At 32.0% G+C, this 288,358-nt stretch overlaps 5 protein-coding genes across 5 annotated transcripts; 4 read left to right on the top strand and 1 right to left on the bottom strand.

Moving 5' to 3' along the window:
• The first annotated feature begins 100,271 nt into the window (after nucleotides 1–100,271).
• LOC137920494 (atrial natriuretic peptide receptor 1-like) lies at nucleotides 100,272–212,743 on the top strand. Its single transcript, XM_068763863.1, has 20 exons — nucleotides 100,272–100,470; nucleotides 173,232–174,216; nucleotides 174,299–174,492; nucleotides 175,719–175,935; nucleotides 178,954–179,068; nucleotides 179,479–179,626; nucleotides 183,487–183,685; nucleotides 187,037–187,128; nucleotides 197,883–198,021; nucleotides 200,439–200,520; nucleotides 201,053–201,176; nucleotides 204,709–205,035; nucleotides 205,651–205,810; nucleotides 206,383–206,541; nucleotides 207,469–207,634; nucleotides 207,844–207,993; nucleotides 208,786–208,978; nucleotides 209,453–209,627; nucleotides 211,129–211,319; nucleotides 211,403–212,743. Exons 2-20 carry the CDS (start codon nucleotides 173,304–173,306, stop codon nucleotides 212,006–212,008), a joined length of 4,350 nt encoding a protein of 1,449 aa, XP_068619964.1. The 5' UTR covers nucleotides 100,272–100,470; nucleotides 173,232–173,303; the 3' UTR covers nucleotides 212,009–212,743.
• A 6,256-nt stretch (nucleotides 212,744–218,999) lies between these two features.
• On the top strand, nucleotides 219,000–224,966 carry LOC137920357 (mite allergen Der f 3-like). The gene is made up of 9 exons (XM_068763663.1): nucleotides 219,000–219,089; nucleotides 219,702–219,784; nucleotides 219,857–220,007; nucleotides 221,123–221,185; nucleotides 221,279–221,355; nucleotides 222,168–222,350; nucleotides 222,431–222,644; nucleotides 223,791–223,957; nucleotides 224,666–224,966. Exons 1-9 carry the CDS (start codon nucleotides 219,035–219,037, stop codon nucleotides 224,873–224,875), a joined length of 1,203 nt encoding a protein of 400 aa, XP_068619764.1. The 5' UTR covers nucleotides 219,000–219,034; the 3' UTR covers nucleotides 224,876–224,966.
• A 31,030-nt stretch (nucleotides 224,967–255,996) lies between these two features.
• On the top strand, nucleotides 255,997–262,417 carry LOC137920373 (odorant receptor Or2-like). The gene is made up of 5 exons (XM_068763681.1): nucleotides 255,997–256,802; nucleotides 257,696–257,795; nucleotides 259,561–259,665; nucleotides 260,598–260,753; nucleotides 262,358–262,417. Exons 1-5 carry the CDS (start codon nucleotides 255,997–255,999, stop codon nucleotides 262,415–262,417), a joined length of 1,227 nt encoding a protein of 408 aa, XP_068619782.1.
• A 7,440-nt stretch (nucleotides 262,418–269,857) lies between these two features.
• On the top strand, nucleotides 269,858–274,927 carry LOC137920456 (odorant receptor Or2-like). The gene is made up of 6 exons (XM_068763823.1): nucleotides 269,858–270,080; nucleotides 270,210–270,534; nucleotides 271,428–271,527; nucleotides 273,138–273,230; nucleotides 274,121–274,276; nucleotides 274,919–274,927. The coding sequence occupies exons 1-6, from the start codon at nucleotides 269,858–269,860 to the stop codon at nucleotides 274,925–274,927; spliced, it is 906 nt and encodes a 301-aa protein (XP_068619924.1).
• A 7,975-nt stretch (nucleotides 274,928–282,902) lies between these two features.
• LOC137920225 (odorant receptor 4-like) lies at nucleotides 282,903–285,681 on the bottom strand. The gene is made up of 5 exons (XM_068763498.1): nucleotides 284,888–285,681; nucleotides 284,716–284,815; nucleotides 284,526–284,630; nucleotides 283,060–283,215; nucleotides 282,903–282,956 (listed from the first exon to the last, which is right to left on the bottom strand). Exons 1-5 carry the CDS (start codon nucleotides 285,679–285,681, stop codon nucleotides 282,903–282,905), a joined length of 1,209 nt encoding a protein of 402 aa, XP_068619599.1.
• Between the last annotated feature and the right edge of the window lie 2,677 nt (nucleotides 285,682–288,358).

The raw sequence follows: 288,358 nt of genomic DNA, 5'->3' as shown, positions 1-288,358 counted from the left end.
TAGCAGCGGAAATTAAAATTAACAGTTTACTTTGTTCATAAAATATGTTATTCGTTTCTAGATAATTGTGTACGCTATTACAATTCACTCCAATGTAATGTATCGTAATTATCATATATTACATTTAAGAAGTTTATTAAGCGGAAACCCATAAAAAGCCCTAATATAGTGTGAAGAATATTTAATTGATATAAAGCAGAATGAGTCACTCTGTTCTGGTGTTAATGATATTGTGAAACACACAAAAAAAACGGCAAAGCTCGTAGTGCGTTATTCTCAGATAAAGGCGCGTTTTTGCAAATATATAAATTTTTTTATTATATGAAATGTTTAATCCTAGATTTACCTTCAAATAGCTTTTGCTTTTTACTACTATAAACCTATCATTATTATTACTCTAAAATGAGGTTTTGATAGTAAATAAAAATGATCTAGGAATAGTTTATACCAGGGATGGCCAAGCGCCATGATAATATGACCCAATTTTAGAAATTTAAAATTTTTCGCAAGCCGCAAATATAACGTTTTTAAAAGGTATAAGTTTTTTTTACAAAGGTATGGAATATGTGTATTTAAATTAAATATTATAGTAATTTAATTTAAAATATTAAAACTTATGAAACGATGTCAATTATATCATATACAATTACAAAAAAGTAAAGAGTGAATTCGTTTACATTTATCGCGAGCTACAAATAATCCTTCAAAGAGCCGCATGTGGCCCGCGAGCCGCAGGTTGGTCACCCCTGGTTTATGCAATATTTTTCCTGTAAACTTGACCGCGTTTTGATTTTCTCTAATAATCTCACTCGTTGTCATTGTACCTTCCTACCACGGAGCCTGTAATTGCTAATTGATAAACAGCGTTAAATGGTTAAAATAGTTATCCACGTCATATTTAGAAATTCACACATTGCACATTAGAAACGACGACAAATAGTTTCTATGCGGGAATTCCCCGACAAAAGGATAGAATTCCTGACCTGCGTCTCGTCGACAACATAAAGGTAACTAAGGAATTAAATCGTAAAACTCTCATGTAACAAACGACAATGTGTAGCATTGTGTAATTTTACATGAGCCTAGGTGTTCATCTAATAGGAAATTACGTTCCACAATAATACTAATCCCCAAAGGCCTTGAATTTAAAAATATTACGTACCACCATTTGCTGGCCGAAATTCAACGAATATAAAATAGTATCAGTTCAACAGTTTGAGCCCAAAATCTCTAGGAAGCCCTCAAGTTTAGTAACTAACACGAGATTTACCTCGTTTTCAATCAGCAGAGTTTGTAAGTGCCAGTGAATCAAACAGATCTATAGTGAAAAAAATATTCTACAGTGACTCCACTATAAACTCTGTACTTAAAATATGAACTCAGCTTCATACGAGTTACTATCGACCAGGATCGTTGATTGTAATGAAAATTAAACGACAATATTTTACATATTTAATTATAAACTGTCTAAGGTAGTCATTTTTACTTGTTTTTAATTCCAATTATGGTCTATTATAGATAATAACATAAGTAATTGTATAATATATAAAAAATATAAATCATGAGTGTTTATTATTTAAATGTTTCAAAATACAATTATTTTCATCAATATACGTATATACTAAGTTGCAGTCTACCCAAAGTTAAATTGATTACTAATAAAATTTTAGGATTATTTACACATATATAAAGCTTTTTTTTTTACATAAAATAGATATAAATCTCATTATAGAAACAGCTTCGTTTTAGGAAACATAATGCTTTAATTTGCATATGTAAAATTCTTTACCAAAATTTACTTATTATAAGTATTTGAGTTTCCTATGAAGAGAATGGAAACCTTTCCCTAAGGCAACAGATAATCGTGTTTACTGAGAATTCGCATTTGCTCATAAGGTACTTGTTTGTAAATCTAATCAAGTTCTTATCTTTAAGATATTACAACTTGTACGCATTTTAACCATAAATACATTTTTTATCGTGTTTTATTTATTTGTTGTACACTAAAAAATAGGCGTAAAACCTTTGAAGGGTGAAAGTAGAGCTCATCTTCTGTTAATTACTGCTTGATATACCCTAACCAAAATATATGATTTCTGAAATTATAAATAACACTATAAATATGGTAAGAAGAGAGCACTTTATTGCACGACTACTGCTGCATAGCGGAAGTCGCTATATATTAGTCTATTTCTTACCTATAGATATAAAATTTTAGAGTGGTGTATTGCTCATTTCCTGTCAAATAATGTGTCGTACACTCTATCGAAAAATCAATGGTTCGAGAAAAAATAAATAAAATGTTGATAATATAGTAAGAAGGAAGAGGTGTTCAATATAAGCACATATTTTCAAACTATATATTCATAAAAGTAAAAAAAAATGTAGCCGAATATACATTGGCAAGTGCATTTTTCTCTAGAGATTACGCTATGACAAAAAGGCAGGGGACAGTTATAACACACTAAAACGCGTCGATCAACCAAAAAAATCATTTTAGAAATATTAAATATTCTTTCATATATTGATAATCGTCAATAAATAGACTATTTTCGGCGGCGTACGTGACTAAAATTGAAAAATATTTCTTAATATTCTCGCCACTTATTCAGCAAGTTTCACTAACGATGTCGGCGCGTCTGAGCACATCAATTTCTCAACGCTTATTTAGGAATCAAATGGAAATCCATTTATTTTGTAATGGAACATTGCGGTGATGTTCTATATAATATTAAATATTTTTTTATTGGTGGCGAACTCTACTATTTTATTAAGCCAGTAATATTACAATATTTTTTTAATTTCAGTAAAATAAATACACTCGTGATTTACCTTTTTAATAATTTTATTTACAATATTTAATAATACTTGGGTACTATCTAAATGTTGTCTTTCATATATTAGACTCACTTCTGTCGAGAAGGCTTTCGTTTAATGGTAAATGCTAAAATGTGCCATTAAGTACAATATTAAACCTGTGTTCACTTAAGACGTTGCTAACTGTTACACTGCTTTTTAAGACGAACATATAGTTAAATGGACTGTGTAAAAGATGATTGTAGTTGGCGTCAATAATTGTCAAAGTATCTAAAGGTGATCAAGGCAATCTTTTAAAAAGTGTTCAATTAACTTATTCTTTAATAACATAATACAAAATTTTCTTTCCTGATTCACTTTCAGTTTTAAAGTTCAGGTTGACACAAAACTTAAATAAGAAGTTTAGTTAATGTTTATTATCTCGACAGACGTTAGCCAATATTTCAATTTGATTCAAGTTGTGCATTTAATGGAAATAACTTTATACATCAAATACGTTACCGTGACTAAGTATATCTGCAAAGAGGTAGCAATGCATAGAAAACTTAATGTAAACTTTATCTTTAGTTTCTAGTCTCGAAGACTCCACCAGGAGTCAGCTCAGCCTGTTATTTTTTTTTCACTGTAATATCAAGCTGTCGAGTTCTTCGGTCGCTTGGGCGAATGTTATAGAGCATACTATAGAGAATGTCTAAGCGCATGAACCTTTGAAAAGGACCCCGGCTTTTTGGTGTCAGAAGATTACTGTTGCTTTACTGGTATTTATAGGTTTTATAGGCATGTGGCGACAGAGTAGTCGCCGCTTAGCCTAGATCTCTTTTTAGATTTAAGCTTGAAGGCTAGTTGAGATCTTCAGCACGGCCTAAATATTATTTCCACTACCGGATTGAACGGATTTTAGCTTGGACTGTCTCTCAATGCGTATTTAATAAAAATAAAATAATTAAATAAAACAATATTATTACTTACTTCAATTACTAAATTTATGACAAAGCATGTTAATGTCTATCACTAATATGTACTATATGTAAACCTACTCGAATCAATATAATGATTTATACATGCAGCAAGATATATATTTTATATTACGTACATTATACAACATAAAGGACCATGTTCGATTTTTACTAGTTTAATTAAATACCCTGTTATATGTACGAGTAGCTACCATTATTATAAGACTCATAACTATTGTATTCATTAAATGAATGTGTTTTATTATTATTCTTTAGTATTCTGATTCAAGAGTGTAAAAGAATTGATCGGTTGATCAGACTATGATTTTTTTATGGTTCTGCTATTGACGCCTCTCGTTCAAACTCTAAAAGCATGGTCATAGACATTATTATTCACAGGGTAAACAATTTTTTTTCAGTTTAATTTCGCCGTCAAACTCCTTTGTTTGTATCTTATGATTTTTATCTCTTAATTTTATACATATCTTTTACTATAGTTGTGATTTCTATTAAATTTGTTTCTTATTTGGTTTCTATACAATCTTGATCTTACCTGACATTTTTAACTTTTATTTATATTTATTTTCTTTGCATTATTACTCTGCAGTACTTGAGAAAAGTTGGACGACGGTCCTCGTGGCCCATTAGCGATGCGATGCTCCACTCTTCTACTCTGATTTTAGCTTCTACCCCAAAACCATTCAGAGTCGTTAAAATACGGGACAGTTTGTCCCCAGGTGATGGGGCTATGATTGAAGATTCATGTAAATTTTTGTTCACAGCTTCCGTCGCTCGGATTACGAAATTCCTCGGCAACACCGGCATCCCATTGGTCACGACTGGCGGCCTAACCTTCGACTTCGTTCAACCAAAGCAAACCTGCAAGCACGAATACTACATGATGGTGCGCGCTGGACCACTCGGGTTTAAAGACATGGCTTACTTCATCATCGATATCATGAGACAGTAAGTGTTCATTGTTTCACTATATAAATTATAGAATAATAATATTAAGGTTGCTGAAATAGGGGCAAAACAGCTTTGAAAGTAAGTAGTTGTTTTTATTTTATCTCAAAAAGATTAGTGAAGCGGGACCAATAAGATCTTCAACGATAAAGGTGAGTTCAAATGATTTGCGTGTGTTACTATCTATTTTAAACACTGAAAATAATATTTATGATGGTATTATTAATATGGTAATTATTAATATGTAATTATATTCATTCAAACGTAAATGATATATATTATATAATGAAAGTATTTTGAATGTATTGTGTACATTTATATATAAATATTGATTTTTTTTCCATATAATATTATTATCTTTATAGGTTTAAATTTCACTAAATAAAAAATTAGAATGACAATGTAAGAGAACATATATATTGGACACATGATTTCAGAAATAACTCGAAATTTTCTGTGATGCGCGGCAGTTAAAATTAAGTAACGTTTGGCAATCAAGCAAACACAGAAACAGGGCTGCCTTTCTTAATGACCTTTAACAATAGCATCCCTAAATATCCACTTATGGATATATATAGCATGCCATATTATTTATTTAGGTGTGCATGGTTTAGTTTAGTCAGCAAGGATAATGGATGGATGGCCATATGTCACATAATGTGTCAATTGTATGTTATAAAAAATTTTACCTTAGTACGAATAGATACTTTATGAGGGAAATGACCTGCAGACATAAAGAAGAGGTGTGAGATGGGTTTCCGCGTATGCACGCTCGACTCCCGCAAAGTGCGAAGATCGGATGGCCACCGGGGCCTCAAAGTTTTAGAGTTGACAGCACGGACAAGCAAGCGCAATGTAGGATGTCCACGAAAAATGTGGACAGATCCTGTTAATTTTGTTGAAAGACGCTGGATGTAACCCGCTTACAATCGTTCCTTTCTGATATCTATGAGGGTGGCCTATATCTAGCAGTGGAATAGCTCAAATGTAATATCGATACTAAATTAAAAAAAAACAATTAAATGCGCTTGTTGTCTTCAATCTGATATACATATTTTGATAAGATTCATTACGTCTATAAAAGCAGGTTAATGAGTAATTATACGAAAATGATTTGTACAAAGTTCAATATACAGGGTTATTGACTGATAGCTATTGTATATTAAAAATATGATAAAGCGTATGTTATTCAAGTAATTCCCAATCCGACACGTTAAATGTAAATATGTGAATAATAAAGGAAAAATTTTTAACAAACATCATCAAACAATAGGTGGCCAGTGTATTGGTATTCTGAACTTTAATTTAAAGGCTGCAGTAGTTTTGATGACCGCAGTTTTTTTTTAATTTTCATGGAATCAAATGAAGTTTTGGTGTTAATGACACACTGTTTTAATGAGATGCTCTAGCGGCCAAACAGGGGCTTTATAAACATTATGGAAATCCTGTGTCGCGGAATTCATCAATTATTGATGCTGAATTTATCGATACGATCGTGCAAGCTACGATGAAGTTGAACGCTCTGGTCGTTCAAAAACCTGCTGCTTATCCGTAAAACGATAAATGTCTATAGAACTTTTGAAAGAGATCAACTGCCATGTAAGTCGTCAAGAGTTGGTTAGCGAAATGTGGCATCTGTATTAGGGGCGCGGATTGGCTATGTAAATATCTCCGGTGCTCCTCTAAACAGAAGGTTTTTACCATTAATATATATAATATTTTTATTTTATTTTTTACTATATATAATATATAGAATTCAAACAAATTGTTAAATTCAGAATATTGTAACAAACCATGTACAAACTCATTCAAAACAAATCATTTAATGTTTGTACTTTTCTATTAAAATCAGACCATAGTTGCAGATTACAATAAATAATCAATACAATATTTGCTAATATTCTTGTTAGTTAAAACTGTGTTGTAGATATTAACGTTTACTTCCATAAATTAAAAGCGATAGTTTTGATTCCGTGATTATAAACATTCCATCATCATTATCATCACCGTATCAGCCGATAGACTCCCATTGCAAAGCAAAGGCCTAACCAGAAGGTTGTCACGATTATCAGTTATGCGTTGTTCGAATGTAGAAACTTAAAAACTTTTAACAAAAATAAAAATATAAGATTACTCAATAAAAAATAAAAATATTCTATCGCTTGATACCATAGTTCTTTGAACCGATAGATACATTATAGTTACACCAACACATGACCGTCTGGAAAAATTAACCGCAGTGTTATATACCACTACGTAGCCTTTATAAAACACCGCTCGTGATGAAGTACTCCCTTTACATACTACTTTGTTAGCAAAAATAAGAAACAAAATGTTGGAAATAATAAACGAGCGCTATGCTCTAGACTTGACGTCAGAAAACTATGGATGAGTGAACTTGGATAATTGCTTCGTAACTGCAAATGATGATGGGTAAGTGACTTTGCACAAGCATTGATACTCGTAACTGCAGTTTAAAGACATATATAAGTAGAAGAAAAGCTATCGAAATAATTTAATAGTTGGAGGATTCCTTTCAGTAACCCGGGGATAATAATTTTAACTAAAAATTGTTTCTTTCTTTACTAAACATTAAAGAAAAAAAAAATTGGTTGCGTGGAAAGCGGAAAAGCTCTATTGTTGAAGATCGTAGTTTTATTGTAGTCCTATCTTAGCGTGTACGAATATCTTTAATTACCTTCTGTTGTTTGGAATTTATCCCTTAATGTTTAAGGATTTTAATTTGAAGAGATTGTCTGTTTCATAAACTGTTACTGGATGTCTTTTCTTCTGTATTTTTTTTCGTGACCAATGTTTCGTTAGTATTGCAATGCGTCAATCATTCTAGGCAGGGACGCCTCTAGCTCGTGTAACGCCCGTGTACAATGAAACCTTGGCGCCCCCTAGGCCTGATCCCCCCCGCCCCGGCTATAACTATTAACTGCCGTCGCAACAAAAAAGTTTTTTCATATTCCAACAAGCTATTTTATAAGTAGGTATAGCTTACAGTATGGTAGTTACGGCCATTTTTCTAATGACGGCAGAAATACACTCATTGTTTTTATGCCTGTAGCACATATCTGTTGCAAAACTAAGCGGCGAACCGCGATAGATTTTAAGACGATGATCTTAGCTGCCTGAGACAGCGGCGCCCTTGTGCATTGCACACCCTGCACTATAGGTTAAGCCGCCCCTAATTGTAGGTTAATGTTACTGTATTATTATAGTCCTAAATGCCGCAAGACTAGGGTATTTGCATAGATAATCATACATATCGCTCTTTCTATTTCTTTTGTGTGATGCAAGAGTATGGGTGAAGACTGCAATGTAAAATGACAGATCGCGAGTTTTTTTCACAAGAAATAAATTTTCATTATTTGTATGATATTGCCAAAACGGTAAAGAGAAACATCAAGAGGAAACTAGTGTGTTTTAGGAGCAATAGAAATGAAAACCGCCCACATTGGTAATTACAGCTAGATTGTTGCCTCCTTTATCTTTGGGAATAAATAAGTCGTTGTATAAGGAATCTTACAGAGCTAACAGTTTTACATATTAAGATATCACACAAATGATACTGCGACATATTTTATTCGATGTAGTTTTCGTGAATTTAAAATTGAATGGAAATTTGTGAAAGTTTTCTAATTTGAGCTCTATGAATATCAAAATAAACGGAATATTAAAACACGTATATTGAACGCAACAAGTTGAAAAACGTTGGTCTGAATCCAACGTAGTGAAAACGTTATAAAAGTTTTTTTTTTTCAATGATGTTCATATGAAAACTCCAACTAATATCATTCCTTTGATTCAGTAAACGCATTATATTTAACACCCCTTGTATTATTTTAAGAAGGGATAATATCATTAAAACTTGAAGCCTTTATCTCACTAGCTACATTGTTTGATTTCTCAGATATGAAGGCTAAAACATTTTGATGAACTTTACTGCTACATTGTACTTTTATTTATATCACACGTAATTAGATCTTTACTTTATCTTTGTTCAGGATTATCCAATATTGCACACAAATCCAAAATGTTATTTCATATATAGTGTTTTATTAAGCAGTAAGTTCTATTGTAATTCTGATGAACTGTGATGAATGAATTCTGACGAAATAAAAATAATTAATGCATTATTATTATATAGTAAAGTATTATTTGGATGAAAAATTATTCTTGTTACATCGGCGGAGTATCAAAAAATGTTTATTGGGGAATTATGGAATACTAGCGGATGATTATTCATTTATATAGAACTTTAACCTGTCGCATTCTTATAGAAAACATTAATTACTGTAACATATTTCTTAAAAGCTTTAAAGCTTTTAGCCACTTCCGCATATGCGGTGGTAGTTGTGCGACAAAGTGCACCACCCGCCAGCCTGCTGATAAATGCGTATGCGGCTAACAATATGAATTAAACAACTGCCACCGTCAAATCACTCAACACGTGTTTCACCCCTCCACGGGGCAACTTCAGGAGTTATGTTACACCGATTAGTGCCAAACACAGAGTGATTTATATTTATTTGCGATTTCACATAACAGACGAGTACCCCGACCGAGTCCTCCGGCAAACTTGTAATAATGGAGAGGAGAAAACATTAAGATGCTCGTTAAATATAGTTCTTTTTATTTCTGACCGTTCCAACACGTACATCCGCAATCCTTTGCTACAGGTATGCAGCACGTCATAGGAATGACTTTAAAGCGTTTTGCTGACAAATAAGCGATACCTTCACCCCTCTTAAAATTTTACACCAATTTACCTTTATATATATAAAAGATTTGATAAATTAAAATTGTAGTCAAGGTTATGAATTTTGGTTTTCTTTTGAAATGGGTATATCTAGGATAAAATTTAAGTTATGTTCAACTTTGTTTATAACAATACCGTTCATTGTGTTTGTTTCGCTATAAAAAGTTAACTGTTCCAGTTAAGGAATGTGGGTCACTTGAAACTGCAAAGGGTTAGGTTAAACGTTAGGTCAGAGGTTATATGTGTTTCACTATAGAACTGTGTTTACATCGAGACAACAGTGAATGACAAAGTCTGAGCTGTATAGCGATTTTTAAACAAAAGCTTTCTTTTTAATTTCAAGTAAAACAAAGGATTTGTTTTAAAGAATTCTTGTCTTTAAGAAAAAGTAAGTTTAGGAAATGTAAAAAAATGACAATGGATGGATACCTGTCACCGCTACACAAACAGAGATCAATTCTTTTTACTTTATCATTGATCACATAATTTTAAGTCTTCATACGATTTAATTAGTTTTATATAAGCTACATCTTTACCACTCTTGCTTTACAAAACAATAATCCAGAATTTTAGATGAACTGTTGTATTTAGTTAAAATTTGTTTGCAATAAATTCATTCTTTCAGTGGCTATTACTTTTCCATGTAATATGACTACCAGTATATTTTACAATTATTAATACAAGACGCGTCATTAGTATGCCTCAGCTTTTGATGCAGTTTCATGACCGTGACATTAGCTACTGGTTATAGACCAACTTGCTAGGTCTCTAGTAGGCTTCTAGGGCCTTAAAGAGGCCTTTTGGAGTTGAGAACAAGAGCAGCGTAGGAGGCCTATCCATAAGGTTGACAAACGATCTTGTTTAAGTCGTTGCATGACGCAGGACGAGGCACGCTTCGAATCGTTCTATTTACAAATCTACGAGAGTGTACTTTAGCAGTGCCGTCCAATGTTTGAAATTATGATCAAGATGGTGAATGCAATTTAAAAAAATATATTTTTCTGTAGACACGTAATTTCATAGCATTCCATGGATTCACCGAGTAAGTGCCGGGTCTATTGAGTCCTTGATAGAGATGCCGGGTACGGTATTCGGGGCTGACGTCTCGTGTAGGCAAGGAGACATAAACCCTAAGTAGGTCGCAAAAGTTTCATCCATCAATGTTGATTTATCAGTCAGTTCTAGAATATACCATTATTACAATATTAATCGGGTTACTAAAAACCTTTATTACCATTTCTTTTAAACGAAACAATAAAGCTTTACAGCGATATCAAGCAATGATATATTTACAATACTTTATAGTCTCTAGTCGTAAACAATAATTCAAGCTCATATATGGTAAACGTTCATTACCGATTGAATCTTATTTTTGTCTAATTTCGTAATATCTATTAAGTGATATATATATTGTTATAATATCACTTAATTTTTAAGAAGAGGATTTTAGAGAATATTATCCAAATAATATAAATAAACATAATACATTTTATTTTCCATACAAAAATTTTAAGTTTTATTTGTAAAAAAAAATTTATTCTTCAAAGATTTAATTTTTAGGTTACCGGATTTTAGATGATGTCGGTATTAAAGTGTATATCACATTTCCTATATAATTAACAAAAAGATTCCATTACGTTTTACCGGAAAATTTAAAGCAGGAAATAAAAGCTCTTTTTTAATTAATCCGGAGATCAAAGGGCCGTTGGTATTAAACAAATAAAGCTGGCACTGTACAGCCTTTATGACGGTATCCGTAGAAAAAGTTCAAAAACTTTGAGTACTCTTAATGGTAATTATCAGCTCATCAAAATGGAAGTGAATCTCAATTTACTTGTTTCATTTAATGTTTTATTTCCCTTTTTCGTTTTAATTATTTTTTGACGATTATTTTGGTGCATAATAAATTATAATCCAAAAATTATTTATGCAACATACGACAGATTAGATCTCTTATTGACGTCAAGTAGAGTATACCATACCATTCGTTTAGGTGAAAGAGAGCCATCGCGTAGCGTTTGAGATAAAAAACATCCTTATTGTTTATATAAAAAAATTACCTACTTCCGTAAAGTCCGGGAGTTTTAAATGCAAATTTCATTTTTAGACTAGCTGATGGTCTTCTGTTTACCTCGTGGGCGGCTGTCTCATGGTAAGGGTGGTTTAAATAAATTATATTTATAGCCTGGAAGCGAACATATCATTCCCAAAGTGTACGACATCAGTGTAAGACGTATGAAAGAAATTATGAAGATAATGATTTTATCATTTAACACACAAATATTCTTTCACATTTTTTTAAAATTCAGGAACAAAAGATTTCTCAACATCTATGATACTGTTGTAAAATCGCATACATTACAAATTAAAATATTTTCCTACTCAATGAAGTCGAGTCTTGTGTTTGCTTTATAGATCTAAGAATAAAGTGAGTTTGAGAATAATTGTTGAGTACATCAATATCAAAACTTTCTGTAACTTAGAATGTCGTGGGAGAGGGGTTTTTATTTTAAGCTGACTTTCCTGACAAATTTCGTACTAACAAAAATTTTAGATATTACGTAAAACATGTAATCCTTTTTTTATAATGGCCACTTCGTTTATTTAATGTGCTATTAATAAACCACGATTCGACATCATCACCATCATTCTTGTCGCAGGATATCAACTGTTCAACATAGACCTCCCTCATTGATTCATAGTATCGGTTGGAAGCAAATAGTATCCAACGTGTTCTGACGACGTTCACAAAGTGGTCTGTCCACTCTGTGGGCGGACGTAATACGATGCATTTGCTAATCCGTTATCTCCACCCCAGAACAGCCCCAGCGGCCATCTGTTCTGCAAACTATGTCGCCTGCACACAGACACGTCAAATAGCCAATATGCTGGGCTTTGTTCGTTACTTTCGTTTGTTTACGAATCTCCTCATTTTGAAGTCAATTTCATTAGTAAATCCCGAGCTAACATTTTAATAACAATGTGCTGTATTTTTTTTGTAATGTTTAATAAATAAGAGAGAAAGAGAGAGAGAGATGTTTAAAGGTTTTTAAGGTGAAAATAATAGATTTTGATAGCATATCTAGATTTAAAAAAAAAAATTAAGGTACGAAAAAATTGAAAATGTCGATTATATATTAAAGACTTACTAATCTATTCATGTGTAATATAATATATAGCCGTTTAGTGTTATTATTTATTCATTTTCTTTTTCGTATATGCGTTCTCTTTTTCACAAAATATTAGATAAAATTTATAAAAACTTTATGTTGATAACAAATATTGAAACAAATAAATAAATTGAAGTATCTATCTATCTAGATTGTTTCGCGTTAATTTTAATTTATATGAACAAATAACGAAGGAAGTTTTTTTCAATAAATAGTTTAAGTATTCTATAAATAATTCATATAAAGCCTCTTTATCTTCATTAATAAAGCTTAACACGTCAATATTGAATTTAATCAACTGGATTTCGTATGAAATGTATCGAAAATTTCGCCCCGACCTGTCAAGAGCTTGTTGACGCTATCGTATTTGTTCAGGAGAGTACTATTGATAGGAGATAGTGCATTGGGAATGCGCAAATAGATGGTGAAATTAAATTGTTGGCATTGCTCCTTTAGGCCCTTTTCGACGTTTAAGTGCTTTCAGACACTTTTCGACACAATTTGCACTTAACAACAAATGTTTAAGAAGAATGTGGGCCATGTTTACAGAGCTGAGCCTCAAAGTATTAGTTGATGTGTATTATTCTGTTAAACTGTCCTTTGTGAAGAAATATCAATGTTTCATAAATTTATAAGCCGTAAGTCCACGCGTCGATTCTGATATTTATAGAACAAATTTTTTAATGTATATCATAAAATCTTCGAAAGAAAAGTTAAAGTGCCTGTCAAATAGCATATATGTTGTTAAGAGCTAATTTATTAACAATATATAAAAATAATAACGGTATTGTCTTTATTTGGTGCTCTGGTACATCAAGCCCGCGGAATCAATAAATGCTTCTAATACTAAGATTAATACCAAAAAAAAACTTTTAAATGTTTGTAAAAAAATTGTTTCGAAAATATATTACATGTATTGATTATAATTTTTATTATTAATATATATTAAATGAGTTTATCTTATTTAAGTAATAATTACTTTGCACTGGTTTCGCACCGAGTGAGTTTTGCTCTAACACGCTTTTTACTTTTACGCCATCTAGTTACGACTGGAGGCAACTGCTGCTCATCAATGAACCCGAAGCCCAAGTTCACGTTGCTGGCAAGTCTACCTGTCTGCTCATGATGAAAACCTTTGCTAATTATTTGAAGAAAGAAGATATTATCTACACGCCGTGGGACACTACTTCAGATGGCGGTCTTAACTATACAGAAAATCTGAAGTTTTACCTCGGATACAAATATACAAGTAAGTTCATTTAATTTTTATTTTATTTGGACTCTAAACGAACTAAATAAGGTAAGTTTTACGAACTTTAATGTATTTTATAAAATTTCACAATAACCTAAGAGTGGAATCGGTTTACTTAGTTTTAAAAACAGTCGATAGATGGCGCTTTTACTAATAACTCAAGACAAGGCTGTGATTTCAGCCTCTTTTGATAGATGTCATACTGAACTTACTGAAACTTATAAAATAATCTAAACACTTCTCAGATTTGGCTGGGGTCGAGCAGTAATCCTTTACGAAACACCCGGGTACAAATCGTTTGTAGGTGCCAATGGTGGTTTCTTAATGGCCAGTACTATTCATGAGTACATGCTGTTTGAAGGAATGGCTGTATTTGGGAGAGAAATGCAACCACAGCAATCTTACGAAGACATGTTACTCCAATATGTTGGCAACGATTATGCCAGTGAGTTTAGTTTTCGGGTTTTTCTTTTGCACTTATTCCGCTTATCTGGAAATTTGGTATCGTCTGTGCAGATGACGCGTATCAAAATCTACTTAATGCTAGGGTTGCTGATAAAGTCAACACAATTATTAATTATTTTACAATTTTTATTCTAATACAGAGTTAATTTCTTCTATGAGTCGATAAGTTTTAAAGGGTTGAATGTATAGCTTATCTGCTGTCAAATAATGAACGGTACACCCTATCCAAAAATCAATGCTTTAAGAAATAATAAATAATGTGATGCGTGAAAAGCCTTTTCACACTTGCAGCCATTACATATTTAAATAATTATTATTTATTATATGTCGCTGTAGACATTGTACTATCAGAAGTTATTGGCTTGTCGCATTACTTTGGAAAAATGATATTATTTAGAGTGGTCATATTATACATGACGAATGATTATAACTGTAAAAGGTTTTATTTTATAAAAAAGCTATACATTAAATTTTTTAACTATATTAGATATTTAACAAATTACTCTTTATAACCCTTAATTTATAGTTTTTAAACTCATTCATAAATTAAAAATTAATCGACTGATTAATATGTTTTAATTAAATGTAGATACAAGTAAAATGTTTTTACAGTATCGTTTATCGTAAGTTTGGCGAAACAAATTTAAAACCAAACCAAAAAAAAAATTAGCACACTGGCAACCCTAACAATTTCACTTAACTTTTATGAAGTTTTTATAGCCTGTGTGTGCCTTTATCACGAAATTTTTGCACGTTTGGAGTTTGAATAGCACTGACACGGCTTGTGGGTAATTTTAAGATAGTGCGGTCTAGGGGTCGTCGAACTTGTCATCCAATGGAGACAAATTTAATAAACAAAAACTTTAAATTAACACGAAATATTTTTTTAAAACCGTAAATAATAATGAATGTCTAGCATAGCCCTCTTTACGGTTCGATTAGTAATAACATAAATTCTTTAAAGATTTGATTTTCCACAATCTATATATAATCTATACAATTAGTGTACTATTATAAAAGTCTATAGATTTCTTAAAATGTATTAATTACCGAAGCAGTGTCGAAGTGAGTGTTCGGAATAATTATTTTAATATAATTACTTTCAATGCCCCTGCCCCTTCCGGTCGACCTATGAAGCGAGCGGTAATTGGAAGTAAATGAAATTTCGTTCCAGGTTTAGAGCTACGAATAACTAAATTAATTACGAAGTTTACTTAAAAGCACTTTTGTTTCGAGCAAAAAAAAAAACGTAATAATCTTTGAATGAATCTAGCGTAACACACGTATTTAGAAACAGAAAGTTTTAAGAAAAAAAAATTAGGATCAGAATGTCGTATTTAAGAATCTATTAAATCTTTTCATATAACTCTACACCATCGTATCGTATCTATACAAAGATTACGTCAGATCAGAACAAATTTTCAAAGAATATTTTTCATTTTTCAATACGTAATGTACACGTACTATATTATGCAGTAGTGATTTATTTCTGTGGTCGTGTGGATAAAATTGCCCGTAGCAATAGTTAAGGCATTTATTTATATTATAGTTATAAGCATTTTAATTTAGTCTAGAATTATATTGTATTAAATGTAAGATCATTAAATCCTATTACTGTATGAACGATATCTTCAATAATAATGAAGCTTGGGAATGAATTGCTCTACCACTGTGTTAAGAATATTGCAAAAGTGACAATAAAAAACATGTATGATTTTTTTGGAGTTTTTCGGATCAGGGCGCGTGAACTTCTTGTAGTTTTAAATTAAAGGATCCCTTGTAGGAGAGATCAGAATAGCCAACAGACATGGCGTGGGGGAAGTCCCGCTAGGTCGATTAACGACATGCTTAAGGTTGCGGGGATGTGGGAAGCGAAAGACCAGTTACCGTGGCGATCTTTAAGGAAGGAATATGCCTATATGCCGATATGAAAACCATGAGGATGAAACTGTATATATTTTCTAACAAATTGGCTTACGCTATTAGTTATTGTGAATGACTTGGGATCATTTGTAGAGAATAATATTATAAATGAATATTTATATGAGTGACGTAAATATAAAGTGTTCTATGATCTTCTAACTTCTCGAAAACAATACTAATCATCTGATCAGCTGATTATCAATTTTAGGAAGGTTTATACCTTGCAGTAGGCGTCAAAGGGTTGAAACGACGACAATGATTCTTATTATATTATTATACCACTTTAATATTATTTGCCGGTGTTATTCATTTATTAACGTTTAGACATGAGTAAGCCTGATTGTGGCCAGGGCTTAGTATGCTTGCAATAAGGAGACATATTTAAATTAGTATAATGTTCTATTAAAGTATTATAAGCGTGTATTATGTTTTGTGGTCGTCGTGGATATTTAAAATAAATAAATAAAGGGATTTGCCTTGTCTTGATCGTGTCTAGGTTTTAAGTTACCGTGGGTAAAGTAATTCTCATTACTCAAAGAGAAGATATGCCTTGGCTAGAAAATATGCGTTGAATCTATTTAATTATTTCTGTTGCCGGGCCTATTTTTCATTGAATAGTGTTTTTTTTATAATGCTCGTAAAAAGTGATGACGGAAATCAGAAATTTAACTGTCTATAGTGGTAAAGTGTACCACAATGCTACAATGCGATCGCCAATCCGCCTACTAAGCGTGGCGAATATGGTATGTCGGCCCCATATCTTTGGGCAAAGCCTGTCTTGCAGTGGTCGCCTATGAGCTGATACGACAAATAGGCGTATCTTGGTAGGTTCTTCCCAATAAATTCAACTATTTGAACCTGTCAGTAATATGGGTAAAACTGAAACCAATTATAAAATGTATAAATATATTTTTAAACTTACATTATATTTACTTTTCACAGGTGCTTTGCCAAGATAATAAATATTCACACGCACGAATTTCAATTCTACCCAAATTCCGATTTGAATTCGGATGCCCAGCGGTAACCAATGTCACAACAAAAATAATGAATAATTCGGAATAGTTCCGTACATAATTATTTTCTAAAACTATAATTGATCAAACATCTTTAAAATGTTTACACTTACTTATATCTACATAATAAATTATGATACACGAAATCAAATTGAAATTGAGCAGTGGATTTAAAAAAGGTTATTGCACCAGACAAGTACGGTGTAATCCAGTTTGTAAACAGAGAAATTACTTTGTTAGAAACTTTCGTTCGTAGAATAACTGATTTATAAGTTGGAAAATATTTACCTAAGAAAACATTGCACATTTTACTGACTATATTTCGTATTACGATTTATTTAAACGGACACAAATTATTAAAATATTAATAAATAAAGTTTCTCTGCAATTAATAAGTCATGAAATCGATAGCTCTTGGGGTTGAAAGTTTCTGTTTCAAGTGGCGACCACGAACCGGCAGATGAGGCGTGGGTAAGCTCTCCACTAAGTGGACCGACTACTTAGTTATGGTCGTCTGATGTCTGAGTGCGGACAGTGTAAGACCAGTCATCGTGTCGATTTTCGGGCTGGGCAAACATTTGCAGACATGTCAAAAATCATTACAATAAACTCTACGTTTATTAGACAAGGCAAAATCCGTTGGATTAGCTAGCCCATTATAAGGTCCCGAAAAAACTAAAAATCATTGTTACTTGTGACCAAAAAGCTCTGATTACGATTCTTTATTTAAGAATATTACTACATATTTCCGCCTCAATTTCTAAGTAGTTAAAAAAAGAACCTAAAAAGATTTTTAATATCGCCTTAGCTTAAAATTAATAAGCCAAGATATTATAGGAATACCAACAATGGAAATCCTTATTCAGCTAAGTTGATAAACGAAAACTTCGAATTAATTTTTCCCCATGAAGATACATATCATATTTTTAAGTCTATATTCAACAGACATTAGCGTCTATGGCTTCGTTTGTTACAATTACATTTATTATTTCTCTTTTTTTCCAATTGTTCTGCAGTGTCACAATGTCTAAGTTTACTTCTTAGTACTAAATTACTCAAGTCTCCTGCTGAACTAATTAAAAGCTTAAATCTTAAACTATTTTTAAAATAAGCTAAACGAACACTTATTGTTTTTTGCTTTTATATTTCACAGTGGTCTTCAATTTTTTTTCGGGGTTATTGTAAGATTTTTATTTCATGTTATATATAAACTAAATCTTTCTCGCAGACAAACGATACCACTACTTTGTTGGTTGCTCGTTGGTATTCATAACGAAATATTTGGATCGAATTGGAGTAATAAACTTAACAAAGGAATGAATGCCTGCTAAAAAAATTCAACGTAGATTGATAGCTTCAGTGGATTTTAATTGTGAAATTTCGTTATTCACTTCCGAAAGTGCCTTGCATATAACTTCGTGAAACTAACTACCATATCTTTATTGTCATCTTCATCGTTTCAAACGTAAAAGGACCAGCGCTTAAGCTTCTTCCATAGGTTCGGAAAAGTATCGTTTAGAAACGACCCGAATCTAACGTCCTCCAATAAGGTCGCCTATCCAACTTGTGGATGGCCGTTCTATGCTGCGTTCGCTGGTCTGTGGTCTCCACCCCAGAACCTCAAAGCCCCAATGAAACCAGTTGGAATTTATGGGAGAGGCCTCTACATAGATTTCTAAAAGGCCCGATTGGAAACGGCATGTATTAAATGCCTATATTCATTATTATATAAAAAGAAGTTATAAAGCAGAGTTTCTCATTTAAGAGACGGCTTTTAGCAAGCTATACTGTTTGTTAGAATTAGCACAAAATATATTTTGTATTAATTTATTTTGGCTATGAAATTATAGAGATAGTTTCAGTGAGTTAAAATGAATAAATTGAATAAAAGACATAATTTCGTTTTATTAAGTTTAGTTTGTGATCTTACTCATTTACCGTAGAATTATTTTGATACTATAACGCCTTTTGTATTAAGTGACCATTTAACTAAAGGTAAGTATCAAAAAGTCTAATTTCTAATCATAATTTAAAAATCAAATTTAAAAGTAAAAAATGTCCTTTCGTTCAAGACAAAAGCACTTTTGAAGTAATGATCCCAATTAAAGAAATACGTGATAATCAGTCCAACGTTGATTTAAATGACAGCTCAGTCTATGTGGGCGTTTGTTTCGATAAACGAATACAAAATACAATCGAATATAAACAAAATGAAGTTCTTTTAATTGAAACTATACACACGAATGCACAAAATACACACGTGTATACATACACGCATGGAAAAAGTTCCGTTCGGAACTACTAGGTAATAATGGTTACTGATCCCAATCTTTCTTTTTTTCTTTGTTTTACTTTAATAAGTTTAATAATTATAATTGCACACATTAAGTTTAACTCGGGTGTTTAATTAATACTTTGTGTTATGTTTTAATTTTGTGTATTTTACGAGTATTGTGTGAAATAAATATATATTTATGATTATATGACGGTGTTCTCTATTATTACAAAATTATACCGACAGCGTAAGAGACATATACAGAATATTGCGACAAGAATGCGGTGTCAAATAAACGAAGACGCCGAACATTCTCAGACAACTTTATGTTATGCAAATTTTGTAAAATCGATACTTGGTGATGTGAAATATACTTCCATTATCCTCCTCCTAGAATCGTTGTTTTCATTGCTGACGGTCGTGGTTCTCTAGAAACAGAATTTACTTTGAGTCCATTCGTGCAAACTGATTCTATGTTTGGCATCATAGAGAGAAGCATAAATTTTGATCAAATGTCTAGTGGATTGAATCCGACCAACTCAGATGAGGGATAGGCCTTGTTTAGATCGTAAGAAGTACATGTATCCTGGCCGCTTCCAACCCGGTCCTATTTTAAATCTATGGGGGAGGCCCATATCCAATGGTCAACATCTTATAGTTGAAACAATGTTGATGATGAATTGATAGGGTTACGATCTCTCGGCCTTTGACGTTTCCAGTCTAATTTAATTTTTAGGTTATATCAGTTTTTCCCAGATGATCGAAAAACTTCAAAATTCGGCATAACGGTATAAAGATATCTTTGGATTAAAATATATATTCCCTCCCGTTTCCTGATTACTCGATACCTGCAACGAATACGAAAATAGAAAACAGAATTTACTATTTCCGAACGTACATGCATGTGTGATTTTGCTTTGGATGCTCTCCATTGTTGCATATTTCTATACATGTGATATCGTGCGACAAATTTCATCTCGATTGCTTGCAATTTGAAACTTTTGAATTTTGCAGTGCAGGTCACATTTTAAATTGTAATACAGAAGTTAAAAATAATTTTAAAAATGTCTTATGCAAATAATGTTACAAACATCAATGAAACAAATTAAAACATCGAATATATTAAATCCTCAAAGAAATATTAAAAAGTATAAGTAATATAAAAATAAAAAAATAGAAGTAATTTGTCACGGTACATGTAATGCCACTATAATTTTAAGTAATAAATTAAAAAGGCAAAGCAAAACTTGTTAGAAATCTAATATATTTTGAACGGGTTAATCTTTGACAAAGGTATATTTGACCTGGTGAAAATCTCGTCTGAGTATACTTGGCTTTTCATAGATCAAGATGCTTTTGACATACTCGTAGCTTTAAGTTAAAGATTGCTAGGGAGGATTATACTGGAGTTCAATCTTATAGTTTTTATCAAATTGGATTCATCTGCTTTACTTACCGTATATACATACATAAGATGCCAATGATGCCATTTTTTATAGAAAATATTTACACCCAAAATCCTACAGGACTCCACTCAAAAAAATATACCTCCATTATTATATATAAACTAGCTGATCCCGCAAAAGTTGTTTTGCAAAAAAAATTAAAGTTTTTAATTAACAAATGTAAGATAAGGGTTGATCGTAGAGGGGTGAAAATTTAAGTTTGTATGTATTTTTGTATGCTGTATCATAATAAAATAAAAACCAAAAAAATTGTCTAAAAAATTAAAAATAAAATTTAGGGGTGGACCACCCTTATCACTTAGGGGTATGGAAAATAGATAGTAGCCGATTCTCAGACATACTGAATACACATGTAAAATTTGGTAAAAATCGGTCAAGCCGTTTCGGAGGAGTTCAAGTTCGAACACCGTGACACGAGAATTTTATTATATATAAATGAAGATTAAAAATATATGTAAGCTTCTAAATATATATTAACATAATCTTTAATGCTGTAGACATCACGATTTGACTTTTTATTTTTTAGGTAATGGAATTTGACGCGACTCAAGAACTTTCACATCAAGCGTGACAGACGTTTTTTATACAATTTTATATAATTCAGGCAATGTCAATCCCCGTCGGTAATCCCAGAGGATTTTTTAGGATAACTTTCGTTACGCTAATGGATCGGCTAAATGACGGGTGGTGTCGGCAGGATTGACAGAAATCTTTACGCGATATAAATATTGTTTTTTATTTTTTAAATAAAACAAAGTCTGCACAAATTATGTATCCTTGTTGATATTTACAGCTCATGTCTAAGAGGTCATAATTAAATGTACGTCTTTAGTACTTTATCATATAAGCCATCAGCTTAACAGATTAAATATTTTACTAGCTGTCCGCTTCGAGTGGTCCGCACAGCTTTGTGGACGTGATTTCATAAAATCCATAGTTAGCAAAATTCAACATGCCAACAAAATATATTCAGGTCAAGTTTTATATCTTAAAGAGTCATGAGAGATGAGAGAGATGAGAGCTTACAAATACAGTACCCGGCGATAAATATTGCACTATTAATCTCTGTTCACGAAATACAACGACTGACAAAATTTCATAGGCAGCGTGGGACAGAGATAGTGCGAAGCCGAAATTAGCCGATTGTCTCTTTCCAAAGGTCGATGTGTAATATTTTTATTGTAAATTACGTCAACCACGCTTTTAGGCGGAATTTTTGTAAACTCTAGTGTCTCTTCTTGATGAAAAAATATTCCTACCAAATTAAAAGTCTCTACGCCTTATAGTTTGGGTCGTATACCACAAATATAAATAAAAAAAATATTTATTCTTAAAAAAGTTTACTTCTTTAACTTCAAGTTCTCTTATGGATTAGATTTCATATATCTGCTCTAGTTGTAAGGTAATGAAATTGTAAAAAAGTATAGCATATAAAATAAATTAGATTATTATTCAATTAGTCAAAATGGAAATTTGATTAATTTCTTTTTCACTCATCTCTAGAAGTGTATCTACATCTATCTTTTATATTTATATCCAAAGGTTATTACCGTTAGTTCAATTAACTAAAGAAGAAAGTGTCGCGAGTGAATAGTATTAAACCTCTTGGAACAAAATTCAGTTAAGCCCGACTAGACGTTTCAGTGGTAACGAACTAGACGATCGGTCTTAGTTCTTTTTGAATTCGGAACAAAAGGAATTGCTTGCAGATGGCTGACAAGAATTAAGTTTAAACTAATTAAAAAGTTCGTTAATTAATTTTGTTTTCAATTAAACGTAAATAACCTTTTAAATTAAAACATCTTATTTCAGTATGTCTTATATATTTATTTTTAATAAATAAATATAAAAATATATACATCCAAATTGGCGGAACTGATAAATTAAATTAAAAAAATCTTTTTCAACTGTTTTTAAAGTAATAAAATATATATGTACATATAAATCAAAGCAAGTAACCTCTTTGCCTATTTCTTCTTTCGCGGTGTTACTTATAAAGATAATTGTAAATTCTAAAGTGTAAATTGTTCATTCATTAACGAACGATGTTATTTGACAATTTTGTTTAAACATTTGCAACAGGAGCATAAATAACATTGATATTTTTACATGTATCTGTTGATTTGATATAGAATTTATTAACTAATTTAAAACGTTACAAGAGTCATTACTAATACTTTTTTATATAAAACGATATGTGATTAAAAAAAAAAAAACATTTTTTGACAAATCTCCATAGTATCGTTCATTCTTTTTCTATTGAATATTCGCTAAAAATATAATTAGCGATTGTTCTATTGATTTTGGAGAGTGTTTCTGAGTTACAATGATTAATTACACCCTCTACCTTCTTCCGTCGGATATCAGTAATCCCTTCAACCCATACTAAGCATTTTGCAAATACCTTTATAGTGCGAAAAGCCAGGGAATGGAACAACCTATCCGCGTTGTTATTTCTAGATGCTTGGATGTCTTCAAATCAAGAGTAAATATGTATCTTCTATGCAAGCATGAACCACTGTATATCTCGTTATCGCTTAACATCAGACGAGACAAAGATTTGCTTTGCCTATAAACAATGAAAAAGGTAACATCTAATCATTTAAGTACATTATTTTCATATATACCATTTATTTATTTACTACTATTAAGTTTGATCATGAACACATTAATTTCAGCCGTAGGACATCCACTGTTAAACATAGGCTTTCATCATAGATTTACATTAGCAGTTGGAAACAAGCAGTATCCAGCGTCTTCTGATGATCTTCACCAAGTGGTCTGTCTACCGTGTGGGCAGACGTCATACAATGTACTTGTCCACTGGGCATGAGCCTCTCGCGTCTATCGATGAGCTTAATAATTTCCGTTGTTCATTTTGTATGTGGATATTCTTTGATGCGTGTGCCGGATCGTGGTATCCAGTCCAAAACCTTAAAGATAGAAGAGACAATCTGTTCTGTGAACTATAAGGCCACAGCTACCACTTGCCAATTCGCTGGACTATATCTCTTAAATTAATGTTATATTTACCATCTTGTTATGCAAATGTGTGTTCATCCCTACATAATCTTTACTAAGAAAAGCCTTATCGTCTTTAAGTAGGCGCAGTTAGGTAAGGAAATTACAATAAAAGTTAAGCTGTAAGAGACGATGAGATCTCGCATCCAGAATAATTTGAAATGGAGCGAATCAAATTTTGAAATAATGACGATAACTTTTCTTTCGTTTAATGGATAGTTAACAAGTGTTGTTACATTGTTTTAACCGGTTTTTACCCAAACCGGCCATTAGTCGAAGTTTGTAAAGTTTTCAAGGCCCTAATGGTTTGTAACATCTGTTTAAAATATATTTTCTCATTTTCATTTCTTATCTTTCTATTTGACAATCATACTTTAATATATTATTTTTATATACATATATGTACACTTACATGTATATATGCAAACGTATTTGTGTACATATATGTATATTAATATATATACATATATAAATATGCATATATATAAAAGGTAGTGCAATAGTAAAGTCTAAAATATCGTGAACGTGCCTTAATTTTTTACAAATGGCGTCAAATTTTACTACTATACACATATACTATATCGCTTATTTTTAATTAATTTTCTATATATCTTTATTATATCTGTCAAAGCACAGTAACATTTGGCACTATTTGTAAGTTAAGATACGTTCACATTATGACATTAATTATGCACCACATTATGTAAGTGACGTGTTAAAAATATATAATTCTGTGAATCTACAGGTTTATTAACAAAGAAAGCTTTAACAAACAGAATGCAAAAGTAGTTATTAATTTTAAAAGTATAGATATCGGTATTTTTTTAAACCCTTTCTTTAATAATTTATCATTACGTCATTTATTATTTCAAAATTCATTTATTTTTTACATTTCACATATATTAATTGATAGGGAGTGAGCTACACATTTACCCCTTTTAAAGCTTTTAAGCCTCAACAAATCATCCTGTATATTTTAATTTAACAGAATGATGTGATTGGTACTTACTATATATCTATTATATTTGATCTGTGGTAATGATAGAAATGATCAAGAGCAATTTAAAGTTCCCAAGGGGGTAAATTATCACAGGATTATTCAGTTCCAATTTCGAATAAATGAAAATTATGTTACGTAAAATAGAAAGCTCTTTTTAATGAGTTTTTCGGGTATTACTGAGTAACCAATTTGTAAAATATTTTGGGAGACGGTTATTAAAGCAGCTTAGCTTAATAAAAATGTGATCATTTAGTTCAAAGTTAAACTATACTATACCTAAAATGTGTACAAAGCGGTTTTTTGATTTTTGATCCCTCGTTTATATCCATTTATATTATCCATTTCCTTATTCTGAATAATTGACCATATTGTTAGCCGTGCATTCCGGAGCCTCCTAGCCGTTGTTGGGAGTCAGATATTTTTAAAAAACTTATAAATTATTTATAAATTAAAAAATATCTGTAATCTATTCGAACCTAATGTAGATTGGAACATGTCACATTTTTTCCTAGTTTTTGGATCTAATAAATCCTTTTTACTTTATTCACATTCTTATGTATTTTTCTGGTATAATTTTTTCGATATCGACTAGACTAAGAGGAAATATTGATTCAAATTTCTAATAAAGTTACGGTTCGGTTTTGGTATTTGAAATTGGAACTAAAATCGGAAACTCGCCTATTTTCTATCTAGGAATGCAAAGGTATTAAACCATCAGAGTTTCGTCTTTTTTATTTATATATGTTATTTAAGCTATCTGTAATCTTGTAATGTTAAAAAAATTATAACTGAATATATACCATGTGAACCTAGTCAATTTTAATAATTTGGAGACTTCTTTTCTTAAAACTATATTAAACTCAATGTGTTGGTTGAAGTGATTAAGAATCTATTTCGGGACTCAAAGCTCTCAAGAACTCGGGTAAGCAGAGATTCCCTCGAAACCTAAGTTAGACGTGACTCTATCATCGTAGGATGTCCTTCGCGTTGTTCAGTTGTTTTTCTCGGACAAGACATCGGATGTTTACACCATCTTCTAGCCAGCTTACTCACCGAACAGAAGTTTAAAAAATACTTTTCATCTCTTACTTAGGTTGCAATAAGCTGTACTCTGTGTTTATAACTATATTATAAATATTGCAATGGTATTCTGTTATTAAAAAACGTATTTGAGTCCTTCTTCGTTTGAACTATTACAACCAACCCATGAATCCTTTCCAGCACATTCATTGTTTCTACACCTCTTTACTCAGCATTTTTCTGAGCCTCATTGCAATCACTATTTCCAGTCAATGTTCTTCCGTCATCTGCACCAAACGGTTGCCTTTTCTATGTTCGTTCGAATTCTTTCTCATTTAAAAGCCTTTTCCTGAGACTCGTGACAATGTTTTTGTTGTTTAATTAAAATTTATTCTTAAAGTTTTTTTTTTATCGGTAACTAACAACCACGCTGTAGAGATGAGAGCTTGTAATGAAGGATGTACTGGTCAGGAAAGAGGTTTCCTAGCGGAAGTGAGGCGCCGCTGCCTGGCATAAGGCGCCGCTGTTTAAGTAAATTTAATTAAGATAAGTAGATAAAAAGTAAGTAGATAAGACACAGAGCTAAGTTAATTTTACAGAAAACAGGGCTTGAATCAATTATAAGAAAATCAATTAGATATAGATAAGTGAAACAATGAGCAATATCATCATGCTAAATGCCATGTATTAGACTTATATATGGAACGCATGGATAAATATGACATTAAAATTAAGATTTACGTAAAACAATAGTAAGAGACTAATGTAATTTGCTATAGTGAGTAGGAAATCAAGAAATAAATAAAGTATTAATAACGTAGTATAAGGTTTTTTACTTTTTATGGTAGAAGTTTATGGCGACCTCTGTTCTACCACTGTTCACATACAGTGAAGAAAAACACTTTGAATGTACCAGTACATTCTAAAACTTTAAAGCTGAATAATATGACATTCAGCACTCCGATTAGCAGATCTGTATTCTCTCTCTCTCTCTCTCTCTATATATATATTTATATATATGTACATATATATATATATCAGAAGAGTATAGACTATATATCTTATTATCTTATAGATTTGATTTTTAGGTTGAAAACAGCGGAACACTAAGTTGATGGTCATTGTAATCATTATTTGATGCATCTCTATAATGATTATTTTTAAATTTACTTATTATTGGCACCTATGTCTTTTGGTAAATAAATTCAGTTACCAAAATTCAGCATTTTATTGAAGTCAGTTTCGAAATATAGGGACAGTAAATAAAATTGTTAAAATTTATAGAATCGCACGCAATACTTTGTACAAATATATTGTGCCTTCGCCCAAATCATGTTCCCGCAAAGTATTCCTCACCGAATTTCCTCCGCTAATGCAAATGGCAAACTCTTTACGAACTCCGACGTGATTTGTCGAAGTTACAGGCGTCGATAATAAATCGGTTCGGTGGCGAATTTCCGATCATTGGACCTCCCTTGACTTCGCGAGCAATTGCCAAGTTAAATGGCGTACAAAACTTTCACGGTCGTATCTGATGAGATTTCAAACTACCATATGATTAACATCTTATGTACCTATATATAAATTTCTTGCTGAATAAAATTTTAACTTTCTTATATTCCTATTTATTTATTCTTTCTTTTGTGTGTTCTCTTGTAATTTCTTTTTCATTTCATCGTCATCATTATATCAGTTGTAGGACCTTCATTAATTAATATTTGCCACGAATATTACATTTAGAGGTAGCTAGCATCCAGTGTCTTCAGACGATTTTGACAAGGCCATCTATCTATATTGGAATGGACTCCAATCAAGAAGCAAGGCAAGTAGCCTATTGCTACTTCAAATTTCCAATCCTTGCCCACGTCGTCTTTCGTTTGTCTATGGATCTCATTCCTGATTCGATCTCGTAAAGTAAGTCAAGAGCATAGCCCTCCTAATTGTTCGTTCTTCATGGGAATATATTCATGTTGCAGTATCTGAATAAATGGTTGTTATAATGCTTGTAAATATTCGAGAACATATTTATTTAATATTCAATTTGTCCATTTTCTCACAGTATTAACAGCTTTCTTATGACGTGAAGTTACTTTTGAAATTAATTAACTTTATAAGTAAGACCCTAAGAATTTACGACCTGTCTTTGAATTTATAATTTGAGATAATGTACTTGTTGTTTTATTATCTCCTTTCTCTATTTAATATAATCTAATTAAATTAATTTTTCAAACACTTGTTAAAATTTATATATTTAACACTTTTTTCTTTTGTCATTTTTATGTTCTTTATAAAAGGACCCTTTTGAACATGTGCATGTTATTATCGCATTAAATAAAATCGGCGCCAAAAGTTAAAAAAATATGCACTATTTTAGAAAAAATTACTGTTTATCAATAATGATGGTTCCAACAAAATAAATCGAATCTAATTACTTCGTTTTAATTTAGTTACGTTTTAAACGAACGTGTTCCTCTTCGGTTTTTCTTCAAAGACATCTTCAATTCTTTACCTTCGTGGCCAATTATCTTCATTGCTGAAGATCGCGCCCTTCCTGAAAAGCCTTGACCTTGCACCCGCAAAGAGTCTGTTCATGGGTTCGCCCTGTTGGTCTCTTTTTCTCTAATTTTCAACCAGTTCAGCCAACCAGCTTATTCAGATTCTCTGGTTGCCTCAGAGCTGGCCGAAGTAGCTCAAAATCTGCTATTATTATCAGATGGTGGAAGGCCTGGTCTTTGTCTTCAACACTCCTGGTCGCCCCCACCCTGATCGCTGATCATTGACCCCAGATATACGATCTCCTTTCTTCAGTTTATTCGCGACTAGATAATTTTTCTTTTAATAATACACTTTTCGTAAGCGTTTCAAAATTGTACTGCTAAAGAAAATCCTTTTGCTAATACAAATGTATAACAGTTACGTGGAGAAAAAATTTTGCAATTTTATATCTCGGCGAGGCCTCATTGTAATTGTTAAAAATTGTTTATTGGATGTGTAAGATTGACATTCGGCAGACACAGGGTGATTGCTCATTTAGCAGCTTAAGCCTTAAACCTTTTACATCTATTTCCTATCCCTGTACGAAGTGATCATTCTGAATAATGAAATATTTCTATTTTAATGCGTAAGGCGAATAATTTCTGGCAACTTTTTAACAACAAACGAGCAAATATATTCACTCCTCTATAGCCTTTGCACGTATAAACAAATATACTGTAAATATTTTATTTATATCAAAAATAATATTCAATATATTTTGATACAAATGTAATGACAGTAATTTTACTTTCCCATCATGGTTTACACTTGGAGTTATTATTCTAACAGGGCAGGCTGTTTATTCATAATGAGGAAGTATCTCATTTACATCCGACCACACTTAATGTTCCCAACTGGAGAGAAAACTTTGCCACGGGATCATTAATGAACGCTATTATGTGAGTGCTTCAAGATAAATTTTAATTAAGCGAAGCGCATTGTTATTGGCGCATTCGGTAATGAATTATGATGAATTTTACTACTAAATATTACATCTTTAAATATATAAAATCGGAGTGTCTATTTGTAATATTAAAATAAACGCTTTTTATTACCAGAATTTGGATATATTTATGGTAAATATACCAAAATGACAGTTTTAAAGTTTTAGTATGTTTGCCTGTTTGTTCCGGCTAATATCTGAAATGGTTGAACCGATTTTGACGGGTCTTATACTGCCAGAAAGCTTAAGTACTAAGGATTAACTTAGGTTACTTATGTATCAGAATTTTTTTTAAGTGAAACTAAAATAAATTTTTTTTTTTGTTAAATTTCACTCGGACGAAGTCGCGGGCACATCTAGTATAGCTGTCCCGACAGTATTTTAAAGCCAGAAGTAATTGGCCTGTCATATTCCAATACAAAAAAGCTACTCAATAACATATTACATAGTGATAGGTTAATTTATAGATTAGATTTGAAATAAATAAATAAATTTTGCAATCGAAAACACTAAGCGATGCAGCTTATAAACGAATATTAATTTGCAGCATGCAAAGTTGAAAGCGAACCGTGGAAGGCAAAAGTGATTATATTTTATGATTTCTTCAAGTTTTAGAACAAATTAAAAATTTTTATTTGATAAGTACTATGTATCAAGATACTTATAAAAGAATATGAAATCTGTAACAGTAATAGTAAAAAAGTAAAATGTTCGCTATATAGACCACTGCAACTACAGGCTATTTTACAAACGGAGTTGTTCATTCCATTATAGATAATCTTTTTTAACAATTCCTTTTGTTAAATACAGAAAAGTTACTTTTTACCACCAGAGCACTTTTTTCTGCTTAAAGTCGTGGTAGCAATATATGCGTTTAAGGATTTAAGGGTGATCGAAGTGTTCTATTTAGAAGTAAACAAAAAGTATTTAAAAATTCGATACGAACGCAATTTCAACCGCTAAATCACTGATAGCTTCCAAATTCATCTTCATCTGAATTCGAATTCGCATAATTGATTTAACACATAAGTATTGTTGTCGTAGTGGCCAGCAATACGTGAATGAATAATGTTTATATGTATTTTACTTCTGTTTTAGCGAGACTAACATATTTTCTTGTGGATATATAATATTATTTATTCAAGAAACGTATCACTCTGTCCTTTATGATCCATAAAGTAGAAGTTTGAAACAGTTTGGCGTCGTCAACGCTTCTATTCTCTACAATATGCGTTTTAATGTTGGCATCTTTAAGAAAGGTGAATTACTCCCGTTTATAACAAAAGACTATTAATATTTTACATCAAGCTGTGTTGCAGTGAAGTAATAAAGTTGTTGGATTGTTTGACCTGAAAGAGTTATAAAGTACAAAGTGAAAGGCTACGAATAAATAAAAAATTGACGTCGAAGACTGTTTCATTTTACGTTTCGTAACTACTAGTCTAATAAGAAGTTGAAAATCTAATATTATTAGTGACGTCTTCATCTACTAATACAGTGCCTTCCAGTTTTTTTATATTATTGATATATAAATTACATGTTATAATTAGTTATAAAAGTAGGCTTTAAAGAAGTGAATCTATAGCTCATTTATTTAAAAAAAGAATTACAACGTTTTCGACTATTTACAATCAATTTAAAAAAAGTTAATTTCTGTAATAAAGAAATAAATCATTCTGAAAAATTAACATGAATTTATTTTTTTATAGCAATGCGAATGATCTATAATTTCTGGCAGTACATAGACTGCGAGAACAGATAATAAACTTATTTTTTAAATTTGATAACGCTTTTTCTTGCTATGTTATCATTATATTGTTTATTATTTGTAAAAAAATTGATTTTTAGATAGGATGTAACACATTAATAGACAGCAAGTTATTATAAATTTACCTCTTTTAAGTTTTTACAACTTAAACCAATCTGCGTGTATAATATACAAAATCTCCCACGACTTACATTTTTAAATTTTTAATCCGACTCACGTTCGCATATCCCCGTGACGCCTGTATAATTACATAGGTTTATTATTATCACGCCATTCACACATTTCTATGGCCGCACGAGTATGTTTCGTCTTTTGAAAATTTCTTCCAAATGAAGGTATTTCAAAAGGTGTCATTGAAACTATGTGTCGAGTTCTTTTTGAACTTATTTATAGGTTGGTTCTTGTGTTCATTAACTTTTGTGTTATACTTTGTTCAAATAGAACATATTTGTGAAATTATCTGTGATGATATATGTATGTTTGTATATATGTACGTGTGTTTAGTAACGTACGTATGTGTATGCATATAACTGCTTTTTTATTCATGTCTCTCATCTCCATTCGAAGGTTATATGGATGAGATCGCCACGAGTGATTAGACTGCCTCTTGTACTTGTATATAAATTGTTTCTTTTTTTAAGTTATTATCTATGGTGTACAAAAAAGTTTAAAAATAGACATAGCTGGTATTAGTTAATTTATATTGTAGAATGCGTGGTATTCTTGTGGCTACCAGATGTGTGCTGTATAGGGACCCTATAGTTTGAAGGTCAGATGTCTTGAGGCGTTAAGAAGGTCAGCTACGTACCTGGCTGCATCTGTTTTGCTATTCCACACAGATAACATTATTTTAACGGCCTAACATAACAGCAGCGTTTGCGTTTTTTGTAAAACATTTCTATCAATACATACATACACACATTTTCGTCTTGGTTGTATATTTACTTAAATTCAACCGTGAGAAGACTACAACTGGCGCCCAACATGGGACTCTCCTTACGCTTGAATTTTGTGAATTAATATTTCACAAACGATGTTCGCGGAAGTGCGAGTATATTGCGACACAGTACGCCTTGGCCTTTAAACTTTACCGCTGAAGCACATTTAATAACATCATAGATTTAGGTGTATTTTAATATTAATTCGTTAAATTCAAACGGTATTTATGCATTTTAAAAATTATCACTTTATTTATAACGTTAATATTATATTAGTTTGCAATAGTCTTTAGTATATTTTCTTTTTTATTATATTTCCTTATTTCAACAACCATTATTAATATCTATTGGACCCTAATGTTTAATTCATAAATAATGCCTTCGACAATAAAATCGCCATTGTCATTTGTGCAAGAAATATTTATATAAATAAGTACATAAAAATATACTATATGTGACATTTTTTAAAAGTAGTGACAAAACTACCGCGCCGGTTTTTTGTTAAATTATCTAGGAAATATATACGGATGTTTTACCTTTTGATGTTTTGGCCGTTTGGTGTTGACTTTCATTAATATTTTTTAATGTCTTTAATATTGGGCTAAAGACATCAAAGGTTACAAGTCCTAGGGATTCCTCTTTGTTGTACATAATACCTTGTAGCGAATTATTATTTCTTATATACAAAATCGTAACAAATCGACGTAGTTTATTTTCGACGCTTTTTGCGATATTTGGGTAGAATGAGATAAAAAGAAACCACGTACTACATGTACTACTACACATACATAAGGTGAGTAGTAAATGAGCTATTACAAGGCCTAAACGAAATATTTAAGAACAGATAAATCTCAAGATACGTGTTACAAACTGTCGTTAAAGAATGTAATGAGAGAATCATATTATTACATTTTTTTATTTACGGGATAGACATTTAAAATACACCTTAAAGATTTTCAATTAACCTTTATTACAATATTACACGATCTTATTTACGATGTGAGTTTTATAAATTAATTATACACGGTATAAAATAAATAAATATCTTCTTCTTCATAACGTGTCTACAATTTTTTCATACGCCTCAGAATCAGACTTGTTTACCAAGTTTATAAGAAATTATTCTTTCACGTCTTTAACCTGATGCTGTGAACCTTATATTAGTTCTCAATGTTTCGTGGTAGTCTTGGAGTGAATTCAGAAAACCATCTGTTAACAAATTATCATTACGATGATTAAAATTTTGTTCAATGAAGAATTTGATGATACATTCTTCCCCATACAAGCTCAATGAGGTTAAGATCAGGATAGTAAAGTCAAGGAAGAACAATATGACCTGCAGCCTCTGACAATTTAGTTTAAATTTAATCAGAGTGGGTGTCTGTTCATGAGACGAAAGAGTTCAGATTTAGTATTATCTACTGTAAATAAAATAATTCCTGTAGTTTTACTTAATATTTTATTAATGTTCATGTCATTTTGGTTTTATTACATTGTCATTGTATTTATATACATTGTCATAGAAAAGAAACTAGCGTATTGGTGGACCTGAATGAATACATATAGGATTTGACGTTTGTCGACATCCCCTGTTCTATGGCAGGCGACCAGCATATAGGCAACCTTTATAGTCCTAGATTTATTTTACTATTAGAGGGACCGGGGCGAGTCCAAGGGATTTAGAGATTATTGTATCATATTAGCTTCTAAATGATTTAATATTACACTTTTTTGCAATTTGGGTTGAAATGGCCAGCCAAATAACAAAAGACCATATTCGGCATTGTATGATTTTCGACTTTCGCAAGGGTAATACCGCAACTACTGCGACTAAAAACATTTGCGATGTGTATCCAAGCGCATTGGACGGTAGAAAATGCCTAAGATGTTTCACAAAATTAGCGTACCAAACATCTTTGATATACTTGTTCCTATTTGGTTAAACTTTCTTTAACTATCAGGCGTTTACAATATATGTGTCTTTCTTGCAATAAACAAAATTTCTACTATGGTCATGCTGACAATTATAAGTAATAGTTCACCATCAAAAAAATTAGACATTGCGTGTACATCTTCTTCTTCCTTGATAGCATGCTGGTATAACTCATCAATTTTATTATTACAGCATAATTATTAGTTATCCTTACAAAGTAGATTTAAATCGTCATAGGAATTCCTATGTAATACTGCAGTAGTGTCACAAGAATTTTCTATTAAAATTTCACTAACTATAACGCAGGTTAAACGATATAATAAATTTACGAATTTTAATACTTTAATTTAAAATAAAGTTCACTGCGGCAAAATTACTTCACGTAATAAAATTATATTTGACTAGGGCTTTATGCTACATTTAATGTTAACTAATTTAATACAGTTACCGCCTTTTATTTTGGGTAAGCTTTTTACGAGTATAGTTGTTAACTAACATATATACTCCTTTTAGTCAGTTCCGCATTGTTGGCCGAGGCATGTAGAAACCTCTTTGTACGTAATAACAAAAAATATCCGTTATTAACCCTAAATTATCATGGAAAAAATGTAAAGATTTAAAATTTTTTTAAAACGATATTTAATTTATTAATAGCTTCGTAATTAATTGTTTTTATTACTAGATAAAGAATATTATAAAAGTGATCACTTCTCAGATCAGAACATGCCTCAGATATACTAGAACTAAGTTTGATATCTATCAGTGTAAGTTCTGATAATCTTCTCCAAACTTACAAAAGCGATCAATCGCTATAGATGTTCCAAAGTGAATTAAAAAGAAAAATATAATTTGTATACAGTCTGTCTTTGTGCGATGCTGCTGATATATATACAGATTAATTATAAGTTTATACCTATAATATTTTTTAATGAGTAATATGATATACAAGCTTAACAAAAGCTTGTATAATTTATTACTCATCGATAAGCTTTACAGTGATCACTCCAGAACAGTTTTTTTTTCTATTTGAATATGAAAAACCAATAACTTTTGGAAGCACAGGTTCTATAGAGACAGATACTAAATAATAACTAGTTTTATTTTATAGCTATCGGAAGTTAAAAATTCTTTTTGTGACAATATCAGCATCATGTTATTTTTTATTTACAATTATTATTGTATAGGGTGTACCATTCGTTTGCAAAACAAATGAGCTATACATTACTAATAACCCTATATAAGTAATCAAATCAATAAAATAATGTAGAAATATATGACACGTGTAATGTAATTACGTACAGAAAATGTGTTTAGCCCAAAGTAACCGCCACGAACAAGAAGGGAACGGTTTTATACTAACTGAATTAAGCCAGTAATGTTGTTACTTACTTTAACAAAGTACGGGCTACCAGTAAAATAACGATCGGGAGAGCTTTTATCTAACGAGACACAAAATAACGGCTAACAGCATAATAAATAACGACACGTTATCGTATAAAGTACGCTATAAACGAAAATGGGGAACTCATAACTTTAACCTGGCTGAATGCTATTTACCTTTGTCCTGTTACGATAATTGTGTCCGTATGGCCGGATGTAAAAACATAATTGTTTTCTTTTTTAAATAATATTGTCGACTTGTATTCTGAATTTAATAATTTTAAACGATGTTATTACAGCATAAAATAGCCCACAACTATTTTTGTTTGATCTCTATTGCAAAACTAAATTCTAAATTATAATATTTAAAAAAAAATAAGGGAAAAAATTACGATAAAGTTAATGACAATAATGTAATTGAATGAGATGAGATAAGGCTCAAACAGTTTAGTCTACACTTGTTTTAATAATACTCCTTGCTTACAAACTTTTAACGGTAGATATAATAAATAAACATTTTGAAGTTTATATTTCTTAGTATATATTTTTGTTGGTACATGGTTATATAGATGATATGACGAAGTTTGTTGTCAGCAAATTTACAACAACTCGTTGAGCTTATTGAAAATTGTATTCACTAAAGAAGTTCTTTAGATAATATTAATGATGAAGTTTTACTGTATTAAAATACAGAAAAACTTCTATTTGCAATATTATTTCATTGACCTATATGTAGACTATTCTAGCCTGACATAACCCTTGTAGCGAAATCAATAGAGTAATTATAGATATTAATTAATCGACGTTGATTAATCCTGTAACCGATGGTCGAATGGTCGAAAGGTTCTCGAGCGGCGACCACGTGTCGGTTGACGCGGCGTGGGCAGTTTGCCCACTAGTTGGACCGACGATACAGTCAAAGTCACGGGAAAATGTTGGATGACGGTACCGCAAGATCGGTGATCTTGGCGATTTTTGGGGAATGCCTTGGCCTTTCAGTAAGCGTCAATCTTCTAAAAAGAAGGAGAATAATCTACATATAACGATTGTATCTAATAAAGGTACTTATAATGGAGAATACCCTTACATTTTACTAACGGACATTCGCCCGACAGACAATAGACCGAAGTGACAATTTGACGACTTTGTATGATTATAAATTCCACGTTTATATCAGCTATTTACGGTTAAAAATTAATGTTATTTATTCATTTGATATTATCAAAACCATCTTGGTTTTGTAACTATTGTAGCTAAAATACATATGAACTGTATAAATATTGACGGTATTCGAGCAATTCGAATTTTTGTTTTAAATTTTGTTATGGCTATATTTGAATATTGCTGCACGCTGTTAGCCGTTTTGGCTTTTACAGCTTCATCGGACTAAAGGCTCGCGGATCCGAAAACCGCTAGCTATTAAACTAAAAAAAATGTTATCATGTTGCCGTTATTTCAATAGGTCGATATCACACGAGCTTGCACACACATAAACACATTCTCCGCACATATGTACACCAATACACTCCATTACGAATTAGTCAATTAATGTATTGTAAACCCTATACATAAATCAATGGTTTCAGAAATAATAAATAACGTAATGTTTATATAATAGGAAAAATCGTTATCAAAGTTCAGATTTCTGTGTATTAAAATTAACTAATGTTGCTATCTATGCCCCTATGTATTGCCGGATGTTACTGGCCTGTCACATGCCAAAATACACAAAAAAAGATGATGGAATATATTTCGGAGTGATCACTTTATATAAGGTAATTTCAAATAGGTGTAAAAGCTACAAAGTTATCATTTGAAATATACATTTACGCCTTTAAAGCATTTGTACCAATCAATACATTTAACCCTTTAAAGTTTTTATACCAATCAATAAACTAACCGTCCACTGTATTTTTTGTATATCTAATACGTATCATAATATTTACTGGTTTTTAAACACAGTTTGTTTTAAATCAACATTATAGGCTCATAAATCATTTTAGGCTGTTGACTGCTGGACGTAGCCTCACCCATATCTTTCAAACAGGGCTGGACGCATTCAGCGATATTCGTTAATTTTATTAATAGTATTTAGTCCTAAGTGTGGTTCCAGTTGCCATCTGGTTTGTCAACTGCAACTTTATCTTGCTAATCCGTAGGGCCATGTCGGTGGCCAAAATTTAAGTGAGTCAGAATAGTTGTTACGATTAAATCGTAAAAAGACTGCTATTTGTACTTCTCTTCTGTTTCCTGGTGTACAATAAAGAGTAAAATACATAAATAAAAAACTATGAGCGAGAGAGACACAGAAAGTAACAGAGAGAGAAAAACTGAGAATTTACGCAAATTGAACTTTTAAAATTCGTACAAATATCTTCTGTTATCATAAACGTGCGTGTACAATTTTCGATAAAAAATTTCTCGAATCATATATTTAGTTGATATCGCTTTAGACCGTTTCATTCATTATCATTATCAAAGGACAGCGATTCATTTTGATATCACAATACGCGTATTTTATTCGCACCTTTTCAACATTGATATACTGCCTTAAATAATTTTATTGAATCGATGTCTTCCAACTTTTAATAGGTTTAATATCTGGATGTTAAATGAAAACAGTAGTGCCAACACAAATTGCTCCAATTTCAATTCTGTTATAGCTGAAAATAAAAGTATAGTTTATATTAAGTAATGATGAAAATTACAATGACGCTTAAGATTTACACCCATGTAAAAGAGATTGAAGAGACTATGAACGGTACGGGCTTGAATACCGGAATACACTTTGTGCATTAATTACATAGGATTGCCACTGCTCATAAACAAGTTTCCAGAGGATGGACAGCAGCGTCGTCTGCATACCTTATTACTACACCGCCTCTGCCAAACCGTCTACCACGCATTGCGATTATGGTATATTCCTCCATAGATATCTTTAAGGGTGACCTGAGCCTTGCGGTTGGTTGTTAGAACGATATATAGTTAGTTAGTTACGATGGCAAGGATCATTCCACCACCGTTGGGCTATCACTGCTCATTGTAAAATATGAGTGTATGTTATCTATATCTTCCACACGTGCCCCGGAGCTAAAGTTGTCTAATTACACTTTACTTAATTGACTCATAAACCACGGCTACAAAGTTCCACATTAATTAAGGTTTATCTTTAAATTCGGAAAGTCACGCGTGATCTTATAAAACTGAAAACAATTAAGATTATTTTACTCGTGATATTTTTACATTTAGATAATTCGGTACGAATATTTAAATTGGCTGAGGCAGCGCAAAATGTGTAGTGGTTTAAGTGATTTTCAAATGAGTGCAATAATTAACTTTAAGTTTAAATTTTTGTTATCTTAAGTCGATCGATAAGGGCCAATGTATAGGGATAAGATATAATTTTTTTGCAATGTATCTAATACAGGGTATGTATCCCATTATTGTTTCCAGAGTTATATTTTCATATTTCCTTATGACTGATTAATACAGATCAAGTGCATATAAATTATTTTTGGAATATACCTACATGAAATTCGGAACGAGGTACAAAAACATTCTTTTAAAAACATATAAATTATTTTTGGAATATACCTACATGAAATTCGGAACGAGGTACAAAAACATTCTTTTAAAAATTTATGTTATTTTTTAAGTTATGAAATAAGGGATTTTGTAATTAACAGGATATTTGAATATTATTTACCTGAAAATGATTTTTAAAGTACGAAGATAATATTTGCGTATGTAAAGAAAAACATTTAACGTTTCTCTATAGCCGAAGCATTTTTTGTTGTTTTATTTATTCTTCTTTTTCTTATCCGAAAGACGCCCATTGTTAGGCATTGTGTTGCCGGTCTTGTGTTACCTGCATCCGGCGACTTCCCACGACTATGTCGTTGGTCAAACCAGCATTAAATAATTATAATTTGGAGGGGGAAAGATCGAGTTTCCTCCTTGGTTCCACGTGTGGTCCGCTCTGCCGTCATATGCCGTAAAAACATCAAACACACCCCACACCTCTACTCGGGTAGAGCTGTCTATTACGTGCGAAAGTCATCGTTATTAATTCAGATGAAGCTGTAAAAGCCCCTGGACTAATAGTATCAATAGAAACCAAGCAGTATAATTAGAAGATAATGTGTATAAGTATTTATAATGTACAGCGTGATTGGTTACAGATGTAAAATTATGTTAAAGATGTAAGTGTAACGTCGAAGTTCATTATTAATTTTGTCAAGATATATCATTTAATCACTTTAGTTTTATAATACTAAACAATATTAGAAATATCATTATATTTGTTCAATTTAAAAAGTTCTAAACGTCTGAAACTTTTTGTTTAGCATTTGATATGGTACGATCGATTTCAATAACGCGCTTCCATGAGCAATGTCCGTATCGATTCTTATTTTACATTCGTCTTACCTCGCAAATATTAGATTCGAGAATAGTTTTACCTTTTGTTAGTTCAAAGTAAATAGTTCCATTGTTGTTAGGTTTGAAGAAGTTTCCAATCTTATAACGTAAGTAGAAAGATTTAATATTTTAACCATAAGTTTATCGTCTATCGTTTAAAATTTGTTATGAGTAAGTGTATGCAAAGGAGAATAATTTCATGATATTTAATTTAAGATATGTAGTTTAAAGTTAGTGTATTTTGTCTTTCTTATTTGCGGGTCAATTTACTATGCACTGGTTTTGCAAGAAGGCATAAAACTCAAATGGTATGACCAAGATGAAGATGCTTGAAAACTAATTATTATAATAAAAAAAAGTCAATTCTATCATCAAAAAAAATTTCAAACCACACTGAGTTTCTTGTTAGCTATTTTCGATAGGGCGCGAGAAGAACTAATGTAAACTTGATTTCAAAATGACGATTAAAAATGATTGTAATGATCTTATGTAATAAAGTCGTCTTTACTTTGACTACAAGATCAAAGTAGTTCTTAAAATGGGTGCATTTACAATGTCATTTAGTTTATGTTTATGAGCAATGGTAGCGTAGCAGTACGGGACTAAGACTTGCGATCGTAGATCGCGGGTTCAATTTCTTGAACACAATTTTATATAATTCATGTTTTGTGCATTAATTATAAAGGATTGCCGATGCTCACAAATAAGTTTACAGCGGATGAGCTGCAGCATTTTTGCGTGACATAATATTGGACTGCGATATCGGTAATTGCGTGCACGACTGTCTGGTCCACGGCTGGGTCACAGGTACATAAGGGACTCTCTTTGTATTTTAAACTTATGTATGTATTAAACGAATCTACTGTGCACCGTGAACATTTTGGACAGAATCGTGTCCAGCTCCACTGTACATTGTACACTTTACGTTTACGTTATTATTCGTAGTACGTTGTCTGTCAGCAAGAGGATTATTCTCTCTTGGTTTAAAGTGAGTCGCGGATTAACATTTGGGTGATTGTATTATATTTGTGATTATGTATATAGATTCAAGTGTGGCCACAACTAGTAGAATGCGTTTTTTACCGTCTCAACTGGTAACAAGACTGTTTAAGCTAAGATAAAACGTCAACTCAGTTTATACAAGATTAACACAAAATAAAGTGCAAAGCGATGTAAACTGGGAAATATGAAAGCTAATAACCTAATAAATACGTAAATCTGTGCGCGAAATATCGGAATATTACGCTTCGATATCAAACGGGTCCCCGATCGAACTCGTGCGTTTATAATTTTAACATAATTGCAACCAATTAGAGATTATTTTTAAACAGATAGATAACCTTTGGGATAAATTGAGATACTGAGTCAGTGTAGCCGATAAGCGTTATGCGATGATTTGCGTGCGGATAACGGAATAAATTTAATTGTCTTTTATGGTAATAAATGCAAGCACGATTAGATTAAAAAGTTGAACGGCATAGTATCTAGCACATATTAATAAACAAATGTCGTGGGTTTTTACTAACAAAACCCTGTGTAATACCTTATGACGCATATCTATAAAATAGTAATAATAAGAACTCTACCTTACCCTATTACTTAGCCGGCCTATGGCGGCCCCTTTGCTCCTTACAAAAAAATAAGTGAAAATTAAATATTTGTGTCTGTATATACTCTTATTACTGACAAGATGATTAGCTGACATTATTTGGTTGTAAAAATATTTTCCGATATTAAACTGGCTATAATGGTGAATGTGTTTTATTTACCACAAGAAGATAACTCATTTTGTCAGAGTGTTTGTGTAAAAGCTTTGAAAAGGTGGATACATAACTGATTTACTCTTAGTGTGTGGTATACACTATGCGAAAATGAATGTTTTCAAAAATTGTAAAAATCGTAATGAAGTAATATTAAGAAAAGTGTTTTCAAACTGGAATAACTAAATATTAAATAATTGTTTACTATCTAATAACATGTATTTTTGGAAGTAGAATACCAAGAAAAATAATTTTTATATTTTTTTCTCAATTTTTATGTAAACATAATTGCAGAGTAAATTACTCTACGGTCTCGCGAAGTAATTGCTCCACTGACATTAAGAAATAACGGACAGGCATCGCAAAATGATATAGACATATGATGAATTTACGATGAGGAATACGAAAAAATTCACTTCTTTAATTTTGAACTGTAGAAACTGTATTGATTATTATAACTGGAATATTCTTAAAAAATTCTTAAAAATCGAAAAATAATTATAGTGGCCAGTCTGCAATACCGTTTTGCCGCTTCTGACTTAGGCTCCGACAAAATAGATTTCGTGGTGCCAATATCGTACGGACTACATTTTAGTTGCTTCGATTGTAATTCTCTCTCACTTCGATTCTTGGCACATTTCATCAACACATGATGAATATTATTATTACTATCAGGAAAACTCCAATAGTAAATAATTTTATTTCACTTTTTATTTTATAGGTCCACTAGCATAGTTTTCACTAGACAGCTTATCACTTCGATGGGTATCGAACGAATGACCGAGCTCCCGACTTAAATAACGAAACGCTGTTTCAACCCCACCACTTTCAATCCTTTTACCGGAAGTTGTAACAAAAGAGTGACGGGATCGAGTAGTATTGCCATTTAAGAATAATAAAACTACCTTTTATCAAATTATTACAGTACATATATACGTGTTCAACATAAGTGTCGAATTAGGGGCAGCTTCTACTTTTTTATTTTCGAGCCTTTTTTGGTGTAGTTGTTTTTTTTGCCGTGACTTCTGCTACTTATGAATTATATTTATATGTATTACGTATAAAGTCCAACAATCGATTGTGGCAAAATGAGTAGCAACCTCTTTGCAAGAGTGCACTTTTAAGAGGCAACCTTACTGTCAAGTGTTTATAAATCTATAAATTAAATACGTTTTATCGTAAAAATTCAAAATAAACTTCGAAAATGGGCAATAAAAAGGGTAACGCGTTCAGTAATTTTCAATTTACAGCAGTTCCCATCTTCGCAAGAAGCGTAAAGACGGTTAGGCAAATGGCCTTTATGGAATGAATTCGTTACTTACCCAATTTTATTTGTAAAATTGCCGACCAACTGAGAACTCCAATAACACCGTGTGGGTGCGAATAATCAATCTATCCTACCGTAAAATTTTCTTGTGAGATATTTGTATGAAAATTTCACTTACATTTCATTTTTACGTTGCTTTTTTATCCAAGTCTAGGGGTATAGAAAATACATATTTTTTTAATTAACACACTTTTTCATTATCTATCTGTTAACCATGAAATAGTTTAGATATTAAAGACATACGTTCACTTATTTAAAGTTATTACGTCTGTTTTTTACTTTACATAATCATCCGGTAGTTTTTAAATGTGAATTTCATTTATACCAAACGCTAAATGTATTTTTGAATTCTTGAAAACAATATTACGCATATTATCGCTATATACTCATATTCATAAGCTATGGACGCCTAGTTTTAGTTTTCAAAAAAATAAATTAATTATTTAGGGCACAAGGTATACGTATGTGCGATAAAATTCTTCAATCAATTTCAGATCTACCACTGCAAAAATTTAAAACAAATATTTTAAAAATAATATTATTCTATCGAAGAATACTATGCATCATTTATTAAAGGAGGAACCTTCTATTGTAATAGTGAATAGGGTTTTTTCAGGTTTTACCAATGAAACTAAGCGTCCTCCGGCTAAACCAGTCTAAAATGTACGGAAGTATGGAATGGAATACTTGCTAAAATATCTGCCACGGTAAACGTAAATTATACCTTTTACTTTAGTTGTAATTTTATTAAAAAGTACTATTATTGGCTTCTATTTTCAAATCACCGTTAAGACCTTTTAAAGAATAAAAATCAAATGAATTTAATAATAATAATATGTGACTTTTTCATATCACTTTTACAAAGTGAAGTGAGAAATTTTCAATTTATTTTGTGAGAAATATTGATATCAATCCTTTGAACAGCTTGCGATATTTTATTTCAACGCCCGTTCATAAGTGACTGTGTCTGAATATCGAAGAGTTCTTTTGCTGGAATTTGCTACGCTGTTAATATGAAGGTGTGAACATTTGCGTGAGTGGTTCTATGTGTCTTATATCAGGATTTACGCTTGGCGCGCCGAGGCAGAAATATATGATTTATATAAACATCTCGGTTGATTCTTTGATCTTCTCTTTGACCTGGAAACAAAATGAGTATCTCGCTCTCTGTGTTTGTATTAATGCAACTTTTTTATTATTAATTACTGTAATTGTCGTATTGTCGAAGATCTATGAAGAATATTATTTAATAAATAAGACTTACAATCGAAGGTTGCATTTTTGACGTTAACAATGCCTATAATTTCTGTGAACATTACAACATTAGCTGTCCTGACTTCATTAGAAGTTTTGGCCTTGTCCTATCATTTTATTGATTAAATATGAAATAAATAAATTAATATTGTGTTTGTTTATATTGTTTAAGAGACAATAAAAACACAGCTTCAATATTACTCAAGAATCCAAGACGAATAATCTTTTTTATTCAACGCGTTTTCACTGCTTCCGTAAATGATTTTAATTTAAAGCAAATACCTTACAAATAGTCAAAACGATAATTCACAGATTGGAATTGTATATATACGTATGTATATATATGTGCATCTGTTCGTTAGGAACAGCGAAGTGTCTAATTAGCGGTACCGCGGTTCCTACATCTTATATCTTACATTTGTTAATATAATTAAATACATTAAAAAAATAATGTTATAAAGTAAGTTTCATTTACTGCTGAATTCCTTAGACTTTTGGATATCGATATTAGATTATTTATATCAGCTATGAAAAGCATGGTAAAAGGCCTTTCGAGTTGATATAGATACTTAAGACATATTCTGTTATAGAAAAATTCTCTAGATTCTGTAAACTGTATTCCGCACCAACGTATTCATTTTACGAAATCATTAAATTAATTTTAGGCTTTCTACCATCTGCCTGCGTTATTGGAATTTTTAGGTCACATAGCCAGAAAGGATGGTCATAAAAAGTCGTGAGCAAACGTCTATGAGGTCATAGTCCCATAAGTTTGCACCTGAATCTAAAACTAGGAACATGTCCCAAATCACGTTGAAGACGAAGATATGAAGACTCAACAATGTAGATAGAGATGCAAGAAGGATTTTAATTGAATTAAAAATTAAACCAAATAAGAATTAAATCATGAATAAATTTCAATTTGGCTGTTTATAAGAGTTAATATTAAATTATCTTAATTATCGTTATTAAATATCTATAAGATAATGTAATGGACTCATATATTCTTTTCCACAATTTACATTGAAAGCAAAGGGAGATACGTTATCTTGCGTTCATAAAATTATAAATATATATTTCCATAGAGAAATAAGGTCTTATAAAATTATCAACCGTTTATCTCTGATATCGTATTCGTAATCTCGGCATATTTTTAATCATACCCTTTCTGCGCTATAGCACTTTTTAACTCGTTACTCGTAATGTGTACATATACGTGACATGGATTGCACTGTTCACTTGGGGATAATCGCCAAATACACTCTGGCAGATAAGAAAAAAAATAAAAATAGGATTTTTTTTCTCCCTCCGTCACGTGCGAACTTTTATTAAGTTTTTTTTTATAGATATGTGTTTTAATTTGTAAAGTAGAAAAATAGAAGACAAGTGCCCGAGAGGGCGATCATAAGCCTGATGGGCGGATTCTGTGTGACGAGCCTCACAGTGATGGAAGCGCTCAGAAAGGCAGATGATCTATGGATGCTTTCCGAGAAGGGCGCGAACTTTAGCAATAATGATAAATGACTAAGTGTTTCAAATAATTGATAATATATTGATTGACGTAGGCACTTACATGCGCTTGAATCGTCGATTATTATAATGTATATTTATTATTATTAGTAGTAAGAAAAGGACCAATATGTGTGTGGCTAACTTCCGCACATGCAGTGGTAGTCGTGCAATGAAATTTGAAAAAAAAAAATGAAAAGATTGCACGACTACCACTGCATGTGCGGAAGTGGCTAAATATTGGCCCTTTTCTTACTTAGGATGGACTTTCGCAAAGTAACGCCTGATTGCATTAAATATTATTAGTAGTAAGCTACCACCGGCTCGGTACGCTAATATTTTGAGAAGAGGCGAACAGAAACCAAAAACTTTACAGTTGTTTTTTTAATTAAATTCTATTTTTTTTTATTTGTTCATTATAATCATCGTTTATGTAAATTAGTCAACAAATCGAGTCCTACGCATTTCGATCAGCTAGTATACTTTTAATTTTAGATTTAAAAGTAAAAAACGGAATGCCTAAGAGATTTCGTAGAATTTTATAGTATTAGCGTATACCCATATCATGTAGGATTTTTTAACTTTTTGTAGACGAAATATAGGCGCTACAAGTTTAATTTTATTTTTGGTATTTATACTGTATCTCTCACTTTTTTTATATAACATTTTAAATTGTGTCGCATAAATAATATGCAATTGATAATGTAATGCGAAGCAACCGCTAGAATACCGATTTCTTAAAAAATATCTCTCCGGCAATCTCTAGCTGATAAGTTATAAATAGCTCAATCAGCCTTTTTTTGTAACGAAGATTTTAATTTATTAATATTAGTACATGTAAGTAAATGTATGTACATTTGTGTATATTAGTAAATGTATTATAGTATGTATTTGTATTTTTACACTAGATATTGTACAAAATAAAACAAATATAACCACACATTATACACAGTTAAAAATATTTTACGTAAGCAGAATACCAATATTTCAGTATTTAATAATTTACGATGGTTCCCATCTTAAAGAGCAAAATATGACAACGAAAATTAATGTCCCGGGAAATTTATTATTTTACCTACTCATATTTCTGAACAACAGAGAAGAGACAATATGTTACGGTCACAACTTAATTAATGTTGTGCTCAATTATGTCGAATATGTCGAATATTATCCAAAATTTGTTAATATGTGGATAAAAATATATGCATTTATAGCAACGTACATAAATATTATGTGTAATTACTTTTATCGTGTATATTTTGAAGATGTTGTTCTGCCTTACACCTTACCCTTGGTCTCTCACGAAAATTTCTAAGATTCTATGGTTGGAAGCGGCTGACATACAGCCTCTTCCAAGACCTTGCGTCTCAGTGGTCTGTGGTCTCCATCCTGGAAATTTAAGACCCCAAAGGCCATCTGTTCTACGCGCTATGTAAGTTACAAAACTAATTCCTGATAAGATCTCGCATATTGCTATTAGATAAAAAAATAAGCAATATTAAAGTGACAATCCTATTTTTATAAGTAATTTAAAATAGTGTTAATAAATATATAACATATTTATATGCGAACATATAAACACGAGATATCCGTATTTGTCAGCATTGTGTCTAAATCATTAAAGTTCTATATTTAATTTTTAAAACATGACATTAAAACTTAGGGTTAACATTCAATTACGTAAAAAGGTTATATTGCTTGACATCGTAAAGATTATCTAATCTTACTATATAAAGGTTTATTATAATAATTAATTTCATAAATTAATGCATCACTTTTTTTATTTACGTAACAAAGTTTAACGCGTTTAAAATTATCGTAAAATTAAAAGTATATATTCGCGATTCAATAACTTTTATAACTTATAAACTTTTCTTTGAGAAGTCCGTATATACTTGTAATGTGTTATCTGTTCGCTGTTAGTACCAACGCATCAATAAAACGACCGAAATCTCTTCCCATCTTGTAACGTGAGTAAAATTTTGGCGGATTTGAATTTCTGTTATCTTTCGTATAAATATACGCATGCATGCTTATACCAGAATACCGTCCATCTATATATAGCCGAGGATTAATACAAAAAGCTTTCCTTTTGGGAAAAGAAATTTAGTTCATTAGTGTCCATTTGAACGTATTCTCGCTTCGTAGGCTGGACTGCCTTGAGGCGTCGAGTTGGCGGATTATTATGTAGGTAAGAACTCTTTTATATGAACATATATAAATTTTCTCTTTATAAAAATATTACGAAATATACTATGAACCTAGAAACTGTATTAATTAAAATAAATATTTTATTATCATTTAATAATTTATGACAGTTCTCGCCTTTGCGAATACATGCCAAACAAAGTAAATGTTTCTTAGAAATTTACTAATTAATTGAACTATATTTTTAAATTGGATAGAAGACAATATGTTGCGGTCGAAGGCTAATTATTTTGACATTTAATTTGTTGTCGAATACATATTTAATATTGGTTAATTTATGAATTACATTGAAAGAAAATGTACATGAAAATATTACGCGAATTTATTATAGGTTATTAGTCCTTTCTGGAATATACAGGATGATTTTAAGTTTATTTATCACCAAATTTTAAACCTTTTATAAGTATTTTAAATCATCTTATATAAAGTGATCACTTTTTAAGTATGTTACAGTAGTAATATTTTTATTGCAATGCTAAATGCCAACAATTTCTAGCAGATCGAAGTCTACATACATAAGTCAGATAGTAAATAATAATTAATTTTATTATGTAGCAATCCAATCACTTGACTTGTTACTTCTAAATTAGTGATTCTTAGACAGGACGTATCATACATTGGTTCACAGCAAATGAGCTTTATATTCACCCCTTTAAAGTTTTACGCTGACCAGGCGACTTATTAATACGATACGTTCTCCTTAATACATAATTTATTTTTAAACGCTTTTATGTCTTTTAAATTCTGGACAGAGTTGACTGCGCATATATTTTATTTTACTCAATAAATTATTGCGGAATAGGCCTAACAATACATTTGATTAGTAATGAAAAACTCATAATCGTTACGTGATTTTGAATTAAAGTATTTATTACGAATACTAGATAAAATTACCTTTGTACAGCTAAGAGACGAATTCAAGATTAATTATAGAAATCTATCTTCGATCTCTATACAGTGTTCAGTGTCCAAGTCTTAATTAAATAAACTCAATATTGCATTTCATTTCGAAGAAAATTGCTATATTGGTTGGTAAAACGTTTAAATATTTATGTAAATCTTGATTAAAAACAGATAAGATTTTAAAATAAACCACCTAATTATATTAAAAATTTTTTTTATTCAAATCAAAGTAATTGATTTTAATTATATCAAAGCAGTAATGAACAGTAAAATAATTTATTTATTTATAATAACTCATTAAAATTTTTGCACAACAAAATCTTAGAAAAAAGTCTTTGATTCATTTTAAGATTTATAGTGAACGAAAATGTATTCCCCCAAATATATTTATGGGGATTATACTATAATCGCCACGCTTGGCAGGCGGGTTGGCGATCGCAGTGTGGTGTTGTGGTAAGCAGAGGACGATGCTACCTTTCGTCTGGAAATTTATTTGTGAGCATTAACAATCTTTTATAATATATGTTCAAATGAATGTATGAATTGTATAAGACTGTATTACAGGAATAAAACTTATGACCTATGATCGCAAGTCACAGTTCTCTGCCATTGGGCTACAACTGCTTAATAAACGAATAATTTAAAAATATTTTCCGCTAGATCGATTTCTAAACTTGAATATGTTTATTTTTTTAAAGATGATATTCCTTTCTGTGCGTTTTGACTATTTAAATAACAACGTAAAAACATTTTCTTTTCCTGTATATGACATGAATCCCCATTTATTTAAAGATCACTTTCAATCGAATAAATTGGCCGTAAATTTAGTTCTTTATGTGTTTATCTACTGCCATCTCACGGAACTAGTTTTTAATAATACATTTATTGCATAAATATTACTAAAATAAAATTAAAAAAAACTAAACGAAGTAAAGTGAAAACATAAAAAAATTTAAATTGGAAAAAATTAAGTAATCAAAGTGAAACTTGTTTATCGATTCATTAAAGACATTTGTTTCAAAAGCAAGCGAACCTATTATTTTTTATTATAAAACAAAAAAAAGGAGCAGTCATTTCCTTGTTGTTATATCAACTGTAGGACCAAAAATACAAGTTCGCTACAAAATACTTAATTATTTACTTATACACATATTAGGATATACATTAGGTATATATGAGATTGTCTCGTTGTGATGAATTAGCTTTCAAAGGCAGGAGTTCCTTTATTGAGTTCTATTTTTATTAAAAAAAAATATTAATGTATTTAAATTATTATCCACATGATATTAAGTGTGCCAGAAGTGACTAAATTGATAAAATAAAGATTGAACTCACCTATAATAGTATCCATGTTCAAGTTACAAGCGTTCCGATCGCGTCCTGAACTGAGAAGGAACCACAAAAACACTGACGGTTTTTTTTTTCTGATCACTCTTAAATATCCCTAATATAGTAGTAGAGCAATTCCTAAGCGCTTTATTATGTCTTAAAAATCTTCATATAAGAGTATTTTTTTATCTATGTGCGACGAACTTCTTGAACTGATTACAAGATAATTTAGAAACATAACATGAAAATGTATTGTTATATACGTACATAATTGCCGACTGTATTTTTTTTAATATAATTAAAAAAGAGATTGTTCGTCATTAATTTTATTTTTAATCGTAACACTTGTTTTTATGTGTGTATCTGATAACTGTCTCGTTGGAAACGTGATATTTTTAACGTAACAAGGTAAAATAAGGTGTTAATTGATATTAACGTACGACTGCGTTAAAGGTCATGTTATCGATATCCTAATCGCACTGCAGGATTGTAAACATTTTGGTATATTATTGTCAAAAGCCACCCGAATTTCGTAAAATCCTTCTATTAAATGTTAATGTTTACATGTTCAATTTAAAATGAAAAATATGTATCATTGTTTATTTGTTCATTTATTATTAGAATCATTCATATTGATCACTAGATTATTGATAATTGAACAGTAAGAGAAGAACCTTTCATCATATTCACATTTTTAACTTGAAATAAAGATATGGCCCTGTCTTAAAGGAAGAAAACAATCCTGGTATTTTAAGTTAAGGCATTTTGAAGTGATATTAATGTTAGCTAGACAGTAGAAACCGACCAAGTTACGGTTCGATTCTTCCAGGCTTGAGTCAGAATACTAATGGCGTATCTAATGACAGCTCAAGCCAAGGTCCCCTCTCGGAAGTCATTGCACCTAGTCACTCCATAGAACGCCCGCATTACCGCTCTAAGAGCTCGGCGTCCTAGCAATCCAAAATTGCATACCATTAACGGCCTGAATAGAGGTTCTCGAAGGAGTCCTAAAGCTACGTAAGAGATTAAGGATAAGCGCCTTCCATGCGTTGTTCTCTCAAACTCATTGTATCTATAATGCTAATAAAAATATAATAAATTGAAAAGTATTACCTACAAAAAAGTATAGAATTCGAAACAGCTTATTAAAATATCGAAGGATATGTGACATTCATCAATTTTCACTTAAGTTCCTCTGGTTGATTTCGTTCCGTGATGATGATATGACATATGATGATGTTATGATGATATGACAAAGCAAATAAATAATTCGTAAAAAATACGACAGTAAATACGTCTTCCGGCATTCAGAGTCAATTCCAAGCGGTCTAATTGAAAGTCTTGTAACTAAAATGAAGACGATGACGAGTGATTTATTTTTATATACATGTACGGATTAATTCTATACGGTCCTACCATCAGTATCAAACTTAATAAGAAAAGGTCATTTTAGCACATAAAGTTCGTATTGGCCATCTCTGTAGGAAAATTTATTTCTATGATATCCATCTCAAGTAAAAAATATATTTATATTCAATAATAACGTAGTTAATAAAATGTATAACGAAACGATTCTATCATAATGAAGTGGGTAATTTTAGACGCCTTTTAATGACACGTAAAATTTCAAGAGGGGATCGTTGAAGAAACGACATCTCAGTAGAAGACGTTTCCTTATTAGAATTTTATTAAACGCTTAAATGTGAAATCTTTTAAGTGCTCTCTCCCGGAGACTCGTCCTCTTAAAACAAAAGAATATTTGTAAGTTATCGTTGCGTCGTCGGGAGAAGGAAATTAAAAAATAACTAAACTTTTTTTTTATTTATCGTCTAAGTAAATGTGAGATTTTTTAATTGTATTTGACGATAGTATATGTCGTTAAATATACTACTTCCAGCGATATACAGTGGTAGCCCTGCGGTAGAGGAATGAGACTTGCGATCATACGTCGTGAGTTAGTTTCCCGGGATACAATCTTATATAATTTACACTTTGTACATTAACGTTATTGGATTGCCACTGCTCACAAACAATTTTCCAGGGGATGGGCAACGTCCTCTGCTATAGCGATTGGAAAACTTAACAAACTATGAAATTGCCTATTCATTATTCTCTTTAAGATAAACGCGAGGTATATAAACGCAAACATTGAAACAGGCACTAACTAAAACTCCTTCACTTACTACATTTACTGAAAATGTTAATCTAAATTTAATTACAATTAAACAATTTTAACTATTACATATCAAGATTTAAAATATATCGTGATTTTTTTGTAAATTAAGACTACTTTCGCGTTGTTATACTAATAGAAATAGTAAAAGATTTTTTTTTTTAAATTTGTTTTGCACAAGTTACTTAAGTACTTTTTATAGTTAAATGTTTTTTAAAATTTCTAAAGCAACCTCTACACCGAGCAGTAAAGAGAAAATAGCAAAGAAGCAAGAAAATTATATCGGTCTTGTTGGACACTCGAGAATAAGCATTACGTGACTAGTAAATCAAAAAAAAGTAAGAAGATTAATCATCAATTAAGAATTTTTTTTAGTAATTTTGATGCTTATTGAAACATTTCGCGTTTATCAGTTTGTTTATCATTTAACAGTTGCATCAGCCCGTATTATATATGATATAAACCACAAAACTAATTTATTATTTTCTCTCCGTTTCGTCGTTCTTACAGCCTACAGAGGCGTGTGACTCAATGACAAAGTATAGGTCTCCTCAAAAGATATCAATGGGAGGATATACCATGCCATGCGCAGGTATGTTTGAGATTGCAATGTGGTGTAACGGTATGCAGGGGACGCTGCTGCCAACCCTCTGGAAAAAGTGGCAATTCTATGAAATTAATTCACGGTGTGAATTATATAGGACTATTTCCCGGAAATCGAATCCGAAACCTGCATTTGCAGTTCTCAGTCCTCTACCGCTGGACTACCACTGCTCTATTTCTCATTTGACCAATAAATAAAATCATCACTATAAATTAAGTAGCGTTAATTTGATGTTTTTAAAAGGATGCAACAGAATAAAAACTTCTTTTTGTTTGACATGTTATTCAATATCTGTTAACTTCCACGATATTTCGTAAGCCACAAGCATGTATTTTCGCTTGTATAAATTTATATGTGAGATAACATTAACGTGAATTTGTTATCGATTAAGATTATTCAAAATTAAAGATCGAAATTATACCCTTCCATGGCTACCGGATGTAAAATAAACAGAGTAATATATGAAAATTAGGAAAGAAATACGATAAAAGTGGCAGACAATTTAAATAAAGATAATTGGGATATGTAAATAAATATATACCTTCAAATTTATGACAATATGTGTTAATTTTTTTATCAAAAGATCTTAAAACGAATGAATATTAAATATAAAAATTATGGTTGTGTTATATTTATCTTTAACATAATTTCTATCTTGGATTATTTTATATAAAACACTTTAAATTATTATTTCGTATAATTTAATTAACTTTCATAATTATAGTTTTAATTATAATAAACGTTTTACCACACGCGTGGTTTGTTAGCTAATAAATAATAGCGTGTTAGCTAATAAAATAAAAAAGAACATCATTGTTAAAATAAATTCCACTTACAGAATTTTTGGGGTTGAATTTTAGATTCTTATGGGATTTTCGATATTAGCTCAATAACTGCCTAACTAGGAAATTATAACAATCATACGTATTTCATCGAAGCATTTCTATCTACAGGATGATTTTTTATAGATGTAAAAGTATTAAAAGGGAGAATAAGTAGCTAGTTAATGTCAGTCAGTTATTGTATATATTCAAAATCAATGCTTTTAGAGACAATAAATAACTTAATGGTAATATAATAAGAAAAAGTTTTTTCAAATTTTTTATTACTATGTATTGTAATAAATTATTGTAATTATCTGTCTCTGCATAGCTTATTCTGCCATAAGTTATTGTTCTGTCATATTCAAATACAAAAAAATAAATTAATGTAACATATTTCAGAGTAACGAGTGTATGAACTAAATACCAAATTCGAGAACGTCGCCAAAAAAGACTTTTAAGGTAAAATAAAACAGAATACAACACTCAACTTTCAAAAAAAAAAAACTCAAACAAATTAAAACTTTTGTGCTTAACTGTCAAACATTTGGCGTTGATCAAAGCTAAGAATAGGCATATTTGAATTAGGAGTTAGAGAACAGCTAATCAACTTAAGTTTCATTATATTTTTATTCACATTTTGTAAGAACACGAAAAAGGTTCTTATGGATAGAAATAAATAAAAAAATAAAATTTATAGAGAGTTATTTGAAAAGGTGTAAAAGATTTACAACTTTTTCCTGGCAAATGAGATGTACATTCATTACTTAAAAGTTTGTACACCTATAACCAGTCATCTTATCTGTTATGTGTAGTTGAAATTTCTGGATATCTGTTTAGGAGACAGGTTCTCTGCCCTTTTAGTGCTGTATCACCAACACTTCAACAAACATGTTACTATATGTATTCGTTAATATAATTCACTAATTCCACTTGTGTAGTAATAATAATCCAAAATGTATGGGTGTTCGTATGTGTTTATCCTGTACGTAATTAGTTGAAATTATGTCGGATCCAAAAACGGTAACGCACACATCTGTTACCATTAAGCAGCGTTTGCTCATTTAGCCCAACTCAAAAAGAATTCGTGTCAAAGTTTAAATTATCACGTATCACATGTTTAGCTTACAACGTTTTGCACTTTATTTTTCTGCTAAAAACTCTCAAACAATTTAAGCTAATTGACGAAATAATGTTTATTTAGATGTACTTAACGAGTATTCAAATTTAGAATCTCGAGTTTAACGAAGAAAAATGTATCAAGAGATATTTAATTTAAAAAAAAATAACAAGAGATCTTTGTTTAGAATTGAGTTTTTTTGTTGATATTATTTTACATTTTTGCCCGGCCTAGACCGAATATATGTCTAAGAGCATCACCATCATGATTTTTATCATATCAACCAATGTATGCCGTCTGTAAGGCGTTCGTTCCTCCTTTAAAGTTCGCTGACCAATGACCGGTCTGGCGCTGCGCCCATCAAGAACCTTTTAGTCCCAACGGACAACGGTTACACGAGCCATATGCCACTCTAGACTATTAGCACTTCAGAAGAGAATTTCTTCGAGTTATGTCGCTGACCTTGATTTTTCTGTGGTCCTTTATTCGATTACGCTTTCTAAAATGTAAGTGATCAAAATAGATTTATTATTTCAGAGTCAAAGACTCTGTGTTTCCCACTAATCGGTGTAACATAATTTCTGAAGATGCCTCGTGGAGGGGTGAAACACGTGTTGAGTGATTTAGCGGTAGTAGTTGTATAATTCGCATTGTTTGCCGCATGCGCATTTATCAGGCGGTGCACTTTGTTGCACGACTACGACTGCATGTGCGGAAGTGGCTAAATATTGGTCCTTTTCTTACTTATTATTTCAGACCTAGACATAGTCTTCCCCAAAAGTTCGCTATGATTACTGGTCTTCCGCTTCCCCTGATCTTAACTCGGTCCACATAGTGGGAGACCTACCCCGTCGCGTCTTTATGCACTAAGAGATTTACACACTACTTCCACTACTGGACATTAGTTCCCCAATAGATTTACACTTAGTTCGGTTGAACCGAGTCATGTATGTAAAAATAATTCAATAGGAATTTTATTGTCTAAATAAAATACATAAATAAAGTCAAATGTTTAGATTAAATATTAGGAAATAAATTATTGACGTGTGTGAAATGCCTTTCCAGATTTATATCTAACATCCTTTACAAATTCTTTAAATAACGCTAAACCCAATTGGTTAGAAACATTTCCTTCAAGTAGGTACAAAACATTTGATAAGACAGAGCAGCTGTTAATGTGTCTCTTTTGTATGCCAGAGCTAGTAAAATAACTGAGCTTATTGCATCTCCTATCTCATATGTCAGTGTGAATAATTCTACAAGAAGATGTCCAAGTTAAGCATATTAGACTTCTTATTACGGTAAAGGCAGACCTGCGCAGTTTTTGTAGTATATACTGATCAACACATGAGCAACCATCTTGTTATTTAATAGAAAATATAACGACGTTATTTACGACAACAGTATCTGTTTTAGAAATTTAAAATTATAATTTTGAATTTTAAATAAAACAATACTTTTAATAAATATCAATTTCAATAAAATTGAAAAGATGAATTGAATGATTATGCAGAATTAAATTTTTAAAAACTATATCTATTGCCTCTTTTGAATCTGTCCTAGATATGTCGTGCCACTTTTGCAGAAGTAATCGTGGGATAGCACTGACTTTTTGAAAAAATTGGTAGGTTGGTTCCGTAGACTTTACCTTTCTGATTCCCTACAAAAAAAGTTCCTCGGGGTTAGAATCTTAGTGGCTAGGAGATGTCAACGACTGCCACCGAACGACTCATAAAAACAGACTATTTATAATCCCTTTTATTCTTGCTATAACTTGAGAACGACTTAAAAGAATTCATCCGTCCTCTGTATTACTATCATAATACTATATAATACGTTGTTGTAGAAAAAAAATAAGTAATTGGGCTGAGCATTGATAATTTTAAAAAATAATGACTTTCAAAACTTTGCACATTAGACAGTGCCCTTTGAACTTAGAGCGTTGACAGTATACGATATATTATACTATCTCAGTGGCAAGATTTAATTTACTTGTAGGATTTTAAAAAAATTACTTTGTATTTTCTCAAACTTCTTATAGCGTGTTATAACGCGGTTTAATACCACGCTACATTGTTTGAATTTGACATTATATTAATATATCGTTATCCACATATCAATTTAAGTGACCAATTATGTATGTCATTAGAAAAATTACATAAGAGTTCATTTTGTAAGAAACCGTTTGAACTACCCTTGAAAGATGCCATTCAACTTAATACTACGATGATCCCATACGTGCTCTGATATTTTGTGGTTACTTTTACAATATTATTAACTCCGATTAGAATAAAACATTGCTAAGCTTTCCTCTTTTTCTTTTTAACTGATTGACGCCCACTGCAAGGTATAAGGTAGGTAGGTAAGGTACTTCCCCCAATGATCGGTATGATGCCCTACCCGCTGATGCGCTGCTTGCAACCAGCAACTACCTACGCCGCCTTATTGTCACTTAAAAAATCCTACACACTAAAAAAATTTTTACAAGTTTTTTTTAAATATGAACATCACAAATTTACTATGTAAAAATTTAGGCATATTACATGGAAGTGTTTTGCAATTCCGTACACAGTTGTCAGCACAGGATCTCATTCCTTGAGAAAGGTTCAGTATATATTATAGTAATGTTATTCATAAAATTTAGTACGTAATACAATATAATAATACACCAATACAAAATGATTCGGTGTACTTTTTTGACGGTAAAAATAACGCGTGAATTTGTCAAATGTTTTATTCTGGAAAATAAGTATCTCTACATGTTCTCCCTATCTTGAAATTTAATAATTTATATTAATATTAAATGTTACTGCCCATGAACGATATGCCATAAACCACTAAAGGGCTTGTGAACGTTCTTAATGAATTCTTACAATGCCGCAATTTATTTAAATGAGTCAGAGTAAAATAAAAATATTTTAATTGGATAAATATCTTTTCGATAGGTAACGATATTTATTAACCACACTGGCTGAATCGAACATAAATCCGGTGAACGGATATAGGTTTTTAAACATTTGATATTTTTCTTCTTTGTTAAATTTCTGCGTCCATCTTTCCTTTGGATGGAGATGAGAGACTTATTACATAAGTCATATTTAATAAGTTATTAAACAAGACTCGTAAAAAATTACTCTTATTACATGAAAGTATTTTAAGTGGTAATAAAGCTTAGGCATGAATTGCTTTAACAAGTTACCAAAAACTCGTCCGAGTTTACTAAAGGCTTTTTTTAGATCGGAGCGGATTTGAAACCTTCGTAGCTTTAAAATGAAGTATTCCATTTTAGAGCCCAATTTGATTTTAGTTTATGAAGTTTTACTTATCTAACAATCTTCTTAAAACATACACAAGTGACAGCTATTACTGAACCCGAATCGGTAATTAACAAGCACCAAACAAATGGATAGACGAAGTCGCTAAGTAAGAAGTATAAATAAGTAATAATAAGTAAGAATAAATGCGTATGCGGCAAACAATGCGAATCAGACAACCGCCACCGCCAAATTACTCAACACGTGTTTCACCCCTCCACGGGGTATCTTCAGGAGTTATGTTGCACCGATTAGTGCCAAACAAAGAGTTTATCAGCGGGCTGGCGGGCGGTGCATTTTATTGCACGACTACCATTACATGTGCGGAAGTGGCTAAATATTGGTCCTTTTCTTACTTAGGTTGGACTTCCGCGAGGTAACGCCTGATTCCATTAAATATAGAAGTCGCTAAGGTCATAAGAGGTGGCTGGATGCCGGCCGGTTACAACCAGACTAATTCGTAATCTATGTAGGAGTCTCCATCCAGTATTGGCTGAAGCCAGTCTGACTGAAATGATAATTCTAACGATAATGTTGATAATAATATGAATAATAATGAATGTGCCAACTTTGACAGTATAAATATAAACGTAAGTGGTTTGCTCGATAAACCAAGACGTACAATTAACTTTTGTAACTTTTCTACGAATGATCAATAAAGTGAAAAAATCTGTTATGAATTAGATATCTTTTGTGTAACCTTTTTTGTATACTTTATTAAAGAAAAATGATCGTGTGACGTTTTACCGTTAATAATATATCGTATCTCGTATATCTCTACAGTAAACAAGGTTGAAATTGATAGTCTGCACATAAATGGCGAGAAGAAAATATCACAGACAACAGAAACGTCACGGAGCAAACGACCGTAACAAACAATAAACAGCAAACAATTGATAAATAAAGCCCGTCGCGGGAAGCAGTCCGCACAAAGAGTAACTTGGTGCTGGAAAAATGCCAGATGGGATAACATTTCCGCGCGGTACGCGTGTAAATTACGTTATTAATATCTCATTGTAAATAGTCATCGACGGTATATATGCAAAATTACAATACGCAGACATATGAAGATATTTTTTAATTAATCGTATCTCGTAATATTTAAATATTTTTAACATAACATCTGTTTTAACAATATCATCTGATAATATATATATACCTGAGAATAATCTTCATCATCCTTAAGCCTAGTTCCAACCTGTTTCCATCTTTAGCATCGTCGAGCATAGCATCAAAATTGATGTCCAGAGTCTAGAGGATCTAGTCTGACTTTCTAATCAGATTAAGATCTCTTGGACAATTATCATCGTCCACTCCAGTAACTATTAGTTGTTCGGGGTTTTGACTATTCTTTTTAATTCTATGGCCGAAAAACCCAAGTATTCAATGCAGGCAAATGGTAAAATACCTAGTAATGATATTGACATAATGTACTTCTTTGTGCGAGATACAGTTTACGGAATTTATAGCAATTTACCCCCAAGAAAATATCTTGAAAGCATCTATACGGTCTAACACGACCTTCTTCAAATAAAAAATTGTATTATTAATATTCTGATATGTATGTTTCTTATCACTCCGTCAAAATATATATATTGATAATACAAATCACAGAAATCAATTTCTCACTGTTTGAATTTAAGTTTGACCAATAAAATTCTATTTGAGTCGGCAGATATTGCAAATAAATTGATTCTGTTACGATGGCTTACGTCAAAAGCTCTGAAATATTAAGAGTATCACGATATTCTTTTCTGTAAATGTACTCGAAAGGGGATGGGTCGCGATCGGTTGTTGATTTGATGACTTGATCGATTTTCGAGAAGTCAATGTGATACAAAACTTTAGTCATTTGAATTTGAAATTCACATTTGCCAAGGCTTCATGGATATAAAATTTTAGTGATATTTTTAATAGAGTACATTAAATAAATTTACCGGGATCCTATTATTTAGTTTGTAAGAATATAACCACTCTTTGCTAAGAATTTTTTAATATCATGCATTCGTTTCAGCTATTGTGATAAATATATCATCGTATCAGGGTGTACAATTTTTCGTACAGGTACTGCTTCTTTAGAGTATCAATGTGTTATTTTTTCTAGTCAAAACTTTCTGACTTCACGATTCTTTCTAAAATGACGAAATTCTATAAATTTTAAAATCTTTTTCTTAAATAGAATCCGGTTCTAATTTTCGAACTTCATGACCATTCCGGCAAATGTACCCGTTCTTATTTTCAGACTTCACGATTTTTACTAAAACGAATTGGATTTTTTAACTCTTTGATCAATTAAATTTTTTTACAGCAAATAACTATCAACAATGACTTTCAATTTCACCATTTATTTATAGTCTCCTCGGCCGTCTAATTTATATTCAAGCCCTACAAGCCAATCGATACATAAATAAAAATAGTTACCATTACAATTTCAGCTTTCCAGAAATGGTAAATGTTAATCACTGCAACTATTTCATCCGCTGATTATATTCCATTTTAGATTATGAGTATTAGTATTAGTTTAAGAAAAAAATATGTTTTGAGTATATTGCCATATTGTCTAATTAGCATAGAAAGTACATTTTTTCTGCTTTTAGTTCATTTGTAAGATAATGAACAATGTCTGCACCGGATAACATTAAATTTACATGTAGATTTTATGTTACCATCGAGCGCTTTAGTATCAAAAATGTAAATGTAATATCAAATATTAAATCATTGTTTCCAATAGAACAGTGTAGTGTAGTTTTCTAACTATGCTCATGGTCAAAGTGAACATAAACATTGACACAGATTCTGCAACTTTAATTGTCTTTAAAGACATAACATTGCAGCATTACATGCCTATTTCTCACGGGTGCCGCGTCAAGTATGCAAGCATAGCTTTGCAAAGAGAGGCGCCAGTGCGTTGCTCGGTTCTGAAGAACCGTAGAGATGATTTATGGATGCCTCCTCAAAATGCATTGGTGTAAACCTTTGCCGTCCAGAGTTTTCTCTACCGAACCAAATCTTAAATAATACTGTCAATGCTGATTTTTAAGCCGATTTTAGAAATGATTAAGCGTTCGCTTTTGGATGTCCTATACGAGTATCCTTTAGTAAGGTAAAGAAAGATTTTGTTAACATACCTCTCCCCACTCCCTTCTCCACCACTTACAAATTCACTATGAATATAATCTTAGTCATTTTGCTATGAGTTTTATGTTTTTGAAAATAACACTTAATTATCCCGTTAAAATGCATAAAGTTCGCAATTGTAAAAAATTTATTTTGGTACAGAATCATAACAATATGAAACCAAAATTACAATATGAAATATCATTTGAAGTAACAATTAATTCTGCATTCCGAATTTCCAATAATGTAACGAACTTATAACGAAAATCAGAATCAACAATGACAATCCAATTAAATTTGACTTCGCTAACAAGATCCATACAATTGTGTATTAATAAATTAAATTCATATGAATAAAGCGAAAATTTTCTATTACAGAGTAAATTCGATCATATGTCATACATTTTAAAGTTCGAATTGGATACAGTGTTTTTGTTGTGTTTTTTTAATACCCTCAATGTCGTCGGCTGCTCTTCTATTTCAATAATCGGATTAAGAGAGAAATAGCTAGCGTTCATCTTAACTCCATTAGCGGCTTTCAAATAATAATTGCGCTTTGCAATTTATTATTCGTATTAGAAAACAACTGTAGCTTACCCTTATTATAAAAATATGTAACATAGATCACTTTTAATTAATAAAATTATTTAAATAATTATCACATCTTACGAAACTCAATTAAACTTTTAATCATACATAAAAACTGCAAGCGATATAAATATTCATGTGACAAGCTTGCCAATTCTATGAACAAAAATTTCTGTTGTATAATAAGTAGTTTCTTAATTTCCAAAAACTACAATTAATATTTGGTAATAGATATTTCATCATCATCATCATATCATCCAGATATAGATTCGCACGGTAAGGCATTGGTCGCTCCCAAAGATCGCCTAGATGCTTGGTGTTGCACTTCCCGCATCCACTGACTTTCCTTGACCTTAACTGTGTAGGCAATTCACCTTGTGTGAGGCTTCGAGTTTACCGGCTTGTGGTCGCCACTCGAGAACCTTTCGATCCCAACGACCACTGGTTACGTTTACGATTGTCAACTTCAGACTAAGTAAGAAAAGGACCAATATTTAGCCACTTAAATGCGTATGCGGCAAACAATGCGAATTACACAACTACCACCGTCAAACCACTCAACATGTGTTTCACACCTCTACGGGGCATCTTATGGAGTTATGTTACACCGATTAATGCCAAGCATAGAGTCTAGTGGCATTTATCAGCGGGCTGGCGGGCGGTACACTTTGTTGCACGACTACCGCTGCATGTGCGGAAGTGGCTAAATATTGGTCCTTTTCTTACTTAGGATGGACTTCCGCAAGGTAACGCCTGATTCCATTAAAAACTTCAGACTAGAAATTCTTTGAAAGTTGTTAATCTTAGTTCTTCTGCAGATCTGTTCATTTCTGATCGATCTCGCAACGGCTCCGGATACAACTCTCTCCGTTACTCTTTGGGTGGTCTTGAGCTTCCTTATAAGGCCTACCGTAAGGAACTACGTCTCGGATTCGTATGACTAAGTAACTAAGTGAGTAGGCAAGCTTAATCCCATAGGCATTCTATACCAATAAATCTTTTAGGGTGGTGATAAGTTAAAGAAATTATGTGAAATAAATAACAGTTAGTTATATGATTAAGAAAAAAAAAGTAAAACCGGCAACATACGCTTGTCAAAGACTCCATCTTCAGGCATAACGGTATTTTGGACGAAAAGGTATTTCCGAACATCCCAAAGGCTAGCTAGCCGAGTTGAATTTGGTGAGTGATCTCTTTACATAAGTTAGACGTACCAATATGGAATGTTTGTTCCAGGTATATATAATCGTCTACAACTTCAATCGTTGCACCTTTGACAAATATTTGCTATTTACCGAAAAGTTATTTAACATTGATAGTCGGGTTTTTGATTATATTTCTTAGTATAAAAATTTTTCGCAGGAGACAAAAAAGTTAATCGCTTATGTCCACGTTCAAAAGCAACTTTTAGAAATCGTTTTCCTTGTTTTATTTGAATATCTTATCTATATTATACTTTTTCTCTACAATTATGTATATGTACTGACCAGACAAAGCAGTGTTGATATATATAACAAAGAATTTTTTGTCTTCGAAAGACGCGTAACTGGAGGTCGACGACAGCCTCTGGCATTTTGAAATGTTCTTAATTAGCCTTGTCAGAGCCAAAGAAGATAAAGTTTTAGTCCCTGTCTTCTACACAGAATACCCTCGCGATTAAATGTGGATCAGCACAAAATGGGACATTTAATAATTAATTTTAAATCATTAAATTTGTTATAAACAAATAATTACTTTACATATTCTTATACATTTAAAGAATGGGTGAATTTAAAAAAAAAGGAAAAGTGTACATAATTTTTAAATACATTTTAAAACAACTCAAAATGTTATACGGTTATGTTCAAATTGCCAGACATTACAGATATATTTTTATTAGGTTCACAAATTGAAATCAAACAGCGACAAACGATAGCGCAAGGCAAAAGACTAGTAGCGACATCTGTCGATGCCGTTCAAAAACAGCGTTCCTTCACCTATCTCTAACTCTTTAAGTCAATTTAATTGCTATTATGAAAATGGAACATGTAAGATTACATGTGTCGAACGCAATTTACATTTTATTGTATGTCATGTTTAACATAATTTAATATTTGATTCGTTAAATTAAAAAAAATATCTATATTGCAAATGCTATTGAAGAATATATAAAGTTGATACTGTTTTGTTATCGTAATCCATCTTTAGAGTGAAAAATGTATAATGCTTTTAAAATCTATGATATTTTTAAAGCATATTGATTACGTCGATGTTCATACTGGTGAAGTTGTGACCATAAATGCAATTACTTTATTTTGTACTTATAATGATTTCATTATAAAAAAACGCAGTGACTGTTAGTTCTTTTTCTGTTTTGTGTTCTACATTTAAAATGAATTCTGAGACAGATTTAAGATTTAATTATGCCAGCCAGATCGTTTATATTTTGAACAAAAACTTATCTCATAACAAAATCATGCCGTGTTTAAATTTTTCATTAAAAAGATGGCGTTCAATATTTATTTCGTGCTTATCTGGAGATAGACGAAATATTCAATCAACTTTATTGTGATTTAGTTTAGACGGATGCCGCGCTGATGACGGATAGTATTTTTTAAATGAAAATGAACAAATATTATCAGTAATTTATTTACAATGTAATAAACGCTGTTGATTTTACAATTAGCCTCCTTCTTCCTTTGAGCCGATAGACCGTACAAGTCGTAGACCTGCCCCAAAGATACGGCCGCTACTAAAACCTTTATTTATTTAATAAATCTTCAAATCTTCCTTAAAATAAATATATAAACGCAAAGTGCCTGTTATGGTTAAAACAAAGATTTAAACGATTACAATTATTATAATAATATTGATATTAATATTTACTCCCATAAAATCAGAAATACAGTACAACTTAACAATATGAAACATTCTACACTAGGCAAAGCCTGTCACGTACAGTTAATTCGGTTGAAATAACATTTTGGACAGGCGTGCGATGCTAAAAAAATGCGAATCAAAATACAATGTGATGTAGATAATTTAAAAAAATAGTATTAATATTAAATTAAAGAAAATAAATGCAAACAAAAGCAAAACTAAACAAAAAAAAAAAGAAAGAATATATCCTGCGGAGAAAGCGATTGAAGTGAGGCGATGTATGAAAGGAAAGGAACGCAAGACATTAAGAAAGAAGAGATAGGGTTATTTATTGTTTAAATAGTGTCTGCATGGTAGAAGAGAACGAGAGGTCTCCAAAGTGGGTGCCAACTAAAAAAATGTTAAAAGGTACTGGAAGAAGATTAGATAGAGATTTATGTACCCATAATTGAAGACAATGTAGGCAATAGTAAAGTACAAAAAAAATTGAAAAATCCTTCAAATAAAAAATATTATTAATCATGATTAATTTATCAGTTCTTTTGTGGTGGTATTTTATTATTCTACAATAAGAAGATAATAAAATTACATAATAAATTCAGTAACAGGTTACATGTGTGGTAATGTACTGTGCTAATTGCAGGTTGCTAAAGCTATTTCTCCTGTAAAGCCTCTCTAAATCATACGATAGCTTCACAGTTATAAAGCATACGGATGTACAAAGCTACGGGAAAGTGACTATATTAGATGTTTGTGTTTAAGTTAAGTAGCAATCTCTCTGTTGCGGTTAGTTTTGTGTCTGTCAAACAGATATTTTGTGTTTGAGTTTCAGTAGATTCAATGAGACATTGGTTATCCTTTGTTTGTGTCACAATTCAACCCGCATATATAGTTAGTGTAGGTATCCTAATAGAACTATGTTGCTGTTTAAATGCGTAAATATTTACTTTATAGTAAATTACTTGGATGTATTCCGAATGAGTCAAGTACTGCTAACTTTTACCTCTTTAAGTAAATTAAATATGACAAAAACAATTAGGTACATCATATAACGATAAATATTGTCGCCTGTTGTGGATAAGGTGAAACGAAACAATTATTAACAAAAAATACGTAACAAAGTCACGGTTGTTAAAACAAAGAGCTCTTTGGTTGTCAATAGTTTAGATTCAAAATAGAGGATATCAGTAGTCTGTCAAAATGTTTTTTTTGACCTAATATTTAGAATTCGATTTTTGGGATTTTCTAATTACATCGAGGTTGATTTCGGAAGACCATAGATCAGGAAAGAAACGCAATACGATAGTATTTTATACACAATTATTTATTTGTAAATCCGAAAAATTATTCCTGAACTTCTACACATGTAACGTACTGTAAATATGTATTTCAAGGCTTCATTACGTATCGTTTCAATACGGATTGCAAGCCGAACAAGCTTTCATTTGAAATGTACCGTAGCCTCGGGTGCAATGATTAAAAATCATATGAGAAGCTCTATCTCACCCGTTGTTGTATTTTATGATTATTTAGGTCACTGATTTTAAATCCATTATCTTTTCACATGATTCAAAGAGCATAAGAGTGGAAGCTGATGGGTGTCTCTCTAAGGAACTGAAATGCAAACAAGCGGTTTAGAAATCAGAGTCAAAGTCTTAATTATCGGCCTTAGAGTACCAAGACTCAGACCGAGACTAGAAAATCAATAAAAGACCGCAGAGAAGGCTAAAAAGAGATGATATTATGAAGTCATTGTTCAAAAGAGGAGAAACGTGGATATAAATAAGAGATCAGAACTGAAAAAAAGGAGAAAAAAAATGTTTTATAATTTTATTTATTTCATTTCTTCTTAGTCGTGTTACGCATATAAAAGCCATTCACGTCCTTACGTATATCTTACAGGTATGCAATAATGACCCTCTTTTAGAATATGACTCTTGCTATACGTCTTTACGGACAAGATGTATAATTTTTTTAAAAGATGACTAACAATAACCACTAATGATGAACTCGAATATTCTCTCGACTCCTGGTGCCACTCAAAACAGATGTTTACCTTTTTTACTTATTCTCACTATTACTATCGTTCTTTACAGTCTACTGTCTTACTTCAGCGAGCTGGTTTCCACAACCAAGCGGCATTGCGCTTATTTTGTGTCAGGCCAACCCAGCGATCTCCAGCACCTCGGTGATTCGAGATGGGTAGCCCTGAAGGATGCTAAACCTGCACACCTAAGTAATAAGTGAGCAGCAGTCTTGTCCTCTTCCAGGCACTCTGCACAAAGAACTGTCCGTAATGCCTAATATAAATAGATGTTTTTTAAAAAGATCATGACTGATTGAGGTCTCTGCCACCAAGCGAGGTTGGGATCGCAAGAGTGGGAGCAAGGCGTTAAGGAGCCGGCAGCTTCTGGTAGTTACATACTCTTTTGCATGTCGGCACTCCTCATAGCTGGTCCATTGTTTACTGTATTTACTCCTAGTATGTTCTGCTACTAGAGATCTGGCCTTACCCATTGGTAGTGGAATAAAGGGCCCCGGGCCGTAAACGACAACGTTGGAGCCTCTCCGGAGGCTTGTCTGCAACATCGTTGCCTCTGGAGCCGCTATAACGTTTTATCCCCTGTAACTTTACAAAGTTCTTACGACTGCCTACTGTTTAACTGTATTGTATGTAAGAATAAAATAATACAAAATATATTTCTTCCATTTACGTGTATAATTTTCGCAGACTATAAGTTAAAAGTTCAAGGACAAAAGAACATTAAAGTCTTGTATAAAGTCATTTACCCCGTCGCGAGTATAACACGAAATTTTAATATTAATCATTGTATACGACAGACGGCGTTAATAAAGGGAAAAGAGCGTATCTTGAGTCTTGTATCATAAGGTACGATAGCTACTGTGTCCTCGTCTAGTTTCCTTGCAAATGAGCCGTCTTTGTCGCGCATGTATACATATATTAGCATATGAAATAAGAGTAATTTAATTTCTTTATTCTTACTAAGGCAATATATTTTTAAATAGTATTACATATAAAAACTTTGTACAACGTATTTTAAACTCTACGATACATGTGTGATTTAGCGATAACTTGAGACAACAAGAAAATTTATTTGACGTTATAGGAATTACGATAAAATTACTAGAAGTACCTCTTTGTTCACCAAACAGATGATGAAGAGAAAATAGTATTAACTGTTCGCTAAATGTTTATTTTAAACGCTTTCCATATCGGTTGTGTTAGACAGGTGATAACAACCGATCATGTCTAGGTCGGTCCGTGGTCGTGCAGAGATCTACAAGCTGCTAAAGTTTAATGGAAAAAACATGACTCTAAATCTCTAATTATAAACGGATATCGCTGTACTGATTTTCAACAGTATCTTTGATTTTAATTAATTTAATAAAGTTAGTTTATTTGTATCTTACCTAATCTTAAACCGCAACACGACACAACTTTGAAGTGAAAACGTGTCATCGTCACGCGTGGTACGTTAATTTCCTCCCTGGGCTACTTGCGTATAATTAACTAAATGTTTGAAACTCGTTGCCATCTGGTCTAATTGTTATTTGGTACAGTCGTGTAGGTATGATTTGTTGGACTGCAAACGTATATATAGGTTATAATTGTTTAGAAATCTTATCACTATAAATAATTGTATTCGTAATTTTGTTGTCGATTTAGTAGTTATTTTGTTTGGTGTTAGCCACGAAATTTTTAGTAGAAATATATTTTTTTAAATGGAAGCCGAGCACATTTTACAATATGTTCGAGAAATGCAGCTGTCCATAGCCCGTGAATATTTTTTTCCATGGCGCGTTGAGGGAATGTAAGATGACCAATGAGGCTCGAATTAAGAGATTAAGTGTTACCGTAAGCTATTACTGGTAACAGACAGTGGTCGTCAACTATCGTCTAAAACAGTGCTCCGCAACCTTTTCTCATCTACGGCACACTAAAATCTTTCCTAGAATTTCGTGTGATTCCGAATGCTAAATTCGAGAGACGAGTGAACGTGACGTATCACTGTATCACAAATACAATAAAATGTATAATTAAAAATTGTAAAATTTCAGTTTATTAATTTTTACCGCGGCACACTTGTATCCGACCTTCGGCACACCGGTTGCGGAGCACTCGTCTGAAGGCACTGAGGGATATAGGAACCTTACAAGGGCCACTTCATCGAACCCGCTGTTTATACGAATGCCACATGGGTGTGATTGAAATTCTGGTTAAATAATACTCGGTGAAGGGTTATAGGTATAAAAGCGGTGAACATACAGCTAGCTCATTTTCCGTCACAGCCTATCAAAAAATTAATAATTTCAGAAATAACAAATAGCGTAATTTCAATATAGTAAGAAATAGTCATTTAAAAATTTCGATTACTACATATCAAAAATAAATTATTGTTTATTATCTGTCCCTGCAGACTTCGTACTGCCAGAAGTTAATGACCAGTCGCATTTCAATAATAAAAAAAAATAATTGACATATTTCATAGCAATTATTTTCTGCAGTGATTGGAATTTGGTGAAAAGGCTTTTAAACTTTTTGTCGGCAAATTAGCTTTACATGTGCTCATTTTAAAGCTTTTACATTATATTCAATCACTCTGTTTACAATTTATACGGAAAGCATACATATGTCACTAATTTTAATAGATATTGAAAGAGTGTTATTCACTATTTTTTTACATAAATCGAATATGTGAACGAAAATATTGAAACTGGCAAGTTCTAGTTCTATTCGTATCTATTCGTTTGGCACACATTACGTAACCCACCGGAACAATCAGAAGAGTATTTACAAAAGAATGGAAATTGGTAAACCCAGACTTCCGACCTTCGAATACTCGAATAGCAACAGTTTCCAACACGACCTATGATTAGTTTCAGCGAAACTCAATCAACAAACATTAGAAGTGGGGAAATTTCAGACACATGTTACTTTGATCCTTTTAGTAATAGTTCACTGGATTTATTTTCGGCACTGTTGTGTAATGTTTGTCGGTAAATTTTCTTTTTTTCGCAATAGCAAGTATTGTCTATTGTGAATCTTAAGAAGACTATAAAATAACTTTGTCTATCACCTTTGGAAAAGATTACCTAACGTGTAAAAATAGGTGTTTGCCTATTGAATGTTATCTTTATTTTAGTTATTGTATGATGAAAATAATGGTAACAATATGATATACAAAAGTTAATTCTTGAAATATAATAAACATATTGAGGAAATTTATATATTTTATAGATTATATTACAATTTTGATAATATAAATGTAATAAAATTGTAAAAATCTCCACGTACAATGTTTAAATACGTTATAGAACTACGCAATTATCAATCTCAAAATATTTAATAGAATTTAAAATAAAATTCTATATTCAAATTTCGAATTGAATAGATAAAAATTAAGTTTTCTATTGTCATATATTTTACAATAAAAATTATAGGTTATATGTTTTAATTATAATTATCTGTCAAAATATCTTTGTAAAAAAAAAACAAATAACATATTTTTTAATAATGACATTTTCAGTGCGTGTTTTGATAAAAACTACTTCGTTAGTTATGTATCGTTCTAATAAGTAACAGAGTTATATGACTTTTTTGATTCACTCCTCGCGGACTTCAAACCCAGTATTCTATATTCAGTAAAGCAGCATAACCTCTTAATCATACGATCAACGCATGTCATAGTTTCGACGTTATTGCGCGGTAGTATAAAATTCCTTCGGTCTAGACGATCGTAAAATTTCATAAGCGTTCGTTGTTGACAATGCCGCGAACTAGTTTACTGCCGCTGCCTTTCCCATTAATTCTGTTTTGGTGTTACAGGACGAAGATCAACGACCGTTGCTTTTTGTGACCATTGTTATGTAAAGCTACACATATGTATGCTGTGTCAATATATACTGCATCAAAACATTGTACATAAAAATAGTAATAAATTTGAAAAGTATCGTGATACCTAGAAAGCACTGTACAGAAATATTAAGCAAGAAAAGGACCAACATTTAGCCACTTCCGCATTTGCAGTGGTAGTCGTGCAACAAAGTACACTGCCCACCAGCCCGCTGATGAACAATTATATGCCAATGATAAACAATTAAATGCCTCCTCAAAATATCTAAATAACAAGCGGCGACGGACTGAGTTTACTCTGTGTTTGGCACAAATCGGTGTAACTTCTAAAGATGCCCCGTGGAGGGGTGAAACACATGTTGAGTGATTTAACGGTGGCAGTTGTGTAATTCGCATTGTTTGCCGCATACGCATTTATCAGCGGGCTGGCGGGCGGGCGGTGTTAAATATTGGTTCTTTTCTTACTTAGGATGGACTTTCGCAAGGTAACGCCTGATTCCGTTAAATACAGAAATTAGTTATAGGTGAAAGCTTTAACGGGGTAAATATATAGTACATTTGCTGTCAATAGGTATATAAGGTACGTCCTAGCTAGAGCAGCGGTAGTTTATCAGTAGAGGTCTGAAACTCAGGGAAACCTGTTTCGTATTGTAAAATAAATATTTCGATTGTCTTCACTACTAAGTATTCTACGTATCTTACAAACCAGGGGTGCTGAAACTCCGGGACATATTTCAAAATTTTTTTACGAGCCACAATTAAATACATATTAAGCAGATATTAAAAATTATTCGAATATTTAATGTAAAATATGTGTATTGAATTTAAGTATTAAAAATTAGACCGATTTATTTTACTTCTCCTAATTATTTTACAAAAGCTAGTGAATAAATAATTGGTGACGGCACTTCTCAAGTAGCTTTAGAGTGGTGGTAGCCAAGTGGTCGAGCACTGAGACTTGCGGTTAGTAGGTTGCAGCTTCGATTCCGGGAGTACGATCTTATATAATTCTCTACACACAAACATGTTTAAGAGGATGGACTCCTCTGCGTACCATAATAACAAACTACAATCGCCTACCCACTTGCCAAATATGGCGGTTATGGCCCATATATATATCTTTGGCAGTATGCGCCTACGAGTTATTATATATATAAATAGAAAAATTTGGAACAAAGAAAATACAACTTAATTGTAAAAAAACATAGGATGTTGTTTTTCGATAGCAAATGGGTTTTATTTTCACTCTTTAAAGCTTTTACACCGATTTCTAATCACGCTATATATATATAGACAATTTCGTCACACCTTTTTGTAAGCTCTACAAAATTCGAAACGCATTTGTAGGCTTATACAATAAACTCACAAAGCTGTTCCTTATCGTTATATAAATTTAAAAAGTTTGTTGAACAAAAACTTGTATAAAATCCTATTGCTTATTAATATTTTTTTAATGATAATGCAGCTTTAGTACGAAACGGTCTATCAACTGCAGTTAATATTAGTGAAAGTGAAAAACAGTGCATTGAAATTTTAAACCGTAACAGTATGGTGCTGGATATATGCATTGCATTATCACATATAACACTATTGCTTTTTAAGGAAATGAACCGTGATAATAAGCTTAAAACATTTGTACCTCATTTAATATGTCATACTATTTTCTTCGTAGAATCTCTTACGCTAAAGGCTCTCCCGGTGAATATTACCGTGAAATTACTTACATCGTGTAAACTTGTAAAATTATTTCTTATATTCATTTTGCAGCAGCTGAAATAATTATGAAAAATTAATTCTAAAACTTATTACATAAGAAAGTTTTAAAGCCTTCAAAACAACGTACGGAGTAAGTTGACATATTATAATTTATGTAAAAAGCATCGATATTAATAAATCTACATAATAATGCAATTCGCAATTTTTTCCACAACTTTTTTATAATGTATTCTCAAGTTATGGCGTGATGTAGGGAAATATGAATACTTACTCCTCTTATCAGTCGATAGACGCCCACTGCAAGGCACAGGTTTAGCGGTAGCCTCAATGTCTGGTCGTGCGCTGCCCGCATCAAGCGAGCTTAACTATGACGTCAGTACACAGAGCCTACCCAGGCCACATCTACCGTAATTATTTTTTAAACTTTATTTACATTGATATTAAAATAAAATTAAAAAAAAACAGTAGTAAGAAAAACACAATCTCTTCCGGGGGATTATTCGAAATCCAAAGAGTTTCTTACAGAGGCTTGAGGATGGAATTTATTACTTACTAGCTGTTCCCGCAAACGTTGTTTTGCAAAAAAAAAATAGGGTTTTAATTAACAAAAAAAATAAGGGTTGATCGTAGAGTGGTGAAAATTTAAGGTTGTATGTATTTTTGTATGCTGTATCATTACAAAATAAAAACCAAAAAAATTGTCTAAAAAGTAAAAAAAAATCGATTTATTATTCGATTCTCAGATCTACTGAATACGCATATAAAATTTGGTAACAGTCGGTCAAGCCGTTTAGGAGGAGTTCAAGTTCGAACACCGTGACACGAGAATTTTATATACTATATTAGTCTTATAATGTTTATTAAGATACAATTTCATTGCGGAGAAGATATGATACTTATTCCATTGCTTGGTAGCAGTATCCGAGATTAATCGAATTTCATGTTCGATTCATCTATTACATAGTTTCCAACTAGGAAGATATTGCATCCATCGTTAATCATTTCACCGCGGCGTTATCGAATCTAAAGTAAAATGCTTAATGAAATTTTATAAGATTATTATTGTAAAAACTTTATACGAAACCGTTTAAAGTTTATTTCATTATTACGACGTGATTAAGCAGATAATTTTTCTTTTGAGTATAGACGTAGACTACGATTTGAAAGGCTATGTCAAAGCAGACTAAGAAATTAACTTAATTAGTTATAATCACTTAGATCACGTCTTCACACCAAATTCCTTCATTAAACTAATACAATAATATATGTATAATATCATGTGAGTATGTAAATAAATATTTTTTAACTACTAAGGAAGCACTGTCGACCGATGTATCGTAAAGGAGAGCACGATATAAAATGCACCATATTTGGAGATCAAATGAAAACAAGTGAAAATAACTTAAGTGAGCATGTGTTGATAGTTGTTAACTTTATTAATTTATTCAAAATAATCATGACTTTAGTAATGTATGCAGTAATTTCCCAATTATGTTCACTTAAACTCCGATGTCTATTCCTTTTTTTATTTACGCGGAATCTCGGACAGCTTTTAAGTTTACAAAAATTTTTACATTTGTTCAAATTATATACATAATTTTTAAATAAACAGCACAATGTTTTACGAAATTAGTTTAACCTTTTTAACTTTAACATTGCTTGGGAAGTCGTTTTAAAGTTTATAATTACATTTTAAAAACGAAACATACGATATGTATTCCACTTCTTTGTAGTGAGCTTTTGAATTTGGATACAAATTTGTGTTTTAAGTCGCCTTTGAGTACGGGCTTATGATTTTGCTTCAGGCATTCGCTAAAAGCAACGATTCGAAGAAAAGGAATTTTTAAGTTTTTTTTTTATATAATCGCCATATATTTCTGTCCTAAAACAGCAGAGAACTTGTTAAATATATCTGTTACATATTTATAGTTTTTTTTCTCTGTCTTAATTTTCCACTTAATATTTAAATTATTAATACTCTAAACATCATGTGAATCTCAATTTTATTATCATGGTTAGGCATACGTGCTGTCAAGTGTAAGAGATGGCATTTAGCATGATGGTATAACTAATTGTTTCACTTATCTTTATCTAACTAAGCTACTTCTAATCGTTTTAAACCCTATTTTATATAAATTAAGATTAGCTTTATATGTTATATACTAATTTCTTATTTATTTATGATGTTTTTATGTTTCATATTTATTTATAATAGATTATGCGAAATTGTTTCATATGTTTGTATAATTACGTTATGTGTTTGTTTTATAACGATTGGGAAAACTTGTTTAAACAAAAAAATTAACTGAGTAATATTATTTAGACTCTGATCTCTGAAATTTCTTAGTTATTATCTATAAGGACATCAAGGGAAAGTTAAAGAACACATAATGTTTAATTATCTTATGTTTTCACTATTTTAATTATGTAATATATCAATGGAAAAGTCTGTTCTACAGTTTATACTTTTCTATTCATCGTTTTCAAAAAACAAAAAAATTTCTTACCTTTATTTTCAAAGCTCATTTTATATTTTATAAAAGTGAATTAAAGAGTAATGAATGGATGACATTCAGACGGAAGGAAGAAGAGTATAGAAGGAAGAAAATTTAATCAATAAACTATTATTATAATTGTTATCCCTGTGTACACAGGAAAGGGGAAGTACAAAAGGACCCAACAACAGGGGCCATTATTTTATATAAAATTGATATATATTAAATAGTTTTTACTAAAAATAAATTGTTAAAAAAAATAAAATGTTTAAAGATATTTGTATTTCGAAGTCAACAAAACTAATTTCGCACCAAATATCTTTTTCCTTTTTTAGAAGTAGTTAAAAACCGTGCGGTCTGCCACTTAACTTACTTAAGACAACACAGAACTTAATGGAGCATATTTGAGCATGTTATAATCATTAAAACGTATCATAAAGGATAAATAATGTTTCTCTAAAAATGGCGTGAGCATACTTAACGTCTTGGCTCCTGTAATGAAGCTTGTTTCTTATTAGCTTCGCAATAATTAGCTTTGATACAATTGTATCGATAATAACAGTCGTTTGACATAAGCAAACGTAGCTTTATGCTTGATATTTACTTACCAAAAACGTACTTACAAAAATCGTAGTTATTTTTAAAACAGACGTTTTTTTATTGAAAGGTAGCAATGAATTCTACGGGATTTTAAATCTGAATGCGGAACATTTGGCGATTTTAGGAGGAGACTTATGCCTTGCAATGATCGTCTATTGTCGATAATTAATGTCAAAAATTGAATTCTGATATAAGAAAGGATCAATATCTAGCCACTTCCGCACATGCAGTGGTTGTCGTGCATGAAAGTGCACCGCCCGCCAGCCCGCTCGTAAATGCGCATGCGACAAACAATGCCAACTACACAACCGCCACCGTGAATTCACTCAACACGTGTTTCACCCCTCCACGGGGCATCTTCAGGAGTTGTTACACCGATTAGTGCTAAACACCGAGTGAATTCTGATAGCAGAATCTTTATACATACATATGCGGACGACCTTTGCTATTCATTAATGTCCCAACGAAGTATATGAAGTGTTGTTTCGTTCTAATAAAATTAAGTTTCATTTTAATTCGTAACGGTTGTATTTTGAATTTAGAAGAAAGACGATTTCACCTTAATTTCTCAATGTTTTCTTAATTTATTTTTAATATGTTATAAACAAGCCTTTCCTGTCATGAGACTGAAAACTATTAAGGCTTTTGTTGAGTCCACAGCTGCATGACTCCTCAACAGATTTCCAAAACTAACGGTTAAAAGACTGCGAAAACCTTGATTTATTACCGTTCAACTTGCCAGACCTCCTCAAGAATCAACTGCAGAATCTTTAGATGAGCAGGTCCAGCACATTGTTATAAACTTTAGGAGATTTAAAGGCAGCGACTTCAAATATAATATGAACATTGAGAATTTGTTGAATTTATTAATAGTAATATATTTTATTTGATATATAGCCCTATATCTATATAAATTTTAACTGTACTGATTACTACCCATAAAAAATTGTACGCAATAAAAGGCTGTCGCTACTTGTAGTTTAAGCTACTTGTAGCTGGGAGAAAAAAGATCCGTATCAAATAGCAGAAAAATAGCAAATAAAGTTCTCTTTTTACAAAACTAAACTCTCCGTTTACTAAACTTTCAGCGTTTAGTAAACGGAAGAAAAAGCAATACATTGCAAGCAATACACATACAAATAAGAATGAATAAAAAAAAATAACCCAGTCATTTGCCCATTTTATGGGTGAATCTCATTTGCTGCGCACCGTGGTTTCTACTCCAGAACCTTAAAGCCTTAGTGCCTATTTGTTCTGAGCGTTATGTGGCCTGCCCGTTGCCTATTCAACTTGTCGATTCGCTTTGCTATGTCGGTTGCTTTCGCCTGTCTACGGATCTCCTTATTCCTGAATCACAGTGTAAACCCTTAGCATAGACATCTTCATAGCTCATCTCAGGTCAGGTTACCAATGAGGAACAGTGCGAGAGTCTATACTAGTAACAATGCCTGTTTATTAATATTATATCGAAAAAGTACAGTGTTTTTTAACGAAAATATACCAGCGAGGGAAAATATATAGTTGAGAATCAACAGAATTTCTCAACAAGTTAACGAAGAAATATTATTTTCGTACATAATTAATTCAGGGAAAAGGTTGATTCAAACAAAGTAATATCAATTTGTTATGAGAGAAGTTTTCCTTATTTTCATGGTCTCACGAAAAAAACATTTTCATTTTTACTACAAAGTATTTCATATATATTACCGCATGGTATAATGTGGGAAAATACAATAGATTACTATTGGAAAATTTGTTGTGGATTAATTTGGGTTATTGTGCGTGGAATTACATCAGATATACAAAGGTACACGAATTAGTTACAAGAAAATTACAATAATAATTTACTCATATGTAATTTTGTTAATAAATATTTAAATTTATATGTAATAATTTAGCAGTTCATTTCTTTGTGAAGATTATTATAGAAGATGTTCTTATTAAATTTCCTTCATCTTCATAATTTCAGGCGTAAGATAAAAAAACAATTGAAGTTTTTGTTTACTAGACTTTCCTCATACATTTTCAATAAAACTGTGGATGGAGGTCCAATGTTGGGCTTTCTTTGAAAATGGATCCTTATTATAAATACTTAAGTCCTGATAAAATAAATTAAAATGAGTCTGAAGTAATACTTTTTAAACGATATAGCTGAATATTACAAAACAATTTTTTGAATTAAGATATGCTTTTTGGTTTATTAAAGAATACTATATATATATAATTTTTACTGTCATTGATAAATGCTTTGACCGTTGGAATACCAACAATTAGTTGAACGTTTTCATTTACAGCGTTTTTTACAGTAACCAAGCTCTAGGGCTTCCCCGAGATCCTCGGCTCAAGCTGTTACATTATTTATTTTGTATTAATAGCTAAGGGAGGCTAGCTCGCTTTTAGATATTCCATAAAATCACTGGGCGTTATATTCTCCGGAAGCTCCAAGCCTTGGGTTGCCTTCAGCATTCTTAAAGTGTACCTGAGAGTATCGTACTTAGACTTGATAAGTTAATATTCTTGGATTATTTGACACAATATCCAGAAGAGATCATCATTTCAGCAATAGGACGTTCAATGCTAGATATAGGCCTCTTCAATCGATTTTCAATATAAATATTTGAAAAAAATATTTTTTTAAGTTTCGTCGTGATAAATAGCCTTGCTATCATCTATTAGTCGAGTTCTTTACCGCATGTTGTTAGGTTCTGATTTTCATGATTTTACAAAATTTGTTTTATACCACTATTGCTGTACTAATTTTCAAATTTCGGTGCTATCGTTGAACATAATAGGCCTCTCCCGTAGATTTCTTTTGTACTTTTATTACGAAATATCCTTGATGTTTCTTCCTGATAAATACCTTAACATAACTTTGACATAAAATAACCATGCTGTGGTCATCATCTTAATATTATGTGGTTACCTTGTGGGATGACGTCCCATTCTGCATCTGCCGGCTTGTGGTTTCAACTCCAGAACTTTAAGACCCCAGCGGCCATACGTTCTGCACGTTCAAGTTGTCTGCTTCTTGCCTATCTCTAGCCAATCCAATGGGCTAATAGATATTATACTGTAAAAGAGGAATAGAAAAGTAGTAAACATGCATTCTAGTTATCAACATTATTTAAAACACCAACAAACTTTTGTATGTTAAAGTATCAAGTGATTTTTTTTTATATAGGAAAGGTTGACGTAGCTACTTCAAAATCCTTTTGGAGACACATGGGACGCAATTTACATAATTTACTCAAAATTATACAAGGAAATATTGTACCCACCCCTAAAGGTTGATTCTTCGTAACAACAAATTTTAATATTCGGATCTTTTTATATAGTACACTGGTTGACTCGTTAGATGTTTTGTCCTAGCTAGGAATCGTCAATTCGAAATTTAATTAATAAAAAAGCTATTTCACAAACTTGATATTTATTGTAATGTTATTTAATAGAGAAGATTGTTATTAAGATACGTAAATAAATACTGTATAAATTTTAACGTAAATGCGTAAATAAATATATAATGTTGATGTTTTTTCCTCGGCGTTGTGAAAAAAGAGAGTTTTCAAAATGGATGCCACTTACACCCAACCACTGTTCTGGTGATTTATTAACAAAGCATATAATGATAGGTAGGCATTTACATGCACTTTTGAATCGTCAACTATTTTAAAACTATAAGTAGTAAGCGACCACCGGCTTGGTTTATTGATCTGCTGAGAAGATCCTACCGATACTTCAACGAAGTGCATTTTAAATTAAATTTAACAATTTTTGACATGTACATAATAACATTAACCATGTAAATGAGATACCAAACCACGTTCCACACATATCAATCAACTAAAAAAAACTCTTGAATGTTATCCTTATGTATATTAAAAAAAAACATACTAATATGTATATTAAAAAAATACTAATTTTATATATAATACTTTGTAAAATAAGATCAAAAATATCTCGAAGAAGTTTGATATTTATGCGTACACTCAGGCCCTTGAAGGATGTGTTAATTTCTTAACCCTTAACTACTCGCACGAATAAAATCGCTTAACTGCTCGCACGGGGTCCGTGGTGACCCCAATTTGTATGGATGAAATTTGATGATTCCTATTTTTAATGAAACAGGCGAATAGTAATTATGAAAGTACTTTATTTAATCTATAAGACATAAAAACCACAACTTAAAATAAAATCTTCTAAGGCATAAAAATAACTTAAATATAAACTTCTATATTAAGAAACATTTTTGGCACAACATGAGATCATGCATTAAAATTTCATGAATATTTAGGAATTATGGCAATCATCGTTATTGCAGTTTTGGCAGTAAACAATGAAGTGCTCATTACACAAAAACTTTTTGCATTTACTGCATTTTGTGGATACTTTTCGGTCACTCTTTCTCGGGCAATTATAGCACCGTCCACGTGAGGTGGAGCAGGTGGGGTTTCCCAACCATGTACTTCCAATAGCCACCTTTTTACTATTTTTGGAGTTGCGTTGACGTTGGTTCGATGTTTTTGATGACTTTCAACAAGTTCCGTTGCAAGTTGTCGCAAGAATAGACGCCTCACGTGAGTACGTACATTTTTTGTGTTCGCTTTGTGAACAACCAATGCATTTATGCATGTAACATTCAAAAAATGTAAAAATAACGGTAATGGCCTACGTTTGGTTCTCCTTCCAACATTATATGTCCCACACAATTGGTCATTAGTATCTACTCTACCCTTTGTGCTACTATAATAAGTAATTATAGCAGGCTTATTCTTATCACCAGAAACTGGGTCAATGTCTGCATTGAAGACAGTAATATCATAGATTTATTTGGCTTTGGTACATAGGATACCATGCTCATTGTTTTTTGAAATCCAAAGAGGGAACTGGTTGAAATTTTGGTCATCGGGTACACCCAGTAGCCAATGTGCAATACGTTCGTCTCTTGCATCCATGTTTGATAACTGAGGAATAAAAAAAGACCTATGTAAATAACATATTTGTACGAAAAATCCAAAAAAAAATTTCTAAACCAGTAAAACGATAGAAATTATCATTCACTATAATATTTCATTCAAAATTATATCAATATCTAAATAAAAATAATAGAATATAAAAAGCTTATCTTTCTCAAAAAAGTTACGTAAGTACTCGCACGGGGTCACGGCTCAAGAGAGCAGCGGTGTGGTCTTCACCTGCAACGGCCTAAACGGTTCTAAAGTATGTTCTTTAACGCATATTAGGAGGCTAGCGGGCGCGCGGGGAGGTTCCAACAGTTGCAAGTGCATTTTTTCGATACGCGAAAATGCGTTGATCCCATGCGAGCAGTTAAGGGTTAATCATGAAAATAAGGCGTTACAAGTTTATTTATTTATTGTCATTGCAAATGCAAGCTGCTTTGGAAATTTTAAGTTTTTACATACGAATTTTCTACAAAATATTAGAATAAAGCTATATAGAAAGATGAATGAAATCGGTAAAGTCGTTCTTAAGGTACAGCGTCACTAAGTGAAACAGGTAATATTTTTTTATAACTACACGAGAATATCAAACGACTACCAAATTAAGGTGATGATAATTTGCAAAAATAAAATATATAGAGTTTATAATGATTTCGTATAGTAAAATTCTTCCAGACGTTCACATAGTTCGTTATCGCGTATTTTAGGCTCTGGTTTTCGAGTATTTTCTCACTATATTATATACTATTGCTTAATCAAATGAGGGGCTGGTTAGTATAGTACTTGATGAGTAGGTGATATTTTTAATATTATTTTAGCTTCTCACCATCTCGCATGTTACATAAGAAAACGTTTCATGGTTTTCAAGGCTAATAAATGTCTCAATCGTAAATTAGAATGTCGGGAATGTCTAGACATAAGAATTAGAGTAACGCTTGCCTATTACTCTGATGCAGGTAAACATACAAATAAAAAAGTATTCCAATCATTAGTTATGGAGCCATTTGTGTGAAATATTGTTTCAATAAAGTAGCGTATTTTATTAAAAAGAATGAGGACAACTTTTTTCTCTGTTAAAATATGGGTTCGTTACCCGTTATATTTCATTTAAATTTCTCTAGTGAATTCAGTCGTAAATAATTATAAATATTTTTTTTTTTAAATCGACCGTATTTACAAATAACTTTCATAGGAAGTTTATTTGCGGTATTTATATGAATACATATGTAAAACAATATCGAATCCAAGAATGACATCTTGTAGACTGGGCTATTACCTTATTTTAAGGACATTGTATCATGTAGTATTGATAGAACTAAGTAAAGTATACCTAGAGACTACAATTAAAGTGAACAATTACTACAGTCTTGTCAAAGAAATAATTAAGAATGGCATAAAAGAGCAACCAACAGCTGGAAGTTACTTATAAAGAAGCATTGATCGGATAGTTCATAATTTGATTAGGTGGAGACAATAGTCTGATCCGAGAAGGTGAACGCATTGCAAGAGGGCCTCTCTAAACAAGCTACGCAGGTCATCAGCCCCGAGGATCGTACACGGCCTTTCTCCCTACAATACAATGAACCCAGCACCCGTACGATGAATTTGTGGAATATTAAGAAGCTATGTATCTATTATCAATACTTTTATATCTTTTAAATACTCATGGTCATTGGTGGAACCACAGTCGTACTAGTAGCCAGCGATATAATACATTAAAGAATCATTTTATAAAATTTAATACAAACATACTTATTATTGCCTTAGTAAATTATTATAATTGTTGTATATTGGTCCTACCAAATTATTCTAGTACTTTTAAAAATGTTCCTGTTTCAAAAACTTTGAACTTCGAATTGTTTGACGGACACTACTTTAAACCGGGTTCCGTATCATCATGTTCAGTTTTTCTATCTACTACCGTATTAAGAATATTGGGAAACCAATAAACTTAAAAGCTCCTGGTTACGTACGTTTGGGCTTATAAATAATCCCAAGTAAATATTTAAAACATATACTATAAATCAAAATTACAGAATTACAGTTTTTTTTTCGCTGCTGTACTATTAGCTTATTAGTCTAATGTTAGTACGGTTAATTTTTTCTCTGAACTGGATCCTGTTTGGGTGGAGATCTCTTCCTCTCTCCAGAATTCTCTGTTTTCAGCAAAGGTAATATATAATACATAATAAATATAAATTGTACCCTGCCGTTGCAACAATATCATCAACCCACCGATTTGCTGGTCAGCCGACATTTCTATTTTTTAATGGTCCTTTCCAATCAGTCACTTTTAGGGTCAAACTAGTGTCTTTAATCCGCGAGGTATGACTAGCTCATTGCCATTTTAAAGTCTGTGTTAAAGCATTAGCTATTTTAGTTTTTTCCTGATAGTTACTGACCATATTTTATATATATTTCTGATTTAACGGAATCAGGCGTTACTTTGCGGAAGTCCATCCTAAGTAAGAAAAGGACCAATATTTAACAACGTACGCGCATTGTTGTACGCCTACCACTGCATGTGCGGAAGTGGCTAAATATTGGTCCTTTTCTTAAATATATTTCAAATTTTTAATATACTTTTCTCCATTGATCTCCGCGTTGCATTAATTTTTCCTTTTACTTTATGTGTGTAACTCTCACGTTCTACAGTTTTTTCAGACCTAATGTATGTTCACCTTTAAGAAATTCCTTTAGAAACCAGAATGTATTCGAAGTCAGTTTCAAAAAAAAACTAAATAAGAAATAATTTCATACGAGTATAATTGTTAATTAACTATGAAACCGGTCGTCAGACAGAAGTTATGGGAGAGAATGTATTCACTGAAAAAAAAATTCTTGCCTATGAAAAGTCTCTGCCAAATAGCGGCAGAGGATTACAGGTGCCGGATTAAAATTGTCTGCTTAATAAATATTCCTAGATCTTAGATTAATTTCAATTTATTAAACTATCTATAGCCCCTTTAATAATAAATTAGCAATAATTTTTTAAAGTAACATTAGTACCGTAAATTGCCAGGGATATGTTGCGATAAAATTCTTGAATTAAATTTTCTTTACAAATATCCTAACATAACATACGTGGAAAGATGTTGTATGAATTTTTTTCCTACATTAAATATATTATGACTATTTACAATCAACCTGTATATTTTACAAAACATTGAAAACTACGTAATTAATTACTTTACATTTTTTGTACGCGAATTGGATTAAAACCCATTCAATTTAGATACGTTCCGTAACGTTGGACCTTTTCGCAGAACCTTTTAAAGTATTAGTGGAAGCTGGATTAGGCAACAAACAGCCAAATGGATTCCTTATTTGCTGTGCCATCTGATAAAACTTCGTCTATCAGCTATCAAGTTTCAGCACAGATTCTGATTTCATTGTTTGAAAAGTCGACCGTTTTTAATTCTCTGTATTAAACACGGACAATGTTTGTTAGTAATTAATTAATAATTAATTCATTTATCACATTATTGAACATCATCATCATCATTTCAGCCGGTAGGCGACCACCGCAAGGTATAGGCCTCCCCCAACGAATCCCTCGATGATCTCGCATCTAGCAATTTCCCTCTACATTAATTTTGTACATACATCTTATAAACATAAGATACAAACGTTATAATAAGTATACAGAAGTACAATAGGGTATCTTATTGCAATCCGCGATTTCTTAGGTACAACCTTTTAATGAATTGAAAAAGATTTGTAATTTGATAAAAGAGTGTCGTAAGAAAAGGACTAATATATAGCTATATACCGAGTCACTCGATGTTTGGCACTAATCGGTGTAACATTACTCCTAAAGATGTCCCGTGGAGGGGTGAAACACGTGTTGAGTGAATTAACGGTGGTAGTTATGTAACGCGCATTGTTTGCCGCATGCACATTTATCAGCTGGCTGGCGGGCGGTGCACTTTATTGCACGACTACTGCCACATAGCGGAAGTAGCTATATATTAGTTCTTTTCTTCCTTAGGATGGACTTCCGCAAAGTAACGCCTGAATATATTAGACATAAAAGAGTGTCGATTGATACGACGAATAGTTATTTATATTTTATATTATTTATATTATGGATAAAAAATAAAGATGTCAAAACTAGTTTAAAATTAACTGATAATTTATAATATAATTATTAACAGAATTCCTACCATAGATATATATTTCATAAAAATAAAATAATTGTTGTCGTCATTCCATAGATAACAAGACCTGCAAGGCCTAACTCAAAGATGGCGATGAAGGATATACCATAATCGCCATGTTAAATATATAATGCACATAGTATGAATTATGTAAGATTGTGTTCCGGGAATCGAACTTGCGACCTGCGATCGCTAGTCTCACTTTATACCTCTGAACTGCCCCTGCTCATATATTATAATATTACATATACGAAATATCATAACTAACAAAAAAATATAAAAAAATGATTTCTAAGATATTTACAAGCATTAAAAACGGACGATAATATAAAAGTGTTAAAAATTTGTCTCGTATAGAAAATAACAATTATTTTTATTAAATTAAGTTTCAATTAATAAATCTTGCTCGAAAGACTGCACGATTCTGCGTATTTTTATACACAATATGTTAAATTTAAGCTTATAGCTAAGATAAGCTTATAGTTAACATTGAAATTTGACACTAAATTCCTTTAAATTTTACTAAATGGCGTTAATACAATCAAATATTTTATTACATAACAGACGCAAATGCTATTTATTAGTTGTATAAATATCATTTAATACAAATATTAATAAAATGGGAAAGCAAAATAGCATTTAAAAATGTTTTAAGACATTTATTATTGTCTTAAGAATTTAACGAATTTTCTACCTTTGTGGATAAATTCTGTTATCTGTTTCTTTCGCGAAGAATGTTGTTTCCGATCCTCCAGGGTTTCAGTTTATTAACGTTAACTCAAGTTTTCAGATGTCCTTGCTAGAAAGTCTCTAAGGATTAAATCAGTGCTTCGTGTAGGCCAATTTATGTTACCTCCTTCGAAAATCTTTTTGAAAGGGAACATTCCAAAAATACCACTTATTGGTCGTGTGTTACGTTTCTCCGTACTGCTGGAAAGTTTAGGAATTATGGTGAAAATAAAATAGTCGTAACAAATATATAAATAGATAAATGAACAATAAAACATTTAGGAGCTTTTTAACACCTTATAAAATGATTTAAAATGACTAATACTCTTATGTACAGTATTATAATATCTCTGGTTGCATATTAACAATCATCGACATTTATTTTATATTCTTTATCTTTTCGTATTTATATTTATTTTCAAAAGTTACCATGGAGCTGAAAGGAAAAGAGTAAAAGCTAAAAAAACCTTTATTTTAAATTCCAGAACATTTTTGTGGTTTCCTGAAAAATTTTTCTTCACGTGTACTGCCGAACTCTTTTAAGGTTTTAATTTTCATGTAGCAAATGGCTTTAAGACTTCTTTTATATTGTATTACTACTGAAGCGATTTGCAACCATTACAATTATAGAGCAGAGGTCGGCAACGTTTTTAATGTAATAAGTAAAAAACTAAATTAAAAATTAAAGGCAGGCGCCAACAATTTGTCCTAACAAATATATAAAAATAATATTCATATGGTATAAAACATATTCATTTATTAATATTATAATTTACAAATATAATTACAGAGCATTAATCTTAAATAAATAAATAAGAATGTTTGTAAGTATATTAAAGATGCTGGCAAGTGCACACATATTTTTAACATAAAACTATTTTAATGGGATATTTGTGTTGCCATATCATCTGCAATTTTTTCGTAATCTATCATAAACGATGTTTTGATTTTTTGTCTTTAAACTAAAATTTATTAAAAAGCGCAATGGCGCCCGCAGGCGCTGCGTGCCGACCTCTGTTTTAGAGTAAATGTATATAGATATATATATATATATATATATATATATAAAATTATCAATATGTAGATATCGTAATATATAAATAATATTCTATAAATAGTATGTCAATTATTTTTTTTGTAATTCATTCTTGAATTTAAAAACTATATGTATAAAAGTTTTGGTTCCCTTTGTTCACGTCGTAACTCGAGATCGACTTTATCCCATTTCATGTAATTATTAAGCAAACTGTAAAATTTATGTATTTATTTTACATTTAATCATTAATGAAAGTTATCTCTCTATAGTACGTCACACAAATGAAAAAATTCTTATGTGATGCGACGGGCCAATAAATTCTAGCTCTACAGGATCTGTCGGGTCAGCTTGTACTATAGTAGATTACATACTTTTATCACTACTAACAAAATTTGTACACAATGACATTATTGACGTAGTCATTTGTTTAAAACATATTATCGAATATAAAACTGGCACTTTTGCTTGAAAAATTGTAATAGCAGAAATTTTAGGTTGGTTATTGCAATGTAGACAGAGTGTGGAAAAAAAACTTCGACGATTCTAAGGACATTGTGAATGGACGCGTGTCTGTGAATAGAATTTATCTAAGTATAATAATACGTTACAATATATTTACAGTTCTTACTATTAATTACGAGGGATTGGTTTCGATTGGTAAATAAGTAAATGAGTTAAACACATCTGTCTTCTCTAGCCAGTAAACTGTGCTCCGTTATTCAGGCGGTTCGAAAAGTCTGTCGCTAATACAGTCAGACTCGCTTATTTTGGTTAATTTCATAGCGTATTGTCTTATGGTATATTACTCTGGGGCAACGCTGCATATATGGAGTCAATATTTGTAATCCAAAGACAGTGCGAGTTATTTATTGCACTGGAGCTCAAGATTCATCGGATGACTTTTAAATTAAAGTAAGAAAAGGACTAATATATAGCTACTTCCGCCAATGCAGTAGTAGTCGTGCAATAAAGTGCACCGCCCGCTAGCCCGCTGATAAATGCGCATGCGGCAAACAATGCGAATTCCACAACTACCACCGCTAAATCACTCAACACGTTTTTCACCCCTCCACGGGGCATCTTCAGGAGTAACGTTACACCGATTAGTGCCAAATATAGATCTTTGCCTTTGATTCTGCACTTATTTGCACTTTATTGCATGACTACTACTGTATTGGCGGAAGTAGCTATATATTGGTCCTTTTCTTACTTAGGTTGGACTTTCGCAAAATAACGCCTCAATCTATTAGATTTTTAAATGTAAGTGCATAAATTTGTAAGGGTAACATAAGTTAATAAGATCATGATTAATAACATTATGTAAAATTCAATAAATCATTGTATAGTACTGCGTATATTTTTAAGGACGCCGGTTTCAAATTTTTCATTTTAAATTTCAAGTTTCTTTTAAAAGCAGTTGTCTAGTCTATTCAAAGAAACTCGACGCTTTCGTGTCGATGCAAATTTTCGAATAGATCGCTGAACTGAATTTAGTTTTCTCCGCGAAGTAAAATCGTAGGTAATAAATTTAAGATCAGTTATTGGAACTAAAAGGTTTTCCGTCTGTTTAGTTTATATATTTGTATATATGTTATGGGTCAATAAAAATTGACTATTTGTTGGATATTTAAATTTGTTAGTAATAATTGTAATCTTATTAGTTACTAACAGACAATATGCCAAGACGTTTATCTAATAGCATCAATGGTGATAAGATTTTGACTAGAAAACTCGTATGAGGATTGTTGTTTTGTTATAATATTCCATATTATGAAGAAGGTTGCCATAACACGTATCTAATAAAATTATACCGCGGCGTAGGTAGTTCCCCTATAGGTATACTGACATTATAGGTGTAGATACGTGCAGTGCAAGATCAAGCATCGTGATGATCTATGATAATGATGTTAATTACAATCAGAATCCTTACAGAATTTTGGGAACGCTATCGGAACCTATCTTATAGGAAGTTTGTCCTTTTTTACCTATAAAATGTTTTAAAAATTTAAAAACATTTCTTATCAATGAATGAAAATTTGTAATAATTAATTATTATAGAACTATTCTTTATGTGGATATATACAGACAGAACCGATATTTGAATATATTAATATTTTATTAGACTCGTGAATTTAGATCAGTACGTTAGAATAACATGACTATTATGCAAGCGCTTGGGCAAATGATTGAATGTTTATTGAGCATATAATTAATGGCATTTTATTTAAATTATAGTCTATGATGGTTGAATTAAATAAATAAATTATCAACACGATAAAGTAAACAAATAGTGTATAGTCAGATAGCGGTTTTATAGACACAAAGTAGACAATAACATCCGGTAACGGTCAGCCAAGATTCGCGGTCGGCTGCCAGGCTAAAGATGGTACTATACATATTATATACCGACTGTACTCTTCCTTTCCGCACAATCATTACTGGAATTGGTTAATAAAATAGCCCTGCACGTACACTACTTTCTTTCAGCACAATCATTAGAAGAACATCTAGAATGCTTGCTATAGCATTCCTACAACCAATAACATATATATTATAATTTTGTTTTGGTATATAAAAACGTCCAACCACAAGATATATATCGTTGTTAAATTCAAAAGATGCTGGATGCAGTGCGACTTCAATCGATTCTTTTGGAACTTTACGGCTGAGATTTTACAGCTGAAATGAAATTAGATATTTGAATATTTAAAACTGCAATAAGCATCAAGCAGTCTCTGGGAATGGAGTGTTAACCATTTACTGTAGTTATTTTAATGCATGTGCTACTAGATGAATAGTAAAGATATGTATTTAAGGTCATGGGATGCCAAAGGATGCGAGCAGCGCAAGTTCGGTCACCGTGGCTATTTTTGGTTTATATATTTGAGGTCTATACCGTAAAGTGGGCATCAATCAATTGATATAGAAATGATTACGTGTACCTGTATGTTAGTGTGTTATATTTACTATTTATTGTATGGAAGCAGGGCATAAAAAGAACTGACGTCTAATAGGCAATGAAAAAACCCCAAAGGGTGGTGTCGGAAAATGAAACAGAAAATAAACAAACCTACTACAAATTTCATAGCAATGTCTAGTTTAAGAACATAAGTCTACGCTATAATTAAAAATATTTTATTTTTATTTTCATATCATATCAAATACATATATAGTCATAAGTCAATCACAAAATTGCTGACTCACTTTTCATAATCGACGAAATGAACAATAAATCATATACAATTCTAAAATTTATAAATAAAATCCGAACTAAGCTCGGGATATAAATAAAAAATCACAGATATGAAAATATTGTAGTCTCAGAACAAATTACAGTGGATCATTTCGATAGTAAGTCGCACATTTGAAACGTTAATAGCGCATTGTAAAAAGTTTAATTGCGCTCGAAATTTATGAGTTTCCATATAAAATTCAACTATAATGATCAAATTTCAAAATTTATTATTGCCACATTATTCTTTTTCATTTTGGTTGTTAAAAATAGCTTTGTTAGTAATAAATAATTCGTTTGCATTTTTTATTATGTACAGCTTAAATCCGAGAGTTTCGTTAAACTTGGAACTGTTGAAAATAGGCTTCCTCTACAGATGACTTTAATAAGGTCGTCCTTCTATCTTCTGGTTGGACGTCATACATTGCGCTTGCCGTTTCGTGCCCCTACTCCAGAACATATGACTGACATTTCAACTTGCCAATTCGCTATGTTCTTCACTTTCGTTCATCTATGATTTTTTCTCCTCATTCCATTGGAACGTCCAATAAAATACTATTTTGTAATTATATTACTCTACAAATTGCAGTCATCAAGTTCTTTGTTTATCTTTATGTATATATCCACGATCTGTCAATAGTGATATAAAAACAACGTAATCAAGTTATAACTATTGTAGTCATATTTAAACTATGATATAGATTCATATATAAATAAAACATATTCCACGGATAACATATTGTCCAACAAATAACTGTAAATTTTAGAAATCCTTCCGGCATTGTTTTACGTATCCATTGTTTTATGCATTTGACGTTAATGTTCTTTTGTTAAGTTATTTTTAATTTTTACTGATGAAATTTTTCTTCGTACTTTACAACTAATGTAGTCATTATTTAATAAATAAAATTAAGTTATTTTTCTCATTTACCGTTTTTGTATTTTATATGTATCGTATAAAAATAAACAAATACAAAAAGAAACTAAATCTTTTGTTCGGGTCTACCTTTTTCGTATTCTTTCATATAAATTGGCCATTAAATATAAGTCTGAAGTTCCGATGTAATTAGTAAGGTATAAAAGATATTCTAATGACATTATTCTATTTATTTATTGCATTATTAATTACTCTCCGTTTTAACAATAACACAACTACTAAATCAGTTATATCTTATATCTTCTCTCTCGTTTTTACTTTATTAATTGCCTGTATTTGTAAGTAGTTTACCAGCTTCATTTCAAAACATAGTACATTTTATTGTAACTCTATTACTACTGTAGGCGTCATTATAACTCCTAGTTGTATAAAAGTAATGAACAATTAGTAGATTGTGCTTCTAAAAATCTTTATTATATTTCTTACAATGATTTAGCTCTCTCTGTAAGCTGATCATATCCTAGTGTACCGCAGGGCGTAATATTTTCACCTGTTTGGTTTACCGTGTATAGAAAATATGTCACTCAGTTATTGTTTCTTCATAAGCTTGGACAATTTCTTTCTTTTTATCTGTTATCTAACATCGACAACATTACCAATTCTATTTATGTCATATATCTATATTAAAGATTGATCAACATTTTAGGGGTTTCTGTCAGTCGAGTAAGGCATTTTTAATACATGGTCCTACATTGCTTAGTAGACTTGATTAAACGTTGGAGACCTTTTAGCTGTGCTTAAACTAAGTTATTTTTATCACACTTGTTGATTTTATTATTTATCTACACTTAATGTTGCAGTAACGTAAAAATGGAGTTTTCTTGGTAGTACGGAGTATACTTCTATATGTCGTTTACAAAAAAAAAATATATACAAATACATATTATTTACATTTACACGGGAAAATAAAATGTTGTGAAAAAGTGCCACGTTCAAAATCGAGAAAAAACTAAATATGTGATATGCCCCGTACGCTTATCCTCTCTCTATAATGGAAAGATGAATCAGAGCAATGGAACCTTATAGTGTAAACACAATAATCAATATTTATTTGTTAGTTACGTGACTTAAATATTTCCTGCTATTATTAAAAGATTATAAGTCATACTACTTCATCAAAATCATAAGCTGTTATATGTTTATTGATTATGTAAAAAAATTCCTGCAACAGCACTGTCATTTTTTATATATTTTCAGCTTGTGTTACAATACGCGGAAACTTTTTTCAAACAATGTAAAAGACTATATATATCCAACTAAAAAATTCTTCAGTTTTTTCTACCATTGTGATTTTTGAATAGTGTTAAACTTCACATGTTTTATTTAACCTTTTAAATATCTTTATTTATACATTTAAGTCTATAGTGTTATTAAATCGTTTGTGAGCAGTGGTCGTCCTATATAATTAATGTACAAAGTGTGAATTACATAAGCAAGTCTTTTCTCTTCCGCTAGGCCTTTGAGTTTAAATTTCGTATATTTTACACACAAAACGGCAGATACTACTATTTCGTTATATATCTTTAAGTATAGTTACAATACTTCAAAACTTGTTAATATATTATTTTAATAATGGAGTAAATTATGCCGATAAGGTATTTTTTATTTTTTGTGCAGCTCTAGGTGTTGCGTAAAGTATGTGCTTCCTTTAAGTATTGGGTATGCATGTAATAAAAAAGTATGCATAGTAAAAAATCATGAGATAAAGTTAAAGATAAATTTAATTAGAACTTTTAAAAGAACTCTTGTTGATAGTCAACTTGGTATTTATTTATTTTTTAATCTATTTTAATTTTGGCACTACTCTGCTTCGTAAGGTGTTGTGAAGAAGAAGCAGAAACAAACTCCACAATAACACACCTTTAATAAACTTTAACACTACAGATTATTACGTATACACTTTATGAGATAGAGCATAAATGAAATCAAAATAATCAAGCGACATAATTGTCAAAGATTCTTGTCATTTAAATATTCGTTTATTAAATAGTAAGTCGAGAATATGGTATTAATCAGACACGTCTAAATTATAATTTTTATTTAGTATCTTATTAAGGAAGCTCACTGTTTCTTAACGCGCCATAGAGGAAGCACGAATTAAGTGATATATAGAGAAATGATAATAACCGATATTGCCAAACCGATTGGCAAGTACGAGTGTTAGTTGGCAGGTCATATGGAGCGCTGAACAGATGGCCGCTAGAGTTTATTCTGGAGCGGAGACCATGTATTGGCCAGCGCAGAGTAGGATGTATACCTTCAAAATGGACTAACAACTTTATCAAGGTCGTTGCAAGTAGGCCGCTACCGTGGTTTTCTCTTTGAAATCCATGAGAGGGGTCTGTATGCAGAAGTCAACATCCTGCGGTTAAATAAAGATGAAAATCGAAAGCAAAATTTTTTTATTACCAAAAAGTACTTTTGTAGGAAGGTGACTGTATCACATTGGTCAACAGAAACAATGCCCTCTATTCTTTAATAATACATATATTTTAAGTTTATCTTTGATCATAATTACGGCGAAAATTATTTCAAATTGTTGTTATTATAAAAACAATAACAATAATTATATTCATACATTTATCACGACGTAGCATTCTGACAATGGCAAATAAATAATTAACTCAAACATAATAATTACCTATCTTTTTAAGCTAAATTAAAGTGTAAAGGTAACATAGGTAGATTTATGTTGATCTGATTTTTATTTTCGTAAAATCTTTTTTAATTTAGCGCATGTTGCAGTTTCAATTGGAATGACAGGCGCTTGTCTGAAAATTAAAAAAAAAAAAACAGTTTTGTACTTGTTACTAACTTTGTATTTGTACGTTTTTTGGTAATTTTAGAGAGTCAGACAGTCACACGTGTTGCATATTCTAAGGAAAGATTTTTATTTTTAGCAAACTCGTTTTCGGAAATAAAACCTCTTTGGTGCGGCTTCGTCTAATTTATAAGTATTTTTAATTAGAACACTTTTATTTTTAAATTGTCAATTTGGAATGTCAATAAAAACAGCAAGGCTTTTTGCAGTAATGTTTCAAGTAATTCTTTATTTCTTTTATTTAATTTTATTTCTGATGTTATATGTATTATATTATATAACACACACAAACACACACACACACACACACACAAATATATATATATATATATATATATATATATAATATGTTTTATAACTTATTTATTATAACTATATATGATTGTACATATGTATGTTTTGTGTTGTGTTTTGTACACGTTAACATTGCCTATACTTCTACTTTTTCCATACTATGCTTGTCTGTAAGAGATTGTCTTGTGTGATAAGATCGCCCATTGTACAATTTTATTTATTATTATGAATCTATTTAAATGTTTCCTAGCGTGTACAATAAAGAATATTAATTAAATAATTTTGCACACGCCAGAATTAGCAAAAATATTTTATATGTACATGTATAATTGATATTAAAAATATAGTGAACAGCGCTATATAATTTATTAAAATATGTGCCACATTACCAAGCATGTACCAGAATTAAATACACATCCGTACAATTTAGCGTGATTTCGCTAAGCTCCTCCTTGTGTACCAGCAAGCAATAGAATTCTTCGTCTTCTATCCAATGCACATGACACCGACATATGCGAAATATCACCTTATTACCTCCAGAAGTTATTTTAACTTATAACCTTGAAAAGATGGTATATAATAACCGGCGAGCAATTACACTGTCCACAATGCTTTAAAGCCATAAAAATGATGTTTCCGATTGTTTAGCAACAGATATGACCGGTGGTATTAATTGAGCCATGAAGAGGAATATGCTCGCGGTTTCTCTGCGAGATCGATTCAGGAATGAGAACATGCCTAGACGTATAGAAGTAACCAACCTAGTGTAGATGCTTGGCAACTTGTAGTGGTAGCCGGCCAGCAACAAAATGGCCGCCGGAAATTAAGACTATTAAGTAGATACCGCCAAGCATAGCGTCGGACATCTACCATTGACGTTGATGGACAAACAATCGGTCATATTTGAAATCTATATGAAAGGCCCATGTCCAGCCGTGACTTGGGCTGGCATGATGATGATAATAAAATATATGATAGAATATGATGATTGATATATCTAACCAAAATTTGAATCTACAACTAAAAGACCTTGATTCGCAGAAAAATTCTCGCTTGTCTACGTATCTGCAAATCCGAAACATATGCATTATTCATGACTTATTATAATCCTTTTTGATATTCGCACAACCGCTTTGTGAATATTTTCAGTTGTATATCTTTTTGTTTTCTTTTTTTTTGTGTTTAGTTTGTCTCCTATTGTTAGCTAGACAAATGGAATATTTCAAAACTAGAAATTTGATTATAACCTTCTTCGTTAGAGTGAAACGTTTTATGTAATTAATTTTGTGTTGATTTATCTGAATATACATATTTACCTTTTTATTATGTGCACATAAATAAATATTATAATCTAGATAAATGTAATAAATATGTCAATAACAAATAAAAACTGCGGAATCGTATTGTTAGTTCTTATTAATTCAATATTGTCTCTAATGATCTGAATTGTATTTGTATATTGCTTGAAACTAACAGCATTAGTCTAATTTTTATTTAATCATAGTAATTTATGTAATGTAAACATTTAGCCATGTGGCTTCTTAAATGAAATAAATTTAATCTGAAAGATTAAATTTATTTCATTCGCTAACATTACAAAACTTCAAAATACAAAATTTTAAGAGGTATTTCATAGAACTCTTTCTGTTGAAAAACTTTTTCAATATATTCGACATATGTTCGCAAAGTTTCCTCGTATTCGCCGACATTTTCTTGTAGTTTATATAACAATGTCATTCTAATACAAAATGTTGAAAGCTCATCGGTGTAGATTTGACTTAGAGAGAGAGCCTATCAGCTTTTTTTATTTAGAGATGAATACTGTTCGTGTTGAGTCATTTCTTTATTTTATTTCTCAATTTAAGACCAGTGCGGTCACTTGTGTATGTATAGCTAGAATTCCAGAAGAGCACGATTTGTTAGAAACTAGATTCAGGTACTAGAATCAGATTAAGCTACCTATATAACGGTATCCTTCCATATTATTTCGGCCTTATGTGACGAGGTTTCTTATAGCTCTATAAAAATAAATAAAATTCAAGTGTCTGTTTGTTACATGAAAAGCTCTGTACTACATGCATATGAATATGTATACGGTACATATATAAAAATTACATTTTCTAAATTTTTGTCTGTCTGTTTGTTCCGAATGATGCTGGATGCTGTTAGCCTTTCTGGTTTATACAGTTTCTTCAACACATTTTTTTTGTTTTATCTACATTATATCTGACACAAAATTCATACATATTGGCTATATGTAAATAATACATAAACAGAAAAAAAAATATTGTAGACCAGCTGGTTTTCAACCCGCGAGCCGCTACATAGATGAAACTGTAAAAATATTCCTGCATAAAAAATATTGATGACCCATAATTTAAATTACGTACATTATTTGTTTAAATGTTTTAGTGATAAATGAAAAATTTAAAGGTTAACGTAATATTTTAAATTTAATACCTTATCCTTTTGAATTCGATTTGCCAGAAAAATGTATTGTTGTTTGATTGTCGATAATTGCTAAATGCTTTGGTAGATTTTTTGGTAAGAAAGGAAGAAAGCGCAATAAATTAAAACGGCACTATTTAAATATAATATCATTTAACTCAGCATTTTGATGGTGTCATTCTAAGGGATTATCACGATGAAAACAACCAAAGCATCAGTTTATTTTGATATAAATTAAAATATACTATACAGTATTTGTGTTCATATCTGTTATAGATTTGTGTATCGAAGTGGTATAAAGAGCTTTTGTAAGTATTAAATAAGTTTGATTGCCTTTATAATCTCTGAACTAATGTAAAACTCCACAGGCGCCTGAAGGTAATGTAGACTTTATTAAATATAATAAACAAACAGTCTTAGTTGTTCAAAGATATTTTTGATATATTATACAACGAATATTTTATTTGTACTATATTATAAATGTAGGGATCTATGTAGGTAAGCTGAAAAGGAGTTTTATTGCCTTTTTACACTTATGAATATTTACTATATATATATTTATTTACTATATATATATTATATATTTATGAATATTTATCTATGAATATTTACTATAGTTAAATCAATCAAAATCAGAAACTATTACCAATAACCTCTTAATAAATCACAAGAAGAAAAGTCTGTAATAAATTTTTACTTCCGTCGTAACCCTTTCGAAGGGATCGAAAGAAACTTGCCTATTCGATAAACGCTTAAGTTTTTGCGATAGGTTGAAATTGTATACGACCGTTATTAGACACAATGTATTGTTTGCAAAATAAAGGAAAGGGTTTTTAGAAGTTTCTTTAATAGATTTTTGATCGAATCTTTTTTGACAGCTTACTCTTTTATAGCCACTAACAAAAACTATTTATATTAAGTTTGTGGTTGTTGGAACGATCACATTTTTACCGCAAAACTACAGAGTTTTACTTCTTCTTTCTTTTAATTACTTCTAGCGTTCACTTTACATAAAAATCACAGGAAATATCAATAGCAATGACGAAACTGAGTAATCCACTTTTGAGTAATAACAATTTTAAATCACGTTCAGCACAGAGGAAATATTATCATGACCTCCTGTTATAATAATGTTATGTAATCGTTAATAAGGCCAAAATTGGTGGGCAGATAATCGCTAAGGTCTTAGGAGCCTAGAATAAAGACTATTGACCGGCAAGCGTAGCGAAGAACGTACACCCAAAAGGTGGACATACGATTTTGTTAAGGTCGTCACGGCGTTGGATGTAAGCCGCTCCCAATCAGAATTTAGAAATCTATGGTGAGATTTATGTACAGCTGTGGACGATCCAGAGGTGAAATTATAATGGTGATGAATAATAAATAAGTTTTTATTTACAATATTATAATTGTCACGGAGGGCGACCACTGTTTCGTTCAATTTGACATTAATGAGGTTTTATGTTTGCAGCATATCTTGTGGAACTTTGCGTTTCATTCGATATAGTGCTTAAAAATTTTCCATTAGTATTTGTGCAAGTGTATTAGAATGAAAACCGCGTTGCTATATGGATGCGAGATGTGGATGGTCAGCAATGATATCGCACATTGGTTCCAAGTCTTCATTAACAACTGTCTTCGACGTATTCTCGATATTTATTGACCTGAGAAGTCTCCAACGTAGATCTCTGGAAACTGGTGAGATGCCGATCGACCAGCAGATCAAATGTTGCAAGAGGAACTGGATAGACCACATGCTCCGAAGTGACCCTGATCACATACCGAGGCAAGCCCTAAAATGATATCCTTAAGGAATACGAAGGCGTGGCCGCCCAAAGTAAATCTGATAGTGGACGATCACTGCAGAAGTGAAGGCAGTTGAAATCACGTGGAGCGGAGTAAAGCGCGTAGCTCAAGACCGTTCGGGATAGCGACGTACTGTGGACACCCTCTGCACCATCTTGAGGACATAGGAATAAACGACGAAGTATATTAGGATAGTTCAGAATTATTTGTGTCTCTCTGCACATAACTATTTATTAACAACAATTTATTGCGTGATACCGGTATTATTGGTGTTTGAGACTTCTTCATTTGTCGTTAACCGTTAATAACCTAAATCCAATACTAAACTATCTTTAATTGACTGTCTAGACAGCTTAAGTGATTAAGGTTTTTATGTTTTATAACAAATATTCAATAGAATAGAATACGAAAGAAATTTTGCATAAATAAGACTGGTTAAAGAATTTAAAGTTTTAATTAAGAATATAATTTTTGATGAGAAAGCATTAAGTAGAAATTTGAAAAAAAAAATAATATTGATTATTTGAATACCTTAAAATGTATTTTAGTATTTTATTAGAAAAATATAAAATAACTTCGTTAGGCTGCGTAATTATAATGTAAATGCTTACTCTTTCTGTTGTCTTTTTTTCTTCTTCTTTTCAGCCGATGGATGGCCACTGCAAAGCATTAACCTCCCCCAAAGATAGCTACAATGACTGAACCTGAGCTGCCCGCATACAACGACTTCCCACGTCTTAACTTAGTCGTCGGTCTTCCTAATTAGGGGCCTACTTACGCTGCGTCTATTGGTTTGTAATCGCTACTCGATAACATTTCGGCCACAACGGTCTTTGGTTGCAAGAGCAATGTACCCCATCCATTGCTACTTCAGACGAGAAATGCTTCCAGCTACATCGGAGATCTTGGTTGTTTTGTAGATATTCTCATTTCCGATTTAGTCTCGTAGAGAAACTTCTAACATGACCCTCTCTATTGCTCTTTGGGTGACCTTGAACTTCTTATGAGGCCATTCGTAAGTGACCACGTATCGTATCTGTATGTCATCTTCTGTAATACACATTGGTCAAAGATCTTCATTTTAAGACGTTGCGGTATTTTGGAGAAGAATAGGTTTCAGCGCTTACTGAACGCTGCCCATCCGGTTTGGATTCGGCGAGTGATCTCTTTGTCCAAGTTGGACTTACTAAGATATATGGTTAGCTCCCGGTATGTAGTCGTGTGTTACACCTGTCTCTAGGTTTCATAAAATTAGTAACTTCTTTGTGAGAAATTGTGTACGGTAGTGGGATACACTCCAATATAGTGTCTCTTGTATTAGAATATTAATTTTCTTAATTGAACATAAACTTGTTAAAATCTAATTAAAGTGTGATGGATTTCTTAAGCGATAATAAATCTTGTGCATGAATTTTTCTACTACTGTATTAAAAATGCTGTAAAAGTCACAACAGAGTAAAAATCATAAACTGTTTTGTTGTCGGTTCTCTTATGGGTTTTTGGAACTCTCGTAGCTTTGAAACGAATGTTGGCACATGGGGGAAAGTCAATCTAATTCTAATTTATGTCAAATTGGGCTCTTCGATCTTTTTTGCCTCGACTTACACAAGTGTTCGCTATAGATTATCTTATTTGTGTAATAAAACGAATAAATTATTGACTGAATTAAATTGACAAACAAGTACGCGTATATAAATGGAATTTTATATATTATAGGAAATTGTTTATTCGCCTTATTGATTTAAATTCTAAATTTCAAACTACAGACTTAAGGCTTTAGTAAATGTTTGGTTTTTAGCAATACTTGATATAATAAATAAAGTTGTGTACGAAAATAGAGTAGTGGACGCTCCCAGTTCGTAGATTTAAATGTATTTATGGATAGAATAGCGACGAGGTTGTATTTATGAATTTAAACATAAAGTGGAATACATTATTTTAAACATACAAAATATAGTAACTCAACAAATCTGATGCAAGGCTTAATTTTGAAACTATAAAGTCGAAAATTTCGTAACGCGTAAAAAATAATTAATTTCGAATCGATCCAGGTATATTTAAACCTGTTTAAATGAAATAAAAATAAAGTATCGTGACTGGTGTTATTTTTGGAAATTTTTATTTAGATGGTCTATCAGAAACCGGTCGTTGAAAGGTTGTATTTTAATTGTAATTTCGTTCTTTCCGCGGAAAACGTCGGAGGCGGTTCCACAGTCAGTCTCCATCTTGTCGCGCGTGGGACTGTACGCGTCGCACGGTTATTTGCGCGCCAAATTACATCGCGATACTCGAGCATTAGTTATTAAAATAAGATTGTGACGTTGGAATATATAATTGTGCTGTGTTAAACTTGATTCTACAAGTTTGTGTTTTTGTGTTGTTTAAAAAAAAAAGTTGAAAATAATCATTGGTTTTTGTTACGTTACGAAACATTATTAATTCAAAGGTTATTATGCGATGATCGTGGTTTTTGTATTTTTGTTTTATTAAATTAATTCTAGATAATTCAAATATTAACGTCAATACGAACTAACTTTATCTACTTCACTTTTTATTTTTTATTATACTTATTCCGGTATCTCTCAGTGAAAAAAATAATCTATAACATATTTAATTTAAATTAATGTAAATTTTATGCAGGATTTTCTTTTGATTAATAATAGATTATTTATTTATTGAAATAAATAGTTTATATAATATTAAAACGCATAGATAAGAAACAAAAGTATGTGTACATGCATCGACATATTAACTATTGCCAGAATTAAAAAAAAGAATGGTAAGCAATGAATTCAAATTTACGTCAGCTTATAACAAAAAATGTCAGGCGTCTATGTATAATTATTATCATATTCTGGAGGTTAAAGTGAACAGTGAATTCAATGTTTAACAATAAAGCATTGTTTAGTGAATATCAAATAGTAAATGTAATAACCCTAAGTAACACACACACACACACACACACAAACATATATATATAAATAAATATTTAACTATTTACTATCTATCTTTGCACACTTTGATATGTCTGAAGTAATTGACTTGTTCCATTCGAATATAGAATAAATTCATGTAACATATTTCACCTTATTCAGCATGTCATATATAACTTGTATATATAAACTTGTCAATTTATTAGGATTTATTTTCATACATAAAACGTATCGACGTTACTAAAGACCCGAGGCACTACGGAACCAATATCAAGTCCTTAGGGACGTACGTTGTACAGTCTCCAATATTGACAAATAAGATCCATGCGAGTGGTGAAAATTGATTGCTACTGCGAAGATTATATGTATATTTGTTACTTTGTACATTGCAAATATTTTACTCAGTCTGTGCCAATATCTGAAGATATTTGTTGCAATATAATATAGAGGAGAATATATTTTTCGCAGATTTTTTAACCTCGTTTTGTTCTTATAATTATATTGTTTATAGTGTTTAATTGTTTGAGAGGCTACATTCGCTAGCCATGTTCGGATTGTTTTATATAAATCTTTTGAATCTATTAAGTGACATACAAAGGATTATATATGTTACAAATGTAAAACCTTGAAAGTTGTGAGTATATAAAGTAATGTGTTCACTCTGGAATATGTTATATTGATTTATTTTATCTATTGGAATTCGACAGGCCACTACACAAACAGACAATAATTAATTTTAGTAAGTAGTGTTACGAGTTTTAAAAACGCTTTTCTCCCTTCATTATACCTGAAACCGTTGGTTTTTGAAAATAGAAGCAGCGTTCATTTAAGAATGCTTCGTATCGCAGGCCACTACGTTCACGATAGTTGTTAAAAAATAAATCTTGCACGTTCGAATTTCAATTCGAATGAGGATTTGAATTCGGACGCCACCAGTATTCTACCGTCGTCTTTACATTTGGGCTTCTTTTTGAGGAACATAAAGTGCACGGGTGTAACATATACGTTGACTGAATCAGTCTGTGTATAAGATTGGTTACATTGTTTTTCTTCAATGTTAGTGGTTGACATAGTTTAAAAAAGTACGCACCTGCTGGAAATTGCACATCTTATATATGAAAATAAGTCTCGTTCCTAAACCAGGGTAGAACAGGTTTGTGGCGTCTGTGGCGACCTTTAACATAAAAAGATCGCACCAACGCTAAATGCACTAAACGCACGCTTCTTAATTATTGGTAATATCCGGTTGTTAACTAACTTAAAAAACTAACTTAACGTTGCAAATGAGTTGGCAAAAAAAGCGTGCCTTTAGCACCCGTGCATAGTTAACAATGAACATTGGCGTAAGGTAGGTGCAATCTTATTTATCTAGAATGATTTTGAATCAATATTTGTTTCATTAATAATACTAATGAACACTTCTAGTTGTACTTGTAAGCATGAACACTTTAAATATACATAATAAAAAAAGGGAAGAGCGATATACAAAATACAGACGACAATTCGTTATCGAAAAGACATATGCTAATTTTTTCAAACAATTTATACAAATGAAATACAAAAATAATTGTCAACATAATAAAACGTAATAGGGACACTATTACGTTTTATTATTTGAATGAACTAATGTTTTATTTATTTATTTACACGCATTGTGCAATAACAAAATTAATGTCTCGTAGGAATTTTCTGCACGTGAAACACGAGTAAAGCAAAGATAACTAGTAGTCGTTTTAGCTCATAGACGTCCACTGCAAGGTCTTCCCTCAAAGATATCTATCAGGGATATGACATAATCGCCACCATAGGCAAGTGGGTTGGTGTTCGCAATGTTGTACTGCGATACGCAGAGGGCGCTACTGCCCATCTTCGCAATTTTCTAAGATAGTGTGCCAAAAATCTCTCTCTAAATATATATATATATTTATATATATATACACACACACTTATATATACACATATATATCTGTATATATATATATCACTATGTACTATAAATTTATAACAAATGGGTAGAGCACTCATTATCTAATTACTAGTAAACACATGAATAGGACGAAACAATATTTACATGAATTACACATTGACTTTTACATGTATCATGTAATATACAAGTAAAGTGACGATAATTACGCCAATGCTTCCGCCGTATCTAGAATCTTCTTATTGAATATTTAACGGATTGTTGACTCTCTAATTTGAAGGGTGAGTATATTGTAAAGTAAGTTTGATTATTGTTGATTTCTATCGTGAGTTAGAAAATTGCAAGTATACAGTTTAGTAGAAAGGTGAACTATTTGACACAAGTAAGAAATACAGTAGTTATTTCTCTACATATAAGTTAGGACGTTATCATATACAAATATAAAAAAAGAATTCATTTTTTCCTTGGCCACGAGATAATTTAAAAACGACTTGTCTGACTTCATTTATCTTTTCTTAAGTTTTATAATATTGCGGCTTGCATTTCTAATTGTGTAAGTGTGGAATCAACCTTGTTTTCTGAAAATCAAAGGCTTATTAGTTTGCCTATCGCCGATTCCCGTATTGTAAAGGTATCAACAGTTTTTTTTTACGCACCAGAATTTCCATCAAAATCATTATAAGAAATACTTGAAGAAAAACTTATTTTCCGTTTATAAAGTTTCGTATTTATTATTCATATCTAAAATAGGGCGTCTATGGGGTTAACTAGCATAGAATTTAAAAAACACGTTGCTTTTTAAAGATAAGTGTAACATATGAATAAAAAAGACCTCTTGTAACATATTGTTACATAGATTTTGTGTAACAAAAGTATCCTTGTTACATTATCCTCACCTGACCTCAAGGGTTAGAGCAGACGGCTTGTGGACCTTTACGTTTTCCGAGAATGATTTGTATCTACGGCTTAATTAGTTCTCCGTGCCGAAACCGTAGACGAGGGAAAGCACTTATAAAAATAATTTGACTTAAACATTTGATTTGTTGCTTCATTATTAACTTGCGACGATATAAATGTACGTATATAAATGACACTGGTTCGTTTTAATAAGAGAATTAAAAATAAGAAAAAATATTATAGCAATATTTGAATTTTCAAAAACTTATTGGCGACTATTTCTACACTATTGAATCTTGTATGAATGGATTACCTCAAGATTACTACGTACAAAAATTGCATTAAAATTAGTAATGAATAAGTCTTATTATATAAACAAGTATATAAATATAACATTATAAAACATACGACATAATTAACAACTAAAAAAATTATCGTTCTATATTTGAAAAAACTTCTAATGTATGATAAAAGATTAAGATTTACTAGAGATGTTAACATCCCTTCAAAGAAAAAAGAAGAATTATATAAGTTACAAAGTGTCAGTTAATTATTTATTAAATAATATTTCATTAGAATTACATAATCACCGTCATCATTTCAGAGATAGGACATTCACTATTGGACATAGGCTTTTCCCGCATATTTACAATAAGAACCATAAAACTCCTGTCATCTGTCCTATTCTACGTGGCTTGCCCACTACAACTGCAACTTACACAATTCGGGGTTATGTTGCTTAAGTAAGAAAAGGACCAATGTTTAGCCACTTCCTGCACTCAGATGCGAGTAATTTGGCGGTGGCGGTTGTGTGATTCGCATTGTTTGTCGCATACGCATTTATCAGCGGGCTGGTGGGCGGTGCATTTCATTGCACGACTACCACTGCATGTGCGGAAGTGGCTAAATATTGGTCCTTTTCTTACTTAGGATGGACTTCCGCGAGGTAACGCCTGATTCCATTAAATATTTATGTTACTTACTTTAGATCGTCTACGCATTCTAACATTTTTAATTCGATCTCATAGAGAAATTTCAAACATGGCCCTTTTCATAGTTCGTTGAGCGACTGTCCGCTTGCCAATTGCGCCCAGACATTAAAACACAAAGTAGCATATAAATATATATACAAACACTTATTTTGTAACAAATAAAAACATAAAAATGAATACATAAGGAAAAACATGCCATTCTAAACTAGTAAAAAATAATGTAGCGAATAATGTAATTTTTGATAACACCGTATGATATATGTTATTTAACAAAAATAGAATTAATTCACCAATAGATAGGACATAGCATAACAGATAATATTTTAAAACTTACAAATATTTTAATAATAACGACGCCCTTTGTTTAATATTGTACGATCGTAAATATACTTAATGTACCAGTTAATGGAACGTATTCTGCACTTGGCACGACTTTTCGGTGCCGTTGACTGTATATTTGAGGTCTTTATATGTATATTTGAGGTCTTTTCATTATCAAGTTTATTCGGTCAGGATACAGGATGATTGATTTTAATTGTAAAAGCTGTGATTTAGCCCCTGTATAAAGTGATCATTCTAAAATATATTACACAATTTTATATTGAAATGCGACAGTTCTTTAATTAAAATTCTGAACGAACAAATTATAAGCAACACTTAATTTAAATATAAAGTAATCCTATGAAAGTTCTGACAGCTTTTCTTTTTATCATTACAACATTTATAAATTCTAAAAGTATTGATTTTTGAATAATAACGCATATTTTAAATGACCGCAAATGTGCTAAACATTCACCCCTTAAAGCTTTTACATTCATAAACAATCATCCTGTAGAGCAATGTTACCTTGTAAACACAAGGCCGTTTTTTGCCCATATAAATAAACACATCTATTGTAGGTTTTCTGTTAAAAATTTCTTAAATTTAAAATTTTAACTGTCGATAATAATCATGTGCGTTGAGGTTTTTGTTGGTTTTCCACATCTAGTTTGTATTTAAACAATGCTTGTGAATTGTTTTGCATTATCAGATCATGGTTCGACAGATAATAACGGGAAAAAAATTATATGTTACTTGATTAACAATGATTTAATTATCATATATTTATACCGTCTGTAATACGGACATGTAACCGCTGTTATTGAAAGTACATATGATTATACAAATTTCATACGGCCGCATTATGATAATGATTTTGAGACATATTTTTATGTTATCTATACTTACGAATATTTTTTTTCCTTTTTATTTTGATAACATAAAGAAAATGTTTAATATTCATCGACCGGCGACATACCATGATTGCCATATTTAGTAGGCAGTATTGGCAATCGCAGTGTGATATTATAATACGTAGAGTACGCTGTTGCTATCCTCTAGAAATCTATTAATAAGCAATGATAATCCTCTATAAATAAGACACAAAGTGTGAATTATACAAAATTGTACCTCGGATTCGTACCCGCAACTTTCTGCTCGCCTTAATGTTTTTATTACACCATAAATAATCACCACCATTTCGGTTTCAGCCGTAGGATGTCCAATGTACATAGACCACTTCTATCGAGATTTCCAATAAGACCGGTTGAAAGCGGGCTTCATCCATATTTTTCCGACGAACTTATCAAAGTATCTCTTTATCTTGTAAGTCTATGTCCTGAGCGAACTCGCCGGTTAATGGTCTCTACTTCAGAACTTTAAGTATCCAAAGGCTTTGTGTTCTGCATGCGATGTTACCTGCGCACTGTCACTTTAATCCGCTGGACTATATTTGTTACCGGTCATCTACGGATGTCCTCATTCGATGTTGTAGAGAAATCCAGACAATGTCCCGTAGTAAGGGATCACGTGTGCCGTAAGTCATGAGGAATACTAGATCGTAAAATTCGTCGATAGTCAAAAATTATAGTACAACAGTATAGCATAAACAGATTTAATGATATAAACACTACAGCGCATTAAACACAACGGGCCTGTGAAAGGTATACATCCCGCAGCTGTTCTGCGGTCCCATACTGAATATGTCCATTTGCGGACACGCAAAAACTAGGATACTATACTCTTCGGAATAATACGTTCTATAATAATGTACTAGATAATGTTTTCTTTGATATCTCCTTTTTAAATATTTAATTTTAACTTTGATTACTTAAATTGTTCGATTTGTTTTATTTTTATTTTTCCTTTCAGCCGATAGAAGCCCACTGCAAGTCATAGACCCTAAAGGTCGTCACATTGACACTCTAGCTATATCGTCGGTCAACCTAGGGAGTACACTTACTTTACTTATTTTGTTTTCTAGTTTGGTTTCTTTGTATCGATTGTCATATAAATACATTTAAAAAACTTTTAAGTTCAACGGTTTTTTGATACCCATATTGTGGTGGTTGTGGAAAAATATGTACCTAGTCCGCCATATTGGAACGGCGTCCATCTTGAATTTTATATTTTGACAAAATCAATGTTTTACTAGTGTAGCCCTTTCATTTGATACCCATATTGAGGGGGTTAAGGAAAAATATGTAATCCGCCATTTTGTATCGGCGGCCATTTTAAATTTTTAATGTTATTGATTTTATTATATTGTATTGTCATCTTAATTAAATGTGTGTACCAAATTTCAGATCAATTTGGCAACGGGAAGGTGCTTAAATTTCAATTTCTAATTTTGACCCAAATAAATAAACAAATAAATTCCTTACGGGTCGAACTAAATAAAACCGTTTAAAAATTAAATTAAGTAATGCTTGTAGATTGTTCTTTGGCGGTAAATATACTAAACTATTACTCCTGATTGCATTACAATAAGAGATTATTCAAAATGTTATAATTTAGATAATTCTCATAACTTAGAATTATATACGTGTACATCAGACACAATGTAACAAAACAATCCTATCAAATTAACAATTATAATGAGTTAACGCAACTTTAAAAGAGGCTTTTGTGTGTTTTAATCTTTAACATTCGTCGACTAATTACTTAAATCGTTGACTTATTATATTTTTAACAATTTTTTTTCAATTACATTCTAAAATACTATCTGTACTTAAATTAATGTTTGTAATCTTACATGATTAAGGTAAGTAGCGTAGAAAAAATTTAAATAATCTAAAATGCACATACATAAATAACTTCTTCTCCTAAATCATATTTTCATTACTGAAGATAGTGCTTCCTAAAAAGTCGATAACGAGCGTTTTAAATACCTTCCTAACGTCTGATTTCCTCAGGATATTAATAATAGGGAGTCCCGTTAATAGTTTGATTTGGTCATACCAGTGGATAGGTGATTCTTCCTATTCTCTGTTGTTTCTTCATTTCATACACGACACGTGGACACGTCTGTCTTAAAATGCCTTGATAGAAATATTGTCAAGTTTTTTAAAAACTGTTATATTCTCCGCTTTCTTTAGAGCACTAGTGATGAGGATTCATGTTATTAACTTCATTTGATCAGACCGGTGAGGTAGATGATGTACGATGTCCCTTATCGTCTACTATCCTACAACTAATAATTTAATGTAGTTTAATTTACGACTAGTCACAAAACCTATTGCGGAGATCCTATTGTTTATATTAAATTAGTCCAGGTTTGACTAGTGGATGCCATTTTACTCATTAAATCACATTTCAAAGATCTCAATGTTTTTCCAGTCTGCTGCATGGATTGACCATGATTTAGAGATATAAACGCATATCGAGGTACTGACATTCTTAGGAATCACAATTTGATTGCAACGAAGATGTTTGTCTTATCAAATTATCAACTTTTTGGTTGTAGAAATCGGTCTTATTTACCAATATCTTCGCTTCTTTTTGTGCTTTCCTTACCGCTTTTGGGAATTATAGAGTGTCCCAACTAATTATGAAGGATTGGCGCCGAATTAAAAGACCACACACTTATTGGTCCAGATACATAAACCCATTGACGAGCTCTAAGCTGCAGTCTTGGTTTAGTTTTCTCATGGGTGTGTGTTGTTTAGTTCGATCAAACTTTTGCTTCTGTTTCATTATTTCGCTTATTATATGTTAACTGTAGTTGTTATTATTAACACCAGTGGGCTATGATACTTTAATTACAATAAGAAGGATATCAGACAGTGAAGCTACTATTTTTCTAACCTGCTATAAATATACCAACCGATTAGGATATTACGCATCGCATGCCCGAAGTAACGAAAACAAGTTTTTATCGTGTAATTTAAGACTGTTCCACATAAAGTAGAATCTAAAAATAGATAAAAAAATCATATGCCAAATACAAACATACAACAGGTCTTTTAGTTTAAAAGAACAGGAAACTAGCTTGTTTGGACAAGATAATACAATATTATAAAATATATTCATTTTCCCTATATGACATTATTTGGTCAGGTTACGAAAAAGGATAAACACCGTATTGAGAGATTTATGGTAGAGTGAATAATCGAAATTAAGGAAATGCTCTTGTTTACGATGGACGGATCAAATGAAAGTATTCGTGAATTCATCTCCTAAACAGGCTTAGAGAGAATTAGCGAAGGGCTTTAAAAAGGCTTTACAATAATCTCTTCATCTAAACTTTACAATGAGCATACAATAAACAAAGTGTATTAATCGTTAAAAGTTTACTTCACTATATTTATCTCTTAAGCCAATAATAATGAAATAACGAAAGGTTTATGCATCTATTATTTGCAAGTTTCAGATACTTTGATTGTTTCTGTTTAACTTAAGACAAGTCGACTTCAAAATGCCAAGGTATTGATTTCTATTTAATCTGTGATTTATCACGTAATTGACTAAATTTTAATCTGTATTTTTATGGCAAAGATATTGAAACTCTAGTTTTCATCAATACATTAGATAATAACATTATCTAATGTATTGACTGTACTGTTGTAATGTATTGTACTTACTCTAGTATTCTACAGTTAATGAAAATGCATTTAAACCTCCTTATCATAAATATATTCTAACTCATATAGCATATTTTTCCATTGACCTCAGTTAACCGCGTAGAGAGACGAGGTCAAATATCAGTCTTTTTGCACGGAAATTTGATTACATAGTTAATTATAATAATAAATACGTATTGTATGTTTTTTGACACATGCATTCTTATAATTACTTGAATAATTTGATTTCAAAATATTATATTACTAAATCTTATGCAATAAACAGTAAAGTAGAATTTGATTTTTTCTTAAAAAGAAACTGAAGATGAGCCAAAAAATAAATTGTATTTTATTTTTTCCTTTTCTTGCCAAATATGTTAAAAGAGAATATCACTACTGACTCATTACGATGTCTCTGAAACCATAAATCTTATAGACTTGAAATTTAGTTGAAATATTCCTTTCACTCAGCTAAGATCGTTAGGCACTCTACCTGTAAGGGAAGATGAGGGAGCGTTCATTAAGATCGAAGAGTGGGAGGTGGAAGGTTTTATATCTAGTTTTGATGATATATTATATTATCTGTATAAAAAGAATCGCTTTTTACATTGAACACGCGATGATTTTCAAACGATTTTGTCAATTTTATTCATGTTTAAAATATTAAAAAAAATGCGAGAGACCTTGAGGAATTTCATAAATATATTGACTATTGAAACAGCTCAATATGAACTTCGACAGATTTACAGTTCACTTTGAATTTCCAATGTTTGACCGCGCCTTAAATTTATATTGTCGTCTATCAGCTGCATCGGTTAGTATTTATTGATCACAGAATGATTCTAATTATTTTACATATTTTAGTTAATAAATGTTACATTAATTACTGAGTGAAACATTACTAATTCTTGGCGGTAAAAAGTCTGCAGCGACAGTTAGTGTAGAAATAATAAATATTCATAATGAACCATAGTATAGGAAGAAATTGCGATAACGATAGATAATAGACGTAGTTAATTAACAAGATAAAATAATTTCCACACTCAGAGCTAATACAAACAGCAGTATCGTAAAGGAAATGTATGGAAATATTTATGACTATATATCATTAAAGAAACACAATAAACTAACAAAACGCAGACAAACAATTCGTTATAACTCGGCTGAAGTAATACGTTTTGCTAGCGCAACAAATGGCCTTTGTTAGAAAACAAATAGATGGGTACAAACAAATTAACGAGATTTCCTAAGTTGTCGCAGCAGGTAAATGAAATGCTTCCGCCCAGAGCGCTGTCTACCCCGCATTTATGAACCGGTTTGAATATACTTTTCAATTTTTCTATATAACAAACTGATAAATCTGTTTTCAATTATGGTGAACAATTTTAATGAAATCAATTTTATTACAAAAAATGTCGAATTCTTTTTGATAATTATACAAAGACGTAGACACTACGCGATTACATTAAACACGAAAACAATTTACATTTAACACATTAGCGGAACGTTATAAAATAAAGTAACATTCCGGTTTTAATTTAAAGATATTTCTTTATAATTTAAACTAAGTAATGAACGGAGTGCTCTTTATAAATGCAATTTAACTTCAAAGGGAATGAATTAATTTTAATATTTATTTGTAGCTGTACACGGAAGAAGGTTCCACGAAAGACGTATTAACTAAAAATATAATTTTCATTACGCTTTAAGAAAAAATAATATCGCGTAAATCATTTAGTAACAAATATGTCATGGCCCAGCGGATTACCATGTTGAAAGCAGTAGCCAGGCTACATAATGTGCAGGTGAAATGGCCGCGGGGACATTAAGTTTTTGGGAACGGAGTCCACAGATCGTCTAATCATAAGGATAGACTTTATGGAGGTCGTCAAGACACTTGATACAGACCACTTCAAACCGGTTCTATTGGTTCTATTAATCTAATGGGGAGATCTATGTTCATCAGTGAAAGTCTTACGGTTGAAATAATGATGATGATGATAGCGGAATACATAAATATTATACTAACGTCTTATAATTTTAATAATTTATGTAAATAGTATATATATATAGATATTTAAATATGTGTTTTATGTTATATTTATACATCTTTACACTAATGACTACTATTAACCTCTATTTGTTTTATTTTTGTGATTGTTTTTAATCTTTATTATTATAATCCTTCTCATTTTGATTTTTTAATTATTTTCTCTTTTATAATATTTCTTATTTAAGTTACCTTCGGAATTTGTCCCTCCTTCTTAATATCAGTTTTAAAGCAACGAAACTCACGGAGTTGTACTGGCTCGGGCTGCTACATGCTACTATTTTATCTAATTGGTATATTATAGTCAAGCATGGCTAATACACTACGTTTGTCTAGTTATGTCAGTTTTTTAATCTACATAAATATCTGCACCGCCCATAAGTTTATTAGGCAAACAACCTCTGAATGAATCCGCAGTTAAACTTTTTTTTAAAAAAAGAAAGGTGCAAATAAATTAATAAAGAGACCTACCCTTTAATTTTAATTCTATAATTTTATTGTGATTTTCAAAACTGATTAAAATACCGGACGATAAATATTGCACATCGACCTTTAGAAAGGGACAGTCGGCTAATTACGGCTTCGTAGAGCGTTATCTCTGTCGCACGAAATACAAAACGCTACATAGGTACAAAGATAATGCTCTACGAAGCCGTATTTAGTCGATTGTCTCTTTCCGAAGGTCGATGTGCAATATTTATCACCGGGTACTGTATATATGTGATATCGTGTGACCGCATGTAAAATTTTTATTTAAATTTAGATAAAGTTATACATAAACTTTTCATCCTCTCAGAGTGAACCGACATATTACAAAATTTATTGTATATTTTATTATTAAAAAAATTAAAAACTGAATACTTATTTTTAATCATTATTTAAGTAAGTTTAGTTTTATTTAAACAGTACATTTAATGTATTGTTTGATAGCTTACTATTTATAATGTTAAAGTAATTAACTTTCAAATATGCGTGTAAATGCCAACTTAATAATGATATTTTAAAATTAAATTTGGAAGGAGAAGGACACCGGCATCTGTATTACTATATATATATGTTTATAACTTGTGTATTTGGCAACGATTTGCTACAATTACATATCGTTATTTTAAATAAATAAGGATACTTCCTTAAATTCGTCAAATGACAATATCGTGTAGCGCATTTAGCAGTTTATTTTCGTTATCTCTTAATGTCAATGGAGCAATTATTTCATGAGACCGTAGAGTGCTTCAGGTGGACGTGCAATTAACGTTTCCACGGTATATATCTGTAACATTATTAAAATTATTTCGATTGAAATTCAATTGCAAGGATATAATGAGATTTCAATCTGCTAAATAATATTTACATATAAATTATTATGCTAAACGCATTAAGTAAATTTTTGTTTTTAAATTAGAACATCTGTTAGTAGTGTACGTATGTTTAATATTTTCTTGATACTTTGTCATAATTAATCTATTTTTTACTGTCAGAATAAAGTTAATTGGAAATAAATAAAATACAGGATAAAATGAAACAATATTTATTACGCATATTTATAACATATACGACAGTGGCTACAACCAGTTGAATCGATTTAAGTTATTATAAGTGAGAATCGTCCAAAAATAATGCACATATATTTTTGTATGTAAATTGGGATACGATACCGCGGTAATTGGTGCTTATCTTCTTGTTCGTATGCAAATGGTAATGCAGTTACGTTCATAATGTTTGTTGTACAGCCCTTCTCGAGATTTCTTGAGTGATCTCATCTGGTCCATCCATCGTAAAAGCTACATGAACTATACATAATATGGAGCCATACACTGCAACCTGGTCAATAAATCTGACTATACCATCGCCTTTCTTTACCATAATGTCGCTAAAATATTAAAAAAATTACAATCAAAGTTACTAATAGAATTTCCTATATTTTCTTATTCTTTCTCTATCATCCCGTTCTAAATTATAATGAATTTAAATAAATCTAGAAAAATGTAATATTAATCTAGAATCAGAGTGATGTCTAGCTAATAATTTAAAGTGAACAATTGTCGAGAGGTCTTAGTTGAAACTCCTGAAGAATGTAGTCATCAATGCGATAGTTCACCCGCAATGCCCGCAACATGTTTTTCCAGTAAAACACTTTTAAGGAACTCTTTTATTATTAAGTTATTGCGCTGCAAAGCAAACTTGGAAATACTAGGTTTCTTAAAATATGAGTCTTTGTTGGTTTAGTTATAACACGATCTATTCGTAGATCTTTAAACTCAAGTAATTTTAGATAATAAAACGTGGAAAACACTAAGTGATATAATGAATGAATAATCTTTAAAAACATAAATAGAAAAAAAAAAACATTGTGTTTTTAGACCTTATTAATGTTCCTGCACAACAACACACAAAGATAGATCCTTTTTTTAAGTTATTTATGTATATAAGGTAAGATTTTAATAATATTTATAATTTTAATTGTTACTCTATGACCTTGTGACACCAAAGTTATGTACGAAAAACATATGATCGTATACGATCAATGTAGATGTACAAAAAACTTAATTTTGCTTATGATATCTTGTAAAACAACTTTGCAAATTATATTTTGATTTGAACAAAAAAAAAAACATTTATGGACACTTCGACATGTTTGCATTTATATTACGATACAGTTTTATAACTCCGATACATAATTGTATCATATATAGATACTGTGGATTCGATGTCGTCAAAAAGTATGTAAAGGCGCTTAATACAGATAAACCAGTCATCTAAATCGATTAAGAGCAGGCCGATCATATCTCTCTGTCTTAGGTCAGACAGTCTCATACTTAATAAAGGCAAGTGACGCCATAAACACAAGATTTCTTTTACGATATAATTAGATAAACCCAACTAGAATGTTCTCCGCAGACGCGGTCAAGCCTAACATACACGTATATGTATATAATACAATAATTCTCTCAACAATAATTTATTTACTAACGTATTATCTAAAACTAGCAAACTATAAATTAGTAAACTAATCAAAAGTTATTTTTAAAAATGTGAATATAATTTTATTAAAGCAATAATGTCAAGGTTGACTGATGACCTTTTTAAAGTCGACAGAAAACATGCAAGCTGCTTTCTATCAGTCTTATTGGAAACAATCGGAGAGTCCTGTCAGTAATGAACGACAAGCGGCTGAGTTGATGATGAAGATAATCATCATTTAAACCGATAGATATCAACTGCAAGGCATAGACAACCCTGGTGCCCGCATCCAAACTTTCCGCGACCTTGACCATTTTTCAGTTAACTTAGTCGTGGGCCTGCCCACGCCGTGTTTACTGGCTCATGATAGCTACTCGATAACTCGACCCTAACGGCTGTTACTTGCACGGGCAATGTGCTCCTCTAACAGCCACAAATAGGCAATTCTTCAAGCTACCTAGTTGAAATTAGTTCTTCTACGGATCTCTTCATCATTGATTAGATATCGTAGAGAGGCTCCGAACATAACGCTCTCCATTGCAATCCGAGTAACTTCCTTCTCACAACGACCACATCTCTGATCCATAGCTCACCGGCACCACACACAGATAGCAATATTTTTTTTATCGACGTAGGTTTGTATTTCCCAGTTTATTGTAATTGAAGCAACACGTTTTAGTGTGAACTGTATGAATGTTGCCATAATATTAATGGTATGTTATGTATAAGGGATACAGTCGGAGATCGTAAAATTCGTAAACGGTTTGTCCAATTCGGCAAATATTTTTTCTTATTTTTCTTAAGGCACGAGGAAGGTTATAATATATGGAGGTTACACAAGAAAACAGAAATAATTCGAAGGAAACAGTAAAAACAATATTATTCTTTCGAGTTGTAAGAATGAAAGTTGTGTTATGATATAATCAAATGAAATATATCGCTTAATATAAAGGTTTACAACGAAAATATAATTATACTATTTATTAAGTTCTATTGTACGAAATAGAATACTTATTTTTTAAGCAATCGTTGTTTATGGTTAAAACAATAAATCAATAAAAAGGGTATATTTTTATTTATTTATTTTTTTGCACACACACACTCACACACAGGCCAATACTTTATACAGTACAGTCTCTCGAGACAAGTCTAAATATGAAAGCTTTTTCCAATCACCCTATATAAAGTGATTATTCTGGAATAAGTTACCCAATATTATTGGTATCGTAGCACAAAAACTACAAGGACAGATAGTAACAACTATTAACTGTAATATGTATTAATCCGAATTTCTATTTACGTTTTCTGACTTTATTATGATCACGCTATTAATTATTTCAAAAACTATTAATTTTTAGATAAGATGTTTCATATATACACTGACTGATAATGAACTGTACATTATATCTTTTAAGCTTTTCATCTATAGCAAATCACCCAATGTAATTTTAAGTAATATAAATTCTATGCTTAAAACTGCTCACACTTTACTGTCGTTAATAGTGACCTTCTATGTCCTTGGAATAAAATGGTATATCAGATTCGTTACTTTTGTTTTTACATGATGATTCAACTTAAAGCCCATAAATCAATGATTAAAGATGATTGATCGCGTAAATATATCTACATAAGGAAAGGTCATTGTAAACATCCACATATCTTCAATAGATCTTTCAATACAGACCATTTTTGCTGTAAACTTAATTCTATTTACATTTGTTTTTATAGAAGCGTCAATCAAATAGTAAAAATCTACAAGACACTCTCCAATCGTAGTCGTCTGATCACTGTTAAAAACAAGAATCTCTTTTCCACAGATTAATTCTGTGTTTTACGCATTAGACTTCGTTTCCATCGCATACATTACTTTATGACTTAATACTAACACTTATTTACGTTGCTTCTTGTATTATAACGGACTTATCTTATTTACATTTGTATCGTAGAGATATCGTCTTAGTTCACGTATCGGTAGAATGTTATTTCTATTTTGTCTAACATACTCGTATTTTGAAGTTAAATCGGTTTTTTGGTTTACCAAGGAATAAAAATAAGTTAGTAAAATTTATAGATTGCAAGAAATATATTTTAGTCTTAAAGAGCATTTTTGTGATCTATTTTTAGAGAAGCGCTTCCTCGTGAGTCGATTTCGGAAGCCTCTTTGTAAGATTCCTCTTGAGACTAAGTTAAAACTAAAATCACCTTCATTTGTTATTTTTATCTGTTATAAGATTTAGACTTCTAGAACGTCGGATGTTGATACAATTCTTTATAATCGTTGTGCAATACTTTAGTGTCTTAGACCTACATGTTATCTATTGCTTAATCTAATATGCATTCATATAAATTTATCTGCTGCATTTACAGCTTGTTTTCTATTACGTACTCTAATATAAATTATTAATATATTATATTATTACCAAACTATTGTCGTTGTTGTCGTTTCTACCTATAGATGCCTATTGCAAGGCATTGGGCTCCCCCCCAGATGTCTATGGTTGGCGATCGCAGTGGTATTATAGTACGCGTATGACACTGCTACCCATCCTCTGGAAACTTATTTGTAAGCAGTGCAGGCAGCAATCCTATATAATTAATGCAGTGTGAATTACTTAATAATCGAATCTGCGACCTACGATCTCATGTCTCAGACCTGTACCGCTTCTATGCCACTGTTCGACTAACTACAAGCCATTTTTAGATTTAATTAACTTTAAATCTTTGGCTGATATTTTTAACATATTGTATTACATAGTGATAATTTTCATATTGATTTATCTTGACCATCATTTCAACCGTTATATGTCCATTGCCTCCAAAAGTCGACTGCAATAAATTTCCAATTGGATCTATTGGAAACGGCTTACATCTAACGTTTTCTGTCGACCTTAAAAATGTCAACATTCCACCTTGACATTTATTTATTTATAATAAATTTAAATCAATATTTTTATAAATAAACTAATATGTGTATAACTTTGTATTAGCTTACTAATATAGCTAGCTAATTTTAGGTGACCCGTTAGGAATTGAACTTTTGTAGGGAGATTCCTTTTTTTATATCGACATTCAATTTTCGTTGTTATTATTTGTTGTTACTTTTACATCCTTACAACATTTTTATTAAAGGTTATTAACCCACATATTTTAAATACCGTACCTTATTATGTGTGCGTTAGATGCTATTTTGAATAAATATAAGGTTAAGTACTCGTCACCGATATAGGTAATAGCAGTATATATGTTTCTGTAGTGTAACAATTCAATACTATCGAACTAATATACTGCAAAAAGCAGTAAAAAGATAATTGTGCATTGGTAAACTCTTTGAAAAGTATTTTTTTGTTTTTTTTTTTTATTAACTTAATTATTAAAGAATATTTATTTTTTCACATTTAAAATATTTATAATCAAATATTACACATAACTTGACTTTTTTTCTGACAATTACTAGAGCACTTAAAAAAATATTTGTTATATAATTCTGCTAATTCGATATCGTGATATGTACACAAAGGTAATGTACCGTCATTTTTTGATAGGCCTCTCCAATTTCAAGTACAAGAAAAAGGTCACAGAATACCAGGTCCGGAGAACACGGTAGCGGCCGTTTTTTTTATTTTGAACATAAATTCACGTACAAGCAACAGCATTCGCAAGGGCGTTATGATGTTCGAAAAGCCGATTTGTGTTTTTTCACAAATCGATCTTGCGGATTGCTTCGCGAGATGTAAATTTCGTATAACTTGCAAGAAATATTCTTTATGTTGCATTTACGGAGGTAGCGGAAATCCAAAAATAGAAATATTGTTTAACAGACCTGTCACTGTGCATTTGTTCAAACATTATATTATATTTAAACAACAGTCAAACAAATTTACTGCGTTTTATTAAATATGAATTACAAAAATTAAAAGGAAAAATATTTCTTGATATATTTGAGCACAATTATATATAATTATTTTTATTTGAATTTGTATGCATATTAGTATGTAAATTAAAACATTACGGAGTGTAAGATGATGCACCGGAGTTGATGTAATCTTATTTAAATACCAGATTATAAATTATACAAAAATATTAAATCATAGTTTCTGGGATCTGCAACAATGGGCGTAACAGGGTTTAGTGTTTGTGCCTTTATTATTTTTAATTTATATATATAAATATACGACTTACTGTTCTTAGCCCAAAACATTTGCGAGGTTGTACTGTTCACAAATGGAAATCGAATAGTTTTGAGAATGAACAAAACTCTTCATAGAATATTGAGTTAATTCACGTTATAAAAAATTTAGTTTTGAATACTGAGGAAAAAAACTTTTTGCCATAAAAATATAGTAATAAACATTGATGGTCGTAACTACATAAACTCTACTGTTTTTCTGGGTGTTAAAACTGACTCTAAACTTGAAAGGAGACCTCAAATCGAGCCTCTTGCAATCAGGCTTAGTGCTGCAGCTTATGGCGTTACAAAGATAAATGCTATCTAATATTGATACTGCTAGGATATTTTGATTTATTTAGTCTATATCTAATAAAGTGTTGGAGTATATACGTGTTATTAAACTATTAAAAGATGTTTTGTTGTGAAGTTTCTTCCTGCTTCTTCTCCACAAATGCAACAACTTGTGAAGCAGAGTAAAGCTGAAAACTAAATAGATTTAAGTTTATTTAAAAAGTGGACGATAAAAACGAGTTCAATAAAGTTAAGAGTTCCAATGTTGATTAAATGGATTTTGTCTTCTATCTTTAGAACTGTCGGAACTTTCGGATCTCTCAAAACGTATTTAACCTGCGGTCGTGAAGTTTGTTGTAATGATCAAAATTTTGGTAGCGATGTCGGCAAGGGTGATATAAAAATACGATCTCATTTATTTCCTCCTAATATGTATATATATATACATATATATATTTATCTATGCATACATACATATATATATATATATATATATACATATATATGCATATATATATACTAAACACCATAATATTTCATCAGTACATTAATCATTAATGAGTTTACAGAAGTCGATTCAAACATTAAGCCAATAACATTTCGACAAAAGTTTCTTAATAGTTATTAATGGCAGCCATTAACAGATTTTGATATAAGTTATCAAACTCTATGCCAGTTACAATGAATTATGTCTTTAACGTTTTTGATTCTAAATTTAATTCTATCATTTTTTGTAAATGCCAACAACATGTTATAACATACTCAATCACAAATGCAAAATCTAATATCACGAAAAGAAACAAATTTATTGACTGTTATTTGTGCAACACTTACACATCTAAAATCTAAAAACAAGTATATTTTCCTTATTTTCTTTAAGATTGTTTTCAGTATTCTTTAGAATCAATCAACATAAGAAATTTAATTTTTAATAATCATTATTAGTTAATAATCTTTAAATAAAGTGAAGAATGGTTCATAAAATATGGCTACAAAAATTTTCTACAAATGTTTATAAGAATAAGAATTTTTTTTAAATTGGTAAAGAAATTCCCTTTAGTATATGTAAGGCTTGATAAAATTAAATTTCACAAAGTTTTTCATGCTTTCATAATTCTAACATGGCGCCTCGAAGTTCTGGAGCTGATTGGCAAGCGCAGCGTTGGACATTTACCCACGAGGTCGACAGTGACCTTGTCAAGGTCATCTGAAAAATTCTTGATGCATACCGCTTCCAATCGATATTTTTGGTAATGTATGGGGCAGCATTATGTGTGTGACGTCATATGATTGAAATTACTTAGAACATATTTATTGAATTTGATCGTATAATACTTATATCAAGCCTAGCCTGGTTGAAATACGTAACAACCTAGGAAATATAGTCTAAACAAATGATAAACTTCTGCCTTCTCGTTAACCTATAAGAGATATCAACGTTTTATTGATATATTTATGACATGTGATACATGATTATCAAAGATATATTTTATTTATAAAACATACACGCTATGATCGGATTATTGCTACTTAATTTATAACAATGTTGACTCAAAATAATTTCCGGCACATGGGAGACTCCCGTGCGCTTCGAGTAGCCCGCAATGCTTTTTGTTGGTGTAATTTCATTACATCTATTGTTGGTAATGGAAGTAATAACATAAAATACTTTACTTACTTAGCTAACTTTTACATTACAAAGAGAAATATTTGTACGTAACATAAAATCTCAGAGACTTATATTGTGTGTAAATATAATGTGATGAGTCAGCGCGAAGGTGAAAATGTCATTGATATATACATATATATTTGTTAACACAATCGGTTTTAACTACTCTATGTCTCTCCATATATATATATATATATATATATATATATATATATATATATATACACACACACACACATGCGACAGACGGGAATCGATTGACATATTCTGACATATTCTCATTCTTAGAAAATTCAATTCTCACGTTCATTGCCGTTTTTTTCGTTTACCGTACTTATTTCACGAGAAGAACTGATGTTTAAGATTAACTAAATTTTATTAGAAATTAAATATCGAAGTACGTAATCTAAAAATATCGCACTAGTTTGAAATATATGTTTTATTTATAATATACACGAGCAGTGGTAGCCCAACGATAGAGAACTATTTGCCTAAATCGTGGGTTCGATTCCTAAAAGATACAATGTTACATAATTTATATTTTGTGCATTAATTATATGGGATTGCCATTTCTCACAAACAAGTTTATACATAATACCACACTGCGATCGCCAACTTGCGTGCCAAGCGCTATTATAATATATCTCCTCATGGGCTGAAAGGAACGTTACACTAACCCAATATATATTCAAAAACAGTAAAAAATAAATAGCAGTTTAAATTAGCAAAAATAATAAATATTTTAATTTAATTTAATTTTGTTGCACTTCTATAACATATTGGATGCAGTTAGAAGAAAAATATACAATATTAGAACATCAAAGATGGGATGTTGTGTGATGGTATCGCTTATGCGACACAACGCACGTTTCTTTGACATTTTAAGTCTTCAGTTATAGTGCTACCGAAAGTTTCCAAGGTCGTATGAGATTGGTGACACATGAGATATTGTCGAACCAATATTACGATATCATTTTACAATATTTTAAATTACGATGTATACGACTGGAAACCCTGTATATAATAAATTAATATCAAGCAGGAAGTATGAATATTAAATCATTGTATATTAATAATATATTGATACAATAAATTAACTCTTAGCCCAAATACGCTCACTATGAGGCATGTGGTCACCACACTTGGCCTTCGGGTTTGCGATCACAGTGCGGTATTATGGTACGGAGCGGATGTTGCTGCCCATCTTCTGCAAACTTGTTTGTAAAAAGTGGTCGTGGTATATAATAAATAAACAATGTGTGAATTATATATAACACATAAATCTCAGTACTCTACCGCTAGGCAACGACTACTATTTTATTAACTATCTATAATACGTTGAAATTTCTTAATTAACTATGTCAGAAAAATATATATACCCGCGCATATAAGCTGCAGTACAGAGGTTACGGTACACTACAGTGACTTTCATATGTCTTCATTGTCTTAATATATATGTCAGTAGCATCTTTAGGTTTATAAGATCAAGAAAACAAACTGCATCAGCTAATCTAACTACAGATATACGTATGGTGAAGATTGTTGCTCTATTAATTTCATCAGGAAGTTGAAACTTCAACTCACGAACTATGCCAGGTCTAATTTATGTTTTATGCTATTGAGTTTATATTTTTTAACCTATACTTTGACATATTCACGGGAACCAAAAGCATCTAACTATACTACTATAGATAGGCCTCTTGAATAGATTTACAATGGCATTGATTGAAATCGGCTCACGTTCAGCTCCACCTTGTGTCCAACTATCATAGTATTTTAAATTTCGTTTTTGTCAGAATTGTAATCATTCATTAAAATTTAATCATAAGAAATTATACTTGTGAATATATTATTCCATTTTGAAAATCGCTTACGCGAAATTTCTTTATTATAACGAAATGCCGGGTAACACAATTTTTATTCCGTCTTTTCACCGGGAGGTTAAATTGTTAGCTGCGTGTTATTTATTTCACAGACGCCCCCGCTATTTTCCCAACCGTTCATTGTTCGTCGAGAGGATACTCGTATTCCTTACAATAGTAACTACAGTGAGTTTTCGTATAAAAGCGGTTTTTTGCGGATTTCCACAAGTTTTACGAGCTTCTTGCCAAAGTACACAGAATAGCTATTTTACGTAGAAGTTTTGCAATGTTTTATGATATCACGCTTATTAATAATATGTATGAGTACAGTAAACATACAAACATATTTTGTTCACTGACGTCTTCTTTTTAATTTAAAAGTATAACATTATATATGCATTCTCTTCTCAATTATATTCTTTTCACTTCTAATTACTTATGTCTGATATAGATGCCGTGCAAAGGACGGAATATGTTCTGAACTGATTAACACTTTTTTTTATAACGGTGCACCCTTATAAAGGAGGACACATGAGATTATAATAAGAAAAATAGAGCTTGATATGCATACATTACGTACTGCTTGAATTAATAGTCGAAACAATATTTACCACGCAATGTGTTAATGCTATTTACGTATACCTAGAGGTTAACATATGCAAATTAAACCTAACTCAAGATAATGAACTTGCTAATCCCGTACTCTGTTTCTAATTAATTTAGACAACCGCTCAGTTATTATTATACTCGATACCAATTGACGTAACTCGGTGGTAAAACTATTTATTATTATTATATATTTATTAATATCCTTGGCTTGCTTTGAGACGAAACTTTCGACTTAAATATGTTATTGCCGGGCTGAAATTCATTTGTCATAGTCGCTCAACGAGAATTTCAGAACAACTATGCTCGAGATGTCTTTACAAGATCGAATTAGGAATTTGGAGACTCGAAGACGAACGTAAGTTTTCAACTTAGACCAGCACATTGAAGTGTTAAAGTTATAGCGTATGCGCAGAATGGATGGTCGGTTGGGCCTTATAGTTTTGTAGTACCATAGACCATAGAGTAGATCATAGACCGGTAAGCGCAAAGTAGAATTACCATGACTGTCTATCCAAAATGTGGATCGCCGCTATACTTTACTATATACGCCGCTTCCACTTACACTATATTACTTTAATATATATTGTTAATATATAAACATTGTTAAAATATACTATATTACTCTTATACAGATATAGGCCTCCCACGAGTAATAATAAATACGTATATGAAGTGTAAACTGTTTTTAAGGCATACCGGCTTTATATCAAAATGCAGTGCCTTTTGCGTCAAGAGACCAAATTTTAGCAATACATTAAAACTAGATCGTTTATACTGGAACATAATTTTACATATACTTATTTATTTATCGATTCGTTGATTCGTTCATATTACAAGTTACGTGTAACCAACGATTTCATGTTGATGCTATAAATTGACACATAAAACTGAATTTGTTCGATATTGTCAGAATGCGAGAGCCGTACTTTCATGCACCTTGGAATAAGTAAAATAAAACATTTTGGGTGGCAATTATAAGCATTTTAAGTCTGCTGGCTATTTTTAAACCTTGCGCAACTTGCTTTGGTATTTTATATCAGTAAAACCGTTGAAAGTTCTTCGTGGTAAACACGTATTCTCCTTGAGAAACATTATTTCGTTAAATATTATTTTATTCAACTTCAAGGGAACGTAAAATTTAAACGCTTATTTAAATGTTGTTAAATATTAAAGCCTGTTATACCGTTCTAGTTCTAGATTAATTAAATTAATATTTCCACTCTAGTCAACTGTGTAGTATTATCATATTTTAAATCTTTCTGAAGATCATAGAGAAGATCACAGACTCAATAGACAGATGATCTTGTTAAAGTCGTCTGAAATAGCTGAATGTAGATCGCTTCTAATCGGTTTTATCGAATAGAAAAGCCTATGTCCAACAGTGGACGTCTGTAGTAATTAAATGATGAAGATGATCAAGAAAATTAGAAGAACATATGTGGATAACTACAAAAAAAAATCAGACTGAATTCGTTATGAAATACAAACACATCTAGACGCGTCAAGAACCCTCTGTTTTTGCAAGAAATTACGCTTACTCTTTTTTTTTAATTTTCACACCTTGTGCCAAAAGGTTTGCGATCGCTGATCTGACTGTTTAATTAATTTTATTAACGAAAATACACCACTTTAAAGTAAGTACAATTGGGAATGCGAGAACGGATGGCTGCTGGGGCCTCTAGGGTGAAGACAGACGTGGGAATTTCTCTCACAACGTGGACGAATGACTTTGAATACTGATGCTGACCATTTTGAACTGGCACTTAAGGAAATTTATGAAAGAGAGGTCTAGAAGTGGATGATGAAATGCACTATAGTTAGCCTTGGATTAGTCTCCATCACGAATCCTATATGTCGTTATAAACATCATACCTTCTTTCAGCTTATAGACACTTACAATATATAGGCCTTCATCATCTTCCTTATGGCGAGATATATCATAATCAATGTATGGTATTGTGGTATGGTAATTAATGCACAAAGTATGAAATATATAAGATTGATCGCCGTCCTGACCGGAAATCGAACTGTCGACCTACGTCAAATAGTTCAGTTTAAATCGAATGTAATAATGGTGGTTTAAATAATAATTTTCTATTCTTTTAACCTCGGTTACACAATTAATCTTGCAATAAACAAAATGCGAGAAGTAAAACATTAAGTGTGATACGTTGTTTGTTCATTTATCAGCAATTTGCTCCGGGCTTGTGATTTACGGCCTTGCTGTTGGAATCGACTGTGCAATAAACTTTCAGGAGGTCTTAACAAATGGACGTTTAAGCGAAGACGTTTTGTGTAATAGCCTAATGCCTTTGATTACATTAAACAGTTAAGAATTAGACGGTCTGAGAGTTAACGAGTGCTTGTAGTACTTTTAATTGCTAAACGCATTCAACACAATAATACTTTTGTTTGTTTTAATTAAAACCTTTGACTGTTTTTAATTATGAACATTGATTTACCTCAGACTTCGTTATTAGGAAACTTACTATTTGTTATAATATTTTTTTTTAATATGACGTGACTGTACGCACTAAAGACCATGGGACTTAAATTATCGTAATTTATTGTATAAAATAAACATATGTTCATTCTAACAAGTTAATGTATAATAATTGAGAGTAATCAATTTTTTTTTTATTTGAATGAATGTCTTCATTTTCAACAACAATTACTTAAAAAGGTAGGTTGTTCAGTTCAGTTCTGTTTCTTGTACATGATAATATTTTAACGGTGTTTTTTGTTTATCCTAACATGCCTTTTCGGATTTACTTTAAATATTTGACAGCTGTAGATTTTTTTTGTTTTCTTTATATTTGAACTGATAAAATAAAAACATTTTGTTTATGTTATTTTCATCATACTTTATATTTTTTTCTCTATACATTAATTTATTCGTACATTACATTAGACAAATATCTAAATTGGTAGCAGTTTTCGAGTTTAATGCTTTTCAATAAGTTTGGCGCATTATTTTTATTTGCTATTTACAGTAGATGAAACGACACAAACAACAAAAGGGCCAAAAAATGAAGTAAAAATACTGGTCTTATTGTAAACTATGATTTCTCCAATACAACCGTTGGGTCTTCATCACGACAGTCGTAAGACATCATCAGATACTGATAGGATATGTTGTTGAAGTTATCAAAATAATCTGATTAAATGGATCATTTATTTAATAACTTTATGTCAACTCGAAAAGGGCGGACTTAATTGCTAAAGGCATTCTCTACCCGTCAACCCTGGGAGAGAAACATCGGTATACTTATATTGGTAGGTGACAATTAAAGGTGTTGAAAGTTTTTAATTTTATTTAATAAACACAGTTCTTAAATGATACTTACCGCTTTAACTGTTTTGCCAATAAGTAAAATGATAATATGGTTACAAAAGAATGTTTAATATTTGAATGTATGATATTTTTCTAAAATAATATATATTTCAAAGTTCCATTGGTTAGCCCAGGTAGCGCGTAGAATAGATGGCCGCTGGCTTGAAGATTCTGGAGTAAAGGCCACGGACAGACAAGCATAGCGTAGAATATCCATATAGTAGTAGACAGACGATCGTTTCAAGATCATTGAACGACGCCGGATGCCGGCCACTTCGAACGGCTTATATTAGTAAACTCTTGGAAGACTTTTGTTCAATAGTGGACGTCTTATAGCTGAAAAAAGGATGATAATGACAATTACATGTTGTCAAAACATACATAATTATAAAATTAACAGTTTTTAAAACATCGTTCCAATTTGGCATCTATTGAAAATATTTATAAATAGTTCAACTCATCTTGGCGTACGGTGCTATGTGTGCACTGCACTGCAATAATGACTGTGTGCGTGACAAATACTGTAGTTGAAGTACTGATTTTATAATATATAACCTCAATTGCGTGATTATTTATTCTATGTGACTACTAAAAATAAATGGTGGCGTTTACCACTTGTTAGAAAAAATGCCAAAATATCTCAATTTGATAGAATATAGAATTAAATTGAACTCCCACTAAACTGGGTTCGAAACGCGCACTAATATGAAAAGAGTCTGTTACAAACTATAATTATTTTATTTTGATCGCTTTTATAATCTATTTAATATTCATTAGTTAAAGCTGTTCATTCTCAAGTCCTATTATCGCTCTAAAATTCTTCACATCGTGATAAGTTTTTTTTACAAAATTTGAAACATTGCAATGGTGCATGTAGTAGTGCATTACAATGCTGTATACTGTTCCGCAAAAAAGGTATAAAAATCCTTTCTTTATTTCAAGTGTGAACTTTATGTACATCACTAATACTGACTGTACCCGCATAACGCAGTGATGAGAACATGTGTTGCTTGGATCACGTTCGTGATGTCACTGCCATATAATATAAAGTTGTGAGCATACAAGCACATGCACACATAAAGCCGCGAACTAAGGTGATTTGATGTATCCAATAAAATTACCAGAGGTCGCCAATTTAATATTATCCAGTTTTTTTTTCTTACTTTAAAAGTAATATCAAATGTTAAAAATATCTAGATCGCCTTCACAGATCTATAGAAAAGAAAGGAAGTTATTGTGTCGTAAAATCTCAATAACAAGGCGATTGGCCGATCCAAAAATAGAACCTCAATGTATCTTAAAGCACTTGACCTTATGCGAAATATTAATTATATATTCAATAACTATTGTATTTTTTTACACTTGTCGCCAGTTTCACAAGACGTAAGCGTCATTTTCTCTTTTATTATAAGATATTAACATTTAAATCGCAAGAATTTTTATCTGAATATCTACTGGAGCGAAACTAATAAATGATTATTTTTATATAAGAAATTTACTTTGCTCTTTTTGTAAACACGCTTGGAGAAATCTGTATCAACCTTATACTATATAGATATGTTTTCTGTTCTTATTCAATCCGAATACTCTATTGAAATATATTATTTATTGTAAAATACAGTAACTAGGAAATATCAACGTAGAATGAACAGTGTCTTTATGTATTGCTTTTCAATAAGTTTTATTTTTCATAGGTTGTTTTATTTCTGTGAGATAAACCATCACATGGATGATTTTATTATAAGACGTCCCCTACTGTCACCCCACAGATTTCTGAAGGAATCAGTTGAAAGTGGCCTTTTCATAACGTCATACGACCTTAGTAAAGAGGTTTCTCCGCAACGTGGGGGATAACTTCTCTAATCTTGTCGATCCGTCGTATTCTCCCCAAAACCTTAAGGCCCTAGTGGCCGTCTATTCTATATCTATTACTTTCATTCGTCTACGAATCAATTTCGGGTTGAAAAATGCCATTCATAGCCCTCTCTTTGGCTGGCCGAGAGACTTTAAACTTGCTGATGAGCTCCGAAGTGATGGATGTTTCAGTGGCTCGAGTCATCACTGTTACAACATATCTTATAGATTCAAGCGTTACTTTGCGGGAGTCAATACTAAATAGGAAAAGGACTTATATATAGCTACTTCATTTGTGTGGCCACGTGGAGGGGTGAAACACGTGTCGAGTGATTTAACGGTGGTAGTTATGTAATTCGCATTGTTTGCCGCATGCATATTTATAAGCGGGCTGGTGAGCAGTGCACTTTATTGCACGACTACTGCTGCTTAACAGAAGTAGCTATATATTTTCCCTTTTCTTACTGTTACGATACGCAGATCACAGATACTATGTGATGTTGGAAAATCGATAAGTAAACATAAATGAAATTAGAATCATAAATTCGTCTAGATTATGAGAATCAGATGTACTTAGGGAAGACTATTCATATTCAAAACATTTCGCACCTGTTCTAAATTTGTTACTCAGCACAAAACTAATAAAATTACATGTGGTAGTCATACCTGTTTAAGACAGTCAATATTTTCATAGACGCTTTCCTGTTTATGTATCGTTATCGCTTTCACATTAAAACATCAACGTGCTTTAGAAGTACGGGGTGAACAGAAAGAGAAATGTTTCCTCCATTTCAAGGTTTTTTTCATTTACATGAATGAGAAAATTATTTGAGGTTCATGCGTCAAACATCTATTTTGGCAGTGTTACAAGACTCGTTATTCACAAGTCATTGGTTATGAGTTAGTTCTGGCTCCGAGCCGCTAAAAAAGAACAGACATTTCCACTAAGATAATGAGGTAACATCGGTGTTAAACTATCCTCTAGTTGGCGTTGTTCCAATTTCGGGTTATTTATTATACCTAGTTGTAAGTTTTGACAATTTGTAATAACTACCAAAATATAATTATTGCTCGATTTATCTATATTTATTGATGACTTTTTTTTCATGCTTACTATTTCTAAAAGTCACCAGTTTCCATGAAGACAACAGCGCTATAAAGGACGATTTATTATCCCGATCAATTTCCAATAGGCGCACCCCTTGAATATCGCCTATATATATATATTTTCACCGGATTATAAGGCCTAAAGTAGTTTAAGCAAAACCTCCATAGGGCGACTACACACAACAGCTTCCAAGATCTAGGCCACGTTGACGCTGTCGCAATACTCGTTTCATCATCATCATCATGATCGACGATCATGATCATGAACCATAATACGACGAGTGCTGAACGAAGGTACTCCCAGGAGGTCCTATTGAAAGTCACTTAATTGTAAGTTATAAGGTAAGGCAAGCAGAAACTAAGACTAGATAAGTTCCGACTACCTTATTACTTTTGAGCATACTAAAATACTTAAAGGTGCTTGATAGAGTCGAACTTTGATTTGAGCGATTATTGTAGCGGGCGGCTGATTATTAGTTCTGTTATTTTTACGCCTTTTTTGGCTTCGGTAAACTCAGTAAAGGTTAATAGATTCATTTAAATCAATCTATTTACTTGTACCTTCCTTGTATAATCTTCTCCATATTCGATTTAAGTTTTTAAGTATTCTTATATATTCTACACTCATTTAACTGTGACCGAAATGATTCTAAAAGCTGTAAATATTTATAAATTAAAATACAATCGTTGTTAAGTTACGTGGAAAAAATAAATTGTACGTAAACCGGTATTGACTACACCTACCTTTTAGGACTAAAAATGTGAAAGAAATGAAACATTCACCGCATGAATGATCTGAATTTGGAACACGTAGTGAATTATGACTCATACCTTAACTCTAAGTGGGGTACCTGTGTGACAATAAAACCATATACGACTAATTAAGAAATCTGTTGAACTGGAATTTTAATTACATTGAATTTTAATTTTTATTACATTGTCGTAAACAAATTTTGAGTCAGTATCTTTAAGCGATAGACGAGAAGACTATTAGATAACAGGAAAGCGACTTAGTGACATCGGAGCTCCTAACCTGATTATGGGTTTACGTAAATTCTGGCCCACGGTGGCGCCTATGTTAAAGCAACCTATGTTACCAACCTATGTTTAAAGCGCCTATGTTAAAGAACCGTGGCAAGCACCAGCTCTAGCACTGAGTTCTCGAGGCACTAGGTCAATGCCTTTGAAACTACGATAGTATACGGAAGCATTTCCATAATTTTGACTAAAAACAACAAGAAGGATTCTAAGGTTTTAGCACAGCTCTTTCGTATTCTCTGTAAAAGAATATCCGAACGAAACAAAAACAGGACCGTTATTTATGTGTTCCCAGTAGGGATGTTATTCTGCCCCTTGCATCATATCACTACTGAGGAACTTAACTCTTTTCTGCCGGTCTTTGGCGGTAATTTGCAATATGAATATACTTCGTATCAATTATATGAGTGATGTCATATATTGATCAAAACTGGTAAATAGACAATGTCTGGAATTCGACAAACTTCGATCAAGAATTAAAAAAATTACTTTCGTCAACCAATTCATACTGGGCTCGAATACCTAGGAATCGAAATGATGAAAGATGAAGTCACTTGATAGAATATACTAGAATATACCAAAGCGACTGAAGAGTTTGGAGGCAACCTAATCAAGTAATACACTAAACATAAAAACCAACGAGAATTTTAACAAAGTTCAAATAGTCTAAGACTCACTTTCTTAATAAAGAAATAAAAAAGTATGTTTTTTTTCTAAAATCTCCATTTATACGATCAAATTTAACTTAAAAAGGTATTAATTCATGTATGCATATGCATGTGATAATATACATCATTGTTAGCATGTTGGCAATAAAATCGAGGCAGGCAATACTTTTTGGCCAATTATCAGCTTGTTGGTTGAGTAGTGGTATATTAAATCTGGTTCACTTTCTCGGTACCTTATGATCCAACAGGGGGAATAATTTAAAATTGGATGCATTGTAATAAATTTGATTAATTAAAGTAAACATTTTCTTGCTACTCCTTAAAACTCGTCCACCGATTAAAAGAGAATATTACATGCACTTGTTTAAAATAATTTGATATTGGCATTGTTTACAATTTTATTTCATGCTCTAAGTGTATACTTGCACTTATACAATTTTTTTTTTGTTTTGGTGTTATTAGGTATACAGAGGCATTACTATATTTACATTTAAAAAACATATTTTAGTGAAAACTGCGTCGTAAAATGTTTTCCTGCACACTTGTTTTAAATGTACGTTGTCAGGTTATATTGTACAACCAATCCACACTTTTTACCTAACTGTATATTACATGTAATACTGGTTTTGGGTGGGTAAGAGAGAGATATAAAAATAGATTAAATATTAAAAAAAAATAATAATATTGTTTATATATTTTAGCTGCTTCGAAAGACTTGCACCGTAAAGATATTAAGCCTGTATCTGTAATAATAAATAACGATTATTGTTATTATAATATATATTTATAGCCTAACAAGCATTTTAGTGGTTTTGATTATAGTCAAAATTTTGACGATAATCAAGAACTCTAAATATATACTCCATATTTTGTATCTGAAAAAATATTTGCTTGTACTATTTAATATAGTAATTAAAACTTTTTTCTTGTTTTATTGGAAATATCAAAAATAATTTTGCTGTGTTTGTCAAGTTATTCTCGAATTTCTGATTAATAAACATATGTGCAATTTTATTTGTAAAGATAACCATCTACGACTAGTGAAAGGATTCGCAAATTTTTTTAAATACATAAAATGCTTACGTAATCTGACAATTGTTTGTATAATAAAACATTTTACATTAACAGCCGTTTCAAAGTAATACCGGTTTTGTAAACAACATTCGGAGCGTGTTACAATTTGAGAATTTTTATTTTTATTTCCACTTTCATTTTATTTTTACCTTCATTTAATTAAAAATAAGACAAAGCCTGTGATTCGGTACAATTCTATATAATCGAAGAGATAAAGTATCTTCATTGAATTATCTTTCGAACATGAGCCGTGTTGGTTGTTCAGTAATTAAACACGTTCACTTTGGATCACCGAAAATTGCGATGTTGCCAACTCTACGCATAGCTAAAACTATTGTCTACTCTCTCATGTGTAAAGTTTTACTGTATTACTCCTATGAGTGCGATAGAGACTGGTTTAACCTCTATCAAAAAATGTTACATCAAATCGAAAAAAGAATGAAAGAGTTTTATATTTCACGGTAAAAAAGATAATAACTTCTGTACGACTGCCAAATCGCTTGAAATTTATCAACAAAATTCAAATTTACTAATTTATCCTTTTTTTACTTTTAAATAATTTACACAAGCGAATGCATATCAGCAAATAATATTAAATAAATGAATATAAAATTAAGAAAAGCTATGATATTCCATTGAACAATTAATTTAATTTTGTTTTGTCAACTTTATGTTTTAAAATTAAACCTTTTATAATTGTGCGATAAGGCTATATGACAATCAATGTAATTAAAAAAAAAAACACATAGAATAATCGCATAACCAGTTTTAACTTCCTTAAGTATTGGTTGCAGTTTTTGACTACCGAATTTAAAAAAATGTGTATTCTATTTTTAAAAAAGAGTTATAAAAAGCTAAAATAAAAACACGTAGTCGCTTTAAATTTAATAAATTGAAATAAGTAATTAAAATATAGCAGATAAATTATGGAGAGATTATGCCTGTTTAAAAATCATCTACATAACTGGAAAAAAAATCGACTTAAAGCCAGTTATAGCTTCCGTTACCATAAATTATTTGTCTACCGGATTAAAATAATAGCGTGCCTTCTATTTTTAAAAAAGAATTAAAACTTTTAAGACTCAAGATTATTTGATAAATTTAAAAAGAAATCAATAACTTTTAGTTAACTGTCGTGTGGTCTTCTGAATTGACGATTTTATTTACATACACAACTTTTCACAGGCTTTTCTTTGAAAGCACAATAGTTAGAGCTATTAATTTCTAAGCTTTAATGTCACATATAAATCATTGTAATAGAATTTTTCGTTCAGTGCCCAAAATATAAATTAATTTTGTTAGACTTTTACACTAGTAAATACACTGTTTATGTTCCCTTGTGTTCAAAGTATTAGAAATACTGTGATAAATATAAAAAACACCAAGTTTTTCTTACTATCTGTATGTAGATGTTGATCCATACTCCGATTATATGTTATCGGAAAGAATGGCGTTAAAAATAGGTTGAACCGAGATATTCATAAATCATAGGCGAGCCTTTATTCCCAAAGATGTACTCAAGTATATTAGTGTCGATATCGTCTGTAACCATTGAATTAAGACTACCGATCTTAAAACTTTTATCTACTGTTATAGTTGATTATTGTTTTGTGTTAAGCCGATTTAATTTTGGAATGGTATTTTTGATTTGTTTTCATTTTACGAGTAAATGATATTTCATTATTGTCATAGTACACACTAACGGACATAGACTTCTTCCATAGATATCCAATAGCACCAATTAATACAGGCCTATATCCAACGTCTTCCAACGTCTACAACATAAGGTTTTTTTTTAATAACTATAAAAATATTATATATTTTTAAACGGTTTTATTTAGTTCGACCCGTACGGAATTTATTTGGGACAAAATTAGAAATTGAAATTTAAGCACCTTCTTGTTGTCAGATTAATCTGAAATATAGTACACAGATTTAATTTAGATGACAATATAATATAATAAATCAATAACTTTATAAATCTAAGATGGCCGCTGATACAAAATGGCGGATTACATATTTATCCTTAACCCCCTCAATATGGGTATCAAATGAAAGGGAATGAACTAGTAAAATACGATAATTATGTCATAATTTAAAATTCAAGATGGACGTCGTTCCAATATGGCGGATTAAGTACATATTTTTCCACAACCACCACAATATGGGTATCAAAAAACCGTTTAACTTAAAAGTTTTTTAAATGTATTTATTTTTAATTTTTTAATGGTGTCAACTAGAGAAACTAAAGGCACTAGCGGATATCGGTTCTGTTCTCTATGTGGCCAGCTTAGTCACTACAAATTAAAAATCGGCCGGGATACGTCTGTTATTTTCGTTCGTCTTCCGATCTCCTCATTCCTGATTTGATTGAATTGAGAGATAACGAGCACAGCCCTCTCCGTGGCTTTATGCGACAGTAAGTAACTTTGTAGACATTTATGAATTTGGAGAATGTCGCTGGTCCATCTAATGAGGGGGTTACCCATGTGCGTATATCAGCTCGTGGTCAACATTAGAGAACTTTTTATTTGTATTTAAACTTCTTTTTTACCTACAGATGTAATTTAGAGTAAAAAATGCAAGTGAACAGCTTCTGATGCCTTATAATCACCTGTGAAATAATAATCAAATTTTTTCCTTAAAAAACTATTATAAAATAAATAACAGAATAGGGCTTTCTTTTACATGATGGCATTTAAATGTATTCTTAATATATTGTATTTATTCTTTCATCTAAATGCTGAGCCAATAACAATTGCCTACACATCATAAATTGATACAAGCAATCATATCTTTGATTAGTCTAAATATAATAAAATTCACCGATCTTACCTTCGATATTTTTGATACATAGTATTGGGCAAAGTGTACCATTTGCCAGAAATCATTGCAATTTTGTGCTTTGCGTTGCAAAATTGAAATAAATTCTGGTAATTCGTTTTTTGTGGACGAATTTTTCATCTTTATTACATTTTTTGGTTGTAATTCATCAAATAATGTTAATAACAGTTTATATCAAATTTAAATATATCATATACTCTAAAAACCATTTCGAGTAAGATAGATAAATAAATTTAAAATAATCGTTATGTTTTAGCGATCCTTAACACTATCCAGTTTTGATACCTTGGTATATCGTTACCTTTTTATTTACGAATATTTTCTCTAAGAAAGTCACTATTTCTCATAGTATTTTGATATATCTTTCATACAATAGCGGTAAAAATACTACTTATGGTTTGATTCCTTGAAAACGAACATGGTTTTGTATCAACAATAAAATGTAATAACTGTTTTCAAAGGGAACGGCTGTTTTCAAAAGATAAGTGAGGAAACTTGCCAATTATGGAACTACATTCTAGAGCTGGAATATTCTAGAAAGACGGCGCTGCAGGAGGAATATTAGAGAAAGTTCCAGAACTAATTCGAGCGTTTAATAATCCGTACTAAAAGACGTGTATTCCTGTAAGATTTACAAGGCTAATTACAATTTACAAGGATTACGTAATATACATTGACGGAGGCAATGAAAGCAAAGATGCGGTGAGCTGTTAAGAGCGTACAATGAAACTAGAACAATGCGAGAACCCCATCGCGGCACTTGATTTATCGAGACCCCGTCAATGACTGTTGGGGCTGACATTCGATTTCCTGAAATAGTTAATGGAAATTTTCACTTCCACGTCCCGTGTTGATTACTTTCTTTATTAGTACTATAAACTGGATGTATATTTCGTTTATTTACATTCCTAAATCAATAAAAACTTTTTTATGTTCACTACCTACTCCTTTATCGTATTCACAGGATGTTACGACGTATAAGATCCTTAAACAATACAAAAATTGTTATCTATATTAATAAGAAAGGTTTAAAAATTACATGAAATTTTCTTCAAAAAGAACTTTGACTTTTTTAAATATGAACAATGAAATTTCTTAATAATATTTGTTTTATTTTCGTAACAAAAAATTATGACAAGTTACTTATAATAAAACAACAATAATAGACACTGCATGACTTGTAGAGTGATTTTAAAAAAAGTAAAATTTTGAATTGATTCCTGCGAGCCCTGAAATAGATGTAGATGTCATAGCTTTACACGACTACCAATACCAATTACATTCTGAATAACGACCGGTGTATTGTGTTAAACAATGTTAGAAATTAGCTAGAAAACTTTGTGTTAAAACCATAAAACTAATGTATAGTAAGGTCGAAACAATTAACAAGCTATGTAACATATATACTCATATGTCAAAGCGGTCGTTCTTAGCTGGATGAGGAAAGCAGAGACAAGATGAGCGAATATTAGGATAGATTTATACCCACTAGTAGACCTAAATAAGCTTTGTAATGTATTTTAATACTTGTCAGTATATTTAAGAGGGTTATGATCGATATTTAAGAAAAGGACCATTATTTAGCCACTTCCGCACATGCAGTGGTAGTCGTGCAACAAAGTGCACCACCCGCCAGCCCGCTGATAAATGCGTATGCGGCAAACAATGCGAATCACACAACTGCCACCGCCAAATCACTCAACACGTGTTTCACCCCTCCACTGGGCATCTTCAGGAGTTATGTTACACCGATTAGTGTCAAACACAGAGTTTTTAGCGGGCTGGCGGGCGGTGCACTTTGTTGCACGACTACCACTGCGTGTGCGTAAATAATGATCCTTTTCTTACTTAGGATGGACTTCCGCAAGGTAACGCCTGATTCCAATTAATATATATGATCGATATTTCTCTACTTTACCCAGAGGAACGTCAAGTTGAAGTGGCAGGTTCCGTAGAGGACAGAGACAGAGCCGCTAAGTGTTTAAGGTTCTGGAGTCGAGACCAATGATCAGCGTAGAATGTCAACCCTCAAAATGGAAAATTATTAGGTCCCTTGTGAACGATGTCTGAATACTATGGATGCAGATCGTTTCATACCGGTACTATAGAATAATAAATAAATATTTACATTATGGCATAGCAGTGTAATAAATAAATGAATACTACTTAATAAATTTGTTACTTTAATAAAGTAGATTAAATATAAAATTATTCGCACTGTATTGTTTTAATTACTGTTTGTCTATTGTATAATAATAAAAAAAATAATTATAATTGATAACAATATTAAATATATTGTAGTAACATAGTATGTACATTTTATAAGACGTGTTTCTTTCTAGATCGAGTTGACCCATTTTTGCCGCTTCTAGTTCTTATCGAAGCGTGTTTCTTTTTTTATAGCAAACTCACGTTGTGATTTTTGTAATGTAACAATAAGAAATATATTTTCAAATGCTCAATATGCAGACAGTTTCAACCGCCTTTTTATTTTTATTTATTCCTCAATATTTATAGAATATTGGGGAATATAGAATCGTATTTTGTAATTAGACAATATAGAACATTGTCTAATTACGAAATACGATTTTATAGCATAATTTCTTTCGTTATTGATATCTATGTGAATATTCAAATGACAAAAAAGACAGTTAATACGTATTAGATGTCTCTCGACCAGCTCGTATGCCATAAAATATAGATATATTAAAAACATATTAATCTAGCTGCCCAATTATTCCCTCCCTAAATCCCCTTACGGGCGGAATTTCATATACTACGTTCTTAGTTGATCTATTCTTAGCCAAAGAGATTTTGTTACTAAGTTTCAAGTCTATTAACATTATAGTTCTAGAGATATCGTGATGAGTCAGTACAAAGTGGAATTCCCTAATCGCCAAAAAAATAAATACAAAATTATACACAAGTGATCCGTTACTTTCGTTGGCTTTCATCTCATGAATATAACCGTGCCGAAAAGTTAAGCTATATAATGCTCAGATTTTAAGGCTTTTTTGACTTGCTATGACCTATGAGAACTGTTTAAAGTCACTTACATTTTTTACCATCGAAATTACTATTTGCCTGGTGGTATTTACATGTTCAGCAGGTTTTGCAGTAGATTGCTCAAATCGTTTAGTCTAGATCTCTTTACAGTATGGAAGCTGAAGGTCTACCTGAAGACCCTCAATTCGGACCATCACTTTAGGCGAACGATCTGCAAAGCGGTCACGTCCAATTATTCAGGACTATTGATGATAGGTGTAAAAGGTGTAAAATGGAATAATATACAGTTCATTTGATATCGAATTATCTTTTTATGTATATAAATCTGTAATGTGTTCAAAGAAATACCCATATCTTAAGTGAACACCCTACCTATCTCTGTTAGTATAAAGAAATAACTTAATTTTATTTGACGCAACGACCTTGATTGAGACAGGTTTCAACATAAGTATAATAGAATTGTTGCTGTAATGTGTGGATTAATTCAAATGTATAAATTAGTTTATATTACACTCTTGAACTAAGGAGAACGAATACATTAACAGGATAAAACTCGTAATGCGGTGTTGGTCGATTTTTGTGAATAAATTTAGTATTGAATTTTTGGTATGACTTCAGAGGAAATATTAAAAATAGTTTCTAATTTTATATCTACTTAATTATAAGGAAATGTCAGTTAAAATAATGTCATTATTTTTTTAAAGACAAATACTACTAAATATCCGAGAAGTTTGTTAAGTCATGAACAAATAATACGTCTTCCTATCCGTGGATTGTAGTGTTCTATCCATACAGCGTACATGAGTGGATGGGTCTGCTTTGAAGTAACAGTACTTTAGTTTTCAAGAGAAGTCTCTCTGTAGAGATCCGTAGGGAATTGAACGACTTATCCTTTGTGTACTGAATTTAAAATAATGCTTTGTGTTAAGTACAGTTTGAACCTATTTATTAGCATATGTACATATAAACACACACATATATATACATATATATGTATATATGCGTAATGTATTTTGTGTGTGTGGGTGTGTGTGTGCGTAAGTGGATGATACATACAGCCTTTTTGCGATAATTTAAACAAGTTCACCTGTCAAACTTGTGGGTGGACATTTAATGCTCAGCTTACCTTACACTTTGATGTCCTTTCCAGTCTATTAATTTACCACAATCCTGATAAGAAGCATAAAATTGCATTAGATTACTTATTGATGAAACATGGAATAAATTGTTAAGGTTTCTTTTGCAACAATAATTATTAAGCCTTGGATAATGCATCTGTGAATCGTGATACCATGCGGTAGGATGTTCAAATCTGTTCTCTTCTTGCTTAATACCGATGTTTCAAAGTAAATTTAGATTGTCACGTGATATTTAAATAGACCGATTGCGTCGAATGTAAATATACATAAATTAGCAATCAATAGGCGTTGTAATTGTAGATAATATTTTTAAATGAGAACTTTTGCCTTTTACATTATTTATATATTGAAAAAACACGTGATTTATAAAATTTCATAATAGTGGGTAAAACACATTATGTCAATATCCTTGTTTAAATATTAATATTTGTGGATGTTCCTACAGTATTTTAAGGTATGTTGATAAGGACTCACTGACAGTGTGATGAGAGTCGAAAGAAGCTGTAAAAGCCGGAAAGGCTGATACAGTCCCAATCGAATAACGGCAAGTGCGACGAGAGCGAGTCGTCGCTAAAGCTGTTGAAACGTTTAGATCTCTGTAGACGTTGTGTTATCGTTATTATATAGATTTATGGGATTAAACTGTCCAGCATGTGTCGTTCTGTGATCAAAATTATGACATAGATGAAGTAGATTTTCCGATATCCCAGTATTATTTACATCACTTTTTTTAAAAAAATTACAATTTTTTTTCCGTACCCTGTTTGCGGTAGGGACTTTACATTCACCATTTATCATATCATCTTTAACACATAGCCTTCCTCCCCCCGTTTTTATTCCTAGATCATAGATTACTACAGTAACACAGTTTATTTAACTCGTATGTAACTTTTTATGCATTATATTTCAATTTTTATTCCTAGTAATAATTTTCTCATTATATGTTAATATCTTATTTCCTGTTTATGTTGCAGGTATATTCTGCATCTTATCTGACCGTTTTGTTTTATCCCTGAGTCGTTTTTTATTTTCATCTTGGACATTTTTTCAATAGATCTCTAGGAAGACAGGACTACATTTATCATCGCCTACGAAAGAGGCTACATTTTCTTCCGTCTTCTACCCATTGCGACCACGTACATTTACAATATAATATACTTCATCGATAGGAACTTTAATTATTTGCCGACAAAACATGGTCTGTTATTACTGTGGCAAAGTATTGCCGGAGGGAGAGTAAATATCCTCGAAACGTATTTAAGACATTTGTTCCCCGGAGGCATAGAATCTTTCCAATAAAGGATCTTGACTTTAGAAATTCGTTAAGATACCGACGTGTGATCTATTTATATCGTCACGCAGTTGTGTAAACATTACCGTATCGTACCGGTTTTAAAGATGTGGAACAAATTTATAAAGCAAATTCGTTACCACGGCATTTTAAGTTTTAAGACTTATAAATATTCAATTTATCTAAAATTTAGACAACTTTGAATCTTCTTCATATACATAGTTATTGGTATTAGATGTAAAAGCTATAAAAGGAAGTATATTGGTTCTCAATACTAATAAGCTGTCAATTAATGTGTGGTACCTTAAAAAATAATAGTTTCAGAAACAATGAATAACTTAATGATAACACAGTTAGAAAAAGCAATTTCAAAATTCGGATTTTCCCGATTAAAAAATGTGCTTATGTTTAATAGCTGTTCCTGCAAAGTTCGTACTACCAAAAGTTATTTCCCTGTCGGATTTCAATAGAGAAAATAAATTAATGTAATATTTTTGTAAATAATCATTTAACCCGGGATAATTGAAAATAAGTATAAAAGCTAAAAGATATAAATTTTTTGCTAATATGAGCTATAGATTCATATATTTGATGCTTTTACAGCTATTACCATACTTATTACCTTGTATTTATTTAGTAAATTCAATATTTTAGAAGTATTTTTAATCATTAATTTACACACCTTGGGTTATGCTAAAGACTTAAAAAATTTATTACTTCATTTTCATTTCTGTGATGAAATTTAAAAAAGGAGCCTTTTATTTTAGTTCTATATAACTATTGTATTTAATAGGAATAGACTAATTACCCTATTCGAATAATTTAAGTCTATACTAGCAGTTTTTATCACAGTGCCATAATTTTCTAACAATATTATTTACTTCACGCATTTAGTTTTATAATGCATAAAACCATTCCGTCATAACGTAACCTTGTAAATTCCGTACATTATATATCATTTATCTATTTCGGTACGCGATTGTAACGTCGACGACACTTGTTTTTAATCACGGCATAAAAATAGACGTGCCATTGTCTGGCATACGCTGTGTAATGATTGAGTATTGGCTTAGAACGCGCGTTGCTTACGTAAGCCGACGTAGTGTGATCAATTAAAATATAATAAAGTAGCATTATTATTTATTTACATTAATTTTTATTTTATTTTTCAAAGCCAATTCAACAATCATAACATAGTAACAAAAATTGTACAAAAACATTATGGTTAACATAAAAACTATTTTATAGATCAATAATAGCTTAAATCAAGTCAACAAAAACTTATTTTTCTATTTGAATCACAAAGCTTACTAATACAAAGTAAATAGAGAAGCGAATTGTACATGACAAAGAAAATACAAAATTGTCCCATTAATCAACGTCAAGCTAGAATCCTTGGGTAAAGGCGGAGAATAATTAATACAATACGTTTCAAGTATTTTTTATTGTAATAATCATATCAAGCGATAGATGACATTGCAAGGCATAGGTCTACCTTATAGATTGCCTCAATAGTCTTGCGCTGCCCGAACACAACGATCTTAACTACGTCGTCGGCCTACCAAGTTAGGGGGACAACCCACGCGACGTCTGCTGGCTTGTGGTCATCAATTGATCATCATCATTAATATCACACCAGTAATATGCCCATAGCCATTTTAGACGAGTAATTCTTCGAGCTTATTCTGATCGTGGTTAAAATATAATAATTGTTAAGGATATTACGAATGTGATAGAAAAACTCGTTTAGTTGGGCTTTTCTCAGATCAGGATGTATTAAGAACAGTTTTGGTACTGGTTTGCTATTATCATCGTCATCATTTCGACCGCAGGAGGTCCTATTTTGGACAAAGGTCTCTCGATATATTTTCAATAAGGTCTGCTGCAAGAGATCTGCATCTGGCATTATCCGATTACCATGACAAGATCGCCGGTCCACCTTGTGGATCGTCCTATGCTATGTTTGATGATCTGTGATCTCCACTCCATATTGCCATTACAAAGCAAATCAGTTTTATTTTAGACTCTATAAAATTAGGCTCTTTCGACTTCCTACTCAGGAACTACGCAGATGATCTTATAAACCAGGGGTGGCCAACCTTCGGCCCATGAGCCACATGCGGCACTTGAAGGATTATTTGTGTTACTCGTTAAACTTACCCCAGTACTGTTTTCATTTTTGTGTTAAGTTTTAATGTTTAAAATGTATATATATATTTATTTTATCTGTATTTTAAATTTTTTTTTAATTATTCAATGACGGCTCGCGAAATATTACAAATTTAAAAATATCTCGGACTGTCTAGTGACTTGGTCACGTTTATAAATGATCCAAATGGTCTATTAAATAAATAAACGAATTTTTACAAAACGAGTTAAGCGCATATGAAAGATTTGCAGTCACATAAAAAAACATAAAATGGTATATTAACTAATTAACATTTTTGGATGCTAATTGTAAAAAACGTGTGAGATATATATCATCAATTAATTTTCTATGTTACTACTTGCCTAATCAATAGATGTTGCTAGACGTTAATTTGTGGCACGACTTTAATCGTTTTTTCTTTTTATTTAAAAATTAAATCTAAAACGTAATACTGTATGTTAAAACATGGTAATTTCCAAAAAAAAAAAAAAAATAGAACGCACCGTTTCGTAAAATTTGAACATGTACGAGTTCATTCCAAAACTCTATCATTACAAAACAAGTAAGCGTCATCCATATTCATAAGCAGATACGCCATTAAATTGAAAACCAAATTAATTATTTAACAACTATCAAAACCTACATCGGAATACCGTTACGTTTTAATATCTAAATCAACATATTTTTAATAAAACAGAAATGAATATTTAACAAATCATTGTATTTGGATTTTCGTCATCTTTTATTTACTTATTAAGAAAAGTACACCAGAAGCAAATCTTTTAATGGGTCATAATTGTACAATTAATTGTACATTAGAATCAAAACTTCTGATTCATCTGCTTTATTAAGGTGTGCATGACATTGACAGTGTTTATGAAATACAAAAGGAAAGAATTACGAAGATATATACAACAAAACACACACACACACACATACACACACACACACACACACACACACACATATATATATATATATATATATATATAAGTGTGTGTGTGTGTGTGTGTGTAATATTTTATGTAGCAGTATAAACGTCAAATTCAAAATCAAAAATAAGATATTGCGTTCAGATGTGACATGCTACAAAAACAAAAAGCGGAAGGGACTCCTCAGATTATTATCAGACGTTCACATCCTGCATTGGAAATCATGGTACGTGATGTTTAAATTTGGAAATAGTAACAGAATAAAAATCGCCAACATTAAATTTAAAAATAAAAACGTCATAATTAGTCTAGTAATGTTTCAATTCTAATCGTAATCGAAATTACTTCAGATGTTAGTCTGAAGTTTTTTTCTTACTTTGAAGTCTTTATGATTTACATATATATGTATTAATTGGATTGTATTTCATTTCAGCTTTAATGTCGCAAATGTGGTATCACTAACGCTTTGTAGACGTCACATGCCTGTTGGATTTTGAAAGGATTTTGTATCAGGAAATGTCTTAAGATATTTTACTTCTCCGTCTATAACCAATGATACAACTCACAGAAAGTAGTTTGAATCTGTAAGATACACTTAATAACAACAGACTGCAGTTACATACTTATATGTAAATAAATACGTACAAAATAGTTCTTAAAATTAAAGTAAATCTTAAAACTATATGTTAAAAATCACCGTTAAGAATTCAATAACATTATTTTGACAATTTTATGCATAGACAAACATTTTTTGATTATCATCATATCGGCTATCCATGTAGTGGAGACCTACATATGCCATGTCTATCAGCGCCAAAAACCTTAAGGCTCCATCGACCGTCGGAAGTACGAGCGATATTCCTGCCCACTGCCACTTTAGACTTGAAATTCATCGAGCTACGTCGTTAACCTTTTCTAATGCAAATCTCATTTCTCATGCGATCTCGCAGCGAAGAATACTTTATTTTTACTGAAGAAAGATAAACAAATTTGTTTGAAAAGTAAACCAACTAGATTATAGAACAACTTGCTATTTAGTGGTATTGATTTACTTCTTTCTCATTCTGGAATATCAGACTTAATGCCTAGTGGCCATTATCCACCAATCAACCTAGAGTGGTGCAGACAATTAACCAGGGACCACGTGTTGATGTAGATTAAGAAAAAGGGGAGACAGAAGAAGAACTAGTTCATTCTGGACAGCTAAACAAGAATTGTAGAAGTCGAATTCGTGTGAAGGATAGACTATTAAAAGATTACTTCATACTCGCAGATTTCTCTGATTAAGAGATAGAAAAAAGAGAATTAACTTCTTTTTTTTCGCACTAATTAAAGATATTATTGTTATGTATTTTTATAGAGTAATTAATTTTCTCGAGCAGTGGTAATCCAGTGGTAGATGACAGAGGCTTACGATCATAGGTTACGAGTTCAACTCCTGGTACACAATTTTACATTATTTACACATTGATTATATACGATTGCCATTGCTCACAGACAAGTTCCAAAGTTTGAGTAGCAATGTCCTCTGCGTAGTATAGTACCATATTGAGGTCACTGACCCGCCTGCCAGACGTGGCGAATTTGGTATATCTCCCATAGATATCTTTGGGGTATAGGCCGCCTTACAGTGGTCGCGTATGGATTGAAATAATGATTGAAATAATTGTTTACTGATGACTAATAAACCGGTATTTGCAATGTAAGGAGTTTATACAAAAATGTCTTATCATAACACTTATGTTCAGACTATATTAAACTAAACTTTTGGTCAAAAACTGTCTTGATATCATTAATTTAATCAAATTCTCAATTTGAAATGAAAACGCATGGTAATTTACCCAAATGAGCACGGCTAAAAATAATACATTGCCCTTGAATTTTATTGCGTCCTTGATTTAGACGTGTAACTTAATATGGCGTAATGCATACCACGTGGTCGTTTTGGGTCGTATCAACTGTCAAATATGTTTTGCGCTTGCAATATTTCCTACAATTAATTTGATGTATGAATAACACGTGTTTCCGTAAAATATGTCCGGAATCTGATCTAAATTTTACTTACGTATAATATTATACAATTATTTACAGTGTATTACGTGTCGTATACATCACTTAAGTAGTCTTATATTAACTATTTATCTTGCGTATCCCAATCGTTGAAGCTCACTTTATTTATTTATTTGTTAATTTGTTTGTGTAATTACTCGTTCATTTATTTATACACTCTTTCATTTATTTATAAATTCATTCATTCATTTATTTATTTATTCATTTAATTAATCATTAATTAATTCATTTATCTATTTTATTTATTTATTGATTCATTTATTAGTATTTATTCATTAATTTGTTCGTTTGTTTATTTATTTAACATACAGTCATATATAATGTCCACTTGTGTACGTCACAATAATAATGCCTCAAATCAAATTAAACTCCCCTATAACGGGATCATTCAACATGAAGCTACAAGAGCTACAAACGTAATAATCCCAAAACTCACAATAAACTCAAACGGTTTTATTTCTGGTTTCACAATATAATTAATACTGCGTTTCCATTCGTCCTTTGCTTCATCTTGGACACCATGTAATTATTCCCCAAACCGATTTCTTATAATCAAAATAATTCCAAAGCACGTCCCATATGTTGCCGACAGTTATATGTAATCGTGACATTGAATTTTTTATTTCAATATGTTTTATATGTTATAATCCCATATAAATATATATATATTAATAATTTTAAATGAGCTATCACGATTGATAACATTTACTCAAAATAATATTGTATTTTAAGGATCTAAATTGCTATAGCGTTTACGCTCTGTACTGCTGGCCACTATAGCCATAATAATTTTGTCTTAAATCATTTTTTCGCGTTCTAATTTGAAATCGAACGCCAATTATTCGGACGCCATTAGTGATGTCTCTGTCATCGTATTGAGGTCATGTAAATTGTGAATTGTCTGTGGCTATGCGAGTATAGTTTCTTCTACAATTAACTCCACCCGCTAATCGTGTCTATCACAATTCGAACTAGTCAATAGGAGTATCCTTTATTTAAAATAATAACAAATATTGCTCACTTTTTAATAATCTTGTAAGAAAAATACTCTTTTTTTTAAATTATCTGACAGTAAAGTCATTGACAGTCATATTAATGGAACAATATGTTAATTAACTTTTAAACCTTATGATATTATTAAATACCATACATTCTGTATATGCTTGTAGTTTGAATGAAAAAACATTTTAAAAAATTTTTGCTACATCGATAATTACAAAACTTTAGTTCGTCAAAGTAATTAAAAAAACAATAAATATATAAAGAAATAATATATTTCTCTTTATGCTACATTTAGGAAGACACGTTGTTGAAGATATTTTATATTTTAATGAAATTTTATAACAATAACAGAAGCGAAAATGGGTTCAATTTCCGGAAAACAATCTAATAATTCACACTTTTTACATTAATTATAAAGGATTGCCACTGCTCAAAATAAGTTCCCAGAGAATTGCAGCAGCGTCCTCTGTGTACCATAATACCACACTGTGATCGCCAACCCGTCTGCGAAGCGTGATGATTATGACATATCTCCCCATATACATATTTGGAAGTGACCTATGTCTTGCGGTGTGCGTCTATTCTGCGTTAGCGTGCATCTTGTAATTACTACATGATTATTAAACAAAAAAAAAAAAACTTACACAAATTGAGTGTAGTTTCACAGGCCTGCTGATAAGTCGTACTGAAGTTACACAATTGAATTACGTATGACGTAATAAAATATAATTCTTGTTATATCCGATATAATAGTTGCGTTTCCTCGTAAGACCTGGTACTATTGTTCTTAATGCATTCTTAGTTTCGCCCCTTGCACAGACAAAGGATTAATTCTATTGTCTATTACCTAGTACGACGATAGATATATATTAGGGGGACCGAAAAGTAATGTCGCTTTAAAGTAAATTCACAGGACGACATTTTTAACAAGTTTTTATTTCTAATCAACAATATATTCACCATTGTTATCAACAACGTTTTGCCATGTAGTATAGAAATATTCAATGCTGGAGCGGTAAATATCAAACGGTTTTTTTTTTGTAAAATATGTCGACAGAAACGACATTACTTTCCGGTCCCCCTAATAGATACTGATGTTTTATAGTACCAATAACTATACTTTATCTGTTTAAATTCACACGTGCCACCACAAAAATAACGCGACCTTTACTTAACCTTTTCATGGTAACTACATCACTAACAATGGATAACAGCTGAATAAATAAACAAGCGTTTAACATCTTACAATATTATTATTTTAGAATTAATGTTCGTACGTACGCGAGAGATTTAATAATCCTTGAAGCATTATGCCAACACTAATTACATATAACTATCTAAAATTTTTATTTTTAATTAGTACGTGTTATAAAAAAGTGGCATGGCAGTCAAAGATCGTGAGATATCAGTGTAGATTGCTGGTTTGATAAAGTGCAACCTCCAAAACTGTGAAAAAACCGATGTATTAAACAGCAAGTTATTTCATGTCAACTTATTCTCTACTTATATTTTATTATACTATTTACTAATTATAAAAATTATGAAAATTTAGCTTGTAAAAGTGTGATGTTTCTATTAGATTAATTCTTTATTAAAATAATATTGTATTTCTTTATTACTTTGACTTATACTTCACAAGATAAAAGAAAATCATTAAATACGTAAAATAAAAATACAAACGGTGGTCTTATCACAAATTATGATTTTTGCCACACCAAAATTGGATGGATTTATATACCAAAAATGAATAAAGCCGTACGTCAAGCCATAGCAGTTGTAAATCCAATATAAAATATTAAAAGACCGTTTTGTAGCCGGATCCTCAGAATATTTTTCAATTTCTAAGTAAAAGCAGTGTAGTAAAAGCAGAGATGAGCAACACGCAGTTTAACACGTATATGCGGCCTACCAAGCGTTTCCAAAATTGAATTTATTTTTCAACTTCCTTTCATCAATATTTTGTTGTAAAATAATTATTTTCATTTATTAATTGTCATATTTATTGTAAAAGCTAAACCGAAATTATTAATAAATAATAACTGCCGATCTAAATTGAGTGATGCACGATTAGAAAGCTAAATACATATATACATACATATAGAAAAAAGGTTGCAAAATATCTCATAAAGATTTTCAAGTATATTCGTTTTCTAATATTTATTTTTTTGGTTTTTATTTTTCATTAAAATTTTTACATTTGTTATTCTGATGTTTATTATAAATAAAGATTTTTAAAATTATTAATACATACATGCTGTATGTGCGGCCGCCAAAAAATTTTTAAAATTTGAATTGGCTTGTTGATTAAAAAGGTTGCTCAGCCGTGACTGAAAGGAATACTACTGAAATCAATATTAGAGACAAATCTAAGGCTTTTAATAACTGCGGTATGAGTTATTTCGTTGTTACTAGACTAAATTACGCAGCTCATTGAAAAATAAGATTTTTATTAATCTAAGCAATAGCTTGTACACTTCGATCTGCTGGTACAGAAATATTTACTGGTCTTTCGCATGCAATGTTATTAGAAAGAAATAATAGAGTATCATATACAACTAATACATGAAGTTGCATTGGAGAGTGAAGTTAAATTAGTGGACAAATAACTATTCTGAGTAGCACTATCAAATATAAAACAATAAGTTGAAACAACATAATTTAGGCGAACACTGTCGTCGACCTAACAATTATTAAACCAGTCTATATCTGTCGAAGATATGGTAATAGTGTATGACGATGCGAGCAAAACATCGTATATGATAGTATAATTAAATTATAAAATATTCCATTCCTCACAATATCTTTTCCTCTGTCTCTTACATTCCATAATTCATTCTATTTTTCTCTTCCGCTCTTTATCTTTCATCCATCCTCAATCACTGCAGTTAGTCTGATGTCTAATTACTATTTATAATATCACAGATTTTATTTTAATTTTCCTCTTATACATATATCACAGTTCTTTAATTTATCACGATTGCAGTATTATTTAATGTTACTTCACATTTTTTCTTGCCTGTTTTACTTATTTATTTATCACAGCTTTTGCCACTAAACCGCAGAACATAAGAAACGATTCTTTTTCTTTTTCAATCATGATGGAAGTGATGGTCGCCTCCTCAATCATTTTCTCCAACCGGTAGCAAGGTATATTGGAACGAGATAGTAGATTGCAAATATTTTAACTGCCGATTAAAATAATAACGGCCACTGTCGTTTTATTCGGCGGGGACGGCGATTTGTATCAATAAAACCACAGTTAATAATTCGCGTTAAATTATGTATGTTAATAGTATGTATGTTCTATTTTCGTAACGACGAAGAAGGCGAAACGCAATAAAATTATTGTACCTTCCAACGCATTTAAAATATTTAGAAAATCTTAAAATTTTCAATATCTTCTCAAAAAAGCAAAAAGTGACTATAATAAAAATAAATCATCCTTACTATCACCATTTAACATCTACTATTGAACATAGGCTTAGAAGTACCAATTAAATCGTCCTGCTTGTAGTGTCTTACAACGACCTTATTAAGGTTGTCTATTCACCTTGTGGATGGAGGCCCTATGCTGCGCTTGTCGGTCGTGGTCCCGCGAAAAAATGTATTTTCTAAATTTTATTCTATACGCAAATTAATGTGTATTAATTTATTTACATTAGAACAAAATGTGAATAACCAATATTTACCAATTTTTAAATATTCGCAAGCATGGTTTTCTAGTATTTTTATATAATTTGTGTTAGAATTCACTGAAACATTAAACAAGTTTATTAATTTTTTGTCTATAGATGTCATGGATAAATTCAATGTTCCCATGGAATATTCCTAAAAAAATTTTTTGTGATAAATAAGTATAATAAGTAAGTAATAAGTAAGAATGAAAAGGCAAACAGTTCATGATCCACTTGTTAAGAAGAAAATGACAGTGACAATTTTGGTTTAAAGTTGTACCATACAATATATACATATTCCTAACTCTTATTAAATATACTGCGGCAGGTCACTCACATAGTTTTATTAACGTTATTTTGAATTATGTTTGCATATGAAAAGGTTTTTTCGCTATAATATAAATCTGAGACGGTAACTATTCTCCATTTCTTGGATTTACCGTGCAAATGCTGGATAGAATGGAAAATAGATAATGGAAAGAATGATACTAACAATGCTGTTTAAGAAGCCCTCTTTAAAAATAAGTTAATGTTCGCTCTTGACATCCAAAAATCAATAAGCAGGTTATAGAGAGTTTAAGCTGTTACCTCTAGCTTCAACCAATGCTAATATAGAAAATAAATACATGAAGAATTTTCTTATCAATACAATATTACTTAGCGATAAAATGTACAACGTTATCGCGACGCGGTACCGGTTTTATAAACTACGACATATTCTGAAGTAAAATAAACTGAACAAAGTCAAGTTATGAAAGAACAAATCACATGGATGCAATCACGTATATGCTTTCAGCAAATTACATTACAAAACCGTTTCCCAAGTTTCGGGATTGGATCTTGCTAGAGGGAGATCGGGACAAACTTAATTTGGAAACTTAGGAACTGTGTCACGGCTTGATCAATTGACACTGATGTACAATGCACAAGTTGGTATGTACCTTTGGGATTAGTTTCACCGACTTGATTAAGTTTTCGATGCACATAAAGTTTTGTGAGACGTGAATATCTTGTCTAAACACATCTTAGTTTACTATTTGATTATAATTTTTTTCACATATAAAAGATATTGAAAATTAAGTAAGTTTAAAAGGTTTTTGTTTTCTCAAAATCTAGACATTCGGATATATTATCATATTCACTGGACAGAGTTAATGCTACAAAAAGCAATATTTAATTAATTAGCTAAGAATGTGTTTACACGTGTCGAAATGTATTAATGTCTACATTTATAGTTTACACTGCGCAGATATATTATATTCCATTGCCCTTATTTATGTAAAAGGTAACGTTGATTGCTGAGCATTCGCCTCCGCTAGCAGCTGTTAACATCAACAAGGTCTTCAGTCAACCTTGAGGGTGGTCGACATACTCTGCGCTTTCCAGTCATCAACGCCCATCCGTACTGGAACTTATGTAGTCTGCCCCCTGTCACTTCAAGTTGCCAATTCGCTGGGGCATGTAGGTAACTTTTGTTCGTTTACGGATCTGCTCATAAAAAGATGTTTTATTAAAGATATAAGACAAAAGATCTGAATGCTTTGAAAGGAAAACATTTTTCTAAAACCTTTCTTTATAATTTTTTTAGAACCTTTTTTTTACGTTTGATTAATGGAGTGAAGTAATTTGGAACATACAACATTGTTCTTGGAAGGTTATACTAAATAAATAGCCTAATTGTTCTTGTCTTCAAACTATTTTTTTTTTATAAAAACTATTATAATTCAATGATCGTATTAAAATATTTTTAATTTATTTCCATGGTTTTCTTTGTTATATTTTTAAATTATTCTCCAACATTTTTCTTTCAAGAGATATAAGCTAGCTAAACAGCTCACTCTTTATTTGTAATTAATGTTTGGTTAAATATACGTTATATTATTCGAGAATTTGTTGATTAATCTGATTATAATTGACAAAATGTCTAAATTGTTATAGATATTAGTTTAAAGTATGTTAAAAACGATTCCGAGTTACACACTAATCTTTATGTACTTGCAATTTCTAGGTTAATTATTAAACTAAATTCATTAAGACTCTTTGTTAATGCTTATTTAATTTCAATGATTCACGTTTATTATAATGACTAATAACTGTTCAATAAAATAAATGTATGGTTCGTAGTTACATCCCATACATGACCACTGAACGATATAGGCTTTACCCAAAGACACCTATGGGGCGAGATACCATAATCGTTTTAATTGTATGCAAAGCTGCCGATCTTCAGAAAATTTCTTTGTGAGCAGTGTGAATTCTATATAATTAATGCAAAAAGCATGAATTATGTAAGATTGTATACAAGGGATCGAACCTGCGACATATGATCGCTAGTCTTAGACCACACTAGAACTATAAACAACAGCACATCAGCCATCTCACTCATTATTCTAATACATACCTCTAGATTATTTGATGATTCCAATGATGTTAAAATATTGAAAAGAAACCCCGTACTTTCAATAGACAGTAAGGTAATACTGCGTATGAGATCTGACAAGCCTCTTGTATTTTTTTATTATGCCATCCAATCAAATGTAAAGGAGGAAGTAAGTTGGTATTTTTGTTTATTCATACACAAGGAACTTGGCTTCAAATTAAAAGCATGACCCAATTTCGTCATAAAAAAACTTGCGAGGTCTTTTAGATCTCCTGACTCAATGAACGTGATAAAACCAACGTTCACATAACACATCTCTTTTACGTCTAATTGCAGATGAAAATATAAAATAAGCGAAAAAAGACAATTTAATACATATCTATTGTGACATTCATAGTGCGAAAATAGATGAAACAAATATAAATATGTCACAACAGCTCTATATATAGACAGAACGAACCGAATAAATATGTGCATACACAAATGCAATGACAAGTTTGTTATCTTTTATATTCATATTCAAATGTATCACGTACACAAGCATTTTGTGACCTTCTAACAGTGGCAACATATCTAGAGTTACAGACGTAACCATTCTTAATTCAAAGTTTTATGATCTCGTTTCTGATTAGAAATTTCCCGTTTTCGATCGTTAAAATGAACATTAAAGAGGTTTATTAAAAATAAAACGTGGCTGTAAGATACACCTAGATTAGTGAATCGATAATAATGTACAAGGATAACGTTGATGTACATTTTTTCTTAAAACATTTTTTAAATTTGTTTAAAAATGTTATTATATAAAATATTATAAAATTGCGATAATATTAACATTGAACTAAAAATTAAAATTTTATTTCTGGCTAGTAGCTCTGCGGTAGTGGACTGAGAATTTAAATCGTAGGTTCGATTTACGAGATACAATCTCAAATAATTTACACTTCATGTATTAGTACAGGATTGTCACTGCACACTTACAAATTTCCACAATGCGATCGCCAACCTACCTGTCAAGTGGGGCGATTACGATATATCCCCCCATAGATATCTTTAGTAGATGCCTATACTTTTCCATAGGCGTCTATGGGTTGAAATGACGTCGACGACGAATTCAGATAAATTACATTCGAATCTACTGTAGGACACAATAAAGAGTTATCAATTTGATGAAGCGTAAAGAAAGATATAATAAGCGTATATTTTTTTTATATTTTTAATACTAAACAGTGAAATAAAACGACTTACACTATTAATTTTTTTTTCTTATCTAAGTATTCTAGTACATAAGGTCACGAAGTTTATATAAGTACTATTTTTTAATTAGTGCGATATTAGCTTTGCCTAAACCACTAACATAATTCCAATTATTTTAAAACACTTTGTATAGCATACAATTTCGGAGAAGATTTCTGTAAGTGACCTATAGAATAACCGCTTGAAGAAATAAAAGTAAACTTGTAACTCCTAAATTTCATTTTCAAAAATAGAACAAACTCTTCACGGGTCTGAGTGTGCGTGTATCTAAAAAGTTCCATAACATATTTTATTCTATACCATTATTAGTTTTAAATCCAAAATTAGAAGAATAATATTAAATCAATCTTATAATAGAATTCAATTGTGGATCGAAAGGTTTGGAACTTGTTTTGTTATCTCATTTACATGGTTGATATTATAATGCACATGCCAAAGATTGTTAAAATTATTTCAAAAAGAATAACTGTTAAGTTTCAGGCCGGATCTTCTCAGCAAATCGGCATTTTAAACCAGAGATAGTGTACTTCTAATATTATTAAAATTAATTTGAATTTAGAACTTGACAGGTCAAAGAGACAACTTTTATACCATTGGTGCATTATTCACTACGAATATAAATTCGACCACTATTTAACATTTCAATATTTAAATGTCTCCGCCATTTTATATCGAAGTCACTTTCTAATTAAATTATATGTTTTAATGTTATTTATCTAAAATAATTTTCAACATTTGTATTTTAAAATGACACGAATATTCGTCTGTCGAGTATTGAATCAACTTCATACGATTCTTAACTATACTTATAGGCACTTTATCGTTAGAATACCAGTGTTATATTATCATAAATATGATATTATTTATTTATAGCATTCAACATTGTCATAATTATCACAAGCAACTTGTAGCTTACGTAATTATTTTAATAGCACGTGTAATAATTATGAGTAATAATTTCCTATTAAAATTCTATATATGTCACATATATGTTACGGCTATTTGCCACATATTACTTACATAAATGAATATTTGCTTTGGAATTATAATAGTTATTATCAATTAAGATAAATAAATCTTTGTAAAAGCGAAACCGAACGTTTGCAAATATAATCTGAAGTGATTCTGAATTGAAAATAACGACATTTCCCATGTTTTGTTTCTTTTATGACGCAGTGATTTGAGAGCACTCGCCGTCAGAGTAATTGGCAATCGTCACCGCACAGACACTTTTATGTTTTAGTGTAACCAACAAGTTCGTTTAGTTATTATCTATTCATATAACACAACATGTTTCATGTGTGTTTGGTATTAATTAAAATAAATATAAAATTAATCATCAGTATATAGCCAAAACATCACCAAAAAGGGTTTTTTTACTATACATTAATGATGAAACCATGATGCATTCCTAAGTATGTTATATGATAAATATAATACTATTTTGTTTAAATGTACATAACATAATACTTTAGTTAAAAAAAGACGTAAAATATTGCCACTTTTTTTTTACACCGCTAGGATTGAGGTTAGAGATAACATATATAGATATATACATTTTTCGTCGTTGTCGTAGTTCCAGCCCACAGACACCCTCTACAAGCCATAGATCTTCCCCAAAAATATCAATAGGAGGATACACCATATTTGCCAAGTTTGGCAAGCGGGTTGGTATTCGCATTTTGGTACCATAGTAAGCAGAGGACGCTGATGTCCATCCCCTGGAAACTTGTTTGTACGCAGTGGCAAATGTGAATTACATGAAATTGAATCCCGGGAATCGAATACGCGACCTATGATCGCCAGACTCAGTCCTCTACCGCTGGGCTACTTAACAATATATATATATATATATATATATATATATATATATATATATATATATATATATATACATATATATATACTATGAAAAAATGGATAACTTTTCCTGCCCGAAAATGTGATGTGGCGATCAATATAACTATGATCCGTTGAATATGCAATGATGTCAAATAAAATAAGTAAATATAATATTTTTACCATCCACGATTTCAAATTAGATCAAATAATATTTCAGTTTTAATTAGTAATTGGCATCAACCAAATATAAACATAGGTAGCATCGAAAATATATGTAATTAAAGTAAGTTCTATTTTTAAAAGTTTGTACGGGATTTTTGCTAGAATTTCTAGTAGTTTGAACATGTCTTCCTGTTACAGGTGTTTTAAGCGGTGTTATATTTTTTATGTTTATTCTGATTAGATTAACTCTATTTTATAAAACGTACAACGCTGAACATGACGTTCCTCAAAGATTTACAATATAATCAGTAAGAAGTTGTATTTTGTGTATGTTGTTTTTGTGTGTAGTGTCTGCGTTTAATGTCTTCTGGCGTACTTAACCAAATCGTCTGTCCATCTTGTCTCCATTCACCTATCTCAGGCACCAATAGTCAATTGTTCTGTGCGTTAGGTGGTCTTACCACCACCACTTCAATTTGTCAATCTTTTGCCTCTCTTTCAAACGCCTTAACAATCTTTAATATACATAATATAAATAATGTTTTATTTTATTTGATATCTTTATTACCTGAATATTAACGTATCAAACGCAATACTATTTATATTTCTAGGACATTTTATATTAGTGGACACATGTCTAAATTAGTTAAAGTAGGCCGTACGTATGAAATTTTGGCGGAAGAAAAAACTCGTATGAATTGCAGATAAGATTTCCCCTGGAACCACGAAGTTGACTTAGGTTTCCGACACCGCTGACCGTACACAAAGTATAATAAAAAAATTACATTTACAGATCATTGCCGATATCCGAATTTGTGAATTTATGCGGAAAATTTGTTCATCTAATACTTATATTTAATTTATGAAAAGTGCATTTTTAAGGACAAATTTATCTTCGTCTTCAATGATATAAATGTATTAAAAATAAAAAGTAAATTAATCTTATTACAGTCATTATTATAATTAACACGAATCCTCTTACAGTTTTAATATTTCAAATAAGTTAGTGCTCTTGGGAAATAACTTTGAGTTGCGATTCCATTCCGATCTTGTTCTAATGAACGAAGTTTACGTTACGTCCGTGCAATATTGAAAATTGTTTTGCTGTTTTCGTCAATTCTTTTATTTACTTTAAGACATTTTTATTTATTTATCTATTAAATAATCTTTACTATTAATGTCAAAAAAGAAATACATACATGCATATTATTTAAAAAATTGCAATATTTAAAATTATCACTCTAGGTCTTTGGGAATGAATTGCTTTATGTTTAAGGTTTGAAATTGTTAATACAATTATTTAAAAATGATAAACCCCACTGAGTTTCTTGTTAGTTCTTCTCAGAGAGAGTCGCGTTCCGAACTAGCGTAAACTTAATTTTAAGCCGACTATTATAAATGATTGTTATGATCTTACATAATAAAATAATTTTTGAATTGGAATTTGAGGCAATTTCTTAAAAACATCCATAGCGTGGAAATTAAAGAAATAGCCAGTAGTTGACTTGTATATAAAAACATTTATATTATCAATATATTTATTAAAATTCAATTATACATTTTAGGATATAACAAAAATTATACGATCAAAATTAGACTCGAGGGCTGTATTTGACAATGTGACGAATAAATTTAATTTTAATCCTTTTTAAAGTTCATTCTTAGTCAGAAACAAATTAAACCAAATATTATCATAAACTATGTATATATTATGAATACAAATAAGTTTCTTCGTTTCTTCGTTTCTTTAAATTTCGAATTTTATTGACCACATTTTTAAAATAATTACACGAAAAATATAACAGTAATACCTAATAGAAAATAAGGCTTACAAACTTGAAATACTCCTTTCGTCGAGAGGTGAATTAAGAACGGAAATATTACTAGCAATTCAATAAGTTCGGCAATAGGATAGGAGAAGCTAGTAGATTATAGGCAGTTGAAAATTCTGATGTCTCTTATTGAACGTATGTACAACATTCATTTATTACATTATAAGAGAATAAACGTTTGTGATATACTAAATTAACGAGAATTAAGTATAGAGTGAAGCGGTGCTATTTTGGATTGATCGTCATCATCATGTATGCCTAGAAAGACGCCCATTGGAGGTCTCCCCCTAAAATTGTCACCATAACCGATCTTGCGTTGCTCCCAAACAGCAGCTTCCTGTGTTCACTACCTTCTAGGTCTTTTGATTATAAAATCTATTCGCACTTTTACATAGATGTATGTATGCGTTGTACATGATTCCAGTAAAACTCTATTTGTGCTATCTCCGGTTAAAAATCACGTCTTTAAAGCAAGTGGAGTTTAGGCGTAAACACCACAAACAACCGTAAATGTGAAAACCCCGTTTGGATAATACATTTCTCTGGAAGTTCATCACAACATTCTATCTGAACAGGATCTGGAAAAACTTTAGTTTTATTCTAAGTCGTCGAAATACAAGTCCTGAGACTCTGAATATACGACTGTGACAGCTGACATTCCAGCTTATCCTTTTTGTTGTTCCCATAGAAGAAGGTAGTCAATGTAAGACATTCCTACGAGAAAAGAAGCGAATACCATTGATTTAGATATTGATGTTAGTGTAAATATAGTTTTTGTTGTAAGTGTCGAAAACAGAGAAAATAAGCTATTAGATAGATTGCTCTTATAACAGTATTAAAAACCTTGTTTTTTTGAGACCTAAATTAAAAAATTTAATTGCCGTTGTACATAGAAACGTACATGTTCTTGAAACTAACTTAGTTAGTTTGATTGTTTCATGGCATTACTTCATTTTCTCAGACAGGGGCGCGTTTGAAAGCTTTATTTTAAATTGAATGATCTCATTATAAAGGAACACAATTTGATTCAAGTTTCTACGAAATTGAATTTTCCTGCATTCTTCTTATGACACAAAAATTATCACTGTTTGTATGTATGTGTGTTGGAAATATAAAATATAGACAATAAATATTTTATTTTATATAGTACTTACATTAGTTTGTTACCTTAATTATTTAATCATAAAAATAATTTTGAAATAAATTTACCTTTTTTGTTTTCAAACTCGTCGCTTTCGCCTTCTTTTAAAATATAATAAATAAACTCCGTTATTACGTTTATAAAAGTATTTTAGTAGTCGATATCATGTGTTGGTTTTAATTCAAATTCATATCCTATTTTTGCTAGAGTGTTATGTTATTTTTTACAACAACCAATTATACATAGTATGTTGCTTGAAATTTTTTTACAAGAAATAAGGAAACCGGAGAACCATACTCGAACTAAATTGATCGTGATAGCTCAGCGGATTGTCAAGTTTAATTACCAATGGGCAGACAATATAGCGCACAGATCAAATGGCCGTTGGCGTCTTGAGTTTAAAGAGTGATGATCACGGGCCGAAGTAGGATAGTCCTCCCATAAGGTGGAGCCATTTACAATCGGTTCTATTGGGAATCTGTTAGGTAGACCTATGAGTCCCGGAGTGAAATGATTATGATGACGATGGTAGATGCAAATAAATGACCATTCCATATTCGAATGATAGGATCTCAAAATACTAGCAGTATTGAATTTCAGAGCAAGTGAAAACTATAACTCGTCTGAACTAAGGTCACTAACAACATCCGTACTCGTGTCTATAAGACTGCGACAAATTTGCTTTGCGCAAAGGTTATTAAACTTCTAATATGCGATATAAAATAATTAATCAATTTTTTTCTATTTTCGCCTACTCTTTTACATTTTTTTTGTTATAAAATTATTCAAGTTATATGTATACTTGACATGTTCATTTGATTTTTAAAGACATGTAAATTTTTCGTTAATATAAGCTATGTGCTTTGTATCGTTTCAAAACTTACCATAAGCAGAGTTGCTTTATTATGGAATTAACTTTCGTGTCTAAAACTTAATATGCCTATGGGCCAGTGAGATAGATCCTTTTTTTAGATAAGATAACCAAATGGACGCCAATGGTATTTTAATTTAAACTGTGGTGTGTATAGAAAAAAGTAAATTATTTTTTTTAGTAATTTGCACGAATTTCTTTCTCTCCATAAAAAGTTTATGCATGCTAGCACAAATGTAGAAAAAAAATAAGCCGCATCGGTATATCACATTGCGTATTACAACACATTTTGCGAGCCAAATTTATATATACGTATATCGGATTTGGCTCAAATTGTTACTGCGTCAGTAACACATAAAACCATCCATTTATTTATAATAAGATACATTGCGCAAAAAGCTCTCCATAGCTCAGTTTTTTGTTGCCGCTAGAAGGTGCTGTTGAGGTCATTCGAAACGTTACATCAGAGCTCACGATTCTTGGTCTATTTTTAGAATAATCTGATCACCAACGCACTATGTAGATATTTTAGAAATTCATTTAAACTTAGGAATCGCACTGTTATATAATTAAGATCTCAATGTATGCTATATATCAATACAGATTAAAAATAAATTTGTGAACAAAAAAATATTTATGTTAAGTTAACTCTTGTCACCATGATGAATGGCATTCGACATCCAGCGACTTCCCGCAACCTTGACGATGTCATCAGTCCATCTAATGGTGGGCCCACCCACTTGAGCTTTTCGGTTCTAACGGCCGAAGTTGCACATGCGATGTGCCCGAGTGACATTCATGACCTTGATTTTTCTGCAGATATCCTCATTTGTGATTCGATTTCGTAGATATCTGCTGTCACCACTGAAGTTAAATTCCGCAGACAGTTCACTTTCAGAGTGCAGTGTATATAGGCCATCAGCCTAACAGCTTTTGTTACCAATCTTACCTTTATTAATTATAAAGTCAAGTTCACAGTGCCCATTTGAAGTCGTACTTTCGCACGTAATCAATTCTTTAAATGAAATTTCTACTAATATCATCATTTAATGACTTGACTTTGATTTATGGGTCATCCTTTATAACTTTTTCTTTACATAAGGAACAAATCTAATAACAACAGCTAAATTATACACTTTGTGTAATAACTTTCGTTGTACATTGTAATAAAGATAAAATCAGAGGAAAAACAAGGTAAAAATGACCCAGTCCAAATGAAGCGAGACAGTTGCCTAAGTTAAGCACAATCACGTATCCTTGGTCCAATAAGTAGATAAGTTAGATTAAACTCCTCTAGTTAAGTTACGACAAACATCATCTTATGTAAGTGGAGACGAGTTGACGGTTATGTGGTTTATTAGTAAGTTTATTGTACCGCTTATTTAAGGTTCTAGATTGAATATAAAAAACTAATAATTGTTTATTCGACTATCTACTACCTGTTCCGAAGATAAGTGTCTTAGACCTCCAAAAGGCATCAAGGCTACATTTATTTATAAATTTTATAAAATTTTTAAAAAACGACCAAAAGAAAAACAAAAAGTAAACGGCGCTCTAAATAACAATAAAACTTGATAAGAACCGTCTATTGTATATTAAGTTATTAATAGCTAAGATTATATACTTTTGTTACAGTCATATTATAAGGAAAAAACAAAAGTTTATAATTTACGATAAATAATTCGATTATTTATTGCTTTGATTAAGATAATATTGAAATATATGTTTTAATGTTTTTTTTTTATTTATCGAACTGTACCTCTTAATTTTTTTTTCAGATAGTCTCTAAGATATGGTTAGTCAATGTTTAAAGAAATATTATATTTATTTAGACAAGATGAGTTTCAGGCAAAATTTATCGTAACTTATTTTTAAGGCGCGAAAATTAGATGCTATAAAGTTAATACAGCACCCGGCGATAAATATTGCACATCGGCCTTTGGAAAGAGACCATCGGCTATTTTTGGCTTCGTAAACACTACTAATGTGACGTTTTGTCAGTCGTGCGACTGTGATAGACTGTGATGTGTGCTCTTCGAAGTCGAAATTAGCCGATTGTCCCTTTCCAAAGGTCGATGTGCAATATTTATCGCCGGATATTGTATATATTTTTTCAAACGAGTACTGCAATATTATGTAATTTAAAGGGTTTATTAAATATAAAGCAACATTCCGTAGGTAACGTGAAGCGTAAGGCTATAGCTATATGTTCATTTATTTCTTCAAACAATTCATTATTTATCTAAAATCATTCAGATGATAAATGAAATTAATGATTTTGCTATTATTAGGGATGCAAAGAAAGCCATCTCTATACCTAGTATTCCATTGTAAGTACGATTTAGCCCCGCGTACCGCAAACATTACCTTAGTTAAATTGCACAACAGTTTATTTTCAAAAATGAGCCACGATGTAATCGAAGTATCTTTAATAGTTGTTTTTGTAAACTAATTTGATAAAATCCAACGTGTAAGCTTATTGTTATAATATTAGATTACTGTTTACTATCTATTCTTGCAAAATTTGCAGTTAACATGTACAAAACCTTCGAAGGTATATTTTTGATAACATTTTTCTTTATAACCAATCAAAAATAAAAAAATAATGTTAAAAAAATGTTAAATCTTATGGCAATAACTTAAAATACACATGTAAAACACAATAAAAATTATCACTTTATCATTTTTTATTTAATCGCAGTTTGCATGTAGGTCAGATATATTAAATTTGGAAAACTACGAATATATTACAACTGTATTTTAAAGAAGAAGAGAAAAATAAAGTATCCAATTATCGTCCCGTATCGTGTTATCCACGTTGGCAAAAGTCTTAGAACGACTAGTACATAATGCTATTTACCTGAATCTATACTACGTTATATATACTTTTAACAGTTATTAATCTTATGTTACATATATAAAATTCTGTTGATACAAACTTCTGTAACGCTTTCGATAAGGTTGAATACAAAATGCTTCTTGGAAAACTAACATAAAATGAAATTCGAGAGAACATTTTTAAGATGGTTCAACTAGTAATTCACAAATTGGACACTATGGGTCATCATACATATTGATTCATCTGGCGACGCTTGCAAGTCATCAGTTGTACCACAGGGCTCCAATCTCGGTACACGCCTTTTTTACCAACTGACTAATCAGATTTACCAAGGTATTCCAAGTAGTTCGAAACGCATTCGTAACGTATACCCACATCAAACGTTCGCTATTAAACGGTGTAGAACCAATACCGGAAAGCGTGTTCCTTTGCGTCGCATTACGAAAAAGGTCTAATGAACATCTCTCAATAAATTGTTAACTAATAATAAGAAATAGAAAAAGAAATGTGTAATAAAGAATTAAGAAAGTAAAATAAATGTGTAAATAAAGATAAAATAAATGTAACATAAAATTAAAGAATAAAAATAAATAAAATGTACCTAGCCACCTTAGAGTAAGAAGATGATGGAAGAAAGGCGAGGAAAGAAAGATGTATAAAAGAGCGAAACGAAAGATATTGTGAAGGACAAAAGTAAAGAATGAAAGATATTGTGACGCGTGATAGAGAGTGATAAATAAATAAAAGACTGAAAAAAAAAATATTGAACAATAAAATCCCTGATACCAAAAAGTTAGGGGTACGAGAGGCCCCCAATAGCGGGTGCCATGTAAAAAAAATGAACATCTCTCTAATATAAGACTTTTTGTTTTGTCGTTAAATAAATTTAAAGTTATATAAAGTTGTTCTTCATTGGTAATCGTCGAATTAAAATAAATCGTTTAGCTTTAAGTTCTTATAAAATTTCTTTGTATTTCCTATAATTTTTATTTTCATCATTGCACTGCTTTCTTATCTTTTATTTTTTCAAAATGTTAATTAGTGCACTGATTATGTAATTATTATGATTTTTACTGTTATAAATAAATACTCTCAATAAAAAAATAAATACTCTCTACCGTACATCAATATCTAACACAAAAAATAACAAAATTTTCATGTATTTTAAAAGCTTTTCTTTAAATAAACATCTATAATAATCTTAACAATACAATGTACCCATAAAATCTGCATAGGAGACAAAAACCTTTGTTGCTCTTTTTAGAACTTAATGGCTTGAACTGGTTGACAGTTATTGTTTTGCGTTTAATTAATGCAGAAAATAATATTTTAGCTTTACCTTGCGCACTTTGCTACGCCAAAAACAATAAATAAATTCGAAAGAAATACATTACACAAATATTCAATTTATTTTTTGTTATTTTATTGATTTTCACTTAGAAAAAAAAAGTTTTTATTAAATTTTTAATCTATATTCATATAGAGACATCGATGGATTGAAGGCTCTCGAGTTCGAAATACGAAAACATTTCACACTTACTAAGTAACTATGTACCTATGTCTATAAGAAGAGCCAAATTTCTATGGACTTGTAACACAACATTACGCGTCACTGTCTTAGATTTATATTTAATCTTTTTCCTTGTCTGTAATACTTTTGAATTCTTTTTTAAATATTATTTATGGTAATATTTATCACATGTATATCAACTTCTCTTTTATATTAATTATTTGTATATTGTTCACGAAATTTATTATTAAATATATTACATAATAAGTTATTTTATATTAGTTACATCTTCATTATTTATACGTTATATAACTTTAGGTGTCATATCCCTCTGTTAAATTCGAAATATTTTTCTATACATCCAAAAGCCTGCAAGAAACCGTAGAAAGTATTTTTGAAATTGAAAAATGTCGAAATATTTATTTAGATATCAAGTTTCGGTATAATAAACTTGTAGGTATAAAGTTCCCTTTAAGCAAAATTTCTTGTATTATGAAACTTCACTCTTCCGTAAAGATATTTACGGAACTATTTTTATGCTTAAATAATTGTTTCTAATAGTTGGCTCACCCAGAGAGCAATAAAGGGGGCTTTGCACCAAGTTTCGAGATCGACTTAAAGATGACAAAATTCGAACAAAAATTAAGGTCACCGACGTATTGAAAGATTCTTTTAGTGGCGGTCATGTGCCGATAGGAGTACATAGACTAGGATATAGACAATGTCATTGAAAATCGCTCTGTGCGGGCAGCACAAGAGCGGTCATCTATGCCTTACAGTTGGCGTCTATCGGCTGAAAAGAAGATAAAGAAGTTGGTTATACAATGTGGCATGTGCGTGTGTTTATGTATGTTATACTATATAATACTATATTTGATTCCATTTCGGTTTGGTAGATAATAGTATCGAAACAATCCAACAAAGCATATTTGCAGTGGATTTTATTTTATGTTTACTATATGTTGCTTAAATAAAATAGGTGTATTTTTATTATAGTCTTTAAAGGCCAAATAAAGTCTTATTGGGAGTAAAATAAAAGCAGTATTTGGAACGATTTACGGCAAAGGATGTTAGACGTAAACACGAACGCCACTGGGATTAGGAATTTGAAATTAGAATTCCGGAAACTCGAAGTTGTTATGGAAAGGTGGCTGCTATTTCTTGTTGCTTGGCCTTGTTTATGTATTGACTGGTTTGAAAATCGATATTAAGAATTCGCTGAGATTAATTACAGTCTTAATGTAAAACATTCAATTTATATGTAAGAAATTATATAAAAATTTTGGTTACCGGAACACAAACTTTTATCCGTGCATACAGGATGATTAGTTATAAGTGATAAAAACTTAAAGAGTGAATGTATGGCCTATTTGTCAACAAAAAGTTTTAAAGCATTTACATCTATTTCCAAATGTAATTCCAAACATAATGTAATTTATGAATGTATTCTATTCCACATGGAAACTTGTCTGTGATGTAATCCTCGTATTTGGAAATGGTGACATGTATTAATTTTGCTAACATTGTCTTCCGAGAATTTCCGAGAATCGCGAATATTTGGTTCTTCTGTGTATATGTGATTGTAGTCATGAAGGAAATTGTAGATTCTATAGATATGTACAGTTGGCTTCCGATTCCTCGCTGAAGGCGTCACAATATAGATAATTTTCTTCATCTATTCCTCGCGACTAGGAGTCAAGGACAAGCACGTCAGATTCTGCAACCATCTTTTTCCAGGTTTTTCTATTTTGTGAAAGTTTTAAGGAGCCGTCCACGATGGCGAGTGGATGATCATACTTTGACCCTCCGCATTACCGACAAGTATTAGATTTTTCATATTATCCGAGTTAGTTCATGTAATGTGGTCGAAGTAATAGAGTATTCTACGCAATCATACTGTGGATTGTCGGGTTTTTATTATGAGTTCTTTAAAGTCCGCGGAATTTCTAACATTTCCAACACCACATCACGAAAGCGTCTTTTGCCTTGTACGAGGCTTAAGAGTCCAATTTTCGCATGCGAAAAAATATGGAGGAGGCGGCACCACTTTCAATTAGGTGCTTTTGTGAATGAAAACGTATAAGTGGCCATTTGTGCTTTCCGTATTACTTCAGTAACACAACCTCCATTAGATGTTGTAAATGAACTAAGTACAAATTGATCAACTCAATCTAGATCTTGCAATTCGTATTTCTTCTTGAATACTCCAATTCCTTTCCACATATTGTTTACCCACTATAGTTGGATGGGTTTTATAATGAAAATGTTATCTTTGTAGCTTTTTAATAAATGTTTAGATGTACGTGAAAAAATACCTGCATATCGTAGTCTTTGCCAAGATTGGATATTCAAAGTGCTGAAAGACAGGCAATACACTGCATCGCCAAGAAACCGTTTACACGGCGTGAAATTCGTATAAACAAAACGACGTTGAAATATTATTCTAATGAGAGCATGTGACTAAAATAACAAGTCACGATCTAATTATCGAACAGTTGTACACGTGTATAAGCAATGCTCGGTTTTTAAAAAAAAAACCGAAAGACCTTTACAATAAAATTAAAATAAATTAACTCATTTTTTATCTGTACATTTATTAGTAAGGTAAAAAAAAGTTATTTTAGTAGAACACTGCTCTGATAAATATATTTTTTCGCTGAATTTAAAGTGGTTGATAATATTTAGAATTAGTTTAAATATTTACAAGTAGGTTATATTTATGATTCTATGCATTTCAAGTACTTGATAAAATTTCAAATTAATCTAATCTATTCTGTAAAAACGGACTTTAGTAACAAAATATATACTTGTTGTATTAAATAGTTTCACGCTATTCAGTTAAATACAATATACTTAGAAAATATTGTACTGCGAGCCGTAATCTTTCTGGTTGATAAATTTTTAGTAAAAGACATATTTCTTTTCGGTGAACTAAAATGTACAAAAAATATTTCATGTATATTCGGAACTTTTTTGTCTATTTGAATAAAAGAGATTAAACAGTGTTTCTCGTAAAAATATCTTATTCTTACATAACGCACAAATATATGTATAGAGCCGAAAATAAGTTTTATGGCGTTTTTATTTAATTCAAAGTTTTTTTTCATTCAAGTTTATATTATTATAACTATAACTTTTTAATTGGTTTATAATCTTTCAATGTTTTTGGTTCATTTAATAAATCTAAGTTTTTATTTAAAATTACCTGTAATTTTGTCAATTTTTTGACAGTCTCGTTATTGAAAGTAAATTATTTTGCAACTTTTTACTTAGAACATATGAAAATATGATTTTACCTATATAATGATAAAAATAAATATTTTAAAATGACCTAGATACATTACTACTTTTATATGGTAAAGGACTCAACTAGTCTCAAGAAAAATTAATTTTTACAACATTTATTATAGATATATAAATAGAAAAATATTTATAGTTTAAGGACTCTGTTGATAACGATAAACTTTGATAAAAACACGTAAAACAACTTTTAATAAATTTACCTAGAAGGTGCCTTGTATGAAGACATATTATAAATTAATTCCGTAGAATTCGTTTCATGTGTTCAGCAGAACCACAGTACTTACGGTTACAAGTATATCAAGTACGAAATTAAATTGCCCACAAAGGTGCGAAAGCCATAATTTTACACCCTTGTTTCTATGAAGAAATTTCTCTGATATTACACTATAGTTATACGAAATTTTACTGGAAGCAGCTGTAGAATTTAGACCCGGCAAGATCGAACGTCAGATTACACGTACAGAAAGGCAGAAAGGCTTCATATCTGAGTGGGTACCTACAATGAATGCATGTATAATAAATTGTATAAATGACATTAAAAAATAAATATTATAGAAAAGTGAATAAAATTGAGAATAATAATATTTATTTACTTTATTGGAGATATACAGTAACAAAAGGCAGTAAAAAAAGTACAAACTTAGAAGCTTAGACATATAAAATTAGTTACAATTGTTACCTTATAACTATCTCCCTGAGAACAAAATAATTGATATGTAAATAATAAAAACCTCTGAGAAATATGGCGAAGGGTAGGACCACTACTTGGTTTCGGTGGAAGTTGATGCTGTTAACCCAAGGGCTTTTACAGCTTCATCGGAGTTCATGGAACGGAAGGGTCCGTGAACTTAAAATTAAACAGAAGCTAGACATACCGACTCTAGCAGAGCTGTGTAGTGTTGATGTCGTGTATGCGGCTTCGGTCAGCAGCGTGAACCACAGGCAAGCTAATCAGTCATAAAGACATGCTGCGGCTGCAACGATGATGAATTTAAATAATAAAGAGAGCCGAAGAGGGGACTTTAGCTGTTACTATGACTCTAATATCGTTTAGTATTTTCTAAAGAATAGTTTAAAACTCTTACTTAGATTTTATACAACTATAGCAATAGTAGCAGAATATTTTTCATTTCGTATTCGTTTTGTCTGTCTGGGCACCGTTTAAATCAATTAATATTCATGTAAGAAATTAATTAAATACTGTAATAACTTTGATTAAATATATATTAAATAATTATAACCTTTATAAAGTAATATCAACCAGGAAGATCGATTACGCATTTTAATTCAAGGTCCATGACAATTATCAATGCTATACTTTAGTTGAATGATAATGACGGACCTTATGGAATGCAATTGCATAATTTATATGTGACGTTATTTATAACTAAATCACGTGGAGTTCTAGAATAGTATTTATTGATTATTGTAATACAAAGTGAGAAATCGTAAATGCAATGCAATCGATGGAATCGTGATACGTGGAAGGTTTTACAAATTTATTTGTATAATCATTATAATCGGAAAACTTTCACCTAACTATTAAAAAAAATTTAACAAATACATGAAATAGAAAATTTGTATAAAATACTAAATCAACAAATTCTTCAAAAAATCTGTCAACGCTGACATGCCAAAAACAGGATTAACCATTATTTAAATAATGCGCCTATAATTTATTGAAGCCTTGCCCGTGTTTCTATCACCACTTTTGTATTTCGAATAGCAGTTTTGGTAGTAAAGTTAACTGAAAAAAAAGCGTATTATTTAATCAAACAAAACTAATAAAAAATTTATAAATAAATTGAGCGTTTATTGTTTAACACTTTATCTACTACTATGTTTTACCTACACTAAGTTGTACACTTTTCTTATTTATCGTTAAACGATTGGACTCCTTGAACAACTTGTTCGACAAATACTTCCTTTAAAGTCTTCTGTTGTTCTCTGTTTCTTCCCATTCTCCTCTATTATGATCCAGTTACTTTTTAAGATAGTCCTCCTATTGTTTAGTTTGTGGTCATTTGCTTTTTTTTCGTTCTTGGGATATCACTCTGTTACAATTATTTCTGTCTCGAGATTTCAAATTTAGTAACATTTTTTTACTATTACTAATATTTTATCTTTTCATTTGAAACTTTTTTACACTTCTCTCTTTTCCGGATTAATATACTTATGGATTATTTCGTTCATAAGTTTTTCTATTAATGGCTATGGTTGGTAAATACTGTTGCTTTATAATGATACTAACAAATTAAATCAATGAATGAAGAGTTCACTTTTAAATGTTTCATTTGTTGCATTTTCTTTTGAACTGCGATAGGTCAAACTTTTAACTGTACGAAGTTTGACAGGACAGCTATTAATTGAATGTAGTGAAAATTGTACTTCTGTCGATATTTGATATCTAGTACAAGAAATTTGACTCATGAAACATATTATAACAATTGCAAATTTTTCCAGGGCCCTTAACAATTTCGCTAACAAACACTTCAAAGCTCCTTCTTCGATATATTTACAAAACGATTTTTATCTCTTACCATAGCAGTACTTTTTATTATATCATTATAATGTTTTTAATTATCAGTTCCATTTTAATTACGATACAATTCTTCACAGAAACTGAGTTAAATTAATTAATAATTGATTAAGTTTTAAGCGAATCATTCGCTACGTTGCCATCAGCTTTGATTAATGATTACGAAAGTTATACGTTCGTTTACCTTTGAGAGTTTAATTCTAGTGCTTCAGCCCAGAATAAGCTATATAGCGTCATCAAAAAGCAGTTTAGCTTTATTAATACTGCTAATAACAGTCAATTTATTAGCACAGCGGGTTATTCTAAATTTGTTCGTTACTCTGTTATTTACTCGTGGTTATTTTAGGGAAACGTAAATATCGCATAACAACATCAATTGAGCTAGTGAACTACTTATTACAATGCTAATGACTGTGGTAATGTTTATGTGTGTTGTTTGCTTTTGTGGTTTAATGTGATGGTCAATTATAAAGTTAAACAAAATGTTAGTTTTGTACTCTTTTCTTACGTTTAGTTTATATAAAAACATTGTGATTTTACATTGATTAATAATATAAAATTACGACTTTTATTTTTTTGCTTTATTAAATTTGTGAAATTATTGAACTATTGAGAAATTGTCTACAGGTAAACGCTAATTTTGTGTTACAAAAGAAAATGTAAAGTACATGGGATATAACATATGAACTTTACGCCTGATATTTTAGAATTGTTTTTATGGCAACAAATGTGAATAAATAACTATATAAAACAAATATACACATATATACACACACACACACACACATGTATATATATATATATATATATATATATATATATAAATCCACAAAAATGAAATGTGTATTTTATTTTTGATAAGAGGTACGTTTACTATGCGTTGTCATGTCTCCTGTGTTTGGCGGAGTAATAGTGTTCATGAATTGAGTTTTTAGAAGCAGTTTTAAAAACACCTGTCCCGACCAAACTTTTTGTTTCGTCGATGTCAAACTTCTTAAAAAAAACACCTATCATTTCTAATAAAATTGTTTATATTATGAATAATTATTTAGTGATGACACCGAACGAAGTGACTACAATGACAAAGCAGTAATAAAATAATAACGTAATGTGTTTACTCAGTAAAATCAAATCACGTGTTTCGCACCTTGAGAGTTATTTTTAGCTTGATTGAGCCGTAAGCATGTAACGTCTTTATGTGGTTCCCTGTCTAATCTTAGACGCTTTAAACTTGAAATCTCAAGGTCATCTTGTTTCGTCGGATTATTAATGACCGGTTCGTTTGAAAAAAGAACTAAGATGAATGTTGTTTTAAATTGCACATTTTTAGTCTCGAGGAAATTTGGAAATATTGTGATCTTTCAAATATATTTAGTCATATTATTATCAATATATGCTTCTAAGCATTAAGATTTGTTCTTCTCTGTTTGGGGGCATTAAAATCATCAAAGTTTTATATTTTTATTTTGCTCGCATCTGGAGTACTGCACATAAGTATGGAATCCTAACTACAGAAGTTATATTGGTTGGATTTAAACCATTCAAAATAAGTTCCGAAGATTTTATCAGTATAGCTCACAAAACTAACGCAGCAAGAAACATTACGTACTAACTTTAGAGGAGCGAAGGAATATGGCTGACAAGTCTTTAGCGATCGACACAGTCAAGTGTCCCGTACTTCTAACTAGATTGAGGAATCCCACAAATACTAATCTCGTGAGGAATCCCATAATGTTGAATATTATCCGTGTAAACAAATTATCGTAACTATGCATTTCTTATGAGATAGTCATAATTTCAATAATACAATGAATGAATTGATTTTAGACCTTTTTGCACTAGTGTTCCGAGACTCAAAATAATTTAGTGATGCAATCTTCCTTTCAGTTTAATAATGTATATATTTTATTTATTACACAATACTTCTCTGTTATTATAAATCTTAAATATAATATTATCTTTATAATCAACTTGTTACATCGCATCTTTAGATTGTATTTCTTTCTTTAAGGGAAAACTTTTAATTGGCCTTCTGCCACTATTATTAATTTATACATGAAGCAGTGGTAGCTCAGCAGTAGAGGACTAAGACTAGGATCGTAGGTCGCGGGGTCGATTCTCGGGATACAGTCTTGTATATGATTCACATTGCGGTAATTATAAACGATTGTGACTTCTCACAAAACATATTTTTAGAGGGTTGACAGTGGTCCTCTGTCTATCATAACTTCACACTACGATCTCCAACCTACCTATCTAGCATGGTGATTATAGTACATCCTAACTTTTTAACTTTGATACCACTAACATTATTCTAGCTTTTACAACAAACTTCTGAAGTAACACCGTTTTAACAAAGTTTTGAGAGATTTTAAAGCACTTGTAATTCGAGCGACAACTTTGTTAGATGTGTTTCGTTATTTCTACCCTCCACTTTTGTAAAATCATTATTATGATATTAATCATCATTAAGAGTATTCAATAAGTGATCATCATAGGCTTAACTTTGAGATCGCCACGATGAAAGGTCTTTCACTGCTCGAATCCAAGGACTTCCCGCGACCTAAACTATGTCTTGGTAATACCTAGAAGACGGGGGTTACCCACACCGCCAATATTACGCACAATAATTACACTTTTAAGTATATAATAACAATTATAAGCTTCTAGACAGCTGTCATATCGATATGTAATGACGGAGAAATACACAAAAATATATATGTTTTCTTGTGCCTTCGGTGCATTGTTATTTATTCCCACGTACAAGTTAACTTACATGTATTTGTCCAACGTGAATAATTAATTTTTAGCGATAAGACATGTCTAGTCTACGATAACCTGTTTCCAAAAATTATGCGAATTTACAGTGCATTCGCGCAAAATAATAGCTTGGTAACCATAATACAGTATATTAATTACAAATTTAAATATAAAGAATAACAAATTTAATTTAAATTCAGAGTTTCGACAAATAAAAAGTGTAGCATTTCATAGGATTTTCGAAATGAAAAAAAAATTAATAAGAACGTTTAGCTTAACTTAAACAATGTAATATTTTTTTAATCGTATAACGATCATCGCATAATTAAGTAAAAAAGTGAAATCATATTTTTAAGATTGATAAAGTGTATCGACCAAATTGAAAGGCGTTAGTGATTAAATAAAATGAAATAAAGTGTGATAATACAATGTTAAAGGAGATCGTGGTAACGATTCTCCAAAAGACCACTGAGACTGAGGCGTTTAGTATATCAAAGTCATATTCAACCCGAGCGAAGTTCAAGAAGAGAGGAAACTGTAAAAATTTTAATGAAAACAATGAAAATATTACCCAGCGAAATTGTAATCTGGTCAATACTAAAGCACACGAGATTAAAAATCATTTAAAGAATAAAACAAAGAATCTTAAACTTCCTTCCTTATTGACATTCCTTGTTTATTACGTCTGTGTTTTTAATGTGATAGCTTTGTGTGATGTTAGTGTTAATAATGTAAATATAAAAACTAAAAACGAAAGTTACGAATCACCAATGAGTAAAGCATTTATTAGCGACAATTATAATATAAATATAAATTATACAAAACTAAAAGTTCACGGAAAAAACTTCCGCGTGGGACGTGCGCCTTTACATGAAGAAACTGAAAAAAAGAAACCTGGAAAGATTCCCAGAGAAGGCGTTGAAGCCTTGTACAAGTACTACAATTATTATAAGAAAAAAGAAGGATTCCTTAATGCAACGGATTTCACAAAACATGATATTGAATTAAGTAAAATATATGACGATACCCGTGCCCTTGGATACCCACATGATTTGGCAATGAACCCTTATTATGTTAAAAGTATTAATTTTAATTTAAGACCAGAACGTCACCAATTCAAGGATAAAATAGTAAAATTTGGTGTACTTCTATCAGCGGATCCAACGCAAGTTTTTTCTTTGTCGAAAGTATTGCCTATTGTGGAAATGGCTGCAGCCGCGGTGACCACACCGGACGGTCCTTTGCCGGGCTGGAAAATTCTTGTAGATTACCGAGATACTCGGTGTTCATCTATAGATGGACCTTTGGCAGCTTTTGAATTCTACATCAATCAATCTGCAGGTAAGTGGACATACAGTATTTAAAATATATTTACATTTACAACAAATGTATTAGTTATGTAAATAATTACAATTGTTTGTAGATGCATTTATTGGCCCGGGCTGTGAATATGTGATAGCGCCAGTAGCAAGGTATGCTGGTCCATGGCATATTCCAGTTTTAACCGCAGGCGCACAAGCTCAAGTATTCGACTATAAGGATACAGGTTACAAAACTCTCACAAGGATGATGGGAAGTTACACTCAAGCCGGTGTAGCCATTCGTAAAGTTTTGGAGGTAAATAGTATGATATACTTTTTATATACTTTGTGTTCTGAATGTTGTATTGTGTTCATTGGTAATGTAGTTTTGGTTTAAATTAAGTCTTATATGTTTTATGTGTTTTATTTTTTCAAACGGTATGGTTAATGGTTTGCTTGTTAAAGAGGAAATGTATTATTCAATATTATTTAACATTTTGTTATACATAAGTTATTTAATAAGGCGTTCTAAAATTAAAATGTGGCGAAACATCAAAAGTGAAAATGATTGCGCTTTATGGCTGTTGAAGTAATACATGAAATTCAACTATGCTTATAAAAAAATAAATAAAAAAAACATATATATGATAAGATTTGCAATATCAACGATTACACTTTAAATAATTACGTCATTTGTTTTTTATTATGTAACTTGCCGTATTTGAATAGGTCAAGACAGTGACATATTGCATATACTTAAGCAAATTCAATTTTATTTCCTGGACTATTTTTAGTTGAAATTTTTGAAAATTATATTATTTTTTAACGTTACGTTATCTACGTTACACTTAAAATACCTATTCTGGATATTGAATATTTTTTCGAATATTTTAGCGAAACTCAATTTTTTTGTTAGATGTTTTAGTCGAATTAACGAATAGTAATATATTTATGTAATTATAAAATTCTATAAATGTTTATGTTACATTTTCATTACATTTCTTTCATTACGTGAATTGACATCAAACATTGTCGTGAATACGATATCTCCAATTTTTTGTGTATATATTTTTAAGGATTTATTAGAACAAAATATATGGCCTCTACATAAAATTCTGCGTCAAATGTGATAATATTGTTTTTACATAAAAATTCTAGCATGTTTATTAATTTTTATAAATAAGATGTCTCTTTTTTATTTTAATTATATTATTGCATGTTCACATGATTATTTATCCTTTTTTGTACATTTATTTAATTAATATAAATAATCGTCAGGAGAAAATTTTTTGATTCTTTTAGGTTTAACGCAATATCTGTATGTTTTTTTCGCAATACACATTAACCTTTGTTTTCCTATTGTTTGTGAAATTTTAAATAAATTGTTACGAATCTATCAAATATGCTTTTTTAATTTATTTTTTATAAATATTTTCAAGTAAACGTGATTGTAATTGACGTGTATGCTTTTTGCTTTCTTCTAATCAATGTGATATTTTTTTTTTAATTTCCGCATAAGAAATGTGATATTTTTTGTTTCAGGAGTTTAACTGGCGCAAGCTTGGTATGCTCTACCACAACAACAATCCAGCAACGGGCCAAGGAAACAGTCCGTGCTATCTCACCCTCAGTGCTGTGTTTTCGGTTCTGCTAAAGAAGAACTCGGGCTATTCAATACCGAACATTCCGTTCGACGAAACTGTGACCAACAGGACGGTTTTAAAGAGATTGCTCAAGAAATTCTCGTTAAGTACGAGAAGTGAGTATGTGATGTCTGATTGAAAAGAATTATTTACAAAAATCAATTAATTTTTTGTCTGTTATAACTGCAGTTTTATTTAATGCAAGTCTGTTTCATTCATCATGAGATACATAAAGATAAATTATAGTGAATTTGCCGTGAAAGTACTAGTGAGTGGTATGAATGTGAAAACTCTTTGTAGCCACCTGTGGGATTTAGGCCTATTTACACCGAATCTACTCACTTCGTAAGGTAGGGAGAGCAGTATGGTTGCAGCAGGTAAACGCCAATGCATTGCACGAAGGCATTAGGCCTGCTTTGCGAGTACTCGAGCACCATACCGGGCCCCTCTATGCCTACTACTTGACTTTCACCCTCACGATAATCATCGTAAAACGCACAGAAGTTACGTCTCTTTACATGAAGTGTGTGTGTATAAATTCTCAATTAATATACACCAAATCCTTTCCTTAAGGTCGTTTCTACTTTTTTAAGAGTTAGACCTTTGAAAAAAATGTGTGTTTATAAATTCTCAATTAATATACACCAAATCATTTCCTTGAGGTTTTTTCTACTTTTTTAAGAGTTAGAAAAACTTGAATATTTACGACAATCAATCGTTACATGATATATCTACATGTTTAGTTTTAATAAAATATTACGAGTCTTCAGTGCTGGTTATTTTAAATTATTTCAAATTTAAAATCAAACCGGTGATACAGGTTTTTAAACTTTACAGTGCTACTCGTGTTACTTTTAGATATACATACATAATTAACATAAAGAGGATTCGTCATTAAACATTTTATATATTTATTTTTATTAATATAAACATATATTGCTTAACGAGTTTAGGTATATTCAATTTTTTGTAAAAATACTATTAAACGTTATCAACACGTTGTAGTTGAAACACGAAGTTTTTGGTACTGCAGGTGTTTTACGCAATTGTCTTTTTTTTAATAAAAGACAAGCATTTTTAAATAATGTATTTCAGATATCATCCTCATATACATTTTAAATGTCTTAACAGACTTTAATGTTTCGATTAAATTATATCCTCGTGGGCATAGAAAAACTTTTACATTAAAAAAAATTAATTGTCATGACAGTGATGTTTAGTTTGTAACTGAAAAACAATGATATCGGTCGTTAAAAATTTTAAAGCCTTATTTGTAGAGAATTAAAATTAAATATCACATGTTCATCTATTAATTCAATAATGTACCTCATTGTTTCAGCCCATAAACACTCACTGCAAGACATAGGCCTTATTTAAACATATCTATGTGGGATATATCATAATCGCAGGTCTAGGCAGGCGCGTTTACAATCGCATTGTGGTACGCAAAGTATGCTGGTGCCCATCCTTTGTAAACTTAGTTTTGAGAAGTGGCAATTCTATATAATTAATGCGAAAAGCGTTAATATATATAAGTACATATCCCAGGAATTGAACTTGCTACCTACAATCACATCTCAGCCCTCTGCCGCTGGGCAGTATATAGTATAACATAATCAAAACATATTTTATTAGTAATTTCTAATAAAACTTATTTTAAATGATTGTAATTTAGCTATTAATTTATTAGAGTAATTTTTGAGTTATCAATACAACAAAATAATATTATTTTCGGTTGGTCTGACTAATAAGAAAAATACAAAATTCGGGCTTGCATGTTTGAATAATTTTATCTTTTTCGGGTACAATTACGCAGTGGTAATTAAGTTATCTTAAATTCGTTTTGAGTGACTTTTATTAACAATAACATAAGTCAACTTTTGTAAAAATTCAACGGTCGTAATGTATAAGCCAGATTTATGTTATGTGTGATAATAAATATAACTAGTAACTTCAGTATTTATAAATTCATCATCATTAAATGAGTTGATGCACAAACACTGAAAGCTAAAGATGACCCCTATAATCCTAGGAGACCAGTGACCTCCGGCGAGTTTAACTCAATTCATTTATTGCACAAAACAAATTTAGTTTTTCCAAATAATAACATCAATTTTTGTTATTTATCTCTATTACTATTTGAACAAAGAAAACTATCGGAGGTATATCTGATCTATAATACATTAAATATTACAAAGCCAACATTTACAACTTATGTGTGAACAAAAGCAATTGTTTCAAACCGTGTGTATTGGTCCATGTTACAATTCAGAGGTTTGTTAGGAATATCGAAGTTTTATTAAAGTGCTCTAACAATAAACCAAAAGTTATAGAAATCATTCGTGTTTAACTTAATTGTTAATAATTTGATCAACTTTAAAACAAAACGTTTTGATTTGAATATATAAAATTAATAACGCCATCTGTTATCGGATATGTTAAAATAACTCCGCAGAAAACTATGCTTAACCTTTATTATTCTAATCATTTAACATATTAAATGCATTGATAAAGTATTGTATTGATGACGTAACATGACAAATATAGAGAATTGATCGAATTTATACAAAAAATAAAATATTAAACATAGAAAAACATTCAATTATGAATTTATCTCTCGTATAAAACGATCAAAGGTAACAAAAGAATGGCTATGTTCAGAGTGACGCTACGAGATCGAATTGAGAGACAGAATAGAAATCCCTCGAGCTGCGTCGGTGACTTTTCAGGCTTAGAACTTTCGTTATTTTATTATTGAAATAGCTATTATGAAATAATTATTTATTTAAAAAATGTATGCAATAATTATTTACAGCCTCATCTGTGATAACTGCAAAATTTGTTGGGTATTTTTAAATCCATATAGTTACCTTAACAAAATATTTTAAATATCAATACTGCTTATATATTTATAATTAAAACATTTTACTTATCAAATAATTTCAATTTAATGCTTATTCTACCCCATTGAACCGGTTGAAAATAGACCGTAAGTATTGTAGTTAATAAACTTTTGTGACAATCGATTTATAAAAAAACGTAGGAAGCGTATCATATAGTGCAGAGAGCCAATACGAAGAAAAGGAAATAAAAGTAAGGAAAATACGTGAAAGATTTTATGATTTTTTTTTCAGTTGTCGTGGTCTGCGCCAACCCAGGGACTGTGAGAGAAATAATGCTCGCGGCGGACGAACTTAACATGGTATCCTCCGGGGAATATGTGTTCTTCAATATTGAACTATTTTCTAAGTGAGTACATATATTTACAAATAAATACGTATTTTAATATCGAAAATAAACACTAAAGTATATAAATGTATTGTATTATAATTTTGAATTTATGACAAAGATATTTATGCCTATAAAAATTAATAAAAGAATTGAAGACGAATCCACAACAATAATTTTAATACGTTCTATATGTTCTGACTTCATAAATATAATATAATATGAAATGATATAATATAATATAATATAATATAATATAATATAATATAATATAATATAATATAATATAATATAATATAATATAATATAATATAATATAATATAATATAATATAATATAATATAATATAATATAATATAATATAATATAATATAATATAATATAATATAATATAATATAATATAATATAATGTAATATAATATTCGGACAGTCTGGCGTCAGCTTCGTCAAAAGAACCGTGGAAGATAGAAGGTGATACAGAAGAAAGAAATGAGAGAGCGAGACGGGCGTATAGTGCGGTCCTAACGGTTACAAGTCCAGCTCCAGAGAAGAAAGAGTACCTTGAATTCTCTGATAAGGCAAGTATCTTTTAATTGTTAAAAATTACTCATATGGAAAAAGGGAGCTAATGTTTTCGGTTATTTGCATTTTTAATCCGGAAATAGCCGCCATCTGCATATGAGTTTCTTTTAGGACTTAAAGCTGAACTGACCTGTCCCAGGTATTCGACTGCTGGACGATCTCTCGCTGCCAGTCTTTATTAAGGCCTTGGCGAGGCTAAGAACGAGTTGTCATTAGAGAATTAATGTAACCCATGAAAACATAATTTCGTAGAAAGAGGCTGCGGTGAGATAGAACTTTAGACCTTCCTTATCTTTGGCAGCCACGTGGACATTAGAAGAAGTGACCCCGTGCTTTTTTTAAACGGCTTTATTTAGTTCGACCCGTATGGAATTTATTTGGGTCAAAATTAGAAATTGAAATTTAAGCACCTTCCCGTTATCAGATTGTTCTGAAATTTGGTACACATTTAATTTAGATGACAATACAATATATTAAAATCAATAACATTATAAATCTAAGATGGCCGCCGATACAAAATGGCGGATTACATATTTTTCCTTAACCCCCTCAATAGGGGTATCAAATGAAAGGGCTACACTAGTAAAATTCGATGATTATGTCAAAATTTAAAATTCAAGATGGACGCCGTTCTAATATGGCGAACTAGGTACATATTTTTCCTCAACCACCACAATATAGGTATCAAAAAACCGTTTAACTTAAAAGTTTTTTAAATGTATTTATTAACTTTAATACCATGGTGATGTCCGCTGATTAGATACTGACATGCTGCACGTATATTAAGCACACATTTTACGTCGACGCAATTCTATCTTAAGTTAAAGAGGAATATAGACAAGGCGCTTGAGTCTCAAAAGAATACCGCAGTGTTTTAGCCTGTAGGATTTCAATATAATATTTTCCATTGTCGCTGCCCCGCTGCGGTAAGGTTTTTTGTTTAAAATATATTAATTTGGTAACACTTTTTGACTTAAAGTTTAAATTTAAATTACATTTCGTACATTTGGTCTTTAATTGTCTCTTTGTATGGCTAATTGTTATTAGAAATTAGCCTAACTAACGTTATACTGTCTTCTTCGTGATTTTCTTAATTTCATCCATAGGACGACCCTTAACTTGTCGATTTACAATATCGGTTTAATTTGACCTGCATTAAGCCTCTTGTAATGACTTTAACAAAGTTATCTGCCCGCCGCGGTCTCAACTTAAAACCCTAAAGGTTCCAGCGGTCATTTGTATATATAGCCTGCAAAGTGACAAATAGTGAAGCCTGTCAACTGCCTCTGCCACAGCAGGCTTTAATCAAGTATATAGATTTTATAACAGAGCTATTTGGTACACGAAATTGTTGGTTATATTTTCAGGTGCGTAAATAAATAACATTGAAACTTTTCAAAAAATGGAATAAGCGATACACAATTGGTCATGTTCTAATAATGTCATTCAAAATGCCCTCTCTGTATTTTTTAACATAAGAAGTATTTACAAAATATTAGGAAGCTAATATAAAATATGAATGTAATCTTTAAAGTCGTTTCTGAGTTCTGACGTCACTATAAGAATTAAATAAATTATTTTTATGCAAGTTAATTAGTTATAGATGCAAAAGATTTAATGAGGCCCCATCTTTCTGTAGCTCAAATGTCTGCAAAAAGCTTTAAAGGTTTGAGACTTTTTTCTTATCACCCCACCCAATTACAGTTATCACACTGAAATAAGTTTCATTAATTTAATTTCCCTATAATAATTATTTTATTATGTAGTAATCCAAAATTTTAAAACATGTTTTTTTAATTTTAAAACATGTATTATTATTATTATTATTTAATACGCGTACTTTTTCATAACTTTCTTTATTATCTCTGAAAACATAAATTTTTTTAGTGTATAACTTATACCATACAAACATAGTTTAACAGAAAATTAGTATTACAATCACCTTTCTATAGCTTTTATTACACCTATAACCAATCACCCTGTATAGAAGATAAGGAAATACAGACATAACACCTAATATAATTTACAACGAACTTCATTTCTTATGTTAAATACTGAAAGTCGTAAATAAATGTGAAAAAAAAAATTCTAAACGTCACGTGAAGACAATGCATTCGAACCGTTACCTCGTTCAACGTCATTGACCTCTTTAAACTAACGTCTGTAATAGAAAATCCATATTTAAAATGACTTATGAATAGTATATATGAAACAAAGTATTTCTGACACTTTTGCAATAGTATACGATATTAAAAGAAGCAAAAATATGCAAATAATTATCATGAAAATATATTTTGAAATTATTCTTAATAAAAAAACTATATTTAAGGTATTTTTAATATAATTGTTATTCAGTGTATTACTTTTCATTTATGGATATTTTTCTTTAATTCTCATTTTGGTAAATAAGTAAATTCATAGACGAATAACGGTAAACAACATAGCCCAAAAATCAGTAAGTGGCTGTGCACAGGACTCGTAGCGCATAGAACTGGTGGATGCTTGGGCCTTAAGATTTTGGACTGATGGACGTATATAGTGAAAAGATGACATTGTTAAGGTCCTCGAAAGTCTCTGGTTCTTGGATTATGATAGTTTATTAATGAATTTCTTCATAATATTTAAAACTGTTTTCGATTATTGTACATGCGATATAATCAGTAATCGGAATTTTTGGAATTTATGTAATGATTGGAAGAATATTTTTTAACAAAGATGAATGTTTTGGAAAGGACATTTGAAAAATCTGCTTACGGGCATATTTGCTGGTTTTATTGATAAAACATATTGTTCCAAGCAATTATATATTTAATTAATATTGTTTGTCAAATGCGATAATGCTTCTCTAATAATAAGAGCAATGAATTATAAGTCTTTAAAAATCTTACTATCTGACGTTGATATTGATACGATGTTAGTAACATATTTTTAAATAACTTTATTTGCTATTTTAAATTGTCTATCAAACAGAACCTAGTAAAAGAGTCCTGCGATAGCCTAAATAATTTTTCAGTAATAACACCGTTCGGGATTATACATCTCCCTAAATTTAAATTCAACATACAATAGATTTCCCCATCTGTTCAGATGATATATGCCTTAAACCTTAGAAGAACAGGCCAAAGAAAATTAGAAAGACTATATATTTGTAATTAATACAAAATTGTATATGGCGGCCTCCACTGAATAAAATGACAATCGTCGTTAACATTTTTACACCTTGTCAATATTTTTTATAATTTTTTCGCTACATACGGAAGAAATTGACAAAGTTATCTTTTGTTTTCTATAAATAAAGAAGATAACCGACAAACAAGAATAATAACTTTACCCCGTTTCGGCATGTTAAGAATAGATACAATTAGGTTCCTATAAATATTTTCACTGTTTTATATAGCCAAAATTTTTGGAGATATAACCGATATTTAGTTTCTCCGGAAAAGTTTTATTTTCGGCCTTGTGATTTTATTCAGTGGGTGCGGAGATATATTTAATTAAAATTGAAGTAGCCGGGAAGTGCAAACATCATTCCCAAGGTGTGATTCCCCTTAACGAAGTAGTTTACGGTGTTGTAGCCCTTACCACTAAAACGTTTTTTGCCATTTTTTTAAAAACAAGCAAAATAACCTATTTGAATATTCTCTATTATCTAGAAACTAAATTAAACTTTTCGATGAAAAGGAACTCGATTGGATTCTAGGTTCGAAATAAAAAGACTCTTTTGATATTGTTGAAATGATACAATGTGCCAAATAGTATAGTAAATAATTGTGTTTTATTTTTGGATTATAAATATTGTTGTGTTGGTAGTATTTTGTGTTGATTTTCATTTTCTGATTCACTCGTTCTCTCGTAGGTAAAGCAACTTGCAGCTACGAAGTACAATTATACATTCGGCAAAGGCGAAATGGTCTCTACGTTCGTAGCGGCGTTCTACGATGCGGTACTATTATATGCCCTCGCCTTAAACGATACTTTGAGTCAGTCTGATGACCCCAGGGGCCAGCTGGATGGAGCCGCAGTTATCCGAAACATGTGGGACCGAACCTTTCAAGGTAATTTTACGTTTATTACTTTAAGCTAATTGAAGTTACAAACTACAAAAAAATCATGTATAATAAGTGAACACTGAAATTAAAACAAGGTAGTAAATCGTGAATCCGTATGTATATTGTAAAGAATAATCTTCGTATAAAATATTCAGTATCTTCACTAATGTCTAACAAAGGTAAATGTCATTAGGTTACCACTGTAAACTAAAGGCCAAAAGTCTTCATTACTTTTGACATTTAAACATTTCTATGGACAGTCATTGTGAATAACTTGAGATAAACTTGTGTGGGCTCCAATAGAAGAGCTTTTAAAATATTTCAATTCTTTACTTTTTTTATTTTCAATCAAATCTAACAAAAGTACGACAAATAGTGTATCTGTGTGACTATAGGGAATAAGTCAATATCATAATTCCTTTCTACAAAAGTCTTTCAAATACAAGATCCTACGTTGCGTTCCGGTCGTCACCTTGACACGTATGTTCGTCTCTCTATGTTGGTAATTTTATTACATACGGCGCCCTTCAAAGAGGATGTGTATAATGTTAGTCTATTTGAACGGCGTATATATACATATAAAAACAATGTCAAAAACGGTATTAGTTCCGCAAGTGGTAGTTTGACTTTAAAAATTTGTCCTTCTACACATTTGAGATCTTCAAAACAATTCAACAATATCGATGGTAAGAGACCAAAGTAGCGTCTTAGTCTTTAGCGCTGCTCTGACTCAATCCGCACCGCTCTCAACATAAATGCTTCCGGAGCTGTACACGTCGTGTAGAACCGGAACAGATGAAGTAACATCGTACTACATAAAGTCACTTCGGGTCAAGATCCTCAGCATCAGAAAAACGAGGCAAAGAGAAAAGAGAATGATCAATTTTTTCTATCGATATTTTGGTATCCTCCTTAAATTCCCTAACCCATGTTATTCCATCTGTTCGGTCCAAAATTTTCTTAAAATTTTCATAAAATAAAAAAAACTTGGATTTTTTCTGTAAAATATAATAACGCTAATTTCATGATCGTGTTTGGAACTAAGAAATTTTGTTAAAGTTTTTCATTAATTCACCACCTCTCAGTTATTTAATTCTAGAGTATTTTGCATGCTATGTTGTTGTTGTGTTAAAAATATTGCTTCAAATAAATAAAAAAGTTGTACCAATGATTGAATTAGTCGTGATCAATGATAGTTAAAAAATTGTCTTTCTAGTATTTTAATAAATACTTATTTCTTCTTTCTTCTTAAGTCTTCAAAATACATATTTTGAATAGTTTACTGTTAGCCATGGAGATATAATATCTGACAACACATAAATCTCGGTGTTAATACACGCTGCGTTGGACTTTTCCGTACAAAAAAATGTTAGAAATAAAGGTCAAACGTGATGTGAAATTGTTCGTACCGCGGTTGCCCGTGTGCTGGAAAATGTGAGCAATTTATGCACATATTTACATATATCACATTCAGTTTTTTGTGTAGACCCGCTCCTAAAATAACTTCATAATAAATTATCGTATAAGAAACAGATCATAGAAGACAATACTATTGTCATTTTTATTTTTAATAAACTAGTTTACATTTTAACCTCTAAAACGATAAGACGAGCAAAGATTTTATTTTATTGTGAGATATATTTTGTAGTTGCTGAAGCTTAAAATACAAATTCCTAAAGCAACGATTTGGTCTTTGGAACCTTGAGAATGGTAAATTTTATTAAAATTAAATGGTCCATCATAGTTAGTCCTAAACTGTCTAATTTTTTGGCCTCTCTCATATTATTATTGAGACTATTGATTTATATTGCTACCCAAACTGCTCTTTGTTTGCACTTCCGAGGGTTCGTAAAGCATGGACGCTGATAACACTGACCTTAAAATTTATTTTAGGCGGGGAAGTTATATAACTCCAACGGGGCCCTTGCTTGGACGGCAACATGGTTTTCTATTAGATTTGACTGTTTTGTATCGTATTATTTCTGAAGGTGTTATTGTTGTTAGCCCTAAGGCTATTACAGCTTCATCGGTACTGAGTTTACGGAGCGGAAGGGTCCATGAGATTGGACTGGCTATATTCTAATGTTGATGCGCGCTGTTAGCGGTTTTGACTTTTACAGCTTCATCAGTGTCCATTTGTAAGATTACCCGCGTCAAACGATAGTGCGTAGCAATCGACTACTAGCGCCATCTATCAATCGTAGGAAGTAACAGCGCCCGAACATATTTAAATAAAAATACAATGTTCGGATGTCGATATCTTTATTTCGAGCGTTGATATCTAACTTTATTATAAGCTGTAATGAATTCAAGTTACAATAGTAGTTTAATAGAAGTCGATTGCTTGCAAGGATCTATTAAAATATTAGCTAGTATAGTACTCAATACTATGTTTATGCTTATATACAGAAAGGGAGCGGCACAAAGCTGGTCGTCGTGGCGATCTCAGGAGGGTATCCCTGGTATATCATCATGTGTTGAAACAGTACTTTATTCCTGTTGTTATAGTCACTCAAGCAGTAATAATATTTATACACTATATAATTTATAGCGATCACTTATGTACCTCTTGAGAATAAAGGCAGAAGGTTTTGAGTATTCTGCAACTTATAATACAAATGACAATCAACGTATTTTTTTTGTGATCACTTTTACAAATATTCTTAATTCAGAAGAAAAATTCTGTCGAGCACACAAGCTTTATTATCACTTAAATCTTAATTACCCTGTAATATCATCATTATTTACTTTGTTTATTTTGGATCGCTGTTAGAATTTTTAAAGTTAAATATAAATAAAAATCATGTAAAAAATTTTGAAAAATTGGAGATTCAATTTAAAAAACAAAATAACACAAAAACGGATACAAAGAATTTTGGGAGAAAAAAAAAGTAAATACTATTGTACAACCAACCATTTATTAATTATTTGTTTATAAGAGTTATTTAAAAATTACGAGTTATTTATTTATCATAAATATGATTTAATTTTTTTATTTTAAATCATGATAAACATCTGAATTATACATTTTCGTGTTCAGTTCGTTATAATGAGCCGATTGTGGAGAGCTTAGAGAGTGCCTTAGGGTGTGTATAGGGCGAAGCTGTCTAGGCATACTACAAATATTTTTAAACTTATTACATGATAATTGCGTACAAAGAAACTAGTTTTATGAAGAATATACATATACGTATAACTGAGCAACGGTGGCGTATCAACTTTTATTTAAAAATCTAATATTTAGGTATGAAATCAATAGGGCTTTTACCAGGTCAATTCTAGAATCTAGAATATTCTACACATTTATTCATAAATTAAGTATCCATTGCCGCATTTATTAACATGTTTTGTCCGCAGGAATAACTGGCGAAGTAATAATTGATGCGAATGGAGATCGAGTGGCTTCGTACTCGCTTTTGGACATGAACCCCAATACAAGCAAATTCGAGGTAAGTTATTTGTAATATACTATGAATAATATCATTTTCGCTGGATAATCTATATTTCTTTTTATCAAACGCACTTTCGTTATGGAAAAAGATGGATGATAAAATGCCTTAATGACAGAATTATATTTATTTATATCTAAACAAAGATGTTCTTAAAAGGTTACGTTTCAAGAGGTATGCGGATAACAAATTTTAATAGTAAACGTAATAAAACTTTATGTATAAGGAAGTGGGACATGAAAAACATCATTTGGTTAACATAAACATTATTAATAATTTGAGTAAAATTTAAGTTATTATTGAATATTTTTCTAAATATTTTCCAGAAATTTATTATTTTCTGATTTATTGTAGGTTTCTGGGTCAGATTGGGTGATGATAAATTAAGATATTAAGATTTTCAGACATTTTATCCTTATTACTAATGTACTTACTAAATTAAACAAGTTTTAATCGAAGGACACATCAAATCAAAGATTAAGTAGAAATCCGTATGAAATAGCTTCAAGTAACGAGCAATAATATTCACATTACATAAAGAAGACGCGTTCATCCATGCAAATGATAGATTTAGTCTACAATAGTATTTTGCAACCATGTAAACTCATCCTTACTTATCTTACCAATGCGACAACTTTTTCATTTTCTGGTAAAGTGTGCGCTGAATTTTTAGTAACCGTCTGAAGTAAAACCAGTGAGACCGGGAATCCGCGATTGACAAAACGCACAAGAGATATTTCTGAACACACGGCTTGACAAACGTCTGTTGTTGAGGTGTGCGCGCACACTGTATTTACTGCCTAGAATACTGTATTATATAAGACGAATGTGGTTTTGTGTTATGGCCTAAAAATAATTATATTTTAACTTTTTAAGTCATGTAAGACAATTGTTTTTTACGTTAATATTGTGTTATATTTTCAATATAAAAATCAGCTATTCAATTATTGCGATTAATTAAACATGTCGTTACGATTCGATTTAAATTAAAAAATATATATTGGACCATAAATAACATAGATTGCAGACTTTTATAGTGCAATAAATAGGAATTTACATTGAAACGGTAGCCTCGTAATTTCGTATGAGTAAGGGTTATTGGAAATTCTTTTACATCCTCTGATTTTTGCAGAAGGATGTTGGAAGTAGTATTATATTTATGAAACATATTTAGAGACTTAAATTGCTTTCTTATCTAGATTTTTTGCATTAATTCTCTGTTAATTTCTTTGTTGAGTTTTAGTGGTCGGGATATCTGTACGTGTTTGTATCAGGAACGAGGCGATTCGTAGGAACGTAATTTACCGACATATTCCAACAGATTAGGAAGTTTAATAATATGGTCAGGCTATACATTGCACAGGTCAAATGGGCAATGGAGCCATAAGTTTCTGGGGTAGAAGCCATCAATCGGCAAGCATAGTGTAGAATGTTCACCCAAAAAGTTGACAATCATATTGTAAAGGCCGTTGGAAAACACTGGATGCAAGCCATTTTAATCAGTTCTATTGGGTATCTATGGGGGAAGTTTAACGGCTGAAACAATGATGGTGATTGGGTTTCGTTTAATTTTTGCAACCCAGGGGAGTTCTCTTTGAAAGACGCTACGCGGGCCTCGTTACCTATCATTAGGTTTACGAAGATTTCAGGCCGTGCAATTATAAAAATTGATACCGACCTTTAGGGAGGATAAATAACACATTAGGTGCATCAGTAATCATTTTATCAGTAAGTTTGTAGAAGCTAAATTAGGTCATTGTCAGTGGCGCATCGAACAGGGGAATTCCAGAGAAATATGTCTTTGTATACATCGGGCGAAAGAGAGCGCTTTCCGATACGATAGTTCGAATTTTAAATCATAATTTAAATCCCTTTCGATCAATGTTTATAAAGAATCATATATTAGTGGAATTCCCGTTTTCGGTGTGGTGCACCTGACGATGATGTAATGTAGCTCCTATAAATTTAACCCAGAAAGGGTTCCATAGATATACGTTAAAATGCGTGAAGTTTATTTTATCTACTTCACCAAAATATTTCGCATACAAGTATAGTTACATTTGTTTGATAGAATTTTTCACTAAAACTCAAGACAAATATTAACTAAATAGACATATTTTATCGACATAACATTTCGATAAAGAAATAATAAAATATTTGGAATGCCTGTTGTTAAATATTTAAAGGTTAATTAAAAATTTAATCCCCTAAAACAATAAAAGTGTTAGATTATTATTACTCCGTCTTTGCACTTTATAGAGATGCAAGTCCACACAGCGGCAGTTGCGAATATCATAGCCGAAATTGAATTGCCTTTCGATCAAATATTGCGGTTTTGCTTCCCTCTGCAGTTATTGCGTTAGTTTAACTTAGTTATGCATTTACAGATCCGAAGATAACGATACATTTTCACAGATTAAATATATTAATTGGTATACGTAAAGTGGTTTAGATCTAGAGATGTTACTATAAATATTTTTTTTTTAAATAAAATTTTAAAATACCTTATTATTACTACTCTATTATTTACCTAGATTGCTTCTTTTCTACATACTCCACTGGCTGGCCGCTTCTAAACGTTCAAATAGTGAAATAACGCTTATTCCGACATAAAACAAAATGTTTAAAAAACGCACCCATAGGGCGCTCGCGTTTGTTACCTGCCGCTCCTGCACTAGCTGGCCGCTTCTAAACGTTCAAATAGTGAAATAACGTTTATTCCGACATTAAACAAAATTAAAAAAAAACGCGACCATAGGGCGCTCGCGTTTGGTACCTGCCGCCTATACACTGGCTGGCCGCTTCTAAACGTTCAAATAGTGATATAACGTTTATTCCGACATAAAACAAAATGTTAAAAAAACGCGCCCATGGGGCTGCTCGCGTTTGATAACTGCCGCTCCTGCACTAGCTGGCCGCTTCTAAACGTTCAAATAGTGAAATAACGTTTATTCCGACATAAAACAAAATGTTAAAAAAAAACGCGCCCATAGGCCATTCGCGTTTGATAACTGCCGCTCCTGCACTAGCTGGCCGCTTCTAAACGTTCAAATAGTGAAATAACGTTTATTCCGACATAAAACAAAATGTTAAAAAAAACGCGCCCATGGGGCTGCTCGCGTTTGATAACTGACGCTCCTGCACTAGCTGGCCGCTTCTAAACGTTCAAATAGTGAAATAGCGTTTATTTCGACATAAAACAAAATGTTAAAAAAAACGCGCCCATAGGGCGCTCGCGTTTGATAACTGCCGCTCCTGCACTAGCTGGCCGCTTCTAAACGTTCAAATAGTGAAATAACGTTTATTCCGACATAAAACAAAATGTTAAAAAAAAACGCGCCCATAGGCCATTCGCGTTTGATAACTGCCGCTCCTGCACTAGCTGGCCGCTTCTAAACGTTCAAATAGTGAAATAGCGTTTATTTCGACATAAAACAAAATGTTAAAAAAAACGCGCCCATAGGGCGCTCGCGTTTGATAACTGCCGCTCCTGCACTAGCTGGCCGCTTCTAAACGTTCAAATAGTGAAATAACGTTTATTCCGACATAAAACAAAATGTTAAAAAAAAACGCGCCCATAGGCCATTCGCGTTTGATAACTGACGCTCCTGCACTAGCTGGCCGCTTCTAAACGTTCAAATAGTGAAATAACGTTTATTCCGACATAAAACAAAATGTTAAAAAAAACGCGCCCATGGGGCTGCTCGCGTTTGATAACTGACGCTCCTGCACTAGCTGGCCGCTTCTAAACGTTCAAATAGTGAAATAACGTTTATTCCGACATAAAACAAAATGTTAAAAAAAACGCGCCCATGGGGCTGCTCGCGTTTGATAACTGACGCTCCTGCACTAGCTGGCCGCTTCTAAACGTTCAAATAGTGAAATAACGTTTATTCCGACATAAAACAAAATTAAAAAAAAACGCGCCCATGGGGCTGCTCGCGTTTGATAACTGACGCTCCTGCACTAGCTGGCCGCTTCTAAACGTTCAAATAGTGAAATAACGTTTATTCCGACATAAAACAAAATGTTAAAAAAAACGCGCCCATGGGGCTGCTCGCGTTTGATAACTGACGCTCCTGCACTAGCTGGCCGCTTCTAAACGTTCAAATAGTGAAATAACGTTTATTCCGACATAAAACAAAATGTTAAAAAAAAACGCGCCCATAGGCCATTCGCGTTTGATAACTGCCGCTCCTGCACTAGCTGGCCGCTTCTAAACGTTCAAATAGTGAAATAACGTTTATTCCGACATAAAACAAAATGTTAAAAAAAACGCGCCCATGGGGCTGCTCGCGTTTGATAACTGACGCTCCTGCACTAGCTGGCCGCTTCTAAACGTTCAAATAGTGAAATAACGTTTATTCCGACATAAAACAAAATGTTAAAAAAAACGCGCCCATGGGGCTGCTCGCGTTTGATAACTGACGCTCCTGCACTAGCTGGCCGCTTCTAAACGTTCAAATAGTGAAATAACGTTTATTCCGACATAAAACAAAATGTTAAAAAAAACGCGCCCATGGGGCTGCTCGCGTTTGATAACTGACGCTCCTGCACTAGCTGGCCGCTTCTAAACGTTCAAATAGTGAAATAACGTTTATTCCGACATAAAACAAAATGTTAAAAAAAACGCGCCCATGGGGCTGCTCGCGTTTGATAACTGACGCTCCTGCACTAGCTGGCCGCTTCTAAACGTTCAAATAGTGAAATAACGTTTATTCCGACATAAAACAAAATTAAAAAAAAACGCGCCCATGGGGCTGCTCGCGTTTGATAACTGACGCTCCTGCACTAGCTGGCCGCTTCTAAACGTTCAAATAGTGAAATAACGTTTATTCCGACATAAAACAAAATGTTAAAAAAAACGCGCCCATGGGGCTGCTCGCGTTTGATAACTGACGCTCCTGCACTAGCTGGCCGCTTCTAAACGTTCAAATAGTGAAATAACGTTTATTCCGACATAAAACAAAATGTTAAAAAAAAACGCGCCCATAGGCCATTCGCGTTTGATAACTGCCGCTCCTGCACTAGCTGGCCGCTTCTAAACGTTCAAATAGTGAAATAACGTTTATTCCGACATAAAACAAAATGTTAAAAAAAACGCGCCCATGGGGCTGCTCGCGTTTGATAACTGACGCTCCTGCACTAGCTGGCCGCTTCTAAACGTTCAAATAGTGAAATAACGTTTATTCCGACATAAAACAAAATGTTAAAAAAAAACGCGCCCATAGGCCATTCGCGTTTGATAACTGCCGCTCCTGCACTAGCTGGCCGCTTCTAAACGTTCAAATAGTGAAATAACGTTTATTCCGACATAAAACAAAATGTTAAAAAAAACGCGCCCATAGGGCGCTCGCGTTTTATACCTGACGCTCCTGCACTAGCTGGCCGCTTCTAAACGTTCAAATAGTGAAATAACGTTTATTCCGACATAAAACAAAATTAAAAAAAAACGCGCCCATAGGCCATTCGCGTTTGATAACTGACGCTCCTGCACTAGCTGGCCGCTTCTAAACGTTCAAATAGTGAAATAACGTTTATTCCGACATAAAACAAAATGTTAAAAAAAACGCGCCCATAGGGCGCTCGCGTTTTATACCTGACGCTCCTGCACTAGCTGGCCGCTTCTAAACGTTCAAATAGTGAAATAACGTTTATTCCGACATAAAACAAAATGTTAAAAAAAAACGCGCCCATAGGCCATTCGCGTTTGATAACTGACGCTCCTGCACTAGCTGGCCGCTTCTAAACGTTCAAATAGTGAAATAACGTTTATTCCGACATAAAACAAAATGTTAAAAAAAAACGCGCCCATAGGCCATTCGCGTTTGATAACTGACGCTCCTGCACTAGCTGGCCGCTTCTAAACGTTCAAATAGTGAAATAACGTTTATTCCGACATAAAACAAAATGTTAAAAAAAACGCGGCCATGGGGCTGCTCGCGTTTGATAACTGCCGCTCCTGCACTAGCTGGCCGCTTCTAAACGTTCAAATAGTGAAATAACGTTTATTCCGACATAAAACAAAATGTTAAAAAAAAACGCGCCCATAGGCCATTCGCGTTTGATAACTGCCGCTCCTGCACTAGCTGGCCGCTTCTAAACGTTCAAATAGTGAAATAGCGTTTATTTCGACATAAAACAAAATGTTAAAAAAAAACGCGCCCATAGGGCGCTCGCGTTTGATAACTGCCGCTCCTGCACTAGCTGGCCGCTTCTAAACGTTCAAATAGTGAAATAACGTTTATTCCGACATAAAACAAAATGTTAAAAAAAAACGCGCCCATAGGCCATTCGCGTTTGATAACTGCCGCTCCTGCACTAGCTGGCCGCTTCTAAACGTTCAAATAGTGAAATAACGTTTATTCCGACATAAAACAAAATGTTAAAAAAAACGCGCCCATGGGGCTGCTCGCGTTTGATAACTGACGCTCCTGCACTAGCTGGCCGCTTCTAAACGTTCAAATAGTGAAATAACGTTTATTCCGACATAAAACAAAATGTTAAAAAAAACGCGGCCATGGGGCTGCTCGCGTTTGATAACTGCCGCTCCTGCACTAGCTGGCCGCTTCTAAACGTTCAAATAGTGAAATAACGTTTATTCCGACATAAAACAAAATGTTAAAAAAAAACGCGCCCATAGGCCATTCGCGTTTGATAACTGCCGCTCCTGCACTAGCTGGCCGCTTCTAAACGTTCAAATAGTGAAATAGCGTTTATTTCGACATAAAACAAAATGTTAAAAAAAACGCGCCCATAGGGCGCTCGCGTTTGATAACTGCCGCTCCTGCACTAGCTGGCCGCTTCTAAACGTTCAAATAGTGAAATAACGTTTATTCCGACATAAAACAAAATGTTAAAAAAAAACGCGCCCATAGGCCATTCGCGTTTGATAACTGCCGCTCCTGCACTAGCTGGCCGCTTCTAAACGTTCAAATAGTGAAATAACGTTTATTCCGACATAAAACAAAATGTTAAAAAAAACGCGCCCATGGGGCTGCTCGCGTTTGATAACTGACGCTCCTGCACTAGCTGGCCGCTTCTAAACGTTCAAATAGTGAAATAACGTTTATTCCGACATAAAACAAAATGTTAAAAAAAAACGCGCCCATAGGCCATTCGCGTTTGATAACTGCCGCTCCTGCACTAGCTGGCCGCTTCTAAACGTTCAAATAGTGAAATAACGTTTATTCCGACATAAAACAAAATGTTAAAAAAAACGCGCCCATAGGGCGCTCGCGTTTTATACCTGACGCTCCTGCACTAGCTGGCCGCTTCTAAACGTTCAAATAGTGAAATAACGTTTATTCCGACATAAAACAAAATTAAAAAAAAACGCGCCCATAGGCCATTCGCGTTTGATAACTGACGCTCCTGCACTAGCTGGCCGCTTCTAAACGTTCAAATAGTGAAATAACGTTTATTCCGACATAAAACAAAATGTTAAAAAAAACGCGCCCATAGGGCGCTCGCGTTTTATACCTGACGCTCCTGCACTAGCTGGCCGCTTCTAAACGTTCAAATAGTGAAATAACGTTTATTCCGACATAAAACAAAATGTTAAAAAAAAACGCGCCCATAGGCCATTCGCGTTTGATAACTGACGCTCCTGCACTAGCTGGCCGCTTCTAAACGTTCAAATAGTGAAATAACGTTTATTCCGACATAAAACAAAATGTTAAAAAAAACGCGGCCATGGGGCTGCTCGCGTTTGATAACTGCCGCTCCTGCACTAGCTGGCCGCTTCTAAACGTTCAAATAGTGAAATAACGTTTATTCCGACATAAAACAAAATGTTAAAAAAAAACGCGCCCATAGGCCATTCGCGTTTGATAACTGCCGCTCCTGCACTAGCTGGCCGCTTCTAAACGTTCAAATAGTGAAATAGCGTTTATTTCGACATAAAACAAAATGTTAAAAAAAACGCGCCCATAGGGCGCTCGCGTTTGATAACTGCCGCTCCTGCACTAGCTGGCCGCTTCTAAACGTTCAAATAGTGAAATAACGTTTATTCCGACATAAAACAAAATGTTAAAAAAAAACGCGCCCATAGGCCATTCGCGATTGATAACTGCCGCTCCTGCACTAGCTGGCCGCTTCTAAACGTTCAAATAGTGAAATAGCGTTTATTTCGACATAAAACAAAATGTTAAAAAAAACGCGCCCATAGGGCGCTCGCGTTTGATAACTGCCGCTCCTGCACTAGCTGGCCGCTTCTAAACGTTCAAATAGTGAAATAACGTTTATTCCGACATAAAACAAAATGTTAAAAAAAAACGCGCCCATAGGCCATTCGCGTTTGATAACTGCCGCTCCTGCACTAGCTGGCCGCTTCTAAACGTTCAAATAGTGAAATAACGTTTATTCCGACATAAAACAAAATGTTAAAAAAAACGCGCCCATAGGGCGCTCGCGTTTTATACCTGACGCTCCTGCACTAGCTGGCCGCTTCTAAACGTTCAAATAGTGAAATAACGTTTATTCCGACATAAAACAAAATTAAAAAAAAACGCGCCCATAGGCCATTCGCGTTTGATAACTGACGCTCCTGCACTAGCTGGCCGCTTCTAAACGTTCAAATAGTGAAATAACGTTTATTCCGACATAAAACAAAATGTTAAAAAAAACGCGCCCATAGGGCGCTCGCGTTTTATACCTGACGCTCCTGCACTAGCTGGCCGCTTCTAAACGTTCAAATAGTGAAATAACGTTTATTCCGACATAAAACAAAATGTTAAAAAAAAACGCGCCCATAGGCCATTCGCGTTTGATAACTGACGCTCCTGCACTAGCTGGCCGCTTCTAAACGTTCAAATAGTGAAATAACGTTTATTCCGACATAAAACAAAATGTTAAAAAAAAACGCGCCCATAGGCCATTCGCGTTTGATAACTGACGCTTCTGCACTAGCTGGCCGCTTCTAAACGTTCAAATAGTGAAATAACGTTTATTCCGACATAAAACAAAATGTTAAAAAAAACGCGGCCATGGGGCTGCTCGCGTTTGATAACTGCCGCTCCTGCACTAGCTGGCCGCTTCTAAACGTTCAAATAGTGAAATAACGTTTATTCCGACATAAAACAAAATGTTAAAAAAAAACGCGCCCATAGGCCATTCGCGTTTGATAACTGCCGCTCCTGCACTAGCTGGCCGCTTCTAAACGTTCAAATAGTGAAATAGCGTTTATTTCGACATAAAACAAAATGTTAAAAAAAACGCGCCCATAGGGCGCTCGCGTTTGATAACTGCCGCTCCTGCACTAGCTGGCCGCTTCTAAACGTTCAAATAGTGAAATAACGTTTATTCCGACATAAAACAAAATGTTAAAAAAAAACGCGCCCATAGGCCATTCGCGTTTGATAACTGCCGCTCCTGCACTAGCTGGCCGCTTCTAAACGTTCAAATAGTGAAATAACGTTTATTCCGACATAAAACAAAATGTTAAAAAAAACGCGCCCATGGGGCTGCTCGCGTTTGATAACTGACGCTCCTGCACTAGCTGGCCGCTTCTAAACGTTCAAATAGTGAAATAACGTTTATTCCGACATAAAACAAAATGTTAAAAAAAAACGCGCCCATAGGCCATTCGCGTTTGATAACTGCCGCTCCTGCACTAGCTGGCCGCTTCTAAACGTTCAAATAGTGAAATAACGTTTATTCCGACATAAAACAAAATGTTAAAAAAAACGCGCCCATAGGGCGCTCGCGTTTTATACCTGACGCTCCTGCACTAGCTGGCCGCTTCTAAACGTTCAAATAGTGAAATAACGTTTATTCCGACATAAAACAAAATTAAAAAAAAACGCGCCCATAGGCCATTCGCGTTTGATAACTGACGCTCCTGCACTAGCTGGCCGCTTCTAAACGTTCAAATAGTGAAATAACGTTTATTCCGACATAAAACAAAATGTTAAAAAAAACGCGCCCATAGGGCGCTCGCGTTTTATACCTGACGCTCCTGCACTAGCTGGCCGCTTCTAAACGTTCAAATAGTGAAATAACGTTTATTCCGACATAAAACAAAATGTTAAAAAAAAACGCGCCCATAGGCCATTCGCGTTTGATAACTGACGCTCCTGCACTAGCTGGCCGCTTCTAAACGTTCAAATAGTGAAATAACGTTTATTCCGACATAAAACAAAATGTTAAAAAAAAACGCGCCCATAGGCCATTCGCGTTTGATAACTGACGCTCCTGCACTAGCTGGCCGCTTCTAAACGTTCAAATAGTGATATAACGTTTATTCCGACATAAAACAAAATGTTAAAAAAAACGCGCCCATAGGGCGCTCGCGTTTTATACCTGCCGCTCCTGCACTTGCTGGCCGCTTCTAAACGTTCAAATAGTGAAATAGCGTTTATTTCGACATAAAACAAAATGTTAAAAAAACGCGCCTATAGGGCGTTCGCGTTTGATAACTGCCGCTCCTGCACTAGCTGGCCGCTCCTAAACGTTCAAATAGTGAAATAACGTTTATTCCGACATAAAACAAAATGTAGAAAAAACGCGCCCATAGGACACTCGCGTTTGTTACCTGCCGCTCCTGCACTTGCTGGCCGCTTCTAAACGCGCCTGGGTCTACTTAGTAGGGGACCTGTCCACACCGCGTCTACCGGCTTCTGGTCGACAATCGAAACCTTTCGGCCAATACGGCCAACGGTTTTCAAAAATTGATATGAAATAATTTGAATAGAATTTTGTAGTACCTTTTTACTACGGCAAAATGTTAATTTATTAATTAAAGACATTTTCAGGTCGTAGCAACGTATATAGCTGCGAATTCATCTCTCCAGTTCGTCGCCAATCGTCCCATACACTGGGCTGGTGGGCGCACATCGCCTCCGCCCGACACTCCCGAGTGTGGTTTTGACGGCTCTCTTTGCCCTGACAACTGTAAGTAAATTTAGATGTAAAGGGATTTAATAAGCCTTTATATGAGTTTGATTGACATCCGTGGGTAGCCACCTGTGTTCCCATTTCTTTCTTCTCCGTTGACGTGGAAAATAAAATTTAGTTTTGATCTAGTGTAAATTACAGAGACTATAAATGTGAAGACTGTTTTTATTGCTAATAATTTTATTGTTAAATCCTTTATATCTTTATTCATTACATATTTATAATATAATACTTTTTTAGTCTATTCTGGATGAATTAATATAGAAAACCACAAAAATAACAATTAGTCAAGCCGTTATGAAGTTATAAACGTAAATAGTATAAAACTAAAATTACATAACTAACACGACTTTCTTTACTTTATTTATAGATGTGAGATATTAAAAGCATTTGACAAATATGATTGCTTTTTGGTCACTTCATTCTGAACGAAATTTTCGGATATTCTTTGCAAAAATAAAAAGAATTTCTTATATTTTCGCACAATACTCGTACAACAGAGTTGAAAATTCCATCGAAACGAATAAAGCGGGAATGTTTTCACAACAATGAAAGTGATCCGACAAGCGATGACAGCGTTTGAACATGAAAACCTAAAGCGCTTTAAATGTGGATAAATAACGAGACTAAGCTTCGTTGGCGCTATACACAGAATTACTATTGACTTAACGCTTTCTATTTGAAATGAGATAGCGCTTTAGTTTATAACATTACCGAAATTCTCATCTATATTGCTTTGTACTATTTTACTAACTGACACATATACAATTGTAGTGGCACCGTACTGATAAATAATAAAATAAGATCCCAAAGATAAATCCTTGTTTTAAAAGTTTGTCTTTTTAACTGTCTTTTAATTACTTTGTAGACCGCTCATTGAGACGGCTAACATAAATAAAAGAATATATTTGATCTTAAACTCAAATATAATAACTTAAACTAACTTAGTTAAATCAAGAGACAATTTAATAATATGTCTCTTAAAATGTCTCTTGATTTAACTAACTTACTAAACTTTATAATGAATGAATATATGAATCCAATAGGCTAGGTTATAACAATAGTACATTATATAGCACCTTTAATCAAAGGCTTAACAAAAGGTCTATAAGCAATGTGTATAGGGTCGTAGAAAACAAAAGCCTACTAGAGAATACGATGTTAATCTCTTTGGATAAATTTTGATTCAAAAATATTCCGAAACTAATTAAATAATCAAAGTTTTTGGTATATATTGTAATTTTACTGTCATGACTACAATGTATATCGAATACCATAGATATTACTTTCGACAAAACTTTCAAAAAAGAAACCGTTATACCTCTTTTTTGGTTTGAGAGGAAATGTGGTTAAGAAACTATAGTTTTTTTGTAGCGCCCTGTTATTAGGAACATACTCTCCTATTGATTTTGATATAGTTCATCTATATTTTTAATAATTCTTTCTATATACTCATTCATTTCTTTTCTGTTCTTTTGTTCGACGTATGACCTAATATTCCTCGTCTTTTATTATATAATTCTCTAACATTCCTCTGCGTACTAATTTCCTTTCATGCATCGCCTCTCTGACTTCACCTCGTTCCTCAAATATCACAGGTTTAGGTATTTAGTATTAATATTTCTTATACTTATTTAATACAACCTGTATCACATTTTATCACAGATACGATTTTCAATTTATTTACTTAACTAATGTTTTATTTATATCTCTCTATCTTGTTTGTTATTCATATTTTATTTTTGTTTAATTAGTCAGATTCCTTCTATTTATTTAAATACTGAGACTATAGAGTTAAGTATGCTATTTATCCAATAAGACTGTATTGGTGGTATTCATTGCCGACAAAGATGAGTATGGTGTCTGTATTTGTAAGGAAACTGTGGATCGTCAATTTATAAAACGATAGCACTATAATGCTACTGAAACTTGTACTGCGCCTAAGAAAATCGCAGCGAGGCGGAGGCTTCCTAATGGTATACGATAACATATTTTACAGAGGCTAATCACGATATTTCTGCAGCGCTATCATGATAGATCAATTTGGATCCATAGTTCATCTGATCAGGATCATCATCATCATTATTTCAGCCTTAGAATATCCACTACTGGGTATAGGCCTACCTCATCGACTCCCAATAAGACCGGTTGTAAGCGGCCTTAAAGTCGCTTAAATAGAGTTGACTTGTTGTGGTACACAATCTATCGCTAAGTCATGACCAGTTTCTTTTACAATAAGATGACATCTCCAAGTGTAATCTATTTTATTTTTGACTGTAAGGTTTCACAGAAGGAGGGCGGGAAAATTGTGAAGGGCTTATTACTTACAATGAGAAGGCAAGCCTCGTCAACATAAAGTTAAAATAATTATTTAACATGTATTAAAAGATACTAATAACATTATTTTGTTTCAGCGCTACCCGTTTACGCCATATTGAGCATTGTTCTTAGTTCGGTTGTGGTTATCTTGGCTATATTATCAGTATTCATTTATAGGTAAGATACATTTTTATAAATACTATTATATAATAAAAATAACTATAATTCTCAAACATTTTTATGTACTACCCATGTCTATAAAGTTTCACAAATTGTTACTAAAATAATGTAAAATCGTGTTGAAAACGTATTTAAATTTTGAGGCGCCTGTTGGAAAAGAGCAGGCAATATTTTAAGATCAGAGAAATGCTATTAAAAAACTTTTATTTTTTCACGAGCTGTGAAAATACCGTAATTCTCATCATCAATAACATTAATGTTTCACAAAAGCTACTTGTGCTGAATTTAACTGGTAATTTTACATATAACAATCGTTGCAACGAAAAAGTTGTCTGTGCAAATCATTGAAGAGTTTTGAAACCGCCATATTTCAACGCAGAAAAATTTGCTTTAAATCAATATTTTCAAAGAAGCATCATTATTAAAGATGATAGTTACTGCATTTGTATTTTATTGATTCGTAATAAAATTATTTTTATTTTGGAAAAATATCTTAAAATTCTCTTAATATTGAATTTTTTGACTGTAGGCACTACAAGCTAGAAGCAGAGATTGCTATGATGACGTGGCGTGTTAGTTGGAGCGACGTGTTATTACCAGGCGGTAGACTTCGCGGAAGCCTTCACTCTCTGGCACGAAGATACAGTTCTGGGGTAAGTTTTTAGGAGTAGAGGTTTTCTTTATCGTACCTCACATGAAACACTATTACGTGAGGTAAACCGCATACATCCTTACGGTATAATTATATTAGATCACGCGGAAATAATTTTATAAAGGTTTCTCACTCACTCACTCGCGCAGCTGATTAATAGTAAATTGTGATGAAATTGTCAACGCGGTGTCCTGTTAAGGCAACGTTACCCGAAGAACGTCGTCTGACGCGTCGGTGTTTTTTTAAGTCGATTCGCTTGTCAATTATTTTCTGGCAAATACAAGTTATTTTGTTTTATATCGTCGTCGCTGTTTAATTCTATGGACGCTCACTGCAAGGTATTGGCCTCCCCTAAAGATTTCTATGGGGGGTTATACTCTATTTACTACGATTGTCAGGTGGGTATGCGATCGCAGTGTTGTATATACTCAGAGGTTGCTGCTGCCCATCCTCTGGAAACTTATTTGTGAGCAGTTGAAATTCTATAGAATTAATGCAGAAAATGAGAATTATTCAGGATTGCATCCCACGAATCCAACCGATAACCTACGATCTACTACTTGCTACAACTTTATTTCGCAGTACTTTTGATGTCTAATACGTTAGGTTGTCAAATATCTCCCTTCCGCCTTTTTGTCTTTTGAATTTCGCGGCTATGTACAAAGCGCTACAGAGCTCGTATCTGGCAATACTATACATAATTTGAAAGGTCTTGACATAACCTACAAAACGACGCTATGCATGATTAGTTTGGATATTGCGTTCAACAGTTATAGACGTGTAAACATGGAATTCACTAACGCCGAAATTCGCGCTATTTTAAAGTTTTCCTTCGATAAAGGCAAATCCGCTAGAGAAACGTTCCGTGAGATTAATGGTGTTTTGGGGGATGGTACTCTATCACTTCGAACCGCGGAGGAATGGTTTCGACGATTCAGAGCCGGCGAAAACGACACCATGGATAAGCCAGCCGGCGGAAGACCTGTGACGACGAATACCGATCAAATCATGGACTACATCGAGTTAGACCGGCATGTGGCATCTCGTGACATCGCCCAGGAGATGGGAGTTAGTCACCAAACCATTTTAAACCATCTGCAGAAGGCTGGATACAAAAAAAAGCTTGATGTTTGGGTGCCGCATGATTTGACGCAAAAAAACCTTCTGGACCGAATCAACGCCTGCGATATGCTGCTGAAACGGAACGAACTCGACCCATTCTTGAAGCGGATGGTGACTGGCGACGAAAAATGGATCACATACGACAATATTAAGCGAAAACGGTCGTGGTCGAAGGCCGGTGAATCGTCCCAAACAGTGGCCAAGCCGGGATTGACGGCCAGGAAGGTTTTGCTGTGTGTTTGGTGGGATATTTGACAACCTGTTATATTCTATTTCAACAATCATTAATGCATCATACAAAAAAAGTTTTTTTTGTTATGTAATTTAGAGTAATTATTTTAGTTTGTTGTGAGCTCTTCACAAATCAGGACGATGCATTTGGAACTCTTTAAGTTGATGGATGTTTGGGGAAAATTGAGTTCAATCTGATTCTAGTTTAAATCAAATTGTTTTTTTCGAGTGTTGTTCTCATTTTCTGAACAAGTTTTCCTATATGTATAATAAACAAATGAATAATCAATTGCGGGGTTTATTTTAATTCCAAAGCATAATGGTAATTTTCAACTGATAAATAATACATCACTGACTGAGTAGCGTTGAGGAAATTCCGATACAAAATCTCTTTTAATTAAATTCAGTACGTTACGCTGAATTACTCGCCTTAAAAGCTGTGCCTTTAGACCATTCGCCTACCGAAGCCTCAAAACTTAAATTTAATCAAGTTGGGATAAAATTAAAATGATGAATACATATCTACTCCGTCGAATCTACATCCGAAATCTATGGGGGAGATCCATGCCCAGTAGTGGACGTTCTATGGCTCAAATGATGATGATAATGATAGTATCTTTATATATTAACTATAAATAATATTATATTGATCAAAACGAACTTTTAGTTCATGCGAATGAGGTAAAAGTATTGAATTTAAAATAACTTGACTGAATATAAGTTGATTTTCACAATAACAACGCAGGCGATTTTGTAATACGACGCAATAACGTAAGAAAAACATGGTACGTTTTAGAAATCTTTACTTGGAATGACCTCGCAGATGTTATCAATTAGCTAAGATATTATTAAACTGGTGCTATTGCATACTATTACTCTTGGTAATGAGGCTCCCAGTCGCTCAACGAATCATGGACAACGATATACCTGGGATTTTTCTAAGGGATCGAATAGAAATGAGGAGATATGTAAACGAAAGAAACTAGTAATAGTAGAGATATGGCACAGGGATTGGGAAGTTGAAGTGGCAATTATGCAGGCCACATAGCGCCCAGAACAAATGTATCTTATACATAGGAAGTTCACCAAAAAGGTGAACAGATGGCATTGTTACAGTCGTTGAAAGATACTCGATGAAGGCCAAATCTCACTGAAAATAGGAAATAAAAGAAGGCAGTAACAGAATTCATATTAATAGGATTTGGTGTTTTAAGAATAATTTTTCAAATGATTTTCGTCTAAACAAATAAAATGTAATTGACACAATAACAAACATTTTTAATACTTTGACGTGACAATATAAGGAAAGAATCTTACTCACTAAAAATAACCAAAAGGAAATACACAATGTATTACATTAATTATTGCGCACGGTTTTTAATACTTCACGCGTTTCCTTTTACACTTCTTTTTGAGGCCTATAGACCCAACTCTGTCGGAAATTTGCGAAAGTAAACCATGTCTGTATCTTTACGGTTTTATAAGTATTAAAAAAAAAACAATTTATGCAACTATGCTAGTTATAGATACACATGGTGTTAAATAAATAAGAACGAAAATTAACGTTAATTAGTACTTTGTTACATTATAGGAGTTAAAACTTTAGGGGGGTGAATGGAATGATTTACTGCATTAATGTATGGTACACCCTATCAAAAATCAATAGTTTAGGAAATTATAAAATATTGATAACGTAGTAATAAAAAGCTTTTATAAAGTTCGAATCACACTTTATACGAAATATGAAAATTAGCTATAGTTTACTGTATGTCTATGCAAACATCGTACAGTCAAAACATATTGGCATTTCAATAGAAAATTTATATTAATTTAACATATTTCAGAGATGTAACTGATCTCACAATATATACTGTTTGAATAATAAATATAGCATTAAAAATTCGTGTTAAAAAATTATAAATTTTCATTAGCCAATGACCTATATTCATCCTGGTAAAACATTTATACCTTTATGCAACTACCATGTAAAATTTATAATTCGCGGTCCCCAAACATCGATATATTTATTATTAAAAAAAAAATTTATTGTACATTACATTGTGTCTATAGTAAGATTCTGAATGATGATAATCTAATATCAAATTAGAACTAACGACATATTTATTATTTGAAGTATCTTACATGTTAGGCTGCACTAATTAAATTGAGTTCATGTTTAGACGGCGTACTCCGACGAGGCACCGTCGCTGGCAGGTGATCGGCAGGTTTACGCTCCGTGCGGTTTCTACAAAGGCTGCCGAGTAGCTATAAAGAACGTCGATAAACAACGGATCGATCTAACAAGACCACTGTTACTTGAGCTCAAGAAGATGAAAGATTTGGAGCACGATCATTTGGCGAGGTTTTACGGCGCCTGCGTGGACCCACCACACTGCTGCCTACTCACTGAATATTGCCCGAAAGGTTCACTACAAGATATTTTGGAAAATGACACCATAAAACTAGATTGGATGTTCAAAGTCAGCTTAATGCATGACATTGTCCGGGTACGTATATGTTTTACTTATTTATTTCTAATACGCATCATTAACGCACACACAAACATATAAATTGTATCAAACTATTTAAAAAAAATTATAAATTTAAAGCTAGTGCATACGTTAATAACTGACGCGGACAACATCTAAACTTATCTGTATATAATTATCACATTTGTATCATTTTTTAATATACATATATATATCGATATAAACGAACACTTATTATGTCTTGTATCTATTCATTTATTTTATTTTTGTGCTACAAAATTTAGTTTTAACTTTTCATAATGTTGACTGGGAGATAATGCTACTAGACTAAGTCCGCCTACCACGTGTTTTGTGTAAAATATAAATAAATAAAATTTAACTTGTCAAAAATATTATCTGAATTAAAACTAATAATAAACTAAAAACGAACTAAACGACAAGTAAGATTGGTGTATAGTACGAGTGAACTAAATAAACAAAATATAAATAAAAAATATACATGGGAACATAAGAAACTGTAATTGTCTATATACGATATTGTTTATATACGATATAATAATGAACTAAAAAAATATGACAATTTTCTCTTGATAAAGCTGTTCTATTTAAATATTTTATCATTTCGTTGGACAGGGTATGCATTATCTACACGGATCCGACATAAGATCGCACGGTGCCTTGAAATCGAGCAACTGCGTTGTTGATTCTCGATTCGTATTGAAAATAACGGATTTTGGTCTTCACGCCCTGAGAACAGCTGAGAAAGACTCTAAAGCTCATAGTTATTGGACCCGTAAGTTTTTTTTTTAATAATGTAATTATTTAAATTCTATTTAAAATACAATAAATGATTCATAATTCTAAATTTAGAATTATATGTAAATTTATTGAATCCTAAATTTTATCTAAAAAGCAATAGATTCAAAAAATTATGTCTTCTTCTTTCTATGATGTATAAATCTTTAGTTTTTAGTTTTAACCAAAGAAAATTTAGTAAACTTTTTAATAAATTTAATTGCACCAATAATAAGTTGGAAGACAGTTACATAAGAAAATTATTATCAATATTAACATTTACGTATGATGCCCAATGCTGGGCATGTGTCTCCTCGAGAGATATGCTATAACATGGTGGGAATCGCTCTACGTCCAACGTAATAATGTAGTTTCCACCCCATGGACCATGTGATAAGACCACCTATCTGCTCTGTACGTTATGTGGCTTGCCCATCGCCACTTCAAATTTCAATACCGCGTCATAATATTCAATTTTTAACGAGCACTCAATTTTATTTTTACCGTAATTTGAAAATATCTTTTTAGCTTAGTCACCTTTTTTAACAATACATTATTATGATCCAACAGGTATGTTGTGGACCGCACCTGAATTGCTTCGCATGTCAGATCCCCCGCCGGAGGGCACTCAGAAAGGCGACGTTTACTCCTTTGGGATTATTATGCATGAGATAGTTAACAGGCAAGGCGCGTTTTGGCTGGGACCCGGGGTAGACATGGCGCCGAAAGGTAAACCTATGAATTTATGCATTTTTTAGTATAATAAAATTTGATGCTTCCTTTTCATATGAGATTTTGGCTTCGTTGTCACCTAAATCAATATTTTAGTGTTGTACAGTATCTTTCTTATGCTATGTCTGTTTAAAGAAGTTAATTAAACTTGTACCACGTTTACTCTAAGGGAATATTCGAAGCTTATTTTTTATTGTTCAAACATTACACATAAACTAGCTGTTTCCTAACTATTTCGCTTGCTAAAATTTTCTTTATTTTTTACTATTACACCCCTACACTGAGTTATGGGTGTGTAAATTAAAAAAATTCTATTCTCGTTTTATTTTCAACAAAATTATGTTGTCTAAAAAGCATTACGTCGAAATTGTTTCGTAGTTTCAGCCTATAGATGTCCAATGCAAAGCATAGGCCTCTCCCAAAGATATCTATCGGGAATGTGCTATAATCGCCACAGTTGACAGGCGAGTTAGCGATAGCAGTTTGTTATTATGGTACGCAGAGGACGCTGCTGCCCATCATTCAGAAATTTATTTGTGTGTAGTTGCAATCCAATGTTACTTATGCACAAAGTATGAATTATATAAGATTATATATTGGGAATTGAACCCGCGATTACCAATGCTCGAACTGCTCACAATAAGAAAACTTACATAATTATAAAGTAATTTACTATTTGAAAAAACCACTCCGTTGGTTGTTAAATACCCAAATAGCTTGCATAATTGATTGTTTTATTTTAAAAAATTATGATTTTAATTTATTTTACATTTCTTTACATCATTACGTAAGGTATAGTACAGTTGTACTGCTACAAACATTGTAGTTTTCTCTCTATAACATGTTTGGATATTTGGTTAAAATATATGTCTAGTTTTTGAATGAACAGCAATAAACAAATGATAACTAATAATTTTTTCACAGAGATTATAGAGACAGTAATTGCAAGCGGTCTTCGCCCAAACACAACGCACCACAGGTCTTGCGAAGCTGATGAGGCTGCCGAGCTAATGCGTCGATGCTGGGCTGAAGAGGCCACGGAGAGACCTGACTTTGGTCACCTTAAGGGAGCGATCCGTCGCCTTAATAAGTAATTAATTCTTGCCTTGGAATCACACTGACACATGCTGTTTTGGGCATAATATTTTTAGCTCACGTCCAATGTAAACGACTCATATGCATAAGCCAATAAACTGCAATCGCGTGATAGTGTGTGGTTGAACAAACATACACAGATAAATAGATATAGATACACTCATATACATTTTGTGCTTTGTTTAAAAATGTTTTTTTTTTCAGATCTCAAGAAAGCAGCAACATCTTAGATAATTTATTATCACGTATGGAGCAATACGCAAATAACTTAGAAGCATTAGTCAGCGAAAGGACTCAAGATTATTTAGAGGAAAAGAAAAAATGTGAAGAGCTTTTATATCAGCTTTTACCTAAGTAAGCATCATTTTGAACTATTTTTATTGTTTCTTTATTTTTAAAGTAACTGATAGTAAGAGCATTCAATTAAAAAAATACTGATACATTCGTTATTCGACTTACCCTCGGGAAAATAATAAAGTGAACAAGTACGACGATCTTCTAGTTAAAAATTTATAGTTAGTAAATATTTGTAGCAGTAGAGGTATAACAATGAAATTTCTCTATCCAGCTGTAGAAATTAAATTTTATTGCGGTCACAAAGTTATGTGCCTTTTTCAAAAGATAATAATCGAGTAGAAAGATACGTCATGGTAATATGACCTAGACGCATAGCGAGACGGTCTCTCTACAACCTGATAAAGAAGTTACGGCTGTCAAGAGCGAATATCTGCCCATACTTGGAATGAGCTTCCAAAGAGTATAGTTAGGATCATTCAAAATATGATGTGAACGCCAACTTATTGTGAGAAGTTCTGCTTATACCTACTGCACAAGTCGTCAGGCACAAGCACCTTTTACACTTAATTTGTTGAATGCTAAGCACATTTATTCTACACAATTCTATGAATTTGCGGAATTTTTCCATGTTGTTTCAAGGTGGACAGACTTAGTTATGATCGTTGCAAGATACTGGATTCAGTCAGTCCTATTGGAAATCTATGGGGTATGCTTATGTCCAGCTGTGGAATACTGAAATGATGATGATTATGAAGATGCTGTTTCTTTATTTAAGTTTCTACTTCCTGTTTATGATTATGATTACCTTATAGCATCTATAGGATATATCACGAAAATCGTTTCTTCTAGGTCAGTAGCATCTCAGCTTATAAATGGACAATCAGTGGTAGCCGAGACTTTCGAGAGTGTTACTATATACTTCTCCGATATCGTAGGCTTCACCGCTCTTTCTGCTTCATCTACACCTATGCAAGTTGTCGACCTTCTTAACGACCTATATACATGCTTTGACTCCATAGTTGAAAATTACGACGTTTATAAGGTAAGTAACAACATTCTAAGATTCGCGACAGATTTTTCAGAAATAAAAATTCTTTACTGTATTTTATCCCTGTTGACCATGCATCTCAAGCATATACTCCTTCATAGTGTATATATTGATAATTCAGAACCTATAAAATCGAAGGTAACATATCTTAAGGATCCACTTGCAATTCGCAAGAATTTGAAAGCGGATTGAGTATTTATATGAAAATTTTAGCGCTTATTTATAATGACAATAATATTGTAAAAAGTAGTACAAAAAAGGGAACATTCGTATAAAAGAAGTGCTCCAAATGTTTACTGTTAAATTATTATGTTATGTGAAAATTAAAAATAATGAATCACGACGTCAATTAATCTAGTCTGGAGAAAGTTGTTGATGACCTGCATGTACAGTTCTCTGTTAGGAGACCTATAGTCTAACTGTGAAAAAAAATACAAGCTAAATTAAAAATACCTATGTTTTCTCTAGGTTGAAACAATAGGTGACGCATACATGGTTGTCTCTGGACTGCCGGAGCGCAATGGAACACGTCACGCGTGTGAAGTGGCACGCATGGCACTGGCCCTTCTTGATGCAGTCAGACGGTTCCGTATCAGACATCGGCCTCATGATCAGTTGAAGCTTAGGATTGGATTACATTCAGGTATGTTCATTAAGAAATGAGGAGATCCGCGGGAAGACCAAAGTTGTGGAGGTAGTTTGAAGAATTGCTCGTCTAAACTAGCAATGCTCAACATAAAGGCAAGATGTATAAACAATCTTATTAAAGGTCATTGGAAGACGCTGAATGCAGACCGCTACTAAGCTATCCTATTGAAAATCCTTGAGGACGACTCAGTTTTTTTCCAACAGCTGAAATGATGAAGATGATGATGATCATTTCAAGTCCTGATCTTAAGTCTTCACGGACATGCTATATATCTTTGCGTAGTGGATGCCATGGACAAAAATTCCGGAGGCTGAACAACGCAGTGCAATGACTACTTCACGAATAGTTCCTAAATAATTAGATGATACGACAAATAAAGTAATCTTTAGCTACTGTCTAATTATTAGTCTTACTAACAATATCAATGATTGGTACACTTGTCCTTACATCAAAAATTATTTTATACTTATCGCAGATTTGATTTATACGTAAATAGTTTAAAGGATTTTTTTATGTAGGCAGAAATAGTAAATATCAAAGAAATTAGCGACTATATTTGCAGGCTAAAAAGCTTTTTCGAAGAAAAAGAAGTAATCAAAAATAAGACGATGTAACATTAGCAGACTAAGGAATGACGTTTATTTTAAATAAATTTGAAGTCTTTTTGAGTTGCCTTATAATCATTCAATTGAGTAATCAATGTGTTTATTCTCTCGTATATTGTATGTCCCTCTGTTCAATGGTTAATGTATGTAGTATATATGATGGATTTATTTATTCTATAAATTATTTCAACCTAAATAAGTCATGTTTAATGTTAAAGAAATATTGTTATTTACGATATTTGAGAATACCGGCAATAGACGGCACGAACGGTAAAAGTTTTAATCACTATTAAAACTTATTAGATAATAGTAATGGGTGAAGTAGTTATTTTAAGTATATTAATTTATAATCTGTTTCATGCCATGAAAACAGGTAACTATGATTTTTTAAATTTCATGTTGCTAATATAAAAATGTGAAATTAATAATCTATAAACTCTTACAGTATTATTGAATGGCTAAATACTAACTAATACTAAAATGTACCGTAAAGTTTGTTTGTTTTATAAATAATTTTGTTTTTCGAATAATGTAGGATAAGGATCTTAAAGGATTGTTAAAAAGATAAACAAGCAAGCGTTTTAGTCCTACAGGCTTTGTGTTCTATAAATAAAAGTTAGTGTAATGAAAGCTTAGAGGTGGATCCGAGACGAAGACTATATTTATCCACCGACCACACATAACAAATATTATACACTTTTAAATACAATACAACAGAGTACCGAGGTGTTTTATTTGTTATTCCGGAACCCTCATATATTACGGTATCAATGTTTAATTCCTCTAAGTATACTTTCTATGAATGTTTTAGTAAAAGGGATTGTACTTTAATTTTAGTATGTGTATATAAATGTATTTAATATTTATCACCATATTTCTTTGTGCAACAGGCCCGTGCGTAGCCGGCGTGGTTGGTTTGAAAATGCCCAGGTACTGCTTGTTCGGAGATACGGTGAACACAGCATCCCGTATGGAATCTAACGGCGAAGCCTTAAAGATTCACGTGTCGCCGACGACAAAAGCTCTGTTGGATTCTTTCGGAACATTCCACCTTGAATGCAGAGGAGAAGTAGCTATGAAGGTATTTAGCATTTTATATTAAATAATAAAATGATTCATCATTGTTGAAAGATTCATATATAACCTATATTTTTTTATTAACAGGGAAAAGGAATTCTAGTCACGTATTGGTTGTTAGGTGAGATTGTAGACCCGAACGCACCTAAAGAGAAACCGTTAACCAAACTTCAGTTACAATCTAACGTAAGCGGATCACTGTCTCATCTCACGCCGTTCAAACAAAGATTGGATCATGGATCAAGATCATCAAGTAGACGAGGTTCTGGAGTATTCCAAAATAAAACAAACGATATGAATAAATTGGAAAAAGATGTTCAACCGTTCCTTCAAGTCATTAAAATGCAAAGACAGTATTCAGATCCTGCGGAACCGTTGACAAATGGAGTGACGGATCACTCTATAGATGTTGATAAACTCAACGGGTCGAATTCAATAGCGCTAAATGTCAACGCTCTAAACCATAATTCAGTGAATCAGTGTGGCCAACCTAAAGTGAAACTTAAGGACTGTCAAATGAACTCCATCGGCAACCACAAGCCGTGTAAGATAGGAAACAATAATTGGATTCCTAAAATGCCTACCGCTAGTTCCTTTGATAACGGTTCTAAAAAGGGCGCCGAATGTTTGAAAGATTATAGTAGCGTACCGTTGTTATCTAAGGCTGATACACCAAACGATTCTATTGTTTGAATAATTTAAGTGGATATCGAAGACGGATCCAATTTTAGAAATCGTAGAGAGAAGCAATACAATGATAAGTAGACCTATTTCTTATAGTTGTTTTTTTATTATTTCCATCGTTCAAAAGATATATTTATAAGTTTGATCTGTGCAGTTCAATCATAAACTTATTTAGTTTTTCAGTACATCACGGTATCGAATTGTTGTCAGTGTATAATTAGCGTAAATTATCTTCAACTGACCGTCGTGTTGTCTACGAATTAAAATCAGTAGTAAATATTAGTTGAAAATAAAGATTGGTCTTATTTTTCCTTGTTTACAGTTTACCTTAGTGTAATTATTTTTTGTTATATAATATCCTGCATTTAACATGAATCGCTAGATGAACCACAGTCAAATTATTTGGATCCCTCTTCGAAACACGTTTATGACAAATGTAAGTGTTGTATTTAAAATGTAATTGAAGAGAGAAATTTTAGAGTAGATTCTCTGTTGTAGAACGTGATAGTTGTCATGAACAAGTAACCAACAATCTATTGGAGTCATTCCTTGAAATTTTAGTCGTGTCGGTGTTGTTGTCGTATAGTTCGATTCCAGAAGGAACTGTTACATCGTATTTATTGATATAGTAAATGTTGAGACGAAGTTGTACATAGTAGAGAGATTAAGAGTTTATTTATTGTAAATACTGCGGCACTAGATGTAAATTTATTGTGATCTTAGACGGTATGCATTTTGTTTTAAATAAAACTATCGATGTTTCGAAAAACTTTTAGAAAAAATAAACTATGAAAATATTATTGTTTTTTATTACTTTAATCTGACAATATAAACAAACTCCTCTTTTTTATAGGTAATTTTGTCAGAGGAAGACATTGAAGCATCGCTTCTACATCACTCGTCATGGTATACTACGACGTATACATGTTATACGTCGTACCTTCAAATATTACCTTTATTTGGACATTAAACTGATATTCATTCCCGTAAAAAACGTTAACAAATATGTTTTAGTTATTTGTCTATTAGATTGCAACAGGTTGATAATTTTTGACAGTACGAAGTCCATTGTGGCAGATCGTACTAGTAAAAAAGCGTTTTATATACCACTGATGTGATTATATGATAATAACAAATAACCACCTGAACCTAACTGAAGTAGATCCTGCAGATTGAAAAAGTGGAAGTAGCAGTGGGCAGGTCATATGGCGTGCAAAACAAATAGGCGCTGGAGCCTTAAAGTTTATGAGTGAAGACTGCGGGCAGGCGCAACGTCTGCTTACAAAGCGGATAAACTTTTGTAGACGCTGGAATCAGCTTCTAATCGATTTTATATGATATCTTTAACCTACTGCTGATATAATGGTGATAAGAACAAAGCTTGGTAACTGTAAAGGTGTTAGGTTAGGTTAGCTATTAATGTCATTCGGGTCGGGCTATCTAGAATAGCACAGTGCGCGAGTAGGAAGACCGCGTGGCAATCCCTGACCAGGAGATACCGCGGTCCTCCGTATAGCGCAGAGAGCAATTACCGGGCCCTCCCGGTAGTGGGTAGTTTTAGTGGGTAGAAAACCCATATACCCCTATCTCCCCCCAGAGGCAGGGCGTCTTGAACGTCCGGAAGTATTCCCCCCGGAAACTAAAAAAAGCTATTAATGTCAATCACTAAAACTTTACTGTTATGTACATTAAAGCTTCTATTGTTTTATTACTTTATATCTATTTGTGTCAGCCTAAAAGCAGAATTAATTAGTAAAAAGGTACGGTCCTTTTAGCAAAGGTAAACATCGTATAGCCTTCAAAATAAACAGTAAATTAAATTCATTCAAATTATTTTCACGAGGGCGACGCGGTAACATATACGTATATTTTTGTCACAACGGGTTGGTCTACACAACTAAGTGACATTTTGCTAATTTTGCGACGGGGTTGATTTAAAATAATTACCCCAACTCTTCGAAGAAACCCTGCAAATCCAGGATCAATGTGAACTGTGGTAGGTGGCTCTGTAAGATGCTACCGCCGTATGCTGGAGTCGATCGTGAACAGCAGTCACCTTATCTTTCAGGCATATCCTGTACTGAGTTTTGTCCGTAAAACTTAAAGTGAGGAAAATGTTAAAAACACCACGATCAGTAACGACCAATGTCACTAGGCGTAGTCAGGATAGCGACAGCCAAAGCATGGTTTGCCGGCAGTTTTATGAAAACATTATTTATGTATATAACACAAACTTTGTTTACGGTTTATATAACAGGTTGTCAAATATCTCCCATCCGCTTTTTTGGTCTTTATTCAATGTTTTATAAAAAGTGTTACAGTGATCGGATTTAGTTCAAATATGCGCTGTTTTGTTCGATAATCTGTTTCCATCTAGACGGCAACTTCATAATACCTCCCTCGTAGAAGCCCCCCTCCTTATTTGCGAAGAACTCGGACAGCCACTTTTCACAAACCTCTTTTGAGTTCAACTTTACACCACCAAGGGCGTTCGCCATGGACAGGAACAGGTGGTAATCACTTGGCGCTATGTCCGGGCTATATGGTGGATGTGATAAAACCTCCCATCCAAGCTCCCGTAGCTTCTGACGAGTCATCAACGAAGTGTGTGGTCTGGCGTTGTCCTGGTGGAACACTACACCCTTCCTGTTGGCCAATTCTGGACGCTTCTGGTCGATCGCCTGCTTCAAGCGGTCCAGTTGTTCGCAGTAGATGGTAGAATTAAGCGTCTGGCCATATGGGAGCAGCTCATAGTGGATGATTCCCTTCCAATCCCACCAAACACACAGCAAAACCTTCCTGGCCGTCAATCCCGGCTTGGCCACTGTTTGGGACGAGTCACCGGCCTTCGACCACGACCGTTTTCGCTTGATATTGTCGTATGTGATCCATTTTTCGTCGCCAGTCACCATCCGCTTCAAGAATGGGTCGAGTTCGTTCCGTTTCAGCAGCATATCGCAGGCGTTGATCGGTCCAGAAGGTTTTTTTGCGTCAAATCATGCGGCACCCAAACATAAAGCTTTTTTTGTATCCAGCCTTCTGCAGATGGTTTAAAATGGTTTGGTGACTAACTCCCATCTCCTGGGCGATGTCACGAGATGCCACATGCCGGTCTAACTCGATGTAGTCCATGATTTGATCGGTATTTGTCGGCACAGGTCTTCCGCCGGCTGGCTTATCCATGGTGTCGTTTTCGCCGGCTCTGAATCGTCGAAACCATTCCTAAGCGGTTCGAAGTGATATAGTACCATCCCCCAAAACACCATAAATCTCACGGAACGTTTCTCTAGCGGATTTGCCTTTAACGAAGGAAAACTTTAAAATAGCGCGAATTTCGGCGTTAGTGAACTCCATGTTTACACGTCTATAACTGTTGAACGCAATATCCAAACTAATCATGCATAGCGTCGTTTTGTAGGTTACGAGTATGTCAAGACCTTTCAAATTATGTATAGTATTGCCAGATACGAGCTCTGTAGCGCTTTGTACATAGCCGCGAAATTCAAAAGACAAAAAGGCGGAAGGGAGATATTTGACAACCTATTATATAAGCGGTGTGTAACATCGGGTTCAGACTGAGGCATCTAAAATTTATTTAAACTACTTACCGAAGTTTCAATTATAAATTAATTCAATTACAATTTCGTAACATTAGGCAATTAATCGAAGATAACTTTCAAACAAATTTTAATATAAAGGTTTCAAACTAATTAAGAAGAGTTTCCATTGCCTTTGATTTACTTAATGTATTAAGTTAGACTTTGTTAGGCGAATCGATTTTCTTGTGAATAGACAATGAAGTTTAATTCACTCATTGATATCATGATGATATTACTTGTAATTTTCCTAAAATATATTTTACGAGCGTCTTTTTATTAAAGGAACAAGCATAGCTAGTTTGACTACCAAAGACATACACATTTATTTTTCAGGGCAGACAATAAATTCATATTGAAAGATATAACTTAAGCTCAATAAACCTCTGACTAAATCTCCCTTTTATATGATAAACTACCCACTCCGCATCGCAATACACGTATTGACACATATATGTGCTCTTCTCGCTATAAATGTGATCAAGTAGTGTTGCATTCGAATGAAAGCTTGACAAGATATTGGATTCATCACAACAATTGGATTTTACTACGTGTTATAAGCAGCCGGGGGCCACATATGCCGACCAGCACCAGACCACAACCACACTGACAAAAGTGCACGATTGAGAAGAATATATTTTCATCAGTGGTAGCACAGCGGTTAAAGAGTGAGACTTGCGATCGTAGGTCGCGGGTTCAATTTCCGAGGCATAATCTTATGTAAGATATTATTTGTGCATTAATTATGTAGCATTGCCACGCTAACAAACAGGTTTCCAGAATATGCGCAACATCGTTCTCTGCGTAAAATAATACCACACAGCGATCGCCAATCTGTCTGCCAAGCGGTATATACCTCTATAGATATCTTTAAGCAAGGCATTTATCTTGCAGGACATCTAGGAGATGAAACTACCATATATTACTTATTACATTTATAAACGTACCTCGGAAAATTATCAATGTCACTTAGCTTCATTTAATTATCGTTGCACCGCCTAAATGACTAAGGCTTAAGTATGCCTTTAGGTCGAGAAGTTTGCCCTTATACTTTATATAATAAGTGTTTAAATAAATAAATGACACGAAGATGATGTTATGTTCTTATTGTCTTTAAAATTACGTAGGTGTGTTCGTAGGTGACGGATTTGAACCCCGTCAGGTACCATACCATTTATTCGTTACATTGTTACTATTCACAATCAGTAAAGGAATAACGTCATATGAAATCGTCGTGTACGTGAACTTAAAATTACTTATTTTTATAACCTTTTTTTTTAAATAAGAAAAGTATTTTTCCTTGGCGCAGACTAAAAATATTAACCGATTGCTAAATAGCGACCAGGTAACAATCGCAATAAAACTCCAGAGAGTTAAACGCAAAAAGTTACGTAACTTAAAATGGTTATGGAAGATTTAAATGGAACTTTAACCTTGGCATATGTGATCTACACGAAAGGTCATTTAAAATGAAGATTTCTATTTCTTTGCCCGATTATTCATTAATAATATTAAAAAGTATGACAGAATATAAACTTAAGCAAAGAGTTTCTATGATTATATATGTACGAGAAGTTATTCAGCCATAAGAAGTTCACTTCTGCAATTGCCATACATTTCCAATAAGACCGATTGGAAGCAGTTTTCTTTTCATGTCTTCTGATGGCCATTACAAAGTCTTTATTTAAGGTCCCTTTTGGGAGTGATAACATTTTTCTTAATAATTTTTTCACTTCATTGTTTCATACTCATGTTCATCTTGTCTTTGTCAATGACTTCCGTGTATTTTTCTATTATTCGCCACATTTTCTTTTATTCCTTTCTACACTTTATTTTACTTTCTTACATTGTCTTCCTTTCTTCGCCTCGTTTGCCTTCGCCACTAAAATACTACTTCTTTATGTTTTATTTTTATTTCTTTACTCTTGTTTTAATATTTTATAGTCCACTTTATTTACTTTTTAATTTTTACACTCTTATTTTGTTTAGATAATCTTAATTATATTAAAATTTGTACCTCATTCTAATCTTACTCGACTTGGAGATGTTCTATTTGATTATGTCACTTACAATTTTTCGTATTATATGAAGCTCCATCTTCCTCCGTCTTTTGTCAGCAAGGCGATGTTACTCTCCTCTATTCTTGCAACCGAAACTTGCAATCTATTCATTTTGCACCAAAAATAAGGTCGCCTGTCTTCTTTTTGGTTAGACCCCAGTGACGATCATGAAGGCGATTAAAAGTTATACATAAAGTTTAAACGTGTAAATAAATCTTTGTATGGACAATTGGCGGTTTACGAATTATTATAAACCGGCTTATCGCGACCACCGGGTTCAATAAAACCAGTCACGTAATGTTCAAGGTTATACTAAGCTGGTTAAATGTTTTAATATGTTCAATTAAACTTTATGCCAATGGAATTACTCTTACGACTGCTTTAAATTTATGTATAAATTTGATAAATGATTAATTATAAAACGTTTATACGAGTATTATAATCTATAAAGTAACTTTTTAATTTTTTTATATACAGAATGATTTTTTATTGGTGTCTAAGTTTTAAAGGGGGCGAATGTTGCATGCTCATTTGTCAGCAAATATATTTAAAGCGTTTATATATTTCAAATGTTATCGTAAAAGTCGACGTACTTTCAGCCCGTAGACGCCCACTGCAGGGCATAGACCTTTCGCAAATATATTTATACTATAATCGCCACGTTTGACAGGCGGTTTGATGATCGCAGTATGGTATTGTGGTACACAAAGATATTACTGCCCATCTCCATCCTCTACAAACTTGTTTGTGCGCAATGGCAATACTATACAATTATTGTACAAAGTGTGTTTTTTGTTTAACATAAGATAGTATCTCGGGAATCAAACCTGCGACCTACAATCGCAAGTCTCAGTCCTCTACTACTGAGCTATTGTCCAATCGTATAAAGTGATTACTCTGAAACATGTTACATTAATTTGTTTTTGATGCTTTGATGCTTGGATGAACAACTACGACTAGTAAATAATAATTAATTATGTAGTAATCATAATTTCGTAAACGATTTTTCTTGCTATATAATAATTTACTATTTTTTATTTCTGAAATCGGCAAATGAGCTATGAGATCTAAGATCAAATAAAGTTCTATTATAAGAAACATCCAAGATATTTCTTCCACAAGATTTTTGCTTTTTACGTTGTATTCCAAAATTACTTAACAGATATGGTGAGTAAAATTTATTATATAATTTTTAAAAACATTATAATGTGATATTGTAACCATATTTGTATTTTATGCATCTTTTCATATCGCTCTTCTTATAGCTCACGTTGGACTGCAAGTTTTATCGAAGCGTCTGTGAATCAAGTATATAAGCGAATATTAAGTTGAAGGTTATTCAATAGAACGGACGTGTATGTTAGTTCCTTAAAGAAATAATGATTTGCGTACATCTTAATATATATTTCGTGTTACTAGCGAGTATTTTCGGTGGTATGTACAAGTTAATTTAATTACTAGAAGCTAAGAAATCCATTAAAAATATTCAACCAGTTGTGTAATATTTAATATATTTTAAGTGTTTAAATTTGTTTTTTATAATACATAAAATTATAATAGTTACTCTTATAATATATAACCTTTTACTATGTTACTAACATTAAATATTGTTCGTATTTCATATTTATTTAGAAATCTCGTTTATATTGTTTTATGCTTTATTTAGTTATAAAAGTATTGTTAATGCGTTGCTGTTGGTATGTCTGTATAAAATAAATATTACAATACACTTCCACGTAATATCTCAAAATTATTTTGTAATAAATTTAAGACATTAATTAAACATAAACTTGTGAATAATCCTATTACAGAGTGAAGCATTTTTAAATAATAATAGGCATAGGTAAGAATATTGTAAGTTCTCTAAAAAAACAGGTCTGGGTACGTTGTGGGTTTTTTTCAGATAATGGTGCCTTTGGAATCCTCGTGGTTTTAAGGATGCCATTATATGATTTGACTATTCTTCAATTTTTTTCATGACGTCACAGGTGGTTACTTTAAATAATCATAAATAGATAATAACATTAATAAATATTTATTGTACAGCAACTTTGGGAAATGATGCCGGTATTTCTGAAGCATCGGAAGAATCAGGATATGTTCGAAGGCCAATCAAAGACAGTGACGTAGTATGATCAATTTTATCATTATTAAAATTTTATTTATAAAAATAGGTTAATAATGGATTATTTTCCTTTTAGGACCCTCTAATAAGTGAGCATTCTAAAAAAATGTGGAATATCACTAGTGTTGAGTTACAAAACCTTTTGAAAAATTACAACGACTCTTGCCAACCATTGAAGTACGAAGTTCCTGATTTCCGAGCAGAAGGAAGACGGATCAGCGAAGTCAGTAAGTTATAATTATTATACCTATTTCTGAAAAAATTTAGTTGGCTCAGAATACTTACATAAAATTGACTTAACGGATATATTGACTAGACCGCAAAAATGTCCGTGTCAGCATGCCGTCTGTGTACCGCGAGTTTGGCACCCCTATTGTACAAAGAACCTGGATCTTGTTAAAGATTTGTACACTATACATCATTTTACAATTCTGTAATAAGGGTGATCTAAAGTAAAGTTACACAATAATATTTTTAAGAGCGATAATATTTTATCGATATTTAACGCCAATTTTGATGTATTAAAAAATTTTAAACAATCAGACAGACAGATTTTAATTAAGTTTAACAGTTAAATATAGAAAATGTTATTAAATGTTTTTATTTGTATGTTTGTTTTGTTGTGTACTTAAAGTTAAGCATGTAGATTAGACTTATTACTAGCTTTTTGAAAAAAAAAACTTTTTAATATTGCTCTATGGTTGTATACTTTATCTGTAACATATAATACATATAAATAAAAAATAATAATGATCTCTAAAATCTCTGAGTCTAAAAACGATCTAAAATTTACTTATTTATTGCAAATTTATCTTCATTGACTATATCCGCCTTTTACGCGTTTTTATAATTTGATAGTGTTGTGTACTGCGATAATATTTTTTAAATCTTTTGCAAATTACTGGAACTACAATAACGACTTTGATATTATTGACCGTCTCACGATAGTACGACATAAAAAAAACGTATGCACCTGCCAGAGTTGTTTTATGAAATGCTAGTAATTCATATTTCGTATAAAGAATTCTCGAAATTTTTGTCACATGGTGAATGTGGAAAAAAAATTAAAAATTTATCATTTACTTACGGTAATGTAAGGTGATACATTTTTGACGGAAGGCGTCCACCCACAAGGTGGAACAATGACCTTTTTAAGATCTTCGGAAGACGCTGGATGCAGGTTGAATCCGATCGTTTTGTAAATCTATAAAGAGTTCAGCAGTATACGTCATACGCCTGAAAAGATGATTAAGAAAATTTGTATCATCTACTACATTTTTTGATGCTATTTATTGAATGTCTAATTTAATAATATAATATCAGTGTGTTTATAAATTTTCAGAATGTCTGGAATACATGTGGCAGATACGTTCTAGTGTGGAGAGTTCGGCAAGAGATTTTGAATGTACGTTATAACTACCCTAAATATACAAAAAGTGATTTTGATGATTTTTAAAAAAACATATAAAAAACTTCATATACCGTAATAATGTTACAGGCAGTTTATTGGGACCCCTGCTCGAACCCGTGGTTGTGGGAGGTATTGACGCAGAAGTAGGCGAGCTACCACACATGGTATAGAATCTAGATTTTATTTCCATTTATTTCATGTTAATCTTAGTACAAATCTACATCAATTTTTTTTTATAATTTTAAATTAGAAAATCAGTAAGTAATTTCCTATTTTATTAGAGAAATTTCGTGGTGATATTTCAAATGCTCAATAAGTGAGATAATCGTTTTCGAAATTTTTTAACCGACTATAGGCAAAGCCTTTGATCTCTATCTCGCCTGATGTTAAGTGATGAGGAAGTCTACAATCTACATGCTTGCATAAGATTCTATTCACACTTGACATGGGATTTTAACGTCACAGAATGGACCTTATGGAGGTCTTATAGGACCTCACCATTGGATTTAATTTACGTCACCTCGTTGTTCTATTCTTCAAGAAATATATTCTTTAGTTAAAGCCATTGACCATTATCCTAGTGCATCTTATAGACTAAATTTCAAACTATATATAAAGTTGTCAGCTGTCTCGTGGTTGATTTTTAAGAATACTACTTTGGAAGATAACAGCTTACGGTATTCCGTGTATGTAATACTGAACAATAAAAATAAAGATCGGAGAACTGATACATAGCAGTTTAAATACATGACCTTACTGGTACTGAGTGTAATGTGATTCTTTCCGCATGATATTAGAGAATATGTTGTTCTCCGTACAATAGAGTTCAACGTATGGTTCTTTTCTTAGGTATGTATGAAAATTTTGTATTATTAACGATAGCAATTCTCCTACAAGGTTTATATTAAGACAGCTTAGTATGAGGAGAGTTTATATCAAAATAATTTATTTTAATAAATATTTATTGATTTCTTAGGGAGCTATTGGATGGCGAGGAATCTCACCAGGGACATGGTTATTCAAATGTGGAGGCGTTCTTATTAGCGAAAAATTCGTTCTTACTGTTGCGCATTGCTCTAGAGTATCAAGGTTGGACACGACTGTATCGGATCCAGTACCTAAAATCGTAAGATTTGGAGTAATACATGTAACAGACACGGTGAGTTCGTAACTTTAATTTCTATGTTAACTTCATATAATCTGTACTTTACTTGTTTACGTAAATTTTTTTTTCTTTAGAAAAATTACGAATTGCCGCCAACGGATATCGAAATTTCTAGATGGATTGTACATGATAACTATCGAGCACCCAAAACATATAACGATATTGCATTGGTAGAACTAAAAAAACAACTTGTGTTTAGAAGAAGAATTCATCCAGCATGCTTGTGGACAAGCGAAAGCGATATCACGGGCAAAGCTACACTTTCCGGTTGGGGCGTCGTCGATACGGGTAAAAGAAATCTTCTCGTCAAATCATACGTAAAATACTTCTTCGTTCTGAAAGCCACGAAAGGGTTATGTATGATTTTCACAAAATAAACTCTATTGTTTTTTACGCATCTTTTGCTAAAACTACGGAAACGTTTTAGCATAGTATTGGCTTTCATCAAAATAAAAAGCGCGGAATCTCATGCCAACGGTTGGCTTGATTCTATCTGCAATCCTCGCTTCTTCGCAATAATCTTCGGCATGAGAGTAGGAGTAGAGTATGGTGTACCCTATACCAGTGCCCAGGAATCGGGATGTGACTGAGGACCTAAATATTGATATGCTAAGCTCCTGATGACTACTGCACTAAAGTATCTCCGGTGATAAACTTCTGTCTTTCAATAATTTATATTATCATCATTTAATCCGTAGAACAAGCCATGCTGGACGTAGGCCTACCCATATATTTCCAAAACAGACTATAACAAGGTCATGTGGTCACTTTGTGGGTAGACTTTCTTCGCTACGCTTCCGTCTGTGGTCTTTACTCCAAAACCTTTACACCCCAGCAGCCATCTATTTAGCGTGCGTCTGCGTTCTGCCATTTCATTGTATGATATTAAAATGAAATATAACATTAGAGATTAGTATGTAGTTTAAATGTTACCAAAAAACTGTACGACACTCTGTGTAACATTGATCACAGAGGGCCGTGTATTAGTCTTTTACGGGCTCTTCCGATTCCAGAGAAGAGATCAGAGACCGGCAAATGAATCGTAAGACATTCACCTACAAGGTGAACAGATAGACGACCTTGTTAGGATTGTCAGAAGATGCTCGATACAGGCGACTTACAACTAATATTTTGGCAGGTGAATGTACAGCAGAGGACGCCTTACGGCTGATATGATGATAATAATGATACTGGTTGCGAATAAATATTGTCTTAAATAAGATCATTTATCTTTCAATATTCCCGTAATTCTAAAACTTTTGATATTTTCAAATAAATTACTAGTAAGTAGCCATTAATGTATGTGTCCACCTTATGTTTAATGTTCTATAATCAAGATACGCTTTCGACTTTTTACAGGCCTTAATTTTGCTACAAATAGTTTGTTTTATTTAACCGTAGGTTATATTATTTATTAAAATTTACTTTGTACAGCTAGTCGCGCAACTTCATCCATATTGCAAATTGCCACCGTCGACATGATACCATCAGAACAATGTAATAAAACATTGACGAATAAAAGGAATAGACATTGGGTCAGAGGTCTAGATTGGAGCCAGATTTGTGCTGGATACTCTGAAGGCGGTGTTGATGCTTGTCAGGTTAGTTTGGCTTTTGTTTTTTTTTATCTTTTTTATGACATAAAAAACAGTATCTGCGTCATGCAAAAATTACGTGGTAGAAGTTGAAAAAGTAATATGTATACATAAAATAAAATTGTACTAAACTTATAATTTATTGTCAATCGCCATAATGACTACGTATATACATAAATGTATATGTAAACATGTATTTATTTACTTTATTGGAGATAGACAGTAACAAAAGGCAGTAAGAAAGTACAAACTTAGAAGCTTAGAAATATAAAATTAGTTACAGTTGTTACCTTATACCTATCTCACTGAGAACATATAATGATTTATAGTCAAACCATTAAAAAACAAATAAAAACAATACTAAACAGGGATCAGATTTAAATACATATATAAATACATATATATATATATATATATATATATATATATATATATATATAATTGACTTACGCTATCTATCAGCCAGCGACTTGCTCCGACCATAAATATTCCATCGGTTCACATAGTGGGGAACTTATATCTACTGACTCGGATTCACCATTCAATGACCATACAAACCAAATGTGAACTTATAACCACCGTTTTAAAAGATGGAAGAAAGCTTTACTTAGCGGAACTTACAATGGGCTCGGAGTTTCGTAATACAACATAGAATACACAAACAATAAGTAATAGCATTGTAATAGCATATTTTTAATTGATTCCTTTATACAGGGTGATTCCGGAGGACCTTTACAAGTGGAAATAGATATGGATGTCGATCCTTTATCTAAATGGAGACTGTATAATGTCGTTGGCTTGACATCGTTCGGTTTCGGATGCGCTCACGCCAACACTCCGAGCGTTTTCACTAGAGTTGCCAGTTTCACGCAATGGATTGAAAATATTGTGTGGAAAAATGAAGTAAATGAAACATCTGTGTAAGCTTCAATACATAATTTTAATATCGAACTTAATGTAATTATTTTTACATCATCATTATATCAGCCGATAGATAAAAGGAGTAGGCCTTCCTTTCGTTTATATCTACCGGGTCATATTTTTTGCACTTGGCGATAAATATAGTCTATAAAATGATTTTGTGTTTTATTTCATTTCACACTAGGGGTTCTACGGGTTCTCGTTCAGTATTAAAAATGTATGAAATAGACGATTTTCTAAAAGAATGGTGTAGCAGTTTTTCGGAGGAAAGCACAGTTTTATCTGAAATGGCTTGAATTGCCAAAAACACAAAAGGACAACTTAGTAACGTTGATTATATGCTGACTTCTTGACGCTGCAAGTGTATCATCGTTTCTACTATTAACTTATTTTTATTTTGACCTGTTCGATTCTTTAATGACACTGTCTAATTTTTTAATGCCTTGCCAAAAAATGTTCGATGGTTAAGTAAAGGATGATTGGATTAAAAATTTAAAGCTTTTACAACTATTTACAATCATCGCATATAAAGTGATCACTCGAAACCCTGTTGGGATATGACAGGCCAATAGCTTCTGGATGTACAATGTTTTCAGGAATAGATATTAAGCAAAAATTAATTTGAATATGTAAAAATTATTGGTTTTAAAACGCACTACCTGGCTATGTTATTTATTATTTCAGAAACAATTGATTTTTGTTTAGCGTCCTCTTCTTTTTCTCTATCGTACACTCTCACCCAAAGAATTCAATGTAAAATGGAAGTTATTGTCGACTGCACAATGAAATCCTTGAGTCTGTTAGACATGTTTCTTTAATGACAAACAACTCTTTTTAATCCACAACTTATTATTTTTTTTAATCTATTTTATTTTTGAATCTACTTCGCAAGATATTAGTTAGGGAGAAGAAGCAGGAAAAATCTCAACTACAATATTACTTTTAATGATTTAATAGCACAGATGTATACATATACACGTTATTAGATATAGCCTAAATAAAATCAAACTAATCATGTGACGTCGTTGCCAAGGATTCTTGTCATTTAAATAATCGCTTATTGAATAACAAGCTTTATCCTTCATTTTAAATTTAATAAACGGTTTGAATGTTGTAAATGGTCGTCTAATAATATATTGGGTAATTTTATTTAAAAAAAAAATCTGATACCGTTTATTATAAATCAATTAGAGACTTTTTGCAGGCAAAACTTTGGAACAGCCAGTTTTTGTAATACAGCAAGTATCTTGTAAATACACTAAGGACGTCAGATATATTTTTTTGAATTTATTGTAATGACTCTGTGTTTGGCACTAATCGGTGTAACATAACTCCTGAAGATGCCCCGTGGAGGGGTGAAATACGTGTTGAGTGATTTGGCGGTGGCGGTTATGTGATTCGCATTGTTTGCCGCATACGCATTTATTAGCGGGCTGGCGGGCGGTGCACTTTTTTGCACGACTACCACTGCATGTGCGGAAGTGGCTAAATATTGGTCCTTTTCTTACTTAGGATGCACTTCCGCCAGATAACGCCTGATTCCATTAAATATTCATTGTGATTATTGTAAACTTACAGAATATTATGATAAATATATTGTGAGGCCACAGTAAGAACATATGTATTTAAACCTCTTTTCTCAAGGAGTTCGCAGCCCTTTGCCGTCCGGCCAATTTTTCGGGTGTCTTTCTTTTGCAAAACAAATGTATTTTCAAATTTTCCTCTACCTCAGAGCATCAGTTCTTAGGAGATAATGCTGTGGAAATAACTAAAATAGACTAACCTAGCAGTTTCAATGGCGAAGTAACGTTTTATCTTCCTACCGGCATAAGCTGCAGCACTAAGTCTGACCGAAATAGACTCAATATTGCGTAATTCGCTAATCCTCCTTTGAAGTTTATAATATATTGTGACTCTCTGGAAAACCGTCGACCTTGTTTAGAACATCACCATTAATTGTTACATTTTTGGCAGTTTTTGATTTAATATCTGGTGAAGAAAATGTTATAAATTTCGTTTTTATAGAATTTCAAACTAACTAGTTAATCGTAAACCAAGTCGTTATTTGCTAAAGGGCTTATTCGCTTTCCCATCTACATTAAATAAAAGAGATGTGACATCTGCGAAAAGTAAATAAAAAATATGTTATATATATTAAAAATAATATAGGCCCTAATATTGAACCTTGCGGCACGCCCAATGCGGAGATCCCGGAGACTCTGATTTATTAATTTGTACAATTTTTAAATTGTTATTTAGAATAGTTGTTTTTCTTTAAAAATAACTGGTAATACTATGGTTATGCTTATTCAAAATATATTATTTCTCCTCATTGACTGGTCAATAATGCGTCTACGTATAATGTCCAATTTTTGTTTCCTTTTTCATTTTTTTCCTGCATAAAAAGTAATTATATAAATATAATTATAAATAATTATATATATAAATAAACTTCATAAATAAATAACAAACAAACATAATTACGAAATGTAGCCACCAAGTATTAATGAAATATAAACGAGAGAGTTTAATTGCGGACACGGTAGCCAGTTAAAATTTTAGCTCTATGTATTCGACCAGCCAAAGATCGATCGTGTAGGCATCAATGAGTTTTCAATCCTTAATTGAAATCTGATTGATTTGGTTGTATAGTATAATGGGACGAGGAGAGTATTTAACAAAATAATTACAACTAATTTAATTTTTATCATAACAATGTAGACATTGATAGAATTATATACAAGAACTTGAGACCTAACAATTGTAGACATTTACTCAATTTAAAGTAATGTACATAATAATTAAAAATAATTTAAAAACATCTTATATCGGTTTTTTAAGAAAGCAGTATTGACTTATTTCAGGAAAGAGTAACCTTATTTGAGCCTTTAAATATTTATTAGAAGAATATTTGTAAGTCCTGTTTATGTGTGTAAATAACTGCGCTCCGGTGGCTCAGACGGAGTTTTTGCTTGAATTGTTTGGATCTCTTAAAGCAGTCATGCGGCTATTCAACATAAGAAGATTTAGCGAGACTTAAAAGTTCGTTGTAATTACCAAAATAATAAAACTAGCTGTCTGTGGTCACCATAGTTCATTTTTTTTTTAAGATTATTATACCGTTTTTAAGGTCACATATACAGGATATGTCTCTCTCATAGATTTTCAACAGGACCGGTTACAATTTATTTATTTATTTATCCACTATGGTCGGAAGTTTAATACTGCGCCTGCTGGTTCGTGGACACCACTCCAGAACCTCTTCACTTCAACGGCTATCTATCGCATCTTCAATTTCTCAATCTACGAGTGAGATTTTAATGCTGATAATTCGCGTACATATACAATAAAATACAAATGTTAATGTTACAGTAAAATGGTCTATACTAGTATGTAAATTGGTTATAGATATATTTTATTCTGATATATTTTATCTCTTTTCATCTATAATCTAATTATTAACGAATGTTTCATGAATAGCAAATATTTTTTTTCTAAATTTGTTTCAATTCTGTTTTATTGTTTCTAATAAATCCGAATTTATTTCCATCGCGAAATTCTACCAAAACGTAACCTAAAGTTATAAGCGTTAACTAATATTTTATTCATTAGTTAATTTTTCTTTAACATAGAAATTAATATAATTTTATCTTATAAATCGTAAACATACGACACCATCCTCCTTTTTTCAGGCTTTCCATTGTATATTTGTATCATAATGATATGTAATACGAAAAGTAAGAAATAAATCCGCTTTGTGACGCGGGTCGAACAAATAGTCTGTTTGTAATGTGCTGACAGCTTTAACGCTATACTGAATTTTGTTTACTCTGTGAAAATCTTCCATAAGATTCGCTAAAAAGTTTTCTTTTAAAATAACATTTTGTTTTGAATGTATCTTACAATACTTTTATCAGCAATAATTTTTCAGGCTTTTACACCGATTCTGAAACACTCTTTATAAAGTGATCACTCTAAAATATGAAACACTTCTATTGCAATGCAATTGTCAGTTTATTCTGGAGTTACAAATAGTAAAAAACACATTTTTATACACAGCAAATGATTTTTGAAAACCATTTTTCTTACTATATTTTCATTGCGTCATATATTATTTATAAAACTATTGAGTTTTGAATAGAGTGTACCATTCAAACATTGACATTGGCATACACAAAGTTATTCTAACTTGACCAATTTTATTATGTTACTGATATTTTGCAGAGCTGTGGTAGTCCAGCGGTAAGAAATGAGACTTGCGATGGTAGGTCATGGGTTTTATTACCGAGATACAACCTTATATTATTAACACTATATGCATTATTTATACAGGATTGTCACTGTTCACAAATAAGTTTCCAGACAATGGTCATCAGCGACCAACCATAACACTACACTGCGATCGCGAACATTCCTGCCAAGCTTGGCGATTATAGTATATATTTCGGCCTGTGCCTTGCAGTGGGCATCTACGAGCATAAACGACTGCTATTTTACTTCAAGTATTTATTTATTTGTCAACGGGCTTGTGGTCGTTACTCGTGAGTATTATGACCATAATGGCTGTCGGTTATAAAATATAACATAACAGCCTTAAATATAACATCAATAAACGTATGAAAATCTTGTAGTAGACGCGTAGTGTTTTAAAATTTAACAGATATGGGTGTCGCTGGGGGCGTAGGAGAACTAACCGCGTACCTGGCTACACTCGACCGTAGTCCGACTTGGCTCGAATATCGCGAACTTTACCTAAGTATCACTACAACACAGTTTTGTTTATATTTTTAAAAACAGATTACATTATACAAGAAAAACTTTAGATTATCTTTTGTGTAGATTTATTAGTTAAAATACAACATCAGGGTGGCCGCAACAGACGCATAACGTTCGTTTTTAGTTTCTGTTATTACATTATTACGCAAAATTAACGCTCAAATATATTTTTCAAAGAAATATTAAATTATATTATTAATGTTAGTGAGAAATATAAAAATAAAAGTAATGATTACATTTTACACGCACGAATTTTATTTCTTTTGAGCGGCAAAAGGCTTGTACGTGACATACAGACAAAAACGAATGCTTTTGAGGTCCGCTGTCACAGGTGTATCAAGATTAAGCCTCGTACCATTCTGCAAGGTACAGTGAACCGAAGTGGAAGGGACATAGGACACAGGCTATAAAAGTAGAAATGAGACTTCAATTGTAACAAATATTCATAAAAATAATAGTAAAACAGTTATTACACACAATAATTATAGTATTATAACTTATGACAGTAGATAAACGAAAAAAAAAATATACTTGTAATAAAAAGACACAAACATAAACATTTCTTAGCTGTTCTGAACGGAACTTATATAAATTTATATCATTATATAAAAAATATTATAAGATGTAATTATCGTAATATATTTTACTCTTTTCATAATTGTTGTTAAAACAGGCCAGTTCACCATCACCAAAGAAAACGAGTGTTACGATAAAGTTTCGGTTTTTTTTTTTTTTAAATAACACAACGTTCTTTGGAGTGAGAGGAATGAGCTGTGAGTAATACCGTCGCACGTTTCTTAGAATTTTAGTTACAATGAATCACTTTACATGAAACTGGCGCTCGATCGTTGTATAAGCGTTTTTTAAAAACTTTCGCTTATATATTCCTTGGAGATGTATATTTCAAGTCTAATAACTATTACTGAGCCTAATTCAATGACTTAGTTCAGATATGATCAAGTGGTTATTAAAGATGTTTGTCGAGGTCAGGCCCTTTACTAAGAGAACCGACTATTTAGCCAAAGTCAGGGGGATCGCAGGATGGGGACAGAACAAAACCGATCATAGTGGTGATCTTTTAGGCAAGCCTATGCTCAACAATTTGCGTCAATCAGCTTACAAGGTGATGGTGATTTCGAAAGAGGTTTAAAGTAATCGATTAAAATAGCCCATTAAACTAAAAGGTCGCATGACTACATGGACAGATCAAAGAGTAGAAGTCATGAATAAATAAAAAACCAAAGAATAGTGAATCTGTCCGAGAGGTTCCTGAACTTTCAACCTGGCTCCGATCACGGCACGTTTGGAACCCTCGTAGCGTAAAGTTTAATGATACAATTATAAATTAAATTGAACTCTTCTTAGGTTATGTATCCTTCTTCTGCTCGCGTACTTCAATAGTCATTGTAAATGGTCGCAAGAAAATAATCTATATATATAAAAGAAAGTCGTTTTAGTTACACCACTTATAACTCAAGAACGGCAGAACAGATTCGGCTGAAAATTAGTAGGGAGGTAGCTTAGAGCCAGGAGATGGACATAGAATACTTTTTATCCCGTTTGACAGCGTTCCCGTGTGACTTGACATGAAACGTCAGTCACTATAAAACGTGGTGTAACAAAAAAGAATCAGACTTGGAATAACAAAACGCAAATGACAGCTATGTATGCTTATATTTCCTAGATGCCCCTGGTGGAACTGGCAAGACATTCCTTATGTCATTAGTTTTAGCAACTGTTCGGGCGAGATCCAACATAGCGGTTGCAGTTGCTTCTTCTGGAATAGCAGCGACATTGTTAGAAGGATGCCGTACGGCTCATTCAGCATTCAAATTACCGTTAAATCTTCAAACTATTGAAGAACCAACGTGTAATATTGCAAAACACTCAGCAATGGCCAAAGTTTTAGCGGCATCGAAAATCATCATCTGGGACGAATGCACAATGGCGCATAAACGTGCATTAGAAGCACTTAACCGAACATTAAAAGATTTACGCAATGACTCGAGTTGTTTTGGAGGAGCAATGATTTTACTGTCTGGCGATTTCCGCCAAATACTGCCAGTAATTACAAGATCTACGGCTGCCGATGAAATAAACGCTTGCCTCAAATCGTCAAATCTATGGCGCTATGTGAAGAAACTGCAGCTGACAACAAACATGAGAGTTACATTGCTTAATGATGCATCTGCTGAAGATTTCTCGGAGCAATTGCTGACTATCGGTAATGGTCAAGTACCTGTCGATAAATCGAGCGGATTAATATCATTTCCAAATAATTTCTGTAATTTTGTCTCATCAAAAGACGAACTTACAATATAACAATGTATTTCCAAATATTATTTCTAACTACAAAAATAATGAATGGTTGAGTGAGCGAGCAATTTTAGCGGCTAAGAATAAAGATGTAGATGACCTGAACTACATAATTCAAAATAAGATCATTGGAACAATGCATTCATTCAAATCTATTGACTGCGTCACAAATGAAGATGAAGCCACCAACTATCCAATTGAATTTTTAAACTCTTTGGACGTGCCTGGCTTACCACCGCACAATTTACGCCTAAAGGTTGGCTCCGTAGTAATCATGCTTCGAAACATAAACCAACCAAAACTGTGCAACGGTACGCGTTTGGTGGTTAGTAAATTGATGAACAATGTAATTTACGCTACGATAATGATAGGAAAATTCAAAGGTGAGGAAGTTCTCATTCCGAGGATCCCGATGATCCCAACCGATATGCCGTTTGAATTTAAAAGACTTCAATTTCCGATACGTCTTGCATTCGCCATGACCATCAACAAATCACAAGGCCAATCCTTAAAAGGTTGTGGTTTAAATCTAGAACATTCATGTTTTTCACATGGTCAATTATACGTGGCATGTTCACGGGTCGGAAGACCATCTGCGTTGTTTGTTTTTGCGCCTGATAATAAAACAAAAAATGTCGTGTATCACAAGGTACTTAAGTGAAGAGCAACCTATGTACTAAAATACAGAAATAATAATGAATGATTAATGTAGTTATTTTATTTTTTTTTGTAATTTTTCCAAAAAAAAAACACAATCTGCTTATTTATTGCCATTAAGGCGGAACAAAGTTCGCCGGGTCAGCTAGTAATATGAATAAATATAAGGTTAAAAAAATATATGGATCAAGATCAAAATAAAGTTATCCTTCTCAATATTCCTTCCGAACATTCAGATCGCGTATACAAGTGGAACATTTCCTGGAATCAAATTTATAAAATAAATCATATAAAGTGTTATTTTATTTATACCAGTCATCTTGTTTATTGGATACATAGTTTATTTCCACAGGCCTACCCGCCCGTAAATGTAACCATAGATCATGATGAGATAAGGTCATACGTAAGAAACTGCCGCTGGCTTATTACATATTTCATGAGACACTATTTTTTTTTCGAAAATAGTTTTAATTTTAATAACAGTAAAAACTTTTTTTAAATATTAAAACTGAATCATTGACAAATCTAAAAGGGAACACATTACATGTAAATAACTTGTCAAGTATCTTTTAAACGGAATCCTAATTTTTGCACCTAAATTGTTGTCAATTGTAGGATTGAAAGTTGCAATCGTAAGTCGTGACTTTGGTTCTTGAGATACAATATTACATAATTCACAATTTGTGCATTTATATATTCATGTCACTGCTTACAAACAAGTTTCCAGAACATCCTCTGCATATGATAATACCACACTGCGATTTGCGAATGCCAAGCATGGCGATTGTGGTATATATACCATATACAGAGGGTAATATCAAACCAGACAAACCAAAACAATGGGTCAACTCACAACATTGATTTAACTACATTTTTTAAACCATATCTGTCGCACCAATTAGTCATACAATATATGCTAGATCCAAATTGTATTGTGGGTAATCTCGCGAGTAATATATACGAATCATGCGCAGATTAAATGCTTCGAGTTACGAGATCAATAAATGTCTAAAACTAAAGGAGTGGAAATATAGCCTTGAGGAACACCAGCGTATATCGCATTATTTCGTTCATTGATCTAAGCGATTGACTGTTGACGCATAGAAAATAATTTAAGAATCAATTTTTGCTCTTCGATAAAAAATGAGTCTGTAAACGTGATGTGGTTAGACCAGCACCTAGGTGACGATCTTCATCATCAAAATGGCGATCTTTGGGAGGCCTAAGCTTTTGACTTGAATGATTAAACAGATAGGTAGTCTTTAAAAAAAGCGAAAGGAATTCCGTTCAAAGTTAGAAGGTGTTTAAACAAGGACTTTTATAATAATTGAATTGTTTCTGAAAGCTCTACGTTATATTAGTTAAAGGGAGTGAAATTCTTGTTAGGAAAATTGTTCAATTTTTTACAAGCGATGATCAAATGTATTTTACTTTCGACTATTAAAACAATGCTTTTAATATTACTACTAACAATTATTACGTATTTTATAACAGTCGTGTGAGACTTCAAAGGTAGATCCAGTCACATTTAGAAAATTACGAAACAGTACAAAATGATCTTGATAAGTTTATTTTTATCATTAGTATATTTTACACATATCACAATGTCTGAAGACGGAGGTCATTGACCAGTGTGATTTTCCAGTGATGGCTTATGGACCTATGTGGTCATTTACAATGTGTCTTATAAGAAGGCTCGAGGTTATCCACAAAGCAATGACGAGATTTGGCTTTTCGACTGGAGTTTCGCCGCAAGATCGAATCAGTCATGTGGGTGTCCGCGGAAGAAATTAGGACCCTGCCATAGCTTGAAGAAGTAGTAATATGATGAATGAAATGCGTTATTAAACTTTAAGATTATTTTGTTTACTAGTACAAAATTAAAAAAGAGTGGAAGAAAATTTCGTTGTTGGAATAAAACATAATAGAATATAATACTTTTTTCATGAACTCATTAGACCTTGGCATTAGGAGATCATTTTATTCAACAAGAGCAATGCTCGTGGCAATGGCCTTTTCTCTTAAAATTCAGACGATACAACCTCATCGAGACCTGACAGGTTTTCTGTATCTGCTATTATAATTATTTTTCAACAATTTTGTCGTTATAAACTAATATAATCGACTTTTATTTGTTAATTCATACTCTTTTGATAATCTGATTCGAAATAATCTAAAAAATCATATTAGGAGTTATTTTTAAATACTAAGTTAGTTGTGTTTCTTTGATATAGAAATATTTAATATTACAGTTAATTTTAAAAAACGTGTTGTTGCATACAATTTGAAAATATTGATTCTCCCTCGGATTATTACCTTGTTTGTTGACATTGTTGTTAATTTTTAAGCATGTATCACATGTTATTTATTATTTTTACTTGAACCCATATGAAGTGAAATAAGGAATGAGGAGCAGAATTAATGACAGCTGGGGCCTAGAGATTCTAAAAACTGACAGGCTCTGTTTAAGAAGACCCGCCAGGTGGACAGGTGACCTTTAAAGGTAATTGGAAAATGGAGGATGAAGGCCACTTGCTACCTGTTTTACTGTAAATCTATGGGAGAGTGGAATCTATGTACACCTGTGCATATCTTACGACTGAAACGAAGACGATAACAACTCTACCATTTTCTGTTTAAAAAACAAACAGAATTCGTAACGTTAATCTGGTAATTTTAAGTCTTGAATCATTTCTGTTTACAATCGATTACATTAAAATAAATTCGCACAAACTGGCCACCGCCCACAATACAACCCGAGATCCGATAATCGTTATCAATCATGTTTATTGTAATGCGCAAATGACACGAACGTCAACTATCTGCACTGACCACAATACCACTAATCCTTGTGTAATTTATAAGCTTATTGCTTCTATTATCGTTTCATAATATATATTTTAAACAGATAATGATAGAGCAAATATGAGATTTTATTTTAAACTCAGGGTTTCTTAATTATAGTGTAACCAAAAATTTAGTATTTCCTTTGTAGGTAACTTTACACAATTTTACAATATACACACCTAAATGCTACAAATAATGATACAAGTCATAGCCATGTAGCTGTGCTTAGTCAAACCAATATATATACAACATAAATACAGCTATGAATTTTGTGTTCCTAGAAATAAGCATGCCAATAGATACTAATAACCTCCTTGCAAGGTTTTCCTCTTTCAGGACCTGGAATGGCGTATAATGAACATAAGTTTAAGCAAGATTTAATTAAATGTTATTTGATTTAAAATTTGCTTTATTTTTATTTCATTTGCGACGTTGTCATATAAACAATAAAGAAACTCCAGTTGTTGAATACGGCGGAGTAACGTAAGTTCAGAAATTAGAGATAATTTATGTAAGCAATTTGAATACAGATGACACATGACAAATGCTCTTTAAGAATATATATTGCTAACTTTTAGGAACTTCGTGTACTTTTTATGAATTTTGTAAAAAAAAATCTTTTCTATCTATGCTTTTTACACCACGTGATGTCAACCTTTTTACAAATTTGTGGTTTCAAATTATTTATTATGATTTAGCTATTATTTGTCAATTTCTTATAACTTTTTTTACTTAGTATTTTTCATTTCCTGAATCGGGTTTCTTGAAGCATTAATTTTTAATTATTTAATTCGCCTTATGGTGTATACTAAATTAATTGGCAAATAAGGTGTACGTTCACCCGTTTAAAAATCGGCGAATAAAAATAAAAATCCACTAAATTTAATTACGTATCCAAGTTTCACAATGTCAAATAATAAATCACAGAGACCGGCGTAAATTGAAAACAAAATTAAAAATATTTTAAGTTAAGACGAATTTCAATTTATACTGCCAACTCGGACGCCATTCACAAAATCCTTGTAATTATTTGAGAGTGACAAAAGCGTTATTAAATCTGTTCGTAATTTTCAATTCAATTATTATTCAATAGAGATGACGTCAGGACTGGACTTTTGTGTATTTTGTATTTCATATTTTATATTCTACTTTAACTTATTTAATTTTTGACTAAAATATTAAATAAAATACCTAAGATTTAAACGACTAACTATATTTTTGACTTTATTTTTTTTTGTCATGATCTACATCAGTTTGATATTTAATGATTCCGTGGACTTGAGAGGGAAGAGTGTGAAAGGCGCTTACCCCAAACATCTTTTAAGTAGCGTAGCCTGATAGCTTCAATCGAGAATCTCGGTTCGGGTCTCGGTGCAATATTACTGGTGAAGGAGGCCGCCTGGTTTTTAGACCGATTAGTCAGACACTAGTGACTATATTAAGTGTCTGACTTCCTCCCTGGCGCAAAAGCCTTCGAGAGTTGACCACGGCTTATTTGGTATCATTACTACCACTTCTGGAAGGGTTACCGCTAGAAGAAGCAGGAGAAGAACAACGGCAACTCTTCTATTTCGAATGATTGGATATTGTTTTCCTCTACATGTTCGAGGACCTCTTTTAATGATTATTGCCAAAATATTTTTTTTATGTACCTCTTTTTTGAAATTTAAAAAGTTGGCAGTATCTATGTTATTTACAGTACATTTCTCATTATCGGTTTTCGTAATGATATGTTTTTTTTTCTACAAGATTTTTCCAAAAATTAAAAATATTATATTTTTTTATTTCTAGTAGGCTAAGATTACAGATGTATTTTCAAATATTCCTTTAATTTTTAATCAAATTTAGCGTAAAGATAATTTTTTAACAAAGTTAATAACTGACCTCGTTTTAGCATACAACTTAGTTTTAATAATTAAATTTTAAATGACAAGCAACATACACAGCCATTTATGTAACTCAACATAATTTCCTTAATAACTTAGCCAAGTTTTCAGTACTCAAAGTTGAGACGAAACACATGAATAAACATATTTGCTAAAAACGTGCTTGGATACTTTGTAAAGTTCTAACAAATATATATAGTGAAAAGACATGAGTAAGATAAACGATTCAGAAGCCAAAAAGTGTAGTTATATTATATAGAGTGATTGGTTACAAATGTAAAAGCTTTAAAAGTAGAAATACATAGTTCATTTGTCGCCAAAAACCTTTAAAGTTTACATCCTTTTGCAATCATTCTGTATAAAGCGATGTCTTTTAAAAATTATTACATTATTTTTTTCCTATTGAAATGCGACATGCTCATGATTTTAACTGTATAAAGTCTGCACAGACAGACAGTATTAATCCGAAATTTGAATAAAATTTTTACTTACTATAACATCATACTGTATATCATTTCTAAAACCAATGATTTTTGGCTACCCTATCCTTACTGCACCATATATTAGTTGACCGTAAATGTGCGATATATTTACCCCTTTAGCTGTTACACCTATAACTAATCATCATGTATATATAATCTGCGATACTTTGGAAATGGAGAAGGATGAAAGACGGTGGTTGAATGACAATGAAAAGCATGAAAGATACTGTGAAGAAGAAAGAAGGACAACTGTTAATAAAAAATATATCTAAGGAACCTTTTACCCAAAATCGTAATGTACCTGTCCCACACTAAACAGGGAGAACGAAAAAAAATCACCATGTATATAAGAGTAATTTATTTTGATATACTCTCATATCACATTGGCTCATGTAATAACAACTTATAAATTAGGAAAGACATTTAAACCGATAGCATTAAATCGTGAAACACTGCGTTTACTACTATTTTATGACTGTCGTTTGTTATTTTTATGTCTGTATTTGGTACAGAACACAGGAATAAACGGAGCATCAATATATATTTATATATAAAAAAAAATAAATCTCTATTTTCCTTTGTCACGCCATAATGATTTTATATACATATTTCATAAATTTTTTTTAAAATATATTCATACAAAAAGTTAAAGATAATTTAACACAATTAGAAGAAATTTAACAAAAATTTATTTATTTGCGTGTGTTCAGTGTGTTTGGTTGTTTGGTGTAAGGGTGCTTCTTTATCCTCGTAAGAGAACAAAGTTATGCATTTTCATTTTTGCCGTTCTTTTCGAGAGGATTTTATTTCAATACTTCTCATATCTTTCTCTTTACATTCTAGCCATCTCTACTTGAGTCTCTTTCAGTTTCTTTTCCCTATTTTTGCTCATTTATTTCAAATGGCTTGCTAATCAGAGCCTTTGTGACTTTCACAGTTGTTTAGTTTTGAATCAAATCGTTCAACTCGTGATTCATCATGACACGGTACACGCCGTTATCTTCTCCTTTATTTATAAAGCATTTAAGCATTTGTTATATTTGTATTGACGTATTGAAGATGCTTGGCAAAGCCCATTCGAAAGACTAAATATATGTTACAATATTGTTTGATGCATTATTTCTCTGTTAGATATGAGCGCCATAGTGGTAAAACGCTAAGCTATTACAGCGATATAATATATTATTAAAAGCATTTTTTTAAGAAATTAATTATTATTTTTATTATAATTGTTGTTATAACGAGTTAATCTTGTCTTTGAGTGAAACCTTCACGCTTTTTTTAAATTATATGACAAGCTATGCACTTATTCACTTTTCTAAATTATACGCTAGCAGCGTAAAACTATTCTATGAGCTCGTGAGTTAAATATGATAGTGGTAATTTTATAAATCGCTAGTTTGAATAAAACGAGGCAATTTGCATTATTGAACCACTTGCATTAAACCTTTTTATGCTACATTCGCTATGAAAATGAACATGTTATAATTTTAACATACCAATGTGTTTCTCTGGTTTAAAAAAAATTGTTATTAGATTTAAATATCTTTTAAAAGCGTTCTTGTGCTCTTAATTATCAGAGAAAAAATTTAAAGAAAACAATGTAATGTTATTAATTAAATAAAAAAATGTGTATATTTCTTAACGGTGTTTTATTTAATGAGATTGCAGATTTCGGATTTGAAAACTAACAGTATATTATTAAGTAATTTTTATAACAATAATCAGCATTTTTTTATTTTAGGAAAATATACAATTTAAAAATAAAGAATAAGCAACCATATAATAATAAGGTGTTTCCGCCTTTAGAATAATGTAACAGAGGAGCCTTATTTCCAAAAAAAAAAGAATTTTTTTTTAATTTTTTTTTTGGATATATGTATGAATACGCATAAAATATATTTGACTAGCGTTTTTAAGACGTTATCTTACAGATAAACCACCAATACCATGTTAGTACCTTTTTAAAGGGAAGTCGTTTGTGGTCAAGATCGAAGGATTCTACGCGGCATTTATTTACTTTACAGCTCTGATGAAAAATACATTGTGTAAACACATAAGTCGTCTAACGCTCTCAATTGCGACTTTTATTTAAATTTTTCCAATGAAGGGAATCTGACAAGTATTGAATAATTTTGACTAACTACACAACATATTTAATGGAATCAGGCGTTAACTTGCGAAGTCCATCCCGAGCAAGAAAAGAACCAATATTTAGCCACTTCTGCACATGCAGTGGTAGTCGTGCAACAAAGTGCACCGCCCGCCAACCCGCTGATAAATGCGTATGCGGCAAACAATGCGAATCTCACAACCGCCACCGCCAAATTAATCAACACGTGTTTCACCCCTCCACGGGGCATCTTCAGGAGTTATGTTACACCGATTAGTGCCAATTGATTGGACTCTGTGTTTAGCACTAATCGGTGTGTCGTGTTGAGTAATTTGGCGGTGGTGTGATTCGCATTGTTTGCCGCAATGCATGTGCGGAAGTGGCTAGATATTGGTCCTTTTCTTAACTACAAAATATTTGCAATTTTTCTTCTCCTATAAAATGATAGAACGAGATGTTTTAGATACCTTTCCTGATAGACGATATAAGATATCTAAAATGCATACTAATAATACATTTTAGAAATATGCCTTGGATTGACTAAATTTTGTTGAAATTATCATCAAATGCAGGAATCTAACCCTGTGAACAATTTTTCAGAACACTGCGAACTGACGTGAAAAGAACAATAAAAAACTTTTATCGCTTTTGTGTTTCTTAGTTAGAAGGATGATCCTATGACAAAACCAAATTTATCAGCCCGTTTATGTAAGTAAAAAAATAAATGAAAAATCTGATATTTAATGACGTGACTGTCGTTGTCGTTCTATCCATTCAGGATTACTCTTAAATTAATGAAAAGATCTAGCTGGATATAAAAAATAAATATATCATGCATCTAAAGCATATTTACGTATATGGAGCCTTGCCTAGCGTGCTTCGACCAAATGTTAGTTAAACATCCCGTTTCGATTTTGATGTATATGTCGACGCAATATTTCTGAATCACTCCAGGAAACCGCAACAAACAGTATTTATATGTATTTAAAAAATCATCAAACGGTATGCTTTTATGATGAAATATCCGCATTTAAAATAATTTCAGAGCTAAATCAAAATTTATAATATTTATCATATATAAAGAAATATCTTGATTCACTTCTGTTTAATATCATTTACGTTCAAAAGAAACGTGTTAATACATCAACACGTTCACATTTGGTTTTATTTGCTTGCTAAGTGTTGTCGTATGAATCAAAATGATATTCAATTTTCTTATAAATTTGTCTAAAAAGTATGAAGACCCTGATCATCCACTTCTAGGGCCAAATTTAAAAGGACTTTACGCGGTTGGACTGTTACATAACAAAAATAAATATGTAAGGAACATGTATAAATGTCTCCATTTATCCGGTATAATATTCGTCTCAACTCAATTCTTCGATTTGTATCTAAACAGGAAAAACTACAATAAAGTATTTCTGAACATATCTATAACGGGGTTGAGTTTTGTTAGTCATAGTAAAAATATTTGTTGTATAGCTATGCAATCGCGTATTACGAAACTAAATCAATCGATCTCAGAAGAAGAAATCTTCGCGCTTAGATCAGGTAACGCGATTGTTGTTAAATTGATGAACAAATACACTACATATGTAAGAGCTATGACAAGTTTTTATTGGATCGTGGTTTTAATGACATTTATTATTACTGTAACGTCTCCATTTATAAAATACGCAGTACATTCCTCGCATGTCGAAGCGATAAAAAACGATACGGAGTCGTACCCGACGATTTTGTGTTCGTGGTTTCCCTTCGATGACGAAAAAATACCCGGATATTTATTAGCAAATCTATGTCACCTATTCATGACAATTCTTGGTGCTACCGGTGTAGGAGCATTTGACACTTACGCTTGTGCAATAACGACGTTTCTGAAAGGACAGATATTGATTCTGCGAGAGAAATGTCGCAGCGTTTTCGAAGACGACTCCGAAAATTTAACAAAACATGAATTTTTAATGAGAATCAAAGAATGTCACAGACATCACAATAAAATTTTGTGGTAAGTATATATATTTTCAAAAACAAAACGTTGCGAATAATATATCCAAAATTTCTTAAAAACTATTTAAAATTCTAAGATCGCTTCAAAATGCTTTAAATAATGTCTTAGACGTTATTGTAACCGGCACGTAAAAAAATACTTTTTTGAACACTCTGTAGATATAATATGAAAGCTCAGTATCCACGTAGAGCCATTAAAACAGAAATCTGACTTGCCAAATCATTTGACGGATACTTTACGATAATAACGCTGTGAGGTTTTTATTTTATTTCAAAAATAATTTATGATATTTCTATGGCTATTTTGTCCCTAAAAAAGTTGTTAGAGCCTGATCATAGAAGATGCTTAAAAACTTTTGTCAATTTACGAATACGTAACTTTTAATAATAAAAAAAAAGTTTTCGCGCTCTCGATTTTCGGGAATAGGCCTGGCTGTAATGAGATTTAAAACGGACAAAGTTAAACCAACTTATATATGCATTTAACTTAGCTGTAAATTATATTGGGTGAGAAAAATTTACACCATCCAAATACTAATTTATTATATAAAATACCTCTTCAGTAATAGGTTCTAAAAGTCACTTCTAAAGACGTATAGTTAAGAATGTTAGTACCTTTTCTTATAGCGTGATTTATCATCATCATATGAACCGATAAATGCCAACTGCAAGGCCAAAGCCTTCCCCAAAGATCGCCAACATGTTCTGTCTTAAGCAACCATCATCCAGCGACTTCTTGCGGCCATAACTATGTCGTTGGTCTACGAGCGTCGCGTATTCCAACACAGAATCGCCACACGAAGCCTTTCGGAATGCGCCACCCCCGCTGCCACTTTAAACCAGCAATTCAAGATAAATCAGATCGATGTAATAATCAAGATTTTCGTTTCAGGCAACACAAAATATTCAATTCAATAATATCACCCGTTATGTTTATATATGTGATTTTTTGTTCGATTACAATTTGCTGTAATATAGTGCAACTGAGTCTGGTAAGAATATTTACATTTTGTTGTATAACAGAAGCAAGTCGTTGCTTCATATGTTTATTAATTAATTCCGACTGAATGGAGCGACGCTCTTATATACGCCCTTAAATGCATCTTGTTGCCAAATGTATACATACCACGTTTCACGTTATTTTATAAAAGTCGTGTATGTGTTTCCGAACGCACTTTGACAACCATAGATAATAAATATATTGAGTGTCAAAAAAGTTTCGGCGGTAAATCAATTTTTTTTAACAGAGATTTGTGTTTATTAAATTCCTACCAGGAAACATTTTTTCCAGGCCGCAATAAAAAACCATGCATTTAAGGGTTAAGGGAAGGGACGTTACGATACAACTGAAGTATCGATATTTATTTGTATCGAAAGTTTTTCTTTGTAAATTTTCGAACGGAATAAATCAAAATCTTAACAAATATTGTCTTTCCACATTGATAAGAGGTGACCGGATTAAATAAATTGAACCTTCATCGGTTATTGAGTGAACAAGTCACACTCTAAATTTTCGTTTCGTTTCTTTTTTAGATTAAGTGGTCATCATTGGGTCTAATATAATATAATCGACCAGGATATCTAATTATAAAATACTTGACACTTGTTCCAAAGTATTGATATAAAAATTTTTGGCACCGATAGGAAATTATCGAATAAGTACGGGTGTTTACACGTATCTCTCCATCCCTATATGCAACTATCCGTGTCAAAACAACTACGCGCTTTCGAGGCAATCTTTTACCGGCGTCATCTATCAGGGCCATCCGAAGTAACAGCATTCCGACCATATAATTATATAATTCTAATTTTAAAATGCATTGTATCAAAAAATTACAGCATTAGAAATCTGATCGCCTACAATTATTTTTTGTAACTCAATAGCATTAAAAACAATAACCAAAGTTCCAAAAAAATTCTATGAAATTCTAAATAAACGCATTAAATTTATACTGAGTGATCGGTAATTGATGATTTTAAGGGGAGAGAATATATACTGGCCCCTTTGATATAAATTAAATATATGGTGCAGCCTTAGCGAATTTTAATGGTTTCAAAAATAAATCTCGTAATTATAACAGTGAAAGAAAAAACGGATTGAACGAACAGTGTAACGAAATTCGGATTTGTACATTTAAAAATTAATCCTTATGTACTATCTATCTCTGCAGACTTAACCCTCAAACGCATAATGATGAAAAACTGCAACATACCACTTAAGCTTAGAATATGTACTACACTTAAAAGTAAATGCACAGTGTTGTATATCTGTAACATAAGATTTTTTTAAATAAATAAGTATAAAAAACTATATTTTTTCTATTTTCCAAGCATTTTAGTGTCTGCAAGATATATTTTTTTAAAAGCGGAAATAAATGTCATGCATGCATTTAAGGGTTAATACCGCAAGAAGTTACTGTCTTGGCGTATTATAATAAAAAAAAATATAACATGATTCAGGTTGATCACCTTATGTGGTATAATTGGAAATATGCGTTAATGATTTAAAGTTCTTAGCTGACAAATAAGCTATACTCATCCCTAAAACTTTTATATTTATAACCTTATTTATTTAAGAGCTGCATTATTTCTTACAGGGCAAAGTATCGGTTGTAGAACAATGTTTTGTAATGGAGTATGCTGTGGCACTGTTGATCCAACTTTTTATGTTTTGTTGGCACAGCAACGAAGTAACTATGGCGGTGAATATGAAAAAATGTCTTATCTTGTTTGCAATGTTTTTAATAAAACTGATTCAAGATGGTATTATGGTCATACCAAGCTGCGATCGCCAACTCTAGAAGGGTTGTTAAACAAACGTTACGCGTTATACAATAATATAACCCTCAAAGATATCTTCGAAAAAGGCCTTGCAATGGGCGTTTATAGGCTGAAACGACTAAGATATATTTCGTTGTATATACAGATGGCGTACGCGCGGTGTAAACAAATATCTTTACTATAATTATAAATGACTTTTATATTTTCACGTTAAATAAAGTTTTGATTATGCAAATGATAAAACCGTATCGGTTGTAAGAATTTTAAGTCCATTAGTTGCCAGTCGTTGAATAAATATTCCGACCTGTACATGCTGCACAACAGGAGTGTGAAACTCGCGGCCCGCAAGCCGTGTGTAGTTCGAAATGAAAATTTGCGTCCCAGTCAATATTTCCGTTTGGTATATTTTGAAAGTAGTCTCGACCAATAAAACTTCTCCCGAAATCGGGTAGCTATCTCAGATAAGAGATGTGAAGTACAGGGACGTGAACTTTATTTTACCTTAATGTGTGTTTATTACAATGTTCTAGTCGAAATAAAAATATTTATTTTATGACCTTAAACTTTTTTGCGTCCTATCTAAAACTAGGTATTGTCTATTTGTCCCATGTTTACTTTTCAGTCTGATACCGCCTCTGTACGTTACCATACCAGTAAGTTTCATATATATATATATATATATATATATATATATATATGTATGTATGTATATATATATATATATATATTCATGTTAGCTAGTGTGTTATAAAAATCCAATGTCTAAAGTACTAAAGAGTTTGTATAAAGGAATTTAAAGTTTTTATTAAATTATCCTATAGCTATGTGATTAAAGCTGTGATCTGTATTTATTTTAGAGTAATGTTTTGGACAGAGGAGTTTATGAAAGTAGCTGGTGGAAAGGAGACGTCCGCGAGCGTAAGCTACTACTGCTACTGGCTGGAAAAATGAGCCGTCCGTTAATTATAGGCGCGGGGCCGTTTACAGAACTTTCTGTTTCTACATTTATAGACGTAAGAAATGATTGTCTTAAATCTTAACACTTATAGCTCTTATAACGTGATGTATCATCTAATAGATTCAAGCGTTACTTTGCGGAAGTCCATCCTAAGTAAAAAAAGGGCTAATATATAGCTACTTCCGCTATGTAGCAGTAGTCGTGTAATGAAGTGCACCGCCCGCCAGCCTGCTGATAAATGCGCACGCGGTAAACACTCAGTGTTTGGCACTAATCGGTGTAAAATTACTCCTGAGGATGCCGCGTGGAGGGGTGAAACATGTATAGAGTGAATTAACGGTGGTAGTTGTGTAATTCGCATTGTTTTCCGCATGCGCATTTATCAGCGGCCTGGCGGGCGGTGCACTTTATTGCACGACTACTGCTACACAGCGGAAGTAGCTATATATTAATGCTTTTCTTACTTATGATGATTCATCATCACATAAACCGATACATCTATCGGTTCATGTGATGATGAATCATCATAAGTTCCAGTTCCAACTGCAAGGTCTAACCCTCCCCCCAAAGAACACCACGATGGCCGGTCTTGAGTCTGTCTAGTGCAGCGCCTAGGTGCGCCGCGACTGCCGGCTCATCGTCGCCACACGAAACGTTTCGACCCCTGCAGCCATCAATCATACGAGCAATTCCACGTGAATAACCATATAGATGTAATTAACAAAATTTTTGTTTCAGGCAACATAAAATATGGAATTCAATAATATCACCCGTCATGTTTATAAATGGGATGTTTTCTTCGATTACCATTCGATATTTGAAGTTATTGAATTTTCGTTTTAATTACCATTGTTTTAATATCATTTGATACGGTATTTTCTGATGCATACTGTATTGACAACAAAGAATAGATTTGTTAAATTTATATTTCAACTATTTTTTCTGCACTTATATAAACAATACCCTCGATTATTCATCAATATATCAAACTTTAATAATTTCCCGTCACAGAATACATTTGTGACATAAATCATAAATAACCTTTTCGTATTTCTGTACAAATATATCAATGTAGTTTATACCTTTGAGAAATCCAATCTTTATGAGCCTTCGGTTTTGACGATCCTTGTTTACTCTGACTGCTTCATAGACGCGGCACCACAAACGAAATACGGTTATCAAGAACAAAATTGGAGTTTCTGGCTTACTTAGTTATTCCTTTGTTTTATGCTATCCAAACTCTCGGTCTTTTTGAGTTATTTAAGGTCACTCCTGGAACGATCTCTGGTGCTCAAACTCTCATTTTTGAAGATTTCCCAGCTTTAATGTCATGAGCCTACAAAAGATACTAAAATAAACATGAGAATTAGTAGCTTGGATAAGTTATTGATACCTTTGCTTCAGCTAAAGCTTTAGTGTAAAATGTTAGAAATTCTGTACTTTTATTAGCTATTTTAGTAGAAATTTTTTGTAAAAAATATTTCCTTTTTATTAAACTTTTGTTACCACTATTGAGGGACCTAAACCTACAGTTATAGAGTCCATTGCAATTTGGGTCACGACGCGTTTTTTCCGGCTTAATTTCAAGTACTTACGATAATTTTAGTGACCGTTCCACTGTTTTGTTTCAAGTAAATCCAATTGTGTACTTAAAATTGTTTCATCTTTATAATTTTTTTTTCAGATATTGAGGGCGACCTATAGCTTCTACGCGTTATTTACACAGCTACAGGATAAGCGATAGACGAAAACTAAGTAAAGCTGCAACTGATTCGGTTATTTAGTTCGAATAAAGACGCTTCATATTATAAATATACTGGCCATTACGGTCGTAAATAGTTTTAACCCTTAGTAGCCTGATTTACAAAAGTGATTTTTTTTAATATTACTGCAAACACAGTAATATTAAAAAAAATCACTTTTGAGGGTCGAAGAATAGATTTTTTTTTTTAATTTCGTTGAAAAGAATATTATACAACAGTAAAATACGTCCAGCCAACCTATAAAAAAAATAATAGTAATGTGAACATTCGGTTTAAAAGATTGGTATCAAAATTAAAATTCTAGGTTATTAAGAGTTAAGAGTTAATTAATTATTGTTCATTGGAATTCAAATTCGAACGCTGTTTGAAATTCGAACACCGACAGTCAGATAACCGCTGTCATTGCTGTTGGGTGAAATTGTTAATGTACTTTTATTTTCCTCGCTAAAATAAAAACCGAAGATGAACGTGTACGGGTGGTTTCTTATACCATACGCAATACGCATACATAGTTTATTGTAGTTTTATTAATTTACGCCTACATCTGAGGCTAAAGTTTTTCTAAAAAGATGACTACAATGTCCGGTCCTGCGCTGCCCGTATGCAGCTACTTCCCGCGACCTTGATTATGTCTTCGGTCTCGTAGGGGGGAGGGGTCTACTTGGCTTCGGCGATGTTTAAGGTACTATTTAATGCAAGCAGTTAACATACTCATAGATTATATGAAACAAAAAATAATCAAAGAAGTTTTAAATTATTAAATATTGTTCTCACTTCTATTTTGTTAATAGTAATAAGAACGTTTATTGGTTTACTCGTATTAATAGTAATATAGTTTTTTTTTGTATCTGTAATCCTTTTTGTTAGCATAATGTCCGGAACTTGTCTCAAAGAGATTACGGGCTGTAATTAAAAAGCGCACGTGACTATAAAGGAGCAGCGCGCTATAGATCGTCCTCGATGCAATTTTGATTGCACACATACACACAAGCACACTGAAAAACACAGCGCACACATACACTCATACTCATACATGGACAGCATCCTGTTCGGAACAACAGAATGTTTATATAAACTTCTCTTTTAAAAACATATTGTCAATTTTTTATTAGTGTAGTTTTTATTGTGTGTACTTTGATAAATTATTTTATTACTATAATTTTATTTTTCACAGTAAAAAACTACACGATTTTCTTGCTCTTGTTAAATTTTAGATAAGTAGTGTAATTTTAACATTGCATTAAATTTTGCAATTCATAGAGAAGCATTTCAGCTTTCATCAGACACGTTTTAGCATATATTTTTAACATGTAATTTTTTTTGTCAAATGTAATAATAACAACGGGATCATAAGACATTTCGCTGTTTTTGTAATTTAATTGATTTCGTGGTTACATTATAATCCTTCATCAGTGATTAGTTGTCTTATGCGGCGACATGAACCACCGCAAATTATGGTTTCGCATCGGCATTCTGACAACGCATTGGAATATCCGGCTGAGCCGTTACAATTCATTATATAATCTATATCTTATTAATAGAATATTATCTGTATTGTCACACTAAGTCATAAGAAAATTTTACGTACTATAATTAATTTCAGATTACATTTTTTTTTGTGAACAAAATAAAATATTTATAGAACACATTTCACTGTATTTTATAGAAAATTCAAACTGAATTTGTTATTTTAGTAAACAAAATAAGAAGAAACAATTTGTGAAATACTATGTAGCTTTATTTTCCTCACCATATGCACAATTGATTTAAAACAAATTTTAATACATTTTCGTATTAACATAAATAAAGGCATCGTAATATATTTTAAAATGATAATTTTGTAGCGATACCTTGAAATGCCTATTGAAAGTGAAAGTATTAAACCTTTTTGCGAACAAAGAAGCTATTCATTCATCTCTTTAAGGTTTTTATACCTATTAACAATAACTCTGTTTATTCATGCCAAAACATACAATGATCACAATTACGGACTCATAGGTGTAGTTTATAAAAGCTTTTTAATGTAGGAGTACAGAAGTTCTCTGTCCTAACTCAAACAAATCACTATCCTATGGGATAAACATGTCTGTCACATACGGAATGATTGTATTGACAAAATTGTATGTCTACTTATACTCTCCCGAGCAGAATGATGTAATATACGATACAGTACGAATAGCATTTTATGGCGATGTATATCAACGCAATTTACTCTTGCTGCGGCGTTACATGAAACACGAAGTCTTTTTGAAGGCGGTTATTCGCTTTGTGTTCAGTCTTCCGTAAAAACTTGTGCGAAATGATTGTGCAGTTGTATATTGTTTCTGAATCAGAAATTACGATATTGTACTAACGTAGTTTGAAAAAGGGCCTAGGTAGGCGACCATAAGTCTATAAACGCAGTATGGGAAGATCCCACAACAAGTTAGGATGCGGAAATTCATTGGATGCAGGCAGGCGAGGACGGTCAGGAGAGGCCTGTGACTCTCCTGACTGCTGAGTAGTACTCGCTACAGTAGTGTGTAGCGAGTATATATATATACTCGTATATATATATATATATATATATATATACTCCATATATTCTGTTCGTTCGTACGTCTCCGCTGTAACTGGTGTACGAACGCCCGGTGTTATTTTTTTAGCCCGCATACCACCTATTTCCGCGGGCTCAATTTCGGTTAAGCTGCACAACGCTTAAACCATCTAGCGGCAAAACAAACAAATGCAATGATGCAGACAGCGCAAGATAAGTCATCGCGATGATCATCGAAAGAGGCCTGGGTTTTGCTGCTAACATTACAATGGTGAAATAAAAAGCAAAAGAAAACAATGTATACTGATAAATATAACATCTGAGGTAAAAATAATAATTAAATCTTCAGAATAAGAAATATTGTGATAAACTGTGGTAATTGAGGAGAGGATGAGATGCGATGCAAAGAAGGAAATTAAGAATGAATGAGAATATAAGATTTTGTGATGTATGATAGACAAAGAATGAATGATAATATGAAGATCAATAAAAGAGAATGACATTAAAAAGAAAGGAGGAAAAATTATAAAGACGAAAAAGTCTTATTCTCAAAAATGAGGTAGGGTTTATTAGAGGTCCAACATGATGATGGTAATGTGGCTTTGAGTGTGTCTACGAAATGTTAAGATTTTTAGTAATATTAATTATTTTATTTTGCAACCACACCTTTTTGTTAACATCGATAACCTTGATGTTTAATTACATTAGACTTAAATTCGGCCACAAATAGCTAGAATGCAAGTAATGAAAATTATATGACTTTTGTTTTCTAAATATTTTTAACTCGTTGAAAGATATTCTCTTTGATGTAATTTCTTTATGAACAAGAAACATTCCGGAAGAAAACAAGTTTGAGTATTTAAAGATACATTATGAGTATTTTTGGAAGTTAATCTCTTAAAGCATTTACTGTGCAAACGAATAATACATATTTTATTTTTACGTAAAAAGTCTTTCAAAGAAATTCCTTTACTAAAATATCTGTAATAGTTTTAGTTCTGAAGATGTTTTTTGACGAAATTACTAACATAAAATTAACTAGAAGAATTTCAATTATGGTTCTAGGTTGTTAAGTTCGTTGTAGTTGTATCAGCATATTGCTAGGCAAAAGCCTACCCCAAAGATATCCATGGGTAGATATACCATAATCACTACGCTTAGCAGGCAAGTTCGCGATGGCAGTGTAAACGGTACGCAGACGACGCTACTACCTATTCTCTAATAACTTATTTGAAAGCAGTGGTAATCCTATATAATTAATGCGCAGTGTGAAGTATCTCGGGAATCGAATCCGCGACTTATAAACGAAAATCTCAATCCTCTTGTCGGGCTACCACCGCTCTTCTGTTAAAATCTTTAATATCGCTATTAATCAAATAATGAAATATTTCATGTCAGGCCACAGTTAAATCTAAAGTATAACAAAGGTAGAGATTTCTGTTCAAAAGAAAGAAAAAAACTTGATTTTACTTTGACCTTACATTTTAATAAAAATTTGTTATTGTTAAATATTTAAAAATTAGTTCATGAAAATCAGTTCAAAAGCGTTATGTATAGTAGATATTTGTAAAGTAACATCCGAAAGACAAAGGAATTTCATACCAGTTTTTATGATAACAAGAGTAAAAATTTACTACGTTGAATAAAATATTCTTAATTTCTGAAACAAATTATTGGTTTATAAAACTAATCTCAACTGTGACTTCTTTATGCTTATGTATAGATATTTTTACTTCGGTTAATATTTTTAATGGTATAATGTAAAGTATTCTTTATTTTTATGTTAATTAATAAACGTCAAAAATACATTGTTAAAAAAACCATACCAATTTTTTTATAAAGTTAGTTAAAATGAATCTAATTTTATATTTTATTATATATACAGTAAACCACCCAAGAACGCGGTACTTTTGTAATGCTTTTTAATATCACGCGATTTAATATCCATTATAACAAGTGAATCCTTCATAACTCTGGGATTTCCCAAGTTACATGAGGAAAATATTTCCTAAATTTTACAGTAAAGATATCTATAAAAATGTAAATAAAAATATATACACAAAACTGTTTAGGTGTTTATTTAAAATATTATTAGTTTTATTTTAATAAAAGATTACTCGTTCACAACTAATTATTTCTGTAATTTTAGATTTCTAACTTCCCACAATACCCTGGTCTTTATCTATAAACACTGGTGTCGCCACTTGATCTTACTTCTTACTTATATCTACTGACTTGTGGCCACTTGGCGGAACTTACAAAGGGCTCGGAGTTTCATAATACAACATAGAATACACATACATATTGAAAAGTACTCGGCCTAACCAAGAAAATAAACACATACTAAATCAGTTATATTTTTATTTTTCTACATAATCACCATCAAGTTCAATACACTTTTGCCACCTCCCCTTCCAAGCATTTAGACCGTTGAAAAAAAATGATTCTTCCTAAGAGTCAAAATATGCGTCTACAGCTGCTTTGACCTCGTCGTTTTTCGAAAATCTTTGACCTCCCAAGTGCTTTTTTAGGTTAGGGAACAGAAAGAAGTCTGATGGTGCCAGATCAGGTGAATACGGCGGATGCGGTAACAGTTCAAAGCCACAGTTGTGAATTTCAGCCATTGACTATACTGACGTGTGAACACGGGCGTTATCTTGATGAAACAGGTCTTTTCTTCTGAGCATTCCTCGACGTTTTTCTTTTATTCCCTCTCGTAAACGACGTAGTAAGGTGCAGTAGTAATCAGAGTTTATAGTCTGACCCCTTTCAAGATAATCAATCATAATCACACCTTTCGAGTCCCAGAATACTGAAGCCATCACCTTATTTGCCGACAAAATCGACTTAGCCTTTTTAGGGGGTGGTGAATCAGGTCTTCTCCACTGTTTTGATTGTTGTTTTGTTTCCGGTGGACAGTAATGAACCCATGTTTCGTCCATAGTAACAAAACGATTCAAAAAATCATCTGCATCGGCTTCAAATAACTCCAAACAGTCGCGTGAAATAGTCAATCGCGTCCTTTTTTGTTCAACTGAAAGCAGTCGCGGAACCCACCTCGCAGGCACCTTGTGGAAACCCAACTCGTTGACAATGATGTTTTGATTTCGTTCATAAGAGATGCCTATAATCTCGGCTATCTCCCTAATTTTTAATCTGCGGTCTCCCATTATTAAATCAAGTACTTTTTTAATATTTTCGTCAGTAGTTGACGTCGAAGGCCTTCCAGAGCGGGGTTCATCTTTCACACTTTCTCTACCACGCTTAAATTCTGCTATCCATTTTTTGACAGATGAATATGACAGAGCACAATCGCCTAATGTACTGACCATGTCATCATGGATGGCTTTTGATGATAGCCTCTTCTTATGGAGGTACTTAATGACGGCACGCTGCTCGATTTGCTCCATTCGCGGAAATTATGTCCGATTACTTTGTTAATAAATTTATAAAATCACAACTAATTATCGCACATGTTTCGAACTTCACACAATGAACTAGTCTAAACTGAACTAAATAATGTGGGTAGATTTGATTTTTAGAATTGAATGGATCTGTGTTAGGCCGAGTACTTTTCAATCCACCCTCGTACAATAACTAATAGCATTTGTGCTACAAGGTTTAATACTATTAAAATAAAGACTTCCTAATATTTTTAACTTATTCCTTCATACAGGGTGATTCCTGAGGACCTTTACAAGTGGAAATAGATATGGATGTCGATCCTTTATCTAAATGGAGGCTGCATCATGTCGTCGGCTTGACATCATTCGGTTTCGGATGCGCTCATGCCAACACTCCGAGCGTTTTCACTAGAATACATATTTCATTAATTTTTTTAAAAAAATATATTCATACAAAAATTTAAAGGTAATTTAACACAATTAGAAGAAATTTAACAAAAATTTGTTTATTTGCGTGTGTTCAGTGTGTTTAGTTGTTTGGTGTAAGGGTGCTTCTGTATCCTCGTAAGAGAACAAACTTATGCATCTTCATCTTCGCCGTTCTTTTCCGAGAGGATTTAATTCCAATACTTCTCATATCTTGCTCTTTACATTCTAGCCATCTCTACTTGAGTCTCTTTCAGTTTCTTTTCGCTATTTTTGCTCATTTATTTCAAATGGCTGGCTAATCAGAGCCTTTGTGACTTTCACAGTTGTTTAGTTTTGAATCAAATCGTTCAACTCGTGATTCATCATGACACGGTACACGCCGTTATCTTCTCCTTTATTTATAAAGCATTTAAGCATTTGTTATATTTGTATTGACGTATTGAAGATGCTTGGCAAAGCCCATTCGAAAGACTAAATATATGTTACAATATTGTTTGATGCATTATTTCATTGTTAGATATGAGCGCCATAGTGGTAAAACGCTAAGCTATTACTGCGATATATTATTAAAAGCATTTTTGAACAAATACATTATTATTTTTATTATAATTGTTGTTATAATGAGTTAATCTTATCTTTGAGTGAAACCTTCACGCTTTTTTTAAAATAATATGACTAGCTATGCACTTATTCACTTTTCTAAATTATACACTAGCAGCGCAAAAGTATTCTATGAGCTCGTGAGTTAAATATGATAGTGGTAATTTTATAAATCGCTAGTTTGAACAAAACGAGGCAATTTGCATTATTGAACCACTTGCATTAAACCTTTTTATGCTACATTCGCTATGAAAATAAACATGTTATAATTTTCACATACCAATGTGTTTCTCTAGTTTAAAAAAAAAGGTTATTAGATTTAAATATCTTTTAAAAGCGTTCTTGTGCTCTTAATTATCAGAGAAAAAACTTAAAGAAAACAATGTAATGTTATTAATTAAATAAAAAAATGTGTATATTTCTTAACGGTGTTTTATTTAATGAGATTGCAGATTTCGGATTTGAAAACTAACAGTTCATTATTAAGTAATTTTTATAACAATAATCAGCATTTTTTTTTAGGAAAATACACAATTAAAAAATTAAGAATAAGTAACCATAAAATAATGGTTAATTACAGATGAACCACCAATACCATGTTAGTACCTTTTTAAAGGACCTTTAAAGTCGTTTGTGGTCAAGATCGAAGGATTCTACGCGGCATTTATTTACTTTACAGCTCTGATGAAAAATACATTGTGGAAACACATAAGTCGTCTCACGCTCTCAATTGCGACTTTTATTTCAATTTTTACAGATGAAGGAAATCTGACAAGTATTGGATAATTTTGCAATTTTTCTAGTCCCATAAAATGAGAGAAGAAGATGTTTAGATACCTTTTCTGATAGACGATATAAGATATCTGAAATGAACACTAATAATACATTTTAGAAATATGTGTTAGATTGACTTAATTTTGTTGAAATTATCATCAAATGCAGGAATCTAACCCTGTGAACAATTTTTCAGAACACTGCGAACTGACGTGAAAAGAACAATAAAAAACTTTTATCGCTTTTGTGTTTCTTAGTTAGAAGGATGATCCTATGACAAAACCAAATTTATCAGCCCGTTTATGTAAGTAAAAAAATAAATGAAAAATCTGATATTTAATGACGTGACTGTCGTTGTCGTTCTATCCATTCAGGATTACTCTTAAATTAATGAAAAGATCTAGCTGGATATAAAAAATAAATATATCATGCATCTAAAGCATATTTACGTATATGGAGCCTTGCCTAGCGTGCTTCGACCAAATGTTAGTTAAACATCCCGTTTCGATTTTGATGTATATGTCGACGCAATATTTCTGAATCACTCCAGGAAACCGCAACAAACAGTATTTATATGTATTTAAAAAATCATCAAACGGTATGCTTTTATGATGAAATATCCGCATTTAAAATAATTTCAGAGCTAAATCAAAATTTATAATATTTATCATATATAAAGAAATATCTTGATTCACTTCTGTTTAATATCATTTACGTTCAAAAGAAACGTGTTAATACATCAACACGTTCACATTTGGTTTTATTTGCTTGCTAAGTGTTGTCGTATGAATCAAAATGATATTCAATTTTCTTATAAATTTGTCTAAAAAGTATGAAGACCCTGATCATCCACTTCTAGGGCCAAATTTAAAAGGACTTTACGCGGTTGGACTGTTACATAACAAAAATAAATATGTAAGGAACATGTATAAATGTCTCCATTTATCCGGTATAATATTCGTCTCAACTCAATTCTTCGATTTGTATCTAAACAGGAAAAACTACAATAAAGTATTTCTGAACTTATCTATAACGGGGTTGAGTTTTGTTAGTCATAGTAAAAATATTTGTTGTATAGCTATGCAATCGCGTATTACGAAACTAAATCAATCGATCTCAGAAGAAGAAATCTTCGCGCTTAGATCAGGTAACGCGATTGTTGTTAAATTGATGAACAAATACACTACATATGTAAGAGCTATGACAAGTTTTTATTGGATCGTGGTTTTAATGACATTTATTATTACTGTAACGTCTCCATTTATAAAATACGCAGTACATTCCTCGCATGTCGAAGCGATAAAAAACGATACGGAGTCGTACCCGACGATTTTGTGTTCGTGGTTTCCCTTCGATGACGAAAAAATGCCCGGATATTTATTAGCAAATCTATGTCACCTATTCATGACAATTCTTGGTGCTACCGGTGTAGGAGCATTTGACACTTACGCTTGTGCAATAACGACGTTTCTGAAAGGACAGATATTGATTCTGCGAGAGAAATGTCGCAGCGTTTTCGAAGACGACTCCGAAAATTTAACAAAACATGAATTTTTAATGAGAATCAAAGAATGTCACAGACATCACAATAAAATTTTGTGGTAAGTATATATATTTTCAAAAACAAAACGTTGCGAATAATATATCCAAAATTTCTTAAAAACTATTTAAAATTCTAAGATCGCTTCAAAATGCTTTAAATAATGTCTTAGACGTTATTGTAACCGGCACGTAAAAAAATACTTTTTTGAACACTCTGTAGATATAATATGAAAGCTCAGTATCCACGTAGAGCCATTAAAACAGAAATCTGACTTGCCAAATCATTTGACGGATACTTTACGATAATAACGCTGTGAGGTTTTTATTTTATTTCAAAAATAATTTATGATATTTCTATGGCTATTTTGTCCCTAAAAAAGTTGTTAGAGCCTGATCATAGAAGATGCTTAAAAACTTTTGTCAATTTACGAATACGTAACTTTTAATAATAAAAAAAAAGTTTTCGCGCTCTCGATTTTCGGGAATAGGCCTGGCTGTAATGAGATTTAAAACGGACAAAGTTAAACCAACTTATATATGCATTTAACTTAGCTGTAAATTATATTGGGTGAGAAAAATTTACACCATCCAAATACTAATTTATTATATAAAATACCTCTTCAGTAATAGGTTCTAAAAGTCACTTCTAAAGACGTATAGTTAAGAATGTTAGTACCTTTTCTTATAGCGTGATTTATCATCATCATATGAACCGATAAATGCCAACTGCAAGGCCAAAGCCTTCCCCAAAGATCGCCAACATGTTCTGTCTTAAGCAACCATCATCCACGACTTCTTGCGGCCATAACTATGTCGTTGGTCTACGAGCGTCGCGTATTCCAACACATAGTCGCCACACGAAACCTTTCGCAATGCGCCACCCCCACTGCCACTTTAAACCAGCAATTCAAGATAAATCAGATCGATGTAATAATCAAGATTTTCGTTTCAGGCAACACAAAATATTCAATTCAATAATATCACCCGTTATGTTTATATATGTGCTTTTTTGTTCGATTACAATTTGCTGTAATATAGTGCAACTGAGTCTGGTAAGAATATTTATATTTTGTTGTATAACAGAAGCAAGTCGTTGCTTCATATGTTTATTAATTAATTCCGACTGAATGGAGCGACGCTCTTATATACGCCCTTAAATGCATCTTGTTGCCAAATGTATACATACCACGTTTCACGTTATTTTATAAAAGTCGTGTATGTGTTTCCGGACGCACTTTGACAACCATAGATAATAAATATATTGAGTGTCAAAAAAGTTTCGGCGGTAAATCAATTTTTTTTGAACAGATATTTGTATTTATTAAATACCTACCAGGAAACATTTTTTCCAGGCCGCAATAAAAAACCATGCATTTAAGGGTTAAGGGAAGGGACGTTACGATACAACTGAAGTATCGATATTTATTTGTAACGAAAGTTTTTCGTTGTAAATTTTCCAACTGAATAAATCAAAATCTTAACAAATATTGTCTTTCCACATTGATAAGAGGTGACCGGATTAAATAAATTGAACCTTCATCGGTTATTGAGTGAACAAGTCACACTCAATTCACACACAAATTTTCGTTTCGTTTCTTTTTTAGACCAAGTGGTCATCATTGGGTGTAATATAATAAAATGTCGACTAGGATATCTAATTATAAAATACTCGACACTTGTTCCAAAGTATTGATACAAAAATTTTTGGCACCGATAGGAAATTATCGAATAAGTACGGGTGTTTACACGTATCTCTCCATCCCTATATGCAACTATCCGTGTCAAAACAACTACGCGCTTTCGAGGCATCAATCAAATCAATCTTTTACCAGCGTCATCTATCGGGGCCATCCGTAGTAACAGCATTCCGACCATATAATTATATAATTCTAATTTTAAAATGCATTATATCAAAAAATTATAGCATTAGAAATCTGATCGCCTTCAATTATTTTTTGTAACTCAATAGCATTAAAAACAATAACCAAAGTTCCAAAAAAATTGAATGTAAATCAAAATAAACGCATTAAAATTATACAGAGTGATCGGTAATCGATATTAAGTATTTTAAGGGGAGAGAATATATACTGGCCCCTTTGATGTAAATTAAATATATGGTGCAGCCTAAGCGAATTTTAATGGTTTCAAAAATAAATCTCGTAATTATAACAGTGAAAGAAAAAACGGATTGAACGAACAGTGTAACGAAATTCGGATTTGTACATTTAAAAATGAATCCTTATTTATTATCTATCTCTGCAGACTTAACCCTCAAACGCATAATGATGAAAAACAGCAACATACCACTTAAGCTTAGAATATGTACTACACTTAAAAGTAAATGCACAGTGTTGTATATCTGTAACATAAGATTTTTTTTAAATAAAAAAGTATAAAAATTAATCCTTATTTATTACCTATCTCTGCAGACCTACCACTTAAGCTTAGAATATGTACTACACTTAAAAGTAAATGCACAGTGTTGTATATCTGTAACATAAGATTTTTTTTAAATAAAAAAGTATAAAAAACTATTTTTTTCTATTTTCCATGCATTTTAGTGTCTGCTAGATATATTTTTTAAAAGCGGGAAAAAAGGTCATGCATGCATTTAAGGGTTAATACCGCAAGAAGTTACTGGCTAGGCGTATTCTAATAGAAAAAATTTAACATGATTCAGGTTGATCACCTTATGTGGTATAATTGGAAATATGTGTTAATGATTTAAAGTTCTTAGCTGACAAATAAGCTATATTCATCCCTAAAGCTTTTATATTTATAACCTTATTTATTTAAGAGCTGCATTATTTCTTACAGGGTAAAGTATCGGTTGTAGAACAATGTTTTGTAATGGAGTATGCTGTGGCACTGTTGATCCAACTTTTTATGTTTTGTTGGCACAGCAACGAAGTAACTCTGGCGGTGAATATGAAAAAATGTCTTATCTTGTTTGCAATGTTTTTAATAAAACTGATTCAAGATGGTATTATGGTCATACCAAGCTGCGATCGCCAACTCTAGAAGGGTTGTTAAACAAACGTCACGCGTTATATAACCCTCAAAGATATCTTTGAAAAAGGCCTTGCAATGGGTGTTTATAGGCTGAAACGACTAAAATATATTTTGTTGTATATACAGATGGCGTACGCGCGGTGTAAACAAATATCTTTACTATAATTATAAATGACTTTTATATTTTCACGTTAAATAAAGTTTTGATTATGCAAATGATAAAACCGTATCGGTTGTAAGAATTTTAAGTCCATTAGTTGCCAGTCGTTGAATAAATATTCCGACCTGTACATGCTACACAACAGGGGTGTGAAACTCGCGGCCCGCAAGCCGTGTGTAGTTCGAAATGAAAATTTGCGTCCCAGTCAATATTTCCGTTTTGTATATTTTGAAAGTAGTCTCGACCAATAAAACTTTTCCCGAAATAGGGTAGGTGTCTCAGAGAGAATGTGAAGTATAGTGACGTAAACTATAATTTACCTTAATATATGTTTATTACAATGTTCTAGTCGAAATAAAAATATTTATTTTATGACCGTAAAACTTTTTTGCGTCCTATCTAAAATTAGGTAATGTCTGTTTGTCCCATGTTTACTTTTCAGTCTGATACCGCCTCTGTACGTTACCAGTAAGTTTCATATATATATATATATATATGTATATATATATATATATATATATATATATATATATATATATATATATATATATATATTCATATTAGCTAGTGTGTTATAAAAATCCAATGTCTAAAGTACTAAAGAGTTTGTATAAAGGAATTAGTTTTTAATTAAATTATCCTATAGCTATGTGATTAAAGCTGTGATCTGTATTTATTTTAGAGTAATGTTTTGGACAGAGGAGTTTATGAAAGTAGCTGGTGGAAAGGAGACGTCCGCGAGCGTAAGCTACTACTGCTACTGGCTGGAAAAATGAGTCGTCCGTTAATTATGGGCGCGGGGCCGTTTACAGAACTTTCTGTTTCTACATTTATAGACGTAAGAAATGATTGTCTTAAATCTTAACACTTATAGCTCTTATAACGTGATGTATCATCTAATAGATTCAGGCGTTACTTTGCGGAAGTCCATCCTAAGTAAAAAAAGGGCTAATATATAGCTACTTCCGCTATGTAGCAGTAGTCGTGTGATGAAGTGAATCGCCCGCCAGCCTGCTGATAAATGCGCACGCGGTAAACACTCAGTGTTTGGCACTAATCGGTGTAAAATTACTCCTGAGGATGCCTCGTGGAAGGGTGAAACATGTATAGAGTGAATTAACGTTGGTAGTTGTGTAATTCGCATTGTTTTCCGCATGCGCATTTATCAGCGGCCTGGCGGGCAGTGCACTTTATTGCACGACTACTGCTACATAGCGGAAGTAGCTATATATTAGTCCTTTTCTTACTTATGATGAATCATCATCACATGAACCGATAGATGCCAACTGCAAGGTCTAACCCTCCCCCCAAAGAACACCACGATGGCCGGTCTTGAGTCTGTCTAGTGCAGCGCCTAGGTGCGCCGCGACTGCCGGCTCATCGTCGCCACACGAAACGTTTCGACCCCTGCAGCCATCAATCATACGAGCAATTCCACGTGAATAACCATATAGATGTAATTAACAAAATTTGTGTTTCAGGCAATATAAAATATGCAATTCAATAATATCACCCGTCATGTTTATAAACGGGATGTTTTCTTCGATTACCATTCGATATTTGAAATTATTGAATTTTCGTTTTAATTACCATTGTTTTCATATCATTTGATACGGTATTTGCTGGTGCATACCGTATTGACAATAGAATAGATTAGTTAAATTTATATTTCAACTATTTTTTCTGCACTTATATAAACAATACCCTCGATTATTCATCAATATATCAAACTTTAATAATTTCCCGTCACAGAATACATTTGTGACATAAATCATAAATAACCTTTTCGTATTTCTGTACAAATATATCAATGTAGTTTATACCTTTGAGAAATCCAATATTTATGAGCCTTCGGTTTTGACGATCCTTGTTTACTCTGACTGCTTCATAGACGCGGCACCACGAACGAAATACGGTTATCCGTCGATTTTGTTACCCTCGAAGAACAAAATTGGAGTTTCTGGCTTACTTAGTTATTCCTTTGTTTTATGCTAATCAAACTCGGTCTTTTTGAGTTATTTAAGATCACTCCTGGAACGATTTTTGGTGCTCAAACTCTCATTTTTGAAGATTTCCCAGCTTTAATGTCATGAGCCTACAAAACATACTAAAATAAACATGAGAATCAGTAGTTTGGATAAGTTATTGATACCTCTGCTTCTGCTAAAGCTTTAGTGTAAAATATTAGAAAATTTGTACTATTGTTAACAACTCGAGTAAGAATTTTTGTTAAAAATGTAACCTGTTTTTTGAACTTTTGTTACCACTATTGAGGGACCTAAACCTACAGTTATAGAGTCCATTGCAATTTGGGTCACGACGCGTTTTTTCCGGTTTAATTTCAAGTACTTACGATAATTATAGTTACCGTTCCACTGTGTTGTTTCAAGCAAATTCAATTGTGTACTTAAAATTGCTTTATCTTTATAACTTTTTTTTCAGATATTGAGAGCGACCTATAGCTTCTACGCGTTATTTACACAGCTACAGGATAAGCGGTAGACGAAAACTAAATAAAGCTGCAACTTATTCGGTTATTTAGTTCGAATAAAGATGCTTCATATTATAAATATTCTGGCCATTATGGTCGTAAATAGTTTTAACCCTTAGTAGCCTGATTTACGAAAGTGATTTTTTTAATATTACTGCAAATACAGTAATATTAAAAAAAAACACTTTTGAGGGTCTAGATGAAGGGAAGAATATAATAATTTCATTGGAAAGAATATTATACAACAGTAAAATACGTACAGCCAACCTATAAAAAAATAATAATAGTAATGTGAACATTCGGTTTAAAAGATTGGTATCAAAATTGAAACTCTAGGTTATTAAGGGTTAAGAGTTAATTAATTATTGTTCATTGGAATTCAAATTCGAACGCTGTTTGAAATTCTAACACCGACAGTCAGATAACCGCTGTTATTGCTGTTGGGTGAAATTGTTAATGTACTTTTATTTTCCTCGCAAAAATAAAAACCGAAGATGAACGTGTACGGGTGGTTTCCAATACCATACGCAATTTGCATATATAGTTTATTGCTGTTTTATTCATTCACGCTTACAGCTGAGGCTTAAGCTTTCCTCAAAGATGACTACAATGTCTGGTCCTGCGCTGCCCGTATGCAGCTACTTCCCGCGACCTTGATTATGTCATCGGTCTCGTAGGGGAGAGGGAGGGGGCTCCTTGGCTTCGGTGATGTTTAAGGTTCTATTTAATGCAAGCAGTTAACATACTCATAGGTTACATGAAACAAAAAATAATCAACGAAGTTTTAAATCATTAAATATTTATCTCACTTCTATTTTGTTAGTAGTAATAAGAACGATTATTGGTTTACTCGTATTAATAGTAGTAATATAGTATTGTTTTTGTATCTGTAATCTTTTTTGTTAGCATAATGTCCGGAACTTGTCTCAAAGAGATTACACACGTGACTATAAAGGAGCAGCGCGCTATAGATCGTCCTCGATGCAATTTACAATACTTGCACACATACACACAAGCACACTGAAAAACACAGCGCACACATACACCCATACTCGTACATGGACAGCTTCCTGTTTGGAACAACGGAATTTTTATATAAACTTCTCTTTTAAAAACATTGTGTCAATTCTTTATTAGTGTTGTTTTTATTGTGTGTACTTTGATAAATTATTTTATTACTATAATTTTATTTTTCACAGTAAAAAACTACATGATTTTCTTACCCTTGTCAAATTTTAGATAAGTGGCGTAATTTTAACATTGCATTAAATTTTGCAATTCATGGAGAAGCATTTCAGCTTTCATCAGACACGTTTTAGCATATATTTTTAACATGTAATTTTTTTTGTCAAATGTAATAATAACAACGAGATCATAAGACATTTCACTGTTTTTGTAATTTAATTGATTTCGTGGTTACATTATAATCGTTCATTAGCAGTGATTAGTTGTCTTATGCGGCGACATGAACCACCGCAAATTATGGTTTCGCATCGGCATTCTGACAACGCATTGGAATATCCGTCTGAGCCGTTACAATTCATTATATAATATATATCTTATTAATAGAATTTTATCTGTATTGTCACACTAAGTCATAAGAAAATTTTACGTAATATAATTAATTTCAGATTACAATTTTTTATTTGTGAACAAAATAAAATATTTATAGAACACATTTCACTGTATTGTGAAACACTATGTTGTTTTATTTGCCTCACCATATGCACTATTGATTTAAAAACAAATTTTGATACATTTCCGAGTTAACATAAATAAAGGCATCGTAATATATTTTAAAATGATAATTTTATAGATACCTTGAAACCTTGAAATACCTATTAAAAGTGAAAGTATTAAACCTTTTTGCGAACAAAGAAGCTCCTCATTCATCTCTTTAAAGTTTTTATATCTATTAACAATAACTCTGTTTATTCATGCCAAAACATACAATGATCACAATTACGGACTCATAGGTGTAATTTATAAAAGCTTTTTTATATAGGAGCACAGAATTTCTCTGTTCTAACTCAAACAAAAGACTATCCTATGAGATAAACATGTCTGACCTATACGGAATAATTGTATTGACAAAATTATATGCCTACTTATACTCTCCCGAGCAGAATGATGCAATATACGATACCATACGAATAGCATTTTATGGCGATGTATATCAACGCAATGTACTCTTGCTGCGGCGTTACATGAAACACGAAGTCTTTTTGAAGGCGGTTGTTCGCTTTGTGTTCAGTCTTCTGTAAAAACTTGTGCGAAATGATTGTGCGGTTGTATGTTGTTTCTGAATCAAGAATTACGATATTGTACTAACGTACATGAGTCTATAGACGCAGAGTGGGAAGATCGCTAACAAGCTGGGACGCGGAAATTCATTGGATGCGGGTAGCCCGCGTATAAGCGTGGACGGTCAGGAGAGGCCTGTGTACTCTCCTGACTGCTGAGTAGTACTCGCAACTCTTTACATATATATATATATAAATATATATTTATATATATATATATATACATACGTCTCCGCTATAACTGGGGTACGATCGCCAGGTGTTATTTTTTTAGACCGCATACCACCTGTTTCCGCGGGTTAAACTTCGATGAAACTGCACAAAGCTTAAACCACCTAGCGGCAAAACAAACAAATGCAATGATGCAGGCAGCGCAAGAAAAGTCATCGCGATGATCATCGAAAGAGGCCTGTGTTTTGCTGCTAACATTACAATGGTGAAATAAAAAGCAAAAGAAAACAATGTATACTGATAAATATAACATCTGAGATAAAAATAATAATTAAATCTTCACACTAAGAAATATTGTGATAAACTGTGGTAATTGAGGAGAGGATGAGATGCGATGCAAAGAAGGAAATTAAGAATGAATGAGAATATAAGATTTTGTGATGTATGATAGACAAAGAATGAATGATAATATGAAGATCAATAAAAGAGAATGACAATAAAAAGAAAGGAGGAAAAATTATAAAAACGAAAAAGTCTTATTCTCAAAAATGAGATAGGGTTTATGAGAGGTCCAATATGATGATGGTAATGTGGCTTTGAGTGTGTCAGTTATGAAATGTTAAGATTTTTAGTAGTATTTATTATTTTATTTTGCAACCACACCTTTTTGACATTGATAACTTTGATGTTTAATTACATTAGACTTAAATTTGGCCACACATAGCTAGAATGCAAGTAATGAAAATTATTTGACGTTTGTTTTCTAAATATTTTGAACTCGCTGAAAGATATGCTCTTTGATGAAATTTCTTTATGAACAAGAAACATTCCGGAAGAAAAAAAGTTTGACTGAGTGAGTATTTAAAGAGTTTATGAAAGAAAGAGTTTATGTGTATTTTTGGAAGTTAATCTCTTAAAGCATTTACTGTGCAAACGGATAATACACATTTTATTTTTACGTAAAAAGTCTTTCAAAGAAATTGTTTTACTAAAATATCTGTAATAATTTTAGTTCTGAAGATGTTTTTTTGACGAAATTACTTACATAAAATTAACTATAAGAATTTAAATTACGTTTCTAGGTTGTTAAGTTCGTTGTAGTTGTTTCATCATATTGTTAGGCAAAAGCCAGAAATATCTATGGGAGTATATACCATAATCATTATACTTGGCAGGCAGGTTCGCGATGGCAGTGTGGCATAAACGGTACGCAGATAACGGTACTACCTATTCTCTGATAACTTATTTGAAAGCAGTGGTAATCCTATATAATTAATGCGCAGTGTGAAGTATCTCGGGAATCGAATCCGCGACTTATAATCGAGAGTCTCAATCCTCTATTGCCGGGCTACCACCGCTCTGCTGTTAAAATCTTTAATATCGCTATTAATCAAATAATGAAATAGTTTTGTCAGGCCACAGTTAAATCTATAGTATAACAAAGATAGATATTTCAGTTCAAAAGAAAAAAAAAACTTTATTTTACTTTCATCTTTCATGGCAAGAAAAATTTTAATAAAAATGTTGTTGAAAAATATTAAAAAATTAGATCATGAAAATCATTTCTGAATCGTTATGTATAGTAAATATTTTTAAAGTAACATCCGAAGTACAAAGGAATTTCATACCAGTTTTTATGATAACAAGAGTAAAAATTTACTACGTTGAATAAAATATTCTTAATTTCTGAAACAAATTATTGGTTTATAAAACTAATCTCAACTGTGACTTTATGCTTATGTATAGATATTTTTACTTCGTTTAATATTTTTAATGGTATAATGTAAAGTATTATCTATTCTTATGTTAATTAATAAACGTCAAAAATACATTGTTAAAACGACCGTACCAACATTTTTATAAAGTTAGTTAAAATGAATCTAATTTTATATTTTATTATATATACAGTAAACCACCCAAGAACGCAGTACTTTTGTAATGCTTTTTAATATCACGCGATTTAATATCCATTATAACAAGTATTTCCTTCATAACTCGGGGATTTCCCAAGTTACATGAGGAAAATATTTCCTAAATTTTACAGTAAAGATATCTATAAAAATGTAAATAAAAATATATACACAAAACTGTTTAGGTGTTTATTTAAAATATTATTAGTTTTATTTTAATAAAAGATAACACGTTCACAACTAAATATTTCTGTAATTTTAGATTTCTAACTTTCCACAATACCCTGGTCTTTATCTATAAACACTGGTGCCGCCACTTGATCTTACTTTTTACTTATTTCTACTGACTTGTGGTCACTTGGCGGAACTTACAAAGGGCTCGGAGTTTCATAATACAACATAGAATACACATACATATAATAACTAATAGCATTTGTGCTACAAGGTTTAATACTATTAAAATAAAGATTACCTAATATTTTTAACTTATTCCTTCATACAAGGTGATTCCGGAGGACTTTTACAAGTGGAAATAGATATGGATGTCGATCCTTTATCTAAATGGAGGCTGCATCATGTCGTCGGCTTGACATCATTCGGTTTCGGATGCGCTCATGCCAACACTCCGAGCGTTTTCACTAGAGTACATATTTCATTAATTTTTTTTTAAATATATTCATACAAAAAGTTAAAGATAATTTAACACAATTAGAAGCAATTAAACAAAAATTTGTTTATTTGCGTGTGTTCAGTGTGTTTAGTTGTTTGGTGTAAGGGTGCTTATGTATCCTCGTAAGAACAAACTAATGCATTTTCATCTTCGACGTTCTTTTCCGAGGGTATTAACTCCAATACTTCTCATATCTTGCTCTTTACATTCTAGCCATCTCTACTTGAGTCTCTTTCAGTTTCTTTTCCCTATTTTTGCTCATTTATTTCAAATGGCTGGCTAATCAGAGCCTTTGTGACTTTCACAGTTGTTTAGTTTTGAATCAAATCGTTCAACTCGTGATTCATCATGACACGGTACACGCCGTTATCTTCTCCTCTATTTATAAAGCATTTAAGCATTTGTTATATTTGTATTGACGTATTGAAGATGCTTGGCAAAGCCCATTCGAAAGACTAAATATATGTTACAATATTGTTTGATGCATTATTTCATTGTTAGATATGAGCGCCATAGTGGTAAAACGCTAAGCTATTACTGCGATATATTATTAAAAGCATTTTTGAACAAATACATTATTATTTTTATTATAATTGTTGTTATAATGAGTTAATCTTATCTTTGAGTGAAACCTTCACGCTTTTTTTAAAATAATATGACTAGCTATGCACTTATTCACTTTTCTAAATTATACACTAGCAGCGCAAAAGTATTCTATGAGCTCGTGAGTTAAATATGATAGTGGTAATTTTATAAATCGCTAGTTTGAATAAAACGAGGCAATTTGCATTATTGAACCACTTGCATTAAACCTTTTTATGCTACATTCGCTATGAAAATAAACATCTTATAATTTTCACATACCAATGTGTTTCTTTAGTTTAAAAAAAAGGTTATTAGATTTAAATATCTTTTAAAAAAGTTCTTGTGCTCTTAATTATCAGATAAAAAACTTAAAGAAAACAATGTAATGTTATTAATTAAATAAAAAATGTGTATATTTCTTAACGGTGTTTTATTTAATGAGATTGCAGATTTCGGATTTGAAAACTAACAGTATATTTTTAAGTAATTTTTATAACAATAATTAGCATTTTTTTTATTTTAGGAAAATACACAATTAAAAAAATTAAGAATAAGTAACCATAAAATAATTGTTTCCGCCTTTAGAATAAAATAACAGAAGAGCCTTATTTTCTAAAAAAAATATGTATGATTACGCATACAATATATTTGAATAGCGTTTTTAAGACGTTATCTTACAGATGAACCACCAATACCATGTTAGTACCTTTTTAAAGGACCTTTAAAGTCGTTTGTGGTCAAGATCGAAGGATTCTACGCGGCATTTATTTACTTTACAGCTCTGATGAAAAATACATTGTGTAAACACATAAGTCGTCTCACACTCTCAATTGCGACTTTTATTTCAATTTTTACAGATGAAGGAAATCTGACAAGTATTGGATAATTTTGACTAACTACACATCATTTGCAATTTTTCTTGGCCCATAAAATGAGAGAAAGAGATGTTTTAGATACCTTTTCTGATAGACGATATAAGATATCTGAAATGAACACTAATAATACATTTTAGAAATATGTGTTGGATTGACTTAATTTTGTTGAAATTATCATCAAATGCAGGAATCTAACCCTGTGAACAATTTTCCAGAACACTGCGAACTGACATGAAAAGAACAATAAAAAACTTTTATCGCTTTTGTGTTTCTTAATTAGAAGGAAGATCTTATTACAAAACCAAATTTATCAGCCCGTTTACGTAAGTAAAAAATAAATGAAAAATCTGGTATTTAATGACGTGACTGTCGTTGTCGTTCTATTCATTCAGGATTACTCGTAAAATTAATGAAAAGATCTAGCTGGATATAAAAATAAATATATCATGCATCTAAAGCATATTTATGTATATGGAGCCTAGCTTGCTTCGTCCAAATGTTAGTTAAACCTCCCGTTTCGATTTTGATGTATATGTCGACGCAATATTTCTGAATCACTGCAGGAAACCGCAACAAACAGTATTTATATGTATTTAAAAAGTCATCAAACGGTATGCTTTTATGATGAAATATCCGCATTTAAAATAATTTCACAGCTAAATCTAAAATTATAATATTTGTCATATATAAAGAAATATCTTGATTCACTTCTGTTTAATATCATTTACGTTCAAAAGAAACGTGTTAATACATCAACACGTTCACATTTGGTTTTATTTGCTTGCTAAGTGTTGTCGTATGAATCAAAATGATATTCAATTTTCTTATAAATTTGTCTAAAAAGTATGAAGACCCTGATCATCCACTTCTAGGGCCAAATTTAAAAGGACTTTACGCGGTTGGACTGTTACATAACAAAAATAAATATGTAAGAAACATGTATAAATGTCTCCATTTATCCGGTATAATATTCGTCTCAACTCAATTCTTCGATTTGTATCTAAACAGGAAAAACTACAATAAAGTATTTCTGAACATATCTATAACGGGGTTGAGTTTTGTTAGTCTTAGTAAAAATATTTGTTGTATAGCTATGCAATCGCGTATTACGAAACTAAATCAATCGATCTCAGAAGAAGAAATCTTCGCGCTTAGATCAGGTAACGCGATTGTTGTTAAATTGATGAACAAACACACTACATATGTAAGAGCTATGACAAGTTTTTATTGGATCGTGGTTTTAATGACATTTATTATTACTGTAACGTCTCCATTTATAAAATACGCAGTACATTCCTCGCATGTCGAAGCGATGAAAAACGATACGGAGTCGTACCCGACGATTTTGTGTTCGTGGTTTCCCTTCGATGACGAAAAAATGCCCGGATATTTATTAGCAAATCTATGTCACCTATTCATGACAATTCTTGGTGCTACCGGTGTAGGAGCATTTGACACTTACGCTTGTGCAATAACGACGTTTCTGAAAGGGCAGATAGTGATTCTGCGAGAGAAATGTCGCAGCGTTTTCGAAGACGACTCCGAAAATTTAACAAAACATGAATTTTTAATGAGAATCAAAGAATGTCACAGACATCACAATAAAATTTTGTGGTAAGTATATATATTTTCAAAAACAAAACGTTGCGAATAATATATCCAAAATTTCTTAAAAACTATTTAAAATTCTAAGATCGCTTCAAAATGCTTTAAATAATGTCTTAGACGTTATTGTAACCGGCACGTAAAAAAATACTTTTTTGAACACTCTGTAGATATAATATGAAAGCTCAGAATCCACGTAGAGCCATTAAAACAGAAATCTGACTTGCCAAATCATTTGACGGATACTTTACGATAATAACGCTGTGAGGTTTTTATTTTATTTCAAAAATAATTTATGATATTTCTATGGCTATTTTGTCCCTAAAAAAGTTGTTAGAGCCTGATCATAGAAGATGCTTAAAAACTTTTGTCAATTTACGAATACGTAACTTTTAATAATAAAAAAAAAGTTTTCGCGCTCTCGATTTTCGGGAATAGGCCTGGCTGTAATGAGATTTAAAACGGACAAAGTTAAACCAACTTATATATGCATTTAACTTAGCTGTAAATTATATTGGGTGAGAAAAATTTACACCATCCAAATACTTATTTATTATATAAAATACCTCTTCAGTAATAGGTTCTAAAAGTCACTTCTAAAGACGTATAGTTAAGAATGTTAGTACCTTTTCTTATAGCGTGATTTATCATCATCATATGAACCGATAAATGCCAACTGCAAGGCCAAAGGCTTCCCCAAAGATCGCCAACATGTTCTGTCTTAAGCAACCATCATCCAGCGACTTCTTGCGGCCATAACTATGTCGTTGGTCTACGAGCGTCGCGTATTCCAACACAGAATCGCCACACGAAGCCTTTCGGAATGCGCCACCCCCGCTGCCACTTTAAACCAGCAATTCAAGATAAATCAGATCGATGTAATAATCAAGATTTTCTTTCAGGCAACACAAAATATTCAATTCAATAATATCACCCGTTATGTTTATATATGTGATTTTTTGTTCGATTACAATTTGCTGTAATATAGTGCAACTGAGTCTGGTAAGAATATTTATATTTTGTTGTAAAACAGAAGCAAGTCGTTGCTTCATATGTTTATTAATTATTTCCGACTGAATGGAGCGACGCTCTTATATACGCCCTTAAATGCATCTTGTAGCCAAATGTATACATACCACGTTTCACGTTATTTTATAAAAGTCTTGTTTGTGTTTCCGAACGCACTTTGACAACCATAGATAATAAATATATTGAGTGTCAAAAAAGTTTCGGCGGCAAATCTATTTTTTTAATAGATATTTGTATTTATTAAATACCTACTAGGAAACATTTTTTCCAGGCCGCAATAAAAAAATCATGCATTTAAGGGTTAAGGGAAGGGACGTTACAATACAACTGAAGTATCGATATTTATTTGTATCGAAAGTTTTTCTTTGTAAATTTTCGAACGGAATAAATCAAAATCTTATCAAATATTGTCTTTCCACGTTAATAAGCGGTGACCTTGGTTTGGTTGGTTGAACCTTCATCGGTGATTGAGTGAACAAGTCACACTCTCAATTTTCGTTTCGATTCTTTTTTAGACCAAGTGGTCATCATTGGGTGTAATATAATAAAATGTCGACTAGGATATCTAATTATAAAATACTCGACACTTGTTCCAAAGTATTGATACAAAAATTTTTGGCACCGATAGGAAATTATCGAATAAGTACGGGTGTTTACACGTATCACTCCATCCCTATATGCAACTATCCGTGTCAAAACAACTACGCGCTTTCGAGGCAATCTTTTACCAGCGTCATCTATTGGGGCCTTCCGTAGTAACAGCATTCCGACCATATAATTATATAATTCTAATTTTAAAATGCATTGTATCAAAAAATTATAGCATTAGAAATCTGATCGCTTACAATTATTTTTTGTAGTTAAATAGCATTAAAAACAATAACCAAAGTTCCAAAAAAATTAAATGTAAATCAAAATAAACGCATTAAAATTATATAGAGTGATCGGTAATTAAGTATTTTAAGGGGAGAGAATATATACTGGCCCCTTTGATATAAATTAAATATATGGTGCAGCCTAAGCGAATTTTAATGGTTTCAAAAATAAATCTCGTAATTATAACAGTGAAAGAAAAAAAGGGATTGAACGAACAGTGTAACGAAATTGGGATTTGTACATTTAAAAATTAATCCTTATTTATTATCTATCTCTGCAGACTTAACCCTCAAACGCATAATGATGAAAAACTGCAACATACCACTTAAGCTTAGAATATGTACTACACTTAAAAGTAAATTCACAGTGTTGTATATCTGTAACATAAGACTTTTTTTAAAATAAACAAGTATAAAAACTATTTTTTTTTCTATTTTCCATGCATTTTTGTGTCTGCAAGATATATTTTTTTTAAAGCGGAAATAAATGTCATGCATGCATTTAAGGGTTAATACCGCAAGAAGTTACTGGCTAGGCGTATTCTAATAGAAAAAATTTAACATGATTCAGGTTGATCACCTTATGTGGTATAATTGGAAATAGGTGTTAATGATTTAAAGTTCTTAGCTGACAAATAAGCTATATTCATCCCTAAAGCTTTTATATTTATAACCTTATTTATTTAAGAGCTGCATTATTTCTTACAGGGTAAAGTATCGGTCGTAGAACAATGTTTTGTAATGGAGTATGCAGTGGCACTGTTGATCCAACTTTTTATGTTTTGTTGGCACAGCAACGAAGTAACTATAGCTGTGAATATGAAAAAATGTCTTATCTTGTTTGCAATGTTTTTAATAAAACTGATTCAAAATGGTATTATGGTCATACCAAGCTGCGATCGCCAACTCTAGAAGGGTTGTTAAACAAACGTTACGCTTATTGTATAGCCCTCAAAGATATCTTTGAAAAAGGTCTTGCAATGGGCGTTTATAGGCTGAAACGACTAAAATATATTTTGTTGTATATACAGATGGCGTACGAGCGGTTTATACAAATATCTTTACTATAATTATAAATTACTTTTATATTTCCATGTTAAATGAGGTTTTGATTATGCAAATGATAAAACCGTATCGGTTGTAAGAATTTTAAGTCCATTAGTTGCCAGTCGATGAATAAATATTCCGACCTGTACATGCTACACAACAGGGGGTGTGAAACTCGCGACCCGCAAGCCGTGTGTAGTTCGAAATGAAAATTTGCGTCCCAGTCAATATTTCCGTTTGGTATATTTTGAAAGTAGTCTCAACCAATAAAACTTCTCCCGAAATAGGGTAGGTGTCTCAGAGAAGAGATGTGAAGTATAGTGACGTAAAATATAATTTACCTTAATATATGTTTATTACAATGTTCTAGTCGAAATAAAAATATTTATTTTATGACCTTAAACTTTTTTGCGTCCTATCTAAAACTAGGTATTGTCTATTTGTCCCATGTTTACTTTTCAGTCTGATACCGCCTCTGTACGTTACCATACCAGTAAGTTTCATATATATATATATATTCATGTTAGCTAGTGTGTTATAAAAATCCAATGTCTAAAGTACTAAAGAGTTTGTACAAAGGAATTAGTTTTTATTAAATTATCCTATAGCTATGTGATTAAAGTTGTGATCTGTATTTATTTTAGAGTAATGTTTTGGACAGAGGAGTTTATGAAAGTAGCTGGTGGAAAGGAGACGTCCACGAGCGTAAGCTACTACTGCTACTGGCTGGAAAAATGAGCCGTCCGTTAATTATGGGCGCGGGGCCGTTTACAGAACTTTCCGTTTCTACATTTATTGACGTAAGAAATGATTGTCTTAAATCTTACACTTATAGCTCTTATAGCGTGATGTATCATCTAATAGATTCAAGCGTTACTTTGCGGAAGTCCATCCTAAGTAAGAAAAGGACTAATATATAGCTACTTCCGCTATGCAGCAGTAGTCGTGCAATGAAGTGCACCGCCCGCCAGCCTGCTGATAAATGGGCTCGCGGTAAACACTCAGCGTTTGGCACTAATCGGTGTAAAATTACTCCTGAGGATGCTCCGTGGAGGGGTGAAACATATATAGAGTGAATTAACGATGGTAGTTGTGTAATTCGCATTGTTTTCCGCATTCGCATTTATCAGCGGCCTGGCGGGCAGTGCACTTTATTGCACGACTACTGCTACATAGCGGAAGTAGCTATATATTAGTCCTTTTCTTACTTATGATGAATCATCATCACATGAACCGATAGATGCCAACTGCAAGGTCCAACCCTCCCCCCAAAGAACACCACGATGGCCGGTATTGAGTCTGTCTAGTGCAGCGCCTAGGTGCGCCGCGACTGCCGGCTCATCGTCGCCACACGAAACGTTTCGACCCCTGCAGCCATCAATCATACGAGCAATTCCTCGTGAATAACCATATAGATGTAATTAACAAAATTTTTGTTTCAGGCAACATAAAATATGGAATTCAATAATATCACCCGTCATGTTTATAAATGGGAAGTTTTCTTCGATTACCATTCGATATTTGAAATTATTGAATTTTCGTTTTAATTACCATTGTTTTCATATCATTTGATACGGTATTTTCTGGTGCATACTGTATTGACAACAGAATAGATTTGTTAAATTTATATTTCAACTATTTTTCTGCACTTATATAAACAATACCCTCGATTATTCAACAATATATCAAACTTTAATAATTTCCCGTCACAGAATGCATTTATGAAATAAATCATAAATAACCTTTTCGTATTTCTGTACAAATATATCAATGTAGTTTATACCTTTGAGAAATCCAATCTTTATGAGCCTTCGGTTTTGACGATCCTTGTTTACTCTGACTGCTTCATAGATGCGGCACGACGAATGAAATACGGTTATCCGTCGATTTTGTTACCCTTGAAGAACAAAATTGGAGTTTTTGGCTTACTTAGTTATTCCTTTGTTTTATGCTATCCAAACTCTCGGTCTTTTTGAGTTATTTAAGGTCACTCCTGGATCGATCTCTGGTGCTCAAACTCTTATTTTTGAAGATTTCCCAGCTTTAATGTTATGAGCCTACAAAAGATACTAAAATAAACATGAGAATCAGTAGTTTGGATACGTTATTGATACCTCTGCTTCTGCTAAAGCTTTAGTGTAAAATGTTAGAAATTCTGTACTTTTATTAGCTATTTTAGTAGAATTTTTTTGTAAAAAAATATTTCCTTTTTATTAAACTTTTGTTACCACTATTGAGCGACCTAAACCTACAGTTAGATATAGAGTCCATTCCAATTTGGGTCACGACGCGTTTTTTCCGGTTTAATTTCAAGTACTTACGATAATTTTAGTTACCGTTCCACTGTGTTGTTTCAAGCAAATTCAATTGTGTACTTAAAATTGCTTCATCTTTATAATTTTTTTTTCAGATATTGAGGGCGACCTATAGCTTCTTCGCGTTATTTACACAGCTACAGGATAAGCGATAGACGAAAACTAAATAAATCTGCAACTGATTCGGTTATTTAGTTCGAATAAGGCCATTATGGTCGTAAATAGTTTTAACCCTTAGTAGCCTGATTTACAAAAGTGATTTTTTTTAATATTACTGCAAACACAGTAATATGAAAAAAAATCACTTTTGAGGGTCTAGATGAAGGGAAGAATAGATTTTTTTTTAATTTCGTTGAAAAGAATATTATACAACAGTAAAATACGTACAGCCAACCTATAAAAAAATAATAGTAATGTAAACATTCGGTTTAAGAGATTGGTATCAAAAATGAAACTCTAGGTTATTAAGGGTTAAGATTTAATTAATTATTGTTTATTGGAATTCAAATTCGAACGCTGTTTGAAATTCTAACACCGACAGTCAGATAACCGCTGTCATTGATGTTGAGTGAAATTGTAAATGTACTTTTATTTTCCTCGCTAAAATAAAAACCGAAGATGAACGTGTACGGGTGATTACAGTACATTCACGCCTACAGCTGAGGCTTAAGCTTTCCTCAAAGATGACTACAATATCTGGTCCTGCGCTGCCCGTATGCAGCTGCTTCCCGCGACCTTGACTATGTCTTCGGTCTCGTAAGGGGGGGAGGGGACTACTTGGCTTCGGCGATGTTTAAGGTACTATTTAATGCAAGCAGTTAACATACTCATAGATTACAAGAAACAAAAAATAATCAAAGAAGTTTTAAATTATTAAATATTTTTCTCACTTCTATTTTGTTAATAGTAATACGAACGATTATTGGTTTACTCGTATTAATAGTAGTATTTATAGTTCGTATATATAGTTTTTTTTGTATTTTATTGTATCTGTAATCTTTTTTGTTAGCATAATGTCCGGAACTTGTCTCAAAGAGATTACGGGCTGTAATACAAGAGCGCACGTGACTATAAAGAAAGGAGCAGCGCGCTATAGATCGTCCTCGATGCAATTTTGAATACTTGCACACATACACACAAGCACACTAAAAAACACAGCGCACACATACACCCATACTCATACATGGACAGCATCCTGTTCGGAACAACGGAATTTTTATATAAACTTCTCTTTTAAAAACATAGTGTCAATTTTTTATTAGTGTAGTTTTTATTGTGTGTACTTTGATAAATTATTTTATTACTATAATTTTATTTTTCACAGTAAAAAACTACATGATTTTCTTACTGTTGTCAAATTTTAGATAAGTAGCGTAATTTTAACATTGCATTAAATTTTGCAATTCATAGAGAAGCATTTCAGCTTTCATCAGACACGTTTTAGCATATATTTTTAACATGGAAATTTTTTTGTCAAATGTAATAATAACAACGAGATCATAAGACGTTTTACTGTTTTTGTAATTTAATTGATTTCGTGGTTACATTATAATCCTTCATCAGTGATTAGTTGTCTTATGCGGCAACATGAACCACCGCAAATTATGGTTTCGCATCGGCATTCTGACATCGCATTGGAATATCCGGCTGGGCCGTTACAATTCATTATATAATATAATCTAAATCTTATTAATAGAATATTATCTGTATTGTCAAACTAAGTCATAAGAAAATTTTACGTATTATAATTAATTTCAGATTACAATTTTTTTTGTGAACAAAATAAAATATTTATACAAAATATTTTACTGTATTTTATAGCCAATTCAAACTGAATTTGTTATTTTAGCAAACAAAATAAAAAGAAATATTTTGTGAAACACTACGTAGCTTTATTTGTCTCACCATATGCACTATTTATTTAAAAACAAATTTTGATACATTTCCGAGTTAACATAAATAAAGGCATCGTAATATATTTTAAAATGATAATTTTATAGCGGTTAACTTGAAATGCCTATTGAAAATGAAAATATTAAACCTTTTTGCAAACAAAGAAGCTCTTCATTCATCTCTTTAAGGTTTTTATACCTATTAACAATAACTCTGTTTATTCATGTCAAAACATACAATGATCACAATTACGGACTCATAGGTGTAATTTATAAAAGCTTTTTAATGTAGGAGTACAGAAATTCTCTGCCCTAACTCAAACAAATCACTATCCTATGAGATAAACATGTCTGACCCATACGGAATGATTGTATTGACAAATTATATGTCTACTTATACTCTCCCGAGCAGAATGATGTAACATACGATACCATACGAATAGCATTTTATGGCGATGTATATCAACGCAATGTACTCTTGCTGCGTCGTTACATGAAACACGAAGTAATCTTGAAGGCAGTTGTTCTCTTTGTGTTCAATCTTCCCTAAAAACTTGTGCGAAATGATTTTGCGGTTGTATGTTGTTTCTAAATCAGAAATTACAATATTGTACTGACGAAATTTGAAAAAGGGCCTAGAGAGGCGACCATGAGTCTATAGACGCAGAGTGGGAAGATCGCCAATAAGTTAGGACGCGGAACGTCATTGGATTCGGGCAGCCCGCGTATAAGCGAGGACGGTCAGGAGAGGCCTGTGTACCGACTCTCCTGACTGCTGAGTAGTTCTCGCTATACTATATATACATACACACGCATATATATATATATATATATACACACACGGGTATAGTCCTTCTTCGTTTGTACGTCTCCGCTGTAACTGGTGTACGAACGCCCGGTGTTATGTTTTTAGCCCGCATACCACCTGTTTCCGCGGGCTCAATTTCGAGGAAGCTGCACAAAGCTTAAACCACCTAGCGGCGTAACAAACAAATGCATCGCGGTGATCATCGAAAGAGGCCTGTGTTTTGCGGCTCATATGATGATGATGACATAAAAAGCAAAAGAAAACAATGTATATTGATAAATATAACATCTGTGATAGAAATAAAAATTAAATCTTCAGTCTACATTTTACTTAAATTCGGCCACACATAGCTAGAATGCAAATAATGAAAATTATTTGACTTTTGTTTTCTAAATATTTTGAACTCGTTGAAAGATATGCTCTTTGATGAAATTTCTTTATGAACAAGAAACATTCCGGAAGAAAACAAGTTTGAGTATTTAAAGATACATTAGGTGTATTTTTGGAAGTTAATCTCTTAAAGCATTTACTGTGCAAACGGATAATACACATTTTATTTTTACGTAAAAAGTCTTTTGAAGAAATTCCTTTACTAAAGTATCTGTAATAATTTTAGTTCTGAAGATGTTTTTTGACGAAATTACTTACATAAAATTAACTAGAAGAATTTCAATTATGGTTCTAGGTTGTTAAGTTCGTTGTAGTTGTATCAGCATATTGTTAGGCAAAAGCCTACCCCAAAGATATCCATGGGAGGATATACTATAATCACTACGCTTAGCAGCAAGTTCGCGATGGCAGTGTAAACGGTACGCAGACGACGCTACTACCTATCCTCTGATAACTTATTTGAAAGCAGTGGTAATCCTATGTAATTAATGCGCAGTGTGAAGTCACTCGGGAATCGAATCCGCGACTTATAATCGAACGTCTCAATCCTCTATTGCCGGGCTACCACAGCTCTGCTGTTAAAATCTTTAATATCGCTATTAATCAAATAATTAAATATTTCATGTCAGGCCACAGTTAACCCTTTCAGGACCATAAGGTTACGGTACCTTATTTAATTAATTTAGCTAGATGTAATGAATTAATAGGCATCCCAAAAACATAATTTATACTAAAAATTCAAAAAAGTTTTACATTTTTCTTGGAAATTTATGGGACAAATATGTCCCTATGGTCGCTAAGGGTTACTTTCTACTTAAACTCTAAATTTTGGTTTACTTATTGGTAAGTCTGTTTTGTTGTTAATAATGTACATTTGTTACTTAGTGTACTTTTTTTTACTTGTTTATGAAAAATATTAATATAAAAGGGCAAGTTATTTGTGGTACTCGGCGAAACAATTCCTGTTGTTAGATGATTGGTTAATGATTAGATGAATTGTTTTTTTGAGACGTTGAAGGTTCAGGTGATTCTTGCCGTTGAAGAGTCGGCGTCTCTTCAACCTCGACATCAAATACCCCTTGGTCATCATCCTGTACTAGAAGTCTTTGGTCTTCGTCATCAAGCACTAAGTCATCTTCCTCATCGCTATTGTCGCCCACAAAAATTTGAAGAATTTTACTTTTTCGAAGTTCAAAAACTTCACGTCCCTTACGAAACATATTCTGAGAAAAATATGAATAAGAAAATGATAGAATTTTGGTACATCACCAGGCCAAAAGTTAAGAAATTCCGTATAAAAAGTATCCCTTTACGCCGACAGGGACATCCGTGTCCCATAATCTTTCTAACGATTTATCACAGAATACAACATAAATACATCACTACTGAATATTTAGAATAACAATATATTTACCAGGTAATGATAATTTGATACTGTAAAAACTTGAAAAGCACTTTTACAATATCAATTATTTATTCCAAACAGCAGCTCATTCGCGCCAAAAGAACTCTAACGTTCCGATGACGATAAACAATAAACGGTGTTAGTTATCCTATATTGCCAGTAAAAAATAATAAAAAGGTACTTTCCGAAATATTAAAACAAAAAAATAATTTACAATGGTTACGTAAATATTTAATTAATCCATGATTTTTGCTTGGGACACCGGCGTCCCCGTGGTCGTGAAAGGGTTAAATCTAAAGTATAACAAAGGTAGAGATTTCAGTTCAAAAGAAAGAAAAAAAACTTAATTTTACTTTCACCTTTCATGGTAAGAAAACATTTTAATAAAAATGTGTTGTTGAAAAATATTTAAAAATTAGTTCATGAAAATCAGTTCAAAAGCGGTATGTACAGTAGATATTTTTAAAGTAACATCCGAAAGACAAAGGAATTTCATACCAGTTTTTATGATAACAAGAGTAAAAATTTACTACGTTGAATAAAATATTCTTAATTTCTGAAACAAATTATTGGTTTATAAAACTAATCTCAACTGTGACTTCTTTATGCTTATGTATAGATATTTTTACTTCGGTTAATATTTTTAATGGTATAATGTAAAGTATTATCAATTTTTATGTTAATTAATAAACGTCAAAAATACATTGTTAAAACGACCGTACCAACATTTTTATAAAGTTAGTTAAAATGAATCTAAGTTTATATTTTATTATATATACAGTAAACCACCCAAGAACGCGGTACTTTTGTAATGCTTTTTAATATCACGCGATTTAATATCCATTATAACAAGTATTTCCTTCATAACTCGGGGATTTCCCAAGTTACATAAGGAAAATATTTCCTAAATTTTACTGTAAAGATATCTATAAAAATGTAAATAAAAATATATACACAAAACTGTTTGGGTGTTTATTAAAAATATTATTAGTTTTATTTTAATAAAACATAACTCGTTCACAACTTATTATTTCTGTAATTTTAGATTTCCAACTTCCCACAATACCCTGGTCTTTATCTATAAACGCTGGTGTCGCCACTTGATGTTGCCAGTGAGGAATCTCTAGGTTCTATTTAAAACATGATGAAGTCACCACTCTTAACGCACGTAAACCTAGATTGCCATTTAATTACTAATATCCGACTATATTTCTCATTCAATTTTCTAAGACATTTTATATTAAAAATATCAAAATTTTACACAATTTATTCAAAACTCACTTTAATAATATTTCTTCGCAATAATCTCTGTGTATGTTCAGTATGTTCTACGTGGCGTGTATAATTTTATACACCGCTCCTATATTAACAAATTAGAGTAACTAGTTGCTGTTACACTAGACGTTACACACATATCTGTGAACAAGGGCCTTGTTTGACATGCGACTCGCCTTGAAGAGCGTCGCCACAACGGACATCTCCCTGCGATGAACTCCGCCGCAACTGGACACCGCGCTTTGACAACCCTGCCGTGACAAACGCTTTGCTATTTGATATGCCGCGCGACTGTACCCTTTATGAATTATTCACTACGTGTAAATAATCATGGAGTGTTGCAAATAAAAGTATCTGATCTACGTCCTCTTGACACTTCCTTGTGTTCTTGGGCGACATAGCTCTAATCTCACCGACGAGTCAAATCGATCCTTTCCAAAATTTGATATCGCTTCAGCTAAAAAGTCTTTCGAAATAGGTTCACACCTTTCTCCGACAATCGGGTATGTACTGGATTAGTCAATACGATACGCCTGGCGTCGCATCTCATGTAATTTTTTTTTTAATTAATCAGCCCTAAGTCCGAAGAAGCTTTAAAAGCCAGTAAGGGTAATAGCGCCTAGCAAGAATTGAATATTTATTTTATTTATACATATTGAAGCCACTTAAAAAGTAGTTATACAATAGTAAGCGATTTACGAAACCAGCGGTTATCACAAGTTTCCGCCTTTACATTGTATGGACGTACAAAAAAAATCAAAATCCTACATCAAAGAAAGTTACTCAACAAGCTTGATAGCATATATATTACGTGTAACAAAGTATCAATATATATAAAATATAAGTAGTAATAATAAATATAAAATATAACATATTATTATAGTATCGGTCAGTCATATAGTTTACTACATACAATATAAAGTAAAAACAAAAGTACTAATTCGTGATTATTTCGTTGTTCATGATACCAACTTTCATTATAGTTTTAATTTTAAATATAGAAATCTAGTTTCAACATTTTAATTAAAACAAATTTAACAAATATTTCTAATTTATTGTGCTTAATTACTATTCTATTAATCTGTTCAAAATTTTACAAGAAGCGCCCTGGTCTAAGAAGAATCCACAAAATTCTGAATGGTTTTTGTGGACTTTTAAAAGATTTATAACGCAGTAATTACTCAAAATTTATTTAAAACAAAACGACGAATAATACAATACAAATACAAATATAGATATCAATTTAAATAGTTATTAATCCGGTGAAATTACTAATGTAGCTTAAATACTTGAATGTGTTGAAATTATTAAATCATCTAAGTATGGATAATGCGCATCTTCTTAATCATCCCGTTTGCTTAGTAGAGTGTAATAACTGTATGATCCTCTTAAAATCTGAAATAATAAATAATAACAGTAAATTTTAGCTTATATTAATCTGCAATATTAGAAAAGTTAAAATATCAATAGTTTTTTTTATAGAGCAATTACAACTCACAGCAACAAATGTAGAAACGGATAAAGTTGTAAAAGGACCGGCAGTGAAGATAATTTTCTTTCTGACGCTTTGCATTAGAATTGAGACGTTTCGACGCACTCGAACATTTTGGGACCACCAGGCGCTGGCGTACACGCTGTCATCGATTCTAAGACTCTTTAAATACAATTTCATCAATGTTTAATTAACAAATCACACTACAAGACAAGCCTCCCCCAACGATCTTCACAATGACTATGTCTTGCATTGACTGACGTGAATGAATGAATGAATGTCAAAACAAAATTTCTCTTTTGATTTCAAAGTAACGGAAGTAATTTCACAATTATAACTATCATTATTTACAAAAAAGTCAAGGGATTGAAAATAAATATCGTATAATAAATGTTTTTCAATTTTAGAAAAATTATTTCGTCTCTGAAACTTTCATTGAAAAACAGTGCAATAACCATTAATAATATCTGTATTTGCGATTACAACGATTAACAATTTTTACAGCAGCTAATATTAACAAGGTGTTGCAAAAGTAATGTCAAAAAGTGAACAAGCCTTGATATAGATAGATATATAGATATGGCCCATCGCTTCTCAGAAACTAATTCTCTATTTTTTTACATTATAAATATTAAAGCACATTAACATTTGGGGTTACTTGTAAAGATTAAGATATGTTCACATTATGACATTACTTTTGCGTCACCTTGTCTATACTTATGTATTTGTTTTTCAATACATAATTAATATGGTTACTAAACCTTATTATAGTATTGTATTTTATATTTATTATTACCCACTTCAGATCATTTAAGGTTATCCTTTATGATTATTACGAGAAAAATAGCCAGCAGAGTTCAATATGACTCAAACTAAAATCTAATAGTGTATCCATATACTGTCATTCTCATTTTAAAATACATGACAACACGGCACAATTCATAACAAACACAGGCGGGTTTTTCCCACTTTGACTAATATCGTTAATACAAATGCTAAGAAGTACTGCTGGTCATTACTTTGATGTAGAGCGAGTTTTATTAAATATTTTTGCAAAAGAAATCTGTATGAGTAAATACCACTTTAGAGTCGAATTATCATAGGTAACTAAAACCATGATGCGCAATAATAATAACTTATGATATCGAAAATATTTAGATTTCAGTTACCAACTATAGCGCTTATCTTAATGACAATGGGTACAATAGAATGTAGACAGTAACGGCTAATTATTTAATTTCCTTTAAAGCTTCGGCTAGATAAGTAGATTCGTTACTAATTATATAATCCTTAAGCAACTGCGATTTTTTTATATAAATATGCAATAAATTAGTGAAATTATAGGCATCGTCCTATGTCTCAAAATAACAAGAGCAAAAAGTTACTGCGTACGATTCTTTATATAATTTCTAATGAGAACATGCTTTGGACAGCTCCAAAGGAAATGAAAATTAAAAAAAAATTATAATTACCATCAAAGATACCTTGTTACTGTGCCAACAATAAAAAAATAATTGAGCAATCAATGCCAGTAAATACTCGGCTATCCAAATTTGTTGCATCCTTGTAGTACCATTCTGAAATTCAATTTTAAAATTAAAGCAACTCAAAGATTAGTGAACAAAGTTCATAAAATATTTTAAGATCAAGTTATCTACTTACTGTGGTCAATTGTATGGCGCTTGCGCATATCATCAGTGAACAAATAATGACGTACATAAACATAACAGGTGAAAGCAGTGAGTTCAGAATACTTGAATACCTAAAAAAATATGTTATAATATCTAAAGATACGCATCTGGTTTTACAAACCAGTTATGTTAAAGTTACTTACTTAATCAGATTTAAGTAATGAACGTGACATTCCCTAATTTTCTTTATAGATTCCTCGTAATTAACGTGTTTATCATCATTTTCAAATAATCTTTCACAGTTCGATTTTAAAAGCTTCAGTTGACCAGTGAAAAACGACATAAGAACAATTGCATTAGAATCATAATTGGCCACAATGCCACCGCCATAAAAACAAATCATGGATTGTTCTAAAATCAAAATCCAATATCCTATACCGTTAGATTTATTGAACGGAACCCAAGAACTCATTATTTCCGGGTAAGCTTTAGTTTCATATCTGATCGAAGTTTTATATGTGGACGAAGAAATAAATGTTGCCAATGGAGCAAAAATAACGCTAAACACAGTAGCAGTGACCAAGCACCAATAAATGTACGTGACTTTTCTCGTATAAATGATATACTCGTTAATGATTCTGTTAGTTTTTTTATCACGTTTAGACATTTGATCCTTTTCCAACCTTGAAACATATTCGAATACGTCTTTCCAGTGTTTCTGCCAAAATATGAAAGTGCCTGCTTTAACCACACAAACGGAACTAAGCATCGATACTGACAAATTTCGCAAGGCTGCTTCGAGGTTTGATCTAATTATCCAAAGTTCCACATACTGGCTTAATACAAATAAAAAAGCAAGAAAATGGACAAAATTGGCAACAAATCTAAGTAATCCTTTCCTTGGTTGCCACATTCCCCACACTGTTAGGCCATATAGAGTAGGACCTAGTGAGGGCTGATTGGAATCTTCTAATTTTTTTAAAATCTTAAAAACCATTTCTACTAGAATATATATTCTTTTAAAATTTAGTATACTCTCTAGATGTGTCACGTCTAAAACCGATAGCGTGTCGTTTCTTTTTGATTAAAACGTATCGTTGATTAATCGATAAAGAATATTATTAAGTCAAATGACCCGGCTGTCTTCGCTTATTTTATAAAGCAGTCTTTTACAAAAATCTGAATCTAAACATTCTTAAATTTTATATCAAGCTTAATGTAATATGTTTTTTATACTAAATTGCTAAAGAACGGAAATTACCTTTTACGCGCTTGCTTAGAATATTCACGAATATTCCCTTAACAAACAGACAGAATAAATGTCCAATTTACTTTACAAATTGGTCTTCCGTTATAAACAGAGGTGTAACTGGGCGGACAGATGTCTGAATTTTATTATCTAATAACAGGTTCGGCAAATAAAATTACATACGACATTTTTGCCTTATTTTTATATTGAAAACGTTGCCACAAAATTGTAGGTTTGGTTTTTACGAATGTGTGTTATAAAATGTAATTTAAAAACACGCCACAAATTGAAATTGGCTGTTAACATACCTTTTACAATTATTTTCAAGTTTTTGTTTTTTTTTTTTTTTTTTTATTAAAGTCAAAAGAATCTAAAAAAGATGATAATCAAAAGATCGCCTCAAAAATCAACACAATGACCGGTCTAGCGTTGCCTGTATACAGCGTCCTACCGCGATCAGTAGCTTGCTACTTACATAGGTAATGTTAAAATAATTGACAATTTAAAAAGCGAGTGTAAATGGCAACTTGAATAAATATCACTTTTATTAGATTATATTCTTATTCAAATTACATAAGAAATATTTGCTCGTTAAAATGCATTAGTATATCTACGATAAAGGAAATTTCGTGTGTAGGTAATTATTATTATTATTATTAACGAGCTGGCAGAGGAATTTAAATTGTTAAGAAATGCTGATGGCGTTAGGAAGGAAATTTCTTTTTCCAAGATTCGTAATATCGCTCCGTCATTTCAACTGCACATGAAAACACCAACTGCTATGCAAACTGTATGCTATATTTAACGTATGGTGTGTGTTGAGAAAGCTTCTATTACTAATTAAAAAAAATTCAAAGTGCAATTGTGTGCTTAGGGTTATACTGGCTTCATAGGAAATAGCACACTTTGAAAATTATGTTTTCACCTCCAGGTTATTTTAATGTTTATTAAATGTATATATAAATTATTTAATAAAAATATATTTTTACAGAGGTTTGAGACATTTATCATCCGAACAGGTGGTAGACGCAACTTGACGTCAATAAGAATTGCAAATAATCATTAATTAAAAATTTTTAGAAATTGAGATGATATGTTTAAACTTCATCGTCCACTAAAGAAACCCATGAGAGAATAGTTTTTTTCAATGGCCCCCGTTATAGGTTTCTTCTCGTATTCCCCCGTCTGATTTTGAGACAGGGCATAAACATTTTCTTTTTTTTCAATAATTCTTTTCACATAATTTTTTTCTTCCTTTTAATTGTCATATGATCTATCTTTACTCTTCTTTCATTCTATAATTCTCTGGCATTTCTCTACATACTGATTTCCTCTCATGCTCTCTCTTTTTCTTTACCTTGTTCCTCAAATGTCAAAGATTTTTTTGACATTTGAGAAATTTCGACATTTGATTTTGGCTTTCAGTTTTTTTATGCTATTTTGTATTCTTATTTCTTATACTTATTTAATACATGTTATAACATTTTATCAGAGACACGTTTTTAATTATATTTACATCACGTCTATTATATTTATATTTCTCTATTTTGTTTGTGGTTAATATTTTATTTTTTTTGTTTTAAGAGAATTATATTGTTATATATTATACATCAAAATAATCTTTAATTTGCAAGAGATTCCGGAGCCCCGCTTAACTACTTTGGCTGACTACTAAAGGCTTTAAGCAGTTCCTTTCTTCTCTCAAATAAATTTTTGTGTGTAGAAAATTTCTTCCAAAATTAAACAAAAGCTTTCATAAGTACTGTTAAAGTTAAAAAGGTATTTGTTAAATTGTTTCTAGCGATTACATTCTTCATCTTTTGTGTTTAGGACTTTTTCAGGCGGATTAATCCTTTCAGTGATGAATATTTAGTTGCCAGAAATTGTAATTATACTTAAATAACGCCATCTAAAGGAAACATATAAAACTTATTCAAAGGTATAATGGTTACGTTTCAGTCGTACAACGAATAAATTTCAAGTTCATTCTAAAGGCAATCCATATTATAAGAGTGTTACTTGAAAATGACAGATGGCGCTATTATTATCTTTTACGAGATATTTTTAAACAAAAGGTTATTTTTGTTTGCAATTTAACTGCCTATTGTTTTATATTTTCATACATGTTTAGTTTTTGATTGTTGAACAGCATTTTATGAATGCCCACGATTATTCAGTTAGATTCTTACTTAACCCTTTCAGGACCATAAGGTTACGGTACCTTATTTAATTAATTTAGCTATATGTAATGAATTAATAGGCATCCTAAAAATATAATTTATACTAAAAATTCAAAAAAGTTTTACATTTTTTTTGGAAATTTATGGGGCAAATATGTCCCTATGGTCGCTAAGGGTTACTTTCTACTTAAACTCTAAATTTTGGTTTACTTGTTGGTAAGTCTGTTTTGTTGTAAATAATGTAC

The sequence above is a fragment of the Battus philenor genome, unplaced genomic scaffold (genome assembly GCF_028537555.1).
Source record: "Battus philenor isolate CCGP_79_NKW_IND1 unplaced genomic scaffold, ilBatPhil1.0.hap1 SCAF_18, whole genome shotgun sequence".
In the NCBI taxonomy this organism is placed as follows: Eukaryota; Metazoa; Arthropoda; class Insecta; order Lepidoptera; family Papilionidae; genus Battus; species Battus philenor.
This window is presented reverse-complemented; position numbering and strand designations above follow the sequence as displayed.

Bases quoted from the DNA above. Each gene is read 5' to 3' on its own strand.
- LOC137920494 (XM_068763863.1), top strand. From the start codon at position 173,304: ATGTTAAAGGAGATCGTGGTAACGATTCTCCAAAAGACCACTGAGACT. The intron at 179,627-183,486 runs GCAAGTATCTTT...GTTCTCTCGTAG, and splicing joins ACCTTGAATTCTCTGATAAG to GTAAAGCAACTTGCAGCTAC. The intron at 209,628-211,128 runs GTATGTTCATTA...TTTGTGCAACAG, and splicing joins TAGGATTGGATTACATTCAG to GCCCGTGCGTAGCCGGCGTG.
- LOC137920357 (XM_068763663.1), top strand. From the start codon at position 219,035: ATGATTTGCGTACATCTTAATATATATTTCGTGTTACTAGCGAGTATT. The intron at 221,356-222,167 runs GTATAGAATCTA...TTGATTTCTTAG, and splicing joins TAGGCGAGCTACCACACATG to GGAGCTATTGGATGGCGAGG. The intron at 223,958-224,665 runs GTTAGTTTGGCT...TCCTTTATACAG, and splicing joins GCGGTGTTGATGCTTGTCAG to GGTGATTCCGGAGGACCTTT.
- LOC137920373 (XM_068763681.1), top strand. From the start codon at position 255,997: ATGATATTCAATTTTCTTATAAATTTGTCTAAAAAGTATGAAGACCCT. The intron at 259,666-260,597 runs GTGAATATGAAA...TATTTATTTTAG, and splicing joins GCAACGAAGTAACTCTGGCG to AGTAATGTTTTGGACAGAGG. The intron at 260,754-262,357 runs GTAAGAAATGAT...CTTTTTTTTCAG, and splicing joins CTGTTTCTACATTTATAGAC to ATATTGAGAGCGACCTATAG.
- LOC137920456 (XM_068763823.1), top strand. From the start codon at position 269,858: ATGTATAAATGTCTCCATTTATCCGGTATAATATTCGTCTCAACTCAA. The intron at 270,081-270,209 runs GTAACGCGATTG...TAAAATACGCAG, and splicing joins AATCTTCGCGCTTAGATCAG to TACATTCCTCGCATGTCGAA. The intron at 270,535-271,427 runs GTAAGTATATAT...ATTTTCTTTCAG, and splicing joins CATCACAATAAAATTTTGTG to GCAACACAAAATATTCAATT.
- LOC137920225 (XM_068763498.1), bottom strand. From the start codon at position 285,681: ATGGTTTTTAAGATTTTAAAAAAATTAGAAGATTCCAATCAGCCCTCA. The intron at 284,816-284,887 runs GTAAGTAACTTT...ATATTTTTTTAG, and splicing joins CATTACTTAAATCTGATTAA to GTATTCAAGTATTCTGAACT. The intron at 284,631-284,715 runs GTAAGTAGATAA...ATTGAATTTCAG, and splicing joins GCGCCATACAATTGACCACA to AATGGTACTACAAGGATGCA.